This window comes from Myotis daubentonii, chromosome 3 (genome assembly GCF_963259705.1).
Source record: "Myotis daubentonii chromosome 3, mMyoDau2.1, whole genome shotgun sequence".
Lineage (NCBI taxonomy): Eukaryota > Metazoa > Chordata > Mammalia > Chiroptera > Vespertilionidae > Myotis > Myotis daubentonii.
Window position 1 is genome coordinate 157182378 of NC_081842.1, and position 288358 is coordinate 157470735.

The window sequence follows — 288358 nt, forward strand, 5'->3', positions numbered from 1 at the left end:
ACCCGCAGCCCCTGCCGGAGAGAATCGCACCGATGGGTAGGAGATGCTTGCGAGGGGACCTCCCTCTGGGTCCTTAGAACTGATGGCTTCAGCCGCGGAAACGATCGTGGTTTGGCGCCTCTAGCCGCGCAGATGCAGGTATTCGCGGAGCCCACGTGGTCCTCCGAGTTCTTGGGCACCAGCACAAGCCCTTTGGTGTTTCCAGTGAAGTTTTCACTCCCCAGTTTCGCGGATCGCTGTCACAGGTTTTCTCAGACATCCCAGGCGGAGACCAAGGAAAACATTACTGTTTCTGCAGAATGCCTCTTGATGTGCGGCTTTGTCTGCAGCAGCTTTCTGTGTAGATGTCAAAATAAACGCATTTCCAAGTGTAGCTGTGTTTTTATTAATATACACTCGTGGACCAATGCTCCTATTCATGCACATTGAAAGGAAAATAATTAGAAGAAATACTTCAATTTTTCTGCAATGGAAGTATCAGAGCTGCCACTGGTCGCCCTCTGCGGGTGATTGGTGGGGGCGATTGCCCCCTTTGCTCTGGCCTTGGTCTGGCCTTGGCCTTGGCCTGGAGCCACATCTCACCTGCTCACCTGTTGCACCATGGGGCGGGGAGTGGTCCCAGTCTTATCAGGGCCCATCGGAGTCTGCAGCACCTCCATTGCCTCTGGCTGCCAGCACCAGGTCCCCAACACCTGCCATGTGGTCAGCACATGTCATAGCAAGAAGGAACTCCCGTTGAGGGGGCAATTTGCATATTAGGCTTTTATTATATAGGATCTTAGAGCACTTAAATTTTCGAATAGCTTTACTTAACGGGTGATTTCTGTGGCACTATAGTACTTTTTTGTTGCATGTTTCTTTGAACTTGGCTCTGTGAGCATTTATTCCATACTTAGTATAGAAATACTGCCTTCCGGAGGAGCAGAGACCACATACATTATTTCATGTTCCCAAGGCAGTAGGTGTTTAGTGGATACCTGTTGATTTGAAAGTAAGCCAGGAATTTTCTCAGAATTTTTTGAAAATATTTTTCATTACTGACAAAAACGCAGTGGTAACTGTAGAAGTTTGTCAGTAAGCTCTTCCTGCTATTTGTTCTTACCGAGTCTGTTAAATCAATTTAACAGACATATCACAGATACTGTATTTTAAGTACTATACAAATGGCAACTCAAGAGCCCTATAAGATGTGTTGCTTTACTATCACGATTTTCCTTGTGAGCAAACTGAGGCACAGAGAAGTTGAGCAACTTAGCCTAAGTTACATAGCTATTTGGTGGGAGCAGGATTTGAACCTAAGTAGTTGGGCCAAAATCTGACCTCTTATTTATTATGTTGATCAGGTATCTATGGATGCCGTGCTAAATTGCTTTCTCTCCATTTGAAATCCCACTGACTTGAAAAGATACATGCACAATGACTTTACTACTTGGGGAAATTCATTACATCTTTTCTAGGTTTCCATTAAACACAAGTAACATAAAATAGAACAAAGGATTTAGACAGGATGTTTTAATATTTTTGTCAGCATGCAACAATGTTGCAACAGTATCATATCTTTTCCATCACATTTAGTTTTGTGTTGTGGATGTAACATTTTTTCCTACATGCATATACCCAAAAGACAACTTTTTGATATACTTTATTCTGGATAGTATCTTTCTGGACTCCTGTAATTCTCATACTGGCCTCATTGGGGTGAGTTTTAAAATGTATGCCTTTATAGAAACCAGATTTATACTAATAAAAGGGTAATATGCTAATTAGACAGGGTCGACCGGCCGCCTTCCGAACATTCGACTTCCTTCCAGACAAAGCCATGGTGGTAGGGGCTGAAGCAGAGAGGGCAGTTGGGGGTGAGATCAGGCTGGCAGGGGAGGGCAGTTGGGGACAACCAGGCAGCAGGGGAGGGCAATTGGGGGCAAGATCAGGCTGGCAGGGGAGGGCAGTTGAGGTCAGGATCAGGCCAGCAGGCAGAGAGGTTAAGGACAATCAGGCAGGCAGAGGGGTTAGGGGCAATCAGGCAGGCATGCAGAGGTAGTTAGGGTTGATCAGGCAGGCAGGCAGGTGAGTGGTTAGGAGCCAGCAGTCCCAGTTGCGAGAGGGATGTCCTACTGCCGGTTTAGAGCCTAAACCGGCAGTCGGACATCCCCCACAGGGGTCCCCAATTGGAGAGGGTGCAGGCTGGGCTGAGGGAACGCCCCCCTGCACAAATTTCGTGCATTGAGCCACTAGTTTAATAATAAAAGAGTGAGCAATGCATAATTTGTCCCTTAACATAATATTGAATTCTAGACCTCTAATAAGAAGGCCATCTGTTTAGTAAATCATTAATTTGCAAAGGAGACAGTTGACAGTGACTACAGAGTTAGGTACATCATAACTTCATCCTGGAAAATTAATAAGCAAAAAATTCAGATTTACAGAATGTCTCCCTTTCTCTCTCAATTTAACATCATTTATTTAAAAAGCAAATTAATTGTTAATAAAGAAAAAAATGATGAACAATTGGAAATATTTTTTCCTTATACTATTGTTTCCTATATTAGCTTGCACTAATTAAGTAAAATTATACTTTAACAGTATAGTTTCACATACAGTTTTTAATTAGTTAACTTTCACAATAATTTAATTGTAGTTAGGTACAAGTTGCATTTTCTTTATTAGAAAAGAGTGCTCTGAGAATTGTTTATGTAGCATCTAAAATACTATGTTTCAATAATTTACTTACTTACTTATTTATTTTTACATTCTAGAAGGGGCAGAAATTTCATTAACTGTCTAGTTCTTGAATGATTGGAGACCTGAGCTAGTTTGAGGAAACACTATTCTTTGCCATGAATGACTTGGCTATAACCTAGACAAGTATAGCTCATTTCCCTAGGAAAGCAGATACAGTAAGAAGAGAGTCATATAAAGGAAAGACTTTGAGTCCCCTTTCATATAATATTTTATCTAAGAACATTCAGCACTATGTGGCAGGGAAAACTGTACTAGTGGTAGTTACTTTGGACATAATATTCTTATATTTCCTAATACTTTACAAAAGCATTTTCACATGCCATTTTTAAATTTTGATCTCCACAGTAACCCTACATAAGCAAAACATATTAGTCCCATTTTACAAATGAGTAAAACAAAAGTTTAAAGAAGTAATGAGGCCAAGGTCATTCAAATAGTAAGTGGCAGAGGATTATATTATACTAGAGGCCCGGTGCACAAAAATTTGTGCACTCAGGGGGGAGAGGGGGGTCCCTCAGCCCAGCCTGTGCCCTCTCGCAGTCTGGGACCCCCCGGGAGATAACGACCTCCTGGCTTAGGCCTGCTCCCCGGTGGCAGAGGGCAGGCCCAATCCCTAGGTGCAGCCCCTGGTCAGGCTCAGAGCAGGGCCGACTGGGGAGTTGGGGCGACGCCCCCTGTCATGCACAGAGCAGGGCGGATTGGGAGGTTGCAATGCCACCCTCAGTCACGCTCAGGGTAGGGCCGATTGGGGGGTTGGGGCACTGCCCCTGTCACACTCAAGGCAGGGTCGATGGGGAGGTTGTGGCGCCACCCCGTGTCACGCACAGAGCAGGGCCAATCAGGGGGTTGGGGCGCTGCCCCCTGTCACACACAGAGCAGGGCCCATCAGGGGGGTTGGGGCTCTGTACCCTGTCACGCACAGAGCAGGGCCCATCAGGGGGTTGGGGCTCTGTACCCTGTCACGCACAGAGCAGGGCCCATCAGGGGGTTGGGGCGCTTCCCCCTGTCACGCAAAGAGCAGGGCCGATCAGGGGGTTGGGGTGCTGCCACTGTCACAACCAGGGCAGGGCTGATGGGAAGGTTATGGCTCTACCCCATCACACACAGAGCAGGGTCCCTGGAGGAGGGGTTGGGGCGCCGCCCTCCATCACCCACAGAGCAGGGCCAATCAGGGGGTTGGGGCGCCGCCACTCTCACACTCAGGGCAGGGCCAATGGGGAGGTTATGGCTCTACCCCGTCACACACAGAGCAGGGCCCGTGGGGGGTGGGGTGGGGGGATGGGCACAGAGCAGGGCTGATCAGGGGGTTGGGGCGCCTTCCCCTGTCATAAACAGAGCAGGGCGGATAGGGAGGTTGTGGCCCTGCCCCCTGTCACACACAGAGCCGCAGGGCGATCAGGGGGTTTGGGCGCTGCCCCCTGTCACGCTGATCCTGGTGCCGGGAGGCCTCTCAGCTCCGCTGATCCTGGTGCTGGGAGGCATATTACCCTTTTACTATATAGGATAGAGGCCTGGTGCACAGGTGGGGCCTGGCTGGTTTGCCCTGAAGGGTGGTAGAATTTAATCTGAGTCTGAAGGCCTGAGAACCAATGGAGCCAATGTGTTACAAGTCCCAGAACTCCAAAGCCTGAGAACCAGGAGCTTTGTCTGAGGGCAGGAGAAAATGGATATCCCAACTGAAGAAAAGAGAATTCACCCTTCTTCCACTCTTTTGCTTTATGCAGACCTTAACAGATTGGGTGATGCCCACTCGCATAGGTGAGAGTGAGTGGATATTCTTTACTCAGTCAATTGCCTCAAATGCTAATCTCTTCTAGAAACACCCTAATAGACATACCCAGAAATAACATTTTACCAGCTATCTGGGCATCCCTTAGCCCAGTAAAGTTGCAACATAAAATTAACAATCACATACAGTAATCCACATAATGTGCTCTTGGTATAAATATAGACAAGTAGATCAATGAAACAGAAGAGAGAATCCAGAAAGAGAACTATAGAAATATTTTCAATTGATTCTTGACAAAGGCACAAAAAGGTTAAGTTATATACTCAGTGGAGAAAGGTAGTCATTAAACAATTGGTTCCACAATTAGGTATCCATATTTAAAAGTAACTTTGATCCATGTGTCACACTACATAGAAAAATTATCTCAAAATGTATCATATACATAAATGTAAAACTTGCAACTATAAGATTTTTCTAGTTAGATTCTGTTATTAATTTCTAGTGTTATGACATTGTTGTCAAAGTACAGTCTCTATATTATTTCACTCTTTCAGTTTATTTAGAGGGAGTTTATGGCCAGTTATGGTCAAATTTTGTTTATGCCACAATTCTGCATGAAAAGGACTCTTCCACTAATAAGTAGGAAAACAGTTCCATGACAATGTCTCCTACTGGCAGCCCTGAGCTATTGAGCTCCCTCATTCATGGGGATTCCCCACTGCCTCAGTGAGTAAAGTATCCTCTGTGCTCTCCCAGGAAGTAAAGTCAAGTGGGGTTCTCCAGTATCACATGAAGTATCTATCAAAATTCACATACTTGGAGCCAGCCGAGCTTTCCATGAATACTATTCCAGTGCATTTCTAGTATTCCAGTCTCATTAATTAGTCATCATTATGTCCAGGCTTCAAAATGCCATCTCAAACCATATTAGAACTGGCCCCAGAAGTCATTGCCAGAATGTTGAATCACAAACCATGGGAGAACATTGCCTCTATCCAGTCATATTTTCCCACCTCTGTTACTACCAATCTACTCCCACAGGTGTTCCCCTAGTTCAGGGGTGGGCAAACTTTTTGACGCGAGGGCCACAATGGGCTCTTAAACTGGACCGGAGGGCCGGAACAAAAGCATGGATGGAGTGTTTATGTGAACTAATATAAATTCAAAGTAAACATCATTACATAAAAGGGTACGGTCTTTTTTTTTTTTTTTAGTTTTATTCATTTCAAACGGGCCGGATCCGGCCCGCGGGCCGTAGTTTGCCCACGGCTGCCCTAGTTCCTGCAAGTACTTTTTAGCCAGGACCCAAACTTCCTTTTGTGTATATGGTACAGCTTCTTGTTATTTGAGACTAGAGGCCTGGTGCACAGATTCTCTCGGCCTGGCCTGCGCCTTCTTGCAATCTGGGACCCCTTGGGGGATGTCGAATAGCCGGTTTCGGCCTGATCCTTGCAGGCCCAATCCAGGTAGGAGGGAGCCTGATCCTGTGCATTGAGTGTCTGTCCCCTGGTGGTCAGCGCACGTCATAGTGACTGGTTGCTTGGTTGTTCGGTCACTTAGGCTTTTACATATATATAAACAGTTATGTTCTATAAAGTCACTGACCCATTATTCTTAGTTTAAATACAAGGTTAGATTTCTGGTTGCCTTGGTTCACAACATTTTCCTTAACTGACCAATACATAACCTTGTTTTATATGTGTTGCTATTAATAACACCATATATATATGTTTGATTCATTAATGTTGTATAACTCATGACTGAATGAAGCTAATCTAACACACATATTTTCTCCATAAGGCACATCACATTTTTCTTCCACTTTAGAAACATCAGATAGCATTCAGAACTACCTTTGGAGGCTATTTTAAGTAGCAAAATCACCAACAAAAAAAATCAGAAAATGTGAAAAAAATGGCTTTATATAGACTGGAAAAGGGGCATTTGTTTAAAGTGTAAGAGCTGAAACAAGATAGAGTGTGGCCTTGTTCATCGTTTGAGTATCTGCCGCAAGCAGCTCAAATTTTTGGCAATGCATATGACCACAAAGGTGCTGTATTAATTTGGGGGTTACAAATAAATTTTAGTAAGTAGGTAGATTTGCAAATCTGTAGTCCATGAATAACATGATCAACTGTACTTCCTCAAGCTGGGACTACATCTCCCTGTTCAATTCAATGAGGAGTGGAGAAGGCGGATCTTGGAGATGATAAGCATTATCTTTGAGGCATATGTCTCAAGTGAGGTTCTTGAAAGATTTTTAGCTAAGGAGATACTACTCTCTTCTCAGAAGGGGCAGGGCTGTTCAGCTGTTCTGAGTATTCTGGTGATTAGTCTCAGGCTTGCCTATGGGTCTGAGGATTCTGCCTGTTAAGGCCATCTTTGACATTGAAGTTCTGGAAAGGCTGGGCATTCCATCTTTATCATATCACTGACACTCTTACAAAAAAATCTTGAGTCTAATATTCATATAGCCTACAGGAGCTAAGGATCACCTTAAATAATACTATTGGGTTGCAAAAATATAGATTAATAGTTGGATAACCTGACCTTGTCTTTTTCTTCTTCAAGGCTTCTAAAAGTTAACAATAGCCAGTATCGACACAATCCTTATAATTACCATTGTTTCCATATCTTTTGAATACCATAGCTATCCTATAACCCAATGTTTTATCTTTCATCTTCACCTATCCCAATTCCAATTCATCACAGATAAGAGAGAGCAGCCAGCAAAATTCTAAAATAAAAAGCAATAACTTTCTTTATCAGATGTCAAAATATATTTTAAACCAAGGTGGAGTGATTTCCCTCATGCCCCTCCACCCTTTCAAACACAACAACAAATATTTTGGCATCCATCCACAAATAGAAATGCCACCTGGCCGGTGTGGCTCAGTCATTGCAGGTCAACCCATGATCTAGGGGTCCGGTTTGATTCTCAGTCAGAGCATATACCTGGTGGAGAGAATGCAGGAGGCAGCCAATCTATGTCTCTCTCATTGATGTTTCTATCTTTCTCTCTCTCCCTTCCTCTCTCTCTCAAATCAATAAAAATATGTTTTTTTTTAAATGCCTTTGTGGAAACTCTGTGATCCAGCAGCACTCACTAAGTGACCCAGGAAAAGTCTTGCCTGCTTGTGCATCAGGTAATAGGCAGACAGACCTTAGTTAGTCCTGGCTCTGGACACTGCAGGGACCCATGAACCAGCTCTAGCTGTACTTGACCTCACTCAGTTTTGGAGTCCCTGTATAACATTTACTTAGACTTAGACAATCACTCATGGATAAGAGACCCTTTGCTGAAGTCCTAGTTTCCAGAGAAGAGGACCTAGCATTCCACTGAAGCAAGCAAGCACGCAAGCAAGCAAACAAACAAACAAACAAACAAAACTATGAGTTTGAACACATTGGAATGGGCAAGAGGAACAGCTTGACTTTATCTGGGTCACTTCTCCTTTAATGCAGCACAGGTTAGGACCAAGAGATATTGTCCTTGGCCCATTATTTCCTCTGTGGAGGAAAAAGAGAGCAGGTAAATGAACACCCAGCTTCCACAGCTATATGGATGGTGACAATGAGGCTCATTTTTTTCTTGCTCCATCCAGAGTACTAAGAGGAAATCTCCACGAGTGGGCATGGGAAGTAACTGGGAATGTGGCATGTAAGACTTTTAGGGGGCATTCAACAGACAGAAATCCTACTAACCGCTTGGTGGACTCCATCAAGCAGCCTGCCAGTGAACAGTTGGGAAAGTCCACCCGTGGATCGCCCCAGTTGGCCCATGGGCAAGTCTAGCACCTCCTGTGCTTCACCTACACACACCCACTCTGTGGCCAGCACCTTGCAATGTGCTGCCGAAAGTGACACAACCTGAGTGAAGATTCACTCACACAACAGGAGCTTTAGAAGATGGTTACTGAACATACATAGAAAGCATGCCCAACTCTGCAGAACAGAGAGAGACCACACACTTGGGCTGTAGCACCACATTTGGGAAAACAAAAGAGGGGCTGTCAGCACTCAGCCTGGTGCATTGTGGGATAGAGAGAGGGCATAGAAGCTTAAGAATTCTGCCACAAGAGGGAGCAAGAGTGTGTCCATAAAAAGTCAGAGAAAGCCTCAGAATCTAGCAGAGCTCTTGGAAGGTAATTTTGCCCTAAAGGCAGTTAGTAAAGACTAGAGGAGGTGACTGCTACTTCAAATGCAGAGACAGCCACACAAAACTCCAATGAATGTGAAACATTAAGAAAACATGATACCGTCAAAGGATCACAATAATGTTCTAGTAACCAAAGAAATGGAGATCTACGATTTACCCAATAAAACATTCAAAATAGCTCTTTAAAGGATCTTAATTAGCTACAAGAAAATACAGTAATACAATTTCACAAAATTGGGGAAACAATACATGAACAAAAGAAGAAGTTTAGTAGTATATATCATACAAAAGAACCAAACAGAAATTCTGGAGCTGAAGAGGTCAATGAATGAAATGAAAAAATGCAATAGAGAGCAACAACAGCAGACTTGATCAAGCAGAGGAAAGAATTGGTCACAGGAGCTTAGAATTATCTAGTCAGGAGAGCAAAGAAAAACATTAAAAAAGACTACAAGATCAGATCTCTAAGATACCATTAAAAGAACCAATCTGTGAATCATTTGAATTCCAAAAGGAGCAGAGAAAAAGGGGACAGAAAGCTTATTTGAAGAAAGGATGGCTGAGCACTTCTGAAATCTGATAAAAGATTTGTATATCCCAGTTCATAAAGTTTATAGGTCAACAAGTAAACCAACATAAAGAAGTCCTCTCCAAGTAACATTACAATAAAAGTGTCAAAATAAAAAACAAAGAATCTTAAAAGCACAATGAAATAAAAGAGAGAGAAGGAGAGAGAGAGAGAGAGAGAGAGAGAGAGAGCCCAACCAGTGTGACTCAGTGGCTGAGCATTGACCCATGAATCAGGAGGTCACTGTTTGATTCCCCATCAGGTCATATGCCCAGATTTAGGACTTGATTCTTAGTCGGGGATGTGCAGGAGGTGGCTGATTGATTATTCTCTATCATCATTGTTGTTTCTGTCTCCCCCTCTCCCTTTCTCTCTTAAACCAATAAAAAAATATATTTTTAAAAAGAGCTTGTAATTTACAAGGCGATCCCATAACATCATCAGTGGATTTCTCATTAGAAACCTTACATACCAGAAGAGAGTGGGATGATATATTAAAAGTGATGAAAGAAAAAAATTTGCCAACCAAGTATACTTTACCTCACAAAGCTGTCCTTCAGAAATAAAGGAGAAATAAATACTTTCCCAGACAAACAAAAGCTGTGCGAATTCACTACTACTAGACCTACCTTACATGAAATACTAAAAGGAGCTTTTCAAGCTGAAATAAGTACATATGAAAATAAAAGACACACTGGTAAAAATAAGTATATAGTCAAATTCAAAATACTTCAATACCATAATAAGGTGGTGTGTTAACTCTAATATCTAGTGGATTCCTGAAACCACAGATAATACTAAACCCTATATATACATATTTTTTCTATACATACATACATACCTATGATTTATGAAACTATGATATAGTTTAACTTATAAATCAGGCACAGTAACAGATTAACAAGAATAACTAATAATAAAATAGAACAATTATAACAATGTACTGAAATAAAGGTATGTGAATGTGGTCTCTATCTTTCTCTTTCAAAATATCTTATTGTACTGTGCTCACCTTTTCACTTAGAGGAAGCACTTTATGGCTTCTCTTTGGCATATCTAAATTGCCAGCATCACTACTCTTGCATTTTAGCAGCCATTAGTAAGTAAAATAAGGATTACTTGAACAGAAGCACTGTGATACTGTGACAGTAAAGGAATGACTCATTTCCCAGGTGGGATGGTTATTTCATCACATTACTCAGAACGGCATGCAATTTAAAACTTATAAATTGTTTATTTCTGGAATTTTCCATTTAATACTTTTTGAACCATGATTGACAGTGAGTTACTGAAAATGCAGAAGGTGAAACCCTGGATGAGGGAGGACTACAGCTAGAATTTTAGTGGATATCATATCAAGAAATAACTTGTCATAATAAGAAAATTGGTAATACAATTAAGTACAAAGTTTACCTTACATTCCAAAAAGATTGATTACGTGACCTTTTCTTATGGTCTAAATCAATGGCTAGATCAAGTTCTTATTTATTTACATTAGCTCAGAATTTAAATCACTTTTCTCAAAAATGTCTCCTTGTACTTGAGCCAGGTCACTACAATAAAGACAAGAAATTTCTAAGCATATTACTTCACTCCTTACTTAATTACCTCTAGTCTTTTCTCACTAGTTATGAAATAAACTCCAAACTCCACGGTTTTCCTGTTTAGCTGCACAGAAATTTTAGTCTTGCCCAGCCAGTGTGGGTCAGTGGTTGAGCAACAACCTAAGAACCAAAAGGCACGTGCCTGGATTGCAGGCTCAATCACCAATGTGGGGTGTGAAGGAGGCAGCCGATCAATGATTCTTTCTCATCAATGATGTTTCTATCCCTCTCTCCCTGTCCCTTCCTTTCTGAAATCAATAAAAATAATATAAAAGAAATGTTAGTCTTTGGTGCTACACGGACAAGAAGATTCAAGGATGGCGTTTTGAAATGGCTGGTGGGCATAATTAGGAAAGAGAGGTTGGAAGAGCCCTGCAGTGGGGAGAGCAACCTAATTAAAGGTTCATAAGCAGAATTATCTTTCAATGGAGTGCAAAACATGGGCTAGAACACAGAAGAAGGTGAGTTGGATGGGGTTAAATTCTAGAGGGCCTTTAGGACTTTTATTAGGAATTCAAATTGGATTGAATTGATAATTTGGAGACCATTGTATAGCATCTGAAAAGGAAAATGTGATAAAAAGTCCTTTTTAGGAATATGATTCATACTATAACGTGCAGGTTAGGTTGGCACTGAAACTGTACTATCTTTTCAAGGCTTCCAATTTAGTAAAGTAAATCGGAAACACAGACACATTTGTAGTTGATTTAATTGCATATCTTTATTTCTTTTGAATGATTCTGCAGTTCTGATAAAAATGAGAAACCTCATTTATATGGTCTCAGTGAGAGAACGCACAGAATATGAAAGTGAAAAATCAAAATAATGTGTTTCTGGACCCAGGCCTTTGTGTCTTTTTTAAAAAACTTTTTTGAAGCTTAAAAATAAAAATAAAGTTTGATTTTTCACTCTTGGTGTGTGTGTGTGTGTGTGTGTGTGTTTGTGTGCGTGTGTGTGTTACTAGGTTTTGAGGATAATTACAGGGGCAAGAAAAATTTTAATTTTTTGGCTTTAGTTAACCTAGATATGGGTTAAAAGTAAGATAAAGTGCATTTGAAGCTCTCATTGTGGTATTATACTAGATGACAACTTGCCTTTTTATAATGTTCTCAAAGGCTTGATATAATGATGAAAATAATTTCTGAATGGAAAGAAAATCGCTATATTCCTTGGGCTTAACAACATCAAGAGTCCTCTTCGATTAAAGACATCTAGTATTTACCAGGAGGAAGACCCAGAAGCAGAGTTTTGTGATTCCTTTTGAAACACTAAGTTAATTTCTGAATTCTAAGGTTTTCTTTTTTCGGCTTTAGACAGAGTAAATAAGTAACTTACATAGATTGTCTTGCTCTTCTAAAACTATCAAAAGATTCCCTTTTTACCTTTAGAGAATAACATAGAAAAATAATCTCTGGGCTTCAAATAAGGGAATCTGAATACATTCAAAATTCATTATTAACTCTCCTTTGCCTCATCAGTAAACTAGGTGAAGTTAGTGCCCACTTTATAATATTGCTGTGAAGAGCAAAATGGGAAAAACTATGCAGAGTACCTATCACAGCATATGACACAAAGTAAGCGCTAAATAACAACGTTAGTTACCTCTTGCCAGCATCGCTGCCACAACTTCTGTGTCAGTCAGGGTTCATTCAGAGAAGAAAAGCCACTCTGAGTTTCATAGAATAAGGGATTTATTATAAGGGTTAGACCTTACACAAATGTAGAAACTACTCAAGAAGTCTAGTCCGGATTGTGTGGCCTTTGCGCCTGGTTCTGTGCCTAAAGCCACTCTAGGCGAGCTGACCAGGCAGTTTTAGAGAGCTGGATGAGAAACGGAGGAGGACAAAGTAGAACTTACAATGATGAATGGGGCCCATGAGAACAAACTGGGTTTCACGAGGACACCTGGAACCTCAATGGTGTGAGGGACCTGCTGGAGAAGTTGGTATTCTTTCCCAGGATTTTCACATACACTTGGCCCAGGACACTAAGAAGAGATGTCGTGAGAGCTGGGGAAGCTGTGGACCCTGGTGGTTTCCCACACCAACAAGGTAAACTAGAATATTAGTGATTAATGTGAGCTGTCACATTGCCTGGTACCCTACACTAAACTTTAGAACACAAAAGAGGCAGCTGCTAAAATTTTTCCACCATGTAAATTTTGAACAAATTTCTCTTGTGGCTAACATTAACTTGGAACTACAAGTTCCAAGGGGATTATAAGATTTTCCTTTTCTGGACATTTCATGTAAAAGAAATCATACAATATGTGATCTTTTGCCTCTGGCTTTTTAAAAGCAGCATAATGTTTTCCAGGATCATCCATGCTGTAATATACTATCTATCTATATCTATCTATCTATCTATCTATCTATCTATCTATCTATCTATCTACCTACACACACACACACACACACACACACACACACACACACACACACACACTGAGTGGCCAGATTATTATGACCACCCCATCAGTACTTCATTGACACTTTTAAAAATACTGAACATTGAAAACTTACTAAGCAAATGCTCTCAAGGTTTTATTATTATTATTATTTGCATAACTAATTCACTTCATTGTACTGATGGGGTGGTCATAATAATCTGGCTGGTCATAATAATCTGGCCACTCAGTATATATATATTGTATAGTTCTTTCCTTTAGCTTTGCTTTTCTATCACAGTACACATTGGTATTATGAGTTACTATGAGTTGCTCTGGGTGATCTCCTGAAGTCCAGGTATATTCTTGCTTACCCAATTGTATAGTAATAATACAATAATGTCCCCTTGATAGACTCAGTCACCCCAGTAATACATTAATTCTCTTTGTTGATTCACTTGTATAACAAGCCATGAGCAGGCAGATAGTAATCTCAACTTCTAGTTATATGGGACTATTGCTGTGTCTACTGATGGAAATATGCCACCCTTGGGAACTAAACTCTAGGGCAGCAGAACCCAAAGTCATGGACAAAGGAAGCAATAATTTTTATAGAGGATCACAAAGGGAAGTGCCTGCGTAAAAAGGGAACATATGCAACCCTATATACACTTGTCAAAATATCCTCCATATTTGAAACCACTAGAAAAAGTTAACTAAAGCTCTGCAATTAAAAAAACATGACTATATATGTAGCCAGGTTGCTTAGTCTGTTTGCATGTCATTGTCAACCCTCATCAATCCACCTGGTGGGGGTGTGATGGCCACTTGGGTCCAGGAACACTGAACTGATTGGAAATGACTGTTCCCTTTGCACGATAACATAGAGTCATAAAGTAAGCAAAAATACTGCCCTAACTGGTTTGGCACAGCGGATAAAGCATTGGACTGTGGACTCAAGGGTCCCAGGTTCGATTCCGGTCAAGGGCATGTACCTTGGTTGCGGGCACATCCCCAGTGGGGAGTGTGCAGGAGGCAGCTGATCGATGTTTCTCTCTCATCGATGTTTCTAACTCTCTATCCCTCTCCCTTCCTCTCTGTAAAAAAAAATCAATAAAATATATATTTAAAAAAATTTAAATGGTTGTGTTATTTATCATGATTTTTGCATTTTTGTGTTTTAAAATATTACATTAAAATATGATTTCTTGAGTACTAAGACACTGCATTAAATTTTGCACCCTAGATGAGTGCTTCAGTCATCTCATCCTAATCCTGGCCCTGATTGGAAGTAATATTGGGAGCAAACATCCCTGTTGCAACCAGTTAATTCCAAACCTATAAATTCTTTAAAATGAGAGAGAGAGCGCCATGTATTGGTCACTGACTTAGAACATGCATTGTATCCTGTAGAACATTTCCCCAGCCTTGCAAGATGTTGTCATCTAGCAGATTCTTTCAAGTGAGCCTTCAAAAGGCTATTCCACCCTTCTATTCAGCCAGCTACTTCAGGATGATGCAGTACATGGGAAGACCAGTGAATTCCATATAGCTGATTCCACACTTTCATTGGCTATAAAATGAACTCCTTAGTGAGAAGCAATGTAGTGTGGAATATGAAGATGGTGAATAATGCATTCTTTGAGTTCATAGATGGTGACCTTGGCAGAAGCATGTAGGCAGAGGAGGCAAATCTATATCCAGAGGATGTGTCCATTACAGTGAAAATAAAATACCCCGTCTTCTACGACGTAAATAGGCAATATAATCAACTAGGAGGTTCTCTGATCCCCCTGGGGAATGGTCTCATATGGGGGCTCAGTGTTCGTCTCTGCTGTTTGTAAGTTCCTTAGCCAGGTCAGCCTTGATGATTTAGAAGTCTGTGATGCTATGCAAGTATATAACCTCATTCCTGCTGCCTTGGACAGTGTGCCATAATTAAATTGGGCAAGGATGAGGTGGCCAGGGAAAGAGGTTGTCTGATGGCCAATGAATTGGTCATCATGTCCACTTGATTAGTAAAAGCTTTTCTGCTAAGCTTGTTCTTTGATGAGTACTTCCCTGGGATGTAAATATCTTCACTTTCAGAGATACAGCTCTTCTCCAGATCTCCTTGTCACCAGTTTTCCAATTATGTTCCTATCAATTCTATGACCATCCAGTCAATTCATTAGCCACTGTCCATGATTTATACTGCTAGTATTCCAGGGAAAATGAACAGGCCATTAGAAGTAGTTAACTAAAGGTACACTGGTTAAAGTTCTGTGTACTGGAGGCGTCTTCTTCAAGGCCACCTCAGAGTGGGACTACAGTGTGACAGTAGTCCACTATTACCTACTTTTGTGTAGTATCAGTATATCATGCAGAACCATAAGTAAATAAAACTCTTTTTCTCCTAAGTCAATAGACTATGGAACACCCCGTAAGAGGAAGGAGGAACTGCAGCAGCAATAAGAGCCACGGATATATGGGTTACTTGCTCATGCGACTTACTTATACATTAAAGTCCTTCTCAAGGTCAGTCTCATATATCACTTCTATTTTATAACAGTGCTATTGTGTGTGCCCAACATTATGACTTGGTGGGTTAGACAACACTCAGTTCATGATGGCCAGCTGAGGTTACATGTTACTATAAGGTTTCTGGTAAGTCAGTATTCCATCTTTACTAGGGCTTAGTAACAAACCAGATGTGGTTTCTTGGAGGAAGTATACTTATAAGCTGAGAATGGCAAGAGATTTGTTCCACATCTTAAATGTCATTTATAGATACCTGTCAAAACTCTATTCAGCATCCCTGCCTGCTGCATCCACTTTAAGCACCATCACATCTACTGGGCCATATAACCCAAATGTCAGAGCAGCTTGCATGGCAGCCTGACCCATTCCAGAGCCTTCAATTCCTCTGCACCCCACTCAAAATTGGCAACTTTCCAATTATACACGAAATAGGTCAGAATAGCATACGAAAATGAGTATATGTATTACCTTCAAAATTCAAAGAGGCCCATTCATTGTAATGCTTTTTTTTCTTAGTAGTGAGGGGGCCTGATACAACTCATTCTTTATCTTAGAAGGAATAGCTTAATATGCCCCAGAACATTGGAACCTTAGAAATTCACTGAACTGTCAGGTCTTTGATTTTTTTATGAATTTATATGCTATCATCAGACATTCCTTCATCTTACCAAAATGTCTACAGGAATGCTGCCATGACGCCATCAGTGAACTGGACCATAGTAATGTCCTATGCAAGGCAGAGGCAATTCAGTTCCTGGGGGCCCAATGTGGGTCTGAGCTGAAGACTAGGAGAATGAAGAGGTATCGTTGGCCCAAGTAGCTGAAAAGAAACTGTTTCTGATAGTTTTGCTGATAGGTTTAGAGAATAAAAGCCTATGCTGGATCAACCACCTGCATACAAAGTATGAGATATGTTGATTTGTATGAGCAACAAGATTAAAATAAAGTTAACATCTGATTCAATTTAGAATACTGCACTGCCATTCTCTAAGGTACATCTGTTTTCAGCAGTTTCAATTTTCAGTTCAGTGGAATCCTTGCCATGTCTCCTGGTGGAAGCATTTCTCCCTTTGGAATTAAGACCTCTAGGCCAGTAGAACTTAAGGTCATGGGAACAGGAAGAAAAATTGTACTAAGGTAATAGTGAGTGGTGCCACTCCCATTCCCAGCCCTTGATTTATGGATGTGTAAATTTTAGCTGTAGGAGAAACAGTACCATATATTGGGTGCTAATTCAGAGCATATGCAGCCTTGCAGAGAACCTTGCCCTGGCCCTATAAGCTATTGCCACCGAGCTGGTGCCATAAATGAATTTTCCAAAGGCCAATCCACTGTTCTTTCAAATCAGTGGCTTTAGCAGTGGGATCACGGTAACACCAGTGAATTCCATGAGCATGGGCTCATTACTGCACTTCTTTGGCTGTGACGTGAGTTTCTAGATCAGAAACAACACTATGTGGAGTACCATGCTGATGGATAAGGTGCTGCATAAGTCCACAGATGGTAATTTTGGCAACTCAGCAGCATTGAGGGCAAGGAAGGAGTTTAGCCAGAGTGTAAGTGAATATTCCAGTAAGAACAAAATGCTGTCCTTCCCATGATGGAAGTGGTCCAATGGAATCAACCCGCCACCAGGCCGCTAGCTGACTGATCACCCTGAGGAATGGTGCCATATTGGGAGCTCAGTGTTAGTCTTTGCTGCTGATAGGTCCAGCAGTAGTTGTATCTAAGTGAGCCTTAGTGAGTGGAAGACTGGGTTGCTAAGTCCATGCATAACCATCATCCCTGCTACCATGGCCACTTTGTCCGTGAGCCCATTAGGTGATGACAAGGGTGGCTGGGGAAAGAGGCTGAGTGATAGCTACAGAATGAGTCATCCTATTCACTTGATTATTAAAATCCTTCTCTGCTGATGGCATTCTGTGGTAGCATTCACGTGGGACACAAATAAACAACTATCTTCATGGTTTATGCCCATTCAGAGAGGTCTATAGATGTAGATAGATACCTCTTCCCCAAGTTTCCTTGTCACCAATTTTCCATGTCCCTGCCAGTGGTTCTCAAACTTCCTAATGCCGCGACCCTTTAATACAGTTCCTCATGTTGTGGTGACCCCCAACTATAAAATTATTTTCGTTGCTACTTCATAACTAATTTTGCCACTGTTACGAATTGTAATGTAAATATCTGATATGCAGGATGTATTTTCAGGGGTCGCGACCCACAGGTTGAGAACCTCTGATTCAGCCAAACCACTGGCCAGAGCCCATGAGTTGGTATGTAATCCCATGTCAGGTCATTTCTCCTAAGCAAAGTGTGCAACCAAGTTCACTGCCCAAAGTTCTGCTCACTGGGAGGATTTTCCTTCACCACTGTCCTTCCTCTCTGAAATCAATAAAAATGTATTTTTTAAAAAATATCCCAGTGATTGCATCCTAGGGCTGGAGAGTTGATAAACCCCTGAAGTAGGACAGTGAAAGTGTACTGCTAGTCTTGACAGCTGAAAGCAAACAGCTCCTGGTGGGCCTTATTGACAGGGATGGAGAAAAAGGCATTTTCCTGATCAATAGCTGCATGTCAGGTACCAGGGGATGTGTTAATTTGCTTACACATCTATTACAGTGGCTGTAATTGGAATTATCACCTGGTTAAGTTTATAATAATCCACTGTCATTCTCCAAGATCCAGGTGTTTCTTCACAGGCCAAATAGGCAAGTTGAATAGGAGTGTGGTGGGAATTACCACCCCTGCATCGTTTAACTCCTTCATATTTGCAATAATCTCTGTAATCCCTCCAAGAATCAGATACTATTGCATTTGGTTTACTATTCTAGACAGAAGAAATTTTAGTAGCTTCTAATTGACCTTCCCCATCATAATAGCCCTCATTTCACAGCTCAGGAAACCAAAGTGTTATAATTCTTGAAGTGGCAAGATTTAGTGTTTTTCTCTGCTGTGCATAAATGGAGCAGTGTGGTTATAAGCAAGTTAAGTTCAGTTACAAAGAAAGAAAGGTGCTTATACTGCTGCTTGTCTGTATTATGACTATAAATTTCACACTGCTATACATGGAAACCTCTGGCATGTATTAAGCATTCTATAAATGTTTAAAATTATTAACTCCCTCTGTAAATTTCCATGGTTCTCTACCCAGAAGTCCTCTTCCAAAATTCTAGGTTTTTTCCCCTCTCTTTTCTCCCAGTGGTCTCTCCTAATTCAGGAGTTCTTCAGTGGTGCTATAGTTTCTGATACTGGTTACTTGCCTTATAAAACACACTTTTGGCCTTTGCTGCTACCATTTACCTATTACCTAGATATATTAGTCTGCTCAGGTTGCCATAACAAAATACCAGAAACTGGGTGGATTAAACAACAGAAGTGCGTTTTCTCACAGTCTGCAGGCTAGAAGCCCAAGATCAAGATTCCTTCCAATTTGGTTTCTGGTGGAGACTCTTTGTGGCATATAGTAAGCACATATGCACTTGGCTATAATGTATAGTTGTAAAATGCAGGGAATAAAAATTTAAATTTAACATTATTCTTATGAGGATATTTATAGACATAATAACTGAACAACTACGATGAATTGTGGTTAGTGATTTATTAGAGGTATCTAAAAAGGGAGAAGTAAATGTGTAGGGACACAGGGGAATGCTATAAAACTAGATGACTTTTCTTAGCTAGAATTGAGGAAGGCGGGCACTTCTCTAAGTGGGACACATTGATGAGGATTATTTTGACAGAGAAGTGCTGAGAGTTAGCTAACACCACTGAAGTGGTTATTTGATGTAATGCAAAAATTCTTATTTATACCCAGTATCACACTCTTATTTCTATACTAGAGGCCTGGTGCACAAATTCGTGCATGGGTGGGGTCTGGCCGGCCTGCCCCTATCGGGGCCAGGCTGGATGGGAGGAGGGGCCGCAGGAGGTTGGTTGGCCGGTCCAGCCCCCGATCTGGCCAATTGCCTGGCTGCAGTGTGCGTCATAGTGACCAGTTGTTCCAGTCATTCTGGTCATTCCCATCGCTTGGCTTTTATGTATACTAGTATAGATACAACTCAGGTTTTTTGTTTTGTTTATTTCTATTTTCTTTTTTTACACATAAATTTTACTTAACACAAACAAGCTGGTTTCCCATAATGCTATGTAGCTGGCAAAAAATGTTTGGTTTGAATTAATAAAAATGCAGAAACAGGGAGATGGTAGCCTCTCTCTCCTCTGCACCAATATCAAAGGTGCTTTGATTACTGTAGTCTGTACAAGGGATAACAAAAACTATAGTGCTTTCAGATGAGAGCAAACACTGTAGTGATGAGAAGATGCAATTAATTAAACAACAAATTAATTTTCTCAGTTTCAGAGGCTAGAAGTCTGAGATCAGGTGTCACAGGGTTGGCTACTTCTGAGGCCTCGCTCCTTGCTTTGTTGATGGCTGCCTCCCCCTGTTTCTTCACGTGGCCTTCTCTATGTGTCAGTGACGAGGCATTTAAATCACAAGCTATAATCCCAAAACAAGTAGCCTAGAGAAGAGCAGACAAGGGAGAGGAGAGAGAAGCATATGGCCACAGAGTAGAACTAAAACCACTGGCTATCCAAAGCTAATGAAAAACACATTCCACTAAATGTAAGGAAGAATTTTCTAGAATTTTCTGTCACCAGTGCTATAGGCTGCCTAGAAAAGGAGTGAACTTCTAACTGCCAGAGTTGTTCAAGCAGAAGGTAGTCATGGAAGTCATATAGAATATTCAAGTGCTATATAGGGAATCAGGCCAGTGACATTAGGATCCCTTGAGAACCTGGGACTTTGGGGAGTCAGTGTCCCACTTTGAATTTTGAAGATATGGACTAGGAGGCCATTATGGTGCATAGAAGCCAACCAAAGATGCTTCAGGGACCATGGATGAGAATGTGTCAATTATCCACATGGTGGAGTATAGAGCAGGGAAATAGCAGAGTCCCTTTATGTCAGTCCACTTCTGCTAGATATGCTGCAGTTAATGAACAATCCAAAAATCGTGGTGCCTTGCTACAACAACTGTTTCTTTCTTACTCTCATTATGTTAACTGAATGACTAAACTTCTGGATAACGTCCTCTTATCTTGGAGTTCAGGCTGAAAAAGATTATCTGTATCTAGACACGGCTGGAATTGTGGAACCACGTGAAGGTTTTTAAAACTTCGGCTTACAGTGGGCATCACCATTTCCATTCCACTTCACTGGCCACAGCAAGACATTGAAAGGGCTGGAAGGAAGGCCCTGAAAGGTAGGAAATATTTTGACTATATTTAAACATACTACATCAAGTCTTGTAGTCATGGTTTGAAATGTATCAGTTCCACACAGTGAAACAAATGACATCTAGGGAGTAACAAGAACCTTTTCATTTAGCATTTATTTTAGAAGTGCATTTTCCTACCAAAAGATAGAATAATCTAAAAACCTGCTACCTACTTCACTGGAGAAAGAGAAAATAGAACTCCCAGGCACTAATAGCAGGTATATTTGCAGAGGTACAAGAAAAAGGCATATTCATATATTTCATCATTGCCTGTGAAGAAACATGTAGGGATATAAATATAGTTGATAAAGACTTTGTGTTTCAAACGTAATATTTTGGATAATTAACAAAAGAGCTAAAGAATTCTCTGTAAGTCCATGACCAGAACTGGTTGTATGATGGGAGATATGACCCTGATTCATGTGGGGACTGTGCAGCTGGGTATAGAGGAACTGGTTTTGGAGCTGGACCAGAGCAAAAGAGGTCATATGAGGAAATATTTCCAAGGTTTTTTCATTTGAAACTAAGAGTATATCAAACTAATAGTCTGATCTTACTTTGAAGGCTATGGAGAGCTAATGAAGACTTTTAAGCAGGGAAGAGACAGGGCTATACTAGTACTTATATAATTAAAACAAAATTGCTCAGGATGGATTGGAAATGGGACAAAATTTGAGGCAAGACTATCAGAATTAGAGAATGTTGGCTAGAAGTGAAAGGCCCTGAAACTAGGCCAGGAGCAGTAGTAACAGAGAGCTAAGAACAAATGGAAAACTGTTATAGAGATAAGAAGAATAGGACTTGGTGACTGATTGGATGAGAAGTCTGAATGAGGACTCCAAAGATTGCCAAATTTTGAGCTTGGTGCAATTGGGCTAGTATTATGAAATAGTTTAGAAATGCAGATTTAAGCACTAGTTGCTACATTCTAGATTTGTGACCTTGAACAAGTTATTTTATCTTGAGCTTCCATTTCTTTGTGCATAAAATTGAGCTGATAATAATACTCCCATAAAAACTACTGTGAGAAGTTACAAACTGTTACCTGTGCCAACTTCAAAGACCCTCTAAGGCACTTTAGAGACTTGGGGACACATTAAGACAGGTCAGTCTGCCATCGAGACTGCTGTTTTATTAATATTGTGTTGCAGGAATGCATAAGCCACATGGAAAGCAGAGCATGAATATCTCCAGTCTTGCTCCTAAATGGATTACTTAAAAATGCTTGTTAGACGAGAAAGTTAAAAACCTTTTCTTTCATCTCACCACTGCGTCAATTCAGGTTTACTTCACATATGTTAGTCTTGGATGATTTTTCTTCTCCCCTCCTTATTAGATGTCTTTGAACATGAGCTTTCACCCAACGCAGGCTCAGTAGATGAATTACTCAGAATTAGTATAAATCTTACACATCAATTAGGGAGGAATGGTAACACATTTTGGAATTAAGTGATTTGCTTAATTAGAAAAAAAATTGCACGGAAAGTAGGCAGTCAAATGTTTAAATTTTGCATCAACTATAACGGTAAACCCCAATACATTAGTGGGGAATCAAGCATTGATATCAGTCTACCGACTATCCCCAGGGATCCCGCAATTAGTGATGTAGTTCTGAGTTGCACCAGAAATTTCTTCCTTTGCAGGCTAGCAAGCAATCTGTAGTTTTTCTGAGATACCCAAGATGGGGCTTCATAAACCTTACCTGGGCTCTTGCCCCCATCCTTCCCCACCAGGTAGGAGGTGGGAAGGAACAGGGAGCAAGACCTTTTTTGGGGAGCTCCAACATATATCCCAGAGCCCAGGATGATGATTTTGGACCAGCCATCCCCCACTTGTCTCGGGATGATGTGGACTTGATTGACATACTTTGAGTGCAATTATAAACCTACTAGAGGCCCGATGCATGAAGATTCGTGCAAGAATAGGCCTTCCTTCCCCTGGCTGACAGCACCACCTTCGCTCTGGCCTGGAGCCACCTTTCCGCCTTTGCTTGGGCCTGGAGCTGCCTTCTCCCTTCGCACGCTGCCCAGGGGCCTGGAGCGGCCAGGGCAGGGCAGAATGCCTGCATCATCATAATGGCGACGACACTAGCATCCCAGCTGCCGCCATCTTTGTTGCATCAATTTGTATATTCCCTCCTTATTGGCTGTGGGTGCTGCCATCTTTGTCACAAAGTGATGGTCAATTTGCATATTCCATATTTATTAGATAGGATGGTAAGTCATAACATGCTTGATTTCAGACAGTGATCAAAAGAATATGAGTTAGTAAAACAGAACACACTTAAGAAGGATGGACAAAAACAATTCCATAAGGGCAAGAGAAAGCTCCTTTGGTCAGCTACAACTAGGTAAGAGAAGGTTGTCTTTCACCCAAGTCAACCAACAGCGTACTCTCCCAGCTGCTCCCACACTTCTGCAGGCAGACATTCTGGTTTGTAAGACAATGAGGTGTCTGCAGCTGAATTTCCATCCTTTTTCATAAGACTTCCAGTCTCCTTGCTGCTTATTCTCTATTACTGTGAATCAGGCTCAGTTGCCTAAACTTCTGTGTTTCTATAAACCTTGGCTTATTGTGGATGACAATGGTTAATAAAATTATATAGGTTTCATGTATATGATTCTATAATCTGTATATTGTATTGTAGGTTGACCACCTCAAGTCAAGTCTCCATTCATCACCATTTATTCCCACCTTTACTCTCTTCTGCCTCCTCCATCCCTCTTTTCCTCTGGTAATCACCATACTGTTGTCTGTCTGTTAGGATTTTTTCTTAGTCCCATCACCTTTTTCACCCAGCACCCCCAACCCTCTCCCTTCTGACAGCTGTCAGTCTGTTTTCTGTATCTATGAGTCTGTTTTTATTTTGTTTGTTAGTTGTGTTCATTCTGGCTTATTTCACTTAGCACAATACTCGCCAGGTCCATCCATGCTATCCCGAAAGGTAAGACTTCCTTCTCTTTTACCTCCAAGTAATAATCCATTGTGTAAATATACCACATCTTTTTTATCCTCTCAATTATTGATGGGCATTTGGGCTGCCTCCAAATCTTGGCTATTGTAAATAATGCTGCAATAAACATAGGGGTGCATATATTCTTTTGAATAAGTGTTTTGGAGTTCCCCAGATATATTACCAGAAGTGGAATCACTAGGTCATAAGGCATTTCTATTTTTAATTTTTTCAGGTAACTCCATACTGTTTTCCACAGTGGTTGCACCAATCTGCATTCTCCACATCACTGCCAGCACTTGTTTGTTGATTTATTGATGATAGCCATTCTTTCAGTATATCTTCTTTGCAGAGATGTTTATTCAGGTCCTTTGCCCATTTTTTTTTATTGGATTGTTCGTTTGTTTTTGGTGTTGAGGTGTATAAGTTCTTTATACATTTTAGATATTAACCCCTTATTAGATGTGTCATTGGTGAATATATTCTCTCATAGAGTGAATTGTCTTTTAATTTTGCTGATGGTTTCCTCTGCTGTGCAAAATCTTTTTAGTTTGATGTAGTCCCTTTTGTTTATTTTTTCTTTTGCCTGAGGAGATATCCCAGAAATAATATTGCTATGAGAAATGTCTATTTTATTGCCCATGTTTTCTTCTAGGACTTTATGGTTTCAAGTGTAACATTTTTAAGACGTTAATCCATTTTGAATTTATTCTTGTGTACCGTGCAAGAAGGTGGTCTAGTTTCAGTATTTTGCACATACCTGTCTAATTTCCCTTATACCACTTATCAAATAGACTATCTTTACCGCATTGTATGTTCTTGCCTCCTTTGTCAAATATTAATTGAACATAAAGGCATGGGTTTATTTATATGCTCTCTATTCTGTTCCATTGGTCTATAGCTCTGTTTTTATGCCAGCACCATGGTGTTTTGATGATAGTTACCATTTCTACACATCACTCTCTTCATTATCATAAAATAAGTAGGTAATTGTAATATAAATTTTCTTAGTGTTTTGAGGATTACATTGGTAGCATTCTCCCTATGGAAAAATCTCAATAACTTGTAGGAGAACTCTTTAAAATAAAATAATAACAAATAGAAATTTTTTTATAAAGAGTGTTAATAAAAGAAAAAGTAATGTGGTGATGAATTTATTCTTTATTCTGCTCTGTTTGACCAATAGCATCCCCTCCTTATGTACTTTCAGCCAATCTCTTTCCAAAATGCTAAATGATATTGACATTGGTATTAGTTTTAATATTGCTATTTTTGATCTGTCAAGTTATAAAGTTTGCAACCAAAATCACCTCTAAAGCAGTGCAATTTGATGATTCTGATGCTTGGCATGTCATTTCACACGTCAGAGCATGCATGGCATGGCAAGAACACTCAGCGAAATCCTCCATCTGTTGGAGACGCACCACATGGCTTCGGTGAACCTGAAATGAAAGAGACAGACAAAGGCCCTGAAAGGACCATGAGTGTGACCCTCAGACACAGCAGTCAGCTCTTCTGGGGACTTAGAGCATCTTCTCTCATGATCTTGGGGCAAAGCACTCCAGTGAATGATGCCAGAACAAGCACATGGAAAAAAGAATTGCCTGTAAATCCTGTCAGAAGAAACCCACTCACAAAAAATAAATATTCAAACTTCCTGTCATCTCATCTCATCTCATCTCATCTCATCTCATCTCATCTCATCTCATCTCATCTCACAAGAGATGAACAAAGGGTAAATCTCACTATATCCCTTTTCCGGAAGAATAAATCATTAATTTCCCCATTAATGACTTCAATAAAAGGATGTTAAAAGAGCAATGGAATAAGACTCAACTTGCATTAATTTGAGATAGACACAGGAGGGGTAAAGATTAACTGTTCAGAATTAGAAAAGGAACTTGGAACATACAGAACTGGAGCAAGATCTGAATCATTTCAAGACCTAAATTATGCCCTCAAGCAGGTTAAACTCACAGCCAGCTGGCTGCATGCTTCATTTGGCTCAGTGGATAGAGTTTGGCCCATGGGCTGAAGGGTCCTAGGTTTAATTCTGGTCAAGGGTACATATCTCGATTGAATTAGTCAGAATGAGTAGGAACTTCTTTATTTTTATTATTAAAAATTATGTTTTTATTGATTTCAGCGAAAGGAAGGGAGAGGGAGAGCAAGAGATAGAAACATCAATGATGAGAGAGAATCATCAATCGGCTGCTTCCTGTATGACCCCTACTGGGGATCAAGCTTGCAACCCAGGCATGTGCCCTGACCAGGAATCGAATTGTGACCTCCTGGTGCATAGGTCAATGTTCAACCACTGAGCAACACTGGCTGGGCTGAGTAGGGACTTCTCTCTTTCTTTCATATCCACAATCAATCCATAAGCAAATCCTTCTGGACAGCCCTGTGCAGCTTTTGCCACTCATTTTTTTTTTCTAGTGCAAGTTTGGGAGCTTGAAGGTTGTTTAAATGTTAAATAGTTAAATGTTTCAGTCAGAGTTCATAGTCTTTTTGACAATATAATTCCTCACTAATACAGATGGGGCTCTTAATCTATTTCTCTGCTGAACAGGTTTTACATGTTCTCCATTTTTTACATTTGATCTTTCAATATGTTATTATAATTATTTTAAAGATTATGTCTGATAGTTGCATCATTTGGGTAATCTCTGACTCTATTTCTATTGATTGTTTTATCTTCTCTCAGTAGGTTGTTTTTTTCTTGCTTTTTAGTCTTATAATTTTTTATTGACTGCTGGACATCATATATAGAACAGCAGAGACTAAGATAAATTGTATTTATCCCTGGATATGGGAACACCTCTTCTTCTGTCTGACTGTTAGTGTGGAGCTGAGTTGATATAATCAGGAGGTGAGCTGGTTTGGGTTTATTTTGGCTTTTGTTGCCTTCGGTGCACCACAGACTTCAAATGTTTTAGAAGCTGGACTACTACTCCTTGTGTTTGGGATGAAGGCTTCTCTCATTGTTTCTGCTCCCGCCTCAGCTTTCAGTTTCTGCCCATAATCTTGCCCCTCCCCCAACAGTAGAATGCTGGTGTAGGGGAATTCCCTGCTGTCCTATTCCAGCCTCATTCTTTGGCAGCCCTATACAGCTGATCCTTGGAGGAGAAGCTTGTCTACATACCCTGCCAGTGGCAACCAAACTCTCTCTTGTATCTGGAATTGGCAGCAGAATGATAATTGGTAAGATTCAAGATCTAATATGTTTTTTTGCCTCTCCTCCAGAAAGTCCTCCTCCTTCCTTAGTAAATGCGATGTCTTTGCCTGTACCCTGTATGCAAGAGGGTTTGCTGCCCTTTTTCGCAGTGATTTAAGGCTTTTGCTTCATAGGAGAGAAGAAAACAGGGAACGAGGACTACTTAACTATCTTGTTAAGGTGCCTTGACTGGCAGGAATGAATTCCAGCTGTCCTAGATTCTCAAGATTCAAAGTCTTGGGGGAATTTCTTTTCCTTTTTTTTTTTTAATTCTCACCTGAGGATATTTTCCCCCATTGATTTCTAGAGAGAGTGGAAGGGAGGAGGAGGGGGGAGAGAGAGAGAGAGAGAGAGAGAGAGAGAGAGAGAGAGAGAGAGAGAGAGAGAGAGAGAGAGAGAGAGAGAGAAAAGAGAGAGAGAGTGAGAGAAGAGAGATAGAGATAGAGAGAGAGAGAGAGAGAGAGAGAGAGAGAGAGAGAGAGAGAAACATCCATGTGAGTGAGAGAGATATATCGATTGGTTACTTCTTGCAGCGCCCCTACCAGGTCTGGGGAACCTGCAACTGAGGTACATGACTTTGACTGGGAATTGAACCCTAGAGCCCTTCTGTCTGCGGGCTGATGCTCTAATCACTGCAAACTGGCCAGGACATTGGGAGAATTTCTGATTGTTCAGTGCACTCTTCATGCTTATCTCCTGGTTTTTGAAAACCAAGGTGATACAAATGGAAATTTGTATAAACAGGTTATATAAGTGGAAGATAGGCATGCACCAAAATAGGTGTAATATCACTGGAATAGGATAAACGTATTCTGAGCAGGCAATCTCTAACCCCCCCCCCCCCCCCCAATTTACCATAGATGTTGCTGATTTACTGATTTTAATTTGTCATAATCAAGATTTCATTCAGTGTTTGTTCGACAAATATTTATTGGTTATTTGTCATATGCAAGGGATTGCTTCTATTGCAATTATGGGCAAATAACCACAAAAAGAATGCTTTATGAATGAAATTATTAATTTTTGTGAGATATTTGACTCTTTTTGCTTTTTTCCTTGTTCTCAGTTGTATTTTTCAATATCTAGATAATAATGAGCTTGTAAAAATGCTAATCAATTTTGTTTTGGCAGTAAGTTATATAGAAGAGTAGACAGTAATACCGGGGAACCTATTTTTATACACTGAAAATGCAAAATCATCATGTGGATTATTATATCACACTTCAAGGAAAATCAGTAGAATAGCTTTTGGAAAATAAATGTCTGTCTAGTATCAAAAACACTTAAAATCTTTGCGTAATTAGATTAATTTTAATAACTATTTTCTGTATTCTGAGAGTATTATAAGATTTATTCATCTTGGCAGTGACTTAAGGCAAAAGGGCAAGATCAGAGGCAGTACAGAAATACATTTGCTAGAATTATTTATCGTGAGTCAGACTTTTATTCCTGTACTTCTAAGGAAATTACTCTTCTTGAAATCTGAATGTGGGCCAAAAGGTTTTCAAGTTAAATTTTGCATTTTTTGCTTGGCAAATGTAATGGGTTTTCCTGAGGAATTGGCCTGGAAGTAAAATTTTTATGTCTGTGACACTTGGGTCCACAATGGGATGAAATATACTAGCTTCTCTTCCTTAATGAGGAGGTGGAGTGGAGCAGCACGAATGGGAACTTAGAAATCAGAAAGACCTAGATTTAGACAAACTTGGATATTAGCCCCACTTTGGCAAGTTCTAGCCTTGTAACACTGGGGAAGTTATTTAATTCCTTTAAAATGTCAGTTTCTTCATATAAGATGAGAATAATGTGGTTTCAAATAACAATTAGATAAAGTAAATGAAGTACTCACTATAGTGCATTTCACCTACTGGAAGGTCAATATAAAAATAACTATCATTATGTGATCTCTTACCGTAACAATCTACTGGCTCTTTTCCTCTCTGGATGATTTCGGTTCAATTGTTTACAATTTTTTTGGAGGTAGACTTGATATACTGAAATCCTATTATTAAAACATAGATTTATCATAATTACCAACCAGTATTGTTATAATATCTCTTAAAATAAACAGATGTGCCTAGCCAGTTTGTCTCAGTGGTTGAGCATTGGCCTGAGGACTGAAGGGTCACAGGTTGCAGCCGTGGTCAAACTACAGCCCGCGGGCTGTATCCGGCCCGTTTGAAATGAATAAAAGTAAAAAAAAAAAAGACCGTACCCTTTTATGTAATGATGTTTACTTTGTATTTATATTAGCTCACACAAACACTCCATCCATGCTTTTGTTCCGGCCCTCCGGTCCAGTTTAAGAACCCATTGTGGCCCTCGAGTCAAAAAGTTTGCCCACCCCTGGGTTAGAGTCCGGTCAAGGGTCAAGAGCACGTACCTTGGTTGCAGGTTCCCATCCCTAGCCTCAGTCAGGGCGTGTACAGGAGGCAATCAATTGATGTGTCTCTCTCACATGCATGTTTCCCTGTCTCTTCCCCTCCTTTCCATTCTTTCTAAAAATCACGGAAAAAAATATCCTGGGGTGAGGATTAACAACAACAACAAAAAATTACAGGTATGCAAATTGTAATTATAAAAAGAAAGGTGTCTGTCATTGAGAAGCACAAACAGAAAACCTTAAACCACATTTTAAAAAATATATATATTTTTATTGATTTCAGAGAGCAGGGAGAGGGAAAGATAGAAACATCAATGATGAGAGAGAATCACTGATTGTCAGCCCCCTGCACATCCCCTACTGGGGATCCAGCCCACGACTCAGATACATTGGCGCCTTGACTTAGGAGTTTAATTCATTCACAGACCGAGCTCGTTAAGGAGCTCATTAAGGAGCTCGTTAACTCAAATTACTCTGTCAACTCAATGCAGAAAATCAGCCGAGAGACAGCTGGTATCTCAAAAAACTCGTTAGTCGGGACACTCGTAAGTCAAGGCCCCACTGTACATGCCCTTGACAAGAATCAAAACCGGGACCCTTCATTCCGCAGGCTGAGGCCCTATCCATTGAGTCAAATCAGCTAGGACAACCTTAAACCACATTTTTAACAGAGTAAAAAAAAAAAAAAAGGATTGAATTGGATAAGAAGGACCATGTTTCTTCTTCAAAACATATCACTTCTGTATGGGAACCTTGCACGATAATTAAGATCACTCTCTTTGCTTGAGGTCTTGACAGTTTCTAGTCCCTCAAATCCAATTATAAAATCATAGAGCCATAATCGATAGGACAAATATTTGAGGATTTTTATTTTTTAATCTGCTTTGTGGATGATTTACTTTGAATTATTCCTTCCCTACATGAAAGTGGGATGAAATTATTGGTCATAAGTTAGATGAACTGGACTTTAGTTTTTGTACCAGTCTTTGACTTCTTATGTGACTCTGACAAATGGTTCTGTGACTCAGTTTCCTTTTCTGTCAAACTTTAATTATAAAATTGTGTTTCCTTAAACTCAGAAGCTATGGGGTAAAAATGGAGACACAGTAACTAACAATTAGTGTTCCTTCTTTCTTTTTCCATCTCTACTGGAATCTTTCCCCACCTTTGAGTGAGGTACTTTGGGTTCCATTTAACATGTTCCTCCGTTATTTCAAGGAGAGAAATGGGACTGGTGAAGAGTTGTCTGAGAACTTGGGCTGCCCAGTAATCATAGCACATTTTCCATTTTCCTTCCCCTTTTGCTTGAGCTTCCAAGAAATCAGAGACTGTTGCTGCCTCTGGTGCCACTTCTCCCTAATTTGCTGTTATTGCTGATGCCTGTGAGAAGTTACTGACCTCAAAAATGGGTCTGGATGAAATTAGGAAAATAAACAAGCAGCAAAACCCCAAAATAATACCCTTCTTTGTCAAGAAGGTCCCAAATATTGTGGTTCTGTGCTTTCAATGTCTTCCTGACTTTCCAGTAAAACAGGTGTTAGTTTTTCTTGCGTCTCCACCTTCCCAGGACTTGAACCTGAGAGCTGGACTGGAGGACAATGTGAGCAAAAGATATCCAGCTGCATTCAAATTCTGGCACAGAGGCATAGTTACGGAAACAAGCTTGTGTGCCCAACAGTTATTTTTGCCTTGGGATTTCTTTTTTTACCAGGAAACTCCTCAGTCCATCATTCAGATAGATTTCTGGCAGACATTAGTCTTCCAGAGAAGCCCTAATTGAGCTTCAAAGCACTCGGACTACTTAGGCCCAGACAAGAACCCTACCTTAATTGTCCTTTATGGATACTTTTTATAACATGAAGATAGGTGTTAATACATGTAGCAGTAGCTAACACAGACAGTCTGGCTCTACACAGGTGGAGCCTGTAAAATGGAGGGACGACTCAGACCAGATGCCCACTTCTCCTTTCCCACCATCTCAGTGCCATGTAAGAACTCCAGAAGGATGATCCAGTTCCAGGGAAAATGAGGGATGATCTTGAATTGATTGAGATTAAATTTTTATCACCTGATGAAGTACAGGCGTAAATAGAAGTTAATTTGAATTATAGAAAAACACAGTTAGGCCTAAAGGAGATTCTGGTCATATGGTAACTGAATACAACTCCTTTATCTTCAGCTCCGGGCTGTCTGGCTCTCTAAAGCCTAATGGTTGTTGGTGCCCATGAGCAGCTGGGTAGAAGTGAGGTTTCAGGCTTTGTTGGGGTTCTAGCAGAGGGAAATCAGTTTGATGTTTTTTCCCTCATGGGATGGGCAAAGAACATCATCAGTGAACTAGTGATGACTGAAAGCAGTGGATATTGGGAAATGCTGGGAGGTCAGAGATTTGTGTTCTAGAATCTCTAGAATCTAGACAGAAGACAATGTTGGTTTAGATCTTCTCACCCTCACATCTTCATGAAAGAGCTGTGAAGAAAGACTGTTCCTCCGGCTGTGGGCGTACCAGGAGATCTGAGAGCAAAGGGGTTTCCTTCAAGACAGCAACAGAGTCTGCTATAAATTACATGCTCTAAAGGGAGAGATAGGTTCATCTTTTATGGTCTGTGAGAGTCCTGTCATTTAGCATCTGAACTGCAAGGAATTGATATAGGAAAATAATCCATCTAATGGAGAAGAGAAAAGCAGTCATCAGAACAAACATACCATTGATCAAGTGCTACTGCACTTGAAGTAGTGACATCTGGAATTAGCATTCAAGGCCAGCATTAAAAATTCTTTTTGAAATTGAAATCATGGCTTCTTGAAAAAAAAATTCAGAAGTAGAATTGAAGGAGAAGATAGTCTGCATTGAAATCTGAATCAGTGGTCTAAAAAATCAGTGCTAAGAAATGTCTCAAAGCGTAAAGAGAAAAAGGTGAACCTCAAAAGAAAATGAAAGTCAGGTACAAGGTACTTAATTCAAATGAAATTTCAAAGGGAGAGAAAAGAACAAATGGAAGTCAGGCAATCCTATCTAATAAAAGAGAAACATGGTAATTAGCCATACGTCCGCTACCCTTCCCATTGGCTAATCAGGGCGATATGCAAATTAACTGCCAGCCAAGATGGCGGCCGGCAGCCAGGCAGCTTGAAACTAACTTGAGGCTTTCTAGCTTCAGTGACAGAGGAAACCATGTTCCCCGCCTGCCTTGCTGGACTCTGAGCCTGCAGTTTGAAACATTGTAACAAATATAGATGCTAAACAAAACCCCAGAAACCTGCTTTCAGCAAGCGGGATCTCAGAGCTGGAGTTATACATTGTTTTGATTATAGAACTGAAAAAAAACAGATACCTGCTTTCAGAAGCAGAGGCCTCAGAGCTGGAGCCAGAGCTAAAGCTGGCCCAGAATAAAAAAGAAAAAAGAAAAAAAGGAGCAGTTGGGAGCTTCAGCCCTGAGCCCCTCACACAGACTGGCCAGGCACTCCAGTGGGGACCCCCACCCTGAAAGGTGTGTGACCAGCTGCAAACAGCCATCATCCCCTCATCCAGGCTGGCCAGGCACCACAGTGGGGACCCCCACCCTGATCCAGGACACCCTTCAGGGCAAACCAGCCAGCCCGACCCATGCACCAGGCCTCTATCCTATATAGTAAAAGGGTAATATGCCTCCCAGCACCGGGATCAGCATGACAGGGGGCAGCGCCCAAACCCCCTGATCGCCCTGCAGCTCTGTGTGTGACAGGAGGCGGGTCCACAACCTCCCTATCTGCCCTGCTCTGTTCGTGAAAGGGAAAGGTGCCCCAACCTCCTGATCAGCCCTGTTCTGTGCCTGATACGGGGGAGATCCCCAACCCCCTGATCACCCTGCGGCTCTGTGTGTGACGCCTCAACCCCCTGATCGGCCCTGCTCTGTGTGTGACAGGGTAGAGCCATAACCTCCCCATCGGCCTTGCCCTGAGTGTGAGAGTGGTGGCGCCCCAACCCCCTGATCGGCCCTGCTCTGTGGATGATAGAGGGCAGCGCCCCAACCCCCTCCCCCCCCACGGGCCCTGCTCTGTGTGTGATGGGATAGAGCCATAACCTCCCCATTGGCCCTGCCCTGAGTGTGACAGTGGCAGCGCCCCAACCCCCTGATCATCCTGCTCTGTGGGTGATAGAGGGCAGCACCCCAACCCCCTGATCCGCCCTGCTGTGTGTGTGACAGGGGGCGGTGCCCCAACTCCCCTATTGGCCCTACTCTGTGAGTGATGGGGGGAGCTCCTCAACCCCCCTGATGGGTCCTGCTCTGTGCGTGACAGGGGGGAGCTCCCTAACCCCCTGATCAACCCTGCTCTGTGCGTGACAGGGTATGGAGCCCCAACCCCCCTGATGGGCCCTGGTCTGTGAGTGACAGGGGGAAGCGCCCCAACCCCCTGATTGGCCCTGCTCTGTGCGTGACAGGGGGTGGCACCGCAAACTCCCCATTGACCCTGCCTTGAGTGTGACAGGAAGTGGTGCCCCAACCCCCCAATCGGCCCTACCCTGAGCGTGACTGAGGGTGGCATCGCAACCTCCTGATCCGCCCTGCTCTGTGCATGACAGAGGGTGGCGCCCCAACTCCCCAATCGGCCCTGCTCTGAGCCTGACCAGGGGCTGCACCTAAGGATTGGGCCTGCCCTCTGCCACCTAGGAGCAGGCCTAAGCCAGCAGGGCATTATCTCCCAAGGGGTCCCAGACTGCGAGAGGGCACAGGCCGGGCTGAGGGACACCCCTCCCCCCCCCCCCACCCTGAGTACACAAATTTTTGTACACCGGGCCTCTAGTTTATATATATAAAAGCCTAAGCAACCATTATAACCAGTTGACCAAACGACTGGTCCAGTGGTCACTATGACATGCACTGACCACCAGGGGGCAGACACTCAATGCAGGAGCTGCCCCTGGTGGTCAGTGCGCTCCCACAGCCAACCTCCTGCAGCGGGCCAACCACCCATAGTCCCTCCCCCCAGCTGGTGGCCCTGATTAGCCCTGCTAGGAACTGGGTGAGACTGCCCTGATCCGCCCCATTGCCAGCCAGGCTAAGGGACCCCACTCATACACGAATTCTTGCACCAGATCTCTAGTAATTTATAAAATGAGAAAATGAAAAATTTATACTTTAAGACCTAAGTCTGATAAAACTACTGGATGCTAAGGATATAAGGGGGAAATCTCACAAGTTTCCAAGCAGTAATGAACAAATTACAAAGGAAAAAAGAATCAGACTTGTTTTAGACTTATTTTCAACAATGGAAGCTAGAAACAAGAATGAACTAGTAGCCATAGATTACTTCAGAATAGGACCACAACCAAATTATTCAGTACCTGGGCAATGTATCATTCACCTCAGTATGAAAGATATTTGAAAATATACAAGAAAGAGTTTACTACTTATGTATTTTATCAGAGAAAAGTCCATAAGAGAAGGTTTTAACCAAGTAAGACATAGACCAGACTAGAAATCTCAAGATGGAAAAAGATGAAGAGAGAATTAAAATAGAAGGGTAGGAGAGAAAGAATGTTGAAATAGGAAAGTATTTTAAAGACTTATTCAAGTAAAAGGACAGAGGGAAATATAGGATTTTGGCAAGGAAAATAATATCTTGTTTTCTTATAGTAGTTCGGTAATAATATTTGATTATGAGAACAAAGGAAGGGAAGATAATCATTTATAAAAAAAAAATACCCAATAGAACTTGCAAATAAATATGGGAAAAGGGTAATGAATGAAATTTGATCAGATGGACAAGCATAAGAAAAAGGGGGAAACAACAGGATAACTAAAAAAATAAGATAGAAAGAATAAACTAAGTATATCATGTATTACATAAAACATGATGCAAATAAAAATCTTCTATTAAAAAGGATTGTTAAATTTACTTTTTAAAAAAAGAGCAGTTTTAGACTCTTTGTGAAAATGCATATTTAAAATATACTAGTAGTAATAAAAGAGATTTGAAACTAAAAGAACTAAAACACCCTGAATGAAACAAAACAAAGGAAATGCATGGAAAGATATCAAGAGAGACAAGATTAATAGCAAAGAGCCTTGGCTCAGTTGGTTGGAGAATTGTTCCATACACCAATGGTTGGAGAGTTAGATTCCTTGTAGATTCGAGCATACAGGAGATGATTGACTGATGTTCCTCTCTCTCTCTCTAAAATCAATTAAAAAAAGATTAATAACAATATAGAACACAAGATTAAAAGAACTAAATAGGATAAGAACAAACATTGTGAATTGGTTAAATTCACTGTTTTCAGCAAACAAAATAAGAATCTAAATACACAAACAAAATTTTTAAGACAAGAAGGGGACAGATTATTTCAATTAAAAAAAAAAGAAAATGAAACACCATAATAAAAGTACATTTTTTCAGTATATCTTCCAGAATTAAATAATTTAAAAGAACCCTGCAAAAAAAGCTATAGAGAGGACATAGAAGAAATAAATAATAAAATTAATAAACTTGATTTAATATATCAATACTAGAGGCCTGATGCAGGAAATTCATGCAAGAGTAGGCCTTCTTTCCCCTGGCTGCTGGCACCGGCTTCCCTCTGACACCAGGACCGGTCTTCCTTCTGGCCACCGGCAGGCATCTGGGACCCGGGCTTCCCTCGCAGCCCCAGCTTCATCCAGAAGGTCATCCAGAAAGGATATCTGGTCTAATTAGCATATTATGCTTTTATTATTATAGATAATATTCCCTGAATAGGAACATTTTATTTCTAAAATAAGAGGTATATGTATTTATTTACATTAATATCTCTCTATATAAAAGCATAAAGGACTGTCCAACCATCTGACTGTCTGATAACTATGACATGCAATGACCACCAGGGGTAGATGCCCAATGCACAGGTATGAAAACATGGAACAGACTGATGAATCTCAGAGGGAAGGGGGTAGTGGGGAGGGTAGGAAGAGATTAACCAAAGATCTTATTTGCATACCAGAAGCCTGGCCTGTGGGGATTTGTGTACAGGTTGGGTCCCTTGGCCTGGTCAGCGGGGATTGAGCCAAAACTAGCTCTCTGACATCCCCTGAGGGGTCCCAGATTGTGACAAGAAATCTGTGCACTGGGCCTCTAGTATTATATATAATAATATATATTTATATAATACTAGAGGCCCGGTGCACAAAAATTTGTGCACTCGGGGGAAGGGGGGGGGGTCCCTCAGCCCAGCCTGTGCCCTCTCGCAGTCTGGGACCCCCTCAGGAGATAACGACCTGCTGGCTTAGGCCTGCTCCTGGGTGTCAGAGGGCAGGCCCAATCCCTAGGTGCAGCCCCTGGTAGGGCTCAGAGCAGGGCCGATTGGCGAGTTGGGGTGCCACCCCCGTCACACTCAAGGCAGGGTCGATGGGGAGGTTGCGGTGCCACCCCCTGTCACGCACAGAGCAGGGCCAATCAGGGGGTTGGGGCTCCATACCCTGTCACGCACAGAGCAGGGTCGATCAGGGGGTTGGGGAGCTCCCCCCTGTCACACACAGAGCAGGGCGGATCAGGGGGTTGGGGCACCACACCCTGTCGCACTCAGGGCAGGGCCGATGGGGAGGTTATGGCTCTACCCCGTCACACACAGAGCAGGGCCCATGGGGGGTGGGGGGGGATTGGGGCACCGTATCCTGTCACCCACAGAGCAGGGCCAATCAGGGGGTTGGGGCGCCGCACCCTGTCACACACAGAGCCACAGGGCGATCAGGGGATTGGGGAGCTCCCCCCTATCAGGCACAGAGCAGGGCTGATCAGGAGGTTGGGGCACCTTCCCCTGTCATGAACAGAGCAGGGCGGATTGGGAGGTTGTGGCCCCGCCCCCTGTCACACACAGAGCTGTAGGGCAATCAGAAGGTTTGGGCGCTGCCCCCGTCACGCTGATCCCGGTGCCGAGAGGCATATTACCCTTTTACTCTATAGGATAGAGGCCTGGTCCACGGGTGGGGGCCGGCTGGTTTGCCCGGTGTCCTGGATCAGGGTGGGGGTCCCCACTGGGGTGCCTGGCCAGCCTGGATGAGGGGATGATGGCTGTTTGCAGCTGGTCACATGCCCTTCAGGGTGGGGGTCCCCACTGGGGTGCCTGGCCAGTCTTGGTGAGGGGCTGAGGGCTGTTTTCAGGCTGGCGGGTGACTGAAGCTCCCAACTGCTCCTTTTTTTCTTTTAATTCTGGGCCAGCTTTAGCTCTGAGGCTTGGCTCCAGCTCTTAGGCCTCCGCTGCTGAAAGCAGGTATCTGGTTTGTTTGGGTTTTGTAATTGAAACATTGTTTCAACTCCAGCTCTGAGATCCCGGCTGGCTGAAAGGAGGTTTCTGGGGTTTTGTTTAGCTTCTATATTTGTAACAATGTCTCAAACTGCAAGCTCAGAGGCAGGCAGTGGCAGGCGGGGAACGTTGGAGTCTTCAGTCACTGAAGCAAGCAAGCCTCATAGTCGCTTCAAGCTGCCTGGCTGCCGGCCGCCATCTTGGCTGGCTGTTAATTTGCATATCACCCTGATTAGCCAATGGGAAGGGTAGCGGACGTATGGCTAATTACCATGTTTCTCTTTTATTAGATAGGATGTCCATAGGACTTTTACAAAAATGAATTATGTTCTTGGCCAAAAAGGAAACCTTAACAAATTCAAAGAAGTGGAGAGCTTACAGATTACATTCTCTCATCATAATCCAATAAAGTTAATTGGAAGTTAAGAAACACATGAGATAAGTCTTGTGTGAAAGGGAAAATTACAGAAGTGTCTTAGCTCTTTGGGGCTGTTATAACAAAATATCACAGATTGAGTAATTTATAAACAACAGAAACGTATTTCTCATAGATCTGGAGGCTAGAAGTCCTAGGTCAAGACACCAATATGGTCGCCTCTGGTAAAGGTCCTCTTCCTGATTCACAACAGGCCCTTCTCATTGTGTCCTTGCCTGGTAGAAGGAGCTAGGGGCCTTTCTGGAGCCACTTTTATAAAGCCACTAATCCCAGTAATGCTGGTTCTACCTCACAACCCAAGCACCTCCCAAAGGCTCCACATCCTAATACCATCATCTCTAGGAGGTTAGGATTTCAACATATGAATTTGGGGAGGTGGGGTGAGAAACAATCTGACCATAGCAAGGAGAAATATGGAAATACCCAGAAGCATTGGAAAACCAAACATTTTATACTAAAACAATGGGGAACAGCAAAATAACTCACAGGAAAATGTGGAAGGAGAAAGGTAAAAATAAAGGAATTAAGTGTTTATCTGAATTTAAAAAAATTCAGTAAGAACAAAAACAAAACAAAAGAAACTTTGAAGGGGTAATTAATATTGTAAAAAGTTGAAATTATTAAAATAGATGAAATAGCAGAAAAGAATAATAAATTCAAAGACTGATTCTTTCAAAAGACCAATAAAAATAAATAAATACCATGTGAGCCTGATTATGAAAAGAGAATGAAATAAAAATTAGATAAGATTAACATTGTAAAAGCAGGAAGAGGATTAAAAGAATTCCAAGTAAATACTAAAGATGACTCTGGAGAGTACATAAACTAATAAAACCTAGAAGAAATAAATACTTCCCTAGCAAAACATACATTATCACAAATGGCCCAGAATTAGTGAAAACTTGAGTAGACCAATTATTACAGAAGAGACTGGAGAAGTGATAAATGATCTCCTATTGAAAAAGCAGCAGGCAGATGGATTCACAGTTGAATTTTTAATCTAACCATTAAAGAACAGATAATTCCAATATTATTTAAACTACTGTGGGTCTTAGAAAAAGATAGAAAGCTCTTGAGTTAATTTTATGAAACCAGAATACCTCAAATACCAAAGCCAAAGAAGGAATGCAACAATAACAACAATTAAAGGTGCAGGCCAATTTCACCTATATCTATGAATGCCAAATGTTTACACAATGCATTAGAGGATACAATAGAGAAATGCTTCGGAAGAGTAATACACTATGACAAAACAGGCTGTATTAGAGGAATGAAAGGGGAGTTCCTTTCCAGAAAGTCTATCTATATATTGATTACATTAAAAATTAAAGGGAACCTAACCATTATCAGTGGGGGAGGGGGAAAAGACATCAGATAAAGGTCAAGCAATTCATTCCAAGGAAAACTGGAAGCAAAATAGGAACAGCAGGAAATTACTTACAAAATAAAGAAGAGAGGGTAAGGGGAGGTAGAAAGGGGTGTAGGCAGGATAAACGGTGATGGAAGGAGACTTGATTTGGGGTGGTGAACACACAATACAATATACAGATGATGTATCAGAGAATTGTACACCTGAAACCTATATAATTTCCTTTAAACCAGTGACACTCCAATAAATTCGATAAAAAGAAAGATTTTCTGAAATTAAAAAAATATGGAAATGCCCACTCTTAACATTATCTTAAGTGGCAAAAATTAGATCGTTCACTTAAAACCAGGAATCAGACAGGCATCACTATAATCACTTCTATTTGAAAAAGAGATATTGTTCCTGCTGCTGGTGATATGTGTGGTTTTTTGTTTGTTTGTTTGGTTTTTTAAAAACCTAAGAGACTCTTGTGAAAAAACAAATAAGAGAAATTGGTGTGTTGGGTGAATACAAGATAATCTATAGAAATAACCAATCCCTCTCTATTCAGGCAAAAGCACCTAGAAAAGGAAATGGAAAGAATGTACTGCATTGGGAAGATAAATACAAGAAAATAATTTGGTATAAATTTATAAGAAAGGTGAAGAACATATATGAACAAAACTATGAAAACATCCTTGGGAAATGCAAGACAAAAGTACAAACAAATAGAAAAGTCTATTACCATTTGGATGTAATGACTTGGTGTTGTAAATATGTGAATTTTCTAAAAATTAAGACATAAGTTTGATGCTGTCCTAATTAGACTCTTAATATCACTGCTTAAATGATGTTTAACACTCATCTTCAATTAAATAATCATCTCCCCCTACCCAGGCCCTCTCATTATGACAGGAAATCCTCAGCTGTGCTCTCAGGTTCTCAGGAACGATCCCACTCATGCTCTATTGCTCCGAGTCAAGTTATTTTGACCCTGGGTTCGTCAGCAGTGTCCTTTATGAGACTACCAGAGGCCTGGTGCATGAAATTCATGCACGGGGGGGAGGTGTCCCTCAGCCCAGCCTGCACCCTCTCCAATCTGGGACCCCTCAGGGGATGTCCAACTGCCGGTGTAGGTCCGATTTCACAATCCAGGACTGCTGGCTCCTAACCACTCGCCTGCCTGCATTCCTGATTGCCTCTATCCACTCCCCTGCCAGCCTGATTGACACCTAACTGCTCCCCTGCCAGCATGATCGCCCCCAACTGCCTTCCCCCGCAGGGCTGAGGGGACTGGGCACCACCATCTTGTGGTTGTGGGCGCCACCATCCTGTGAAGTTGTGATGGTCAATTAGCATATTCCCTCTTTATTAGATAGGATGCCTTCCTTGGGCAGAGCCTTTCTGTATCAGTGGCAAGGCTGCACAGAAGACGATGGCAGACCCAGTGAGAGAATGCCCCGCTGTGCTATACTTTGTCACCAGGGCCCAAAGCAGTATTTCTTAGACCCTAAATACCACAAAGTCATTTGTGAAAATGATTCCTCAGTTTCTGCCCTAATTTCCATCCTCAGGGGGCTCAAAACCATTGGAAATCTCTGGGAGAGCAGGGGATGCAGGCACCACACTAGCCCTTTATTGCTTTTGACAGTTTTTCACAGCTACTGGCACAAAATTTCCCTGACCTTCACTCAGAAACATGCCATATAGTAAAGTCAACTTATACACAGAGATGGCTGGAGATGGTTCTAAATCTCAGCTTGGTCTCAGGTGGACCACCAAGACTTTATCCTTTTTTCTTATATCCCTGTCAACAGACAGAGAATACTAATTCCAGCGCCATCTTGTCTACCTATTCCAATTCTGTTCCCTTGTTGTCGCCTTTGAAAATGAGACTACTGTGCATGGAGGGATGAATCACACATTTCTGAGGCTGATGCCATTCTGGCGGAGAGTTACAGCTGCTTGGCTTCCCTGGGAATTTAGTGCTCTGCTCTTCAACAACATGGAGCCCTGGGGATTTCTGTTGCACTGGTACTAAAGTGCAAACATTTATAATAAAAGTTAACATAGTAACAATGGCACAACATAGGGTAACAATTTAATTTAATTTTATATTTTTCAAAAAGCTTCCCTTAAGTTATTAAGGCCCCATTACTTCTCTAAATTCTGGTAAGGCATATGATATTAGGTCCATTTAAAAACTCCGGAACTGGAAGAACAACAGTGTAAAGTATAATATCTAATATGGTAATATTAGTTTAAGTGTAAAGTGCAATCTACTGTAAATGATAGTGAAAATGATTAACAAAAAGGTAATGAGGAATTCCTCCTCACCCTCATGTGACCCTACCAGTGTATTTTTCACATTGACCTTTCTAGGCTAGCTCTGAGTGAACCCCAGTCTCTTCCTTCTGATCCCTATTTCTGACCTAAGGGTGATGTTCACCTTAGATACTTAAGGGTCCCTGTCTGCACGGTGAAACCTAGTTTCCACAAAGAGAGAATAAATATTCAAGTGCCAATCATGGGCATGATCAGGCTTTTTGTATGTTTCCCAAAGGTTTTCTGGTGGAAAGGAACTAGCCAAACATTCCAGATGGCAATGACTGCTCTGCCACTCAATCTGAGATGTAAACCCACAACAGCAAACGCCCTTAGCCTAGTTTCTCTCTATAAAAAATAGCGACAATATTATCAGTTCCACAGGAGTTTATAGAAGAATAAATAAAGGAATAAAACTGGAAATGCTCTCAGTGCAGTGTTTGGCATATAGTAAGTGCTCAGTTTCTGTTAACATTATGTTAATTTACTCAAAAGAGGACAAAACCTTTATCCAGAGGAAAACGGCTTTTAATGGGAAATTTTGTATGGTTTGGGAGACACTTAAAGGGTCTTTTTCTTTGCTCCCTTAAATTATATTTTATAGGTAGTTGCCAACACTGTTTTGTCTCCCCCGCCCCCCCCCCATCTATAACAAAACTATACATTTGTTTTCATCTGTATCCCGATCTGAAATGAACACGGATAGCCTGGGGCAGGGACCACAAAAGTGCTTTCACAAAAATCCAAGGGATGACAGCGCGGGGACTTGCCTCCAGTTCTGTCCAGTTCATTTCCGATAAGGACATCGTTCCATCCCAATTCCCAAGACATAATTCTGAAATGGAGAACAAGGAACCCCAAATATTTTAAAATGTATTTACCCATTCTTTATAGATCTGTATGCTACAATGATTTCCTACATCTACATTTCTCCAAACGACTGTGGCTCAGCGTTTTCTGAGCAGTAACTCTGGGATTAACCCCTGTCCCTACTTCCCAGGCTCTATCTACAAAGGATGGAGCCGCGCTGGCTTTATTTCCTAACTTTACAGCTGCCTGGGATAGCCTTGTATTCTTTGCTCCCCGAAGTGCTGGTATAAAAGACGCGAGGAGCCCCTTCAAGGACTCCAGATGCTCTGTTTTGCGGCCAGATGAGCGCCCTGATCTGGCGCCACGGGGCCCCGCGGATGCATCCCTGGCATCTCTCGGGAGGGCACCGCCCAGGGGCACCGCCCGGGCGCCCGGTTGCTAGGTCCTCTGTTTGCGGGGTTCTAGAGGAGCCCGAGCGGGACCACCGCAAGCCGGGAGAGGGGTGCCTTCAGTAAACAGGCCGGAAAAGCAGCTGCTCCTCTGTGGGTCCCCAGGCCCCCAAGTCCTACCGGGGCCGGGGGTGCTGCGGCTTCTCCTCGTCCTGGGTTGCTCCCCACTGTCGCCGCCCCGACACGCCCTGGGTGCCAGCTCCGCTCCGCTTGTCGCGCACCCCCCGCCGCAGCCCGCGAATGGTCTGGCCCGTGGGCAGCCACCTCCCCTTCGGTGGCGACAGCAGCTCCAGCTGCTGCGGGTCCAGCTCCGGGTCCCGAGCCGAGCCGTGGCTGCCGCGGGCGGTGGGCGGGCAGAGGCGAGCACCGGACGACCAGCTCAGGTGGCGGCTGCGGCGGCCGCCCGCCGAAACCGGGACCGCAGAGGGACCGCCTGCCGGAGGGAGGCGAGCACCTGGGCTGGGCTTTCCGCACCCTGGTGAGTACCTGGTGTCCCGATCCTCCCCGACCCCTTCCACGTACCCTGGACCCGGAGGTCTCGGTCCCCACCCGGGGAGGGCACTGCTCTGGGGACCCTGTTCCTCGAGGGAGCCGCAGGACAGGGCGCTGCTGCTGCGGGTGCTAATGATTCAGCACCATTGGTGCCCAGAGGTTCGGGCATAATGGGGGACGATGGGGTGGAGGTCAATTGCTGTTTCTAGGCTCCAGTTGAAAGACCGGGCGGGCAGGGTCGGGTGGGGTGAACCAGGAGGCTCCCGGCTGGCTTGTTCTGAAATTCCATCCTTTCCCCACACGCTGGCACAAACCTCCGTGCGTTTGCCGTGCAGACTTCAAAGTGTGTCAGATTAGTGTCTTTTTCACACAAGCGAGTGAAGTCTAGGGCCATTGTGAAGACCTGTTTCTCTGCTCCTTGCCCCATTGGATGTCTAATTCATGCCATCATCCACTTCATTTACAACACATGCCTCCCCCCCCCCCCCCCGGCCCCTAATGTGTGAGAAAGATGCTGTACCTAATATCTAAATTGTCGCTGTATCTAAGTTGTCTTGTATTCAGGGTGGTTTGATTGGTCCGGGCATCATAGGAGGAAAAAATTTAAAGCAGGAAATAATACTTTCAGAGTCTATGTGTATATATATATATATATATATATATATATATATATATATACACACACATATGTATATGATATATATATTATGTATAACATATTATACATAATATATATAGTCTCATTAAATCATCACAACAACCCAGAACCAAATGTGGAAGTGAGGAGCAGGAAAGTTAGATTATGTGCTCAAGGTCACAGAACAGGAATTTGAATACAGATCTTTATGACTCTAAAGCCCATGTACCTTTCACTGTATTAAGAAGTTGTTTATCCAAGTGTACCTATACTGTATGGTCTATTAAACAGAATTAATTTTCATAGGAGTGATCTCAAACAATACCAACAACAACCTGTAAACTTCCTGTATGCGGAATTATTGTTCCTTTATATGGGGTGGGGAACCTTTTTATCTGCCAAGGGCCATTTGGATATTTATAACGTCATTCTCCGGCCATACAAAATTATCAATTTAAAAGTTAGCCTGCTATATCTGGTCAAACACTTAATTAACTCACTCCTAATGTCTTGGCAGGGCCAGAAAAATGATTTCTCGGGCCTTATACGGCCTATGGGCTGGATGTTCCCCACCCCTGTTTCATATGAAAGTAAGATATGCTTTGAACTATGTGGGGAAAACCCCTATTGTCTTAGGGAGCATATGTCAAAAGGTAATATGTGATATATATGGTGGACACTCAAGTGTTGGAGAAATCAATCAAGAAAGTAAAAAACAACAACTGAGTATCGTTTTCCTTTTTAAACTTTAGGAAAACATTTGCAGTAAGAACAATTATCTAGTTCTTAGGGTGTGTGACTGAATTGTTTTTGTGTGGTGTGTTACCTCATTATAAGGTGACAGATAAACCCAGACTAATAATGTTCTTTGATTCATTACAGTTCTGTGATTTGGTATAACATGATAGTTCCATTTTATAGACTAAGAAACTGAAATATAGAGAAGATTCAAGATCATAAATGGTGGAATCTGAACAAGCATTGACTTTTACAAAAAAACATGTGTTGTAGCAAAATGTAGTTCTATATCGTGGAATTCATTTGTTTTTGCCCTGCCCTTCAGAGTCAACAATTATATGGACCTTGTGCGCTCCTTCTACAAAAATAATGGTGGCTAGGTTTTTCTGTGTCCCTTGCTTGGTCATTTGACTTGCTTTCATTTATGATTTATGTATTTTCTCTTAATATATGCAACTCTTGTTAATGTCTCAGGAGGCAGGTTGCTATAGCACAAATGCTCATTATCTCTAAGTGCTGGAATAGCATTTAATGGCAGTGAGGAACATAGTCATCTTAGCTCATCGTTTCTTAAGTATCGAACCATTTGTATTGGAGAATTCTTTTTTAACTTAATGGGGGATATTGATAGACTAAAGCCCACTGCCTAAATAAGGCCATAAAATGTAGTCATGAATTTACATTTGTTGTCCACACAAGACTATAAGAGAAGTAGGGTCTTGTGATGAGTCTTAAGTTTGATTTCTAGGAGGTCATTTCTTTTAGTTCTTTACATGGATGTAGACTGTGTCCTGAACCTTGGTGTGAAACATCTTGTAGTCCAATCTGGTTAATCCGAAGAGGGACAGCAGAATTGGTATGAATGAGTAAGCAAAAATAAGTGCCACTGCTATTTTTTTTTTTTTAAAGGAAGGTGTATGTCCTAGTGGTGGAAGGTCAGCAGGATCCTTTAAAATGGAAGCAACACATTTTATTTATATACCATTACTGAGAGTGTGAATTTAATACCAACTTGGCTTTAGAACTGCTTTCATGTATTTATTTGTCAAATGACTACCTTCTGCAGACCATCTACATTCTTTGCTTCAAGGAACTTAAGATCTAACTGGGAAGATATTTATTTACATACAAGTAATCAACAAAATAATTAGAATTGCCATAATACTAGAAAAAAGGTGGTCAACAAACTTAAGTGCTATATCAACACCTTAAGAAGAAGGAGAAATAGTAGAGGCTGGGATCATCAGAGGTTCACAGAAGTCTCCATGGGTGGAAGTGAATTAAATAACTGAGAAATGGGAAGGATTTTGAGAGTCAAAGAAAAAGCCAGAGAAGAGGTTCAGCTGAGAAGTGCACATATACTGTTTAGACCAGTGGATCTCAACCTTCCTAATGCCGCGACCCTTTAATACAGTTCCTCATGTGGTGGTGACCCCCAACCATAAAATTATTTTCGTTGCTACTTCATAACTGTAATTTTGCTACTGTTATGAGTCGTAATGTAAATATCTGATATGCAGGATGTATTTTCATTGTTACAAATTGAACATAATTAAAGCATAATGATTAATCACAAAACAATATGTAATTATATATGTGTTTTCCGATGGTCTTAGGCAACCCCTGTGAAAGGGTCGTTCGATCCCTAAAGGGGTCGCGACCCACAGGTTGAGAACCCCTGGTTTAGACACACTGTGATGAGTTATGAAGAACCTTGAATATCAGACAGTGAAATCTGCTCCTTATGTGGTCGTCATAGGGAACTAGTGTATGTTTCTAAGCAGGCCACATTTGTCTTGGACTGGTCTTGCTCACGTTCTCCATATTCCTTGCTCCATGTGTCCTTCCAGAAAATGGTATATTTCCTGGAAACTGATAGTAAAAGGATTAGTTTTCAATTAAACCAAGAAAAAGTTTTTTATGCAAGTAAAACTTTTCCAAGGAAGTTTGCCTTTTGAAAAGCTTCCCCTCTCTATTATAGAATTATGGATAATTTGGACATTTTAAGAATATATGTAGGAAAAAGAGCACTATAATCTTACTAACTAAAGACAACCACTGTTTAATATTTCATGTGTGTTCCATGCATAATTTTAATTGGACAGTGAACATTTAAAATGCCTACATTATTTTCCATGAGGTCGATGTACCATAATTTTCTAATCTTTCCTCATGGTCACTACTATTATATAATTGATAGTAATAAATGACATTGTGATGAGCACCTTTGTTGAGAAGTTCTGTATTTTCGAAATAGTTCTTAAGATAAAGTCTCAGAAATAAAAAAAAGTCTGACTTCTTAATTTGCCTCTTTAAAAATTGAGATATAATGGACATATAACATTATGGTAGTTTAAGGTGTGAAACTGAGTGAGTCAAAAGGATGTCTGTAGCCACCTGTTGCACAGTAGGTCAATGAGAACTGACACTGGGCTTTGTCCTGGAGAAAGAGTGGCTATTCTATATAATAAAAGCCTAATATGCTGAGTGTCCAACCGTTCGTTCTACCAGTTGCTATGATGTGCACTGACCACTAGGGGGCAGATGTTCTGACCGATAGGTTAGCTTGCTGTTGGGGTCCGGCCGATTGGGACTGAATGAGTTGGGCTGGACATGCCCTGGACGAAGCCATGCACCAGGCCTCTAGTTTTATTATGAATGCTGCCACCCAGGAGAACAAGAAGCTAGTCCTCAAATTCATGAGTGATCAAGTGATCGTTAAGAATGGGTCCAGGGTTGAGAGCTATGTTGATTGGTCAGTTCTTACTAAAGCTTCCACAATCTGATTTATTCAGCACTTGGTGGCATCCTATCCAGGTCTACCTGGTTATGGCTAGATGGTTTCTAACAGAAAGAAAGTCTGTGACACATCTTGGGATTGCAAGTTAGTGACATCGTTTTAAGAGCAGAAAGAAAAAAAAATCCAGAGCTATTTCATGCTTAACAGGCTACATTCTTCTCTTATCTTAAGAGAGTATGCCTTCTAAAAACTTGCTATAAGGACAGGCCTACAGGCCCTAGGACATGACTACATTCCAGTGCAGCTCTGGCTCTTAAAAGGGCACATTTAGTAATTTTCATTAAAAGCTAAATTCTAATATATCTAGTCTGTTATGATTTGCTGTCTGAGTCAGGTGTACAAAATAATTATTTGATATTTGTATACATTGTGAAATGATCACCACAATAAGTCTAGTTAACATTTATCACCACACATAGTTGCAAAATAATTTTTTTTTCTTATGATGTTTATTCAGGTTTTGAAACTCTACTGGATTCTGTATGTTCTCTTTGGAATATTTGCATATTAAGTATAGGGTTTTTGCATATCCATAATAACTCGCAATCTTCTCAATGGCTCCTCATATTACACTCTTTCAGGCCACAAATCCTGGGGACTTGGAAAAAGGCAGGCAGCTGGGGACACTGGGGGAAAAAGATGTAAATAAAGTTGGAGGACAGGTTGGGTGAGAGTGACCAAGAGGTTATAGCTAGAGAAGGGTCATATGTGATATACTATTTTCTGGTCCTATTGTTGTATTTGTGGACTTTAATGCCCCCTTCCTGAAGTATCTATCTCTTTAAAACTTCAGCTTGTTGCATTCTTCTTCTGTCTCAGATTTCCAGGTCTCTAGCTTTAGTATCCTGCCAATGCAAACCCTATGCATTCACTCTTGCACTCTGTTTGGAGAATGCACACAGGTGAGGGCAGGAGTTCCAGATTTCCCAGTTATCAGCTGAAGCCCTGGTTACAAGGTACAAGAGTGTGGTGGACAATGAAGACACCCCCAACCCCCACCCTCGGCCCTGCCCCTTCCCCATGCACATTGCCAGAGATGGCCTCTAAGAACAGCAGGCCAGTGGCTCAGTGGTTGAGTGTTGACCTATGAACCAGGAAGTCGAGGTTTGATTCCTGGTCAGGACAGATGTGCAGGTTGCTGGCTCGATCCCCAGTAGGGGACCTGCAAGTGGCAGCCAATCAATGGTTCTCTCATCATTGATGTTTCTATCTCTCTCCCCCTCTTCCTTCCTCTCTGAAATCAATAAAGATATATAAAAAAAAAAAGAACCGCAGTCCACCTGAGCTTCCTCCTGGTCCCACCCCCACCCTCCCTGAGGCCATTAACTGTGAGGCTAGGTAGAAGGGGAGCCAGGGGATATGAATGTGTCTTGAGGGCATAAGGAGAGAGCAGAGAGGCAGGTTCTTATAATATTCTATCAGTCCTGGGAAAGCTTAAAGGGAGCAGTGAAAACAAGCATCACAGTATAAACCCAAAAAGAGATCCCCTTTCAGTTGATTTCTGGTAGAAGAAGGATATTGAGGTAAGTAGAGTATTTTAAGTCCAGGCAGAATTTGTCCTGGACTTAGTTGGGACTATTATTTAAAAGAGTTTGCTTAAGCTTGTAGAAGTTGGTAAATCTATTTCTATTCCTTTCAGGCATCATCTGTCAGAGTTGAACTGGGCTTCGACAACAGTTTCCCCAGGGTTGAGTGAAAGTTAAAAACTTAAATTTAAATAGGCTTGCCTATTTTTTCTCCACCACCCCTTATTTCCTACTTCCCATCTGACATTTCTTTGCTAACGTACTCATATAGCACATAAAACAGTTGGCAAAGCCAAGGTGTTGGGATTGTTTAGCATCTGAGAATGTGAATGATAATATATTTTTCTCTTTTTTCTTTCCTTTTTTATTTGCAAGCAGGTGGTTAGCCTGTGTTTCTTTGACTCATTTGAAAGCTTAGAGGTAGGTGGTCATGTGGTCACTGGGTCTCTTTCAGGGCTTCCCTGAAGGTCTCTGCGAACTCCTTCCTTTTCAGATGGGTGCTATCCTTGGTCCACTGGGTATGCTGAATTACCCACTTTTTTTTTTTTCTAAATTGGTTGTGGCACTCAAGCTTTCAAACTTCTTATTTTTGTTCCTCTGCTTATCTGTGTTAAATGGGACATTTTTTTGACCAAGGATTATTTTGAACATTTCTCTCTCCATTTTCAAAAGTCTGAACTGATGCCACAACTAATCAACAAGATGATGATTGCTTGTTTTTATAAAAATTCTCCTCTCTCCTCCATTAGTGTATTTGCAGTCAAATAGATTTTTTTTTTATAGTAAATTGAGCATTTGTAGATTTGGAAGACGGATCAGCAGTAATTCAGGCAGCAGCTTCAAAACTATCTCAACGTTCTCTGTTGGCTTAGATTTTTAGAGCTGCTTAGGTGTACCACTCATTTAAGGTAGTACTGTCTTTCTTTAGAATTGGGAAAATTTTCATATGTAATTTTATCCTCACTATTTAAAATCTATTTCTTCAAGGTCCTTAATAAATAAAATGTGTAAGGATGTGTGACTTTCATAATGATTGCTAAAAAAAACCAGGACAATAATTTTAGTACATGTCTCAATTTATATTTAGAATCAGTCAGTCTGCAGTTACCCAACACATATGTGCTAGCTACTCTGTGGAGGGGAAAGATAGGAATTGAAAACTTTCCATAATCAGCTTACTGTACATAAAACCAGATGGGGCATTTTCATTTAGCTTTAGGTTTGGTGACATCCAAGATTATAATATTTAATTACTTAGCATCTCTTACTCTAGAATCCTAAAGATTGGCAGATATGATTTCTATCCTCCATTTTAGCAGTGTGAAAAAATTAAGCTGGAGGTGAGAGGGGAAAAAAGAAAACAGGCAAGATTCACCTGAAGAATTGCAGTAGGGTTAGAAATCGGTCTACAGCTGCCCCTTTTAGAAACTAATTTTGATACTAGAAGCTAGTATTTACTATTATAGGTAAACAAGAGGATAATCTTTATTAGTTTGTTGGATAGTTTTGAAGGTTTTATTTCTTTAAGGGAATTTGAGAGAAAAATAACTTGTTGAATTTATTGAATAATTTTTCCTAACCTCTGACACCTACTTTTAGTTCACATCTGCTTCCCCTTGGTCCACAAAAACATTTCAACTCATTATTTTTGGAAAATTGAAACAAGGTATTTCTAGTATTTTTCTGCAAAAAATGAAAGGATATATGATTTTCTTCCATTCCATACATTGCCTTTTATTTCTATTGTGTCCTCTGACATACAAAAAATGTTGTTGTCCCATATTTTTGCGTTTGTTGCATATGTAGCAATATTTTTTTAGCAGCTAATAAATGTATCCACAGAATTGTTTCAAGTTGTGTTCATTCTTTTTCTTTTTATTCTTTTAAGTCCACAAGATTATTTTTGAGACTATCTATAAAAGGCTAAGTTTCCATCTGTCCGACTGGTTGCTATGATGCCCACTGATCACCAGGGGCAGACGCTCAACTCAGGAGCTGCCATGATGCGCACTGGCCATTTAAAAATAAACGGCACCGCGGACCTGGCACCGACAAACCAACACTCGGCTTCCCCCATGTGGGACACAGGACTTGCCACCACCTTGGAGTGACACCCACCAAATCGCAGCCAATGCTGCCAAGACCCCATGGTGCAAAATGCAGCCCACAGCCCGGCCCAGCCCAGAAACAGTCACTGTGGGCACCGGGTAATGATGTCACATAGCAACACCCGGCTTCCTCTCTAGAGACTAGCTAGCCTCTTTGGAGTTTCTTCAGCCCAGGAACTGACTTGCTTTGCAGCCAGGTGCCGGCCACCATGGCTGCCTGCCCTCAGCCCTTGCAGGTGCCGTGCCACAGCTTTGTTTGGAAGGATGTTCGGAAGGATGTTCAGCTGTCCGGTCTGATTAGCATATTATCCTTTTATTATTATAGACTAGAGGCCCGGTGCACAAAAATTTGTGCACTCGGCAGGGGGAGGTCCCTCAGCCCGGCCTGTGCCCTCTCGCAGCCTGGGACCCCTCAGGGGATGACCACCTGCTGGCTGAGGCCTGCTCCCCAGGGGAATGGGTCTAAGCTGGCAATCAGACATCCCTCTGGCAGCCCGGCAGCCCTTGGGGGATGTCCACTTGCCAGCGAGGAGCAGACCTAAGCTGCAGTCGGACATCCTTAGCGCTGCTGAGGAGGTAGGAGAGGCTCTCACCACCACCGCTGTACTGGTAGTCATCAGCCTGGCTTGTGGCTGAGCAGAGCTCCTCCATGTGGGAGCTCACTAACTACCAGAGGGCAGCTCATGCATTGAGCATCTGCCCCCTGGTGGTCAGTGTGTGTCATAGTGACCAGTCATTCCCAGTGGTTCTGCTGTTAGGGTCAGTTTGCATATTATCCTTTTACTATATAGGATAGAGGCCTGGTGCATGGGTGGGGGCCAGCTGGTTTGCCCTGAATGGTGTCCCAGATCAGGGTAGGGGTCCCCACTGGAGTGCCTGGCCAGCCTGGATGAGGGGCTGATGGCTGTTTTCAGGCTGCCTGCACCCCCTTCAGGGTGGGGGTCCCCACTGGGGTGCCTGGCCAGCCTGGATGAGGGGCTGATGGCTGTTTTCAGGCTGCCCGCACCCCCTTCAGGGTGGGAGTTCCCACTGGGGTGCCTGGCCAGCCTGGATGAGGGGCTGATGGCTGTTTTCAGGTTGTCCGCACCCCCTTCAGGGTGGGGGTCCCCACTGGGGTGCCTGACCAGCCTGGATGAGGGGGTGATGGCTGTTTTCAGGTGGGCCAAGCCTGCAATTGAAGCTCCCAGTCTCTCCTTTTTTTTTTTTTTATTCTGGGATTTATCTACCTTCTGTAATTGAAACTTTGTTGCAGCTCCAGCTCCGAGTCTGGCTGGCTGAAAGCAGGTATCAGGGGTTTGTTTAGCTTCTATAATTTCAACATTGTTGCTTAGAGTGCAGCTCACAGCTGGGCTGTGGCAGTCGGGGAATGTTTCGATCTGTCATTGTTGATCGTGAAGTTGGTTGACACTTCTATTATAGAGAAAGGGTGAGTAGCGATATTAAAATATTTCTTCTAATTAATTTCCTTTCAATGTGTACAAATCCGTGCACCAGGACACTAGTGTAATTATAATGAACTAGAGGCCCGATGCACAAAATTCATGCAAGGGCTCAGCCCTTATAACTGCAGCTACCATGGCCCGGCCCTTGCAGCCCTGGCTGCCTCAACCCTCACAGCCCCGGCTTCATCCGGAAGGTTGTCCAGATGGCCATCCTTCTGTTCAGTCTAATTAGCATATAACCTCTTTATTATATAGGACTAGAGGCCCGGTGCACAAAAATTTGTGCACTCGGGGGGGAGGGGAGGTCCCTCAGCCCGGCCTGTGCCCTCTCGCAGTCTGGGACCCCTTGGGAGATAACGACCTGCTGGCTTAGGCCTGCTTCCGGGTGACAGAGGGCAGGCCCAATCCCTAGGTGCAGCCCCTGGTCGGGCTCAGAGCAGGGCCGATTGGGGAGTTGGGGTGCCGCCCCGTCATGCACAGAGCAGGGCAGATTGGGAGGTTGTGATGCCACCCTCAGTCACGCTCAGGGTAGGGCCAATTAGGGGGTTGGGGTACCGTTCCCTGTCACACTCAAGGCAGGGTCGATGGGGAGGTTGTGGCGCCACCACCTGTCACGCACAGAGCAGGGCCCATCAGGGGGTTGGGGCACCGCCCTCTATCATCCACAGAGCAGGGCCGATCAGGGGGTTGGGGTGCCGCCACTCTCACACTCAAGGCAGGGCCGATGGGGAGGTTATGGCTCTACCCCATAACACACAGAGCAGGGCCCGTGGGGGGGGGGAGGTTGGGGAGCTCCCCGCTATCAGGCACAGAGCAGGGCTGCTCAGGGGGTTGGGGCCCCGCCCCCTGTCACACACAGAGCCGCAGGGTGATCAGGGGGTTTGGGCGCTGCCCCCTGTCACGCTGATCCCGGTGCCGGGAGGCATATTACTCTTTTACCATATAGGGTAGAGGCCTGGTGCATGGGTGGGGCCGGCTGGTTTGCCCTGAAGGGTGTCCTGGATCAGGGTGGGGGTCCCCACTGGGGTGCCTGGCCAGTCTGGGTGAGGAGCTGAGGGCTGTTTTCAGGCTGGGAGTGACTGAAGTTCCCAACCGCTCCTTTTTTTCTTTTCTTTTTTTTTTTATTCTGGCCCAGCTTTACCTTGAGGCTTGGCTCCAGCTCTTAGGCCTCCACGCTGCTGAAAGTAGGTTTCTGGCCTTTGCTTACAATGTTGCGAATCTGCTGGCTGAAGTCGGCGGTATTTGTTACAATGTTTCTTAAACTGCCCACTCAGAGGCCTGCAGCCGCAGGCGGGGAACGTTGGAGTCCTCCGTCACTGAGGCAAGCAAACCTCATGTTAGTTTCAAGCTGCCTGGCTGCCGGCCACCATCTTGGCTGGCAGTTAATTTGCATATCTCGCTGATTAGCCAATGAAAAGGATAGCGGTCGTACGGCAATTACCATGTTTCTCTTTTATTAGTGTAGATGGTGTAATTACTTTAACAAATTCAACTTAATTTTGATTGACTTATTTTTTTTGGGGGGAAGGCCTATTTTTTAAACTTTTCAATGTAGAATTTTGTTACTATAATTTAACTTTGTATTAATAGGGATTGTTTTAAACCTACATATCAATTTAGAGAGACTTAACTTCTTTACTATGTTGATTCTTCCAATCTGTGAAGATGGTATATTTCTCCAGGTATTTAGGTCTTCCTTGATTTCTTTTATCATCATTTTTATAATTTTCATTATAGGTATCTTATATTTCATTTTCTTTTGAGCAACTGTAAATGACATTGCATTTTAAATTTATGTTTCCATTTCTTTGTTATCATTATATAGAAGTACAATTAGTTTTTGTGTGTTGATGTTGTATCCTGAAACCTTACTGAACTTACATTTTGAATCAAAGATTATAGATACTTTTAGCTTTTCTAAAAAACACAGACAATAATGTCATCTGAAAATTTTCTTTAATTTTTCTTGCCTTATAGCAATAGCTAGAACTTATAGTATTGTGCCAAACCAGAATTGTGAGAGTGGACATCCTTGCCTTGTTTACAGTCTGAGAAGAAGAAAATTATTCTGTGTTTTACTAAGTATGATGCTAGCTGTAGGTTTTTTGTAGATATTTTTTGTTAGGTTGATGAGGTTTTCCCTCTTTTCCTACTGTACTGATACTTTTTATCTTGAATGGATGTCAAATTACATTAAATGCTTTTTATGCATTAGTTGATATGGTTAGGTGATTTTTTATTAGCACATTGTGCATTGATACATTTTTTAATAGGGAATCAGCCTTGCACACATGGAATAAATCCCATCTGATCATCCTATATAATAAAAGGCTAATATGCAAATTGACCAAACAGGGGAATGACCAGTTGCTATGACGCACACTGACCACCAGGAGGCAGATGTTTAACACAAAAGCTGCCCCCCTGGTGGTCAGTATGCTCCCACAGGGGCAGCACCGCTCAGCCAGAAGCTGGACTCGTGGCTGGCGAGCGCAGCAGTGGTGGCAGGAGCCTCTCCCGCCTCCGTGGCAGCACTAAGGATGTCCTACTGACATCCACCAAGGGCTCCCGGACTGTGAGACCTGGCTGAGGGACCCCCCGAGTGCACGAATTTTGTGCACTGGGCCTCTAGTGTATGTCTGTGTGTGTATGTGTGTGTGTGTGTGTATATATATATATATATATATATATATATATATATATATATATTCACATATATTGTTGCATTTAATTTGCTAAAGATTTTTGCATTTACATTCATGAGAGATACTGGTTTTTAGTATCCTTTTTGTTATGTTTTTACATTTGGTTTTGGTTTTTAAGAGTACTGCTGGCGTCATGTGGTTCTGAGAAACTGTCATTGTTGAGTTTTGGTGTTGTATCCGATTCAAATATCTATAATTACCTGAGAAGGCTATCAAAATATTCATTTTTTACAACTACAGATCTCTGTGAGGCTAAATTTTAAAAATATACTTCAGTCAAAATAATTTATCAGAATGAATGCAGAAGCAGATCTGAGAACCTTTCTAAGGCAAGATATTAAAGAAATTTGATAAAGTACAAAACAATACCACTCATTCCTTTTTAAAAAAATGTAGTTATTTTTAATAAAGTATGTTTTTGTTAACAATGTTTTTATTATTTTTAGTTTTTAAAGTATATTTTTATTGATTTCAGAGAGGAAGGGAGAGGGAGAGAGAGAGATAGAAACATCAATGACCAGAAAGAATCGTGGATCAGCTGCCTCCTGCATCCTCCTCACTGAGGATGGAGCCCACAACCCGGGTATGTGCCCTTGACTGGAATCTACCTGGGACCCTTTAGTCCTCAGGCTGATGCTCTATCCACTGAGCCAAACCAGCTAGAGCTATTATTTTTATTTTAAAATGAACCAATAAGGATCTTAAACATTTATCAGTTTTAGATTCTAATAGGGTAAATATTGATAGGTATAACCCAAAAAGCCAAAACTCAACAAAATTTAAAGATCACAAAGGGTTCCAACACTAAAAAGTTTGAGAATCACTACTAAGACAACCACGGCAAGGAGAAAAGTGACGTCAAAGGCAAGGGCATGTGCACTCACACTTGACATTGGTTTAACTAAGTTGTTCCATGTGCTCCTTTCCTTTCTCCACCAATACTTTCATTTCACAAAGGAAGCTTTTCCTCCGTGTTGGCTCACTGATATGTTCTTTCTGTCCTAGAATACGTATGGTAAATATACCAATAGAACTTCACAATGTAATCTTCACCAAATGAAATCCCTCAAATTATTCCCATTCTAACAAATGCCATGATGGACATATAACTATATTTTAAGTTATAAATTATAATAAAGAGAATAACAATATTAACTCAGTGATAACTTATGCAAGGATGAAGTAATTTAGAATGTTTTATTGAGGTTTGACTCTAAGAGAGTTCAAGAAATACTTGAATTAGTCCTTTTATTTTGATTATTGTAACTGGCTTTTCTTTTATACTTTTCCTCAGCACTTAGTAGTTTTTAATGGTATGAACATGCAAATTGAGATGGAAAAGAATCTGATTATATCAGTGAGAAAAAAAGATGAAGTGAGATAGGGAAAACATTGACATTAACTTACAACACCTACCTCCTGAAATTGTCTATGTTTATTAGAACTAGTCCCACATTTAATACTGAGTTTTCTATCTTCCAGGCAAAGAGGGAAACATAATATATTATTATAATTATTAGTCAATAATTACTAATGTATAGTATTAAATGCTATAATAATAATAATATAACTTTAATTCATGTTTACATCTCCTTCTCTAAATACCAAAACACATTTTGCTTTATTGGGACGCCTTCTGGTATAATGTTGACTTAAACTGATTCTTTAAAAATGAGTTACAAAAATCAGTTATAAAGATATTTAAATATTAGATTTTTGTTGCCAATTTATTAGTCTTACTTTCATGGTTGAGATGAGTAGTTTACAGTAGGAAAACTAGATGAATGTTTGATTTTTGGCCAAGAGTATTTCTTCTCTATAATATGTAAGGTCTTCAGTATGCCATTCTAGAGGGTGATTAAGAGTCCTCCCTCCCTCCATCCTTCTCCCTCCCTCCCTCCCTCCCTCCCTCCCTCCCTTCCTTCCTGCCTTCCTTCTTTTCTCCTTTCCTCCTTCCTTTATATGATTACTAGGGGCCCAGTGCACAAATTCGTGCACCTTGAAAGGAATTGTGGCTACAAGGCTGTGGTGGGCACAGGAGCGGGTCTCGGCCCATCCTCCGTGCCCCACCCGGCCCCTCCCGCCGTGGCCCCCAGACCCCTGTCTGCTGGCAGCCCTGCTCCTGCCATCACTCCCATGCACTGACAGCGCTGGCCCCGTTCGCACCCGCTGACGGCGCGGAGTGATTGGGGCTGTCGCCAGCAGCGGGTGTGAGTGTGGCCGGCATCATCAGCAGCTGTGAGTGGTGGCTGCTGCCCTGATCGCCCCTCAGGAGCAGTGGGAGGTGGAGAAACCCTGAGGGGTGATCAGGGCCAGTAGCCGCTGCTCACACCCATTGATGGCACTGAGCGATTGGAGTTGGCGCCGGGTGCCGGCAGCAGGTGCGAGCACCGGGCGGGACTGTGGCGCATGGGAGCAAAGAATTTTCAGTAACCACCAGGGGCTTGCCCCAATGACAGTGACCGGCACCCCGCCTTGGTCTGGCACCCCCACTTACCTGCTCCACCATCCCGCTGCAGCTGATGCCCACCATGTTCTGCGCTCTGCTGCCTGCTGCCGATGCCCGCCATGTTTCTCACACACCCCCTGGTGGTCAGCGCACATCATAGCGACCGGTTGTTTGGTTGTTCGGTTGTTTGGTTGTTCCACTGTTCAGTCTATTTGCATATTAGCCTTTTATTATATAGGATAATTTATCTGTCTCATTTGAGTTTTGGGTAGGGTTTAAGTTTAGGGTCCCTTTGTTAGGCTGTGTCCTCTAATTTGTGGGTTCTTGTTTGTGAGGAGCCCGCTCAATGGACTGGGAAGAGGAGGAAGAAAAGCTTTTCTGGTTCATGTAGTCCCCAGGGCACAGTTGTAATTTGATCTCCCTTTCTGACTGGTGTCTGTAGCATTTTTATCCTGATGGTCTACTTAAGCAGCTGCCTCAGATGAATAGATGATGAATAGTAATAGGTGATGGTTTATTATTTTAACTCTGTGAAGTTTAATTATGCATTTGGTAGGTAAGAGAGATGTTATATAAAATTAAATGGACTAAAATGAGGAAAATAGGAAATTCATTGTTTGGTTATAGGCTACCTGAGGGAGTTATATTCAGAGTACAAACTAAATATTTAGCATAGAATCGGTAAAAATAGTCATATAAATATTGTTAATGGAATTAAGTGAATAAGGAAAACATTGCTGTAAACTTACCTAAATTGTCTGGTCTTGGGACCACAGAAAGTAAGGCTTTGCAAATTGTTACTTGTACCATCCCCCACTGGCCCTTTTTCTGGCCTGAAAGAATCACATTTAAATTGAAATCCAAATGCAGCAAACTCTGAGCTTTGCCTGCGTCCAGTCCTGCTGTCTGTGCTTGGAGGGGAAATACTCGGCTTGCGACCAGTTCTTTACCCTCTTTGGACATCAGCAGAACTGTGGATGCCGCAGCCTGTTTTTTCCTGAGGGGAATCAGCGCTGCCGTCTGCCAGTCTGCTCCAGCACGCTTGGCTCTTGACTAACAGTTGGGCCCGTAGTGTTATGTGAAGCTGCACAAATTACAAGATCATAAAGTCATTTGATTTGAGCCAAAACTTCAAGCAAAAATATGGTACGTGATTTCCTTTTCCACATTTAAGATTGTGTAAGTTTGTAACTAGGAATATTAAAACTTAACTTTGCAGAAAGACTGGCAAAGGCATGGATTCCTGAAATAGATTTTTTATGGAGCATGATCTCTGGAATACTTCCAGTTATAGTTCTCATTTCTATCTGATTAAAATTTTAAAATGCTTTCTTCGAATTTTAAATTTATATCGTTTCCATACCAGCTGGTACTTAATATATACAGTGAATGAAATGTGTTAAGTCTTTTAATTAGTCAGGTCACTGTGATAATATTGCACTTTTGTCTGATCAGGGATATAAAATTAAAACCATATATTTGTTTACATACATATATATATCTCTCTATAATATATATATTTTTAAAAGGCTTTTTTTGAATAATCAAATAGTCCCAATATTTCAATAAAGTTAAGAAATTGGAAACTTATGATAAAATGCCTTATTTAGATGAACTTAGATGATAAAAAGAGTTGGATGGTGTTAAGAAGTTAAGATTAAGCGAGAGTAAATGGTTGTTTCTTTTTTTTTTTGATGGATGTTTTAGTAGAAATGCTTTCCCCCCCATTACCATTCATAAACTGGAAACAAACAACTTATTTAGTGTATTTTATTTGGTAAGTGTTCAATAAATATGTTTAGTTAAAAGCAAATATGGAAACAGGAATTGAAAAAGTCAATTTAATATTAAAATAGATAAGAGAGTAGGCTGTTATAAACATTGTAAGCTGATCCAGTAGAGCTACTTTTAAAGTTTGTCTTCCTCCTTCTTTGATGTAATCTTTGGCAGAGCAAGAGTATCGTCTAGACTAGCTGTGGCTAAGCCAGATAGTAAGGTGACTCTAGTGGTAATTTGTGATTACTCAGAAAAATGGAAGATGTGTTTCATTCTTAACTTATAATTTGTATCACCAAAGTCTCATGAGTAAAATAATGGAGAGCTGCTATACCTATTCAAAAATTATGCTCCACTGTGTGTTAGGCTCTGCCTTGTTCCATTGCTCGGAGAGACACTGTCCTTTCCCATGAAGAACTTTAAAAGAAGTGCTTTAAAAGTGCAGCAAGTGTGGTCGATGTAACAGTGGTGATGCATTGAAGGACAGTTAATTCTGCCTGGGGACAGAAGGAAAGAGAGGACAGCTAAGCTGTGCTTGAATGGTGGGTAGAGAAGAAAAACACCCCAGTAGCAGCAGCAAACACAAATAAATATACGCAAATTAGAAAATGAATAACATTTTCAGGACTGTCTTTGTAATCTCATGCTTTTATCTCTAGCTAGAATATCTTTCAAACATATTTGGCTGCTATTCATGTTAATTAATATGATTTACTTCACACACACACACACACACAAATAAGTTTCAAAACTCAGTACTTATAATTAACACTTTTATACGATATGCAATGCAGTCTGGCACTGTTATGTTTTCCTCTAGTCTATTGTAATTTAAAAGAAAACATTTATTGAGTTGCACTAAATTGTTTTCATAACCATCTATGGGTTATGGTCTGTATTTAAAAATAAAACAAACAAACAAACAAACAAACAAACCCTATACTAGAGCTCAGGACTCATAGGGAGGCCCCTTTCAAACCCAATGGGCATATTTGCAAAGGAACTAACTGCTCTTTCTCAGCAGTGTGTCAAGACTGTAATAAATATACTGGTGGCTTTAGCCTATTTGTAGTTCAGAAGGTAACATGATAGAGCACACGGGTTTTGAGAGTTGAGCAGACTTGTCTAAGTTGCTAAATCTCTCTGAGTCACAGTTCTCACATCTGTAAAATGGAATTAATAAAACAATCTATTAGGACTAAATGAAATAACACATCTGTTTTAAGATGGCTATACATTTAAAGCACAGCGGAGCTTAACAAATTTTTATACTCAGGCTGCTTCCCAGACCAATTAAATTGGATGTTTGGGGCTGGGACCCAGGCATCAGTATTTCTTTTTTTTTGCAACTTTATATTCCTTGAATAACTACTCTCTGTATCTACCTGACTCCAGCCCCTGGCAACCACTATTCCTCTCTGTTTCTACTTGTTTGACTATTTTAGCTTCATTATAAAAAGGGTATCATGAGATATTTTACTTCTATGACTAGCTTATTTCACTTATCATAATGTCCTTCAGGTTCACCCATATTGTTACATATGGCAGGATTTCCTTTTTTAAAGCTGAATAGTATTCCATTGCATGTACACATCACAGTTTCCTCATCCATCAGTGGACATTTTGGTTGTTTATACATCTTGATTATTGTGAATAATGCTGCAGAGTATGTGGGAGTGCAAATATCTCTTTGTAGACCTGATTTCAATTATCCTATATAAAGAGTAATATGCTAATTGTTCATCATGCCCTCACAAGATGGCGGTGCTCACAGCCAAAAGATGGTGGCACCCAGTCCCCTCAGCCCCACTGGAAGGGTGGCAGGCATGTGGCACAGCTGGGCCCGCCCCCAGGCAGGTCCGGCCGCACCGCACGCCTGCCACCAGAGTCCCCCAGTCCCCTCACCCCCACTGGGGCCGGAGGGTAGCAGGAGTCCCCCAGTCTCCTCAGCCCCGCCGGCAGTGAATTTTCATGCTACCATTACCTTTAAAAAAAATCCTTACCCAAGGATATGATATTTCTTTTAGATCATCTGTTCTCAGGCAGCAGGCCTAAGCCAGCAGGTGGGCATCCCCCAAGGGTCCCAGACTGTGAGAAGGTGCAGGCTGGGCTGAGGGACACCCCCTTGTGCATGAATTTTCATGCACTGGGCCTCTAGTATTGGATAAATGTCCAGAAGTGGTATTGTCAGATCATGTGGTAGTTTTGTTTTAAATTTTTTCAGGAACCTCCATACTGTTTTTCACAGTGGCTATATCATTTTATATTCCCACCAATAATGTGCAAGGGTTTCAGTTTCTTCTCATTCTTATAACACTTGTCAACTTTTGGTTCCAGCCATTCTCACAAGTGTGATGTGATACTGTGTTTTTTGTTTGTTTTGTTTTTTTATCTTTATTGTTGAAAGTATCACAGATTTACCCCTATTTCCCCTCCTTACCCTCCCCCTCCCCAATTCCTGCCCTTGCCTCAGGCCTTCACCATCCTACTGTCTGTGTTCATGGGCAATGCCTATAAGCATATAAGTTATTTGGTTAATCTCTCCCCCCAACCCTGGCCCCCTTCCCTCTGAAATTCATCTGTCTGTTCCATGTTTCCATGCCTCTGGTTCTATTTTATTCATCATTGTATTGTGTTCATTAGATCCACATACAAGTGAGATCATGTGATATTTGTCTTTCTCTGATTGGCTTATATCACTTAGCATAATCATCTCTAGGTCCCTCCATGCTGTCTCAAAGGGTAATAAAATAGATTCTTGTTTTTTACAATTGCATGCTCCATTGTGTAAATGTGGCACACTTTTTTTTGTCCATTCACTTGGGCCATTTCCAGATCTTAGCTATTGTAAATAACAATGCTATGAACATAGGGGTGCGTCTGTTCTTTCTGATTGATGTTTCAGGTTTCTTGGGCTATATTGTGTCTTTGATTTGCGTTTCTCTGACAGTGATTTTTGAGCACCTTTTCATATACCTTTTGGACATTTGCCTGTCTCCTTGGGAGAAATGTCTATTCAAGTCCCCCCACCCCCCGTTTTTAAATTGGTTTGTATGTTTTTTTTGCTATGGAGTTGAAGGAGTTCTTATATATATTTGGATATTAACTCCTTGCTAGATATATGGCTTGCAAATATTTTCTCCCACTCTGTAGGTTGTCCTTTTACTCTTGTTTCATTAGCTATGCAGAAGCTTTTTAGTTTGTCACAGTCTCACTTGTCTGTCTTTGCTTTTGTTACCTTTGCTTTTTGTGCTCTTGGTGTCCTAAGACATCGGTGCTGAGACCACTGTTATGGAACATTCCTCCTACGTTTTCTTCTAGGAGTTTTACAGTTTCAGGTTTTATGTTTAAGTCTTTAATCCATTTTGAGTTGATTTTTTGCATGTGGTGTAAGATAAGGGTTCAATTTCATTCGTTTACATGCAAATATCCAGTTTTCCCAACACCATTTGTTGAAGAGATTATCTTTTCCCCATTGCTTATTGACCATTTTTACACAGGTTTATTTCTGGGCTCTCTTATTGTTCCATTGGTTCATATGTCTATCCTTACACCAGAATTATACTGTTTTAATTACAATAACTTAGTAATATATTTTGAAACCACGAAGTGTGATTACTTCAGCTTTATTCTTTCTCAAAATTGTTTTGGCTTTTTGTAGTCCTTTGTAGTTCCATATGAATTTTAGGATTGCTTTTTCTATTTTTGTAAAAAATGCCTTTGGAATTTCTTTCAAATATGTTTTTATTGATTTTTTAGAGAGAGAGGAAGGGAGAGGGAGAGAGATATAGAAATATCCATCAGCTATCTCCTGCATGCCCCCTACTGTGGATTGAGCCTGCAACCTGGGCATGTACCCAGACTGGGAATCAAACCGTTGACTTCTTGGTGCATAGGACGACACTCAGTCCACTGAGCCACACCAGCTGGGCAGTGCCTTTGGGGTTTTGATAGGTGCATTGAATATATCATTCACTTTGGGTAGTATGGATAGTTTAACAATTTTAAGTATTCCAATCCATGAACATGGATGTTTTTCCATTTACTTGTGTCCTCTTTCATTTCTTTCATCAATGTTTAATATTTTTTAATGTGTAAGTCTCTCATATCTTAGTTACACTTATTCCTAGGTATTTTATAAGGATGTGCAAATTATTTTAATGGTCCTCTAGTGCAGACTATGTTGAAATGCCTGACTGTGTAGCCTGTAGCACAATGTGTGGAACTTGACAGGTATTTGATACATGTATGGTTCCCTTGATAAATACTATCAACAATAATATATAGTTAACTCTTCTGTGGTGGTTACTACGTTTTGGGCACTGTGCTAAGTACTTTTCACATCGTGTAGGCAATGCTATGCTTTTTAAAGTTATTATTCTGTCAAACAATACAATTAAATGGCTGAGATAAAAAGGGAGAACACTGTTTACTAGAGAGGAAAATGGCTTCTTTTATCATTAGGAACTCAGTTACCCATGTAATTATTTTAGTGAATCACGGGAACAGGCTTTCATTGAACAGCCTCAAGAATATAGAGTAAAAACTTTAAAAATATTTTAGATTCTAGTTTAAACCTTACACCATGACTTACCTAGCAGGTGTAACTGATCAATTTGATAAATACCGCAAACACATAACAATTCTAATTTTAGCAGAATTGTATTGATATTATGGGGTAGATTGTGACTAGTATGTATATTCCAGGTAGTACAAAGAGTGAGTATTAACCTATGAATACTTCTTCCATATTATCATTACTTGATATCAAAATGTGTTAGGTTTAATGTCATGATGACAAGACTTTTTATTAACAAGGTCAATATTTTTCTGTTAAATTGATTAGAAATGTTTAGTAGTCTGCTGGTATGCTTTTTGATATTGTTTGATTTTGGTCTTAGCTTATATATTAATATTTGGTTTTAAGCAGCTTACTTATTAACTATTTTTCAATATGAGTTTTCTATAGTAATTGCTTAAAAAACATCTAAATGAAGATTTCTTTCAATTTATAATTTATTAGTTTTTTGCATTTAGATAAGAATTTACTCATTTTTGTTACAATCTTTAGTTTGCTTCTTAGTTTCAATAAAATATTCTATAACGGTTACTGAGAAAGCATTATTATTTTTTTAATGGATATATGTGTTCCTTACACTTAGTACATATTTAAAACAAATATTTTTCCCATATCAAGGAAGTGGATTTATGAATTACTGCATCAACTTTGCTTAGATGAAATGCATGCTTATCTTAAAATTTTCTTTGTGAATTTTTTCAACCTATTCAATTATTAAAACATTTGTAAGATACCTATATTTCTAAATTCAAATGAGTTAATAGAGGTAAGGCTCTTAGAATAGGTCCTGGTGGTGAGTAAGCATTTAATACATGTTATCTTTATCCACTCTCTAGTGACTTACAAAAACGCACGATGCAAAAGCTCCTTATGGTAGAGTCAGATATTTGCAAAAGAAGTGAAAGAATTTTGAGTTTTTTGACTGGGTAAAAGTTTGTATTCCTGCCTGTGAGTGCACCTGAAAATGAAATGCATGCTATGCCAAGTGGCATCACATATCACATATTTAAAATTGTAATTAGGTATTTAACTTTGAAGTGTCTGGTTCTAGGAGGGGAAATTAGCTTTTTGGCGGTTTTACAGATAATTTAGTTTAAACATCTTTGCTCTTAAGGACATTAAGAAAAATTGAAGAATTGTAAGCCTCAAGAATGCTTCACCCTTTACTTGTCAGTCTTTGTAGACTAACAAGATTACATTCACTCGTTGACAACAGAACAGTTTTGAGGAGAAGTATTAGTAGAGAATGGAGAAACATTTTCTGAATGTAGGTTTTGAATGAAAGATCGTTTCCAGAGCACTCCAGTCTGATAAAACCCAAACTAGTTATAACCCACTGGGATTGGATTCTAGAATTTGTGAGAAGTATCTAAGCCACTGATTTGAATCTTATGAAGACTGATATGTGTGTCAGTATGATTGTTTGCCAGGTGGTCTCATTCCCTTGTCATCATTCTCAATTTATCTTCTGTTACATTGTGGGACTATCAGAGTCTCTTGTGACTGAAAATTAAATCTAGAATGTATTACACAGATAGTTTTAGGAGAGCATTGTCAGAGACTATGTGATTCACTTAGATTAATGAGTAAGCATATTTTGTAGAAGCTAATGAAATTGTACATTCCTGTGTGACTGAAAAAACTGGCTTGATTTAATAGGCGCAAAAAATTAACTTTCAACTGCTCCCTCCTATCTTCTTTCTTGTTTTTCTCCTTTATTTCTTTCTTCTTTCATTCATTTTCTTATAAAAAATTAACTGCATCCTTCTGAAAACTTTTTCATATAAATATGGTGCGCTAATTTTTTTTATTTTAGATTTCCTTTTATTAAAGGGCTTGAGATGTTAAAATGGTGCTAATGAAAAACAAGCCACGGCACTGTTGATCATTGGCATACAACTGTGTGGTTCAAGGTGCTGTGCTATGTCTTCCCATCAAATAGCTGTTTTACTTCTGCCTTCAAAATTGCATGCAGATTTCTCTTGTAGCCAGCTCTAACTTCAAACCATTCAAGGGAGGGATTTCTAGGAAATTTTGTTAGCTTAGCTAAATTGACTTGTGTCATAGGTCTTTTTTTTTTTTTTTTTTTTTTTTTAGCAAGGTTGTTTTTGACCACAAGTGGCCTTTTGGATTTCATCAGATGAGCATTTAAAAGCCATCAAAGGGTTTAAGCCAGCTAGAGTGAAGTGGGGAAGGCGATTGGGAGAATAACATGAAAACATTTGTGATCAGATTTGCATTTTGGATCTGCATTGTAGAAATTGGATTGGGGGTGACTAAGGGTAGATATCAGTAGCTTTATTAGGAACTGAATGCAGTGGTCCAAATGAGAGATTTGCAGTGGCTAGGCTGTATATGGAGGTGAAGGTGATGGAAACAAGTAGATGGGTTTCAGAGATATCAGGGGATAAAGGATATAGGCCTTGGAGCTGGAATTGCTAGTGGTTGAAGGAGATGAAGATGCCAAGATTTTGAGTTTGGTTTGGATATTTTGAGTTGTGGTTGCATTGAGAATATCCAGATGGAAATGTTCAGTAGCAGTGTGATGTTAGTATGAGTCATTGCTATAGTAGTACAAGCACCTGTAGTAGTTGTTAATAATATTATCATTGTCTTACTTTCTGGAGGCCTGAAACCATTTCTGATTTATTTATGGGTATTTAATATATTGCTCATTCCCTGGCATAGACTAGGATTAATTTTTTAAAATATATTTTTATTGGTTTCAGAGAGGAAAGGAGAAGGAGAGATAGAAACATCAATGTTGAGAGAGAATCATTGATCGGCTACCTTCTGCATGGCCCACACTAGGGATCGAGCCCACAACCCTGCATATGCCCTGACTGGGAATTGAACCTGACTACTGAGCCATGCTGGCTAGGCTAGGATTAATTTTTCATCTCTCTCTCTCTCTCTCTCTTCTCTCTCTCTCTCTCTCTCTCTCTCTCTCTCTCTCTCTCTCTCTCTCTCTCGTCATAATCACACACTTTCCACTCTTTTCCCAGGGCTAACCTTTCTACTTCTGTTATTCTTATTTCCTTCTAGTTCCTAGAGGACCCTTGGTTTTTATTGCAACTCTTCAGTCTTGCCTTTTTAAGACAAAAGCAGCCTGAGGTGAAACATAAACAAACAGGCAGTGAGCTGGATTTAGCCTGTGGGCTATAGGACCCTTGCGCCTAGTCCACTAGGTGTTCTACTTATTTTATTTTTAATCTACTGGCTCTCAAACATATTTGTTTTTTCTATCATATTCCCTCCCTGCCCACCTCCCCAAAAAACTCTCTTTAGACCTTTTCTCCCCTAAACTACATACCATATTACTTTCCCATTACTACTTTTTAAAAACTTTAATTAAATGTATGGGGTGATATTGGTTACTAAAACTATACAGGCTTCTAGTGTACAACTGTATAATACATCATCTGCATGTGTATTGATTGCATTGTATATTTACCATCTGAAGTCAAACCTCCTAGTACATCTTACTTTATTTTTTCCCGATTGAAGGTCATCTTTGACTACTTCTGTCTAGTAAACCCTTAGTAATCTGACTTTCCTGTTGCTGTCTCAAAAATAATTATGGCTTCCACTCTTCTAAGTAAGATGACTACTTCTTGATCTCCTTTCTTTATGATCTTTCCTTCTGTAGTATTTATATGGTTGTTTTATATGATACCCTTTGAAATACTATACCATGTTCTCCCTTTGACTTTTATGACCCTGGGGTCTCATTCTCCTCCTATCTCTGATGGCTATATTTCACTACGTTTTAAAAAATTGCAGTAACACACAGAGACACACATACACTAACGTATATAACATAAGCCGTGTACCTTAAGGGTACAACTTAATGGACTTTTAATCATGCATACATTTGTGTAGCTATCACCCAGATCAAGATATAGAATATTTCCAGCATCCCAGAAGGTTCCTTCGTGACTCTTCTCAATCAAGGCTACCTTGTGACTCTTCTCTGCCAAGAGGTAGCCTTTATTATGACTTCTATAAATTTAGATTTAGTTTTTCCTGTTCTTGAACCTCATAAATGAAATAATGCAGACTATATGGGCATACTCTTTTGTGTCCAACTTCCTCCACTTGTCATTATGCTGTGATAGTGATCCATGTTGTTGTGGTAGCTGTAGTTCATTCTTTTTAAAACACTGTTGTGTAGTTTTCCATTGTATGACTATATCACAATTTATTTACTCTTAGTTGGTAATAGGGTTGTTTCTGGTTTGGGCTATTGTTGCTAATGCTGTTATGAACATTCTTATACAGGTCTTTCAGTAGACCTGTGCCCTTATTGGAAATGTTGAAGTTCTCAGATAGAAAATACCACTAAGTTTGAAATGTATAAAGGAAAAGCTTTGATTATATGGAACTGGCGTTTTCTGGAGAGTTAAGAACTAGAGGTAAATGGTCTAGACCCCGTTTCCCATCATTCTTCTTCTTTTGTCTGCCTCCTTCCTGTATTTTTAGGATGCCTAGGACTGTTGATGGATTTTTATAGGGCAGGGGGGACTGGAATGGAGAGCTTATTAATAGAGATAACAGAAGCATCAAAACCTTAACAACAAGGACTTCACCAAGGCCTCTGTCTCAAGACCTTGAAGGGAAGTCTGAATGGCCTGTAAAACTGCAGGGTCCGGACAGAGCTTTCGAGGATGGGGTATAGAACCAAGAACCTAGCGAGCTCCAGCAAGGGAGGTGGAGTTGACACAGAATGAAAGGTTTCAGCAGCGCGGCACTGAGGGCATCCTGGGGATGTGAACCACATGTGACCATTCGCTATCAACTCTATTAAAGTCACTTAAACACACACACAATACTACCAAACAACAGCCTAAACATAGAATACCTGCTATACAAATACAACAGATAAACAGTAAATAAGCAATATGAGCAACTGCCGTGTACTTGCTGTGTCAAATCAAATCTCCTGGTACCATCCATCCAAAACAGAATGCCATTTCTAAATCCTTCATATAGAAACTGGGTTCCAGGCCTTGTGAATAGTCAGTGCAGATATTTTAACTGTTTTTTATATGATAGCTGGGCCATAGTAGGTGATCTTGTTGGGTGAATTTAAAGGCCATGTCTGGAGTGGAGCCATCTTCAGTTTAGTGATAACTGAAATCTTGGAGACAGATAACATAATTTAGGGATATGAGAGCTGTTGAGTAGATGCCCTCCGGGCCCTCCCCATATTCTTGGCATCTTATCTACTTCTTTGTGCTCCCCCTACTTCCAAATGCCTGCCAATATCTGCTTTACTTTCCCCAAGGGCGTTGAGGACTTTCTGGAAGCCACCGGACTAGAAGTCCCTTGCCTTTCTAGACTTCTCCCCCCTCCTCCACTCTCACCCCTACCCTCAGGAGGTCTGGAAGTGCCATGGAATTAATACCCAACTCATACCACAGCAGCCCTCAACCAATGATTGACCCTGGGTTGGTTAACTCTGAGCTGTTGTATTTTGTACTGGGTCCCAGAGTTTTCTAGTGGATTATGCTCCAGCTACCCAAAATGTAGCTGGCTTTATAACATAGCCTTTAATTGGCTGCCTTCCCTTCCCTGTTTCACTTCCCTGCTCCCCTATCTGTGTTCTCTGCATTTCCCCAAATAAATTACTTGCATTAGGGCTTGTTTCTGGGAATCCAAACTAAGGCAGATCTTTTGGATAATACCTGCAGGTAAAAAGCATACAGGGGAAGAGAGGAAGACCTGTTTGTTTGTTTATTTTTTGATTAGCAATTATTTTAATTTTCAACTACTTGAAATTTCTACTTGGATGTGCAGTTGATAATCTGAAACCCGACATGACCATTCTGAAATCAAAACATAAAAAAGACTGTTCCTATATTGATTAGGAAAAGAAGATATTTAGGATTTTGTCTGTGTGCTTTCTTTCCATTCATATCTAAAGTGGAAACATTTTAAACGAATTCAGTATGTACTGTGTGTTCCTCATTTTCTGTGATTTGGGTGTGAATAGCACTTTAACTTTTACTGTAACTTTACCACTAGCCATTTTTATTTGATGATCTGAGTCTTGGCTTGAATTTCTGGAATCTGGGATTGGTTAGTTTACATGTTGATTTACTCTAGAAGTGTTGCCCTCAGAGCTAGTTTAGTAAATATTCCAAGCGCCACAATAAACACAAAATGTTATAATTCACAATAAAACTCCTGTGTGTAATACCTAGAAATCAATCTCTTTCAGAAGTAGCCAATTTTATAGATTATTTTAAGAGGTTTTATTAATATTGTATAGTGGAGTTTCTCGAATATGTATGATTCATAATTGATGACTTTCATAGTTTTGCTTTAAAACATTCTGAACTTTCAAAAACAAATGCAGTGTGACATGCAAAGCAAATAGGCGGTGAATATAATGACCCCAGGGAAGTGTATTTGTTTAGGTTTAATAAATTAAAGCAAGTCTTCTACAATTTTATCATTAATTTGTTCATGGTAAAAAAAATGATATGATTTAATTTACTACAAGTCATTCATGTCCTTGCTGAAATGATTATGTGTCTCCCACCGCAGTAAGTTCTTCAGAGTCAGTTTTAATGATCACCATCATTTGGCTGTACCATAATTTACTTCATATTTAGGTTGTTTTCAGTTACAGCAGAAATGGTGGTTTGATGTTCATTCCTGTCCACAAATATGCCTCAACATTTTGAATGACTTTATTAGGATTGATTCCTAGAATTGGAGTTACCAAGTCAAGAGCATAAACATATTACATATTTTAGGCATTTGCTATACTTTCTGTGATATTGGCCCTCCCTGGTTATTTGCCACCAAGTTTGCTATTCTTTTTGACAGTGAACACAATTTGTTCCAAACAAGTCATTCCCCCCCCCCCCCCCGGGGCAGTAAAGCTGTTGCTTTTCATGCCTTGCCCAGCCCTGGCAGAACTGCTGCACTGAAGGAGCTGGAAGGTGGTGGTGTACGGGGATGGCTTCAGGCTACTCCCACTGCTCTTATGCCAAGTGTAGCAGCTTTTTTTTAAATGAAAGCTTCTCCATTTCTTGTACACCTTTGGTCATTTTCCAGAGTTCTGAAATAGTTGTTCTTGACAATTTTATGCAGTTTTATCATTTTTTTTTAAAAGGAGAATTGCTGAACTCTTCACTATTTTGGAAATTCTGCTTTCTGGGTCCAGTTTTAATTGGAGTGTTGAAAGCTATATTTTGAGTGAGCCTTAAGTAGAAAACCTGTCCACATCATTAATGACTTACATTATACTTTTTTTTTCTTTCCTGGGGCCAAAGATCTTATAATTTTAGAGCTAGAGGGGATCTTAGTTCCACTTTTTTTTCCAGGTTAATAATTGGAAACATTAGCGCCTTGTGCAGTTATTGCACAGATCTTTGGTGTTCAAATTGGATTTTGAAATGGATCACTCATGTATCAGTCATTGCTTTGCCTCTCCCTGTGCAGGTGTAGGTACTGATTCTGTTTCTCTGCAGTTTCAGGCCTTTGCCACTGAGCTAATCCGGCCCAGGTCAAAGACGGCATGAGGATTCTCAGCCTTGCCCAAGAGTGAGGCCTGACATGTGTTGTGCTACCTTGAACTAGAATTCTGCTCAGGGATGGGGCCTAGCCATCTTATTTAAGTCCTCCAGGAGGTTCTGATGCACGTCAAGTTTGATAATGGCTGGCAAAAGGCTCAAAATGTCAAATGGTTGACATTGTCATTAGTTCTGTACACTAGAAATTTGGATAGTCAGTCTGCTGCTGTTTTTCATCACAGTTAAGATCACATTTATTGTGAGACACACCATTGTTTTATTTATTTGGGGGAAAACCCTCTGCAATTTAACTATAAAATAATGCTTTGTTTTTCAAATACTGCAACTTTATTTTATGTATGCTAGAAAAGCCTTTAAAAGGTAATATTTAAAATATCACTTTATGCATACAAAAAAGGGAAATTTAAGTAAAATAGACTGATCAGGGCATTGCTTAAACTTCTTCACATTCAAAGACAGATACATCCGTCCTTCACTCAGAGTTCTCATTGTCCATGTTTTCCCATACAACATGATCATCTGTGTCATCAAGAGTTAGTGAAACAACATTTCTTTTTTTTCTAAATCTTTATTGTTGAAAGTACTACATATGTCCCCTTTTTCCTCCCCTTGATCCCTTATAACCTGCCCTTGTCCCAGGGCCCCAACTTACCACCTTACCACCTTATCCTCTGTGTCCATTTGTGCATACAAGTTCTTTGATTGATCACTTCCCACCCACCTCCGCCTTCCCTCTAAAGATAAAACTTTTCTTAACGAGTGTTTTATGATCATTTCTGCCTTTTTCTCTCAGCCTCTGATACTGATTCTGTAAACTCTGATGTGTATGCACAGACAACATAACTAAGACAGGGCTGTCACCTGGCTGACAGTGATTATAAGATGCATCTCAGTTTTAGATGTTTTAAGTGTTAAAAAAATAAACCAGTGTGGGTTAGAATCAAAGAAATATGGTGGCAATTATGGAATAGTCTATATTTGCTTATTCATTTTCTTCTATTCTAGAAATATATCCTATAGATTATTCTGTATACAGCTGGCCTCATTCATTCTTTTTTGTTGTTGTTTTTTGTTTTCCTCTAAATGATTTTTTTAATTTTTTAATTAAATCTTTATTGTTCAGATTATGACAATTGTTCCTCTCTTTTCCCCCCATAGCTCCCCTCCACCCGGTTACCACCCCACCCTCTGCCCTTACCCCTCCCCCACCACTGTCCTCATCCATAGGTATATGATTTTTGTCCAGTCGCTTCCCGCATCCCCCACACCCCTTTCCCCCCCAAGAATAGTCAGTCCACTCTCTTTCTATGCCCATGATTCTATTATAATCACCAGTTTATTCTGTTCATCAGATTATTTATTCACTTGATTTTTAGATTCACTTGTTGATAGATGTGTATTTGTTGTTCATAATTTATATCTTTACCTTTTTCTTCTTCTCCCTCTTCTTAAAGGATACCTTTCAACATTTCATATAATACTGGTTTGGTGGTGATGAACTCCTTTAGCTTTTCCTTATCTGTGAAGCTCTTTATCTGACCTTCTGAATGATAGCTTTGCTGGGTAAAGTAATTTTGGTTGTAGGTTCTTGACATTCATCACTTTGAATATTTCTGGCCACTCCCTTCTGGCCTGCAAAGTTTCTGTTGAGAAATCAGCTGACAGTTGTATGGGTGCTCCCTTGTAGGTAACTGACTGTCTTTCTCTTGCTGCTTTTAAGATTCTCTCTTTGTCTTTTGCTCTTGGCATTTTAATTATGATGTATCTTGGTGTGGTCCTCTTTGGATTCCTTTTGTTTGGGGTTCTCTGCGCTTCCTGGACCTGTAAGTCTATTTCTTTCACCAGGTGGGGGAAGTTTTCTGTCATTATTTCTTCAAATAGGTTTTCAATATCTTGCTCTCTCTCTTCTTCTGGCACCCCTATAATTCGAATGTTGGTATGCTTGAAGTTGTCCCAGAGGGTCTTTAAACTAGCTTTGTATTTTTGGATTCTTTTTGCTTTTTGCTCTTCTGGTTCGGTGTTTTTTGCTTCTTTGTATTTCAAATCTTTGACTTGATTCTTGCGATCCTCTAGTCTGCTGTTGGGAGTCTGTATAATATTCTTTATTTCAGTCAGTGTATGCTTAACTTCTAGTTGGTCCTTTTTCACAACCTCGAGGGTCTCACTAGATTTCTTGAGGGTCTCATTAAGTTTATCGGCAGTCTCACTAGACTTATTGAGGGTCTCACTAAATTTATCGACAGTTTCTAGAAAATTCTTGAAAAACCTTAAAAGTGTGGTTTTGAACTCTATATCCAGTAGTTTTCTTTCCTCCATTTCTGTCATTTGTGTCCTGTTTCTTTGTCTCCACATTTTTTATGCATTCCTGTGTCAATAGAGTGGCTTTCTGTGCTAGGTGTCCTATAGGGCCTAGTGGCTCAGCCTTCCCAATTATCTGAGGTGGACACTCTTGATGCACCCCCTTGTGGTCTTTGTGCACAGTCTTGTTGTAGTTAAGCCTTGATTGTTGTAGGTATCACTGGGAGGAATTGACCTCCAGGCCAATTGGCTGTGAGAATCAGCTGTGTCTGCAGTGGGAGAACTTCTGTGCTGGAGACACCCCTCCAGGGCAAGACTTGCTTCAGTGGGGCTTTGGTGCTCATTGAGGCTGCCCCCTGAGTGTGTCCCTTATGGATCTGAGGAGCTGCAATCTGGATGGTCCCACTCTGACCACCGGGTACACTGGCTCCTGGATCTCTAAGGAGGTGCTAATCTAGCCTCTGCCTGAGGCTACCCAGCAGGAGCTCAGCTGTGAATCAATGCAAGTTGTGTGGGGCCTTGGGCCAGCTGCAGTTTGTTAGGTAATTTTCAGATTGCAAAGGGCCAGGCCTTTCATATGCAAAAGCCTCTGTGCACAGCTTGGGTGGGGCGAGGTCCCAGGGGATCAACAGGGCAGAGCAAGCAGCTATGGCTGCTCCTCAGTCCTGCCCTCAGAGGCCCCGCTTCTCAGTGTCCCAGCAATCGCTGCAAGCACCTCTGAGAGAAAGCTGCCTTCGAGTTCCGACTGATGCCAGACAGTCCAGTTTCCCCCGTATGAGTCTGGGTCCCCAGAGACTTGCCCGGAACTGGAGCCCAGAGCTTGAGACTCCCTCCCAATTGAAAACGACAACCGTGCCTTCAGCTGCCAGCCTGCTCCGCATGCACCTCTGAACCTTAGTATTTTACTTCCGCACTGCACCTCCTCTGAGTCTCGGTATGCTTTTCTCTTTCCTTCTGGTTATAGAATTTCCACTCAGCCAGCCTTCCTGTGGTTCTGGATGATGTCCGTTCCGTCTTATAGTTATATTCTTGAAGTGGTTGTGCGAGGCAGCAATCTCCGGTGTTTACCTATGCAGCCATCTTGGTTTCTCCCTCATTCATTCTTTTTATACTAGTTTATCATCCTTAGTTTAGGCCTTGGTTATATTTAGATTGTTAAATCTTTTCTTCGAGAACCTCCTTGTCTTTAAGAGTATTTTAAATCACATTGTTAGTCTCATGAAATGTAGCTTACCCTATGGAATAATGAATATATTAGTTAAGGTTCTCTAAAGAAATAAAACCAATAATATGTATATGAAGAGAGGGAGAGAGAAAATATGAATGAATAAATGAATGAATGAATGAATTGGCTATGTAATTGTGGAGACTGCAAGTCTAAAATCTTCAGGGTAGATTGGCAAGCTGGAGACCCAGAAAAGACTTGATGTTACAGCTGAATTCCTTCTTGGGGGACCTCATTCTGTTTCCTCTTAAGGACTTCAACTGATGATTGGGTGAGGCCTACCCACATTTTGAAGATGCCAAGTGGAGAATACAGAATATATACATATATATATATATATATATATATATATATATATATATATATATACTGTATTGAAACTTATATTTTAGTTGTTTAAGGAAGACACTCAAGTTACTATTTAATTGAATAATCAAATAACAGCAGAAAACAATAATGTAGGTAGAGACTATTTAAAATTACACACAGTGTATATTGTTGTAAGATTCACCTTTTCCCTATTATTGTTCTTTTTAAATATGTTTTTATTGATTATATATAGAGAGGAATGCAAAGGGATATAGAGAGAGAAACATTGATTAGAGAGACATTGATTGGCTGCCTCCTGCATGCCCTCCACTGGGTATCAAGTCCACAAGCCAGGCATGTGCCCTGATGGGGAATCAAACTGGGGACCTCTTGGTTCATGGGTCAACACTCAGCCACTGAGCCACTCGGGCTGGGTTCCGTGTTCTTAATGAAAGCAAACCTTTTTCTTTAATAGGTTGACTGGCAAGATATAAATGAAACTTTTTAAAAATAATCTGTTGGTGCAACTTCCATCAAATACCAGCAGTGTGGTATTATCACCAAAGCTAGCGTAGGACAGAAATAGATGACAATTTTGCAGTACATGGATTAAAATTATTCTAAACACTGCACACTGTTTTCTAGTCAGGCTTGTGTATATGGATAATTTTGAATACTAGGTAGGATTAAAATATAATAAATCCAAATCCCATGAGGCAAAACCAACAATCAGCTTTGTTGATTTAGTATAATCCTTAATGTGCAAAACTCAGATGCATTTGAATATATGGTTACATATCATTTTTTCTACATATTTAAGGTCAACTTTCATTCGTGAATATAATTTGTTGTTGATGCAATCAGTATGCCAGTATGTTTTGGATGAATTGTTGTCTTTTAGGTGGTTTTGGATCTGCCAAGTCTCTTCTCTGAAATAAAAATGTATAGGTTGAAGGCAGAACACATTTTTTTTTCTCAATGGAGCACCTTACAAAATGATGAGCATTAAAAATACTTTTGCTTTTATTAGATATGTAATGAAATATTGAAGGGATTACAAAACTTTTAAACAGATTTGTGATACATCTTTATAATATTCATTAACTCTGTGTGAAAAGAGAGGTTAAGAGAAGAAATTAAAAGCCCCTATTTGTATTACTTGAGAATGCAGCATCTGTGAATCTCATATGACTGCGCACTGGGCAACTTCAGGCACCAATTTTGTTCTACATTCCAATATTGCTTGTCAGAATCAAAGATAAAAATAGTTCTTTTCTTCTGCATTGCTATAAAAGGACTGTCTCACAGCAAAGCATGTGGTGCCAGGTAGGCAGTGTTTTTAAAGGTCTGGAATGACTTTTTGGGGGGTGGTTCTTATTTTAAAATGAGCTAAACTTATTAACATATAGTTAATTAGTTTTTTAAATAGAGGGCCAGTTAGATAAAGGCTATTTTCCCCCCCAAGTTGATCTTATAAATTCACTTTGCTTCTAATTTAATGATTTAGAAACAAAATAGCCTTATGATTCTTTTTTTTCCCCTGTTGAAGGTCTTATGGCCATACACTTAGCTTAGCTGATGGAGGCATGCAGAGCATGATCCAAACTGAGCCTCTATATTTTCCTTTTTCCACATGGATTTTCTCATCTTTGACTGCATGACTCTCAGACTGTGGCTTAATTTTTACTGGGATTTAATTTAATTTAGAGAGATTTGAAAACTGTGACAAATTTACCTAGATTCTAAAATTAATATAACTGACAATTTCTTATTTCAAGTTCAAAACCTCCTAAAGAAATGTAACCTTCTGGTATGGTAGTTCAGAATTTTAGTTTCCATATTCCAGGCTCTCTTCCAGGCTCTGTGTTTGAGATTGAAGGATCTGTAAACTAAACGACATTTCAAAGTTGCTGCCTAGGAGTTAATAGACTGAGGGAGGCGACATGCAAGGACTTCACGTGACTTGTGGCCTTTATGCAAGGACATTTTGAAATAATTTTCTTTGCTTAAAAACAAAATTGAAAATGGAACCCAAGTTCATTTTTATTTGTATTGGTTAGGAGCCTGGTTTAGGAAAAACAAAATAAAAAACACAAACAAACAAAACCCTGAAACCCAATTATTTGGTTTATGTTACTAATAGTTAGAGAATCTGTTATCTATCTTCCTGCCTCCTTCATGTTGACTCACCCTCAGACTGTGCAGAGGCAAGATGAGGACCAGCAATGCAGGTATGTATCTGAAAATTCAGCTCAAAAGAGAACCTCTATTCTCTAAAAGTCTGAACAGAGTTCTGGACTTGACTCTAACTGGTCCTAGTTGGGTCCCAGGTTCATCTCTGAACCAATTCCATGGTCAAGGGGATTGGATTTTACAATCATCTGAGATGGAAGTTGTTTGCCCACCTTGGCACTGGGATCAGCATCAACCCCACCCGAAGTGTGTGGAGGGAGAGCAGGGAGTAAGTAGTGCCTCTCCAGAGGACATTCAGGTTATTGTTCACAGAATCGAGTGAATGTGGCTCTGATAAAAACGGTAAATGTCCGAAGTCATCATGCCTGTGACTTTGAATTTAAGCTGGCGTATCTTTCTCAGAAACTAAAACAGTCATTTCTATTGAGTAGCTTGTCCATTGAAGGCACATTTAACTGATGGCAACAGAGACTCCAAATAACACGGGCTTAACACTACAGAGGCTTATTTTCTCTGGAGTTTGGCAGTCCAGATGTAGCATTGCCATGACAAGACCAATGTCACTTCGAATTGCTGCGGCTCCCGCAATCACATTTGTGGTGTCTGTCAGTTGTCTACCTCGCTTTTAAGGTGTTTTACTAGGAAGTTCTGTTCAACAACTTTCACTTGTATACCATTGGCCATAACTTGGTAACATGGCCCTATATACCTGTAAGGAGGTCTGGAAATGTAGACATGTAGATAGGCATAATGCTAGTCCTAATAATGAACCCATGTGTGTTTTATTAGTAAGGAAGAACTAGTGAATGCCTATTAGGTAGGTAACTAGTAGTCTTCAACATGTATTAACTGATATGAATGACATAGGAGGTTTACTTAACAACCCAATGAATTTATATATTTAAGATTTAAAACTCATTCTAGAAGTAGATGGTAACATAAGTAAGGAAACTAATATCTACCCTATAATTGATAACAAAGTGTGCATTAAATGAATATCAGACAAGGTCATCAATGGAAGAGTTAGAGATGATGCTGGTTTTTCCGTCTCTAGGAGATTTGGCTAAGTACAATGCCCTTTACCAAGGTAGGGACATGGAGGAGTGCCAGGTTTTCAGCAGAAGTCAAAGAGTTAAGTTTTGGACATTTAAAACTAGATATGCTGGCATCAGATGACACTCAGGTGATGTCATTTGTTCACCAGCTGCACATTTTGATATCTATTGTGCATTTTCTGGCAGAGGACAGAGAACTGGATATTTTAGAAATTCTCTCCTCTCTTCAGTTTCTCTCTTTCATCTGTGATCTAGGTTACTAGAAGTTATGGAGAGTTGGGTCCAAAGGACCTTAAAGTCCAACTTTATTCCCTAGAACAAGAGAAGTCTTGTGTAGTCAAGCATAGCTTGGGTGTGTTGAGGATGTGAGATTCAGCTGTCTTAGGTTTGGCAGTTCTTCGTGGGGTGAAGGATTGAGGGGAGGTACATGGACCTACCAAAGAGAGTGATATATACTGTAGTTAATTGATAATTTGATATGCTATTCCTAGGCTACCGGAGATTTATATAGAACTGCAATATTATATTCTAGGAGACATTTACTCAAAGGGGCTTTTATCTCTACTTACTGATAAATACCAGGCATTTGGTGGCTACACTGAACTCACTTGTCTTTCATCACTTTAATAACTGAATTATAGCTGTTGTTTGCTTTGAACTTTATTTAGTTCAACATTTATTAAGGGAACTTTTTGTCTTTTTCCATTATTCTAAATACTGAAAACATAATTATTAATATGGGAAAATGTTTTCAAGGTATGATGTGTTATCATTACTATTTACTAATCTCTGCCTTTTCATGTCATACGAGGCTAAATTCCAAAGAAAAGGCATTCCCCAGAGCTTAGTGGACATTTTGTAGGGATGCTATAATTTAACCATAAACATTGAACAAATACTAATCAGGCTAAGATAGTTTGAAAAACAAATAAGCACTACATTAGTGGGGACGACTGTTGTTTAAGGTCAATATTAATTGTTACTGCAATTAATAGAGTTCTGTTTATTTTTATATAATGTCATAATTGGCTCCCTGTCACTTTTTTAGAAGTGGTTGATCAAGTGTGCGTGTGTGTGTGTGTCTCAAGGTCTAGAACACACTACAGATCTAACTTTTGAGAATATACCCCGTTTGAGAAAGGGAGCCAAAAGTTTCTATGTTCAGAGAGTAAGTAGCTTCTCTAAAAGCCCTTTTAATTTGTACACAATGAGTGGTGCTGCCCTTTTCTTGTTGCAACAGTTGTTTGGATGATGTCACTTGTTCACAAGTCAGGCAGCTGGGCATTTTGAAACTCTATTGTCATTTTTTTGGCAGAGAGCATAGAAATAGGAGCAGTTATGCTTTCTGAAGGACCTTTTTGTATTTAAAAGCATTTTTTTTTATACAAGTAGAGGTTTTCTTTCTTTGCAGTCAATCACTAATTCTATTGTCTTATTTTCTGTATCTCCCCACCCCCCATCTATCCTTTTCTGCAGATGTAAAACTCTAATCATCTTACCCCCCCCCCCCCAAATATCTCTTCTTTCTTCAGCCTTCTTTTGACGAATGCTGCCACCTTCTACCCCAGGGGTGGGGAACCTTTTTTCTGCCACCAGCCATTTGGATATTTATCATTTGCAGGCCATACAAAATTAACAACTTAAAAATTAGCCTGTTGTATTTGGTCAGACATTTAATTAACTCACCCCTAGTGTCTTATCAGGGCCAGACCAAATGATTTCATGCGCCTTATGCAGCCTGGAGGCCCGACGTTCCCCACCCCTGTTCTATCCAGTTCTCCTAAGCCGAAATCTGCAAGTCATCCGAGATTGCTTTTTCTATCTTGATCAATAAGTTCTGGTGCTGTTCTGTAGTAGCAGTATTCCTTCTCCATCTATTCCTTCTACCCACAATTAAACACTTACCACTTCTCCGGGACTTTTGCCAACACCCTCCTAGACTCCCTGTCTCCACTTCTGCCCCTCTCCCATGAGGCTGCGCAATAACTGCTGGTATCATCTATCAAAAAGAAATTTGGATTATGTCACTCCTCTTTATGTCCTTCAGTGACCTCACATTGCCTATTAGTTGGATTGGGCCTAAGTGTCTAACAGTGTGACTTAGAACATGATACTTCCAAGGAGACACACAATGGTTCAAGCAAAAGTATTCTGGCTATTTCGTTTCTAACTATTACAGTATTTCAGAAGGCTAAAACATGATAAAGGTATATTTATACTTTATATTAAGAATTACATCTTCAGTATATATAGAACATGGGTGGTTATTGGACTTGGTATTTGTCATTCCCATGAATGTAGTTCTTTATATGTTTTTTTCCATATGTATTAATTCTTGAGCTCTATATCTCAATATATATAATAAAATTTATATTATTTAAAATTTTATGTAAATGATATACTATCATATATATGCCTCAGTACATTTTGATCTGATTGTGTGTAATTTATCATATAGCTCTAGTTCATTTATTTTCACCACTGTGTGAGTGTACCATAATGTATTCACTCTTCTATTGATGTTCATTTGCATTCTCTTTCCCCCATTTCTCAGCCACCCACAACCTTTTCAGATTAAGCTCCCATGCTCCTGGCCCAGTACTTTGGAGAAGAGGGTATATTATTATTTGTGGCTGCTGTTAATCCTTATAGTTTTGGCATGTTGCATATCTTAAAAAATGAATGTCTTGGTTGCTCGGCATTGGTAGCTGGTTTGGGCTCAAGCAGGGAGTACCACTGTCTTTCTAGATCAGCAGACCTCCCCTCACCTAGCAGGGCTGTCCACAGCAGTAACTGAAGCGAATTTCCTCTTTTCCAGCTGCTCAGGGCCCTCCCTGGCAAATGCTTTCTCCTCCACTTGTTGCTTGGCCAGGTGACTTCTGTCATCCACATGGCTTCGCTGCAGAAGGCCCCGTGAGGAGGCTATGACGCCAGGAGTGTTGTCCCCCTCAGCCCTCCAGTCCAGTGGTCCTCAAAGTTTAGCCTGCTTCAGAACCACACACAGGCCTGGCCTCACTCCCAGATTTCTAATTCAGAAGATCTGGGATCGGACCGGAGAATATTCATTTCTAATAAGTTTGCAGGTGATGCTGATGCTGCTATTCCGGGGACCATACTTGGAGCATCAAAGCTTTAGGCCAACATTTTCTAACCTATTTTACTTTTTTTGACTCATGGGCCCTTTTAATATTAAGGTGTAATTTTGCATCACCCACATAAATTTTAAAATTGTTTTATAATTTGACATGTTATAAAGAAGGGCTTTAAATTAAAAAAATTGTATCAGCATAATGTTAAACATTGTGGTGGTCTAGAACTTCACTACCAAAGTTTGATCTGTGGACCAGAATCCCTGGGAATTGGTAGGAATGTAGGCCTGAGAGTCTATGTAGACCTAATGAACCAGAATCTGAGATTTAATAATATTCCCAGGTGATTAGTATGCATATTAAAGTTTAAGAAGCTGCTCGTATAGGGCTCACATTAAATCAAATCCTAGTAATATTCAAAACAAGAACATTTCAGATTTTAATGTTTAAAAAGTGGCACATGTTTTATTTACTTTCATGGAAGGAAAAACATAATTTCTTTGAAAATAAAAAGAATATATCAAATTTGGTTTTGGTACCAAGTAGTGAAATTAATGATGCATTATAGAACAAAAATGGAAAAAAATGTATTCATGTTTGGAATTATTATTAATTGTACATAAAATATCAACTGCCTTATTTTAATTTTCATGAAGTAATAGATTTTTGATTGCTACTTGTAATAACTCTCTGTAAATAACACATTATGTGTATGGAGAGTAGTTTACCTATAAAGTAAAAGCCTAATTGGATATAATTTTTGCTATATTTATTATTATGATTTTTTTGAAGTCATAGTAGGAACATCTTTCACCAGATAATTACAGTTTAGGATTGAAGATTGTCTTGAGGCAGATTTGCAGAATACTTATCATTTTAAAATGCTCTTATAACTTGTATTTTAATATCATTGTTCATTATTCCTCTTTTCTTTAAATACTGTCAATGGGGATAATAATAACACAACCTCTTAGGGTAGAGAAGATCAGAGTTTTATATGTAAAACTTAGAAGAATGCCTGGCACATAGTATGTCTTCATAAGTGACTGGATCAACCCCACCCTCCTCTTCCTCTTCCTCGCTTATTCCTCTTCCTCACTATAGTTATTTTAATACATAGCAGCTCAGGTCAGAGAAGTTAATTATCTGTATACTAGAGACCCGGTGCATGACATTCATCCCTCAGCCAGGCTTGTGCCCTCTCACAGTCCAGGAGCCCTCGGGAGATGTCCGCTTGCTGGCTTAGGCCCGCATGGGGAGCAGGCCTAAGCCAGCAAGTGGACATTCCCCTGAGGGGCCCTTAGTGCTGCCGCAGAGGCAGGGAGAGGCTCCTACCATCACTGCTGCATTTGCCAGCCGTGAACCTGACTTCTGGCTGAACGGCGTTCCTCTTGTGGGAGCGCACTGACTACCAGAGGGCAGCTCCTGCAATGAGTGTCTGCCCCCTGGTGGTCAGTGTGCATCATAGCAACTGGTCGTTCCCCGTTCAGTTGATTTGCATATTAGCATTTTATTATCTATACTAGAGGCCCGGTGCACAAAAATTTGTGCCGCCAGGGGGGAAGAGGGGTCCCTCAGCCTGGCCTGTGCCCTCTCGTAGTCTGGGACCGCTTGGGAGATAACAACCTGCTGGCTTAGGCCTGTTCCAAGGTGGCAGAGGGCAGGACCAATCCCTAGGTGCAGCCCCTGGTTGGGCTCAGAGCAGGGCAGATTGGGGAGTTGGGGCAACACCCCTTGTGTTGCACAGAGCAGGGCGAATCGGGAGGTTGCAATGCCACCCTCAGTCACGCTCAGGGTAGGGCCGATTGGGGGGTTGGGACACCACCCCCTGTGACACTCAAGGCAGGGTCGATGGGGAGGTTGCGGCACCACTCCCTGTCATGCACAGAGAAAGGCCAATCAGGGGGTTGGGGCGCTGCCCCCTGTCACTCATAGAGCAGGGCCCATCAGGGGGGTTGGGGGTTGTACCCTGTCACGCACAGAGCAGGGTCGATCAGGGTTTGGGGACCTCCCCCCCGTCACAGACAGAGCAGGACCGATCAGGGGGTTGAGGAGCTCCCCCCTGTCACTCACAGAGTAGAGCCAATAGGGGAGTTGGGGCACCGCTCCCTGTCACACACAGCAGGGCGAATCAGGGAGTTGGGGCGCCGCACCCTGTCACACTCAGGGCAGGGCCGATGAGGAAGTTATGGCTCTACCCCATCACACACAGAGCAGGGCCCGTGGGGGGGGGGTGTTGGGGTGCCGCAACCTGTCACACACAGAGCAGGGCCGATCAGGGGGTTGGGGCACCGCACCCTGTCACACACAGAGCCCCAGGGTGATCAGGGGGTTGGGGAGCTCCCCCCTATCAGGCACAGAGCAGGGCTGATCGGGGGGTTGGGTGCCTTCCCCTGTCACGAACAGAGCAGGACGGATAGGGAGGTTGTGGCCCCACACCCTGTCACACACAGAGCTGCAGGGCGATCAGGGGGTTTGGGCGCTGCCCCCTGTCACACTGATCCCGGTGCCGGGAGGCCTCGCTGCTGCTGATCCCGGTGCTGGGAGGCATATTACCCTTTTACTATATAGGATAGAGGCCTGGTGCATGGGTGGGGGCCGGCTGGTTTGCCCTGAAGGGTGTCCTGGATCAGGGTGGGGGTCCCCACCGGGGTGCCTGGCCAGTCTGGGTGAGGGGCTGAGGGCTGTTTTCAGGCTGGCGGGTGACTGAAGCTCCCAACCACTCCTTTTTTTCTTTTTTTTGTCTTTTTTTTTTCATTCTGGGCCAGCTTTAGCTCTGAGGCTTGGCTCCAGCTCTTAGGTCTCTGCTGCTGAAAGCAGGTATCTGGTTTGTTTGGGTTCTATAATCGAAACACTGTTTCAACTCCAGCTCTGAGATCCCTGCTGGCTGAAAGCAGGTTTCTGGGGTTTTGTTTAGCTTCTATATTTGTAACAATGTTTCAAACTGCAAGCTCAGAGGCCGGCAGCAGCAGGCGGGGAACATTGGAGTTCTCCCTCACTGAAGCAAGCAAGCCTCATTTTCGCTTCAAGTTGCCTGGCTGCCGGCCGCCATCTTGGCTGGCTGTTAATTTGCATATCACCCTGATTAGCCAATGGGAAGGGTAGCGGAGGTATGGCTAATTACCATGTTTCTCTTTTAATAGATAGGATAATAAAAGCCTTCCTGACCGTTATGGTGGAATGATCAGAACAACCAGTTGCTATGATGCTCACTGATCAACAGGGGGCAGATGCTTAATGCACGAGCTGCCCCTGGTAGTCAGTTTGCTCCCACAGAGGGAGCACCGCTCAGCCAGAAGCCGGGCTCACAGCTGGCAAGCACAGTGGAGGTGGCGGCAGCCTCTTCCGTGCTAAGGAGCAAGGGCTTCTGGACTGCAAGAGCCCTGGACTGCTGGCTTAGACCTGATCCCCAGGGCCTCTAATTTTGTTATAAAAAGGAGAAAGGAAAGAGCTGTGGATGCTTCTAGATGAGATAAATTGAACTGTGAAAGTTATTACATTTAATCTCCATTGCTTCAGGGAGGAATGGGTGGGTATGTGTATAGGATATAAAGCTTAAGCTACTGTTACAACAGAACAACTAGAACAACTGGTTGCTATGATGCACACTGACCACCAGGGGGCAGACACTCAACTCAGGAGCTGCCCCCTGCCTGCTGGCCAACCCTCTGGTCCCTCCCTGCAACTGGGCCCTAGGCTGGAACGAGGAACCAAGGGTGGATGGTGGCAGATGCGGGCAGTGAGGAAAGGAGTGGGGGGAGGTGGAGAGGAGATAAGGAGGCGGGGAACCACATGGTGGCTACATGTGAGCGGCGAGGGGAGGTGGGTAACCTGATCAGCCCTGATCGCTAGCCATGCCTAGGGACCCCACCCATGCACGAATTTCATGCACCAGGCCTCTAGTCCACTGTATAAAGCCAAGGGGTGGACAGGACACAGTACAGAGTCTCAGCTATTTTTTCCAGGCAGCGGAGAGTACAGCACATGAGTACTAGAAAATAGTGTCTAGGGGTGGACAGCTAGGTTCAAATAGGGAGTAATCAAGGTTGGAGTCTGTGGTGGTTGTTAGTGTTACTGGCTTTTCTTTTTTTAAAAAATATGATTGGTCCTTTTATATAATTGCACTTTCTAACTCCTCTTGGCTGGGGTCATTTGTAACTACTTCATGCCATTGAATTAGGAGCAGAAATTTTGAGTGTCATGAGTTGCCTGTGTGAGGTCCTCCAAAACTTTTCTTACCTCTGGAACAGTGATTGGTCATGGTTAGGATGACGACTGCTCTGACAGCTTGGGTTCCTGTGTGACTGTTTTATGTGGAGCACCCTTCTACTGTCTGGTTGTTAAATAGGATGGTCAAGAAATAGACCTTAGTTGTTTTAAGCTTCTGAGATTTGAGGGTTTTTATTATTGCAGCAATATGTGATCTGTATTGACTAATACAGATTTTTTTTTTTGTTGGGTTTTGAGAACGACAAAGCCATACATAGGATAGCAAGTGTGGAAGTGTGTGTTTGGGGGGGGGGGGTGAGCTAGATTCCCCAAACCAAGGAGCCAGAAGCTTACCAAGGAGAGTCATTAGGAGTGTGAGCAAATCTAATGTCAGTCTTGGGACACAAGATGGAGAGAGGGGTTGAGATCTTCCTGCCTCCTCTTCCCATGCAGAGAACTGACACACTAACACAAGCACATACATACAATGTGGAGTATGTTTGGTCTACCCTTTGTCAGTGTGAAAACAGTAACTTAAAAATCAATGTAGAAAATAAATACAGTGCATAGAAAACCAGGATTTAGGAATAATAACTATGTTGGGGGGGTTAAAGACTTTTTTTAGTACCACAGAAAGTAATATGTTTCCCTATCCCCTCCTCATCATACATGTTTACATTCACATATTTTTACATGCTCATGTGTATATAATCACATAATATTTTAATCAACCCTACTTGTGATAACAAGGCATTACCTCATGAGGCCTATCTGTATACAATATTCAAAACCTTCCTCTTCCTCTCCTCTCACACTCCTGATCTAACTAGTTCTTCCACTCCTCCATCCCTGCAGTACTTAGCATTTTCTTTATTTATTTAATATGTTTTTCTATTATTATTTTCCTCTATTCTCACCGGAATGCAAATGCTAACAGAGAAAGGACATGTTTTATCCATTTTGTTGACTGACAACAGAGCCTGATACACAATAGTGTTTGTGGAGCTGCATGCAGCACCTTCGTGAAGGCGAAACAGGAACAAACGGGATACAGATCTGCCAGGTGTTCCAAGCGGAGATTCAATCCGAGGCAACGTTGTGATCTGACCACATTTAAACCACAGTTTTAGTCCCTCGCTCTCATTCTGTATCTTATAAAATAGCTCCAGTCAAGCAGATAAACTTCTTTGTGAAATCTTCCATATGTTGTGTGTAAAGACTGAATTTTGAAGGTAGTACAAAAAGTGGGAAGGAACGTGGGCTTTAGAAACAACCCACTTCATTGTTACCTATTCGGTGTGACTTGGGCAAGTTACTTAAACACGGAGTCTAAATTTTCCTTTCTGTAAAACTGGAATAAAATGTAGTGGGGCACCTATTGGGTGGACTTAATACACAGTTATGTGAAAATGCTTAGCACATGGTAGGTACTGGTTTATACTGGTTCTCTCCCCCCCCCCCCCCCACCTCTCCATAAAAACAGCTTTCATTACATTTTTTATTTAATATTATTTAAAATATTTTCAACCTAGTCAATTTCCAGTTGACTTTTTTTGTGAGATTATTTTAGTAATCTATGTCCACAGAATTTCCCAAATATTTACAGAGAGCCCATACACAGCATTCACCAGGGTGTGGATTTCTTCAGACATGATGGAAAAAGCAGATTATCTGGATTTTAAGTGATGGGTAGAAATTTAGTGGGAAGAACTGGGAAGAAGGGTAAAATTCCAGGATAAAAGGATTGGAATTCTTTAGGTGTTACTGTTGTTGTTTCAGTCTTGCGCATCTATTTTTTGCATGGTAGCACTTGAAGGTCTACATTCAAGGTTACCATTTGCCTGAAATTTTGAAAAATTGATTCCTTTTGGAAGTGGTTTCTTTATTTGCAAACTAAAATGGTTTCTTAGTCTTGAAGTTGATCTCTGTTGGTCACCCAATTTCCCCCCCCCCCCCAATTTGTTTAGTTGAACTAGACATGCAGATTTTTATAGGCGATTTCAACTTATTTGACCTTTTTCTATTATTGATTTTTTTCTTTTGAGAGTGAAGAAGGAAGAGGGATAGCGAGATAGAAACAATAATCAGAGAGAGACATTGATCGGGTGCCTCCTGCATGCCCCCTACTGGGGATCGAGCCTGTAGCTCAGGCATGTGCCCTGACTGGTAATGGAACCAGGGACCTCTTAGTTCATGGTTTGATGCTCAACCACTGAGCTACTCTGGCTGGGCTTGATTTTTTTTTTTTTGTAAATATAGTTACAAAAGCTTTCTTTAGCTTTTAAAAATAATTTAATTTGTGTGTATTATAATGAACTATTATTTGCTTCAGTGCCATTATGTGCTTAATGCAGAGGTTGTCAACCTCGCTGCACACTGGAATCGTTTGGAGAGCTTTGAAAATACTGATGCCTGGGCTCGACCTGCATCTGAGGTTTGGCCTTGGAACCGGATTTTTAAAAGCTCCTCATGTGATTCAACTCTGCAGCCAAGCGTAAGAAACCATTGGCTTAAAGGATTTCGGACGTAACTGAAACATGCTTTCCACTGGGGAAAGTAGGTAGCTGTGGCTTATCTGAGTGGTGTGATCAATCTGCCTTCTCAATCTCTTACTTAGAATACAGTGAACTGATTAGAATTGGGGTGGTAGAATGAAGTCCTTGACTTTGTCAAAGCACTTTTATTGTTAGTCACCAAACCATAAATGGAATTAAAGCATATGAATGGGTAGAATACTTTTAAGGCCTTTAAATTCCCGTGTGGACGGGAAGGAATAATAGTGCTTGTTTTGAGCTCTATGCAAATTCAAGTCCTTTGGCTCATGATTTAAGTCAGACATGAACAAATACGTTTTTAGGACCTGTAACAAATACTAATTTATTGTTAGTATAGTTAGGCAAACATTGTTCTTAAACTCTTGTTGACTTTGTCACCTACTTTCAATGTAATAAGTACTCTGTTACCATAAGAAGGTCTTTGTTTACTCCAGTAACAAGATGTTGGACAAGGACTTGTAAACTCAAGTAGCTACCTCCCTGAGGTATCAGAGAGCTTCCAGAAGTAAATCAATCTGAACTTTAGAGTATTCGTAGCTTTTATTCTGAAAAGTAATCTAGCCTACTTCCAGCTTGGAATTTGGAGCTGAGGTCAGGTAAGGGATATTTACTGTAATTTCATTGTTTGGTTTGAAGTATTGTGAAGTTCCAGAACACACCATATTTGTAGTATGTACAGCAATAGGGCTGCAAATTTCTTTTACTTCTATGTGACCGACCGTATTAGTACGGTGTCTGAATACAGTGGGACTTAGTGAATTGGTGAATAGGATAATCAGAATTGTGTCCAAATCCTAGGTTTTTCTATTTATTAGCTCTTACTTGATTTATTTAACTTATTTAGCTTTAGTTTCCATATCTGGAAAATTGGGGGAAATAATACCTAAGTTATTGAGTGTATATTATAATGAAAGGTTTTAGATTTTTAATACAGTACCTGCCCAATGTTGGTCTGTAATAAATAATCTTTCTGTAGTTTCGAATTTGAATTATTCTAGAGAATTATTCTAGTAAAAGTGATACCTGAGAACAAATTAAGTTCTAAATTTTCTTTAATAATGAATCTTATGAATAATGACTATTTGGGGTGATGTATATAAATCATATTTTATGAAGAAAATTTCTGAATATTTCTGAATTTTTAATAAACCATGGAATCTCCTGATAAAGATATTAATACCTTTGTTTATCATGATAGGTTTTATACATTTTCATTATGTTTAGAGACATTTTACAAGAACTCATGATTCTTACAATATGAAAGGAGAAATTGGAAGGTGGATAGTATAGATTAGGCAGTATAATATAGTAAGGCCATAAATACCTAGATGCATATCTACCCAATGAAAATATAAGTGAAACCTAATATAGGTCATGTTAAAATGTAGCCAAATAAAATGAATTTTTTCATTAAAAAATGGTTATTTCATTCCTTTGTGTGCCCAGATAAGATGATAATAGTAATGACTCCTCTTGTTTTCTGCCTTTCAAAATTGCTCTCATTTTTAAAGGCACAATTCATATGTTGTCTATTTTATAGTCTACTTGCTCTCTTCCCCATCACACACCGCTTACAAAGGAATCACTTTTCTCTGCATTCTGTCAGCATGCGACCGCTGCCTGGCACTGTTTCATTGTAAACGCAGTTAAGTGTATGGCATTAGGTTGAAGGTTTCATGGGGTCCCACCAGCTTTGACATCAGAGAGATGTTAATTTTAATCTTTACTTGCTCACTTTCTTTGTAAGGATTTCGCCTTTCTGTGCTCAATTTTCTTACTGTAAGACAGATGGGGATAAAAGCTTCTACCTCAAAGTGCTGTTGAAAGATTCAGTAGTGTCAGTGGCCTGAGATAGTAAGTGTTCAGTAAATGGTAGTGAATATTGTTATTGTTGCCGTTGTCTGTGTATGGCATGCTATTTATTGTATGTAAATATGATATGTGACTTAAATAAAACCTCCTTCTCCAGACTGCACTTTTTAGGACAGGGAACCATCACGTGGCATTTTACATAAGGTTTAGTAAATTAACAAATACGTGTTGATTGAGCACATTAACTTTCACTTTTACTTGGATTTTAAAAATAGTATTGGTAGATAACACAAAATGTCGTAAAAGTTGTTTTCTAAATGGCTTTGTTTTAAAATCCCTGCAGGTAACTTCTTTTCCCATAACTTCAGTGCCCTGAAACCCGAGTATTCCACCAAGATAATATGATAGGCACTTTCCGTGGTTTGGAGCCATATCCTACTTAGACGAATGCGGGCCTTCCAGAGGTCCTGAGAGCTTGGTACAGAGCACACACTGCTTGCTAGTTGGCGCGGCAATAATGCCATCTCTGCCTCAAGAAAGAGGTAAGCTCACTGATTTCATCACATCACAGAATACAGATTATAGATCATCACTGCTGGCTATTCATAACAATTAAAAATTGGGGATTCTTAAAGAACCAGAACTTAAAATTTTACATTTTTCGGGAGGGCATTTGAGTTCTCTGGTATGGAATTTTTATTATTTCAATGATATTTGGTTGGTTTACGTTTCTCTTAAAGTTATTCAGGGGCCTTCTGCCTTGGATCTGAATACAGAGCTGCCTTTTCAAAGCACACTGAAAAGGAGAGTCAGAAAGAAGAAAAAGAAGGGAACAATTACAGCCAATGTTGCTGGGACAAAGTTTGAAATTGGTAGGTCTTCTCAAAATCATGAGATTGTCATACCTGTTGGAAAGTCTAATTTGATGTTGAAAAAAATGTAGAAATTCAGAGAGATACTCTTTTTTATGTAATGGATTTTTAAATGCCTTTTATAAAATTTTATTTTTTAATGAGATATTTATCATGTTGATAATCTAATAGAGCATCAGTGTAAATGAAAAACTTTAGTTATTATTTAGAATGATTTTGATTAAACTCAATCTTAAAATCAAGCATAAAATAAGAACATTAAACAGATTAAAATGTTAAATAGAAATTGAACAGTTTAAAATTTGAGATTTTTATTAAACAATGAGAACCTGAGAAAGAATAGAGTAAAAACATTTCTCTCATTTTTAAATAAATCTTTTGAAGATACTGTTGCTTTTTATTAATGAAATTCCAGTATTTCTGTCTAAAAAGTATCTGCAGTGTAGAGAGCAGGTAAGAATTAATTGCTTGAAATTAAGATACTTTTGCCCCGCACTGCAAAACTCATTATGAATAACAAGCACTCAAATAATATTCCTCTTTTCTTAGTTATTTCGCATTAAAAGAGTTGAGGAAAATCATATGAACCTCAAGGATATTAAATTTTTTTTAGCCTTTATTAATATTTGAGAATCTCGTTTTCATTTACATTAATTCATCAAAGCTCAGCAACATTCAGTGAAATATTTCAGTGGGATTGAAGTCCCCCAACACTCTATTCCAACAGGTGGTCCTCAAAGAGAACCACGCTGAGCATGTTGGTGTGAGAGGATGAGATGTGACAGGTTCAGGGCTTATCTGCAGCGATTTTTCAGAAAGAAAAAATGAGAGTAAGGTGGCCATTGTAAAAGTGATTGATGGTCCCTCTGGCGTGGCTCAGTGGTTGAGCGTTGACCTATGGAGCAGGACTTGGCGGTTGGATTTCGGGGTCAGGGCACATGCCTGGGTTGTGGGCTCGATCCCCGGTGTGGGGCGTGTAGGAGGCAGCTGATTGATGATTCTCTCTCATCGATGTTTCTCTCTCTCTCTCCCTCTCCCTTCCTCTCTGAAATCAATAAAAGTATATTTTTAAAAAGTGATAGCTGGGTGGTGTTAACTCATCCTCTCACTTTGAAGGTCCTCATGGGGTTCATAAGGAACCTTGATTTAAAGGAGAGTGTTTAAATGAAGTTCCCTCTCACTTTCCTAGGAAGTGTTCAGAGGGCTGATGTTGTGTTAGTGTTCTCCATACTGATTCTGGTTCCGTTCTCTCATCAAGGTCTTCCCAGTCATTTCTGAGAGGCGCACACGATGCGTCTCATGTACTCAGGAACAGGTCTGCTCCTGAGCTGCTGGTCTGACCTCATTGTCTTCTGCCTGTGAGCCAGTTAAAGGGGTCTCCTACGCTATGTTGCTATTGCCCTGGCCCTCCTTATGACCTCTAGGGGCCACAGCAGCTCCTGAGCCCCCAGGACGCCAGCTGCCTGGTGGTCTGTGGCAGATGAGAGAGGAACAGCCCTTTCCCTGACTTACATTGTCACCTGGCCTTCAGACAGCCTGAGTTTCCCCAGCATCTCATGTCAAACAGCATCTTCAGCTCACAATCCCCTCCCCGACCTCATCCACCGCCAGTCACTGTCCTCTTTTATGCCTGTGTACTGGGCACTGTTGCATAAACAGTTCTTTCTTTTTCCTCAGCTGCGAAACAAACAAGTGTCCCCAGGATTTGAGACCAACAAGTGTTTGCTCACCAGTATCATACTTGAGCCAAATAAATTCAGACAGTTGATTGCTTTGTACCATTTCTCCTCATATTGGATACCAGTAAAAGTAAAACTTTTACAAATAGGTATTTTGCTTACCTGTATTGTAGGCAAGAAGAAACTTGAAATTTATTGGAAGAAAAATGTCAATATGTTAATTATAATATCTAAATTAGAGAAGAGTCCATAACTAGTTTGTACTAACAAACAAGGTTTCCTCTGAGCACGAATCTCTTTTTCGGTAAGATTAGAGGGTTTGCAGATAGGAGAGAGCCAGTTTCGGAATCTGTGCAGTGAATTCTGCTTTTTTATTTTGCATCCTGAGTCAACATGCTGACTTGGTTTTAATTGCTAAAAATAATGGGAACTAGGGGAGGTGGAAAGTAGGTCTAATGATCTAATGACCAGGGGCTATTTTTCCCTTTTCCCTTTTGTACCCAGCCCAAGGTCATGAAAAAGCCAGGAAAGTACATTTTGCTGATAGAGGTGTTGTCTCAGCTGTGCATATGTTCTCCTTGTGCTGTGAATAATCACTGAGCTCTTTAGCAGTGCTGTGTCCCTGTTAAATCTCTGAGGATTTTGGGTGCAACCTAAAAACAGTTCTCAGTTACTGCTGAGAATAATTTGGCCCTAGAGAAATTGTTATAACTCAAAACAAGGTTTATGCTATAACTAATGGAGATTTTGCCAACAAAGCACTTTGAGCTAAAATTTATACATATCAAAATATGTTTCCCCATTGGATATGTTTAAGAAGTATTTTAATTTTGGTTTAACTTAACCTTTTACTTGCAGTTCGTTTAGTCATAGATGAAATGGGATTTATGAAAACTTCAGACGAGGATGAAACGAGTAACCTGATATGGTGTGACGCCGCCGTTCAGCAGGAGAAGATTGCAGAGCTGCAAAACTACCAGGTGGGGAGTTAGTCATGGCCTACAGTGGCCATTAGGAAAGTTACATACATTCCCTCATAGCTTTCTTTAGATAGGGTTCTTGCTATGTTGACAATCTCACCTGAATAGCCTGTTGTGTGGCTGTGCAGTACTGACTTTGCATGAAGTCTGCATCCTTTCAGACGTAACTTTTAACCTCTTTGCATCTTTAAGTAAGAATTGATAGAAGAAAACCTTTACTAAACTGGTGCTTTGTATTATGCTTAAAGATGAGTCATGTGGAATGGGTGGCCTAGCGAGATCATGACATGGCAGTTCCATGTCCGTTAGACATCTGGCTTCATTCTTTTATTTTCAGGATGTGATACAAACATATTAAAAAAGTCAAATGCATGGAATTTTATCCAGTTCACATTTATACAGTTCTTCTTCCATTAGTATAGAGGGTAACACAGAATTTACTGCAGGAAAAAGAATAAGTCCATTTTCACTAGTTTTTCTACAATGCTTATCTGTATGACTATAGTAAATTTAGAATGTAAAAGATAATTTAGATAATTAATTACCAGTTATTCAACACCAAAAATTGTAACTTTAATGTCATTATAAACACCCTTTTTTGATTTCTTTAAAATTGTGCAATTTTTATTCTCTATATAATCAATTACTATAGATTCTTTAATTCATTATAGGTCATTTAACTTAAATATTTTACTTTAATAATTGTCAGTTTATTAAAACATGAAAACTTAAAAGATGGTGGTAACTGTATTATAGTATAAATGACTATATTCATTAAGTCAATGAGGATATTAATATTTACCTTTTTATTTTCCAGAGGATCAACCATTTTCCAGGAATGGGGGAGATCTGTAGGAAAGATTTCTTAGCAAGAAATATGACCAAGTAATCTTCATTTTCTTATCATAGAATAAACCTGTTACAAATTTACATTTTGAATATTAGAGTGCTATCTTTTACAAAGGTACATTGATTTAAAACGATACTTTGATGGAAGAGAGAGAATTTTAGATCTAGGAGGGTCTGAAAAGTTCTCTGGTTCCATTCCTGCACTTTGCCAAGGAGGTAACTGAGGGCCAGAGAAATATCTTGCACAAAGTCAACACATAGTTGGTAGCAGAGCTAGAGCAGAATCTTGGGTTCTAGAATCTCAGGGTTCTTTTAACTGTTTATTCAATATGTTCTTATTTATTTTCAGTTAAACCTTGCAGGGTCTAATATGTTGTATTATGGTGTGTGTGCATCTGTGTATTCACATACTGGTTACTGAGCATCTGATATGTGCCAGGCACTGTAGTAGGTGCATGTGTGCACGCACATACATGTAGACCACATATACACAGGGTGGGGCAAACATAAGTTTACAGTTGTGAGTTTTTGAAACACCGCTCATTCTTTCATTGTTATTTATTGTATTTTTCCATATGAACAATTATAAACCTCAATTGTAAACCTACTTTTGCCCCACACCGTACATGCCCACCCAGGGATATACTTGCACATACATTTATTTCTGAGGCCACTGTTTAGAGGAACAATCTGCTTTCATGGGGAAAACAGTTCACAGGTACTCAACTTCTGAATGAATTGTAGAATTTTTATGCAGTTTATATCTCTACTGATTAGATTATTTTAGTTTAAGAAACTTGAGTGATAAATTGAGAAAATTTTTAAGAGATCTCTTTCACAGAGAAAGGTTAGTAAAATTGTGTGTACAATTAATGAAATATCTGTATGTATCCAAGTGATAGTTTATACATCCATCCACTCAACAGATATTTTTGAATGTTTATTTCTTCCCCTAGAGACTGTTAACTGTGAGGTAAACAAGATAAATAAGGCCTAGTCCTTCCCTAGAGCTCACATTTTAGTAAGGGAGGAAGACCGACACGTACAGTACAGTTTTACGGTGCCGCGTTAGAGGTTAGACTTAGAGTCAAAGGCTGGTGGCGACCAAGATAGTGGGAGAGATTATTTTTGAGCGGGTAGGGAAGACTTTCTGGAGGAGTGAAATTGAGATGGATATTGAAAAGTGTATAGGAATTAAATGTTTATCTTGAATATTTGTGTGCTTTAATTTTTTCCAAGTTTATATGTGAAAGAATGTTATTCATGAATACTACATGGTTAATTTAAAACTATATTGTTCTAATTAAAGCTTTAACTTGATCTGATTTTTATATCATTATTAAAAATATAACGAATAGCCTGGCTGCTGTTGCTCAGTGGTTGAGCATCGACTCATGAACCATAAGGTCATGGTTCGATTCCCAGTAAGGGCACATGCCCAGATTGTGAGCTCGACCTTCAGTGGGAGGGGTGTGTGTGTGCAGGAGGCAGCCGATCAATGATTCTCTCTCATCATTGATGTTTCTATCTCTCTCTCCCTCTCCTTTCCTCTATCTGAAATCAATAGATATTGTACTGAGATTATTTAGCTTGTTGGCTTATTCTGGGCTTGACACATGGAGTTGGTAATTATATCCTCTTTCATAATAAAAACATAACTTTCTTACAGGGTTCTCTTGAAAGAACACTTGAAATATGGTAACTGTATGAACCTCCAGTTGTATTTAGGTCCTACCTCTTTGCATACTATATACTGTTCGTATGGTTTCATTTTAGTTTCTACTAATTTTATTTGGGGACAATATCTGCTACATTATTTGCTCACCTATTAAAAGACTTGCATACATTTATTAAAAAGACATTTTTGAAACAATCAGATTTTCTTTAATATATAATATTTTAAAATATTTCTCTTAATTTATTTTTATTGGGAATCAATATATAAAAAACGGTTAACATCTGGGATTCATCAAAAGTAAACCTTTAGCCCTGTACGGTGTTTCACAGTGGTTAGAGCATCAGCTTATGCACGGAAGAGTTGTGGGTTTGATTCCCAGTCAAGGGCATGTACCTGGGTTGCAAGTTCGATCCATGGCCCTGTTGGGGTGCATGCAGGAGGCAACCAGTCAATGTGTTGCTTTCACATCAATGTTTCTCTATCTCTACCTCCCTTCATCCCTCCTACTCTTCCCCTCTTCCACTCTCTCTAAAAAATCAATGGAAAGAATATCCTTAGGTGAGGATTAAAAATGACAAAGAAGTAAACATTTGATACTGAGTATTATCTTTAAGTTATGTATCAAATAGGCAGCCAATGATTTGTAGCAAATAAAAAATACTAGGACATACATTGTAGCCATAAAACCACATGTATAAGCACATACAGTTCATATAAAAAAAACCTCTACTGACTAACGGCTTCACATAGTTTTCTCAGAAAAGGAATTAATCCCCCAAAAACACCAGACTAAAAGGCAATCAAAACTGCTCCCTATAGGCGACCCAGAGGACTCAAAATCATCTTTAAAAAAGCAATATAAGTGGCACCTGGCCATGAGCCATTTCCTACTGCCAATACCCATTCCTGAGGAATAGTGACTTTTTCCATGTTATATTGCTTTATATGCCTTTATTACCTCTATTACATTGTATTTAATTAATATCCTATATGTAAATTTCTTAGGAAAGAAACCATATTAACTTATATCCCCAGTGCCTGGCACATAGTATGTATTCAAATATATGATTGATTTACTAATAAGTAAATTAATACATAGGACAGAGAAGTGTGTCTATTTGTTTTTACTGATGTATCACCAGTGTCTAGAATAGTGCCTAGCACATAGTAGATGCTTAATAGACATCTGCTGAATGAATCAATAAATGAATAGAGGGATTTAAATCCTTGTAGTAAATGTCAGGATCACAGGAAGAAAATTTAGAAAAGTTTGAATAGAAATTACTTCTTATACTATCTCTAACTAACAGAATGATCAAGTCCCGGCCTCTGGATTATACCTTTATTCCTCGAACATGGATCTTCCCTGCTGAATATACTCAATTCCAGAACTACATGAAAGAATTGAAGAAAAAAAGGAAGCAGAAAACTTTTATAGTAAAACCAGCTAATGGTGCAATGGGTCATGGGTAGGTATTTTTCACCTGTAAATTATATTTATCTATCTATCTATCTATCTATCTATCTATCTATCTATCTATCTATCTATCTATCTATCATCTATCTATCATCATCTATCTAAAAGCCAAGTGACTGGAATGACCAGAAAGACCAGTTGTTATGATGCGCACTGTGGCCGGCCAACCTCCTGCGGCCCCTGCCCCCGATTTCCCCCCCCCCCTCACCTAAGCAGGGACAGGGCCAGCCAGCCAACCTCCCAGGCCTCTCCCCCGAGCTGGCCAGACCCCATCTGTGCACGAATTTGTGCACTGGACCTCTAGTGTATGTGTGTGTGTGTGTGTGTGTGTGTGTGTGTGTGTGTGTGTATAGTTGGAGGGTGGGGGAATAAATGTGAGTATTCACTCATGGTTGAGTACTAATACGAAAAATATGATAAAATAGGATTCTAACCATTGCTGTTTTGGGAACTAAATATTTAATGAGTCCTTTCATTCTGTCCCACAGGCTTCAGTAATTTAATTTAAAAATCAAATAAACAGATTGGAAGACTTTAATAGGAGACAACCAAACAGAGAAAAAAGATGTTTTCTATTTTTTAAACAAAATTTGCATTTGTAATAATTTTAGAGTAATCTTGGATACCACAGAGCTAAATTGACTTGGAGAAAGAAATGGAAAGGGAGTTACTTTTACATGTGTCTTCTTTGCTTTACAAATACATTTTTTCCTTTTATTAAATTTATTGGGGTGACACTGATTAACAAAATTATACAGGTCTCAGGTGCAAAATTCGACAACTCATTATCTGTACACTGTATTGTGTGTTCACCACTTCAGGCCAAGTCTCTGTCTATCACCATTTATCCCCCCTATACCTTTCTCCATCTTTCCCAACTTGCCTCTCCCCTGCAATCACCACACTGTTATCCATGTCCATGAGTTTTTTCTCTTTTATGTTCAGTCCCTCCACCCTTTCAGCCTTCCAAAACCCCCTTCCCAGCTGTCAGCCTGCTCTCCAGCTATGAGTCTGTCTCTGTTTTGCTCATTTTTATCTCTGTACCCATGGTGATTGGATTGAAAATAAGTAGAACACATTAAGCTAAAATACCAAGAAGTAGACATGCTAGCTGAGAATAGATTATGTAACTTATATTTCTTTCCTTTTGATTTCTTATGTCAGTTTTCTGCAATGTACTTTTAAAAAATGTAACTGAGTCTGCTTTTAATAAAAACTCATGAGTCATTTTAATCTTTTGTTTTAAATGCTTTAATGCTTTGGGTAATAAAGGTTTTTTGGAATTGTAGCTATTCAACACATTTCCCTTTAATTTTCAATCACAATCTAATCAGACATTATTTTTAACTGTGGTTTACTAGTTCAAAAAATAAACATGTAATATTAGTGGGAATTTTATGTTAATTGTTTAATGTAAAGTTGGTGCTCTATATTAGTCTCAAAGAAAAAAATTTGGGGGCATAATTGAAGTTCACATTTTTTCTCAATTTTAATGTTAAAAATAATGTTAAAATATATATATATACACATACACACATACATACACACACACACTTAATGGTAAAACATTATACAGAGATATTAATCAGATTTGACAACAGTATAAAAAAATAGCTGAAAAAGCACGCTGTAATGCAGTGAGTAGGTAAAGGACACCTCTGCCATCTGTGGAGGATACCCATTTCCTTGCTGATCTATTGTTTGATTGTCTTCTCCATTGCTGATAGTGGGGTATTGAAGACTCCAGTTGTTGTTGAACTATCTATATCTTCTTTGAGTTCTATCAGTTTTTGCTTCATATATTTTGGAGCTCTGCTGGTAGGTGCATATGTTTATAATTATTATGTCTTCTTGATGCATTGCCTTTTAAAAAAATCACTATGTACTCTTTTATTTGTCTTTTGTAATAACTTTATCTGAAAGTCTATTTTGGTTATTGTTTGCATGAAATGAAATACCTTTTCCATTTATTTACTTTCAACCTATTTGAGACTTTGAATCTAAAATGAATCTCTTGTAGACAAAATATAGTTGGACCATGTTTTTTTTTTTAATTCATTCTGCCAAATCTTTTTTTTAAATAAGAGAGTTAATCTATTTGTACTTAAATCATTATTGATAAGGGAAGATTTACTTCTACCATTTTTCTATTTGTTTTCTATGTCATATATAGTTTTCATTCCTTAATTCCTCCATTTCTTCCCTCTTACATATTAAATAATTTTCTAGTGTACCAATTTAATTTCCTTGTCATTTATTTAACTATACTTTTAATTTTTTAATGGTTACTTTGGGATTACAATTAACATCTCAATTTATAACAGTCTTGTTTGGATTAATATCATTTTCTTTCAATAGTAAAAAACAACAACAACAAAACACAAAAACCCCTGATCTTATATAGCTCTGCTCCCTTTTATTGTCACAAAATACATCCTGTTCACTGTGTATCCAATAACATAGATTTATAATTATTGTTTTATGCAATTGTTTTAAATAATATAGGAAAAATGAGGAGTCACAAACTTAAACTATACTAATAGTGACTTTTATATTTACCATGAATCACCTTAAGTAGCGATCTTTATTTCTTTGTGTGTATTTGAGTTACTGTCTAGTGTCCTTTTGTTTTGCCTGAAGGATTTGCTTTAGCATTTCTTGTAGGCCAGGTGTACTAGCAAAAAACTCCTGCAGCTTCTGTTTATCTGGGAGTGCCTTAATTTCTTCTTTAATTTTCAATAGTTTTGCCAGCTATAGAATTCTTGGTTAAAAGTTCTTTTTTTCCTTTTCTGTCAGGTCTTTGAATATGTCATTTCACTGTATTTTGGCCTCCAATGTTTCTGATAAGAAATAAGCTTTTTATGTTATTGAGGAGTCCTTGGACATGACGAGTAGCTTTAACCTTGCTACTTTCAAGGCTCTTTGCCTTGGCTTTTGACAGTTTGATTATGTGTCTCAGTGTGGATCTCTTTGAGTTTGTCCTACTTGGAGTTCATTGATCTTCTTGGAATTAAGATATCTTCAGCTATTAATTCTCCAAATATTATTCTTACCCCTCTTTCTCTCTCCTCTTTATTTGAGACTCCCAGAACATGTATGCTAATATTCTTGATGGTGAACTTTTAAGCTCTGATTTTTCTTCATTTTTTTTTCTTTTTGTTCCTTAGACGAGTTAATCTTAACCAATCATCTTCAAGTTTTGCTTTTTTTTTTTGCATTCTTAAGTATTCTGTTTAGCACCTCTAATGATTTTTTTAATTGTTTTATTGTACTTTTCAACTTCAGAATTTCTGAGTTCTCTCTCTTACCCTTTAAAAATAATTTCTATCTCTATTGATATTCTCAAGTTGGTGTGATAGCATTTTCATGATATCCTTTAACTCTTTGAATAAATTTAAAATAGTTGATTTCAATAGTTGATTGTTCAGTAAGCTCAATGTCTGGGTTTCCTCAGAGACTTTATGTTAATTGATAATATTCCTGTGTATGTGTAATACTTACTTTTTTCCTTTTCATGACTTATAATCTTTTTGTTAAAAATTTGACATTTTTTTTCGCCTTAATAGGTTTGGCTCAGTGGATAGAAGGTTGGCTTGCGGACTCAATGGTCCCAGGTTCGATTCCAGTCAAGGGCATGTACCTTGATTGCGGGCACATACCCAGTAGGGGGTGTGCAGGAGGCAGCTGATTGATGATTCTCTCTCATCATTGATGTTTCTATCTCTCTCTCCATCCACTCCTCTCTGAAATCAATAAAAATATATCTTTAAAAAAATTGACATTTTTAATACTATAATGTAGAAATGCAGAAATTCAGCTTCTCTATCTCTTTGAGATAACTCAAAATTACCAACTGGCAGTAGGTTTGTTGTTGTTATTGTTCATGCTTGTTGTAGTTGCTGCTTATTTGCACAGTGGGTTTCTGAAATAATTTTGTAAAGTTTGTATTCTTTGTTGTGTGTGGCTACTCTAATTCTTCTTGTGTTAGGTCAGTGGTCAGCTACTAATTGGATAGAGATTTTCTTAAACATTTGGAAACCTCCCCTCCAAAAAATTTTGCCCAGTCTTTGCAGACGGATTGTGTGTGTGTTTAAGTTTGAGCAAGCCTTCTGTGTCCAACTAGGCAATTATATCTCTGCTCAGCCTTACTTCTTACTTGTATAGAGCCCCCGGGTTAGCCAGAGCTAAGAGCTTAGGATCTTAGGATCCTGAGCAGGCACCTGCCTTTGGGCATGGACATGGCCTTCTGGAGTCCTAGAAATATGTCAGAGCTTTTCAAAACCTATTCCTCAAAGATTCTCATTCCTCAGTCTTTCCCCCCAATCTCTTTAGTAGGTCTGTTGTTTCCTCCAATGGTTAGGCAGCAGGGACTAGTACATATGTCTTTAAATCTTCTCCATAATTGCCTACTAAGTAGCTGCCTCAGCCTGGGGAGAGTTTCCACTTAGGCAAGATAAAAGCACCCCCTTTGAGGTCCTCCAGGGAGCCACTACACAGGTTAGAAAAACAAGGCCACCAACAGAATGTGCTCTATTCTGCTCCCTCTAGAATCACTATCAGTACTGGAAACATGGGCTGCTGTTCAAGCCCACTGGTGAGCTGAGGGTAGAGAGTTGGTACCAGAGTAAGTTAAACTGCCCCAAAGCTGTTTTACATAGATTCAGCTGTGGTGATTTTTTTTTAAATTTTATTTATACTTATTTTTTGATTAAATGATCCCTGGTTGTTACAAGCTTTTGGTTAGTTTCCAGAATTCCAGAAAAGTTGATTCTGACAACTTTCTTATTTTTATTGTTTTGCAATTCACTGCTTTTGTGAAGGCACAGACTTTGGAGTTATCCATTCCTCTGTATTCTTCTTGAGTATTAGCTATAACTTTGCAAACATCTTGACTCCATATAAAATCGTTCTTTTGATTCTTTTTCTAAACTTAGGATTTCTTTGATAAGAAATGGTGACAAACTTCCATCCCAGGATCATTTGATTGTTCAAGAATACATCGACAAGCCTTTCCTAATGGAAGGCTACAAGTTTGATTTACGAATTTACATTCTGGTAACATCATGTGATCCACTAAAAATATTTCTCTACCACGATGGACTTGTGCGAATGGGAACAGAGAAGTACATTCCACCTAATGAGTCCAATTTGGTAAGTGATACCAAACAGAATCTATGATTTGATTCATAGATTCAACATGTACTTTTTAAAGAACCCATTGTGTCTAAAGGTTATATGAATGAAAGCTCCTCCTCTCAGGTTCTTAGAGTCTAGAACAGGGGTGGGGAACCTTTTTACTGCCAAGGGCCATTTGGATATTTATAACATCATTCATGGGACATACAAAATCATCAACTTGAAAAGTAGCTTGCTATATTTAGTCAAGCATTTAATTAACTCACCCCTAATGCCTTGGCAGGGCCAGACCAAATGATTTCACGAGCCCTATACGGCCCGCGGGCTGGACGTTCCCCACCACTGATCTAGAACAACCATTTTCAACTGATGTGCCGCAAAAATTTTTAAAACATTCAATACCTGACTGACTGGTCAGGGGCACTGTCCTTTTTGCCCTTAGATTATCAGATGAAAAAATGACAGCAGGCAGCACAACAATAGCTTGTCCAGTTGTGAATGAATCAAAATTATACTTATTTTTTTGTCAGATTGGCAAGAAACGATATTTTTGTTGTGCTGCAGAATCTTAGTAATTAGTTTATACGTGCCATGAGATGAGAATGGTTGAAATTGCTGGTCTAGAATGATTGCATGTACAAACAGGACTACTTCCAACCTGTAAACAGCTTTGGGAAAAATGGAATATAAAAAGGTGTCCGCTCCAGGAAGGCTAATCAGGAAAAGTCATCCCCTCTGGGTGCTGCGGACACAAGGATGGATTTCTAAGCACATGTGTGTATGCAGTAGCCCTGGATAGAAATGATTTTCCTATAACTATAAATGGAAAAAATAAGATGCCACTAGGAAGTATAGATAGAATGTTTATGTAGTTGAGTACAAAATGGCTAGTTTGTATTCAGCTCCTCAAGGAGGAGGCTGTACTTGAACAGTGTTTATACTTTTGTATAAGAGGTTCGGTTTAAACATATAGAATGTGGGAGAAAGTATATGAAATAGGGAAAGCAAAAGATATCAGAAAATAGAGTTATGTATTTTCGTTGGACTAAAAGAGAACATTGTAAATTTACATTGACCAAATGTGAAGAAGAGACATAAATGGTCTGTTTCATTGTGATTTTTAAGTCTATTAAACCATAATTTATTATCATATTTTTTCATAAAGTAATAAACTATAACTTATAGTTTATATAAAACAAACTTTAATTTATTTTTTGTATGTATTGATTTATTATTAACTAAGAGTAAAAGTTTAGTTAACTTCTAACCATTTTTTAGAATTGTTTCCCCTTTTGACAAAGGCCTGGTTATTGTTTTCTTCCAATATTATGCACATAATTAACTCTATTAAGAATGGTCATGTTTCTGCCCTAGCTAGAGTTCGATCCCTGGTCAGGGCACATATAAGAATCAACCAATGAATGCATAAATAAGTGGAACAACAAATCGATCTCTCTCTCTCTCTCCCCACTCCCTTTATCTCTCCCTCTCCTTCTCTCTCTCAAAAAAAAAATAATAAAAAGGAATGGTTATATTTTCAAAATTCAATAATAAGGGCTGATCATAAATGTTACTATATTCAATGAATTAAAAAATTTTCTAAACCTGGCAGAGGAAGAATAAGAGACTGGTAGTAGGGGCTCCTTCAATATTGTTTAATAAATGAAAAAATAAATTCTTAATTAGTGGTGAGCACATATAATTCAAATGAGGAGTTCTGCATATTTGCTTTAAAGATTTTAAGACTGTAGACCTAAGTAATGGCAGTGAAAAGAATGTGACATGAATATACTTAGTTATTAACAAGCCAAAATACTAATCATGTTCATGAAGCATATATTCATTGTGATGCAACAATGCTACCTGAAGTCACCTCTAGCAGATGGATCATGAGAGTAGGATTTATAGACTTGATGAATGTTCATGGGAGATTGGTAAGGAGCCAATCTTTTTCAAGTTTATTTGAGAAAAACACTCAGCAAACATAAGGATATAAAGAGGCAAAGACAAAACAGCTCTAATATGGAGCATCATAAATGTGCTGTTGATCATTCAGACACTACAGCACTGCATGGGGAACAGCGTTGTCTGCTGAGTGACTCTATTCAGTGATGTGAACCTATGACATGTGAACTCATTTTTTTGGTTGATTTTTCTTTGTTAAATGGCATTTAAATATATAAAATAAATATCAAAAATATGTCTTTGTTTTACTATAGTTGCAAATATCAAAAAATATCTATATGTGACACGGCACCAGAATTAAGTTAGGGTTTTTCAAAATGTTGACACACCGAGCTCAAAAGGTTCGCCATCACTGCATCAATCTTGTTAACGAGTTACAGTGGCCTCTGCATAAGAATGGGGCAGAGGCTGTGTTTGCTAGTCCTGTCTTTTGGTTTATGCTACTTACTTGAGCTTTCATTTTTTAATGTTTCTTTGCAAAGACTTAGAATGTTCTCTCAGAAAATTCCTTTCCTAAACACAAATTTGAGTAAAAACTGTAAGTGACTGCCCTAACCGGTTTGGCTCAGTGCATAGAGCGTCATCCTGTGGACTGAAGGGTCCCGGGTTTGATTCTGGTCAGGGACATGTACCTTGATTGTGGGCACATCCCCAGTGGGAGGTGTGCAGAAGGCGGCTGGTCAATGTTTGTCATTCATCGATGTTTCTGGCTCTCTATCCCTCTCCCTTCCTCTCTGTAAAAAATCAATAAAATTAAAAAAAACCCACACACACACAAACAAAAAGCAAAACTGTAAGTGACCAAAAAAGCGAACAAAAAAATGAACAAAAGAGCATTTTTCTTACTTAGCAATATACAATTTTACATTTTCATTTAATTACTCTATAGATTCTTATTATTTTAATGCTCTCTGTGGCAGATATAGATTACTACAGTCATGTTAAGGGAAACGTGCCATTCCATTTAATTTGGAAATTTTCAAAGTAATTGTGAAATTTTCAATCTGTATATTTTAAACTTTAAAATCATCTTTCATCTTTGGATGCTTTTCTTTTCTGTGAAATCTCACGGTTCTAGAGTCTCACAGGTGATACCTTTGGTTCTTACTTGTTACAGACCCAGTTATACATGCACCTGACAAACTACTCTGTGAACAAGCACAATGAGCGTTTTGAAAGGGACGAGACGGAAAACAAGGGCAGCAAACGCTCCATCAAATGGTTTACGGAATTCCTGCAAGCAAATCAACATGATGTTGCCAAGTTTTGGAGTGACATTTCAGTAAGAGTATACTATTCCACAATTATGACTGTCTTTCCTCAGATTAAATTAAAGGATCACCAAGCATTTTAAATAAAGAGCAGATTACATTAGATTGGGCAGATAAGGCATGTTTTCATGAAGGAAGTAGAATTTGGGATGGACCTTGATACATGAGTAGTATTTTCACTGCTAGGGATGGGAGAGGGAATTCTAGGTGGAGGTGAAAACAAAAGTAAAAGCGTGGAGAGGTATGAGAGTACTGTTAAGTGGTCCAGGTTGGTACATTTGGTATTTGTGGGAGATGCGTGGGGACTTATGGCTGAAAAGATATGTAGAGGCTAAATTTTAGGTCTGAAAACCAAGGCTTAACGTCCAGGCTTAATCAAGGCTTAAGGGAGGAGAATAATAAGGTCATGGACTATGAACTAAAAAGGTACATCTGAAAAAGGGTGTGGAATGGGTTAGAGTGAAGACCAAGAGTAGGTAGAAGAGCGCCCTTGGGAGTACTTTTAGTGAAAAGAAAGGCCTAAATTGAACACAATAAAGGGGTGGCAATGAGGTAAATGTTGGGATTAATTGAATGTTCAGAATAGGAGAGAAGTACTCAGTGATTCTTCTAGTTTTAAGGAGTAATTATATAAGGGAGAATGGAGGTGGCATTATCTGAAATAGAGTAGGAAGGAATTTATTTTTGAGAAGATTTAGAACTTAGTTTTTTGCAGATGAGGGAAAATAGTTTTACTTATTTATTTGTTTATTCATTCATTTATCCAGTAAACATTGATTGCACCCATAGTATAAGCCTATCTTTGTCTGATAATTTGAAGGTTTATAAGTTACACCTCCAGTTCTTGAAAAACTTAGAGTTTGGCAGGAAAAACCAGCACAAATATTGTTATTGAAATGCAGTGTAGCGAGCACAACAGAGGAGGCAGCAGTGGATTCTGTGGGAGGGAGAGGAAACCACATACAGTAGCTTTGGGTCGGTGGTGAGAGGGGACTTCTTGGAGGCGGTGACTTCCAAACTAAGCTTTTAAAAGTCCGTGAGGCTATGATGATGAATTTTACTTTAGATGTGTTGAACCTGAAATGCTGTCTCAGGTAGAAAGATCAAGCAGTCAGGAATGTGTTTGTGGTGCAATTGATATGTAACGCCATGGCAATGGATGAAATTCCAAAAGGTAAAGGTAAAGAGAAACAAGGAAACAGATAAGAGAAGATAACTTTGGCGAAACAGACCCTTTATTAATTCTAGCAGAAGTATTAAATAAAATGGTATTCTAAGTTAGAAGACTGTGTCTACTGAAAATAATGTGATTAAGGGCTATATAATTTTATTTGGCTTTTCTTTGGGGACAAATAATATATAATTTAAATAAATCTGTAATGGCAATGGACATGAAAGTTCATAGGTAGTTGAACTTGGTTCAGTTGAGAAAATCAGAGAGAAAAATAAGCATCATTATATTTATCTTTGGTTGATTGTTGATTGATGTTTGTTACTCCTTATATTTTATGTCACAGGACATAAATCCAAAGATTCTTAGATGTCAGACAAGTGAAAAAGAGTGACGTTTGCATAGAATCAATTAGGGTGCGCTGGGAACCGTGCTAATTTGAAGAGCATAAAAAAGAGGTCTGAAGCACATAGATACCACTCAGCACTATTCTATTAGTGCACATGATATTTTGGGCCCAGGGTGGTTCATCTCCTAATTTTTCAATAGAAGCTGTAAATCCCCAGATTTGTAAATATTGACAACCCATTCAAAAGTTTTAAAAATGTAGGGCTCATGAAAAATGTTTGTCATCTGGATTTGGTTAGATGCCCACCAACTTGTTTACTTTCCATTATATCTTCCTGAGAAACTACATACCTCCAAACAAAAATTTGATTACAATAATTCTATGTTTATTTACTTATTTATTTTAGCAAGGTCAATTCTGTGGAAATTTCAAAAAATGTTCTAATGATAGATTTACTATCATAGTGGATTAGAAGACTCAGAGTTGAGAAATTTATGTTGGGGCAGTTGCTTTTTGATGGAAGATCATATGGTACATGATATTGCCTGGACGATTTAATGAGTAGGTTATTTGATGATTAGACCAAGGACATTTTATATACTCTCCAATATTAATTTTTCTTTATCAAATATTTCATGTCCATATGGGAATGTCTTTGTAAAAAGGTGGTGCCTGTTGGCTGCCTTGGTGAAGTATGTATAGAGAGAATCAATCAGAGAAAAGTGAGTATCATGAGCTTATAAGTGGTACTTTTTCCACATGATTAAATTGGGAGAAGGTTTAGAAGTAATACTAATATTATTCATAGGTTAGGCAATTAACTTTTCTGTTATAGCCTAAAGTATAACTTTCAGATATGACCTAAACATGACCAATGTGAGTCTATTAAGGTCTGACACATTCATGATCTCCTCCATAAGTGGCTAAATTTTGCATCACTTTTGTCTACCTTAGTTAGAATGTATATTAATAATCTATAAGTAATTGATTACTTAATAAATTATATAATAATTTAAATAAATTAATAACATTAAATTATTAACTTTTCCAAGTACATTTCTTACATTTATCTTGTAAGATTGTCTGCATTTACTTAGTTATTTAAAATTTTGTCTTTATTCAGAATTACACATAATTTGTAAAGATCTCTCTGTTTAAGGTGAATCAACAAAATACTATATTATAAAAAGAGAACAATAGGAGGAGGTAGAAAAGGCAAATGTAGTAGATTTTTATCGTAATGTTAATAGCTTACAAATTTTATGAATTTAACTTAGGAGGCTTTTTTTAATGACCTCTTTTTTGGGGGTAAATTTTTTATAAAGAAACTGCCTATATCTAAAAACTAGCAATACCTTCCATGAAGCACAGAGATGTATGTTTTTGTGCTTAACAAGAATGAATAGAAAATCAACAGAAAATCAGGCCATAGAGATTAAAAATGATTGTAATGCCTTTTTGTATATTTTGTGTACAAATCTACAAATCATATTTCAAAGCAATGATACTTGGAAAAGAATTGGTGAAATTTGATTTTTGCTTGATTATATCACTCCTGATTTCACATATACCTGCAAGCTTGCCTTTATATTTCTAAAAATGTGTTGTTTTTTATGTAGAAAAAAACAGAGATCGGTAGGGTCTATTAATTCCCCTCACTGTCTTGTTCTACACAGACACTTATTAGCCAAGGTTTTAACATTTTAGTACTCTCCAGTTGTTTTAGTAATATCTCCAAAGATTTATATGGAGTGCCTTTTGTCTTTCATCTTTAAATTCTTTGGTGTTACCTTTAATTTGTTATTTTGAATAAAATTTTCTGAGAACAACCTCATGGCATCTCTGACCCTTACTTCCAGATAGCATTGGGGTTGAGATTCTGGGTATCAGTGAGGTTAATTTCTGCCTTCCATTTTTCTCCCATATGGTTAAATATTGCACCCAGCTGGTAGTGGGATTTTGTGTCTGACCTGACATATGAGATGGACTTCTAGTGGAATAATAGAATAACTGTAACAGTAGTTTAGTTAAGTTGCTAACACTTAGTTCAGGTTCAATGTGCTCTGGTCGCTACACTGAGAGTTTCACGTGGAGTCTCATTTTGTCCCTTCGTCAGTCTTTTTGCAGCAGGTGTTATTACTATTGCCAGTTCACATTTGGCAGCAGTACCTGTAGAGAGGCAGTTCCAAAGGCAATATATTCTAAGCAAAAACCAGTGGGGCAGCTTTCAACAATCCGTAGCTTGTTCTCCAACTTCAGTTAAAACAACTTTTTGCTTTATTGGCATCAGTAACTCAGCCCCGTCATATTCTGTGTCCTCACGGAAAATGATGCCAGCCAGCTCACTTAGTGGCAGTATTGCCCCACTGCACGAAGAAACCCAGCTCTCTGGGATTCTCCCCTCGCTCTTTCCAGCCGATGTCCAAGTGGACACTCTATAATGTCGTTTGTGAATTAGTTTACTCATTTGTTCACAGATGTTTTTGAGCATCTCCTGTGTGTGAGATACTATGGTAGGCACTGGAGTGGGGTTGTAAATCAGACACACAAGGACCCTGCTCTAACAAAACAAGGAAAAGATCGGCTGGTTCTGTGCTGCGAAGTTATGCAGTAAGGGCTGATGGGTGGCGGTTTTGACCCCAGGGTCGGGGACAGCCTCTCTGGATATCGAGGATGAAGACACAGGCATAGGGGGAGAAGAATGTCCCAAGAAGTGGGAACAGTTACTGAGATGATCCCAGAGGAGACAGGCATGGCGGGAGCTTGGCGGGTCCGGGAAGAGTTGGATGGAGGGAAGTCAGGGCAGTGGCGGGCTGGATGCCCCAGGGCTAGTTTGTAAGTCCAGGCCTTATTGCCACGTGTGTAAATGAGAAAGAAATAAGGCATTTTCACCTTTTGAAAATCTGTGCTTGTAGGAGCTGGTGGTTAAGACTCTGATTGTGGCAGAGCCTCATGTCCTGCATGCTTATCGGATGTGCAGACCTGGGCAGCCTCCGGGGAGTGAGAGTGTCTGCTTCGAAGTCCTGGGATTTGATATTTTGTTGGACAGAAAGCTAAAGCCGTGGCTTCTGGAGGTAAGGCGTTTTTAAGAAGAGATGTTATCACTGTGCATTAAAATAAATGTTTTTAAATGTGTTCTTGTCACCGTTGTCTCATTGACTGAGCAGAAAGAGGCCTGAATGGAGTGTGTGGGAGAAAGAGAATGAAAATTCATGGAACAGAACAGTTCTAAGAAAGATCAATATGTGTTTGATATTACTTTCCCCAAATTAGTATTGAATTTCTAGGCCAGGAATTTTGAATATCTATGTGGAGCTACTTTTACTGATTTTTTTATCTACTTCCTCCAATATTTTCTCAGCCTCAGGGCTCCTACCACTTCATGACGTGTGGGTGCCGTCTTTCCTCTCTCTATGTGGGCTCCTGGGCCCCGGGACCACAGCCTCTCTGTCCTCAGTGTGTCTCCCTTCACGCTCTCGAAGAGAGACGCTCCAGTGGGCTCATTAATCCTGACACCCAGGTGGCTTGAATGTGCCTTTATGGCCATCTCACATACCTGGGCCTCCCCTCAAGTCCAGCCCATCAGCTGTGTGCCTTTGGACTTGCTGCCCGTCCCTGCTATGGGCAGAGTTGTCATTCCTTTTATTTATAAAAGGTCACTTAACATCTGGAAAATATAGAGTAAAATACAGGAAAAAATAAAAAAGATCTCTTTTAAAGGTTTTTTTGTACCTTTCCTTCCAGTCTTAATTAATTTATAATATATCCAGAAGAAACCTCAGGTCGCAGAGTGTATGGTCACAAAGTACTGTATGTAGGAAACTTTTATCAGGAAAACAGCACGTTTCCAAACACTAGTGCTTACAAGATTAGTTATATTTTTGAGCAGTATATTCCTATAGAAGATATCAGCAGCAATTACCTTTCATTTTAAGTTGGATTATCTCTCTTTTTTTGTTAATGATTTAGAAGTTTGCAATTACATCTTTAATATCAAGGCTTGCAAAAGTAAATTGAATGAGTGATAGATGAGATCAAAACATTCAAAACATATTCTTCGGGAAGAATGCTTTTCCAAACCACAGGGCCGATGGTTTCCTGTGTGAATTGAATGTACTATGAGTAAATAATACGTATATTTCCAATTACAGTTTTGTCAGGTGTTCAAATTTTGCTCCTGCTTGGGCCCTAGAAATAAGATGAATATGAGGAATGTTGCTTACCCTTTAGCTCCCTCCATTGGATATCAAAGCACTTGGCTGCACCATGTCTAGTGTACTGAGACCTGACATTGTCTAGGGTTATTGTTTTGTCTGCAGTCACCCTTTCCTGCTCTCAGCTGTATTTTTTTCTACCCCTGATACTTGTCTTTTATCCTTGATGGGTGGGGAAGAAGTGAAGGCACATGCAGGAGGTAGAACTGCAAGAAGAGCAGGGACGAATGACTTTACAGACATTTACAGTTTTTAAAAGCAGTGGCCTAATTGGAACTTAGCTGGGTAAACCAGAATTGACCGAATGGTTGAATTCTGTCTTGTTTTGTTTTTAAGGCTCAAAATACCATTGTTTGCATTAATGTTTCTTCTACTTTATTTTGTCCTTTTTTTCAGGAAAATAAGAACCATTACAAAATTCCACAATAACCAATGGTTAAATACTATTGTTTGCATTAACATAGTTTCATTTTCTATTCATTTTTTTTTCATCATTTCTGGATCAATCAGAACCATTAAAAAACTCAAAGAAAAAAAACACACAACTAAAAGCTGTGGAGAATGAACATTTAATTATATTAAAACAGTGAAAAGAACCTTATGTAATGATTTTCTTTGTATTTTCAGCTGCAATGGTAATGGTTCTAATATGTAGTTAAAAAAACCTTTTGGCGCCATCCAGTGGAGCAATGGAGAAAGTGCTTCTGAGAATGCGATAACTTAGTTCACTGGAATGATTTCCAGTAATGATTTGTAGAGGCAAATTGCAGAAATTTTCAAGCATAGAAAACATTTTTAGGGAAAATAATTGAATTTGGAAGGATATGAATACTCATACTTTAACTGAATTAATTTCTTTTTAAAAATATTTTTAATTGATTTTAAAGAAGAAGGGAGAGGGAGAGAGAGAGAGAAAGAAATATCAATGTTTCAGCTGCCTCCTGCACGCCCCACACTGGGGATGGAGCCTGTAAGCCAGGCATGTGCCCTGATGGGAATTAAACCATGACTTCCTGGTTAACAGGTCGATGTTCAACCACTGAGTCATGCCAGCAGGGCCTCGAATTAATTTCAATAAGTCATTGTGCCAGGTGGTAGACATACAAGAAGAATAAGACAAAACACTTGTGGGGACTCAGATGTGTGTTTTATGGTAATGGTTGTAGGTATAAGGAGGAAGCAGGGTGCCAGCACAAACAATAAACTGACTAACCTCTCTGTGTTCATGTGTGTATTTGAGAGTGAAAACAATCTTTGCAGAAGAGGGAACACCTGAGCAAAGTATTTAGAAGGTGGGATAGGGGTTGGGGTTTGGAGAAATGGGGGTGGGTTGGGGAGACATTACTGGACAGAGGGAAGAGCACTAATTTAGGAGCACAGAATCTATTCTGGATACTTTTATATGTGCATGAAATGGTTGTGTTTTGATAATACAGCTGTAATTTGGACAGTTAATAAATAATACTAATTTAATTTGCTTTCTAATAATTTTCATTTTTGCATCCTTTTACAAGCTGCTGAATTTTAAGACTATGACATTGGCTAGATTTTGTCTGTTTTAGAATTTAGGCAGTGAAAACTAGAGAAGCAATCAACATTACAGAGTAGAATTTTGGCTGTATGAAACCCAATTTTCAGAGTTTCTTCTGTGAGCCATTTGTGGTTCTCATATTTTTTTTGTACCACTCTCATAAAAATTTTAAAAATCCAAGACATTAATTGAACAAAAGGTGTTTTTTTCAACCTTTTCATGTATTAGTTTAATTGGTTACATTTCTTCATCAACCAGTTTCTTTTATGTGATAGCAGGAGAAAAACTTTGAAATAGATATGAGAGAGGGGTTTGAGATTGTATTGTCCCAAATTACCATTCTGCAGAAGGGATATGCCTGGCAGATTTCCAGACTGCAGTTTTAGAATGGAGCACCTAAGGGATTCTATACAGATAACATTTCAGTGAACCAATTAATAATCGTCAGTTCCTAAATATTTGGTTAATTTTATAATTTGTTACTTACATGTAAGAGCAGAACTATCATTGTATTACAAATTCTAGAGATCTGAGTCACTATGGAATGGTTGAAACATTTTTCATATAAAAGACATTATCCTTTCTCTGCACTTTTAAGAGGTAACACTTGACAACACTTGAGTAAATGGATGTTCTTGCAATTACCAAGCTACTCCCTTCCCTAAGAGCACAGCACACAGGCGGGCATATGTTAATCACCTTCTGAATCAGAAATTATCAAAGGAAAAATACAGCTTGGCATCTATAATTATAAAAGCATAATATGCTAATTAGGCCGGACATCCTTCCGGACATCCTTCTGGACGACCTTCTGGACGAAGCTGGGGCTGAGAGGGAAGCCCAGGTCCCGAGTGCCTACTGGCACCCAGAGGGAAGCCTGGGTCCCAGGTGCCAGAGGAAGCTGGTGCTGGCAGCCAGGGGAAGGAAGGCCTACTCTTGCATGAATTTTGTGCATTGGGCCTCTGGTATTTCTATAAAAAGACTATCATGCATCTGTCAAAATGTTGACATGGAAGATTTTCATGATACATTGTTAAAAGGAAAACTTGGATTATAAAATAGTATAATTAAATATAGACATTTATTGGGAAGGTAAAATGAATATTATAAATATGCATAGCAAATATCTGGAATACCATTTATTAAATGATTAACAATACACTAGGTAGTCAGGCTACAGGTGATCTTTCTGTCTTTTATTTAGCTTCTATTAACTAATTTTTCTGCAGTGATCTCATGCCACATTCCTAATTAGAGGCATTTGTATTTCTGAATGATTTCTTAAGTTTAATGTGTTTTTTTCGTTCAACTGCCAATTGTAAAATGCATGTCATCAACTACCTTATCTCTTGTGGTGATAGATTTGTATCAGACAGCCCTTGTCTATGACCCGTAGCATATGTTTTAGATAGCCTGTGGGGTTATCTGGTGGTCATGAAGCTAAGCTACAGTTGTGAACTCAGAAGTGTTTAATTTTCTTAAACATCTGCTGTTCCAGTTACATTTCCATAACAACAACAAAGACAAAAACAAAACTCCAGCTGCCGAAGTGGTAGTATATTGTCTAATGGATTTCTGGGTACATAGAGTTATTTTTTGCTTTTTAAAGTCTAATGAAATCCTGGCAATGATGTTGGAAATGACATCACAACCACACATGGCTCATTTATTCCCGTGAGTCCTTATATAGTTAGAAAGTTCATGGAGGTTAGTCTGCAGCTGCCCTTAATGGTATCTTCTGAGTAATATGTAGCTAGTGTCTTTGGAAATGAAAATTGATGAATCTTGTCTGATTCAGGTGGGAAGAAGCAAAATTAATTTTTTAGTTAGTAATGGAAGGATGAGTCACTTTTACTTCTCTGAAGTTAAAACTCAGAGTGCTTGGGGCAATTTGGTTGAAGAGAGTAGAAAAGAGAGGGAGGGCAGATACGCTGACCGAAGATCCTGAGCCAAGACAGCAGGAGGAAAGGGGTGGTGATAATCCATTCCTTACGCCTGGCTTAGGGTGATGGGGAAGGGAGGCTTGGCAATAGTAACCGGTCCATTGCCATGCAGAGCTTTGAGGTTTATTATAGAGTCCTTCTACTGGTTGGGGATCCCACATTAGATTAACAAATATGTATTGAATACAGGGCATCCCAATATATACACACACTTTGAATAATGATAAAGGCAGTGTTTATTAAAATTCACTTCATTTTCAAAATTGAGCTATCAGCTTTTAAAGTGTGTCTACAATTTTTGGGGGAACACCTTGTATTTTTTGGCCTACCCACATTTGCTTACTCTCTTTATTTTCTTTGTAAATTTTAGATCAACAGAGCTCCGAGCTTTGGGACTGATCAGAAAATAGACTATGATGTAAAAAGGGGAGTGCTGCTAAACGCACTGAAGCTCCTCAACATCAGGTAAAGTATTTCCTCCATTTTCTGGGAAATTTTCGCCACATCTGACAGAACATTCACTTGTACATGGAATTGGCTTGAATTTTTTTGTGTTTTATATTTTGAATTACTCAATTCCATTTATTTTTTTCAAATATCCTTTCCTCTCCTCTAACACACAATATTTCCTTCTCCTCATTTAAGGCTCTGAACCTACAGTAAAAAATATGGTTAAGTTAGAGTATTGCTATACTTATCCTATATAATAAAAGCCCAATGTGCAAATTGACCAAACAGTGGAATGACCAGTTGCTGTGATGCGCACTGATCACCAGGGGGCAGACGCTCAACTCAGGAGCTGCCCCCTGGTGGTCAGTGCACTCACTAAGGAGCAGCTAAGGAGCAGCAAGCCGAGCAGTAAGAAGCAGCGAGCAGGCAGGCAGTAAGAAGTGAGGGGTCCTGGACTGTGAGAGGGATGTCTGCCGAGGCGTTCAGGACTGCGAGAGGCACAGGCCGTGCTGAGGGAACGCCCCCCCAACCCCCACACACAAAATTTCGTGCACCGGGCCTCTACTTTAGTAATATAGAATATGAGGTTGAATTAGAGACTGCCTTAGGAAACGCTCTAGATTATCTCCTCACCTTAGAAGAAACTAAAACAGAGAGGTCATTCAGAAAGTAAAAAATCTCAAACATGGATTTTCTGCCTTTCTCTCCAGAGGTCTTCCCAATATATCTTGTTACCTGGGTAAACAGAAAAGAGAGGCAGTTTTTAAGTGAGGCTTAACCTTCCCATTGAAAAGCATCAATGCGATCCCCCCCCCCTTTTTTAAGGATGAATAATACTCTGTTGTATTATGCACCATATTTTCATTATGCATTCATCCACTGGTGGGCATTTAAGTTGCTTTTGTCTTGGCTATTGTGACTAATGCTGCAATATATACGGGAGTGCAGATATTTATATGAATCCTAATTTCAACTCTTTTGGATATATACCCAGAAGAAGGGTTGCTGGTTGCAGTGTATATGATCATGGATGTCAAATATTTGTAACACTTATATGGGAAAGCTTTTGGCTCATAATGAATAAATATTTTAGAAGTTTAACTGAACTTCTCAAAGAAGTAATGAAATGTTTGCAATTATAAGTGTTGAAACAGCATTTAGGGTATTGGGTTAAAGGACCTCTAAGGTTTTTTGATCTTAGAGATTTTATGATTTCAATTGATTCCACTTGTCATTTTAAGAGCTCTAAAGAAGCTGTGGGATGTTTCTATGAAATTTGTTTATGTTAAATGTTTCCAAGCATTTAGCAGATGCCTGATTGAAAAGTACTTTTCATGGAAAGCATCATTAGAAAAAGAGATAGACATATAAATTTGTTCAAAAATGTTCATATGACTCCTCCTTTTGCCAGATTAAAGAATGATTTGCCTAAATTCTACTGATATCTCAATTATGTTAAAAGAAACGAAAAGAAAAAATAAATTTCTATTTATTTAGCTTACACAGTGTATCATTATTTTGGATTACTTAAGCAATATGCCTATACTTATTTATTTATTTATTTACTATTACTGTATAAGTAGGCCTTGAATTTTCTTTTTTTTTCCTGGCATGTCTTTTGACTTGCCACCCATGGGTGTTTTTGGTCTTCTTAAAAGTGAGATATATACATTGAAACAGTGAGACATTTCTAGGCTTAAAACGAAGGGAGAATTGGACTTCATCTTTCTTAATTTTCCTAGTGTAGTTCCACTAAGAGAATTTAGCAAAATTCATACCATTTAGAGCTTATGCTAATGAAGCTTAGGTTGCAGCTGTGCCTTTTCTCTCCAGCCAGATGGAGGGCTCCATGGGCATATGTGTTAGACTTGTATTTCACTATGGCAAGGTATGCGATGGGCACATCATGGAAACATAAGCAGGAGCTGAGGACACTAGGAAAATTCTTGCCTATTTATTAAATATTATTGGATTAATTTTTATATGGACTATTTTACTTTTGGATAGAATAAATTGTTCTGTGATTCCCTATTTATATTTATTTTAATCAGACTATCACGATGATCTTTTTTATTGTGTTATGTTTCTGGCCAAGAACCTAATTGGATTTCTATTGCCAGCACTTAATCTAAGTTCCTTTCATAATATAACTTAATCTTAGCTTTTTCATCTTATTTCCTATTTCTCTCCGACCAAAACTGTTTTAGTTAGGCTGATTATCACATTACTAGAGGCCTGGTGCATGACACTTGTGCACTTGGCGGGAAGGGGTCCCTCAGCCAGGCCTGCTCCCTCTCGCAGTCCAGGACCCCTTGGGGGATGTCCACTGAGGGGTCCTTAGTGCTGCCTTGTAGGTGGGAGAGGCTCCCACCACTGCTGCTGTGCTCACCAGCCACATGGCTTCTAGCTGTGTGGTGCTCCCCTTATGGGAGTGCACTGACCACCAGGGGGCAGTTCTGGCATCGAGCGTCTGCCCCTAGTGGTCAGTGCGTGTCATAGCAACCAGTCGTTCTGTCGTTCGGTCAATTTGCATATTAGGGTTTTATTATATAGGGTTTTCTCACATGTGTAGCCTATTCTCGTTGATGATTTATTCTGTTCCTTATCCTGAATGCCTTTCCTTACTGCCTATGACTCAAATTTTATCTTTTATTATGATGTATTAGCACAAGTTAATCTTTTCTTTCTTTGAACTTCAGGAGGAATTAGAGTCTGCATAGGACATGTCTTATTGCTTTGTTTACTCTTTTATGCTCTGTGCTCTTTTACTTGGGCATGGCAGATTTTTCCTTTCAATTTGATCTAAGCTCCTTGAAGTCAAGGATCATATACTTTGCTATTCTACACAATTCTTTTAATATATAAATATTTTATTTGTTTCAGCTAGGAACGGAGAGGGGGAGAGAGATAGAAACATCAATGATGAGAGAGAATCATTGATTGGCTGCCTCCTGCACACCCCACACTGGGGATCAAGCCATAACCTGGGCATGTGCCCTGATTGGGCATTGAACCGTGACCTCCGGGTTCATAGGTTGATGCTCAGCCACTGAGCCCATGCCTGCCAGAACACAATTCTTAGTATGATGCTTTGCTTATAGTATGGCTCCATATGTACCCCAAAATTAATAGTGTAAATGTATACTTTCCGTCTCAAGAGAATCGAAAAGCGTGTACTGGTATATAGCTCAGAGTATATATCACAGCCCCTGAGAATACTGAACCTCATATTGAGGGGTCAGAATTGATCCCCTTTGTACTTGGATGGCACAATATAATTTAAGTTCAGATTCAGATAATTTTCTGAAACATTTGGCGTGGGGTCTTCAGAGACAAGAGAGTACAAAAGGGGCTATATGCAGAACAAGAGAAAGAAGAATAAATAAAGGTAAATAGTAAAATCGTAATAAGTAAAAAAGGTGCTTTTTCAGTAATAAAAGGAAAAGGCAATCTTGTATATTGGGGGTGTTGGTGTGTTGATAAGAAGAATCGTTTTTCCTCCATAACTATTGTATTAGAATCATTAAAATTGAGTCTACAAAAGATAGTTATAGTCTCATGAGTTCTGTGAGTCTGAAATACTGTACTGTTTATTAGTTTAGTTCAGATTAGATTAGGTTACATTAGATTATCTGACCCTTAGTTATGACATGACCAGTTCACAGCCTACATGTATATGGTGTATGCAGTAATTCATGCTACCCTGCCCTTGAAAATTGATTCTCACTGGCCTCTTTGACACTCTACTTTCTGAATTCACTTAACTTTGAGCATTTCTCTGTCTTCTATGATTTCACTTCCCCCTACTTGTCATTTTTTTCACTGCATTCTTGCCTCAGCCCTCTTTTCCTCTGTGTCAGTCTCATTCATTTTTGTAGCATCTTTTGTGATTCAGACACTGGAGTCCCAGGTCTACACCTGTATTGAGGTACAGATTAGGGTTCCTCTCGACAGCTCTGTCCACTCTTGGGCTCTGGTCTTGCATTTGCAGATCTCTGCTGAGCATTTACACTCGATGTTTCTGGTCTAACAGGGGCTCAGTAAATTTGTAATGAGTGAGTGAACTAGTAAGGAAGTAAGTAAATGAATGAATGGGTGAGTGATCTGATGACACTTTAAATTCAATATGACCAGAAGTTGAATTATCTTCTCCTTTCTTGCTGGGTTTCTCTCTTTTCTTCTGCTAATGATGTCAATTACTTCCAACCCACAAAAGAAAAACCTTTTCATATATTTAATGTACATTCTTAGCTTATATTGTACTAGAAGATGGAGATAGAAAAATTAGTAAAATTTTCTCTCCTTACGTGGCTCAGTTATTAAAAGGGAAACCATATGCTCATAGAAAAATACTTATAATGATAATCACTCAAACCTAGTTTTGTGTCTTGCTTTGCTTTACTAGTTAATTGTAAAACCATCCATATAAATGTTCAGGCTACAAATCTGGGAGTCATCATTAGTTCCTTCTTTTATTATGAATCAACTGAACCCTGTACAGTGTATGACTACCATTTAATTTTGTAGTCTCATTAAGTTTAATGGCTTCTCATTTCTCTCCTGGATTATTTTACTGGCTTTCTTCCTTCTTCCAGTGCTAACCCCCGCCCCATTTTCCAGCCTCCACTCTGTTGCTCTGCAGATCATTTGACAAGTGTTAACTACTTACTGCAGTAGGGACTAGGAATTCAGTGTGTACCATGATTCCTGGGTTTCTGGCTTGGACAACTTGTTTGACAATACAGTAATGATTTAGATAAAAATTTTAGGTGAGAAACAGATTTAGAGGAGTGATGGGGGAAGGTAGAGAGAGTTCAGTTTTAAACATGCTAATTTTGAGGTTCTCTGTGAGCCCAGGCAGAATTGTGAACTGGGAAATCTGATATACAGTGCCCCGGGAGTTAGAGATATCTATTTGACAGCCATGTACAGATTGCTGTTGGGTCTAATGGATGAAAGCACATAGTGTGCATATTGAGAAGTAAAGGGGGGCCTGGCAGAATCCGGAGGAATGCCAACCTTAAAAAAATGTCTTGAGGGAGGGAGCGGGAGAGAGAGATAGAAATATCAATGAGAGAGAAACATCGACATCAATCAACACTGATTGGCTGCCTCCTGACGCCTCCTGCTGGGGTTCCAGCCCACAATCACGGGCATGTGTCCTGACCGGAAATAGAACCGGTGACCTCTTGGTGCATGGGTTGACACTCAACCACTGAGCCACAGCAGGCCGGCGAGGAATGCCAACATTTGAAAAGATATTTATGAACTCTGATATTCTGATCACGTTTCTACTCTATCAGATGAGGTTTAAACATTGCATCAAAGCAGTTTTGATCTTTAGATTGTATACAAAACAGTGTTTGATCTGGTCTTTGCATCTCTCATCAATATGATCACTTTTTGTTCTTTTCCTCTGCCTTGGAATTAATTTTTCTAAGAACGCATGTGTGGTGCTATTCCACATGTTCATGGTTTTTGCACATATTCTCATTTAAATGTACGTTTATCTTTGTTCCTCTGGTGAATATCAACTCATTAAATTATCTTAACCATTTTTAAGTGTGCAATTCAGTGGCATTAAGTCCGTGCACAGTTTTGTGCAACCATCACCACCATCCATCTCCAGGACTTTTTCATTGTGCAAAACTGAAAGTCTGTACTCAAACAGGTACTCTCCATGGATTGCACCTGCTACATGGGAGGGAAGAGAGAGGAACGAGTTTCAGAGGAAAGCAGTCTCCCAACAGGACTTTTCCTATAGAAATCAGACAGCTGTAACTAAATTTGCATGATTGGGCAAAAATGAGACCGACTATGCAGAAGTCTTCAAAGAAATAGTGATTGTTAGGCTAGGATTTCAGTCAGAATTGAAAATAAACTAAGGAGTGGTTAGTGTAAATGAGGGAATACTTAAATATAAATGGAATTGTTGAAGGAAGAGAAAAGATCCAATATTTATTAAGGACCTATTATTGATACCACATGTTGATCTTTATAAGAACTGTAGGAGGGAAACATTTTTGTTAGTATTTAATAGATGGGGAAATAGACTCAGCAGGTAATTAACCTGAGATTGTACAGCTAGTACATCGTTACACTGTTTTCATTTTATTTTGTTACCTTCAGAGCTTCTATTTACAATTGGGAGACCCTTATTTGATGCTGATTAGATGAATATAACGTATGTGGCTATATAATTTAATAAACATTGATTCCTATTGTCACTGTGTCTCCTTTTCTGCTCCTTCTCCTCACAAGGATAAAATCACAATTGGAATTCTAGAATAGGATCTTGTGTTTTATATTTTAGGACCAGTGATAAAAGGAGAAACTTGGCCAAACAAAAAGCTGAGGCTCAAAGGAGGCTTTATGGTCAGAATTCAATCAAAAGGCTCTTGCCAGGTTCCTCAGACTGGGAGCAGCAGAGGCATCAGCTGGAGAGGCGGAAAGAGGAGTTGGTATGACTATTTTAACACACCCACGTTTTGAATTGCATAATTCATTTGCCAGGTTTTATTTGTCAAATTTCTGTATTTCTAGAAAGAGAGACTTGTTCAAGTGCGAAAGCAGGTCTCTAAAGAACAACATGAAAATCGACATATGGGGAATTATAGGTAAGCGTGCTTCCTTTTTATACAGATTGTACAAGTGAAGTGTCAAAACGATGAGTGTACATTTTTTAATGCTTTAGGCTTGTTTTAAGCACTGTTCATTTTACTTTGAGATAGTGCTTTCGTTTGATATTTTTCTAGAATGAAAAAGTAGACAGCAAGTAGATGGTTCAGACTTGGGAGACTCCTGCTAGCCAGCCTCGAGGGTGGTTAAATCTGATATTATCTTTTAAGTCAGATATTATCCTGTGACCTTATCTATAATATAAAAGCCTCGCAACTGAATGGCGGATGACCAGAATGACTGGTCGACCAGTTGCTCAACACAGGAGCTGCCGCCTGGTGGTCAGTGTGCTCCCACAGCGGGAGCAGCTGCTCAGAGGGCGGGTCCACAGCCACTTGGCTGACTGGGATGAACTGCGCTCCCCCAGTGAGCCCCAGTGCACAAATCCGTGCACCAAGCCTCTAGTTTGGTTATAATGTGGTGTTTTGAGACACATTTCAGGTCTACTAGTATTCTTTCTGCCAATTCCAAGGGGTGACTATATTTTGTTCTAAACTCTAATGTATCAGGGACTAGGCAAATAATGAAGATGTTTGAAGGAGACAGATATGAGACAATAGAAAGGGTGTGGGCTCTGCTACATGAAACCCCTTCCATGGTATCAGCTTTGACAGGGTAAAAGGAGACTCCCTAAGCTCCTCGTGTTCTTAAAGAGACTGTCCTTCCTCCCAAGCTTTGACACGGCCTCAGCAGAATTAGGAGAATTGGGGGCCATACATCATCTTGCACTCATAGTAGGCCATTCTTCCCTAGCCTCAACACCATCAGCAGGAGTGGTGACATCACATTTCCTGTCACCCTACCTCTACCAAATTCTCTCCACTATCCCAAGAGATCATCAGGTTAATCTCTGCATTCGTCAGTAACCACACTAAATCCAACACTCCCAAGTTATCCCTCATCACCTAAACATTCCCCCATGACGTTTTGGATTTCTTCAGTATACCCAACTGCAATGATTTCAACCACTACCTCCAACTAAACCCTTATACTGTATCATCTGGAGTTGTATTGTTTAAGATAACTCTCTAGATAAACTTTAATTTGTGTGCATGACAATGCACATTTATGGATTTTTCCTAACTGTATTCATCTTTATTTGTGGCACCCAGTAAAGGCAGAATAGGAGGTTAAGGATTAGCTATGTAGTTGACATTAACTCTTACACTATAATAGCTTCTTTTTTTTTTTAATTGAATTTACTGGGAGTGACACTGGTTCACAAAATTATACAGGTTTCAAGTGTGCAACTCAACAAAACATCATCTGCACACTTCATCATGCACCCATCACCCCAAGCATGAGATGATGGGCAAATGCTCATCATCCCTATTTCTCCCTCTTTGCCCACCTCCACCTAGCCCTGCCTCCTTTCCCTCTGGCTATCACCACACTGTTTTCTGTGTGTATGTGTTATGTATATGTTTTTGTTTTTTGCCAATCCCTTTACCTTCTTTCACCCAGCTACCCAACCCCTCACCCCTGACAGTTGTCAGTCTGTTAGTTTTTTTAAACACGTTGGTTTATCTGATTTTATTATAGACGAATTTATCCTCCTGATGATAAAACTCTACTTGAAAAGTATGAAAATTTGTTGGCTGCTGCCTTTCAGACCTTTCTTTCAGGAAGAGCAGCTTCATTCCAGCGTGAGCTGAACAATCCTTTGAAAAGGATGAAGGTAAAGGAATACGTGTTTATAAAGAGAAAAAAGAATTATGCCAAATAATATGCTTTTAAAAAACAACCTACCTCAGTCCCACATATAGAAACATTTTACGTTGAAGATGCACTTGCTTCCATTTTCACAGTTGGTAACATTTCATAACCAACCAGGTGGTTTCAAAAATAAGAAGTTGTCTAACAGGACAAATTATGCAGTAGAGAATGTTGATGTTATATGTTGCAATACTGATCTATTGTAATAAACATGTGTTATAACAACTGTGTATATGTAACTGAATTAAAAATCCATTGTATTTACCAAGTGGTTTGTAATGTTCTCATTATTTGTAGCGTATCTGACATTATTCAATATTTTTCCCTGATGCTGCCTAGACCTGATAAAGGAGAAGTAATAAATACACATGCATATCCCCAAACATTCCCCCACTCCCCACCTAGTAATCTATTTACCTTACTGACAGTCTATCAGTTATCTATTGCAGCATAATAAACCATTTCATTTATTTGCTCATTATTCTGCACACTTGGCTGGGCTCACTCGAGTAGTTCTTTCTGCTTGTCTTGCTTGGAGTGAATAAAGTATGATTCACTGCATTTATCTGAAAGGATATGCAAGATGGCTTCACTGACATGTCTAGAGCCTCAGGTGAGAGAGCTGGAACATCTGGGGAGCTGACTGAGTGTCTCTTTTTCTCTGCATGGTCTCCCAGCAGGGTAGCCAGATCCCTCACTGTGGTAGTCTGAGGTTCCAAAAGGGAGAATTTAAAGACAGGCCCAGTGTATAAGTGCTAATCAAGCCTCTGCTTGCATGACACTTACTAATGTTCCATTGGGCAACTAACTTTATGTGGACCTATTAATACTCTTTGGACTTTATATTACTTGACATATCCCTACAGTAATATATTCCCCATATCATGGTTACACTGTTATATTGAGTAATTACAAAATCATGATAAATATGATCTTTTCACTCAGAAAACTTTCCACAACAGAAAGTTTCAAAGCCATTTTCAAGCTGGCTAGACCTAAGAGATAGAAGCAGAAGGAACATTGTATAGCCCAAGTGTTATTTTCCTCCAAATTTCCCTCTTTTGAGGTATGCAAATGTTTTAACATTAGAATTATGTTCTGTGGCCTTTTTGTTTTTATTTTTAAATATATTTGTGTTGATTTCAGAGAGGAAGGAGCGGAAGAGAGAGATGGAAACATCAATGATGAGAGAGAATCATTGGTTGGCTGCCTCATGCGTACCCTACACTGGGATTGAGCCTGCAACCCGGAGATGAGTCCTGACCAAGAATCAAACTGTGACCTCTTGGTTCATAGGTCAGTGTTCAACCACTGAGCCAAGCCAGCCTGGCCTTTTTTTTTTTTTTTTTTTTTTTACCCGTGGGAGACCTTTCTTCATTTTTCTTCACGTGTTCTGTAATGTTATTTCCCTCTCCTGTGGCTAAATAATCTATTCCTTTTTCCCATTACATTGATCCTCCATCCCTGTTTTTTCTAGTAGAAAACCTAGGGGTACAGATACATCTAGATTCAAATTCTAGTTCCCCACATGTTAATTTTATCACCTTAGGCTAAACTATTTGATCAATGGTTTCCTTGTCACCAAAATAGTAGTATTAAAACTACTTGTCAGGTTGGTTATGAAAATAGAATTGAGGTTAACTAAAATAGTCTATTAAAGTACTTGACACGTAAGAAATAGGCTTCAAAACTTAATTCCCTATTTCTATTCCTCAAAATGTAGTTTAAATGTCACCACTTTGCCCTGTTCCCTGGGCCTGTGAGCCTATTCTTATGCAAATTTTACATTTTTTTTTGTTTGTTTCTTTTTAGTAAGTGTTGAGATTAGGTAGTGCATGCCCTCAATTTGTTCTTTTTCAAACTCTTTTGGGCTTTCTAGGTCCTTTTACATTTTCGTATAAATTTTAGAATCATCTTGAGAATATTTTTTAACAGGCTGCTGGGGTTTTAATTGGAACTATAAGGAAACTGTAAAACAATTTCTCGGGAATTAACAATACTGAGTCTCTGATCCATTAATATGGCATATCTCCATTTATTTGAGTCTTTTATTACTCAGCTCTGTTTGTAGTTTTTGCTATATAGTTCTTGCACATATTTCATTAAATTTATTAAGTATTTGGGTTTTTTTGCTACTATTGCCAATAAATAGTTTTTCATTTTTTTTTTTTTTTCACTTTTTGGTTTGTTGCCTGGAAGTAGCTATCTGATTATTTTTATATATTGCCCTTATACATAGCAATTTTTATATTTATATTTTTATTAAATTCTGATTTTTATTTTGGTTATTTAGAAGTTTGTTAATTAATTTCCATACATTAAAATTTTGTAGTTTTATTTTTTTAGGGATTTCTGGTCTAGTTGATCGGTGTTAGAAAAGCATTTCAGTCTTGTAAAATGAATTGAGACTTGCTTTATGTCTCAATATAGTACATATTTTAGCAAATGTACCAAGTCTACTTGGTAATGTGTATATTGCAGGTGTTGGTTGTAGAGATTTATAGATGTCGTTTAAGTAAATTTGACTATTAGTGTTGTTTAAATATTCTATATCCTTTTATATATTTTTTTGGCCTACATAGTGTAGCAATTGCTGAGAGAGGTTTGTGGATTTAGTTCTGTCAATTTTTGTTTCAGATTCTTTGAAGTTATGAAGATGTCTCCCTAATTCACCTTTCCTATTTTATCATTATATGCAGTGTTTATCTTTCTTTTGGGTAACATTCTTTGTCTTAAATTTTACTTTGCGTGATTAATAGTTTATTTCTTGTGGTTACTGTTTAAATGGCATATCTTTTCTATCCAGCCACTTAGTAACTCATGTTAAAAGTAACAATATTTACAATACCTCTGGTAAATAGCATAAAGTTAAGTCATACTTGTTTTTAAATCTAGTCTGACTATGTGTCTAAATCATTTTACAAAATTACTGGTATAGTTGGGTTTATGTCTGCCTTTTGTCTTTTTTTTTCTTCTATTTATACTATTTGTTTAGTATTTCTTTTTTGCTTTTCTTTATTCTTGGAAAAGTCAATTTTTAAATTATTTTATCTTCACTATTGGCTTTTAGTTATAGTTGCAGCATAATATGGGGTTTTGAAAAGAAATCACAATATGCATCCTTAAATCATAAAGTCTACCTTGAATTAGTATTTTATCACTTCATAAGAATGCTAGTGGTTTAATTTTATTTGGTGCCTCTCTCTAGACCAGGGGTGGGCAAACTTTTTGACTCGAGGGCCACAATGGGTTCTTAAACTGGACCGGAGGGCCGGAACAAAAGCATGGATGGAGTGTTTGTGTGAACTAATATAAATTCAAAGTAAACATCATTACATAAAGGGGTACGGTCTTTTTTTTTTTTAGTTTTATTCATTTCAAATGGGCCGGATCTGGCCCGCGGGCCGTAGTTTGCCCACGGCTACTCTAGACTTTGTGCTGTTATCACATATATTACTTACAGTCTTTAAAACACCTTGTTATTATTTTCTAAGCTCTAAGTGGTCTTTAATAGTTTCTAAATACCACTTCATATTTACCTACATATTTATCCTTTCTTGTGTTCTTCATTTCATGCTTCTGACATGATCATTTCTCCTAGTTTGAAGAAACTTTCTCTAGTATTTCATATTCATTTTAGTATGAATTCTCTCAGTTGTTTTGTTTTTTTTTTTTAAGCTGAAATTGTCTTTTACTTTCATCTTTATTTTAAACTAGTGGCTCAGTGCACAAATTTGTACACATTGAAAGTGAATTAATTAGAAGAAATATTTTAATATTTCTATTTGCCCGCCCCCTGATCGCCATCCCCTCCCTCTGCCTGCTGGCACCTGCTTTGGCTGGCCTGGCACTGCCTGCTCGCTAGCCCTTCCCTCCGCTGACTGGTCGTTCCACCCTTCAATCAATTTGCATATTATTTTTTTATTATATAGGATAGTTTTACTGAGCATAGAATTTTATCTTACCAGGCTTTTTTCTTTTCCTTTCAGCACTTTTAAAGATGTCATTTCTTTGTCTTCTCATTCCTATTCAGAATCCAGCCATTATTTTTTGTTTGATTTTCCTATGAATATAATATGTCCTTTGTCTTGACTGCTTTTTCTTGTATTTTCAGCATTTTGTCTTTGATGTGTCTATGTGTGAGTTCCTTTGTATTTACCCTGCTTGTGGTTTTGTCAACTTCTTGAAGACAGGCACTAATGTCTTTCAATGGTTTTATTTACTGCCATTTAAAATTGTTTTCTGAATTTCATTTTGGTTATTGAGAAGTTTGTTGCTTAATTTCCATACATTTAAATTTGCTTTCACTATTTCATCAGATATTTGTGCTGTATTTTGTGTATTGTCTCTTTATGGGACTCCAGTTTCACATATATTAGATCATTGGACAGCCTCCCATTTATCTTTGATGCCCCATTCTGTTTTGTTTTTCTCTCTCCCTCTCTCTCTCTCTCTCTCTCTCTCTCTCTCTCTCTCTCTCTCTGTGTGTGTGTTTCAGTTTGGATAATTTTCATTGACATATTCTTGCTGTGTGTAGACTGCCCTTGAGCCTACCCAATCACTTCTTAATTTTAGATTATATTAGTCAATTCAAGAATATCTATTTGGTATTTTAAAATTTTATTTCTCTGGTAAAATTTTGGATCCTTCATTCATTTTGTTCTCCTTTTCATTATTTCCTGTAACATGTATATAATAAGTTTTGAAAAATCTTTATTAATTTTAATATTTGGATTATTTATTGACCTGCTTTTATTGACATCCTCTACTTTTGATTATAGGTCACATTTTTTTAGTTGTTATTTTGGATGTCCTATAATTTTTATTTGTTTGATAGATGCTTATAAAAGAATCATGAAGCTGAACTGATATTTTCTCCAAAAGAAGGCAAATATTTCTTAGTACAGAGTGTTAGAGTGAGGGGCTAATTACTTCGAGCCAAAGAAAAGTTAAAGAAAAGCAAAAGTCAGCAAGTGGTACTACATCAAAATTAAAAGCTTCAATATAGCAAAAGAAACAAACAAAGAAACAAAAAAAAATGCAACCTACAGAATGAGAGAATGTTTTTGCAAACTATATCGAGGATAAGGAGTTATTAGCCAAATATATAAAGAATTCATGTAACTCAATAACACACACAAAAAACCCCCATCAGATTAAAAAATGGGCAGAAGAACCCAATAGACATTTTTCCAAAGAAGACATCCAAATGGCCAACAGAGATACGAAAGATGCTCCACATCACTAATCATCAAGGAAATACAAATCAAAACTACAATGATATATCACTTTATACCTGTTCGAATGGTTATTATAAAAAAAGAGACAGAGTTAACAAGCATTGGAAGGATGTGGGAAAAGGAATGCTTGCACATTCATGGTAAGAGTGTAAACTGGTTCAGCAGCTGTGGAAAACAACCTAAGTGCCTGTTAGTGGATTAGTGGATATAGATGATGTGGTATAGACTACAATGAACTATTCTGTGATGAGAAGGAAGAAAACCCTGCCATTTGAGGCAACCTGGATTGCCTCATTATGCTAAGGGAGATAAGTCAGACAGAGAGAGACGAACCCTGTATGATATCCCTTACATGTGAAATTTTTAAAAAGCCCATTAAAAACAGTAAAATTGTGGTTACCACAAGCTGGGTGGTGGGATGGGAGAAAGGTGAATATAGACAATTATATTGAACTATAATAGTTAAATTTGCTAAGAGATTAGTTCTTAATTATACCACATACAATGGCAATATTACAATATATAAATGTATCATAACCAATATGTTGTAAATCCTAATTTTATACAATGTTATATGTCAAATATGTTTTAATTAAAATAAAAAGGTTGCCCTAGCCAGTTTGGCTCAGTGGATAGAGCATTGGCCTGTGCACTGAAGGGTCCCTGGTTCGATTCTGGTCAAGGGCACATGCCTGGGTTGCGGGCTTGATCTCTAGTAGGGGGCGTGCAGGAGGTAGCCGATCAATGATCCTCTCTCATCATTGATGTTTCTATCTCTTTCTCTCCCTTCCTCTCTGAAATATGAATGAATAAATAAATAAATAAATAAATAAATAAATAAATGAATGAATAAATAAATAAATAAATAAATAAATAAATAAATAAATGAATGAATAAATAAATAAATAAATAAATAAAATAAAATAAAATAAATAAAATAAGAAAGGTTGAACTGGGTCCAGGCTGGGTTGTAATAGTTATAGTTTCAAGTGCCTTGAAGGTGACATCTATTCAGTGTTTATTACAGGCCTCATTCTCTATTGGTATTTAAGGACTGTAAGACTACAGATAGGTATTTCTGGCTTTCCATCCTTGCCTCCATTCTCCTATATCACTTCATACTAAAAAAGTGCTAACAGAGCGACCCAGCAGGTGGAGAGAGCCAGCTCTGTGGGGCTCTTCCAGATGTTACACTAGCCCACATGACCATAGGAATTTCCTTTGGGTTTTTTATCATAGCAGAATCTCTCTGTTCTGGGCCTGATCTTTGTTGATCTGTGTCCAGATATGCAAATGACCCCAATGTACAAAGAGGTCACTCATCTCTTCAAACCTAGGAAGAACTTTTCCCTGTCTGGTATTTAGTTCCTTTATACTACTTTTTAATCCACAGCTTTCCAAAGTCTTAAAAATATGATTATTTAGTTTATCTGTCTTTCTCTAGCTGTTACGATAAAAGTATTGCCTTTTACATTTTTTCTCCTAAACAGAGGTAGAACTCCATACATTTCATTTTAACTGTCTTGTGCTTTGGAATTCATTGTAGGATCATTATTTAATCAAACTGTATAGCAAGAATGTTTTTGTATTTTAATAGCTAAACTTTCTGTGATTGGTATGAAGAGAAACATAAATTTCATTGCACAGTGAGATTTCTAGTTTCTTCAGAAACCTTTTTTTTAAAAAAGAGGTACTGAAATATAAATCATATAAGTAAAGATGTGATATTTTTGTAGGTTGAATAAATATTTCAAAGAAGCATCAATTATTCTTTCAATATAGCTATTATGCTCCCATTGCTCTGGTTTGCTCAGTATTCACTTGGGTGTTATGTTTTTATAACTTTTCCCTTTGACTTCAAAATGATTTTCGAAGAGGATTAGAGAAGGTATTAAGCCTATAGGATGAAAACATTTTATAAAGTTCTAAAGATACTATTGTTCAATAGTTGAAGTTTTGAAAATTCCATTAAATTGTGCCCATTGAACAAATATTAACATTAGATTACTAACTGCTAGGCCAGTCATCAGTTTTCTGTCTGAAATTGTATTATTATTTTACAATAATCAATATAGAAATGATTGATAAGATTGTGGTCTGGAAAATTAGAGTGATTTTTAGAAAATTTAAAGTGTCTAATAGGCTAATTTATTATTGTAGTCAGATTTTAATAATGTTCTAAAATATAAAAATACATTTGTTTATAATCTATAATAAAAAAAGTGTAATATGCAAATCTACCGAATGACCAAACAGCAGAACAACCGTCCGGATGACACGCACTGGATGACACGCACTGGCACCAGGACAGCCAAGGCGGGTGCTATGTGATTGGTCAGGGGGCCCCACCATCACTCCATGATTGCCCTGCCGAGGGAGGTCCGGGCCACCCACTGCGTGGCGATTGATGGGGGGCTCCGTGGAACCAGGGAACCAGGGAACCAGGGAACCAGGGAACCAGGGGTGTGTGAGGGCAGATGTGGGCAGTGCCAGGCGAGGGCCCCAGCAGCCGGGGCCGGGGCTGGGGCTGGGAGGCAGCCAGGGCTGTGAAGGCCTATCGTTGCACGAATTTCGTGCATTGGGCCTCTAGTAATATATAATAGATTTTCAGCAATGTATTATTTATATTGTCAGATTTTAGTGAACGCCATTTTTTAAAGAGTTTTTCATGGCCTTTATTACTCATTTGATCTGAGTAGACTTCATTAAATAGTTTTGTACATTATTTTATGGAGATTAATGAATTTAGAAAAATTCTAGAATCCATTGGTGATCATAGTTTTAATTAATATCTTTTTAAGGAGGAAGAAATTTTGGATCTTCTGGAACAATGTGAAATCGATGACGAAAAGTTGATGGGCAAAACTTCCATGCCTCGAGGACCAAAGGTACAGTACCCGTATCTTTCTTAGTATCAAAGTAGATACGACTAAGTGCAGTTGTTTCCCCTTTGTATTTGTCACTATAGTAATGACTGATGCCACTTTCAAGGAACTGCATGGACTATGTGTGCAGTACAGAGAGAGTTGGTTATCTCACACATAGAAGTTCTAATTTTGTTTTGTTTTGTTAGTTTTCCTCACTCTTTTTGGGTTCTTTTTGTAATACTAGTGAAATCCTGATGAGTCGGACCAAGAGGGACCTAGAACTAATAGCCTTGTTTTATACTCAGTATTAATTTTCCCTCGTTTCTCTAGACATATAATTACCAGAGAAGTATAGTGATATAGAGAAGGCAAATCGTGACTCTAGAAAACCTTATCACAAGCCCCACATATTTTGCTGACTTAGCAGCATTGAAATTGTGTTAGTCGACATAGGCAGCTTCTAGGAATGAAGAGAAAGCAGTCATGCGTGCAAAAATGAGCAGGTGTTTGCTTTACCTTTATCGGCACTGTGGTGATGACATCAATATGGTCCTTGGTTATATGTCAACAAGTTCTCGCTAATAGCGCAGGGAAGAGATGAATTTGTTAAGTACTGGGAACTTTTTCATTGTGCTCTTATTACTTTACGTTTCAGCAATACTAAGCTATGTCCTTACACTCATCTTTCTCTGTTGTCCTTTCATGCTTTTTCTATGCCTCTGTGCTTGACTGATTAGAGCCCCCCTTCCTAATCTAGCTGAATCGGTGCTACCTTTGTAGAGTCCTCTTCACTCCCCTAATTAGACTTAGATCTTCCTTCCTCTCCTCCTGCTGTATCACAAATAATGCTTCTGTACAGCAGTTGTGACAAATAATTACTTGCATCTTTGCCTTAATAAAAGGTTGTAAGTTCCTTGAGGGTAGGATGTTTTTATCTTTGCATCTCTCACACCAAGCACAGCATCTGGAACTTGGTAGCTTCTCAAACACTATTAGTTAGGCCCTGGCTGGTGTAGCTCAGTTGGTTGGGCATCGTCCAGTGCAGCAAAAGGTTGCCGGTATGATTCCCTGTCAGAGCACATGCTGGAGTTTGATTCCCAGTCAGCGCACATGCCCGAGTTGCAGCTCGATCTCCAGTAGGGGGCATGCAGGAGGCAGCTGATCATGTTCTGAGCTCACATCATTGTTTCTCTCTCCCTCTTCCTCTCTCTAAAAATCAATAAAAATATTTTTAAACCCCTACTATTAGTTACATTTGTTGAATGTGTCTGCAAGGACCTCATTGGCAAAATGAGCAGATAGGTGAACCAAGAACCAGATTGTGGCAACTACTGTAATCAAATGAGTGGAAAGTGTTACAGTGAGAGAAGAAAGGAATTGGCAGACTGTGGATGGTTTCATAAATGCCATTTGAACTGGGTCTTTGCAAATGAGTAATGCTGTAAACATTCAAGATGGGTGAAGGACGTTTGAGTTAAAGGGAACATTCAAGGCAATGACATGGAGTTGTGACATTGCCTAGCTTGTTAGAGAAATATGAAGAATTTGGTATGACTCCAGTGGAAGATTCTTGGAGAGTACAATGGTACGTGATGAACCTGGTGAAAGATACGGATCTGGTGAAGACTGGAGGTCTTGGATGTCAGGCGCTGCTCTTCTGAATTATATCCTCTCTATTGAGGAATTGTGGAAGATGTCATTGCCAATGCCTTTGGAACAATTATATTTTTAGCGTGTCTGTAAAAGTGAATGAGTCATTCCTTCACTTTGGAAAACACTGGGAAGTTTCTGAGCTTTGTATATTAATTATTGCAATTCACTTATGACCCACTTAAAAATAAAATTGGACATAAAAGTAAGTAGTATGGTTTGTGCGATAACTCAATACCAGTTTGCAAATTATTCCATTTTTCAGTTAAGACATTGTTTAGCATTTATGCCACTATGACGTCTTATTAGTTATTGCTTGAACAGTGTGTTGGTCAAAATGCACATATGACACAGCTTTTAGTTTCCTCTTGTGATTCTTTAAAATGTCAAACAGCTCACTCTGTAGTCAAGCTCCCTTAAAAAACCTGAAACCTGTTTGCCTCCACGAAGGAAGGCACTGTCGGTGAGCCTGATTGTGCCACTGTTTCTTCTGGGTCTGCCAGACTTCCGAAGAAACGCCCTTCCTCCAGAATTCTTACTCCCCAAGGCTGTCAAGATATTTGGTGATTGTATTACTGGTAAATGACTGGTTTTTATGCATATCACAATGAACATTGCTAGTGCTCAGTAAATATTGGACTATCAAAAGGAGAACATACTTTTAAATACAAGTTGGCACCATTGTATATTAAATTACTTTCCTCTGGTGATTTTTCATCCTTTGCAAAGCCAATAACCGTAAGATCATGCTCTGGCTCACTGTGTGTTCCGGGCACTTCATGCAATGCTCTTCCTTTCTGTACCTTTCATCTCACACTGTTACATGAGAGGAGATGCCTTCTTCCAGTGAAATCCCATGGTAGCCAAGGATTTCATTATTTATGTATGCTAACCTCAAACATTTGTGTTTGAACAGAGAACAAGAAACTTATATACAACTATGGGAACTTTCCCCAGCAGGAATAAGAGGCATATGGTACATGTGATAGTCTCTTAACATGACTAAGTTCCCAAACTGTCTTGACCTTGTTGGTTCATACTCTTTGTGAAGTAAAACTGCCCCACTTCCCTGATCTCATTCTTTCAGCGGCACTGGAAACACATTGATGGGGAGGTTTGAAGACAAGAGATTCTAATGGAGATATTGGAACACAGTAGTCTGGCATTTTGAATCTTTACAGTTTTACCCTCTGCATCGCACCAATCCTCCAAAAATTTATGATGTATTGATTTACATTATATCACTTTTGTTTTTCTTAAATGTAGCACGGGCATTGAAAAGCAATGTGGTCCCATTATGGCCAGACCCTTTGTGTCATAGTTAGGAATCGTCTGAGAAAGAACCTAAGTTGTTCATAACCAATTTGGAAAGTGGACAATTAACTACAATTTTTTATTTGTAAAAATGTTCATAACAAGTTAGATATATGAGAAATACCTTAGTCCTTTTGCACATTATCTGTGTGAATTGGTTCATTGGCTTCTGTTTTAAGATGTGACCTTTGTGGACGTATAGTGGTTTATCTTACTTTACTTTCTGTGGTTTATTTGGCCTCTGCTTTCCTTTTCTTTTTGTCTCTCTGCCCCTCTTGTCCTTCTTCTCTCCTCCTCCTCTCTTTCTCACAAGCATGTGCACACATATCCACAAACACATACACACACTTTGATTGAATGACTGAACATTAATGATACAACAGAGGTACATACCTGAGTCTTGATGAGTAATGGGTAACCTCTCTGTATGGAATGAAGAAAATTTGATTATGTTTCTAATTTTTATAATTTTATCTCAAATAATTTATTTTATTTTCTTTGTGATAACCTTGTCTTTTTTTTTAAATCACGGAGAAAAAGCATTTTCCTCATTATGACTGAACTATGTTATTTAAGGAAGAATATTTGGCAGAAATAGAAAAATTAGTGAATTGCATTGGAGGCTAATAACAGCACTGTAGCAGTAGCACTTTGGAGGATTTTCAGGTGTCAGTGAGAAGCAACATGCATAGTGGGAAACTGAAAGTAGTAATTAATCATGTTAGTGTGCCTTCTTAAGAAACGTTCTGACAGTAACACCTTTTTCTGTGTTTTAGCCTCTCTGTTCCATGCCTGAGAGTACAGAGGTGATGAGAAGACAGAAGTACTACAGCAGTGATAGCAGTTATGATAGTAGTGACAGCTCTTCAGAATCAGATGAAAATGAAGAGTACCAAAGTAAAAGAAGAGAAAAGCAAGTTACTTACAATCTTAAACAGTCCAACCACTGCAAAATATTCCAAACATCCAGTAAGTTAATTTCTTCTAATTTAGTTATTATCTGAAGAATTATGGAACTGAATTATAAAACTCAATAAAAGGATCTTGGGCCAAATGAATGCTTGTCCTGTGTGAGGAAACCTGAATTCTATCCCACGTCCTTCCCTAACCAGATGTGGGTGCATCCCATAATCCCCTTCAGGGTCTGGAGGTAGAAGATGAAAGTTTAGTCGACCTCAGAATCTCTATAGTCCATTCTTCTATATGTCATAGTTTTTGTTAAGTCCTAGACATCTGCATGGATTTACAAAATGTGATGCGTGACTCATCTGCTGATTGCCTTCTCTCTTAAGCCAATGTATTCTTTCACACCCTTTCTTGCTTTCTCTACCTCTCTGCCACCCCTTTTGTTGTGTATCCTTGCCTACTTTTTAAAATATATATCTCTCTCGGTATTTGACTTGAATGTATCTGTGAGCCACACAATTGTGAAATAGTTTTGTTTCCTCTTGTTTTCATCATGGGTAAGTGCTAAAGTTGGGGCTTTTGGTAGATTGGGGGAGTGAACAACCAGCTTCTCTGTCTCCTTCCTTTTCAGGTTTAGTTTTCTTTCTTCCTTTATTTCTTTTTACATTTTCTCTTCCATTCTCCTGCCCTTTATTGTTTTTTGATCCCCAATGTCCACTATTGTGTCCATAATTCTTTCATCCCCAAATGTCCAGTGTAGCATCCCTGTTTGCCCCGGCTCCCTTAGAGATCCTCCCTGACACTGCAGGACTTATTCTTATCTCTTGTTTCTCACATCTCTCTTTGCCTTGACCTTCATTATCCCAGGACTTCATTACAGGGACTGCTTCGATCATGCAGTAAACACAATGTGAGCCTTTGTTCATCTCCAACAATGGTTTAATGTGTTCGCTTCCCTGATAATAGAATTTTGCCTTCAACACTTATGGCAAAATGCACGGGGAATGCATAACTAATAGATGAAGATCTTAATGGTCTTTCATTTGTTTCTAAATTATTTCATAAAGATACCTGCTAATGTTCCTGTCTTTGAAGGTTTATATGTTTGGATGGGAAATAATGTTGTATTATGTTCCATTGCATTTGTTTATTTATTTACTCATTTAAGGTATCTTTATTGAGCACCTGCTCCAGAGTTTATAGTTATTTTATCAGTTTCTTCCTTTTTTCTTAAAGCTCTCTTAAGTACTTTCAGCATGTCTCTGTGTATGACCCTGTTCCTCTCAGAAGCTGGCCTTGTTTTGCCCAGATTTCACCCATTTTTAACCCCTCTTGGCTAATGTGTGCATCCCTCACAGCAATGAATTAGCAGAGAAAAGGGTAGGATTAAGAAAAACTATTCAGGTTCTCATAGCTTTGAGATTGTTCTTTGTTCTTAGACCAATAGGTTAATAAATCGATATTGGAGAAATAATGCACTAAAATCTTTTTAAGTGTGAATTCTCCTTTTAAAATTAATTTAATTCAATTACATATCTTTTAACTAAGTATTAGATTTTATTTTTATAGTCATTAGGAATTGCAGTAAGGGTGTCTCTTTGTTTTACATTCTCTCTTACCCTAAGTAATATAGCCACAGACCCTCCTTGAGTTTTCTGTCCAAAGTGATGCTGGTGAACAAAGACAAAGTCCAGATTATTTGTAACACTTTCTGTTGTAGATGGTTAACTTAGGAAACTCAAACCTGTTAACGTTTTGAAATATATATTTTGGGTTGCTATAAGTTAGTCATATACAAAACTATATTAAATATTCTTTCACATAATTTATTTAAATTATAACCATTTTTTTGTTAACCAACCTAAATGTCGTTGGCATATCTAGCTACTTAGTTACTGTGTATGAATTTTCAGTGTATGCATGGGAAAAATGGGAATCTTTGGCCATTCAAGAGAAAGGATAGTTTCCTTGTACATCTATGGTCAGACTACACATGTCCAAACCTCTGCCGCAACCCGCGTGGCTAGAGAGAACAAGAGACCTGAGTAGGGGTGACGGGAGATTAAGAAAAAGGAAGACACAGAGACATTATACAAGTAAAGCTGGGACCAGGTGGGACACTGTTTTCAGATGGAGAGACAGCTACTCAGAGGTAGTGTAGCACATTTATTATATACAGCATGATACCATGAAGTTTTACTAGAATTTAAGAAAAAGGAAATTATTTTAAATCATGCTTAAAGATTAAGCTGCATTCTTCATTCTTGTGGCTTCTCATAATTGTCAGACCTGGATGAATCTGGATAATAGCATCCGCCCCTGGCGCCTGAGCTAAAGGTCAGGACTGACAACATTCCTCACCTTTAGCAAGGTATGTTTCCAGGGAATGGCTGTGTGGACACCGCAGGATTCAGCTGACAAATTTGCTCAGGTGCTCTCCCAGGCACGCTCCACACAGACCACCATGTGAAGCCTTACAGAAGAGCAGGGCCCAAGTGCAGGTTGAAGCACATGCTTTGGGTACTTGCTTAGTAGAAGACTGATCTGGAGTATGTTCCCCACACAGCCCTTCTCTAGCAGCACTGTCCTTTCAACATGGTGTGACTTTTAAACTTAGATGGAAGTTACTAGTTTAAAGAAATGGAGGTGGTGAAAGTGTTTTTTGTTTTTTTTTAACATCTTTTATAGCTTGAATGAATATACTTCTCTTTTCTCTTTTGAACCAAATGAGGAGTATTAGGCTTCATATCTATTCAAAAAATCATTTATAAATACACCCTTAAATATAAGGTTTATATATCCACGGCCTTTTAAAAGGTTTACATTTTTTTCAACAGCTAATGAAGAGAAATATTTGACTATCCAACCTGCCTTTATGTGAGTTTTATTAAATTATTTAACCAATGAAGAGTCCTAAACAAAAAAGAATATAATATAGCATAGAAGGTATATAAAATGTATGAACTAAAAAAAGATATAAATGTTGATAATATTGAGTGATATTCTATTTTCCTGTGTCAGGAATCAAATTTACCTGGAATAGTGGATTCTCTCTCTTAAATTTCCTCAATGTATAATGGGGAAGATATTCTATGGTTTTCCTACTTGTTTGTTCTGATTACAACCCTTTAGTTCCATATACTTTTTCTCATAACCTATTGCTATGGTAATTTAATCTATTTTTTAAAAAATTCTTCTTACATGTGAATAAGAAGACTGTCAAGCATCACTCCTGTAATAATTATATATTTAAATTCCATTAGGATAATCTTTATATTTTTCTTCTGTTTTTTTTTTTTTTCCTCATGGGCCCGACATTCTGTAACTCTCTAGACTCCTGTCCATTCCTTCCTATAAATCTTACCATAAGATATTTTTCTTATAACCTACATATAGATTCTAATGACTGACCAATCTAATCCAAGGGTAAAGGATAGTATTTTCATGGTCTCATAGGAAGAGTGAGACAGTGGCATTAGGTCAAGATTTAAATCTGAGCTTGGCACACTCTCTTCTTGTGTGACCTTGAGAAAGTTCTTTTCCTGACCCTCCTGGTGACAGGGATTCCTGCTTCAGAGGGTTTTTGTGAGGATTAGAAAAAAAGTGTATGTAACGCGATGCCTGGCTTATAGAAGGTTAGTTTTCCTTTCCATAAATGTTAGTTTACCTTTCTTCTGGTTCTTCTATGTCATGTTTTAAGAACATAAAATTAAGGGTACCATTTAAATATTCTCCTGATAGCCATTCTACATACATGACACGTGGTCTGTACCAAGTTCACCATTTAAACTGAAGAATTATGCTTTGACATTTATCACCATGCCACTACCCTGTGGTCTAATTATTAGTTTATTTGGTGGGAAATTCTATTAATTACTCCTCTTCTCCATCATTGATAGGTTCCATAAGGCGTTCATTCAGTTGCCCTCGGTCCATCTCTTCTCAATCACCTTGTAGTGCAGACATCCGCCCTCTCTCTGCTCAACAAATGATGTCAGCATCACGGACAACTTCATCATGTCGGTCACATTCCTTAAACCGTGCTTCCTCCTATGTGAGGCATCTGCCTCATAGTAATGATGCCAACTCTAATTTTCAGATGGTAAGTCGTCTACTTTGCTCCTTTTGAGATTACAGGAAGCATTGTTCTAAGATTTAGGTGGCAAAGGGATAAGCTGGGAGGAGGATAGATTGAACCTCATCATTCAGTTTATGGTATCATGGAGTTTGGATTGCTTAATCTCTCTTAACCTATCACGTAGTATGAACTCTTACAAGGCAGACCAGAATATCACAGAACTTTAGAATGAACACTGTGAATAGCATTTTATTTTCCACTTGCTTATCTACTTATATAAAAACCCTGGGTGGTGTTCATCACGACCACCAGAACTGCAACCAAGCGGAAGGAAGTCAGTCCTGCAAGGGTTGTCTTAGCAACGGCTGTGCCCTCCCCTGAGCTGTTTCCCGGAGCTATTTCCTGTAAGGGCAGGGTTTGAGGCAGGAACCTACCCTGGGAGCCTGGAGGCATATCTTTAGAAAGTGTGCTGAGCCAGCACAGCCAAGGGTGAACCTGAGTGGGGGCAGCTGAAAGGCTTAGAAAAGACAGACAAGAGAATAAAAGCCAGATCTCTGTGGGATGCTGCTTCTCTGAGAGACAGCGACCATGCCCACAGCCATGCCTTTATTTTATAGCAGATGCTACGAGGCAAAGTAAGGGCATGACCGAGATGTTTACAAACATTCTCCTGGGTTTCTATCCTACTCAACTACATGCAATTGAACTCTATCAAGCCCACATCACTCAGGCATGTGGGGCCACCTGTTCAGACCATAGGTTCAAGCTTACAACTACAGCTGTTGGCTATAATTATGCTGGGAGGGCCCTGCCCTCCAAGCTGGGACTTGCACGTGGCAATGAGAGGACTGTGCCCTCTTGTCAGTCCAAGGCTTGAACCTGTCCAAAACACTGTAGTGGCTCCCCACAATAAAGTTTTAATTCTGTTTCTTTGTTACTAATGTTGTGGTCCCATCCCATAACAAAGAAACAATTTCCAGAGGATGAGGCCCAGGAATTAGGATTTTAAAAAGATTCCCAGGTGATTCTAATGTGCAGCCAAGGTTGAGAACCACTGCTATAGATAATATTAAATATATATCTAAATGTGCAATTCTTTCTCCAAAAATTCAAAAATTAAATGAAAAAATTTGGATATACTCGATGGAGATTTTCACACATATTTGAGTGATGATTCCATTGATTCCACAGATGATGCTAAAAAGGAAAATTTTGCCATCGAATTTCTTAATAGTATTACTCCTTTGGGAATGCCATGTCATAAATTAAAATTGAAAGTGGGTGCAATTATCATGCTATTGAGAAATCTCAATAGTCAATGGGGTCTTTGTAATGGTACCAGATTTATTATCAAAAGATTACGACCTAACATTATGGAACCTGAAGTATTAACAGGATCTGCAGAGGGAGAGGCTGTTCTGATTCCAAGAATTAATTTGTCCCCATCTGACACTAGCCTCTCATTTAAATTGATTCGACGACGGTTTCCCATGATGCCAGCATTTGTGATGACTATTAATAAATCACAAGGACAAACTCTAGACAAAGTAGGCATATTCCTACCTGAACCCATTTTTGCACATGGTCAGTTATATGTTGCTTTCTCTCGAGTTTGAAGAGCATGTGATGTTACAGTTAAAGTCTAAGTACTTCATCACAAGGGAAATTAGTCAAGCACTCTGAAAGTGTTTTCACTTTTAATGTGGTGTACAGGGAGATATTAGAATAAGTTTAATCACTTTATCAGTCATTGTTTGCATCACTGTTGTTTTCATATCATGTTTTTGTTGTTTTCATATCATGTTTTTGTCGTTTTTATATCATGCCTCTGTTGTTGTTATATCCTTTTGTTACTGTTTATTTATTAATAAATTTATATATTATTTTCATATACATTTTACTAATTTCCTTTCATCTCTCACACTTCTATTATAGAGAAAGGGCAAATAGCAATATTAAAATATCTCTGCTAATTAATTCCCTTTTAAAAAAAATATATTTTATTGATTTTTTACAGAGAGGAAGGGAGAAGGATAGAGAGTTAGAAACATCGATGAGAGAGAAAACATCCATCAGCTGCCTCCTGCACACTCCCCACTGGGGATGTGCCCGCAAGCAAGGTACATGCCCTTGACCGGAATCGAACCTGGGACCCTTGAGTCGCAGGGTGATGCTCTATCCACTGAGCCAAACTGGTTAGGGCAATTAATTCCCTTTTAATGTGCACAAATTTTGTGCACTGGGCTACTAGTGTAGTTGATAATTTTGTTGAAAATCATCTGAGGAAATATATGATTTTATAGTGTATTATGCAGTATATTTGAAAATTTGGAGAAATTTGTTGTGTGGAAAAATTTTTAATGGGACTGTTGACTAATAGGCTAAAAAATAAACCATTGTTAAATTATCCTTAGAGTACTGTAATACAACATTGTTTATGTTTTCTGTATATTAAATTAACATATATTATTCCCTCCTTAGCATGAGTCCCAGAGATTCAGTATTGAATAAGTTAGTGAATTTATTTGGCTATCAGACTTGTAGATGCTGAAATAGATAATGCCAAGTACATTCACAAAAACCAGACATTTATTTAATTTGTTTATTTACTGTGGATGATGTTTCTAAATGGAAGAGTCTGGAAGATATAAGTGAATGAGTTTCACTTGTTAACAATGAATGATTTTTTTCTTTTTTCCTAATTAAGAATCGCCAAAGGTATATGTAGTAAGTGAAACTTTTGACCAGGAAGTCTTTTTTAACTATTCATATTTATGTTTTAGCATTTTGAGATAAATAAAATGCAACTGTGTGGAAGTAATAAAGATATTATTGGGAAATCATACCCACTTAATCCTAAGAATTTAATTCTAAGAATAAATGTAAAATAATTTTCTTTTGCCTTTTTTATTGTTTTGATTTTTTTAATTAAAAGTGCATTGTTTTTACCTAGAAATATCTTTCAGACTATAGTGGCACAATGAAATAAGACCCCCTCCAAATATCTGTATTCTTTCAAATTTAAGAGTGAGACTTTGCGGCAACCAAGAACAAAAGAACAAGAAGAGGATCTAACAAGTCAGACCTTACTTGTTCTCAAGGACATGAAGATCCGTTTTCCAGGGAAATCAGATGCAGAAACACAACTTCTGGTAGAAGATGTGAGTATTTGACATGTATAAAATTCCAAGGAGCTCATTCCTTTTATTCATCTTAGGATATTAACATTTATTTACCCATGGAGGCATTCTCAGTGACATAGTAAACTCAACTGATGCTCTCTTCAACCTCCTCAAGCTGCAGAAAATACAGTGGCTATTTGAATTATTATGATTCATGAGCAGCGAGATTACCTTTATAATTAGCAATGCAAAATACCTTTTAGTGCATTGTCCCATTTTAATGATGCAATCAAGTGAAAATGATTCATGTTATTCAATTATTGCTCTTAATAATTAAAGAACTATCAAGTTAAAGCTGCTTCTATAAAGATTTAGAAAGATCTAATATCGAATTGATATGTAATTAAAAAAAAGTGGGCTTTGGGCATAAAATATCGAGAATGTGACACCCTGGATGATTTTGGTCAAATTTTGAAATGGCTTATGCTCTGTTTTTCTTGTTACACACACATTTGCACCACCCAGTGGAATATTCTAAAATGGCAGAGTCCTAAAATTCACATTAAACTCAATGACTTTTCCTAATTAGAAAGGTCCAAGTTATTTAAATATTTTTGGTGAAAGAACATTTCTTAATTTAAAGTTCTGTCTCTTCATTCAAACATTCTTTTTAATTGCTGTTCGTAGATTCCTTAGTAATAGAACTTTATTTTCTGGTTTCCCTAATATTATTATCTTTCCAGTGGAGAGGACACCATCTAGTGGCCAGTTGTAGGATAAAAACCAGAGCTATGCACTTGGCCTTTTTTCACTTTTTGGCATTACTTTGGTCTAAAGCAACTATCTAGAAACAAATAATCAAAAATGACTTTATTTGTTTAAAAAATCAGTCATGAATATTTCTATTTTGAAATCATGACATAGTTGTAACCAAAACGCCCAAATATTTTGCATTATGTTGTTATATATTTTTTAAAAAGTAAAAATAGCACCTTGCCTGCAAATGAGCTGCTATTTGTCACATCAAGGGAAAAGGAACACAAATTGATATTATTTGTAAGTCACTATGCTAAATATGGTTTTATTTATATGTTATCTTATTTAATCAAGTTCATTCTAAATATAGCCAATGACTTTGTACCAGACATTTTGCTTCTATTTCTTAGCTATATTAGTAATATACTACTGTTTTGAATCATGTAGAATAACAATTAAATAATCAGAGAATAGAACTAATATTTGTGGCTAATGTGATTGTTTTACCAAAAAACATGGGCTTACATAATTAATAACTAATAATTAGATCATTAGATTATTAGTCATTAGATTATTTACTATATGTTCACTATATGCAGCAAATATTTTAACCTGTTTGTTACAGTATATATTACTAGAATATATATTCAGAAATTTTGCAGATTTGACAAAAACAAAACAAAGGAATAATGTAATCCTAGTTATGGATTACATTATGGGCTATCTTCTAATGTATTATTCAATATTCTGTTATTATGGGTGATATGGTAAATACAGGTTTTGAAATTAAAATGGAAAATCTACATCTTGGGCTTCTTTCCAAACCTTATATGCCTAAAGACATTTTACTTCCACTTATTAGAGACTGTGTGCTTTTTACAGCAAGAAGCAAAAAAATTTGGATTCAGATGGCTTCTTAACCTTATGTTAGAAATCCTTGCACATGTCTTTTTTATTAAAGTAGACATTCTTCATTGCAAGTAATATCATAGTGCTTTCATTTCACAAATTCAGTACTAAAACCAGTTTCAACCCATTTATTTACTTTTTACTTGTTACTTTTGAGGAAAATTCTAGATTAAATTTCTTAATGTTTCTCTTCCATGACAGATCCTTGATAACTGGAAGTTTCATAAAGCCAAAGTGGCTTCATATTGGCTCATAAAATTGGACTCTGTAAAACAACGAAAAGTGAGTAATGATTCAAAACAAGTTTGCCCTTTTAGATCGTCTTAAACTAGAATGATTAGGCCACATTCATAGTCAAACTATATATTTATTTGTTTACTCATTTCTTCAACAGATATGAATTGCATACCTGCTATGTTATAGGCAATGTCCTAGATTCTGAGGATAAAAAAGTGAATTAAAAAAAACCTATGGTCTCAAAGCTTACAAACTTGAGTGGAACAGGTTCAAGAGTAAAAAAGATAGAGAGGAAGGAAACAGCTAGTACTGGCATTCTTTGCAAGCAATTTTGCCGTTGAAGGGAAAAGAGATGGGGGTTAATGACAAGTTTCCTTTAAAGTTGAAGAGATTTAGCCCTGGCCGGTGTAGCTCAGTTGGTTGAGTGTTATTCTTTGCATCACAAGGTCACAGGTTTGTTTCTCATCAGGGCACATACCTAGGTTGTGGGTTTCATTCTTGGGGCTCAGGCAGGAGGTAAGTGATTGATGTTTCTCTCTCTCTCTCATCTCTCTCTCTCTCTTTCATCCTCTCTCTCTCTTCCCCTATATCTAAAAAAGAAATCAATAAGCATGTACTTGGGTGAGGACTAATAATAATAAGATGAAGAGATTTACAGTTTGTGTGCTGATGAGAATGATCTAGAAGAGAGGAAAGAGAGGTGACAGAAAGTCCTTAAGCAAGTAATCAGGGGAGGTTTGTCCTAACAGGAGCATTAATTCTAATTATCTAATAGGAGGGAAGGCAGAGGCCATGGCAGTGTTGTGAGAAGATGTGAGGGCTTTAGAGATTTGAGCAGGCAGTGGAAGGTATGTAACAGTTATCTTGGAGAGTAGGAGACGGGTGTGGCCACCAGTCTGAGGGGCCCATCAAATGCATTGCAACATTATTTTGGGGGAGAGATACAATTTTATTAGCTTTAGTGATGATGTTGTATTCCTTTAGTAATGCAAGCTGTTATTTCCCCTTTCTAAGATTTATTGCAATAAGCTGAAAGTTGACACTAATTAAGTGATTACCTAACTTACGTACTCATCCGAGTAAACTGAACTCATTATATTAACACATTCAACAAATACTTTCTTGGTGCTCTGGCATGTGCCAAATATTGTGCTACTGTTGAGGAGGGTATAACAAAGCTGGTAACAGAGGTAGATTGCAAAACACATTACAAACCCTGAATAGATTTTTGCCATTTCACTGACTATTTTAATCTTGCTTGATTAAAATGAAGACCTTTTATTAGAATAAGTGTTCTGAGTTTTCTCAAGTCCATGTACTTTTTGTAATCTAGAAGTTAGAATAGTGTAGGTAAGTTGCTGATTAAAACAAAACAATCTAGAAACAGATTAAAGAATTTATAAGATGTTAACACATGATAAATGTGACATTTCAAATCAGTGGAGAAAAGATAATTGTTCCCCTAAATGATACTGAAACAATTGAGTACCTATTTATAAGAAAATTAAGTTGTAGCCTTATCTCTTACCATATACAAAAATAAATTTCAGGTTACAATTTTAGGAATTGTATGTGTAAAAAAGAAAGTATTAAAAGTTCAAAAGAAAACATAGAAGGATCTATATATATAAAAGCCTAAGTGACCATTACGACCGAACGACTGGAACAACCAGAACGACTGGTCGCTATGACATGCACTGACCACCAGAGACAGATGCTCAGTGCAGGAGCTGTTCCCTGGTGGTCAGTGTGCTCCCACAGTGGGAGCGCTGCTCAGTTGACAGACCCGTCCTGGTGGCCTACCAGCCCAGCTACAGCCACTCACTCCCTTAGTGGTGCTGCAGGTCCAATCTCTGGAGAATGGACCAGCGCTGCTGGCAGGATCCCAACAGCGCTGCCAGCCTCCTGGAAGTCAGCCTCAGGCACCGTGGCTACTTCCTCTCCCTAGACGCTCTGCAAGGAAGAAAGGATATAAAAGTGGCTGCCCGGTGGCTCCCGACAACTGGTGCAAATGTCAGTGGGATGGATCCAGATCCTGGGCAGGCGAGGGCGTCCCACCGCCTGCCTGGAGGGCCGATCTTGTCCTGGCCCCCTGCCCCCTGGGAACCCCACCTGTGCATGAATTCATGCACCGGGTCTTTAGTATATTTATAATCCTAGAATGGGAAACAGTGTCTTAAGAAAGACCTAAAACTCAAAAATATTAAAAAAGTTTGACCTATTTGATTACATAAAAACTTACCAATGGCAAAAAACTCCTTAAACCAAGCTGAAAGGCAGAAGCAGTGAGGGAGATGGAGGTATTTGCAGCACATAAAACCCAAGCACCAGTAAACCAACACCTCCTATGAATCAATCAGCAAAATAAACTATTCTATAAATACTAATAAATAAAATGGCAAATGTATAAAAAGGCTATGAAAAGACAATTTATGGATCTTCAAATAGCCAATTCATGTATAAATAGATCCTTGGCCTCACTAATGATGGAGGAAAAGCAAGTAAGAACCATCAGATTGGCAAAAATTAATAAGACAGATGATATCCAGTCAAGGAAATAATGTGGATAAAAGGGCCTTTATCAAACAATTAGAGGGAGAATACATTGGTACAACCCTTTAGAAAGATAATTTGCACTACCTATTAAAATGATAGGTGTCTGTAACCTAATGACTCAGCAAAACCACTTGCAGAACTCTATCCTACAAAATAATTGCTGAGTGAGAGACTTTGAGAAGGCAGAATGAGCCGTTAGCCTGCAATGTAGGTCTGACATCTGGGAGTGAAAGGCAAAAGGGTGGAGTATGAAGACCCTTAGACTTTAGTGAAGTTCTGAGAAAGACCTGGCCAGCTGATGGGGAGCCCAGAACAAAGATTGCTTTTCTGGGAATCAAACTGGGCAGAAGTGGTCCCTCTCTGGTAACCCACCCTGTTGGATCCTCAGCCAGGAGCAGTCTGGGTAGAGCATAAGCGTGGCTTGAGTGTTGCAGTGATCCTGAATAGAGACGCTGTCAGCTAACTTCACTCTTGGAAACAGGTTAATTCAAATGGCATGTCTCCATGGCTGCCACAAAGGCTGGGTGGGGTGTGATTTAAGTTGACAAACATTTGTTGGTTGCCAATTTTGTGCATGAACAGTGGCACTGGGGATTTGCAGAGTTGTTTCTTCATTTATTTCTTTGCGTATTCAACCATGCATTGAACAAGAGTAATTGAAGGACTACCACGTCCTGAGCACCATGCTAGATGTGGAATGCACAAGATTCGTAAAAATCTCTTCATTCCATTCAGAGACCGTTGTTGAAATATGTGTCTCACTGTTTCTGTTCCAGGATCTGAGCATTTGCTGGTTGCTCATTAGAATGTTGTAAAACTCTTAGATAAGAATGCCATACACATGAGCTCTTCCACATGCCTTATTTCAAAGTTTCCTTAATGGGTGTAAAATGTAAAGGTCAAAGATGTAGGGATTAAATACTGAAAAGAATCCTCACCAGGTGAAAATGGGAACAGCTAATCTTACTAAATGCCATGTTGTGGTAATTTCACACTTGCATAATTTAGCTTTCTGCCAATAATGCAGTTGCTTTATATAGTTTGTAAGGAATATATGAAGTATGAAAATATTGCAGTGTTGTGTTTTGTGAAAAATGCCAAATTTACTGAAAAGTTTTGTCTTTAGGCATAAACTAAGATTGGAGGATGAAAAGAGATAAGTAGTAATATTAACATGGTACTATATTTGCATTTATTTTAGGGTTCTAAGAGATCTTTGTTTATCAAGTACTTTTTTCCTCTAAATAATCATTTTACTTTAATACCTACTATAGTTGCTTCTGCATGCATTTTGATGTTATTATTTTCCATCTCTTTTTTATTTGGGCAAACATAGATGCTATACAGAGCTGTTGGTTTTGCATCAGCAAAAATGCCTTTACCCTATGGCCATGGCTGTTGCATACATCCTTAGTACAGCATGTAGTAATGTTAATGTTACATCTAATCCTCCTCACCTCATGCCATTATTTTAATTTAGGACTAACTGTTCAGCCGAATGGAGCAGTTTGTCATTCAATATCTGTATGTTCTTGTAAAAATATGAAGTTGTCTCTCTGCTTTATGCCTTCAAATGTGTTGTTTCATATGGAAAAGACACATCTTTTCATTTTATTAATTCTTTCATTGACCGAATCTTCCATTTACTTTTTCCCTTGGAGAACTTAGTATCGGATTGGGATGTTTTTAAAAGTCACAATGTCGGAAACGGATGCCCATGTTCTGTATGTTTGCCTACTTGAATCCACAGGTAAACATAAAGGGCACCTTGCGGATCATTTGTTTTTGTGTTTCAAAAGTTTTTATTTTCCATCCACTTTCTTCTAACCCCAAAGCACCCAGAGGTCTAAAAGAGCGTTACAAAAAGAACCTACACTGATTTACCTCACCCAGCCGGCCTTTCCAAACTTAGTTAGTGGGTGTTTTACTAAAGGGGCAGTCATTGTCTTCCCATCTGTATGGTCTTTTTTTTTTTTTTTAAATATATTTTATTGATTTTTTACAGAGAGGAAGAGAGAGAGATAGAGAGTCAGAAACATCGATGAGAGAGAAACATCGATCAGCTGCCTCCTGCACATCCCCCACTGGGAAAGTGCCCGCAACCCAGGTACATGCCCCTGACCGGGATCGAACCCGGGACCTTTCAGTCCGCAGGCCGACGCTCTATCCACCGAGCCAAACCGGTTTCGGCCATCTGTATGGTCTTTTAAACAAACTAGTCCTTACACCAAGGCCCCGATGGAGGGAGTGCCTCGGCAGCCTTGTTTATACACAGCGATCCCACCCATATTCCCAAGTATTACTTAACTGGAGGTGAATTTGAATCTTAGAAGAGACCATTTGATTCTCTTCTAGGGTAGTATTCCATTGTGTAAATGGACCACAGCTATTTTATCCACTCATCCATTGATGGGCACTAGAGCTGCTTCCAAATCTTGGCTATTGTAAATAGCATTGCAATGAACATAGGGGTGGATATACTTTTAAATCAGTGTTTTGGATTTCTTTGGATAAATTCCCAGAAGTGGAACTGCTGGGTCATAAGGCAGGTCCATTTTTAGTTTTTTGAGGTAACTCCATATTGCTTTCCACAGTGGCTGCACCAGTCTGCATTCCCACCAGCAGTGCACAAGGGTTCTCTTTGCTCCACATCCTTGCCAGCACTCATTTATTGATTTATTGATGATAGCCATTCTGACATGTGTGAGGTGATATCTCCTTGTGGTTTTAATTTGCATTTTTCTGATGATTAGTGATGTTGAGCATCTTTTCATGTGCCTACTGGCCATTTGTATGTCCTCTTTGGAGAAGTGTCTCTTCAGGTCATTTGCCCATTTTTTAAATTGGATTTTTTTTTTTGGTGTTGAGTTGTATAAGTTCTTTATAAATTTTGAATATTAACTCCTTATCAGCTGTATCTCTGGTGAATATGTTCTCCCTTTCAGTGGGTTGTCTTTTCAAAGGATTTGCCTGTGCAAAACCTTTTTTATTTTAATGTAGTCCCATTTGTTTATTTTTTATTTTGCTTCCCTTGCCCGAGGTGATAGATCAGAAAAAATATTGCTACGAGAGATGTACTACCTCTGTTTTCTTCTGGGATATTTATGGTTTTGAGTCTTCACATTTAAGTCTTTAATCCATTTTGAGTTTATTCTTAAGTATGGTGTAAGAAGATGGTCTGTTTCCATTTTTTTTTTGCACTTATCTGTCAATTTTTCGAACCTATTTATTGAATAGACTTTGTTTACCCCATTACATGTTTTTGTCTCCTTTGTCAAATATTAATTGACCATAAAGACATGAGTTGATTTATGGGCTCTCTGTTCTGTTCCATTACTCTGTATGTCTGTTTTTCCAGTAGCATGCTGTTTTGATTACTATGGTCTTGTAGTAGTTTGGTATTAGGTAGCATGATTCTTGCAACTTTGTTCTATCTCAAGATTTCTGTGGCTATTCAGAGTATGTTGTGGTTTTATATAAATTTTTAGAATATTTGTTCTAGATTGCTTTGGGTAGTATGGACTTTTTAATGGTGTTAACTCTTCTTACCCATGAACATGATATATGATTCCACTTATTTGTATCTTCTTCATTTTTTTTCTTCAGGGTCTTGTAATTTTCTGAGTATGGATCCTTTATACCCTTGGTTAAATTTATTCTTAGTATTTTTTTGAAGCAATTGTGAATGGGATTCTTTTCTTAGTTTTCCTTTCTGATAGTTCATTGATGGTGTATTAAAATGCAACAGATTTCTGGATATTTAATTTGTATCCTGCTGCTTTACTGTGTTCATTGATCAGTTCTAGTAATTTTTTGGTGAAATCTTTAGGGTTCTCTATATTCTGTATTATGTCATCTGCAAATAATGACAGTTTTACTTCTTTTCCAACTTGGATGCCTTTTATTTCTTCGTCTTGTCTGATTGCTATGGCTAGGTCTACTAGTACTAAGTTGAATAAAAGTGATAAAAGTGGGCATTCCTGTCTTGTTCCTGATCTTAAGGAAAACACTTTTAGTTTTTGCCCAGTGAGTGTGATGTTGGCTGTGAGGTGTCATGTATCGCCTTGATTACATTGAGGTATGTTCCCTCTATTCCCACTTTGCTGAGAGTTTTTATCATAAAAGTGTGCTGAATTTTATCAGACGCTTTTTCTTCATCTATTGATATGATCATGTGGTTTTTATCTTTCAATTTGTTTATGTGGTGTATCATGTTTATTGACTTGTGAATATTGTACCAACCTTGCATGCCCGGAATAAATCCCACTTGATTATGATGTATGTTCTTTTTGATACATTGCTGGATCCAGTTTGCTAATATTTTGTTGAGGATTTTAGCATCTATCTTTATCAGGGATATTAGCCTATAATTTTCTTTCTTTGTAGTGTCTTTGTCTGGTTTTGGAATTAGGCCAATTCTGGCCTCATAAAAGGAGCTTGGGAGTCTTCCCTCCTCTTGGATTTCTTGAAGTAGTTTGAAAAGAATAGGTGTTAGTTCTTCTTCGAATGTTTGGTAAAATTAACTAGTGAAGCCATCCAGTCAAGGACTTTTGTTTGTTGGGAGTTTTTTAATTACTGCTTTAATTTCACTATTGTAATCTGTCTGTCCTCTGTCCAGATTCTCTGATTCCTCCTGAGTCAGTTTTGGAAGATTGTAGGTTTCTAGGAGTTTATCTATTTGGTCCAGACTGTCCAATTTGTTGTCATATAATTGTGATAATATTTTCTTACAAACCTTTGAATTTCTCTGGTGTCCGTTGTTACTTCTCCCCTTTCATTTCTGATTTTATTTATTTGGGTCCTCTCTCTTTTTTTCTTGATGAGTCTGGTTAAAGGTTTTCGAATCTTGTTTATCTTTTCAAAGAACCAGATCTTGATTTCACTAATCTTTTGTATTGTTTTTTTAGACTTTATTTTGTTTATTTTTGCTCTGGTCTTTATTATTTCCTTCCTTCTTCTCACTTTGAGCTTTGTTGTTGTTTTTTCAAGTTCCTCTAAGTGAAAAGTTAGATTATTTATTGAAGATTTTTCTTGTTTATTGAGATAGGCCTGCAATGCTATGAATTTCCCTCTTAGGACCACTTTCACTGTATCACATAGATTTTGGGTTGTTGTGTTCTCATTTGTATTTGCTTCATGGTATCTTTTGATTTTTCCCTTGATATTATTGTTAACCTACTCATTGTTTAGTAACATGTTGTTTAGCCTCCATGTATTGTGTTTCTTCATTTCTTCTTCTTGTGATTGATTTCTAGTTTCATACCATTATGGTTAGAGACGATGCTTGATATGATTTCACTTCTTAAATTTATTGAGACCTGTTTTTGTGTCCTAATATGTGGTCTATCCTAGAAAATGTTCCATGTGCATTTGAAAAGAATGTATATCTGCTGCTTTCGGGTGAAAGGCTCTGAAGATATCAATTAAATCTATCTGATCAAGTGTGTCATTTAAGGCCACCAATTCCTTGTTGGTTTTCTGTCTGGAAGATCTCTTCATTGATGTCAATAGCATGTTGTAATTGCTTACTGTGACTGTATTACTGTCAATCTCTCCCTTTATGTCCATCAAGATTTGCTTTACATAGTTAGGTGTTCCTATGTTGGGTGTATAAATGTTTACAAGGGTTATGTCCTCTTGTTGGATAAAATTTAATCTTCTTAACTACAGTAGTCTGGCTTGCCATCTGTGTCATATACTGAAATTTCATGAATGCATTGATGTGTTTGTGGACGTTTTATTTTTATTTATTTATTTATTTATTTATTTATTTATTTATTTATTTATTTTGGTCTTTTTAAAAACATTGTGGACTTTTTAACCTGTGCTTTCGTTCAGTTATGAGTGATTGTGTGTAATCATTAAATATTTCACAAGCTTCCATATGTTGAAAGCATTTTTCTGTATTACATTTATTTTCCAAATAAAATTAAAATAAATAAATAAATAGATATTTTTTTTTATCTTTGACTTTGACACACACACAAATACACCAGATTTTTCAATATTTTGTGTGTTCCCCCCCCACTAGGTTTTGGACATAGTAAAAACAAATATTCGCACAATTCTTCCACGCATCTGGAAGGTGACTGATGTCGATGAACTACATTTATATCGGATTTTTAACCGGGTTTTTAATCGCTTACTCTGGAGTCATGGCCAAGGACTATGGAACTGTTTCTGTGATTCAGGGTAAGTTTGAAGTTATTTTTTATTGTTGTCATTTGAAATATTTTATGGTTAGTTATAAAAGTAGCTCAATAAAAAGATTGAATATCTTTTTTTAAAATATATTTTTACTGAAGGAGAGAGAGATCGAAACATCAATGATGAGAGAGAATCATTGATTGGCTGCCCATTGCATACTCCCTACTGGGGATTGTGTCCACAACCTAGACATATGCCTTGACTGGGAATCAAACTATGAACTCTTGGTCCTTAGGTTGACACTCAACCACTGAGCCATACTAGCTGGGAAAAGATTGAATTTCTTTTTTTGTTTGTTTGTTTTATTGCTTAAAATATTACAAAGAGTAGTACATATGTCTCTTTTTTTCCCCACTTGACCTTTCCCCGGTCACCCCTAAACCCCAGTGTCTTGTGTCTATTGGTTATGCTTATATGCATGTATACAAGTCCTTTGGTTGATCTCTTACCCCCACCCCGCCCCAACTCTCCCCGGTCTTCCCATTGTAGTTTGACAGTCTGTTCAATGCTGTTCTGCTTCTGTATCTATTTTTGTTCACCAGTTTATAATGGTCTTTATTATCCATAAATGAGTGAGGTCATGTGGTATTTTTCTTTCATTGACTAGCTTATTTCACTTAGCATTATGCTCTCCAGTTCCATCCATGCTGTTGCAAATGGTAAGAATTCCTTCTTTTTTACAGCAGCATAGTATTGCATTGTGTAAATGTACCACAGTTTTCTAATCCATTCATCTGCTGATGGGCACTTATTCTGTTTCCAAACTTAGCTATGGTGAATTGTGCTGCTATGAACATAGGGGTGCATATATCCTTTCTGATTGGTGTTTCTGGTTTCTTGGGATATATTCCTAGCAGTGGGATCACTGGGTCAAATGGGAGTTCCATTTTTAACTTTTTGAGGAAACTTCATACTGTTCTCCAAAGTGGCTGCACCAGTCTGCATTCCCACCAGCAGTGCACGACTATTCCCTTTTCTCCGCATCCTCTCCAGTTCTTGTTCTTTGTTGATTTGTTGATGATGGCCATTCTGACAGGTAGGAGATGGTAACGCATTGTTGTTTTGATTTGCATTTCTCAGATGGTTACTGACTTTAAGCATGTTTTCATATGTCTCTTGGCTTCTGAATGTCCTCTTTTGAAAAGTGTCTATTTAGGTCCTTTGCCCATTTTTTGATTGGATTGTTTATCTTCCCTTTGTTAAGTTGTATGAGTTCCCTATAAATGTTGGAGATTAAACCCTTATCGGTGATAACATTGGCAAATATGTTCTCCCATGCAGTGGGCTTTCTTGTTGTTTTGTTGATGGTTTCTTTTGTTGTGCAGAAGCTTTTTATTTTGATGTAGTCTCATTTGCTTATTTTCCCTTTAGTTTCCATTGCCCTGGGAGCTGTATCGGTGAAGAAATTGCTTTGGCATATGTCTGAGATTTTGTTGCCTTTGGATTTCTCTAGTATTTTTTATGGTTTCCCATCTTACATTTAAGTCCTTTATCCATTTTGAGTTTATTTTTGTGTATGGTTTAAGTTGGTGGTCTAGTGTCATTTTTTTTTGCATATATCTGTCCAATTTTCCCAACACCATTTATTGAAGAGACTGTCTTGACTCCATTGTATGTTCTTGCCTCCTTTGTCAAATATTAATTGAGCATATTGTTTCGGGTTGATTTCTGGGTTCTCTATTCTATTCCATTGATCTATATGTCTGTTCTTGTGCCAGTACCAGGAAGTTTTGAGAACAGTGGCTTTGTAATACAGCTTGATATCTGGTATTGAGATCCCACCTACTTTGTTCTTCTTTCTCAGAAGCTATTAAATTTAATCTTCTTAACTATAGTGCTCTGGCTTGCCATCTGTGTCATATACTGAAATTTCATGAATGCATTGATGAAAGGAATGCTACCTTTCTCTTGCAGCTATTCGGGGTCTTTTTTTATTCCAGATGAATTTTTGGAGAGTTTGTTCTAGGTCTGTAAAATATGCTGTTGGTATTTTAATGGGGAGTGCGTTGAATTTATAGATTTCTTTGGGTAGCATGGACATTTTAATGATGTTGATTCTACCAATCCATGAACATGGTATGTTTTTCCATCTGTTTATGTCTTCCTCTATCTCTTTTTTCAAAGTCCTGTAATTTTCTGAGTAGAGGTCTTTTACCTCTTCAGTTAAGTTTATTCCTAGGTATCTTAATTTTTTTGGTGTGATGGCAAATGGGATTGCTTTTTTAGTCTCTCTTTCTTAAAGTTCACTATTGGTGTATAGAAATGCCATAGATTTATTGGCGTTAATTTTGTATTCTGCTACATTGCCGAATTCATTTATCAAGTCTAATAGTTTTTTGATGGAGTGTTTAGGGTTTTTTATGTACATATCAAGTCATCTGCAAATAAGGACAGTTTTACTTCTTCTTTTACAATTTGGATGCCTTTATTTCTTCTTCTTCTTGTCTGATCACTTTGGCTAATACTTCTAAAACTATGTCGAACAGGAGTGATGAGAGTGGGCATCCCTGTCTTGTTCCTGTTCTTAGAGGAAATGGTTTTAGTTTTTGCCCATTGAGTATGATGTTGGCTGTGAGTTTGTCATATATGGCTTTTATTATGCTGAGGTATGATCCTTCTATTCCCACCTTGCTGAGAGTTTTTATCAAAAATGGGTGTTGGATTTTGTCAAATGCTTTTTCTGCATCAATGATATGACTATGTGGTTTTTATCTCTCAATTTGTTTATGTGATATATCACGTTTATTGATTTGCAGATATTGTACCATCCTTGCATCCCTCAGATAAATCCTACTTGGTCATGGTGTATGATCTTTCTGATGTACTGCTGGATCCAATTTGTTAGGATTTTGTTGAGGATTTTGGCATCTATGTTCATGGGGGACATTGGCCTAATTCTCTTTCATTGTGTTGTCTTTATCTGGTTTTGGTATTAGGGTGATGCTGGCTTCATAGAATGAGCTTGGAAGTGTTTCTTCCTCTTGAATTTTTTTTTGGAATAGTCTGAGGAGGATAGATTTTAGTTCTTCCTTGAATGTTTGGTAAAACTCCCCTGTGAAGCCATCTGGCCCCGGGATTTTGTTTCCTGGAAGCTTTTTGATTACTGCTTCATTTTCTTCCATAGTTATTGGCCTGTTGAGATTTTTAGGTTCTTCCTGATTGAGTTTTGGAATGTTGTATTTTTCTAGGAATATGTCCATTTTCTTCAGGTTTGTTGGAATAGAGTTGTTCATAGTATGTTTTAACAATCCTTTGTATTTCTGTGGGGTCTGTTGTTATTTCTCCTCTTTCATTTCTGATTTTGTTCATTTGGGTCCACTCTCTTTGCTGAGCCTGGCTAGAGGTTCATTAATCTTATTTATCCTTTCAAAGAACCAGCTCTTGGTTTTGTTGATATTTTGTATTGGTTTTTTTTGGTCTCTATGTCGTTTATCTCAGCTCTGATCTTTATTATTTCCTTGCTTCTGCTTACACTGGGCTTTTCTTGTTGCTCTCTCTCTAACTCTTTGAGTTGTAGGGTTAGGTAATTTTATTACCATTTTTTTCTTGTTTTTTAGGCTTGTAGTGCTATGTCCCATAGGTTTTGGATTGTTCTGTTTTCATTGTCGTTTGTTGCCATGATGGTTTTTACTTCTTCTTTGATCTCTCTGGTAACCCAGTCATTGTTTAATAGCGTGCTATTTAGTCTCCATGTGTTTGATTTTTTTGTATTGTTTTTATTGTAGTTGATTTCCAGTTGTATGCCATTGTGACCTGAGAAGATGCTTGATATGATTTCTATCTTCTTAAATTTCAAGAGACTTTGCCTGTGACCCAATATATGGTCTGTCTTTGAGAATGACCCATGTGCACTTGAGAAGAATGTATATTCTGTGCCTTTGGGGTGAAATGTTCTGAAAATGTCAATTAATTCCATCTGATCTAGTGAGTCATTTAGGATTGATGTTTCTTTGCTGATTTTTTGTTTAGAGGATTTGTTCAATGGTGATAGTGGGGCATTAAAGTCCCCTACTATGATTTTATTGCTGTCAATCTCTCCCTTGATATCCTCCAGAAGTTTTTTTACGTATTTGGGTGCTTCTGTATTGGGTGCATGTGTGTTTACCAGAGTTATTTCTTCTTGTTGGATTGCTCCCTTTAGTATTAAGAAGTGGCCTTCCTTATCTCTTTTTATGTCCTTCACTTTGAGATCTAATTTGTCAGATATAAGTATTGCTACCCCAGCTTTTTTTTTCATTTCCATTTGTCTGAAAAACCTTTTTCCATCCCTTAACCATCAGTCTGTATGCATCTTTTTTTCTGAGGTGGGTTTCCTGTAGACAGCAGATATATGGGTCATGTTTCCTTATCTACTCAGTTACCCTATGTCTTTTGATTGGGGAATTTAATCCATTTACATTTAAAGTTATTATTGAAAGGTATTTGTTTGTCACCATTCTTATTCTTTACCCCTGTGTTCCTTCTTCGTTTCCTCTTTTTTCTTTTTACAGCAGACCCTTTAGCATTTCTTGCATTGCTGGTTTGGTAGTAATAAACTCCCTTAGTACTTTTTTGTCTAAGTAATTTCACCCTCATTTTTTATTGATAGCCTTGTTGGGTACAGTATTCTTGGATTCAGACCCTTCCTTTGCATGACTTTGTATATTTCATTCCATTCCCTTCTAGCCTGATGTGTTTCTGTTGAGAAATCAGTCATTAGTCTGATGGGGGATCCTTTGTAGGTAACTTTCTGTCTCTCTCTAGCTGCTTTTAAGATTCTTATTTTGTCGTTGGTGTTTGCCAATTTAATTATAATGTGCCTTGGCGTCAGTCTTTCGGGGTTCATTTTGTTTGGGACTCTGTGAGCTTCTTGGATTTGTGTGAGTTTTTTCTTCCCTATATCAGGGAAGTTTCCTGTCATTATTTCTTCAAACAGGTTTTCTATTCCTTGCTCAGTTTCCTCTCCTTCAGGTACCCCTATTATGCGGATGTTGTTTCCTTTCGTGTTGTCCCAAAGTTCTCTTAGGCTCTCCTCCTGCTTTTTAATTTTTTTTTCTAGAAGCTGCTCTGCTTGGATATTTTTTCCTACCTTGTCTTCTAGCTCACTGTTGCGGTTCTCTGCTTCTTCTAGTCTACTGTTTATGCTTTCTATTGAGTTCTTTATTGCAGTGATGTCATTTTTCATTTCTTCTTGTTTCTTTGTCATTTCCTCTTGGTTCTTACACATATTGTTGAATTTCTCTTCCATTCTTTTCATCCACTTATGACCATTTCTCTGAATTCTTTCTCTGACAGGTTGCTTGCCTCCATTTCATTTACTTCCTTTTCTGGTGATGCCTGTTTTTCTTTCATATGCGGGCTGTTTCTTTGTCTCCCCATGATCTCTCTTCCCCGGGTGTCTGGTTATGTTGTTCTCTCTCGACTGAACTGATTTAAAGGCACAAAATACAACATAACAAGGCACAATGCACAAGGCACTGAACACAAATATATTCACGATACTAATAACTCCAAATAAAGGTTACCACCAGAGAAAAGAGAATTAGGGGATAAGAAAGAAAGAAGAAGAGAAAAAGAAAATAGAGAAAAATAGGAGTGCAAAAATGAAATTGGGAAAAGGAAAAAAAAGTAAGAGCGAAAAGAAAGAAAATAATAAGAAGAGGGGAAAAACTACTTATATGGGAGAAAACTGCAATAGAACAGCCACTAATCCCAACAAATGCCAGCAACAGATACCTAGAGATGAATGTAAACTATAAACAACAACTAATATCAAGTGAGGCAAGGGAAAACAGAAGCAAAAAATAGCCAAAAACAAAACAAAGAAACAAAAAGAAAAAGTGAAACAATCTCACAAACAAGCATAAAAAAAACAATATAATCAACAAGCAAACAACAACAAAATGACAGAGAGAAAAAAAATTGGATAGTGAAGAAAGATAAGAGAGGTGTGTATGGACTTAGAGCAGGGGATTGGAAATTAGATATATAAGTAAGGTGAAATTTTAACAGGGGGTAAAAAGAAGGAATAGGGAAAATCTAAAGCAGGAATAGGGTAAGAGAAACAGGGCAACAAAAGAGGAAAAGTGAGGAAGAGAGTGTTGGCATAAAGGTAAAGTTGAGATAGAGTAAGATGATGCTAAAGGAAAGATGAAAATAGAATGTAGAACACTAATCCCAAAATAAAATAAAGATAAAATAAAGTGACATTTTTTAAAAAAGGTAAAGTAGTAGTAGTAATAATATTGATTAAAAATAAAAATGTAATAATTAAAAAGGTAAAATCAAGTGAGGAAAAAACGAAAAAAAATTAGTTTCTTAAGTAAAAGGTGAAAAAAAAATAAAAATGTGCAGAGTAGTGAAGGTCCTCTACTCTTCTGTTTGGCACACCTTTGTCCTGTCAGGTATTCAGGAAAGTATTGAAGTTCCCTGCAATACACTGCTCCTCTGTGTTGTAAACCACAGTCCTGATTTTAAAGCAGGCAGCATTTCTTTGTTTCCCAGACTGCCTTTATTTGTGTTTACAGAAGACTCAATTTGTGATTCAGCCCCTGGGTGGCAGTGTTTCTGGATTGACCTCCGGGGCTATAAGTCCTCTCTAGCCAGTAGTTAGGTTTTGTTTTCCCTATCACACTTAATACTGGTTTGGGAGAACGGACTGCCCCAGAGCTGGTTCCTTGATCGTTACTCCCCACTCTGATTCCCAGGTTCCACAAAAACAACTTTCCCCTGCAGTCTCTGTGAGAGTCCCCAATTGGGCGATCCTATGTATTGGGTTTAGTAAACAAAAGCAAGGATTTAAAGAGAAAAAAAGAAAAAAGCCAGAGTAAGTGCGCAAGTTCGCAACCTCCACCGTCCAGCTCTTCGCACAATTCTCCCAACGTCTCTTCTGCATGTCCTCTCTCCTCTGGCACTAAGCAGCCTGCACACTGGCAAAATCTGAGGCTGCCTTTTTGCATCCAGTCCAGCTATGGGCTGATTTTTATAGTTCCCTTTTGCCAGCAGCCCTACGGATCCCCTTCCACACTCGCGGATCACGCTGGCCACAATGGCCTCGGACTTTGTGGGGTGCAGACTTCCCCTGCGCATTCCTCTCTCCAACCTGGATTACAAACCACACATTTATCTAGGCAAAATCTGACCTTTCTGTGAGGAGGAGCAGGGCTCATCTGAGTTCACATATCCACGCTGCTTGAGATCCAGTGTTCCTGGATTCGTAGCTGGTCCCTGGGTGCCATGGTTGCAGGGTCCCTTGATGTATACGCTTCCGATAACAGTCACTCAAGATGGCGCGGTCTCGGGGCAGAGCCAGCCACTCCGGGAGAGATTTCAGCAGCAGTGGAGGCTGCCCGGTTAGGGGAGTCCGATCCGCAGTCGCCAACAGCCCCCTCGGAGTATAGCTATCCGTCACTCACAAATTTACACTCTTGGTACGTCCACACACTCTCCTTTCATTCTCTCACTCACACACTATCTTGCAGTCTGCCTTCCTGTCGGCAGCCATCTTTTCTCTCTGAATTTCTTTAATAAGCTCTTAAAATAGGAATTTTTATTACTTGTAATTTTTAGTATTCAACTATAATTTATAACAGTTAAACTGACTTATTTGAGATGATTAATATGACAACACCATCTAACTAATTGGATCCAGGATTCAGGGAAGAGAAGTAGTCTTAATGAAAATCTCAATATCCGTAACGTTCTTCTACTGTTGCCTCTATGTAGCAAACTTCGAAAATCATGGCTCTATTTCTGCTCCTCTTCAGAATTTTAGTCCTGCCATATTTGTTATGACTCATTATCATTTTAGCCTTGTGATGATATCTAAAGCCAAACATTTCATATCACTCTTTTATTAATAAATGACTTCCCTTTTGGACCTCTCTTAGTTCTATCGTATGCTCCCAATAGTAAAGGTTAAATATCTGAGGAACTCCTGCATCTTCCTTTTCCTTCACTGTCTTTATTCAATCATCTGCTAAATCCTATTAGTTTTTCTGTCACATTCCCACTATGGCTACTCCAGATTATTTTTCATTGTTCTTAACAATTATCAAGTACTTCTGTGTTAAATACTTTTGGAGATACAAAGTTGAATCTAACATGTATTTGGTCCTCAAGAAACTTTTAAAAAATGGTAATATACAACTCACTATTTGCCAGGCACTGTTCTAAACACTTTACATGTATTGAGTGATTAAATCCTCATAACTTGACTTGAAGCAGGTTCTCTGATTGTCTCTTTTATAAACAAGGAAACTGAGTCACAGTTAGTTGATAAGGACCTAGTACACTGGGATTCAAACTCAGGGAGCCTGGCCCCAGAGTTCATGCTCTTAACCAGTAATCTCTGCTGTCTGTAATAGACAAAATAAGAGATATACAAAAGTAATTATTAGAAAAGAGAAAGAGATAAAGGATTTCAGAGAAGAGGAGCCTTTTTGGTAGAAGGTGGAATTAATAAATTTCTAGGCATTTTTTTCTCTCCAATGTTTTGTCTCTTTTATCCATCTTGCTCTCAGGGTCATTTATTAAAATCTATAGTGATTTCCCACATTTATCATTAAAGTCTAGACTTCTTCTCTAGAGGTTCAAGACTTTCTAATATTCTGCTTCTTTCTTATTTCTCCAGTATTCTCTCTCGTTACTCTCCTACTTGAACTCTGTTCTAGAAAAACAAACTCACTATTTTTCAAATATCTTAAAAATGTGTCCTTTTCTTCTTTTGAGCTGTTGGTATCATTGAGTATCTGACTGGGATGCTTTCTATAAGTCTGTTTCTCCAGTTCCTACGTAATTTAAACCCTATGTAAACACTCAGACTATATACTTCCTTTGTAAAACCTTAACTATTGTAGTTTGAAATGATCTCTGAATGTCCTCCATTTAAATATTCTAGTCATCTACTACTGATTTATTTATAGCATTTACAGACTTATTCTCACCACCATAATTCTCCTCAACTGCCATTCACCAACATGGAGAATGCATAAGGTGCTCTGCAATCTGAGAATAATCATAGCTATACATTATTTCCACAGAGACTTAAGTGAGACATTGGAACTGTACATTATGGCCCCTTTGAAGTTCTCTCAATGTGAATTCATAATTGGAATTTTTGTTTGTTTGTTGATCCATGGTTTGGAATGCCACACATGAATCCAAGCTACTCTCCACCATGGAAGGCAGTGAGATAGTCTGCTACTGATATTGGACTTGATAGCTTTAATGGAGTTGATAGCTTTAAGTCCTTGACATAATATCCAATGCCAGACACTAAAGATGCTCATAAAGTGGTGGTTCTTTGCTGTTAGAGCTTCTTTTCCCTGAGCTATTTTGGTAATACACTCTAACTTAACTCAGAATTCTTTTCTCTTGTTTCTTTTCTCTTGTTCCCAGTTTTCTCTGGTGGCATATATTACTGCTAGTAATGATAATGAGATGAACATTTATTGAAGGCTTACTAAATGCCTAATATTGTTTTACATATTAAATATTCTTATAATCACCACAGCAATATTTTGAATAATATATTATTATTATACTGATAAGGAAATTGAAGCATAAAGAGAATAACTTGTCCAAGTTCTTATAGTAACTAGATGAGCCTGGACTTAAATCCAAGTTGTCTGAGTCAAGCACTCAAGTTCTAAATTCTGTGCTTCATTAACTTCCCTCAAAGTAGCACTGCCAGTGGTTGCCAAGCACCTGGGCAGGTGGAGTGAGAGTAGATTTGAATCCATTTCTTTATAAACTTCGTGGTTTATAGAGGTGAGTTTAATACTAGATTTAATTTTGTAGCTTTACAAATGAGTTTCTTAGGCTTCCTCAATTTTCTGAAACCACGTGGTGGTGTGTGTGTCTGATTTTCATTTTCGACCCAGAATAGTTCTACTTATATTTTAGATCATATCTAGTCAATGTATACTCCTTTAACTTTGGCCTAACAGCCTACTAGTCAGGTTAACACTGTACTCTTATTTCAGTTCTGAAGGAAAGATTTTAATAAAGCGTGTAGCTATCTTTCACAGTTAGGTGTAAAATCTTGGAAAAATATAATCCGAATAACTGCATCAACTTGATTACTGCCTCCATCTGTCAACACCTTACTAATGAAACAGTAAATAAAGCATTCCTTTTCCACATCCAGAAATATTAGAGAATATGGTGGATCTTTGTGGGAGGTCTCTCTAGAATTGGCCTAGAGGTTTTCTCTCAAATAGAGAACATACTCATCCCTCTCTCTTGCTCTTGCAGGCTGCCGCAGCCCATGCTTAGTGACTTTTTTTCACATGCAGCTGCCTGGGAATGTTATACTGCTCCACATTCTGCATGTGTCCTCTCCAAGGAGAAAGCTCTTGGAATAGCTCACCATGTTTTCCTGGGATAGTGGAAGTTTAGGTTTTGTTGAGACTCCAACAAGGCCTGAGCACTTAGGAAGGCTGGCCAATTGAAGTAACATTTCAGGTGAGATTTGCAGGAAGAGGAAGAAAGGAGCTTGCCGGGTAGAGCAAAGAGGAGAATGCAGGGGCTAGTGTGGTTAACGCTTTGTTTGGAAAAACTCTCTCTCCTCTCAAAACCCTGATATGTAAACGCCAATGAAGAGAATCTGGTTTGGATCCTTTAGCCAAAGGCATTTTCTTGTGGATGTTTTTCATGGAGAGGCTTCCCTTTTAGCATCTTAAGGCAAGATAAAATTGTAAGGAATATTCTAAGGTAGTCTACTTCTAGGCTGAGTTATATGACTACTTGAAAATGTACCCATAACATGTAGACTTCCAAAGTTATATGACTCTTACTAGTCTCTTATCACTTTCATCTTGATGTGTTGTTGGTAGTACTTTTTACCCCTTTACTCTTCCTGTTGCTGATTATCTAATTGGTATAGCTCAGATTTTTTTTTTTTTTTTTTTTACCTTCCCTTTTCCCTTCTTGTACTTAACTTTGGGCCACTCACCCATCCATCAGAACTTCTAAGAGAGAAGGTAGAAGTCAGTTTCACTTTTTATATAACTGCTTTATTAAATATTTTGATGAGAAAGGACATGAAAATTATTGCATTACTGGATTATAGGAAGTTTTTTCAAGTCTCTGACTCTCATTAATAACCCCCCTTTGTTGCCAGAGATATTCAGTATTCTGTATATTATTGATATATTACTAACAAAAGTCATTTTATTTCATATTTATCTGAGAGTGAGGGTGTGCCAGAAAGAACTTTTTAACCATTTAATTTTTCTTTTTAAACTCATGAATTTTGGGTCTCCCATTTCCTTGGAATTTAGATTCAGAAAGCAGGTAGATAAAATCCTGGATTACTGGTATTTTTGTTTATTTCTACATCTTTCACCTTTTTAAAAATTTTGTGTTGGCATTGAAAGCTGGGATCCTGCAGTGTTATAGGAGCATTTCACATTTCCTCAGCGCTGCCAGGTGGTGGGTAGGAGGTGAGGTCTCAGTTTGAAGGATTGGTTTCCTTTGTGCAGAAGGGGCACCATTAGCCATTACAAAATGAAGCATGTCTGTTCATTTTCTCCTTTCCTTTATGAGCGGTTCAGGCGTGCTGACATTAAATATAAACAATAGAGTAGAATGTGGTCTTTGGCCAGTGGGGGTGAACATACACACTAAAAAATAGGTAAAGGACCTTGATTCATATGTTTATTTTAAATATTTAAGGAAGCATGAGAGAATGAGAAGCCAAAGCTGCTCATATTATAACTAACATATTATTCAGAATGTTACATCAAATTAGAATGTTACAGAAGAAGCTCTTTTTAACTTTCTTCCATTTTATTTGTTCTTACCTTGCCTGTATATACTCCAAGTCAGGAAGAGAAAAATTACCCTGATGTGAGTGACCTAATAGTGAATCTAATCAACTAGCTCCAAAGGATCAAAATATAAGTATATCCAAATGGACAGGGACATTGGTAGGGGAGGTTGACTTTTGTAGAAATAACCAGAATCCCAATGGAGAGGAAAGTGCTAGGCAGACTGTGAGAACACAGGATACTTTCTGTGTGTATTCATATTTACATGAAATTCTTATTTCTCTGTAGGGCCTGCTAGATTGACTTATTAATTATAAATATACTAGAGGCCCAGGGAGTGAAATCGTGTGGCCCCGCCCAACTGCGTGCACCTCACCGTCCCCGCCTTGCCATGCCCCACCTGCCTGCCACCCTGCCCGCCCACCAACTGCCAGCCTTGCTGTGATTAGAGCCTGTGGGCCACAGGGGAGGGACCGGGAGGTGCTCCATGCACTTCATGGTGCCCGGTTGTTTTGGTCATGATGCCTCTTGGCCTTATATTATTATGATTCCCTAATTATATGATGTTGTCCAATATTTTTAAATCAAATTGGTAAATTGGATATATATGTATATACATATAAACATACATAAACATATCTAGTTTTTCTTATATTTAGTAATAAGTTAAATTTTATTTTTAGAGTTAATTTAACTAGCTTATTAGCACCGTATTGTTGAGTCTGGAACATCTCAGAACATGGCAGAAAACTTATTTCCTCTAATTCTACTCGTTTGTAAGAAATCCTGCCATTCACTGATGACATGTTGTTTTTTTTTGTGACCACATTTCTCCTGAAAAACAACAACAACAAATACACAGTAGCCTTTCTAATAAAAAATACCTTTCTGAGTTTCTAAAGCATTTTTAAAAGTTCCAAAGATAATCAAATATCCATAGAAGATTGAAAATGGAGTCTTTGAATTTCCCATTGGGAAATACATTTTTTTCAGAAAAATATTTTCCTAAATATATTTTTCCCTTTTGAAAATCTACTCTGTTCTCTCTCAGATGGTTAAGTGAAGTAGTTTATGTAAAATGAGACTTGAACCATTAACCAGTCTCAAACTGAACTTTGCCTTTGAGGCTTGAAAAGAGTTTCATTTACACTAAGGAAAAAAGTTCTCTCTCTTTTTCTCCCTCCATGGTGGTGGTGATGGTGGTGGTGATGGTGGTGGTGATGGTGGTGGTGATGGTGGTGGTGATGGTGGTGGTGATGGTGGTGGTAGGGTGATGAATGATGAGGTGTATTCTTATTTGGGCCATGGCAGTAAACTTAGAAATTGTAAGTACACACACACACACACACACACACACACACACACACACACTTGAAGTTTACCAAGAACGTGAGCACTCACTACTGCCTGGTTTGGTATAAGCTGAGTGAGCTAAAGGAGCAAGTTCCCTACCTTTGGAATTGCAGTATGGCAGTACTTGTTGGGATAACATTACTTCTAACGTACAGAAAGCGTACTCTAGGAATATCATGGACATAATTACATCTGAAAGTGTTTTGATTAACTTAAGCAATTAACCTAAATTCTCTGACTGCAAAGAAGTCACAAATATCATTTTAACTCTTTCTGTGGGATTATTATTAACTAGAGGCCCAGTGTATGGATTTGTGCATGGATGGGGTCCCTCAGCCTGTCCTGCACCCTCTCGCAATCTGGGACCCCTCGGGGGATGTAGCTGTGCCAAAGTGGCAGGTGGCCAGGGAAGAGCCCCAGCTGGGGCCAGGGCAGCTCTGCTGCGGCTCATCCTGGCCCAGCTGTGCCTGTCACCGCCACCTGGTAGCTGTGCTCGCCAGCGGTGAGCCCGGCTTCCGGCTGAGCAGCGCTCCTGCTGTGGGAGCGCACCGATCACCAGGGGGCAGCTCCTGCGTTGAGCATCTGCCCCCTGGTGGTCAGTGTGCATCATAACGACCAGTCAACTAGTTATTATGGTCATTTGGTCATAATGGTCGCTTAGGCTTTTACATATATATATATATTATATATATATATACACACACATATACATACACACACACAGTGAGGCCTTGACTTACAAGTTTAATTCGTTCCGAGACCGAGCTCATTAAGGAGCTCGTTAAGGAGCTCGTTAACTCAAATTACTCTGTCAACTCAATGCAAAAAATCGGCCGAGAGACAGCCGGTATCTCAAAAAACTCGTTAGTTGGGACACTCATAAGTCAAGGCCCCACTGTATATGTAAATACAGCTTCCTAGAAAACCTAAATTCCTGGAATATCTAATTTTTGAGAAATTAGCTCAGTATTTTACAAACACTTGACTTGTAGAGTAACTCAAGTTTTTAGGTAGTGTTGGAAAACCATCCTTTTATTTACCCACTGTTGGCAATAATAAAGTCTTAAAAGACACAAAGTCTATGGATTTTATATTGTTTTTTAATATGATTAATTTACAAATACATATGTATTTTATACCTTTCAACTGTCTGCAGTCACTTCACACGTGTGAGTTTCTATTGTTTCTTATTGCTTTGTTGCTAGGTAAGTGACATAGCCGGTTGCCATTTTTAGCAGCGTCATGAGGTCATGTCTGTTTCCATGCCAACAGATCCTCTTGGGAGAGTATTTTCAGTAAAAGCCCGGAGGTGGTGACTGCTTTGCAGCTCCAGTGTTGCCAGCGCCTGGTTGAACTATGTAAACAGTGCCTGCTTCTGGTTTACAAATATTCAACGGAGACAAGAGGATCATTCTCAGGCATTGGCACTGACTGGGGTAATTCCAGGTACTTGTATATGTTTCATAGACTCTATACGTTTTATACAAAGTAAAGTCACAAGGCAGTTTGAAATTGAAAGTCTTTTTGTTATTATATGGCTAGGGAAAAAGCTAAAGACTGAAAATTCATGCACACTCTAGTCTACAATATACTTTTAATTTGCACAATCTTTACCTTTAAAGGACCAAACAAACCTAAAGGGGTTAGAAATAAACTACCTGAAAATGATATTATTTGGTTTACATGGTTTTGCTTTCAAAAGCTAAGTAAGAACAATGAAAAATGCTAATAAAATGAACTCCCCCTCCAATAGGGATACTTTTCCATTTAAACTTAAGCCTAATAGTTGAGAAATGCCTTCAGTTTTTAGTTTACTTTTTACTGTTCAGTATGCCTGTACTACTCCCTTCATCACAAAAAAAAATAAGTGGGACTTCTAGGAATATATCCTAAGAAACCCAAAACACCAATCAGAAAGAATATATGCACCACTATGTTCATAGCAGCACAATTTACAATAGCTAAGATCTGGAAACAGACCAAGTGCCCATCAGTAGATGGGTGGATAAAAAAGCTGTGGTACAGCCCTAACCGGTTTGGCTCAGTGGATAGAACGTCGGCCTGCGGACTCAAGGGTCCAGGGTTCGATTCCGGTCAAGGGCATGTACCTTGGTTACGGGCACATCCCCAGTAGGGAGTGTGCATTAGGCAGCTGGTCAATGTTTCTCTCTCATCGTTCTCTCTATCCCTCTCCCTCCCTCTCTGTAAAAAATTCAATAAAATATATTTTTTAAAAAAAGCTGTGGTACATTTTATACCATGAATACAAGCAGCAATAAAAAGGAAGGATCTCTAACCATTTGAGACAGTATGGAGGGACCTGGAGAGTATCATGCTAAGTGAAATAAGTCAATCAGAGAAATATAAGTATCACATGATTTCACTCATATGTGGAATCTAATTAACAAAATAAACTGATGAATGGAGTGGATTTAGAGACATGGAAGCATGGCACAGCATGCAGAATCTCAAAGGGAAGGCAGGGCAGGGTGAGTGGTGGGGAGGTAATCAACCAAAGACCTTATATGCATGTATACATAACCCATGAACGCAGACAGTGGGGTGGTGAGGACTTGGGGTAGGAGACAGGGTTGGGCTGCAGGGGGTCAAAGGGGGTAAAAGGGGACATATGTAATACTTTCAACACTAAAGATTTGTAAAATAAATAAAAGCTGCAGAAAAACACACAAAAAACAAAAGCATACAAATCAGTGGGATAAAAATTTGATAAATTCTATTTAAAACTTGAATTTTTATAAATATTATCCTGTTAAAATAGGTAGTTTCCAAAAGCATAAAAATAATATTGTTATTAAGCTGCAAAACACACAGAGTAAATAAGAAATACATTTTTGCACCACAAGACAATCATAGTTCCCATTAGAATTAAAGAAGAATATGACTTTATTTTTAGTACTAGATACCCAGTACATGGATTCGTGCACCAGAGGGGTCCCTCAGCCTGGCCTTTGGGATTGAGCTGAAACCGGCTCTCTGACATCCCCTGAGGGGTCCCAGGTTGTGAGAGGGCGCAGGCCAGGCTGAGGAGGCTGGGGAGGAATGCAGGAGGTTGGCCAGTCGGGGAGGGACTGTGGGAGGGCTCCAGGGCATGTCTGGCCCATCTTGTTCAGTCCCGATTGGTGGGACCCCAGTAGCAAGCTAACCTACCAATTGGAGTGTCTTCCCCCTGATGGTCAGTGCACATCATAGTGAGCGGTTGAGTGGCCTTAGGATATCATTAACATATTACACTTTGATTGGTTGAACGGCTGACCAGACAACTGGGCACTTAGCATATTAGGCTTTTATTATATAGGATATGTAAGTTGTAATCCTATTCAGGATAGAAAAGAGTAAACCATGACTTTGAAAAACTAAGTGATTTTTTAATTGATTTTTAGAGAGAGAGGAAGGGAGAGAGAGAGAGAAGGAGAAAAAGGGAGAAAGAGGGAGAGAGAGGGAGGGAGAGAGAGAGAGAGAGAGAGAGAGAGAGAGAGAGAGAGAGAGGTAAGAGCAATATCAATTGGCTATCTCTTGCACACCCCTTACCAGGGATGGAGTTTACAACCCAGGTATGTGCCCTGAGTGGGAATTGAACTGGCAACCCTTCAGTGCACAGAACGATGCCCAACCAACTGAGCCACACTGGTCAGGGCTATATTTGCCTAATGTAATCTGTAAAATTAAAAGAGAATAAAATAGAGCTAACATAATTAAGGTTTATGACTATGTTTTTCTTGACCACAGATCTGTAGGATATTTCTGAATAATCTTTAAAGAGTGTATGACACCCACTCTATGGAAGAGAGTGGCCTTCAGCCTTCGTCTCAGTAAAGCAATAATTGAATAGACACATCAAGTGAAAGCCATTTCTCAGAGTTGGACTCATAACTAACCAGACAGAACTGATATATAAATCCACAATGCTCGTATATGGCAGAGGTGGGACTTGAAACTAGGACTTCCCTCCGAAAATCAAAGTTAAAACTGCAGGATAATGCATGCCCACTAGGATCGCTATTATAAAAAATGCAAAATAGTAAGTGTTGGTGAGGATATTGAGAAGTTAGAACCCTCATGCATTGCTGGTTCACAATGATGTGGCAGCTATGGAAAATAATTATGCATTCCTAAAAAAGTTAAATATAGAATTACCATGTGCCCTAGCAATTCTACTCCTAAGTATATACCTCAAGGAATTGAAAACAAGGACTTAAACAGATATTCATAGCAACATTATTCATAATAGCCAAAAGGTGAAACAAGCCAAGTGCCCATCAATAGATGAATGGATAAATAAAATTTAGTAGGTACATACAATGGAACATTATTCAGCCTATATAAGAAGGAATGGAATTCTGATACATGCTACAATCGGGATGAACCTCGAAAGCATGCTAAGTGAGGTAAGCCGTAAAGGAACAAATATAATGTGATTCTACCTATATGATGTATGTAGACAAATTCATAGAGACAGAAAGCAGAGTAGATGTTACCAGAAGCTGGAAGGAAGAGGAAATGGGGATTTAGTGTTTAATGGGTACAGTTTCTGTTTGGGATGATGAAAAAGTCCTGAACTGAATAGTAGTGATGATTACACAACCATTGTGAATGCACTTAATGCACTGAATTGTATACTTGGTAAAAATAGTGTTTCGTCTTATATATATTTTACCACATTAAAAAAATTAAACAAAAAAATGCAGGGTAAATATTGTGATGAACTTTACCTTTTGTTCCCAAACCAGGAAGCTGAGTTTATTCTGGGGGTATCATGAATCCTGGTCTTATTCCAGGAAAATATCAGAAGGGTGGTGTAGTTTAAATACTCAAGGCTACCAGTCTTGAAATGCTTCATGTTCTTGCCCTGACCGGGTGCTCGGTTGGTTAGAGCACCATCCCATACACCAAGGTTGCAGGTTTGATCTTCGGTCAGGGCACACACAAGAAGCAACCAATGAATGCATGAATTGGTGGAACAACAAATTATTGTTTATATCTCCCTCCCTTTCTTTCTCTCTCTAAAATAAATTTTAAAAAAAGAAGAAATGCTTTGTGTTCTAGAGATTGTCCTTGGTCAGCAATAAGTTGATACATGACAGACTGACCAATTCTACATCAAGGAAGAATTAGATAAATGTATATTTTATGTCTACATGCTGGATTGGTGAATGTGTGCAGACGTAGCCTCAGAGATGAGTTAGGTTATGTATGTGAAGCAAGTAGGGTAGCATAAGGTATTTCTCCTTGGTACAAATTAGCTACAAGTTAGTTATTTTTGTACATCAAGAATAAATTAGAATAAAAACAAAGCTATAAACCTTTCATATTTTTGCTGCTTTAACACTGACTTTTTAGATATAGTCTATAAATCTACTTCATAGTGATTATTCTTTCTTTTAAAAAATAAATTTTATTATTTAACTTCATTACAAAGAATATTTACATATAATCTTTGATGTTCAGTTAGCATGGGATCTCCCAAGAGCTATTAATGGTGATATTAAGGCAAATAATCCAGTGTTTCCCTGTAATGCTTTAAAATATTCCACAGCATTTGCTTTAGGGAAGCAAAGAGTTTCTTCCAGTGTGATTTCATATGCCTTTTTGAGTTCGTACTGAACCTCTTTTTTTCTTAAAAAGTTTCATTTTAGCTTCTTTTTGTTTCAGTTAAAAAGCTTAGTACAGCTGGTGTGGCTCAGTGGTTGAGCGTTGACCTATGAGCGAGGAGATCACGATTCAATTCCCTATGAGGGCACATGCCTGGATTGCAGCTCAATCACCAATAGGGGGTGTGCAGGAGGCAACTCATCAATGATTCTCTCTCATCGTTGATGTTTATATTTCTCCCTTTCCCTTCCTCTCTGAAATCAATAAAAAAATATTTTTTAAAAAAGTTTAGGTTTGTGGATGTGTAATAGTTTTCTATTTTCTAGATTATATTTCATATTTCTGGGGGGAAAAGAGCATAATCATTGTAGTCATTAGATTTAAAATTGGGATTCCTAGAGAGAAATTACAATATAATATAGTTGCTAGGAGCACTGATTCTAGAACTAGCCCATATGGATTTTAATCCTGGCTACACCACTTATTAGCTGTGTGACTGTGGGCAAGCCATTTGACCCATGAGTGCTTTAGTGTATTATCTATAAAATAGAACCTACAATAATATCTACTATATAGAATTGTGATGAGAACTGGTTAACATTGTAAAACAATTTTAATAGTACTGGGCACATAGAGAACACTATTTCAGTATTAAATAGTGTTAAATAAAATAGTATAAGTTAGCTGTAACCAGGATTTTGTATTTTTGTTTTTCATCTGTGAAATGGAGAGATCTTTAACTCAAAAGGATATGTGAATGTTATTGTAATGTCAATATTACCTATTACTTGGAAATTCTTCAAAAGAAGGTTGGTAGAAATTACTGTTTACTCTGGTAATTAGCAATGTAATCAGAATGCATTTTGAATAGAAGATAAAATAACTCTCAACTAATACATATAGTAGATTTTCATAAAACACTTTTTTTCACCTTTGTCTTAGAAAGTTTACCTTTTTCATGAAAGAAAATATCAGATTAATCATGTGACTCCACTAGCTCTTGACATAATAATTAATCCATATAAATTACCCATGTGATATTAAGAAAATAATTTGTATACTCTGTGATGTGAGAAATCAATTGTTTTATTATTTATCACCCATTGTGCAATTTTGATTTAATTTGGTTTGTTGTATATTATTTTACTGCTCTATTAATGATTTGAGCAATTATTTATAGTTTGTGATATTAGGTAGTAGATTAGGGGATATTATTAGATAATTCATACAAAAATAATGTTTGTGAATATTATGGAAAATTCTTCCATTTTAAACTAGAATAATAAAAGCGTAATATGCTAATTAGACCGGACAGCCAAACAACCTTCCGGACAAAGCTGGGGCTGCAAGGGCTGAGCCCCTTGCATGAATTTTGTGCTTTGGGCCTCTAGTGCTGTGTTTTCAACCTTCTGGCCCTTTAAATACAGTTCCTCATGTTGTGACCCAACCATAAAATTATTTTCGTTGCTACTTCATAACTGTAATGTTGCTACTGTTATGAATAGTAATGTAAATATCTGATATGCAGGAGGGTCTTAGGCAACCCCTGCGAAAGGGTCATTCGACCGCCAAAGGGGTCGCAACCCACAGGTTGAGAACCACTGCTCTAGTGAGTTTATATTCTTCTATAAAATTCATATCACACAGCTATGAATGTAATTTTCTATTGATATACAGGTATAGTGGTTACCAACATTATTTAATATAGAATAGGTAATTGATAGTACTCTTAGCCCTCAATTTCTTCATATATCTATGGAAGTTTTAGACTGTTGCTAAAAGGTTCTAATGTCAAGTGAAGAAAATAAAATAAATGATTGGATGCTCTACCATTGTTTATTTTCTCAAGACCACAGCTAATTAAAAATCTATGGCTACTTTTGCTCTTAAAAATTCCTCATAGATGTCTTTGTCCAGACTTTATAGCAGGGGTGGGGAAACTTTTTTCTGCCAATGGTCATTTGGATATTTATAACATCATTCATGGGCCAGACAAAATTATCAACTTAAAAATTAGCTGGCAATATTTGGTCAAACATTTCACTAACTCTCCTCTAATGCCCTGGCAGGGCCAGACCAAATGATTTTGTGGGCCTTACATGGCCCACAGGCCGGACGTCCCCCACCCCCGCTTTATAACATGCCCTTCTCATCACCGGGACTTACACTTTCAGTAGTGATGTTGATTTGCATTTGCTCATGTGGATTTCCTAGTTCATTTCTCTCTAGACATATAGATTGAGCTGGCCTAATGCTAATCAGAGTTTCTCCAGAGAAAAACATATTATACAGGTGCACACTCTTATTTGTAATTCCTAATCCGAAGTCTCTGAAAACAAACAAAAAAGTAACCTATTTATTGGCAAATCTGAGCTGAAATGGCATGAAATTATTTGTAGTATTCCTCTGATTTATTGTGAATATTTACACATTTCACAATGGCTTGTTTACAGGATGCTGCCTCAAAGCCCTGATGGAGATGGTATACAGGGTGGGGCAAAAGTAGCTTTAGAATTGTATGTGAAACACAACTTATTCCTGTATTATTATTAATTATTGTATTATTTTCCATATGAACAACTGTAAAACTACTTTTGCCACACCCTGTATATAGTATCTACACTAATAGTAGACAAACATGGTAATTGACCATACCTTCGATATGCTTCCCAATGGCTAATCAGGGTGATATGCAAATTAACTGCCAACAAAGATGGCTGTTAATTTGCATACATAGGCACAATGCTATGAGGCGAAAGGGGAAGGATGGAAGAAGCCACCTGCCACTGACAATGATCAGAAACCCAGGTGGCAGCCAAGAGCCGGGGGGCAGGTGATGGGAGAACTGGGCCGCCTTTGCCCGCCCCCCAGCCAGTGATCAGAGAAGCCGGGCATCGGTGATCGGTGATTGGAGAAGACCCAGAAGCCAGGCTGTGTTGCTGCCCAGGGACCCGATCCGGCCCTGCATCGGGAAGCGGGAGGCAGCTCTTCACCTGGAGGCTTAAGCCCAAGGTGGGAGGCACCATTTTCTATATGGAAAGGCAGGGGGCGTGGCTAAGCACAAGGTGGTGCCATGTTTGCATACGGAGAGGGGGTGTGGCTCAGAGCGGGTCGGTCCCATGTATGGAGAGGCAGGGGTGTGGCTCAGAGCAGGGCGGCTCTATGTCCGGAGAAACTGGTGCTGAGGCCGGGTGTTCACCTCAGGATGCGAGCTGCGGGAAAGGAGCATGAGGTGGAGGAGGTGCGGCTTCAGGCAAGTGAAGGAAAAGGGCAGGTCGCCCAGCCACAATGCCGTTCCTCAGCAGTGCTAAGTATGTCCTACTGCAGTTTAGGCCTGCTTCCCGCTGGCAAGTGGACATCCCCCAAGGGCCGGGCTGCCAGAGGGATGTCTGATTGCCATCTTAGGCCCAATCCCCCGGGGAGCGGGCCTAAGCCAGCAGGTGGTCATCCCCTGAGGGGTCCCAGACTGCGAGAGGGCATAGGCTGGGCTGAGGAACCCCCCTCCCCACCGAGTGCACAAATTTTTGTGCACCGAACCCCTAGTCTAATAATAATAAAAGGCTAATATGCACATTGGCTGAACAGCAGAATGGCCGGTTTCTATGATGCACACTGGCCACCAGGGGTCAGGCACTCAATGCAGGAGCTGTCCCTTGGTGGTCAGTGCACTTCCATATGGGGAATGCCACTCAGCCAGAACCTGGATAATGGCTGGCCAGCACAGTGGTGGTGGCAGGAACCTCTCCCACCTCTGTAGCAGCACTAAGAATGTCCAACTATCAGCTTAGATCTGATCCCTTGGGGGCCTAAGCCTTTAGTTGGACATCCCCCGAGGGCTCCCTGGCTTCCAGAAGGATGTCTGACTGCAAGCTTAGGCCTGATCCCCGGGAGAGTGGGCCTAAGTCGACAGGTGGACATCCCTCAAGGGGTTCTGTATTATGATGGTCGCAGGCCAGGCTGAGGGACCCTCTCCCTTAGTGCAAAAATTTTTGTGCACCGGGCCTCTAGTATACACTATATTGTCCTAAAATTCTGCAAAATTCATGTATTCTGAAATACATTTGGCTGCAAAAGTTGCATGTGATTTGTAATGATGATTATTTTTGATATTCTGTAATTGTAAACACTTTGCAATTAGAAATATAAGATTTATAATCTAGTTATGACTGTTAATCTTCAATTTTTAGTTATAGATTACCTATAGTCATAATACATCAATGAAATATTATTAAATTATAATCAACCAGAGGCCCAGTGCACAAAAATTTGTGCACTTGGTGGGGGGGGGGTGGTTCACTAGCCCGGCCTATGCCCTCTCGCAGTCTGGGACCCCTTGGGGGATGACCACATGATGGCTTAGGCCCGCTCCCCAGGGGATTGGGCCTAAGCCTAAGATGGCAGTCAGACATCTCTCTGGAAGACTGGGAGCCCTAGAGGGATGTCCACTTGCCAGTGGGGAGCAGGCCTAAGCTGCAGTAGGACATCCTTAGTGCTGCGGAGGAGGCGGGAGAGGCTCCCACTACCACCACTGTACTGGCAGCCATCAACCTGGCTTGTGGCTTAGCAGAGCTCCCCCTGTGGGAGCGCACTGACCACCAGGGGGCAGCTCCTGCATTAAGTGTCTGCCCCCTGGTGGTAAGTGTGTGTCATAGTGACCAGTCATTCCCAGTTGTTCTGCTGTTAGGGTCAACTTGCATATTACCCTTTTATTATATAGGATAGAGGCCTGGTGCATGGTTGGGGTCCGGCTGGTTTGCCCTGAAAGGTGTCCTGGATCAGGGTGTGGGTCCTGCTGGGATGCTTAGCCAGCCTGGGTGAGGGGCTAATGGCTGTTTTCAGGCTGGCCACAGCCCCTTCAGTGTGGGGATCCCCACTGGGGTGCCTGGCTAGCCTGGGTGAGGGGCTGAGGGCCATTTTCAGGCTGGCCACACACCCTTCAGGGAGGGGGGTCCTGCTGTGGTGCCTGGCCAGTCTGGTTGAGGGGTTGATGGCTGTTTGCAGGCTGGCCAAGCCCCCCTGCAGGGACCCTCACACCATGGGAGTGTGGCCAGCCTGGGTGAGGGGCTGAGGACTGTTTTCAGGCTTGCCACACCCCCTTCAGGGTGGGAGGTCCCTGATGGGGTGCCTGGCCAGCCTGGGTAAGGGGCTGATGGCTGTTTTCTGGCTGGCCAAGCCCCCCAGCGGGGACCTTCACCCCATGAGGATTTGGCCAGCCTGGGTGAGGAGCTGATGGCTGTTTTCTGGCTGGCCAGGCCCCCCGGCCACCCAAGCTCCCAGTGGAGGCTGGCTGGAAGCAGGTATCTGGGATTTACTTAGCTTCTATAATTGAAGGCCATAGCCAGCCAGGGCAGGCGGGAAGCTTGGCTTCCTCCATTGCTGGGGCAACCAAGCCTCCTGCTTGCTCCAGCTCCATGGCTTCCGGCCACCATCTTGGTTGGGCTAATTTGCATATACTCTGATTGGCTGTTCGGCGTGGCTTGGGGCATAGCAGAGGTGCAGTCAATTTTCATGTTTCTCTTTTATTAGATTAGATGGTTCCAATATCCTTGAAACAAATAATTTTTGGTATTATGGCTAGCAAGATTCTCATATCACATTTTCTTTTTTTTTTAATCCTCACCTGAGGATATTTTTCCATTGATTTTTAGAGAGTAGAAGAGAAAGGGAAAGACCAGGAGAAATTTCAATGTGAGAGAAACACATTGATTGGTTGCCTCTTGCATGAACCCTGACCAGGGCTATGGCCACGGAGGAGCCTGTAACCGAGGTGTGTGCCCTTGATCAGAATCGAACCCATGACCTTTCAGTCCACAGGCCAATGCTCTATCCATTGAGCCAAACCGGATATGGTTCATATCACATGTTTTTAAGAAATAGTTGACTGGCTCCACACATTATTTACAAAGATTAAGAATGTATTTCAAATTAACATGAGCCACATACATAATTTTCTCGCATGTGAGTGCGTGGCTCTTTATGGGATGTCTTGGGATGCTAAGATCATATGTTGCTGCTCTATTCAGCCTTTTGGGTGAAGCTTTATGACCCTCTCCCCATGTCCCCTCTTCAATATAGGAGAATAAATCTTTTTATGTGGAATGCATAGTTTTTATAGTATAATTTCTCATGTAGGATATATAAATTACGAGCCACCTAACACGCCAGTGAGTGATGTTAATACTAATTTTCTTGTAAAAGTCTAATTTTTAACTATTATTTTTAGGTATTTACTACCAGGATGTACACAATTCTTCATGAGATCACCAGTCTACAACTTGAAATACAGTTCACCTGGAATGACTCGCTCCAATGTTTTGTTTACATCCAGATATGGCCATTTGTGAAACAGAAGGGAAAATTGCCATGGGTTATGCATTATAGCAATTCATTGCCCCCCTAATGTAAACATGCAAAGAAAGCAACCGTTAAGTGCTGTTTTATGTATATATGACATATATATGTGTGAAATATATGCACACATCACTCAAATAATATATTTATTATATAAAAGAATTAGAAAACTTGGATAGAAGACTTAACCTTTCTGTAAATGTAATAAACCATGTTAATATTGTTTACACAATATGTGAATGTCTAGAATTTGCTAGGTTTATAATTAATACCTTCCTACTAGAAATGGTATTTTTGCTGCAGAGAATATGAAACAGAACTGATCTTGGAGATCTCACTACAGTGTTAAATTATTTTCTAGATAACATGCCTTTAACTTGAATAAGCTCTAGTAGTGTAATACCTTATTCTCTTACATATATAGTAGCCATATAAAATGAAGAAAAATTAGAAGCCTGGTATTGCTTTGATGATAGGATTAAGTATAAAACGGGTTTATCATGACTATAGCACACTGTAAAATACTATAAAAATTTCAACTTGATTCTTCAACATTTTGTTCCTCTATGTGGAAATTTAGCTACTTATGATAATGTAAATTTTCAGTAAGGATCTAGTGAGACCATTTAAATGAAAGACAATCCAGTGAGTTAAGAATAAACAAAACATAAACTAGCTTTTATTTTGACTTTTTATCAGGAGTTACTAGTACATAAAGGAATAGAAAATGATGATAATGACAAAAATCTTTTCAGATGATTTTTGTTATACCACTCATTTTTATTTGGAACGTATATCTCCAATGTGTATACACAGTCAAAAACATTTTCTTCTGTTCTTCAGCAGTAGAAGAGTTGACCTTTGAAACTCATTTCAATGTTAATGTGTCACTTATTTTATATGTCTTTCAATGTTGAGACCAAATTACATTGCAAAGTCTAATACAGTTTCACACTGCACCATAGAAAATAATCTAAAATGTTGCAAATGGAGGATTTTGATTACTGGATATTAGTTGTGGTGTACCCTTAAGGATTTTTAAAAATCAAAATAAAGTATGAAATTTCTTCTAATTCAAAGTTATCCTACCTAATAAAGAGGTGATATGCAAATTGACCATCACTCCAACACACAAGATGGCCACCCCCATGTGGTCAAAGATGGCTGGCAGGGGAGGGCAGTGTGAGCAACCAGGCCAGCAAAGGAGGGCAGTTGGGAGGGACCATGCCTGCAGGGGAGGGCAGTTCGGGGGAACCAGGCCTGCAGGGGAGGGCAGTTGGGGGCAATCGGGCTGGCAGGAGAGCAGTTATGCATCGATCAGGCTGGCAAGGGAGTGGTTAGAGGGTGATCAGGCTGACAGGCAGAAGCAGTTAGGGGCAATCAGGCAGGCAGTCGAGTGGTTGAGAGCCAGCAGTCCTGGATTGTGAGAGGGATGTCTGACTGCCAGTTTAGGCCCAATCCCACCAGAATCGGGCCTAAACAGGCAGTCAGAGATCCCTCGAGGGGTCCCAGATTGGAAAGGGTGCAGGCTGGGCTGAGGGACAAACCCCTCTCTGTGCACGAATTTTGTGCATCAGACCTCTGGTTATGCATAAGTTTCATAGCAGCTTCCATTTCTTGCTTAGAGTTTCAAAAACAATGAGTGAGCTTTCAGTTTTCCATGAAAATATAAACAGTCATTGACATGTCAATCCTTAGAAATTGCAATATTCCCTTTTTAGAAGTTTGTTTAAACTTCTCCCCAAAGTTTTATTTTCTCACAGACACTATTTACAAAATTCATGAGTGTTTTACCTTTTTTTATTATCCTAAAAGCTAATTCCAGTAAATCAAGAAATGGCCCAAAGCAGAAGGCGAACTGAGAGAGGCAAACTAGCCTGTTTTAATTCACAAGCTGGATAATTGGCAACCCCAAGGTGTAAGTTAGATATACTTTGCTTTTAAAGCCATATTTTATGACTGGGTTAGTAGTCTGTTCTTGGAATTATTGCTAGCTACTTCATTGCTTATGACTACCTAACATCTATATTCCAATAGATACTTTTTCTTGCTAGATGTATCCCAAAGAATAATTTTTTAATTATCTTTGTGTAAAAAGAGAATAAGGATGTCAGGAGAAGGAAATTACTGTGTAACCCCAAGTGTTTATGACTCAATTTTGTAAGTTCTTAAACATGTGTTACAGATTTCTTAGAATAAATAATGCAAAAAAATAGGGATATTACAAAATCATTATAAGAATAATCACCAAGTAGCTGTTTTCAAGGAGTATTTTTAGTCATTTCTCTTTTAAATTCATGATGTGTCCATGAATGAGACACAATTTCAGGTGTCTGGTATATAATATCAACACAGTTTGTTGGCCACTCACTTGTATTGGTTTAAATAAAAGTGGTTAATTTGCTAGAGCGAGTGCTTTGGAACTTTTGTCCTCAGTTGCACAGGAGTGCAATTTTTATTTAAGACAAAAAAAGAATGTCCAACATGGAGATGTACCCTCTCCCCCTAGGAAACACACACACACTTATAATTTTTAAAACTAAGAGTAAATTTAATATATGAAATGACCCAACTAACTGATGAACACATTTCATTTCGGTAACTACTTAAGTCCTTTTTTGAGCACAAGAATTTCATTGCCCACATTTGCCTATTTATATTGATCTAGTTTGAGATGATGAAGTTGTGAAAAAAGCCACGTACTCATTATGTATATATACCACCTGGTATGCAGTGGTCTATGATAGCTGTCCTGTTTATTCCCTTTTGCGAAACTAAGAAGAGAAGATACGCTAATAAGCCATGGAAGTCTCTAGAGGCCATATAAATGTTTTAGAGGTAAAACATATTTTATAGTGTTTATTATAATTTTTTATTAATGGGGTTAAATATATCAGTATAAATGATAGTATGGGTCTGACGCTCTCTCCTAGGAGAGAAAAATCCAGAAGCTATTCAATTTTACCAGGAGTTTCTATTAGTGAATTTTATTTAGTTATGATGAAAGCATATGGTTATTTTGTTATTAAGAAAATATCCATGATTGTTCTGTAAATCTAGGGATGGAATGCTTTCCAGAAATGTATATGATTGGAATAATTTCCAGAATTGTATAAAAAGCAATCATTTTATTTTAAATCATTTATATTTTAAATCAGTTTTATATTCAGATTACTTTTCATTTGTATACTCCAGCATTGTAGATTAGTTGCTATTTGCAATCTGTAGGAGGAAATCATTATGATTATTTTTACTAGTAAAACAAATTTTATTTTACTATCATTTATTTACCTTGTATGTATAAAAATGAAGTTATAACAGAATCAGATACGGTAATGGCAGCAGTAGCCTCTGACTATAACATGGTTGAATAACACTAGTTAAAAGATGCAAAGATATTTATACATTTTTGTAGATTTAAATACACAAGCATTTCTATTAATTCCTCTCCCCTAAAACTAAAATGAACCAAACTCAAATGACCCCAACCTTCTATATAGCTAGATGACAGTGGGTTCCAGACATTAAGAAAAATATTTCATCCTCATTCTTTTTAATTTGAAAAGTGCGTGATTATAGAATTTTGTTATCCAAATGGAAATATCAGATGCTTTCATGTAAATTAATCCAAATGTTTTCTTCTTTAGCCTGCCAAAGCCATTTTGTTTAAAAATTCTCTTGAAATCTAAACATACACATTACATGACCTTTTAAAAAGTACCAAAAATTAATAGTTGCATAAATGGTATTATTTCTAGTTTTCTATAAAGCAGTGATTCATTCAAAATGTATATTCTTTAAAATATAATAGCAGATACTTTGAGAAGAATGACAAAATGCTTTTCTGTTCTATTCCCTACTGCTGCTTTACATTTTGAATCTTAGTTAATTTGATTATAAGGGTTAAACAATAAAAATGTGACCACAATTAATGTATTTCTGTGACTTGAAAATTTGCTTTCCTCTTTAAATTGAGACATTACATTTTTCAATAACTGAATTAGTTATTTACATATTTTGGGCTAATATTACTTTTGAATAGATTTAAAATGTAGAAATATATGATCAATATTTTATTCCTTACACTGTCCTCCCTTCCTCTCTCCCTCCCTCCCTCTCTCCCTCCCTTCCTTTCTCCCTCCCTTCCTTTATTTCCCTTTCTTTTTTTCTTAAACTTTAAGTTCTCTTTAAGGTTTTGAGGTATGGATAAAGTCAAGAAAAGAAAAATCCTCAGTGACAATAAAAGATTATGTGTCACTGGATCTAGTTCAGTTTGCTGAGATTTTTAGGAATCAGGTTGAAGTCTCTAGGCCTAAAAAGCATTACTTGTCTGGACCCATGTGAACCAAGGTTATTAGCTATAGTCTTGAAACCAAAAATTGGTATATTAAAACTTATTTCACACTTTGAGATTGCTATCGTGTGTGTGTGTGTGTGTGTGTGTGTGTGTGTGTGTGTGTGTGTGTTTGCTTTGTCATAAATGGGTATATGGCATATTGAAGGAAACTATTCAGGTAACACATTCTGCATTAACTGGGCTCTATTATCCAAGAATTGCAAAATAAAGCTTTAATTTCCCCCACAAACTAACTTTAAATCTGCTGGTAAAGTCATCATTCAATAGACCAATATTTTCCAAATTAGTAAGAAAACTTACCTTACAAAAGTAGTCAGATAATGCCGATATTTCTCTTTCAAAGGCTAACAATGACAGGACAGTTCTTGGTCTAGAGCTGGTCAGTTCATACAGGAACTAATGCACTTTCTACAGCATTGAATATTCATAGCTTTGCTGAAGATTCTGGGCTTGGAGATTAACTTGAAAGCTATCCATTTGCTACCATGAATCATGGCTCAAATTATCCTCATGTGCTTTACTACCTGTATATAAATGCAAATGCTGTTACAGAAAATATGCTTGAAATGTCTACACAATGTGCAATTAGTGTGGCCTTGCCATGCTTCAGCATGTGCTATCTGTATGGTGAACTTATTTCAATTACTCAGATATGTTACTATAATAAAAAATGTTTAACCTAAGAAAGCTATGATATGTCATCAAATGGTTATTGCTGTTTTACACACACACACACACTTTTTAGAAGTAAAAGATAGGCTCTCAATGAAGCATTCAAGATGATGGAATATATTTTCACAGTAATTTTCTTCTGCTGTACAGACTGCAATAGCACTATGGGGATAGCTTTACCTGCTATTAAAGTCAGGTCGAGTAAACAAAATTGGTATCAATTCCTTACTTTGCTGGAAGATACACATTTCTAAAATTTAGAAATGACACTTTTATATCTTTCTAGTATCATTGATTACAAAAGTATTACTAATCTGAATAGATTTATGTCAGCATCTCAGCTATCAAGTTCATTTTGGGATGAATTTGTAATTTTAATTTTGTTAAAATATCATATAAGAATCATATACTAGTCTTATTGCCATTTATAACATTGCTCTTTAAGATGCTTATATATGAAGAAATTAGAATATTTTTACTTTAAAGAAAGAAAGCACTTTGCATAAAAATTCTATCATGGTACGAACTTTAAAGCATGTATTTTTAAAACTGTTGCTATTTTTATAAAGTAAAAATATTCGGGAAGTCCTTTGGGACTTGCCCGCCTGGTCCCCCAATATTGCAAAATAAAAAAAATAAATAAATAAAAAAATAAAGTAAAAATATTCTATGAAAGCTCAAAGTTGAATTTGTTATTTTTCAGTGACATATAAATGTGAGGCCAATGTGAGTATGTATCTCCCTATTTTACTAATTAATTTGTAATTTAAAACATATATAAAATTTTGTTCATTAAATGACTGAAAATCTTTAAACTATAAAATAAATCATCCCAAAATAATTCAAGTGTTAGAAAATTTTATGTAGTGCCTTAAAACAAAATTAATATTTAGCTTTTTTGTAGAAATAGCATACATCTTTAATTTGGAGAGTTGTTTTTTCTGTGTGCATATGTTAATCCTCACAGGAGGATATTTTTTCCATTGATTCTTGAGAGTGTGGAAGGAAGAGAGAGAGAGAGAGAGAGAGAGAGAGAGAGAGAGAGAGAGAGCAGAGAAAGAGAGAAACATCAGTGTGAGAGGGCCATATCAATTGGTTGCCTCCCACAGACACCCTGACCAGGGAGAGGAACCTGCAACCCAGGTATGTGCCCTTGACCAGGAATTAACTTTTGGTCCTTTGGTGGGCAGGCTGACGCTCTAACCATTGAGCAACACCAGCCAGGGCTGGAGAGAGCTATCTCTTAATGATTATTCATGTATATGTAGAATACTAGTGGCCCGGTGCACAAAATTTGTGCATGGAGGGGGGGTGTCCCTCAGCCCAGCCTGCACACTCTCCAATCTGGGATCTCTCAGAGGATGTCCAACTGCCGGATTAAGCCTTATCCCTGGATCGGGCCTAAACTGGCAGTTGGACATCCCTCTCACAATCTGTGACCACTGGCTCATAACCACTCACCTGCCTGCCTGCCTGATCTCCCCTAATCACTCTGCCTGCCGGCCTGCTCCCCCCTCAACTGCACCCCCCGCCCCCCCTGGCCTGCTTATCCCTAACTACCCCCCCTGCCTGTCTTCTCACCCCCAACTGCCACCCTCCTGCTGGCCTACTCACCCCTAACAACCCTCCCCCACCCCCACTGGCCTGCTCACCACCAATTGCCCTCCCCTGCCAGCCTCATTGCCCCTAACCTCCTCTGCCTCAGCCCCACCACCATGGCTTTGTCCGAAGGTCTCCCAGAAGGTCTCCCGCTCTAATTAGCATATTACCCTTTTATTAGTATAGATGGTGACAACAGTGCCCATCCCCATGGTCAGGTAAATTTTGAAAACATTGGGTGTAAAGTTAAAATGTGTTTCTCTATTTTCTGTATCTCAGAGTCTTTAGTATTTTAAGATGTAAGGGACTAGAATGTGCATCGGTTCCTAAACTGATTTTGCTTTTTATTGAAATGCATCTTCCAGGGCTAGTCTTTCATTGACCAAACTTTGGAAAATGCCAAACTAACACCAATTCACTCACTAATAAAGTGATCAAGGCATTTCTTCAGTCATTTATTTACACACTGGTGGTATAATTATAAACAATGACAAATCCAGTGCAAGAATTTACTTGCCTTGTAATTGAGAATTTGGTCATTTCCAGAGGAATATTTGAACCAGGGTTTCAACAGGGAATGGCTTGACCCGGGAAGGAGGACTATAGATAAATATCCTTAATGGTACCAATGAGTTACATTAGACATTTGCAACATAACTGTGGTGTGCAAAATAATGTAAAGCATGTAAGAGTGTGGTCAGAATGTGGTCCTAGCCTTTATGAAAGTATATTAATGATTGATTGGGTCTAACATGATAAAAGGCTGTCTTAAATTAAAGTCTAACATCACCTATCAGCAGATGATAAAAACTTTGTATACACACAATATATCTAGAAGCACTTGTTGGCCATTTGAAAGTGTCTTCTCATACAAACAAAAATGCCTGTTAGTTTCTGAAAAATCCTTCAAAGCTGGAATTTATTAAAAATTTGTTGCATTTTTTGTGAGAGACAAAATTTATTAAGTCAAACTTTTCTTGTATCTAAATTTTTCTTAAGCAATGTTAGACACAGAAGACTTAAGAAGTTTCATCATACTAAGTTCTGTTTTGTTCCAAGTGAAATATTGCCAAATAAATCTCCCTTTTTAAAAAATAACTAATCAGTATATTTAGGGAGTTATTTACTAAACTAGAGGCCCGTGTACGAAATTCACGCATAGAGAGTATGTGTCCCTCAGCCCAGCCTGCAGGGATCGGGCATAAACCAGCAGTTGGACATCCCTCTCACAATCCAGGACTGCTGGTTCCTAACCACTCGCCTGCCTGATTGCCCCTAACCACTCTGCCTGCCAGCCTGATAGCCCCCAACCACTCCCCTGCCAGACTGATTGACTCCTAAATGCTCCCCTGCAGGCATTTTCATTCCCTGCCTGCCCAATTGCCCCCAGCTGCCTTCCCCTGTGGAGTTGAGGGGACTGGGGGACTCCGGCTGGATGAGGCGGGCCTGAGGGGACTAAAGGACTGAGACTGGATGAGGCAGGGCTGAGTGAACAAGGGGACTCCAGCTGGATGAGGCGCATGGTGCCTGCTGCCCCCTGGCAGGGCTGAGGGGACTGAGGGACTCCGGCTGGGTGAAATGGGGCTGAGGGGACCGGGTGCTGCCATCTTGTGGCTGTGGGCACTGCCATCTGGTGTAATGGTCAATTAGCATATTCCCTCTTTATTAGATAGGATGGCAATATAGTGGCCTAAACGAAACTATTGCATCTGGTTATCAAAAATACTGAAATTTTGGCTTAGAAAGCAGTATCTTTACTGTTGTACTGAAATGATACCCTTTTGATAACTTTATAGCAAGGCAGCCTTTAGTATTTTACATAGTAATATAAACATGGTTAGAATAAGCAAATTCCGTATCTTGTACTGAGAACCAGATGAGCAAGTGGAGATAAACCCTTTAAACTAAATTGACAACATCATGATGTAAACTTTCAAGGTTAATAACAAAACCATATAAGCGTAGACAAGGTCTGTTCTATGATGCTGTTGCTGGTGTTAAAATAAAATAACTTTTAAAAGGTCAAGAAACATAATAGAATTTACTTTTTAAACCTACAGTATGTTGTTAGCAGTAAATGAATGAATACATCTGCATGTTTATAATATATATGATTCACAGGAAAATATATGACATAGTGCATATGAAAAATCTAGACTATGTAAACCTTCATACAATCTAAGAAAATACCATTTCAGCATATTGCCTCAATTTCATTAAAATGATGAAAATGTGAATGCAGAAAATTACTTAGTCCTTAGGCTGAAAATAGGTAGATCATCAATACCTAATACCATTTTAGCTCAAATTGGTGTTTGTTCAGTAAATGTTCTACATCATAATGGGAAAAGTACAAAGGAAAACTCAAATTTGAGGAAGAAATTGTAGGTATTCTTTTAAATAAAAAATTTAGCTAATTCCATTATGTTTTTAACTCTTCCTAAACTGAAGCACTAGACTTGTTGCTATTAACATTCACTATAAATACAGAATAAGTAGTTTCCTCAGAAATGGGCTTGATTATATATTTTAGCCTTAGGTCTCTGAGCCAATGAGTTCTTCTATTGGTGTTCTAATTTTTTTCCTGACCATTTTTAAGTTTCTACATTGATCTCATTCATTGCACTTTTCCCACATTGCCTATTTTGATTGTTTTAATGAAAACATTGAGTTCTTATCATAGATGTATAGAAATAGCAAAGGCAGATTCTACTTTTGCATTATTATTTACACTTTTGGACTAACATTGTATTTTATGTTTTTAGGCTGATAGTCATGGTGTCCTATTTCTCTGAGAAGCAGGTGATTAGCAGGTTACAACTTCTCTAAGTTCTGTGGCTACTCAGAATCTCGTATACATGTATACCTTAGTTAACCACGAGAAACCGACTTCCAGACTAAAAATGTCTTAATATTGATCTTGCTTCTTTATATATATGGTTAAAATTCCCATAGCAGTTTGTAGACCTGACCGAGGTACTTAATTATTATATGGGGATTAAACATTTGTTTTTTAAAGACTCCATAGTACACAACACTTTGCCAAGTAATCCCAAGGCTTTGGGTAAATAAAATAAAGCTTCGTACAAAGATTGAGTCTATTATTTTCCTTAACTTGTTACCTTTCATCTACTTTACTGTTTACTTTTCTTATGTAATAGAAAATACTGTGTAATAGGAAGCAGAGGATATGAATTCTGCTATGCTCTACCTGGGAGGGACAGAGTGTTCGTTTCCTAAAAATAAATAGCAACGTTGTCTACATGAGAGTTTTGTTGTGAGGAAAATAAGAATCACTAGTCTCTGTAGTAAAGCATTGTCATTTCCTCACACATAAAGATATTTCATGGATGACCAGAAGACTCTACTTTGAGATTCTAAGTCTGGTGGGTATCATTGGGTTTCAGGTTCTGTAAAATTGGGACTAAGAAAACTTGTTACAGGTGTTCATCTCTTTCAATAAAAGCCTTCTGTGTACCCACTAAAATCAGTCTCAAGGTCATGAAGTTAAAATTTATTCACACAGCCAGGAATTTTAGATAAAAATCAAACAACATGCCTACACCTTGTTATTCCCAGTAAAGATGATGGTTAAAAGAATGGCCTCTGACGCCAGATTACCTGGGTTTCAATCCCCAGGGGAAAATGACTCTGAGCCTCAGATTCCTGCATGTTGTAATGGAATTCACTGGGGTAGTCTATATGAAGTTCTGAGCCTGGGAAGTGCCTCCCAATAAATGTTTATTATTCTTATTTTTATTTCCACACAATTCCTTTCTCTACCAACCCCACAGAAACACAACTCTGTTGATACATTTTAGGATTAAGCACTCCCAAGCCTATATGGTGTTCTGAGCATGCTCCAGGTTCTTCTATCTCACATTTACTGGCCTTGCTATCTCTCTCATTCCACTTGTAATGTCATTTCTGGACAAGGGGTCAGTGTAGTGGTTGGATTCCAAAAAAGTTCTTGAATAGACATTGAATAGAAAGGGCAATGGAACAATCTGTAAGGTACAATCCTTAAAGTACTTGTTCTTAGGAAATGCCAAATATAAACATCAGGGAATTGCCATGCACGTGCCTCTTCTGAAACAAGAAGGTGTAGGGAAAAATCTAATAAACACAATCTTTAATTGGCTATTCCTGGTTTTGCTCAACAGATCTTGATGAATATTGGTAGCCACCACAAACCACACAAGGCCTGCCAAGGACTGCTAAATTGTGTTCTGGGGTATAAAAAGCTCATGTTGTAGGTAGAGAGATACATAAACGCTACTAGGTAATACTAATGCAGAAAAGTGGTGCAATGGAATGGCAAGGGGATTATGGGAGTATAGTAGAAATCATGAGTACCCTGTGTAGAAATACTGGGGAGAGTTGTCACAAGAGAGCAGTTGAGTTGGGCCTTGATATGTGAGCAAGATTTCCACAGCAAAAAAGAGCATTCCAGACACAGGGCATATCAGAGGTGAGAGGGCTGGACCTAGGAAACAGAGAAACTCAGCGTGGCTCACCATGGGTTTGGAGGTTGAGTGGATGAAGAGGTAGGTTAGTGTCAAATTGCCAAATCCTTAGATGCCATGCTTTAGAGTTTGGATTTTACCCTTTATACTGTGGAATCAATTAACATTTTTAATATCAGGTAATGAGGAGATGGGATCTGCATTTTGTGGAGTTGGTTGTGTTGGCTCTATGGAAAGGGAAGGAAGTCTGGGCTTGGGAGTGGTGGGTGCCCATAAAGTACTCAGTGAAATCAGGAAACCAGTACAAGTGGGTCTGGGCTGCCTGTTATTACTTGAGCCAATTAAGCAGAGAAAGAGTTGAATCATATATAAGCATTTATTCCAATAATATAAGCAGTATGGAAGAGAAGCAGGTCATCCATGACAATCTGCTTTGCAAACCTCCCTCCAACCCCCCATAAGCCAGATGTTTATATAGGGTAGAAGGACAAAAATTACATGTGAAGGAAGGAATTATAGGCATAGGGAAGTAGGCAAGGTATAATAGTTGCAGCTTACAGGAAATGTGGGCTGGGGTTGCAAAAGGTGGGCAAAGGGCAGGCACCTCTGGGACCAAATTGTTTCAGTAACAAGATTGTTAATCTTTCCATAGTTGTGGGAGTTCTCGGAAAAGGAGGATAGGCTTCATTTTGATGTTAGCTCCTATGTCTTGGTGTGTACAACTCTCAGGTTAGAATGTGTTTTTGCTGTTCAGAATGGAACAATCATAGTTAACAGAGCATGGTTAATATTTTATACTAGAGGTCTGGTGCATGAAATTCATGCACTCAGAGGGATCCCTCAGCCTGGCCTACACCCTCTCCTAGTCCAGGAAGCCAGCAGTCAGACATCCTTAGCACTGAGAGGCTCCCGCCACAGCCACTGTGCTCACCAGCTGTGAGCCTGACTTCTGGCTGAGCAGCGCTCCCCCTGTGAAAGTGCACTGACCACCACAGGGCAGCTCCTGCATTGAGTGTCTTCCCCCTGGTGATCACTGTGCATCATAGAGACTGGTCATTCCACCGTCGGGCCAAAACTTGCTCCAACATCCCCCAAGGGGTCCTGGATTGCGAGAGGGTGCAGGCCAGGCTGAGGGACAGTGCACAATTGGGGCTGAGGAGGGATGCCGGAGGTTGGCCAGCTGGGGAAGGACTGCGGGAGGGCTCCAGGGCATGTCTGGCCAGTCTTGCTCAGTCCCGATCAGCTGGACCCCAGCAGCAAGCTAACCTACAGGTTGAAGTGTCTTCCCCCTGGTGGTCAGTGCATATCATAGCGAGCTGTTGAGCGGCCTTAGCATATCATTAGCATATTATGCTTTGATTGGTTGCTTTGATTGGTCCAACCAGATGGCCGGACACTTAGCATATTAGGTTTTTATTGTATGGGATAACTATAACTAGTCCCTGCTATTCTATTTCTGCCCCTAACATTAGGACACTGTGACTGGAGTGCAGGCAGGTTAGGATGGGGCCTATATTTAGGTGGGGTGCAGACAATTCAGATTCAAGAGACATATCTGAGGGAGAACCCTTCAGACATTTGACCTATTTTTTATGAGGAATGAAGGAGATAATTTGAAATTCTCTGAAATTTTTTTCATTGTCATGAAAAATGTTATTTAGTATAGAAATGTGTTTTCTGTCCAGCTTGCTTGGCTATAGCATGACTTTCATGTTGACAAACACGTACTGGGTACTGGCTCTGTAAAACTATGCTAGATACCAGAGAGACCCATTATTAATAGAATAACATCCTCATTTTTCATGAGCTCAGTTCTAGCACAGGATAATATCATCTAAACAAATAATTATAATGAAATGTACTAAGGATATATAACAGAGGTATACCTAAGTAATTCTACAAAATGTTCTATTACTGTTAGCATGGAACACCTCTATAGAATGTGAGGGCCTACCTCTGGAATGGTCCTTATGGGCTTCAGGTATAAGGGATAATTTGCTCTACAAAAAGCAGAATTGCATGTTTAATATTGTAGAATATAAATAGGAGCATAGAGAAGATAGAGACAAAAAAAAAAAAACAGCTCAAGATAAATGTTCTCTTCAGGAAGAACTCCTGGATTGTCATTAAATCCAAATCTTGACAGGTGTGCAATGTAGTTGCTAAGATCCTGGACTCAGGAGCTAAGCTATTGGTCTTTGAATCCCAGGTTCATCTCTTCTCACTGGTCTGACCTTGGATAAATTCCTTGCTATCTTTTTCCCACTTCTCTTATCTGTAAAATGGAGATAATAATGATAGTACTGATAGGATGGATATGAAGATTGATTTGTGCATTTCTGTAGCTGTCAATGAGATGAAGTCTCATTTTCATTCTCTAAAATAGAGAAACTTCAAAATCATTGTATTGGAGGTCAGGTTTTTATTCTATTAAATAAATACTCTTTTGACTTAGTACTGTTTTTAAAATAATATTTTATGTGGTTTTGCAATAAGTTCTGATTGTATGCTGTATTTAAAAGTGATTCTCATATACAACTTAAAGACTTGTAACATTGAAAATTGCATTCTCATTGTTTGTTTTTTGCAGTGTGATAATTCTTTCTGTTACTGATATAATGATCTTTCTGTCCTGTCAATAATATTAGAAACAATCTTACATCACCAGATATCTTTCTATTCTGAGGTTTTAATGATGAAGAGACTCAGCTCTTGCTGCTTTAATAATTATACCTCCTCAAACATCTATTCATTTAAAATGTACTTTTGTTATTAGTTTTCATTATGAGGAAATGCATGGAAAGGTGAATTTAAGAGGTTCATTTTTTGCACTCAATGTCTGGTACTGTTTATCAATTGATCAGCTGTGTTGTCACTGTCAGTGACATTGTTGGAGCTATTTAACTGAACTATCACTCAATTAGTCTCTTTCCACTATTTATATGTGATCATTAATTAATTCATTAATGTTATATCTTTTTCAATAAAATAGTACCTTGAGATATAACATCTTCAAGTGGGTCCTGGGGGCATAGGCAGAACTGGAATAATAAATCAATCAAACTTTCCCTTGATAATCTTCCCCATACATTGTACCTAATGCAAACGCAAGCTACCAGACCTGTATTATGAGTTCATTTCAGTGCCTTTGACATATGTGAGCTTGACAAACTGTGACACTTCAGAAGTTAAATTTTCATGTCTTCTGGATGGGCGGTCCTGCTCTAAGGTTTCAGACTCCATAAAGATTGTTTCCTGAGGTTATTTCTCTAAAATTATGAGTAAGTGTTCCAAGGAAAAGCTCAGAAAAGTCCCTGAGTCTTGGCATCCAAAGGTGAGTGTAACCCAATGAACACAAGCAGGGCTTGACCAATGAAACATCCTTTTCAAGTCTTTGTCAGATGTTTGCTTATATCTTTTATGTCTTCATTCATGCCACTAAGCATCTCACTTTACTCAGTCTCCTATTTAAAATACAAAGCCATGCAAAATATTCTTTCATTTTGATTGAGTGTGGTATTCTAATGAGTTAAAAATTTCCCAAAGATTTACTGAGCTCTATTTGGCGACTGTAGAGAACTGGTTAAAACTATGACTGGAGTGCCTCTCTGAAAAGACTCTTGATTTGGCAAGAGGAAATGAGGAAATGGTAATTGTGAATAGTTTTCATTCTATTATAAAATACTATATGCTTGATTTGTAAGTGGATTAAATAGATACACTAAGTTTAGTAATATTTTTACTTATAAAAGTTTAGTATGTAATGACTTCCCTTGAGAAGTTCTTTATTCAGTATATTTAACACAATTTTGAAGTTTTGTTAATTATATATCAATTGTCATTGATCAAAGAGAAAGGTCTTATTTTTGACATGATCTTTGGCATTTTTAGTGGTGCGTTGGTAAATGTTTAGCACCCAGTCCCCCAAACACACACACACACACACACACACACACACACACACACACACACACCCTGATTTATATTGCTTGCCAATTTATGAAAGTGTAAATACTCCCACCATAACAGATTTCAACTATCAAGATTATGTCACTGAGTCAGGAGCTGGGAAAGTTAGGTGCCCAGTCAACTCTTGCAAGTTGGTACTAAGTTGGCTCCAGCAAACTTCTGGTCCTGATTTTAAAATTTGTAATCACACGTGTTTTTATTTTCATGTTTGGACTTTTGCTACCACTTATGTCTACTCAGTAAATTTTCTTTTCAGATGGATCATAATTTGTTTCTGCAAATATGTAAATGGAGAGAGTGCTTAGGAGGCTGCAAATGTTTTTACCTTCTTTCAGTGAATCAGGTTTCAAAACTGAATTTCTTAGTACCCTCCTAATCATTCTCTTTGGTACTTTGTTTATTACAAGATGAAATTTCCTGGGAGTCTATAAATGAAAACATTTGAATGTGTGCTCTAACTGGCTTTTAATTCGCATCAATTTAGAAACTCAGAATTATTTAAAGCAGTTCTAGCTGTTCTAAGGTTAGCAATTAGCATTTGAATTTGTGCAAATGGCACTGGAAATGCTGTATCAAAATACTTTCTTTTAACAAATAAAACCTTTAAAAAAGTTTTAAAAATCAGTAGCAATCAGTTTGAACAGTACTACGTTTTCACCAAGAGAGAGCAACCTAAGCACACTTTACAGAAGTACATTGACGTGGCCATTTTATATCGAAAGTGGTAGCAACGTGTTCATGCTTTATTTAGGAACCTATTACTTTACCTGCCTCTGAGCCTGATGAAGAAAGTGCAGTGATTAGTGAGGGTTATGGCAGTTGATGCAATCTATAGAGATAATATTTTTGTCTTCAGATATTTCCTATACACTGTATGTTTCTCCATTATGATTTCACTTATCATCCATGTTCATGAGTCTCTGCATAAACATTATTTTTCCTGTCAGAAATGGCTTTCAACAGGATACATTTTTCTCCATCTGGTATTATGGGGTTAAGTAAAACTGCAAGGATCTTAAATGCGTGAGTAGTAGAATTTTAATTTTTATATTGTTTAAAAATAATTAAGGTGCATAATATTCACCTTTAAGATAACTGATGTGTCTGGAAATTTTCTTTTGGAAGATTTTAGCACTATTAAATGTGATAGCAACTTTGAATATAAACAACTGATGACCATAAAATGGAAGTGTGAAGATTTCACCAATAAATTTTGAACTTTTAAAGAATTAATTATGATTAACTTTAATTAGAAACTTTGCTAGATTTTATAGCTTAATGTCTTGCCTTAATGATTTTAGGGACATTACTTCTTTCAAGGTTCTCATACTTCAGTAAAACATAGTGTCTTTAGTTTGCAGTAACTAAATATTAAACTTATATTGCTTCCATATAACAGCAGGAGTACCTGCAAAATATATCAGTTAAAACTCAATAAGGCCAAATCTTTAAAATGCCAGTGACAAATGATTTATTATACTTCTTAAACTCATGTTTTATGGATCTTTAGATACTTGTCAGTCTCTGGGGGAGCATTTACCAGGGCGAGAAGAGAAAAAAAAAAAAAGATCATGGATACAAATAAATGCATTAATTCTGTGTTTTTCGGAAAGTTATTTTTATATGATTTTAAATTTAGTAAAATTCAGAAAAAAATCATCTAAAGCATTATTTTAAAAATTATTTTTAGAAGTCTTTACAGGAAGAAGTTTGCGGATTAAAAAATTTCTGTGTAAGTATTTGTATGGTTTCTGCAGCTTGCTGTTAGGAATGTTGACAGGCATGTGTTAGGATTGTTAACGCCACAAGGAGGCGTTGCCCTGTGTCACTGTACCCTTGAGGTCTGATTCTACTCTTGTCCTAGTTTTTAGAAAACAGTAATTATATTTAAAACCCTGGGTCTAATTCTATACTAGACAGAGTCACCTCAGAATATAGCAACTAGCTACCTAATTTATTAAGAAAACCACACATCCCTAGATCAGATATGTGTACTTATAACTGCAAAATAAAATAAAAAAATTGCATCTTAGAAATTATTCTACACATTTTAAAATATTTCACTTTAAGGTTTTGTTTTGTTTACACAGAAAGCTCCCCTAAAGAATTTAAACTGTAAATGAAATGAATTAAATCTTGACTTATAGTCTTCAAAGTCCCACCAATCAATCAATTGATCGAACAATCAAACAGGTATCTGCTGAGCACATACTGTGTTCTAGGCACTCCTGTGAGCACTAGAGATCCAGGGGTAAAGCATCTCTGCCAGTGTAAGAACATCCCACTGAAGCTCTAAGGTTCTGGAATTGTACAAGGCGGTGTGTGTAAGGAACACAGAAAGGCCAGTATGGCTGGACTGTGATGAGTCAGGGAGTGTGGCACACACGTCTGGATTTTAGGTTTTGTGGAAAGTCACTGGGAGGTTTTAAGAAGAGGAGAGATGTGCAGTCATGCCTTTTAAGAAAGATGATTCCTACTCCTATGTGGGAAATAGATTGTAGGATGGCAAGAATGAGTATAATAAGGTCATCTGGGAGGCTACTAATATTGTCCAAGTAAGAGATGATGACTGTAGCTTTGCTTCAGGTGGGAAAGAGAAAATGAAGGTAGACATTTAGAATATATGTGGAAGGTAGGACAGATGAGGCTTGTTGGTGTTGGGAATCAGTAAAGGGGAAGAACCAAGGATGTTTTTAGATTTTTTTTTTTACTTGACAGTCTGAGTGTAAGATGGTGCCATTGTATTGCCATGGGGAGGAATAGGTTATGAAGGGGAATACAGAATTCAGGTTTGGACATGTTAAACTTGATATCGGATCGTTATATATTAAAAATCATCTTCATATTCAAATGAGAGAAGTGAGGCGCAGAGAGGTGAAGCACTAGCCAAGATCACTTAGCCTACTGTAGCCGGTGGAGCTGGTTTTAGAATCCAGGAAGCCTGGCTCCAGATTCTACACGTTTAGCCTCTCCTCTGTCAATTTGACAGGCAGGGTCGAAGCTATTTAAAATGGTCGTGAAGGGATGAGTTCAGTTTGGAAGAGAAGAAGAGAGTAGAAAGGCACACAGCCATACCTGGGAATTCTGGCATTAGAGCTGGTGAAGGAGGTGAGAAGGTAGCAAGGCAGTTGCTTAGTAAAAGGCTGAAAAAGAGCAGCCACTGAGATCAGAGGAAAACCAGGAGTATAAAGGGTCATAGGAGGCAAGAGGAGAAATGATTTCAAGGAGTTGAAAGCTGCAGAGATGCTGAGCAAGATGAGAAGAGACTGACCTTCACAGGACAGTTTCAGTGGGGTGGTGGGGAAGGAAGCCAGTTTAAATCAGGTTGAACATGTCGTGGCAGCACAAATACTGACAGGGGATTCAGAAGGCATCCCATGTTTTTATGTGTGTGCAATATGGACAGTGAATTGCGTTCTGTTCTGAGGCAGTTGTGTGGACTCTAGAGTCAGACCTGAGTATAAATTCTAACTCTAATATTAGTGTTGTCATTGGAAGCCTTTTTATAACCTCTCGGAACCTGTTTGCTTCTCTATAAGCATTTGCTTCACCCGATTCTCAGAGGAAGCTCTGCTACTTATCTCCTTGCTCTTCCTTTCGTAAAATGTTATTTTCCTTATCTGATATCTTTCAGAATCTCCACCTGTCCCCAACATCCTTATGAGTAATTGTCTCAGTCCTTTATGCTAAGGTTTACATATATTTCTAAAGTTGCATTAAAACTTTTTTTTGTGATTACTCACATTTTTCTCTTATTAAATTGTGTGCTAATGAATGAAAACTAGTTTCCTGTCTTTCATTTTTGTGTGTCTAAGTGACTATCAGATTAGGAAGCACAGAATATGTATTCCAAAAATGTCGACGGAATGTTATTACTTTAGTCCTCCTGTGTGAGGTGAGCACGAAGTGAGTCAGGACTATTGTGGGGGTGAGGGTTAAGGAGAGGGCAGGGAACATTTGAGCTACACAAATGTTCTAGGTAGCAGTGCAATCAACGTTCAGTTTAAAGTCCAAATGCAGATATGTGACAAAGAGCTTTAAAACTTCTCCCATCACAGGACGTAGACAGAAGGCAGCTGTCAGAACAAAGGACGGAAGGTCCCCACAGAGAGAGCTCAGACATGTGTGCAGCAGCAGAGAGACAGGGCGGGGTAGGAATCTGCAGCCCTGGCCGGGACTTCATAGAGCTGATTGGAGGGAGGCAAAGTTTCAGAAGAAGCCAGTTGATAATGTGTTCAGTCAGTACTTTGAGTTAAGACTAAGACTAAGACAATAATAAAGAGTTCCAGAATCAGAATGAATAAAGTGAATAATCTGGCTGATTTTAGTTTATTGAAGTTTCACAAAATAGGGTACCCCTAACGGACTTGTAAAACTTGGTTTCATTGTACTGGGGAGTTAGCTATTAGAGGCATGAAATAAAGTCAAATGGAGATTGAGCCAGGCTTATTCCAGATGTTATTTTCTAGGTACATAGATTTTTTTTCTTCATACGAATAATGTGTCCATTTCTCGATTTCCTTGAAGGGTATTTTTTTTATTGCTCTCAAATTAAATTGCTTTATCCCTGCCTATGTACTATGATATAAAAGAAATCAGGTCAAGCTTAATGAAAATCATAGTGAGACTTTTGCTATCAGACAATGCAAATGAATATAATCATCCCTCTATTATTTATGGGTTTTTATTATTATCACTAGAGGCCCGGTGCACAAAAATTTGTGCACTCGGGGGGGAGGGGGGGTCCCTCAGCCTGGCCTGTTCCCTCTTGCAGTCTGGGACCCCTCAGGAGATAACAACCTGCTGGCTTAGGCCTGCTCCCGGGAGGCAGAGGGCAGGCCCAATCCCTAGGTGCAGCCCCTGGTCAGGCTCAGAGCAGGGCCGATTGGGGAGTTGGGGCACCGCCCCCTGTCATGCACAGAGCAGGGCAGATTGGGAGGTTGTGATGCCACCTACAGTCAAGCTCAGGGTAGGGCCGATTGGGGGGTTGGGGCACCATCCCCTGTCACACTCAAGGCAGGGTCGATGGGGAGGTTGCGGCGCCACCCCCTGTCACGCACAGAGCAGGGCCAATCAGGGGTTTGGGGCGCTGCCCCCGTCACCCACAGAGCAGGGCCGATCAGGGGGTTGGGGTGCTGCCACTCTCACACTCAGGGCAGGGCCGATGGGGAGGTTATGGCTCTACCCCATCACACACAGAGCAGGGCCCGTGGGGGGGGGGTTGGGGAGCTCCCCCCTATCAGGCACAGAGCAGGACTGCTCAGGGGGTTGGGGCCCCACCCCCTGTCACACACAGAGCCGCAGGGCGATCAGGGGGTTTGGGCGCTGCCCCCTGTCACGCTGATCCCGGTGCCGGGAGGCATATTACCCTTTTACTATATAGGGTAGAGGCCTGGTGCATGGGTGGGGCTGGCTGGTTTGCCCTGAAGGGTGTCCTGGATCAGGGTGGGGGTCCCCACTGGGGTGCCTGGCCAGTCTGAGTGAGGGGCTGAGGACTGTTTTCAGGCTGGGAGTGACTGAAGTTCCCAACCGCTCCTTTTTTTCTTTTTTATTCTGGGCCAGCTTTACCTTGAGGCTTGGCTCCAGCTCTTAGGCCTCCGCTGCTGAAAGTAGGTTTCTGGCCTTTGCTTACAATGTTGCGAATCTGCTGGCTGAAGTCCGGTGGTATTTGTTACAATGTTTCTTAAACTGCCCGCTCAGAGGCCTGTAGCCGCAGGCGGGGAACGTTGGTTTCCTCCAATGATCCTCCGTCACTGAGGCAACCAAGCCTCATGTTAGTTTCAAGCCGCCATCTTGGCTGACAGTTAATTTGCATATCTCACTGATTAGCCAATGAAAAGGGTAGTGATCGTACGCCAATTACCATGTTTCTCTTTTATTAGTGTAGATTGTACTAGAGACCTGGTGCACAAAATTTGTGAACTCAGGGGGTCCCTCAACCTGGCCTGTGCCCTCTCACAGTCCAGGAGCCCTTGGGGTGTCCGACTGCCGGGTTAGGCCCAGTGGGCAGTCGGGCATCCTTAGTACTGCCAAGAAGGCAGGAGAAGTTCCTGCCACTGCCGCTGTGCTCGCTAGCCATAAGCCCAGCTCAGGGCTTCTGGCTTAGCCGCGCTCCCCCTGTCGGAGTGCACCAACCACCAGGGGGCAGCTCCTGTGTTGAGTGTCTGCCCCCTGGTGGTCAGTGCACATCATAGCAACCAGTTGTTCCACCATTCAGTCGATTCGCATATTAGCCTTTTATTATATAGGATTTCTTAGGGACCTATTTTGGAACAAAAAATCTAAGCATATATCTCATATTCATATCTATATATAGATATAGATGAAAACCTCAAAATTATACATAATATGTAATATATATATATATATATATATATATATATATATAGTCTAAGCTATATATGTGAAATCTAAGGACCTATATCTATATCTATCTATCTAAATCTCAGAAGCTAGAGGATTTGTTTTTCTGTCAAGTTCTACTGACATAAAGGAATAAAATCACATAAGGGCTACATAAGTAATAAGGAAAAAAAACAAGTGTGTATAAAAATAAGATTTAAGATCAGGGAACACAAAAATCTAGGAAATATAATGAATAAAATGTACTTTCACTTAACTCAATCAGGAAGAGAAAGGAGTATGAAGAAATTTGAAGTGGAGGGAGGGACAGAATCAGAAAAAGAAATAGACCTCTGGTACACATATGGAGAGCTACAAAGAGAAGGAGGGAGAATAAGATTTCCCCTCAAACACAGCAACACAACTATGAATGCAAAGTGTAACATGCACACCCCATTTGTCAGTTAAACTGAATAGCAAAAAAGAGAACACCATATAAATACACTAAATAAAGGAGATTATGAACTCCCTAAAGGCAAGGCTTGTTTCTCATTTATCTTTGTGTCTTCAGCTCCTAGAATGCCAATGTTGGTTCTTAGTAAATGTTTGTTAAAATGTTGAAAAAACAGAGAAAACAAGTTTTTATTGAGTACTATCTCTTCTTGTATTCTACAAAAGTCTTGCCAACTATAGGCATGAATAGAATATATCAACTAGCGTCACTCCTCAAGGACTGTAAGTGATTAACTGAATATTGAAGGTTTTCCACCTATGCTTTAGCCTATTGATATGGACAGCAATGCAAGAAAGGAGTTGTGACTTGGAATTGTCAAGGTCAGCATTAATAGCTTCTGCAATAATCAATACAAATACATTTCAGAAAACCTGGAAAACCTCTCTAAAGTTGAATGAAATACTTGCCTATGAATATCTAGAGAAGTGAAGAATGCACAATGATATTTTCTATGATCTGGTAAATGTTAGGTATTTAAATTTGAAGACTGAATATTACCAAATTCAATGTATAGGGTCCCTAAATTCTTTTGTGGATTTAACTTTGGAATTCTTCATAGGCTACCATTTCTACATATTTTCTTGTTTTTGTTTTGTTTTGCTTTTTTGATAAGACCAGGAACCTATTTGATATAACATAGTTTCTAGTAAAGAATAAAGTAAGCCCACCCACTTTTCCAGATGTTCAAGTTGAGAAACGGGGTTTGATAGGTGGTGTGGCTAACTTGTGATAAATGGGATGTAAAATTATTTTGGCTTATTCTGCCTTTCCAAAATTGTCATGTTTTATTTTTGCTATTAGTATGACTTTTATCCTAGGTAAGCTGTAGTAAAGAGAAATAACATATGCGTGGTGTTTTGGCATGGGGACTGGTAAGGGTATTGGGTGAGGTGAATCACTCAGTACAAGCCAAGTATCTGGAGTCTGGTGGCTTTTCCTTCCACAATGATACCACCGTAACACTCCAGGGCACTGTGTGGGGGATTTGCAAGTGTCTTGAACTGCCAGAGGGTCAGTTAGAAGGAGTGGATTGTCCTTCCAGTGGAAAGAATGATTTAGAGGAGGTTGAATATGTAAGCACGGTCACCAGGAGATGAGTAGTCTTCAGTGGCTAGTACGTTCCCCCTGGATGGTAATAGAACACCTGATGGAATTTCTCAGCACAAGAGATGTGCGGTGATCCACTGGATGCTCTTAGAATGGCCATGGAGCAATGTGATGGCTCTTTATGCCTCCATGGTACTGGTGACATGTGGCCTATGCTCTGGCAAAGGCTGGGCAATTTCTGGGTGCACTATGTTCTTCCTCCAGACTCACATCCCCACCCGGGGCCTCACTGACCTCTCCCCTAGCCAGATTCTCCTTCATTATCATCTTCACTCTTCCAGCCCTCGGTATCTTTATCTCCCCTGGAGTGCAGGAACCCGGCTCTCTTGTGCTCATTCTAATTAATGTTTATGGCATAAAATTTATGTCCTGAGCTCCTCCAGTGCTTTGCCTTTTTTATTCCTTGTCCAATTCCTAAAATCATGCATTTAAAATTTTAAAATGTCTTTCTTTTTTGCAAAATAACCTGGTCCTTGCAAGGAAAAGTGTTAGCTTTCACACTCTGTCTCTGCTATCCATTTCACAAATCTACTTTGAAAATAAGAAACTGAGCATGGACTGCTTGTTACTTTTCCTCTCTTTTTATTTCTCTTATAACCAGGATGATCTCTCAGAGACAAAGAAGGCTATTTATTATTGAGTGATGGGTTCATCAATATTTTGGGGGGCTATGGAGCCACCTGTGTGGGAAGAAGGAGCAGCATTAAGGCAAGCTTCTGCTCCCATCACTTGGTGTCATGCAAATATGAATTTTCTATGTTGCAAGTGCTGGTAGTAGTCAGGTTCTAGGCACTTTGGTGAAACCCCAGTGTGTGTGTGTGTGTGTGTGTGTATGTGTTTGTATGTGTATCATATGAAGTTAAGTGGAGAGTGCCAACATTGGTGAGACAGGGGGCTCTGAGGTACACACAAAGAGACCCTGCAGGAAAGCTAACCTGTGAACATACAGATGACATGCAAATAACCAGGAACAGCCAGTACAGCACTATAAGCAGCACCACCTAAGTGAGAATATTTGTCCCTTTCGCTCCACGCTCCTTCTATTGCGTTGACTCTAGAAAAGCCAGGGGCAGGTGGTGAAGAAGAGAGAGGGAGAGAGAACAGACCATGCTCAGTTTCTCCTCTACAGGAGCCCAGAGACAGATTGGGTCTGAGCCCGTGTAGGGAGAGGGAAAAAGAGCTTTGGATGGGATGTGAGAATAAAGTTTCAAATTTAACAGAACCTTTTGCTCTCTGGAAGTGAGTCATAATTACTGACATAAGGCTGAATCTTTTGGTTGTTGTTGAAAATGACTGGAAAGTTATAAATGCTGCCTGAAATGCCATGAAGGTATGAGGAAAGGGGAATCTGACATGCCGAAAGGCAGTCGTAGGAGGAAAATACAGCTGCTTCCTGTTTGTAGTCATTACACTCAGCCCTTTCAGTACACTGGGTACATATCTATTGATCCTCATGTAGTCAAACAGTGACTAATAGCAACCCACACTGCATCTCAACAGCTTAAGAGCTATAAGACGAGAATCGCAGGCAGAGGATGGAAAGGTTCAGGTTTCCCAACCTACAGAGAGCGATGACTGAGCTGATCCGTATGTTTAATGCATCTATGCCAGGAACCCAGAACGCTCCCTCTCCTTCTCCTCAAGCCCCAGGCCAAATTTGTCAACATCCCCCTTCTAATCTCTCTCTCATTCTCTGTTTCCAAATTTTTTGTGGCAAGGTCATCCTCACCATCATGTAGGCTTGAACCTGTCTATGACACCTCTCTTAGCTTTCCCATTCCCATTCAAAAGCCAACAAACCAATGAATCTATCTCTGCAACAGCTCTCAAAACACACTTGGTTTAAGCTTTTGTTACTTCTCATTAAGCCATTTATTAATTTATTCTCACATGTGGAGGGCTCAATGCTAAGGATAAAGCACACAGTTAGGTAAGAAATGCTTCTTGTTCTCTGGGCCCTTCTGGTTTGGAGAATGACAAACTTTCAAGCTGTTGTAATGCAACGTGCTGAGTGCGACAGCAAGAGATAATGGTTAAGGTGCTCAGAAAGTCTGGTGAAGGGAATAGCTAATTATTTAGCAAAATGGAGACCTGCCAGGGGAAGGACATTTGAGCGGATGCTTTAAGAATGAAACACAGAGAAGTGAAAATCGAGGTGGGGGAGTCAGCCAGCAGGAAACCACTGGCAGGGGGGACCATTTTCAAAGGCAGAGAGAGACAAGAGAACTACAAGTAGTTCCTTACAGCTGGAGCTACGGAGTGAGGCGGGAATTCGTAGGAGATGGGGCTCAAGAGAGATCTTTTAGCATTTCAGGTTATTTCTGTAAAATAAATTCATAGGAGCAAAATGCTGAATGTTATTAATATTTCTGCTGGGAGAGGCAAGGGACACAGAACATTCTAACAGAGGCCTTAGGAATTGCTGGCAGGGCTTGGTGCGCATTTGTGCTGGAAGCAGATAGAGCAGGAGAGGTAGGTTAGGCCAGCTTCTCCTAACCTAGTATACCATGTCCTTTTTCTGAAGTTGGGCAATGAGGAGCATACATACCTTTTAGAAACATGATTCTAACAGCAATGAGGAGGTGAAGGAGGCCGCTATTGCAATCCTCTAGGTGAGAGGTCACTTGGACCTAGAGTTGGACAGTGGGAGTGAGTATGAAATGAAGACACAGGATAAAAGAGAGACGAGTGAAAATAGCCAATGGCTCCACTAGCCTCTGGCTAAATTTCTGAAGCAACTGTGGGGAATTCTAGCTGTTTAGATTCAAAGGCTGTATCCCAGACTGCCTGTCCAAATCTCCTAAGCCAGATGATTAAACACATCGATGAGCCATGGCACTGATGGGCTTGCCTATGCCTCTCTCCTACTTCCTTGTAGCTATTTAGGCTGCCTATGCCTCTCTCCTACTTCCTTGTAGCTATTTAGGAACAAAGAACTCCTACCACCTACCATCGGTGCTTCTTTGCCTTTGTACATGTGCCTGGACCTTCTCCTATAATGTTTCATTTCCTACTTCCCTGTTTGCCAGTTCCTGATGTCCTTGGAGGACCACTTCATTGAAATGATGTAAAACTTCCCCACATTCCTCCTCATTCCTCACAGGACCCTGTCCTGCCTCCTCCAGAGAATGAGATGATAATTTCATCCAGTGCTGGATCTTCTCTCAAATTCCAGAATGATTTACCTGTAACTCACGTGTGGAACCATCACCTCTACCCTGGAATATAGTTCTATGGAAATATCTCTTCTTGCTTCTATCAGGCTGTGGACTCCTTAGAAAAGAGATGATTATCTGGCATTTAGAAGGTGCCCAGTAGATAAAAAATAAGTGAATATTGGTAATATTTGCCAACTTATGATTAAAGAATAGTATATTTTTTCTCTTTTAATGGAGGGAAGATACAAGAACTTGAAAAAGTACAAAAATAGTCTTTTGATTAAGTCTTCCTGTTTGATCAGTATATTTGCACAATTTTGCACAACTGAGGAAGATATTTTCTGATAATAAGGTCTAAATATGTCAGTATTACTCATTTATTTTAAACTAGTAGTCCTGCGCACGAATCCATGTGCCAATAGCGTGCCAATAGCTTGCCAGTAGCTCACCAGTAGCTCGCTGCCGCACTCCAGTAGCTCTCTGCCAGCTGCCCCGCCCTCCTGTAGCTCCCCCTGCCCCCCCTCGGCCCCCCATAGCTTGCTGCCCTGCTCCTCCTGTAGCTCTCCGCCGCCCACTTATAGCTCGATGCCCCACCCTCCTGCTGATCCATGATCTGGTTCACGGCATAACGACCATTTCCATATTACATCGTTATTATATAGGATAGGAATTCATTCTTTCAAAAGATAGCTTTAATCTTTCAATAGTAAAATTTACAGAAATCAGTTTCCTAATTCTGTTCTAAAAAGGAGGGGACATTTCAGAAAAAGAAATGTTATCAGGTAACAGCACCCCTTATTTCTGTGACCTGTGAAGCTCTCTAGGGAGCCCATGTTAGATAGAATGGCTATTTTCAAGTGGGCGCCTCCCCTGGCCCCCCATACTAAGTTGTTTGCTTAGGTTTTAATGGAATGCTAAATTATTTCTAACAAATCACAAGCAATGTGGATGGAAGCACATGTAGTATTTCATTTTGCCTCATTATGCTTTAGATTTGGGATCTCTAGTTTTGTAAATGATAGCTACGATAGATCAGTCCATCTTTACACATGCTCATGCTTGAATGCATCCCGCATCTCCTCCCAGATGGAACAGTGTCAATCATGATGTACAGCTGTTGTTAAGCTACATCCTGTGTCTACAGAAAATAATCCACAAGTATTTGTTATGGAATAATGTATAAGATTGCAGGAAAACACAGGAGAATTGGCCTTGGCTTTTAAAATAAGCAAACAAACGGACATGTTCTCAGGTAAAGGGAGGTAGGAGGTACCCCCTTTTCTCAAGGCTCCAAGTTTCTCTTATAGCTGCTGGGTGGCCGGGGTGTTTGCCTTCATCTTCCTGTACTTCATTTCTTTATTTGTAAATAATTATTTGAGTTGACATCATTTTGTGAGGAGGAACAAGTAAAAATGCTTTGAAAGGGCTTTGCAAGGCTCGAGCACTCTGTAAATGCTTAATGATAATAATATACAGTAGGGCATTTTCTCTTGAAAACAGCAGGAGCGTTTCCTTACATAATGACCTGACAGATGGGTTATGGTGTCTAATCCCCTTAAACCCCCAAAGCTCTTTGATAGTAGATGTTGTAAAAGGCCAGATTAGAGCACATGCTGCTCTTTTATTGAGCCCTTTCTTTGGGTATCTATGCCATATTCAATTGCTTCCATCTCTAAGTGCATTACATGTTAACCTACTACCTGCAGGAACAATTAGGAGCAAAAATGAGGACTAAAGGATAGTGCACTCCAGTAGGACAAACTAGTTAACGCTCGTTGTCCCCAATATTAAAATCCACTTTGGCCTTTACATGTGGTTTTTATCGAAGGTTCCTGCCCTCCTAATTCCTTGCTATTAATCTCAAGCTGTGGGTATTTGTCGATGTTGCTCACAGGCTGTGTGTGTGTGTGTGTGTGTGTGTGTGTGTGTGTGTGTGTGTGACAGTCCTGTACGTGGAGAGAAGGGAGCTTTAGTGATATTAATTCTAAACCAGTGAGGCTTAGAGAAATCACAGGCAGTTTAGGGTATTTGTAACATTTGGGGAAGAGTTGGAGCTTTCAATTAGTTCAAAATGAGGAAAGGATGATTAGCAGTTATTGTACTGTAACCTTAATTCAGCTCTTGAACCTGGATTGGACCAAGTCATTTTGACATTCCCTCTTTATGCTGTGCTTGTCTTTTGAGAATAGTTATTAAAGTTATCAGTTTCTAAAACCTTTTGTCACAATCCCTTAACCCAAATGCATCATCCTTTCTTAGTTGCTAAGTTTGCTTTCTTTGCCTGCTGGAAGAAGTATAAATTGTTGTGAAATCAGCCATTTATGTGTAATCTGTGTAATAAAGAAAAAGGAACTGCAGCCAATAGTAGGGTTTTTCCCCTCTCTGGTCCTTTTGTTTTGACAACTGAATATATGCCAGCACTGCAATAAACATTTTAAGTGTACTATCTCTTTTAATTTGGGGTGTTTAAAGAAACCAGGATTGTTTCAAAGGTTTGTTCAAAGACCTTTCTGAAGACCCCTTCCACTTATATGCTGAATCCTTCTTATTCTACCTTCTTGAGCACCCCATTTAATACATTTGTGTCCTTTTCCCTGTATTTTCATATACTCCTTTTTATTTTTATGAATAATGGTACAAACATGTTGAAATATCACCTGACTTTTAAAAAAAACAACCTTACCTTGACCTCACCTTCCCCTTATGCACCATTTTTCTGAATTACTTTATAGCAGAACTTTCCCAAAGAGTTATCCTTACTTTCTATCTCCACTTAGCTATTTAAGAAAATAAATCTCAATTAGGTCAACATTATTATTCAAATCTTCAATATTCTGACAGATTTTTTATCTAGCTGCTTCATCACTTACTGAGATAGTGATGTTAAAAGAATGAATTATGAACATGGATTTGTCTATCTTTTTATTATTATTTTTGTTTGTTTGTTTGTTTTGTTATTTCATTTGCTTTATTTCTCTGAAACCACATAACACACTGAATAAGATTTCCCCTCTGTATGTGAATAAAAATGAAATATGCACTGCATAGGCAAGCATAGACTTAAATTTACAGGGAGAAATGTTTCCATTTCTTTTTTTTTCTGTTCATCAGATTATTTATTCACTTGATTCTTAGATTCACTTGTCGATAGATGCATATTTGTTGTTCATAATTTGTATCTTTACTTTTTTCTTCTTCTTCCTCTTCTTAAAGGATACCTTTCAGCATTTCATATAATACTGGTTTGGTGGTGATGAACTCCTTTAGCTTTTCCTTATCTGTGAAGCTCTTTATCTGACCTTCTGAATGATAGCTTTGCTGGATAAAGTAATCTTGGTTGTAGGTTCTTGCTATTCATCACTTTGAATATTTCTTGCCACTCTCTTCTGGCCTGCAAAGTTTCTGTTGAGAAATCAGCTGACAGTTGTATGGGTACTCCCTTGTAGGTAACTGACTTTCTTTCTCTTGCTGCTTTTAAGATTCTCTCTTTGTCTTTTGCTCTTGGCATTTTAATTATGATGTATCTTTGTGTTGTCCCCTTTGGATTCCTTTTGTTTGGGGTTCTCTGTGCTTCCTGGAGTTGTAAGTCTATTTCTTTCACCAGGTGGGGGAAGTTTTCTGTCATTATTTCTTCAAATAGGTTTTCAATATCTTGCTCTCTCTCATCTTCTGGCACCCCTATAATTCTGATGTTGGTACGCTTGAAGCTGTCCCAGAGGCTCCTTACACTATCTTCGCATTTTCGGATTCTTTTTTCATTTTGCTTTTCTTGTTGGGTATTTTTTGCTTCTTTGTATTTCAAATCTTTGACTTGATTCTTGTGCTCCTCTGGTCTGCTGTTGGGAGTATGTATAGTATTCTTTATTTCAGTCAGTGTATGCTTAATTTCTAGTTGGTTCTTCATCATAACATCAAGGGTCTCATTAGATTTCTTGTAGATCTCATTAAGTTTATCGGCGGCTTCTAGACAGTTCTTGAGAGACCTTAAAAGTGTGGTTCTGAACTCTATATCTTCCATTGACAATTTTGTCCTGTTTCTTTGTCTCCGCATTTTTTTATGCTTTCTTGGTGCACCCCCTAGTGGTCTTTGTGCGCAGTCTTGTTGTAGTTAAGCCTTGATTGTTGTAGTTAATACTGGGGGGATTTGATCTCCAGGCCAACTGGCTATGAGAGTCATCTGTATCTGCAGTGGGAAAACTTCTGTCCTCTGGGGAGGTGCTAATCTAGCCTTTGCCTGAGGCTATCCAGCAAATGGCTCTGCGAAGGGCTTGGGCGGGGCGGGTCGCATGGGATCAAACAGGGTGGGTGGAGGGAGCAGTTATGGCTGCTCTCAGTCCTGTCCCCAGAGGCTCTGCCTCTCAGAGTCTCAGCAACCGCTGCAAACCTCGGAGAGAAAGCTGCCCTTGCGTTCTGACCGATGCCAGGCAGTCCCACTTCTCCCATTTGAGTCTGGATCCCTAGAGACTTGCCTGGAACTGGAGCTCAGGGCCTGAGCCTCCCTCTCAATTGAAAACGACAACCGCACCCTCAGCCACCAGCCCTCTCCACGAGCACCTCCGCACCTTTGTATTTTCCGCACTGCGCCTCCTCTGAGTCTCGGTATGCTGTTCTCTTTCCTTCTAGTTGAAGAATTTCCCCTCAGCCAGCTTTCCTGTGGTTCTGGGTGATGTCCATTCCGTCTTTTAGTTGTATTTTTGAAGTGGTTGTGCAAGGCAGCATTCTCAGGTGTTTACCTATGCCGCCATCTTGGTTCTCTCTGTCTATCTTTTTAGTATGGTTAGTGTTTGCTTTATGTATTTTGAAGATTCTTATATATGTATCAAAGACAATATCAATAGAATAAAAAGGCAACCAATGTAATGGGATAAACTATCTGAAACTAAGATATCTAATAATGAATTAATATTCAGAATATATAAAGAATTTATATATCTCATCAACAAAAAACAAACAACCCAATTTTAAAATGGGCAAAATAATTGAATAAACATTTCTCCAAAAAAGATACACAGATGGACAATGAGCACATGAAAAGATGTGCTCATCTTTAAATATCACTAATCTTTAGAGAATTGTAAATCAAATCTCTATAATGTACTATTTCACACCCATGGAGTTAGTTATTATTAACAAAATAAAACAGAAAATAACAAGTGTAGATGAGAAGGTGGAGAAATCACAACACTTGCATATTGCTAGTGGGAATGTATCATGGTGCAGCTACTATGAAAGCAGTATGGCTGTTGCTCAAAAAATTAAACATAGATGTACCATATAATCCAGTAATTTTACTTCTGGGTATGTACCCAAAAGAATTGAAAGCAAGGAATTGAACAGGTATTTGTATATTCATGTTAATAGCAGCATTACTCACAATAGCTAAAAATTTGAAACAATTTAAATACTCATTAACAGATGAATGAATAAAAAATATGGTATATACATAAAATGAAATACACCTTACTTACCTTTAAAAAGGAATACAATTCTGACATATGCTACAATATGAATAAACCTTGAAGACATTTTGCTAAGTGAAATAAACCAGACACAAAAGGACAAATATTGCATCATCCCACTTAATGTGGTACCTAGCATAGTCAATTCCATAGAGAGAGAAATTCAATGGTTGTTGGTAGGGAGTTAAGCCAGGGGGGAAATGGGAAGTTATTTTTTAACTAGAGGCCTGGTGCATGAATTCATACCCCAGTGGTGTTCCTTGGCCTGGCCTGTGGGATTGGGCCAAAACCAGCTCTATGACTTCCCCTGAAGGGTCACAGATTACGAGAGGGTGCAGGCCAGGCCGAAGGACCCCACTGGTGCACGATTGGGGCCCAGAAAGAGACATGGGAGGTTGGCCAGCCTGGGAGGGACTGTGGGAGGGCTCCAAGGCATGTCTGGCCCATCTCTCAGTCCCGATTGGCCGGACCCCAGCAGCAAATTAACCTACTGGTCAGAGTGTCTGCTCCCTGATGGTCAGTGCACATCATAGCTAGTGGTTGAGTGGCCTTAGCATATCATTAGCATATTACACTTTGATTGGTTGACTAGATGCTTAGCATATTAGGCTTTTATTATATAGGATGTGTTTAGACTTTTAGTTTGGGAAGATAAAAAAGTTCTGGAGATGGGTGGTTGTCATGGTTGCAAAATAATGTTAATGTACTTCATGCCACTGAACTGTACACCTGAAAGTGGTTAAATGGTGCATTTTATGTTATACATATTTTACCACAATAAAAAATTTCTATTGGCTTTCTGATGAGTTAACCCTTTTAATATTATAAAATGTCCCTTTTTGCACCTTGTAATACTCCTTGTCTTAAAGTCTCTATGTCTAACATTAATATAGCCATACTAGGTTTCTGATGGTTAGTGATTATAAGATATATATCTTGACAATCTATTGCTTCCAATCTTTCTGAATCCTATATTTAAAGATTTGTATAGACAGCTATTTCTTATATATAGTGTATAATTGAGTCTTACTTTTTAAACCAAACTGACAAGTTCTGCTTTTTAATTGGTTTAGACCATATGTATTTAATGACTTATTGATATGGTTGGTTTACATTTTCTACTTTGCTATTTGTTTTCTACTTTCCCCATCTGTGAATTTTTTCTCTTTTTTTCCTGTATTCCTTTTCTGTTTTATAGTGTTCCATTATTTCACCCACCACCCATTTCACTCATTCTACTTCACCCACTGTAGTGAACAAGCCAAACACAGTCCTTCCTCAAGGTTTTGTCTTTATTATTCCCTCTGTCTATTAAATTTTCCCCCAAGATATTCTTATAACTCACTCCCTCACTTCCTCTCTGCTCCACCGTGACCTTGAGAGGTCTTCATTCATCACCCTTATTCATTATCCCTCTGACCTTGCCTTATTTTTTATTAGCACATTTCACCACTTGACATTATATTTATACATGTTTACTGGTTTTCTTTCTCCTAGACTAGAATGTATGTTCCAAAAATAAGCCTTTTGTCCTTTGTTTTGTTCATGAATGAATCATTAGCACTTAGAATATGACCTAGCAAACAGAAGGCTCCCAGAAACAGTTTTGGAATGAATTAAAAAGACATGCACAAAAAATTAAAACAAGGACATATAGTCACAGTGATTAAAAGAGAGTGTATGGACCTATAATAATAGTTGTCAGGCAGGTTAAGACAAAATATTGAGGTTTAATTTAATTGTTAAGGACTGATGGTATAATATTGAAAGAAAAGAGAAAACCCTAAAAACTCCTCAATTGTTTTTGTTTGCTTCTGTGTTATCTGTCAAGGGAACTGATCTGCAAACTAAATATGATAGAACAGAAATTACACAGGGAAGATAAAGTCAAGGAGACAAAGAGATTTTAAGAAAACCCAGATATCCTAAATGATGATGAGTCCCTTGGAACAGATAGCTTGTACTCTAAATGCCATTGTTTACATAGTGTTGGAACATGCTAGGAAACCAGAGACTGGCTGAATGGGAGCTCAGGAAACTAAGCAGAATATATAAGAACTTACAGAGCAGCTACTACTATCCATGGTGAAGCCAAACAGACATCCAAGTTCTCTAAATATAAGAGAAGGCAGCACATTTTAATTGTAGCCAACACTCTGTTGATGCAAGGAGGTACTCTGAGGTGGCAGACCAGGGCATGGCAACAGTACATAACTGGTAGGTCATATTGCTGTTTAAAGTCAGTAGCAGAAATAACAGAAGCCGAATCCAGTCTTTCGCTGACAATAAGGAAGAGTTCAGTACCCCAAGTCTAATGATTAGTGCTGGGCCTCCATTTTAGTTAGAAATTGAATACAAGGAAAGTCAGGCGTAGTTTTACCTTCATAGCCCATCACAGGCAGTTGGTGTTAGATTAAGGGACTAGAGGTCAGAGCTCTTCAATACTAGGTATTCAGGGCACGAAGTTTATTGATTGTAGGATCACAAAGGGTGAGAGCTACAGAGACAATTCACTGGTTGGGAGAGATAGGACTTTGATGTTATCAACTCAGTGCCAATTCAAGACTAATACTATCTGTAACTGGATGTTATTTCTGGCACATCTGGGCAGAGAACTTCCTAAGAAATTGTGGAAGAATAAGAAGACTAGAAACAGATGGATGCCATTTTGATTTTTCAAAAATGGGAAAGGGTTTACTAAACACAAAGCATGTTCCCTCTCCAGACTGCCCAGCTCCAAGACCATCTTAATAGTCTGACGTCTGACCTCTGGAACTATTTTGGCTCCTTTCTGTACCTAAGACTGGACTCTCTAGTCTTCCAATTATTTGTCCTTCTAATAAATTATTTTATTTATTACATTAGCCAAAGTTTATTTTTATTGCTTTTATACAAAGAGCCCTAAATGACACAAGACTGATATATAAAACCTAAAAATTTAATCTATCAACTTATATAAATGCTGGACATATGAAGTCTTTTCCTATAGGAAGGTTCCATAAGAAATTAAGATATCAGAATATTTCTTCATGAGCATAGAATCATAAAAGTTATGCATGATTCAGATCTTTAACTATATGATCTTATGGTTATACTATTTTCCTTAATATAGCTAGATGCGTCAAAATTACTACATGTGTGTTGGCCTGGCAGGGCATCCCCTCATTGGCTGCACATTCCTTCTGTGACTCTTCTTTTTCTTTGCTTTGAAAGGACAGATCCACTTTGAATATGCTAATTCTGTCAATTAGATTAATGTCAATTGTATGTTATTCATGCCTCAGATCCCAACCATTTAAGTAAACTTTGTATTCACTCCTCTGCTTTGACAAGGGTAACTTTATTTCCATCTTTGAGAACTATCAGAGAGTCCTTGACTCCTCTTTTTATTTCACCTCTATACCTAAACTTCCAAGGTCACCTAAGATCAGGGATTTTTTACTCTATTTTGGCATGAAATGGCAAACTATAACCTCACTATTTCAGCACCTTTCACTACCACATGCTCCATAAAGTTAGCCAATAGCAGAAGATTTTGTTAATGGAGGCAGGACTTTTTTGGGGTACATCCTGTTGGCATTTGACTTTTAATTGAAGAATATTCAGAAGAAAATTAAGCGTTGGCAAAGACAATGATAAGAAAAGCCACAGACTAGGAAAATATTTGCAAGAGACACATCTGATAAAGGACTGTAATTCAGAATATACAAATAACTCTTAAAAGTTGACAATTAGAAAACAAGCAACTAGATTAAAACATGGGCCAAAGACTTTAACAGACACTTCACCAAAGAAGATATACATATTGCCAATAAGCATATGAAAAGACGGTCCATACCACATGTCATCAGGGAAATGCAAATTAAAACAAGATACTACTACACACCTATTAGAATGCCCCAAATCTGGAACACTGGCACCACCAAATAGAAGGACTTGGAGCAACACGAACTTTCATTAATTGCCGAGAGGAATGCAAAATGGTACAGCACTTTAGAACAGTTTGGCAGAATTATTAAACTAAATATCCTCTTACCATATGACCCAGCAATCACTCTCTTTGGTATTTACCCAATGAGGAAAACTTATGTCCACACACAAAAACCTGTACATGGGTATTTACAGGAGCTTTATTCATAATTGCCCAAACTTGGAAGCAACCAAGATGTCCTCCAGTAGGTGAATGGATAAATAAACTGTTCCATCTAGATAATGGAATATTACTCAGTGCAAAAAGAAGAAAGCTTCAAGCATGAAAAGACATGGGTGGAACTTAAATGCCAATCTAAAATTTCAAAAGTAAAAGAAGCCAGTCTGAAAGGCTACATACTGTGTGATCCCAAATGTATGCCATTCTGAAAATGCAATGCTATGGAGACAGTGAAAGATCAGTGGTTGACTGAGGTTGGGTTGGGGAGAGGGATGATTAGGTGGAGCACAGAGGATTCTTAGGGCAGTATCTGTGTAATACTATAATAGTGGATACACAGGGTGCAGAAAAAGTAGACTTACAGTTGTGAGTACACAAAACAGTTCATTCTTGTATTATTAATTATTGTATTATGAACCTACTTTTTAAAAATATATTTTATTTATTTTTTACAGAGAGAAAGTGAGAGGAATAGAGAGTTAGAAACATCAATGAGAGAGAAACATCAATTCAGCTGCCTCCTGCACACTCCCTACTGGGGATGTGCCCGCAACCAAAGTACATGCCCTTGACCGGAATTGAACCTGGGACCCTTTAGTCCCCAGGCTGACGCTCTATCCACTGAGCCAAACCAGTTAGGGCATGAACCTACTTTTTGCCCCACCCTGTATTTGCTCAAACCCATAAGATGTACAACACCCTACACCAGCGGTTCTCAACCTGTGGGTCGAGACCCCTTTAGGGGTCGAACGACCCTTTCACAGTGGTCGCCTAAGACCATTGGAAAACACATATATAATTACATATTGTTTTTGTGATTAATCACTATGCTTTAATTATGTTCAATTTGTAACCATGAAAATACATCCTGCATATCAGATATTTACATTAAGATTCATAGTAGTAGCAAAATTACAGTTATGAAGTAGCAATGAAAATAATTTTATGGTTGGGGGTCACCACAACATGAGGAACTGTATTAAAGGGTCATGGCATTAGGAAGGTTGAGGACCACTGCCCTACATCAAATTAAGTGAGGGGAGATCTCAGAGAGGTTTTTAATCTGTAAGGCTGACTGAAAAACAGGGAGACTGACCTTTTCTCTACTAGTGGACGTGTGTGTGATGTGGACTTGCTGATTGAGTAAAAGAAAAAGGAATGGGTGAGAGATGGCAATGAAGTATTCCCATGAAGAGAGGGAATGGGTACATTGCCTACAGTCACACCACTGTAATTTTCTTTGAGTTTCTTTTAACACTTGGGACACTGTTAGAGCCAGTTGGGTTTGGGTCACCTGACCAGGACACTGGCCAAGTGCAGGATGTTGTAACACCAGCAGCAGAGGCCTGGGGGTGGGGGAGGGAATCGGGCCAGGGGCAGATAAAGAAAGAATGTTGGAAGAAATCCAGAGAGCAGAGAGCATCTCTCTTATAAGAAAGTGTGGAGCTAGGACCAAACCTTGAGTGTTCTGATTTTTCAGTATACCACCTGTACTTGCTTTCTTTGGGATTTTTATCTGCAAACATAACAAGATCACAATAACGGTGAAAACCAACAATCTCTGCACCTAACAGTGAAATCACTGGAACCCTAGTTCTCCCCAATTCTTCCTATCAATTAAAGAAGTATCCTTGTTTTGTCAAGTCCTTTGACACAGTTGCTCTCCATATGTCTCACCTTGCTATTTTTGCTCTGACACTCTCAGCAAAGGCCCTGATGCTGAGAGATATCTGTGGTATTAACTTTCGCTATTTTCGTGTGGCTTAGTTCCAGTTGTTCTTCAGTCTTGCTTCAGTGGTCTCCACATGGAAATGGGGAAATATTCTCTTCTTCTCTTTCTTGTTTTGTTCCTTTCTCACCTCTGGTGGCTTGACTCTTCCAAGTGATTAAATATTTATTGCAATCATTTTCTTTTGAAGGTAATATGAGTGTCACCAAACTGAACTCAAAGTCATTCATCCTCTGAGACTGCCCACTCACCCCCAAGCATGTCCCGGCTAAGTGCTGGCTTCCATCTTCTCTTCTTAGGATGGTGTGTTTCCCCCATTAGACCATCAGCATCATCTTCTTTCCTTTATAGTGTCTACCCAGGTGCTCTGCTTGGAGTCTCTTGAAAGCCAGTCCTGGACATTTCAGAATCTTAGCCTTGGTAGTCATGTGTTAGTCTCAGTATTTCTAAGGCTTTCCCTACTCCTTCAGTCTTATTGCAAATATAACCCAAAGGACAAGAAAAGCTCATTGGATTTTGCAGCACACATTCAGTTTAAAACTTGGGTTTGATGCCTAAATAATTCTTTGGTGACATTAATGAGGACAAAGAACTGAAGAAGGCAGGGGGAAGGGTGTTCATAACATTAAAAAAATTCCCTCTGTTTATTTTATCTGATGAATCATGCCTTCATAATCCAGCTTTACCATGTTGGTCAATCCCAATGCCTTGTTTTCTAACTGCTTTGAAGAATGCCGCTAGCTGCAGGTGATGGCTACTGACCATTCATGTTATTTTGCATTATGATAAATATGTACAGAATTTAATAAGAGGGAAAGGGCCACGTAAATTTTTTTGACAAGAATAGGAAAATGGGGCACTTAACAGGATTTGTTTCCAAGCTGTTATTTGGGAGATTGCAATAAACTTTCTAAGTAACTCTAATTTTTGAGCCTTAAGTGTGCCTTAGCTAGTTTTAATAATAATAGTTATTATTTTTTAGCCTGGATAAATAGGAATGTACGGAAAGACTCTCCCAGTTGCTGGGTGTGATGAAGTCTTTCTCTAAGGTTCATGGAAGGTTATGCCATGAAATCTGTGAAAGATGTTTTCACACTAATTATACTAGTTAAATTATAAGTTCTTGCAGCTTTTAAAGACAATGACAGTATTTTTAGGATTTAACCATTTTGAGATCAAAGTCCACATACTGGGTCATTTTAATTTGGGCAGATATTTTAATGCTTAGCAAACAAAGATGCACTCCTCAACTGTACATTTCAGTGTCCTGTCATAGAAACCCCAAGAGTATATCTGCCAAAAATGGAATATTAGAGTAATTGGGGCTTTGTGATGGTATCTGACCCTGAAGGACCTAGCCACCCCTGGTAGGTATGGCTTGTCCTTTGGAAGACTTCCAGGCATAGAGGTTCCATGACCTTCTTCAGTTATGCTCATCATCTAAATGTCCCCTGCATTTGAGGGCTTACTTTCCCAATTTAATTTTTTCCTTCTTAGTGAAGGACACAGCTTTTATTCAGTTGGTCCATATCTGGAAAAAACTTACTTACTCATGATAGCCTTATCCCTCTTTTACTCTGATTATAAAAAGAAATCTTCATTCCTTTACTTAAAACACTCCTTAATTAATAAAAAGATGACATTATTCAAAAAATAAAATTACATATATTTTTAGTAAAAATTGATACTTACTGAAACCATAGGGAACACATTGTTTTAAATGTCATTTTAAAAAACGTCATTTGCCAGTCAACAAAGTTTCAAGTCTCTTTATCATTAAAATTTATTGAGCAGAGCAGTTTTCTTACCAGGGGGCTCTCTTCTCAGACTTAGGTAGGTGGATGTAAGCATGTGGTGGTTTTTGAGGAGCCTTGTCTTCCTAAGGTGGCCTCAGACATCTTATTTACCTTTATTTATTTTTAAAATATATTTTAATTGATTTTAGAGAGGAAGGGAGATGGAGAGAGAGAGAGAGAGAGGGAGAAACATCAATGATGAGAGAGAATCATTGATCAGTTGCCTCCTGCTCACCCTGTACTAGGGATTGAGCCCGCAACCCAGGCATGTTCCCTGTCCAGGAATCGAACTGTGACTTCCTGGTTCATAGGTCAACACTCAACTACTGAGCCATGCCAGCTGGGCTAACCTCAGACATCTTAGATGACACTGATCCATACAACCACCCCCAGGTTCCCAAGTTTACCTAACAATACAGAAAGTATGACCATGATCATTTCATTAATGCTTTGAACTGCTCAATCCCAAATGTGTGGGGCTAAATTTAAATCACAGTGAAGTACTGAAGGACTAATTAGGAGAAAAGTAAAATCATGCCTAAATTTCCAAACATCACCAATTTTTGATAATTTTGTCATTACTTCATATTTGGATGAAGTTTTTAAAAGTTGAATTTTGTTTTTCAATAACTAGATGTTCACAGCTGTGCAAGCTGGCTTTTCTCATGTTTTTCAATTTATAACCATTCCATGAGAAGAATGTTATTTCATATCTAGAGACATTTTAATAAAATCCTCAGCATTCATGTCCTGTCTTCAAATGTTTAACAGATGACAGTGTTTCATTCTTGATTCTTAAAGAGACAACCTGCTTTAAGCAGTATGGAAAACACAAACTTAACGTAAAAACTGTAATGTATGCTTCTTGGCCAGAGGCTAAAGAGAGAAAGATTGCAATCATGTAAATGGTGGTCTCCTGTCCTTTTATCGAACTTTCTTATATCTAACAAAGCAGTGAAAGCAACAGTATAACTTATTGAGTGGTTCTTTTGTGTTGATCATGGTGCTAAGCTCTTTATGATACTTTACAACCCTGAGAGATAGTTATTACCTTCCCTGCTTACAGCTCTAGTGAATAACTGAACTTCTAGAGGATATGTGATTTGTCCAAGGTCATTCATTTAATAAGTAGCTGAGCTAAGACTTGAACCCAAGCTATCAGACTCCAAAGTTATACTTTTAAGCCATCTGATGGCACTTCATTTTCCACTAGAAAACCATATCAGTTATTCACTCCTTGAGGTCTTTCAAATCTCAAAGCTTTTTCATTTTAAAACCACAAAGTCATGTGCAAGCAGTTTTAAAGGATGTTGAGCTCAGCCATCCTGAATGTCAAGACCTTGTCTTCCCTGGGAGATTTACTCTGGTCACCAGTACTGCAGAGACATACATTAGTTGCAGCAATTATACTTCTCCATTAAAAGAACTCATAGAACAATACCTTATTCTAAAGCTCTATTTTCTTTTTTAATTGCTTGGAAGGAGACTGACTTTTCCAGTTATTAAAAAAAATGTCAGGCCTTTACCTAATTTACGTGGAATTGCCCACGCCCAGGCTATCTCAGGGTGACCTTTGCTCACTAATTTCATTTCTCTTATCCCATAAGGACTGCTCCTTGATTGAACAACTTGAATGGGCGTGATGAATATGGGCACTTCATAGCACTCAAATCTGTTAGATGACTTGTGGACAGGGGTGCTTTGAATATGTTGCCTGCCTAAAATTTTTCAGCATTTCTCTCTTTCTTTTCACATTTGAATTTTTTGGTGACTAAAAAGCACTGAAGTCCTATGACTCACACCAAATGTAACTTGGGACTAGAACCATCTTTAGCTTATCATATGTATGGTTTGGTACCCAGAAAGTTCTGGCTCTTTATAATTAGTGTAATCAAAACAAAAATAGATCATGAGCTGTTATTTTATAATATGCATTTGTCCTATTACTAGAGACTGTAGATTAGAAACATCTCTCATGACTTACAAAATTTTAGAACTTCAAAATCCAGTATATTATACAATCAGGATTACCTATAATTTAATTTAGTATTGAAATTTATATCCCCTAATTTTTCCTAAATATTGAAGTTCAATTTATAAATATTACTGTTATTGTTATTAAAAATGTAAATTTAGAAATAATTAACAGTCATTACTTTGAGAAGGAATTAAGTATTTGATCAACTTAGCAAACTAATTTCTCTTTAAGCAATCAGTCTCATTTACAAACTTGGGCATTTTAAACTGCACTTATAAATGTAACATATTCTGTTTCTGTTTTCTTTTTAAGCACTTTAGGTACTTGACCAGGTAAGTTTTTGTCTCTAATGAGCAAAATTATCTTGAGAATTTAAAGAAGTCATTTCAAAGATTGAAAAAGATGGCGACTGCAGGACGGAGGTGAGAGATAGGAAGTGAGTGAGTGAGGGGATGAAAAGAGAGTGTGTGGATGTGTGTGGTGTGTGGTGTGTGTATGAGTGAGGAGCAGTTAAACCCGGCAGGAGCAGCAGAAGCTGGCAGACCAGGGACAGGGAGAGACTACCACCACTGCGGACACTCCCTGGACTGTGGGACTCAGGCACGGAGCCCACGCCATCTTGAAGGGGAGAGCGGCCTCTTCTAGGGACGCATCAGCACCACCACCCAGACAAGCCTGGGATACTGCCCTCGACCCAGCAGCCACTCCAGCCAAAATCCTGCTGCCCACCCGCAGACTCACAGACCCTGGGATCTCCACCTCCAAAGGATCACCGCGCCTGCAGCAGTAAGTGCAGCTCCCCCTCCCCAGCGGCAGACCTCTGACATTGCATTTGCACATCTCCAGGTCTCCAGCGCACAGGTCTCCGAGGCACACCACTCCATAGACTTCTCTTAGGAGTCACTGTGAGCCCCAGCTGGGTGTGATTTTGTGCAGACACAGGCGCACTGCCCCCCCAGTAGAAATTCTGAATTCCCTCTGCATGAATAACTGCCCACACACACCCAGCTGCGCAACTTAAGCGCCAGGGCCCTTCAGCGCCAGGGCCCCTCTGAGTGTGTCAGAGCTCAGCACCTGGCAAAGGTACTGCCACAGTTGCTCATTCTCCCTGAGCCCATCTATCCACAGGGCACTTTGGGAAGTTGCAGTGAGCCTCTGCTGGGTTCGATCTTGGACAAATAGGGATGTATTCCCCTGGGCAGTAGAAATTTTGAATTCAGCCATCCTGGATACCTGCCCAAAGACACCTCTATTAAGGGTGCCAGGACCCTTCAGAGTGCTTCAGTGCGCCTGCGCTAGCAAACTCACTGCGAGTGCTCCTGTGTGCCACCACCGGGAACGCGCCTATCCCCTACAGGTGCAAAAACTGAGTTTCCCCACCCACAGCTGCAGAACTCTGGACACTACAGTTGCATGCTTTTCCAGCATGCAGGTCTCCAAGACCACCACTCCACAGGCAGCCCTGGGGTCCTGCTGTGAGCTCCTCTGGACACACACTTAAACAAACAGGGGTGCACTGCTGGGCTGTAGAAACGCTGAATTCCCTCTTCTGGGATACCTGCCCACAGACACTGAAATCCAGTGGCTTCAGTGCCAGGGCCCTTCAGAGTGCATCAGTACAACCTGCTGGCAAACACACCCCAGGTGCCCTGTGAACTGCCGCTGGGATTGCGTGTATCCAACCACGGAGGCAGCAGCAAAAACTGAGTCTGCCCACCCCACAACTACAGAACTCTGGATAACACAGTCATGCCTTTCCAGAACGCAGGCCTCCTGAGCCCCACCACTCCAACAGATGGTTCCTGGGTGCCACTGTGAGTCCCCGCTGGTCACATGTGATTTCAACCAAGGGCACAAGATAGCAAAAATTGGGACACCCCCTCCACAGCTGCTGACTTCTAGACACCTCAGTTGTGCCTTTCCAGCTTGCAGTCCTACATCAAGAGAACACAAATAGCTCAAGTAGGGAGCTACACTAGACTACCAAGCCAAGGAAACCTGAGAGGTCACACCAGTAGCACCATACCCAAAAGAAACTGGGTAGCAAAGCAATCGGAACTACAATTAAAACATTACAGCAAAACATGGGAAGACAAAAAAGGATCCACAAAGGAAAGAAAAAGAGGAATCACCAGAAAGGGAGTTAAATGAAATTGAGGCTACTAACTTATCGGAGAAAGAATTCAGAGTAATGGTTATAAGGATGCTCAAATGGCTGGATGATAAATACATACAATTCAATGAGAATTATAAGAGCTGAATGAGAATGTCACCAACATGAAAAGGAACCAAGAGGAAATGAAGAACGACATAGCTGCAATAAAGAACACAATGGAAGGCTTAAACAGCAGACTAGAAGAAGCTGAGGACCACATCAGCGAATTACAAGATAGGGCAGGAAAAAACACACAAACACAGGAGCAACTGGACAAAAAAACTTAAAAAGCAAGAAGAGAGCCTAAGGGAACTTTGGGACAACGCAAAATGAAACCACATTCGCTTAATAGGGGTACCAGAAGGAGAGGAGGAGAAGCAAGGAATAGAAAACCTGTTTGAAGAAATAATGACAGAAAACTTCCCTGATACTGGCAAGAAAGAAACTACACAAGTCCAAGAAGCACATAGAGTGCCAAACAAGATGAACCCCAAAAGACCAACACCAAGACACATCATAATTAAATTGGCAAACACCAACGACAAAGTAAGAATCTTAAAGGCTGCCAGAGATAGAGACAGAAAGTTACCTACAAGGGCTCTCCTATTAGAATATCAGCTGACTTCTCAACAGAAACAAACCAGGCAAGAAGGGAATGGAATGAAATATACAAAGTGATGCAAAGCAAGGGAATGAATCCAAGAATACTATACCCAGCAAGACTATCATTCAAAATTGAAGGTGGAATCAGGAGCTTCACAGACAAAAAGGGCTAAGAGAGTTTATTGCCACCAAGCTAGCAATGCAAGAAATGCTAAAGGGACTTCTGTAAAAAGAAGAAACAGAAAGACAAGAATAAACACAAACATTAAGAATAAAAATGACCACAAACAAGTACTTTTCAATAACAACATTAAATGTAAATGGACTAAATGCTCTAATCAAAAGACACAGGGTAGCTGAATGGATAAGAAAACATGACCCATATATTTGTTGTCTGCAAGAGACCCACCTCAGAACAAAGGATTCTCACAGACTGAGAATGAAGGGATGGAAAAAAAATTTCAGGCAAATGGAAATGAGGAAAAAGCTGGGGTTGTGATACTTATATTTGACAAAATAGACCTCAAATAGGCCATAACAAGAGATAAGGAAGGCCACTACATAATACTAAAGGGAGCAATTCAACAAGAAGATATAACTCTGGTAAACATATATGCACCCAATACAGGAACACCCAAATATATAAAACAACTTCTGGAAGATATCAAGGGAGAGATAGATAACAATACAGTCATAGTAGGAGACTTTAATACCCCACTGACACCGCTGGATAAATCCTCTAAACAAAAAAATCAGCAAAGAAACAGCAATCCTAAATGACTCACTAGATCAAATGGACTTAATTGACATCTTCAGAATATTTCATCCCAAAGCTACAGAATATACATTCTTCTCAAGTGCACATGGGACATTTTCAAAGATAGACCATATATTAGGGCACAGGCAAAGCCTCTTCAAATTCAAGAGGATAGAAATCATAACAAGCATCTTCTCAGATCACAATGGCATAAAACTAGAAATCAACTACAATAAAAACATTGAAAAAAATCAAACACTTGGAGACTACATAGCATGCTATTAAACAATGACAGGGTTACCAGAGAAATCAAAGAAGAAATAAAAAGCATCCTGAAAACAAATGACAATGAAAACACAACAATCCAAAATCTAATGGGAAACAATGAAAGCAGTCCTGAGAGGGAAGTCAATAACTCTATAGGCCTACCTCAAAAAAACAAGAAAAACTGGTAATAAATGATGTAACTCTACAACTCAAAGAGTTAGAAAAAGAGCAACAAGAAAAGCCCACAGTATCCAGAAAGAAGGAAATAATAAAGGTCAGAGCAGAAATAAACAACATAGAGACCAAAAACAAAACAAAAAAAAAACAAAAAAACAAAAAAAACCAAACAAACACAAAAGATCAATGAAACCAAGAGCTGGTTCTTTGAAAGGATTAACAAGATTGATGAACCTCTAGCCAGGCTCACCAAGAAACAAAGAGAAAGGACCCAAATAAACAAAATCAGAAATGAAAGAGGTGAAGTAGCAACAGATCCTACTGATATACAAAGGATTGTCAAAAAATACTACAAACAACTCTACTCCAACAAACTGGACAACCTTGATGAAATGGACACATTCCTAGAAAAATTCAAGCTTCCAAAACTCAATCAGGAAGAATAAAAAAACCTGAATAGGCCAATAACTACTGATGAAATTGAAACAGTAATCAAAAAGCTTCCAGCAGACAAAAGCCCTGGACCAGATGGCTTCACAGGGGGGTTTTACTGAACATTCACAGAACTAAAGCCAATCCTTCTCAGACTATTCCAAAAACTTCAAGAGTAAGGCACACTTCCAAGCTCTTTCTATGAAGCCAGCATTACCCTAATCCCAAAACCAGATAAAGACACCACAAAGAAAGAGAATTACAGGCCAATATCCATGATGAACATAGATGCTAAAATCCTCAACAAAATTCTAGCAAACCAGATCCAGCATTACATTAGAAAGTTCATACACCATGACCAAGTGGGATTTACTCCAGGAATGCAAGGCTTGTACAATATCAGATAAATAAACGTGATACATCACATAAACAAGTTGAGAGACAAAAATCACATAATCATATCGATTGATGTAGAAGAGGTATTTGACAAAGTCCAACACCCTTTCTTGATAAAAACTCTCAGCAAAGTGGGAATAGAGGGATCATACCTCAACATAATAAAAGCCTTATATGACAAACCTACAGCCAACATCATACTCAATGGGCAAAAACTAAAACCATTTCCCTTAAGAACAGGAACAAGACAGGGATGCCCACTCTGACATAGTACTGGGAGTGCTAGCCAAAGTGATCAGACAAGAAGAAGAAATAAAAGGCATCCAAATTAGAAAAGAAGTAAAATTGTCATTATTTGCAGATGACATGATACTGTACTTAGAAAACCCTAAAGAGTCCATCAAAAAATTATTAGACCTAATAAATGAATTTGACAATGTAGCAGGATACAAAATTAACACCATGAAATCTAGGGCATTTTTATATGCTAATAGTGAACTTACAGAAAGAGAAATAAAAAAAAAACAATCCCATTTACCATTGCATCAAAAAAAATTAAGATATCTAGGAATAAACTTAACTAAGGAAGTAAAAGACCTCTACCCAGAAAACTACAGGACATTGATAAAAGAGATAGAGGAAGACATAAACAGATGGAAGAACATACCGTGTTCATGGATTGGTAGAATCAACATCATCAAAATGTTTATACTACCTAAAGCAATATATAGATTCAATGCACTCCCCATTAAAATATCAACAGCATATTTCACAGATCTAGAAAGAACTCTCCAAAAATTCTTCTGGAATAATAATAATAAAAAAACCCCAAATAGCTGCTGCAATCCTGAGAAAGAAGAACAAAGTAGGAAGGATCTCAATACCAGATATCAAGTTGTATTACAAAGCAACTGTTCTCAACACTGCCTGGTACTGGCACAAGAACAGATATATAGACCAATGGAATAAAACAGAGAACCCAGAAATTGACCCAAACTACTATGCTCAATTAATATTTGACAAAGGAGGCAAGAACATAAAATGGAGTCAAGACAGACTCTTCAATAAATGGTGCTGGGAAATTTGGTCAGAAACATGCAAAAAAATGAAACTAGACCACCAAGTTACACCATACACAAAAATAAACTCAAAATGGATAAAGGACTTAAACGTAAGATGGGAAAACCATAAAAATATTAGAGGAATCCACAGGTAGCAAAATCTCAGATATATGCCGAAGCAATTTCTTCACTGACACAGCTCCTAGGGCAATAGAAACTAAAGGGAAAATAAGCAAATGGAACTATATCAAACTAAAACGTTTCTGCACAGCAAAAGAAACCATCAACAAAACAACAAGAAAACCCACTGCATAGGAGAACATATTTGCCAATGATATCTCTGATAAAGATTTAATCTCCAACATTTACAGGGAACTCATACAACTTAACAAAAGGAAGATAAACAACCCAATCAAAAAATGGGCAATGGGCCTAAATAGACACTTTTTGAAAGAGGACATACATGAGGCTGAGAGACATATGAAAACATGCTCAAAGTCACTAATCATCTGAGGGATGCAAATCAAAATGACAATGAGGTACCATCTCACACCTGTCAGAATGGCTATCATCAACAAATCTACAAATGACAAATGCTGGTGAGGATGCAGAGAAAAAGGAACCCTCATTCACTGCCGGTGGGAATGCAGACTGGTGCAGCCACAGTGGAGAACAGTATAGAGTTTCCTCAAAAAACTAAAAATGGAACTTCCATTTGACCCAGTGATCCCACCTCTAGGAATATATCCCAAGAAACTAGAAACACCAATCAGAAAGGATATATGCACCCCTATGTTCATAGCAGCACAATTTACAATAGCCAAGATTTGGAATCAGCCTATGTGCCCATCAGCAGATGACTGGATTAAAAAACTTTGGCACAATGGAATACTACGCTGCTGTAAAAAGGAAGCAACTCCTACCATTTGCAACAGCATGGATGGAGCTGGAGAGCATTATGCTAAGTGAAATAAGTCAGTCAGAGAAAGATAAATATCACATGCTCTCACTCATTTGTGGATTATAATGAACAACATAAACCGATGAACAAAAACAGATGTAGAGACAGAGAAGCATTGATCAGATGCTCAAAACTCAGAGGGAAGATAGGGGAGGGTGGTGGTGAGGGGGAGAAATCAACCAAAAGACTTGTATGCATTCATGTAAGCATAAGTGAAGGATGTGGACAACAGGGGGTGAGGATGAGGGCAGGATTCGGGGGATGAGAGGATATTGGGGGGATAAGGACACATTTGTAATATCTTAATCAGCAAAGGGAAAATAAATTAAAAAAGAAGTCATTTCAGCCTAATAAATTATTAAACCTATAGACATAATAAATCTATTTCTCATAAACATTCTAATTCTGTTTACAAACTTGATAAGAAATCTTGCACCTTCAACTTGAAATCACAAGTTAATTACAAGTTTTAAATTGAAATCACAAGGCCAATCTGTCAGTTCAGGTAATTTGCCAATTCCAAGTCATTACAAAATCTTTAAATACAGAATAGACAGATTGTCCCAAATATTAAACATCTATTTTTTGAATTTGACACAAAAGTATTGATACTTTATCATCTTTGTCATTAATATTAACCCATCTGGATTTAGAAAGACAATGACTAAGGGAATAGTGGTGTTTTATTTATTTATTTTTAATCTGAGGCTTTTCATGTTTAGAGTTATTCTTTCTATCTCAAATATGGACACCTGGAGTCCTTTTTAGTTTCCTATCAACTACTATGATGAGGTTTGTTTTGCCACCCCTATTCCCTAGGTTCAAGATATATTTTTGTCTAATTGCTTTGGCTGATTTGGTTCAGTGCCAATCTATATCCAGCTCAAGCAGAATATCACTAACTGCCAAGACTTTGCTCTTTATTTTCTAAATTTCCTGATTAAATTCTGGATCCTTTTCATGTTTTTCCTACCTCTCTGGGTCACAACACATGGATATTTTAATGACATCTTATTGAAATTTGCATATTTCTCATACTTATCTGATTCTACACATAACCATGAAGATAATAACAAATGCATTTTTGGGAAAATATAAATTGGAAATTAACTTTAGTAAATTCTTGATCAAAGATGAGTGGAGATTACAAAAGACCCTTTAATCTTTCTGTGTCTTGATTAATAAATTTGTTTTTTCTTGTCAATTAGTTTGTGAGTCAAATTTTTTTAAAAAATAGATCTTTTTCAGGACACTTTTTCAGATATGCCAAAAGTGCAAGCATAAAGAAAAAGTAGATAAAGTAGACTCCATAAAAATAAAGAAAAACTTTTGTGAATCAGAGGATACCACCAAGAAACTGAAAATACAACCTACAGAACAGAAGAAAATACTTGCAAATCATCTATAATAATAAAAGCATAATATGCAAATCTACCAAATGACCAAACAGCAGAATGACTGTCCCGATGACCTTCTGGATGACCACGCTATGACACCCACTGGCGCCAGGCCAGCCAAGGCATGTGTGATGCGATTAGTCGGGGGTTCCACCATTGCCCCATGATTGCCCTGCAGAGAGAGGCCCAGGCCACTGGCCAGCAGGGCAATCAATGTCATCGACTGCTAGGCTGTGGCGGGTGGGCAGGGCCTCCCTCTGCAGGGACGATCCATCGCAGAGCCCCGGCTGGGTGGGAAGGGCCTACCTCTTTAGGGTGATTGATTGCAGGGCTCCCAGACTGTGAGAGGGCATAGGCAGGGCTGAGGGACACTCCCGCCTAGTGCACAAATTTCATGCACTGGGCCTCTAGTATATCTGATAAGGGTTTAGTATCTGGAATATTAGAACTTCTTATAACTTCACATCAAAAAGACAAAACCCAATTAAAAGTGGGCAAAGGAGTTGAATAGACATTTCTACAAAGATGATATACAAATGTCCAAAAAGCACATGAAAAGACATTCCACATCATTAACATTAGGGAAATGCAAATCAAAACCATAATGAGTTACAACTTCACACCCACTAGAATGGCTACAATTTAAAAAAACAACATGGAAAATACAAATATTGACAAGGATGTAGAAAAATTTGAATACTTGTATTTTGACAGTGGGAATGTAAAATGGTGCTGTCACTGTGGAAAACAGTTTGGAAGTTCCTTAGAAAGATAAATATAGAATTTAAAAAATAGATATTCTCCAAGAGGCTTTGTCAGATATGCCAATAGTGTAAGCATGAAGAAAAAGTAGATAGAGTAGATGAAGAATTCCACCTCTGGATCTATACCTAAAATAAAAAAAGAAAACAGATATTCAAACAAAACCTTGTACATGAATGTTTATGGCAGCACTATTCACAATCACCAAAAGATGGAAAGAACATCAAAGGCCATCTACTGATGAATGGATAAACAAAATGTGGTAAATCCATATAATGGAGTATCATCTATCTATATAAAAGCCTAATATGCTTGGTGACACTCTGACCATTTGACCATTTGACCAGTGGCTATGATGCACACTGACCACCAGGGGGAAGATGTTCCAATTGGTAGGTTAGCTTACTGCTGGGGTCTGGCTGATTGGGACTGGGCGAGTTGGGCCAGACATGCCCTGGAGCCCTCCCACAGTCCCTCCCCAGCCCTGATCGTGCACCAGTAGGGTCCCTCAGCCTGGCCTGCACCCTCTCGCAATCCAGGACCCTCGGGGGATGTCGGAGAGCTGGTTTTGACCCGATCTCTGCAGGCTAGGCTGAGGGACCCCACCGGTGCATGGATCCATGCACCAGGCCTCTAGTTTATTCATAAAAGGAGTAGATTACTGATCCATGCTACAACATGGGTGAACTTTGAAAACATTATTCCAAGTCAAAGAAGCAGACACAGAGGTCACATGTGGTGTAATTTCTTTCTATAAAACCCTAATATGCAAATAGACCAAATGGCGGAACAACTGAGCAACTGAACAACCGGTTGCTATGATGTGCGCTGACCATGAGGGGCCTTGTGCGGAACATGGCGGGCTTTGGCAATAGGCGGCAGAGCATGGAACATGGTGGGTGTTGGCTGCAGTGGGATGGTGGAGCAGGTGACTGGGGACACCAGACCAAGGCGGGGCACCGGTCACTGTCATCGGGGCGAGCCTCTGGTAGTTACTGAAAATTCTTTACTCCAGAGCACCACAGTCCCACCTGGTGCTCACACCTACTGCCAGCGCCGGCCCCGCTCTCACCCGCTGCTGGTGCCTGGTGCCGAACCCAATGGCTTGGCTCCATCAGTGGATGCGAGTGGAGGCTGCCAGCTCTGATTGCCCCTCAGGGCTTCTCCACCTCCCCCTGCTCCTGGGGGGCATTTGGGGCCGGCAGCTGCCTCTCGCACCTGCTGCCGGCACTGGCCCTGCTCACACCCATTGCTGGTGCCTGATCACCCCTGAGGGTTTTTCCACCTCCCCCTGCTCCTGAGGGGCAATCAGGGCAGCAGCCACCACTTGCACCCACTGACGGCACCAGCCCCTCTCATACCCGTTGCTGGCACTGGCCCCAATCTCTCCATGCCATCAGCGGGTGCAAGCGGGGCCAGTGTCATCAGTCCTGAGTAATGTGCTTTGATGCTTAGTAAATTTTATATTAAAGATTAGAGGAAGTTGGCTGCTTGGTAGCCCAAATGACAAAAAAAAAAATTCATATTCAATGTTATCATTATAAATCATCTCATTTATTAAAGGAAGTCAGGCCCCTGCATGTAAGTGGAATGGCAGTTGTAATGCAATCAGACCCTGCCGGCTGACCAGCATGCAGCATTGCCCAGTGATCCTCCACTAAGTTGGGTATGAACTCCCACCAGCCTGTTAAGAATCCTTAGGAAACTGGGTAAAACTTCTCAAGTGAAGTAATAATTCCTTTGTTTTAAAAGAAAACCCCCTTGTAAACAAACATGAAAATGATCACAGGGTGAAAAAAATGTTCAAACAGTGATAGAAAGTGTATTACAAATACATAGTATGGACAGAACTTGAGGCCACGCATGACAATTGAAGGTCTGAAATTGAAATTTCTCACTAATAAATTCTTTACCCTGTGAGAAAGGGCAGCCTCAAATGGAAGAGCCGACTAACCCCTGGAGCTTGTTCCGACACTGATAGCAAACTCAATCTTCCTAGGCCAGGCAGAGGTCGAGCCCAAAATGAATCCTCTTTCTTCCTGCCTGTGAATTCGAGCTACTCCCCTGCCTCTCTGAGCTACTCTCTCTGAATCATAAGTGGGGTACCTGAGGCTGGGTAGGAAAGAAACATGCCTCCCTTGTGTTGGCGACCTGAGCTCACAAAAGAAAGAGACTATCTCAATTTCCAACCCCAGAAAGGAAATACTCTAGTACAAATAGCATCCTTATAACGGGTCCATACAATACAAGCCAAACCCTGACATATAGCTGTGGGCCACAAAACTGCTCGAAGAACAGTTCTTTTTTTTTTTTTTTTTTTTCAAACAAGCACTATCAAGGTGGTTAACAAATCACCCTAAGTAACTCTAACTGATGTGCCTTGAATTTGAACTGAGCAATCCAGGTCTCTGTGCAATTTACAATCTTTATTATTTTCCTCTCACATAACTTGAGTAGAAGCAGATTAACCACTAAGAATCATGGTTAGTCCTGCTATTTATTTATTCAGATGGTTTGTGTTCCCTAAACATTTGCTTTACCTGTCTACCCCTTAGGTTCCTTGGTTATGCCTTTCTTCACATGCCCTCCAGCAAGGTTTGCTTAGGAAAAGTTGTAAATAAGTGAGATATTGATTGCCAGGGGGATATTGCAAACCAACAGACAGTTCCTGCAGGGACTGGCAGGGAGTATAATGAGCCACAGTTGTTGGCAGGGATCTAAGGGAAAGAGACTCAGTTGAACAGGACATCAGTTCCCACTTGCAGGAATACTAGGCTGCCATGCCTGTTTCCCCACTGTGTGCTTCTTTGGCTAAAAGGGGAAAATCTGAGAAATGGAACCAATTTCCTCTAGGTCTCCCAACTCAGGAAATGTCTGTGAAAACAGAAATCCTTACCCTGCGATCAATCAACAACCACTTAATTACTGCATCTGTTCAATTCAATTCAGGTGTTTGTTGAGCACCCATTATGTGCAAAGCAGTGATAGAAGCTATAGAAATCTCTCTCTATATAAAAGCCTAAGCGACCATCTGACTGGTCAACTGTCTGACCGGTAGCTCTGACACGCAATGACCACCAGGGAGCAGACACTCTGACCGGTAGCTATGATGTGCACTGACCACCAGGGGGCAGATGCTCAACGCAGGAGCTGCTGAGCTGCAGACACTTGGCAGCTGTGGTTCTCAGGTGACGCACCTGGAACCAGAGAGGAGGGAGCCCGATTCCGGGGTGCATCACCCAAGAACTGCCCTCTTGCAATCCAGAACCCCTCAGGGGATGTCGGAGTGCTGGTTTCAGCCTGATCCCTGAAGGCTAGGCCAAGGGACCCCACCAGTGCACGAATCTGTGCACCAGGCCTTTAGTGTAAAAATAAAAGAGTCTTGACCTCCCAAAGATCATAAGGTCACATTGATATTCAGTTTATTCATGCAAGGCATATTGTGATGAGTATCCTAACACAATACAATTTTTTTTCAAAAGAATTTTTGGAACTTGACAAATTATTCTACTATTTCTCTGGAAGAATAACCAAGAGAAAATGGCTATCAAAATGTAGGAAAAGAGGAGTACAGGGGGTACAAGCCCATAAGACATGATCACATTCTATAAAGCAACAGTAATCAACTCAGTTAACACTGGTGCAAGATTAAACAAAGTTAGACCAATAGCTGATCCTAGAAATGTCATGTAGTACAGTAGTTAACAAGTATGGGGTTGAATTCTCATTCTTCTACCTCTTGGTCATATGAACTAAATTCAATTTTATTAAATAAATATGAAAGGAGCAAGGAGAGACAGTCAGAGTAAGACATTTCTGGTTAACTTATTTGGGTGGGCCACATGGAAGAGGGGGTTTGTTAGCAGGACCTCACGGATTGGTTTTTGGCTGATCCACATGGGCATTCCAAGGTGGAAAGGGTGAATAAAAAGGTTGGTAAGATGGACACAGGATGTGGAAGGAGTGATGAGGAGGTGAGGAGGATGGAATCCAGGGTGCGTGTGATAAGGAGGGTTATGAGGAGTATAACTAGCCATGGGGCATATCCTGGAGGAGATTTCAAAGAGTGATACAGCAGGTCCTGGAATAGCATTGTTTCTTTCAGCTTCATTTTGTTATAAAAACATTGGTGAGATACCTAGGAACTTAACTCTTATTTATATCAATTAGCCTACAGTAAAATTGGTTTTGTTATACATCGTTTCTCTTAAAGGCGCAGAATCTATTGACGACGTTAAGTGAAGAATTGCTGTATACATATATCTCTGCTCTGGAACAGTACCCTGCCATTTACATAATTTGAGAGTCCTTCTTTAAGAAAAAGAGTAAAAAATTATGAATGTAAAATTACATATGTAAATAATACAATTATTTAGAATGAGAAACAAAATCTTATCAAATTATTAGAGCTTTGAAGAGGTCTCTGTTCTCTGAGATCTCTAAGCAATTTGCCAGAAATGCATAGAAATGCTCATGATTGTAACCTGGCTTCATTCCTTCTCCAAGACACTACGACTCCCAGCATGCCCTTCACTCCCAGGAGCCTGTCCCCATAAAGGGCCCTGAAGTTTAAACCTCTGAAACCTTACAGTAAGCCCACCTGTTCAGAAGTCTCCACATTTTGTTGATTCTTTTTCAGTAAAATGTTTGAACACGTATTCTGGGTGGTCAGGGGAATGGGGTGCCATGATTAGTCTTCTCTAGGTCAGCATCTTCACCTCACCCTGCAGCACAGTTAGAGAAACAACAGTTCCCTAAAAGAGTGTAGTGCATGGAAGTTTGTGCCACCCAAATAGTATGTAAGGCGACACCTAGTGTAAGGTTGTAAGAGGAGACTGGAAACAGGGTGGCAGGGGGAGCCTTTAGGTAGGAGGCCCAGTGAGGAGACTGTCGCCCAAGTCTGAAATGATAATGTTTAGGACAAGGCTGGTAGGACCAGGGGAATTGAAATGAAGGATTGGCCATGAGTACTGTTATGAAGAAGGGATTAAGAAAACTTGGACCTCACAGCTTTCACCACCATTAGTATCCAAAACAGTTCAACAAATAGCCAAATGCCAGCAACTCTTCAAGTATAGATCCAGCGGTTTGAGTGAGTTTTATTTCATATCCACTCAGTGCCCTCAAAGGGAACCATGGATGCTAGCCGTGACTTGTTTCCAACCCTATATGCATATGCCCACTCACCAATTCCCAGGGTAGAGATTCTTTCCTTCTCTTTCTTTCAATGGGATCACCACACATAATGTCCCCGAATATTGAGGTCACAGAAAACTAGTGCCTTGATTACTCAAAATGATCTCCTAGGACAATCCCAGCCTCTCTTCACAATGGCAACATTATTATTTCTTGAATAGCAGCCTCTGGCCTCCTTCTAAGTAACAGTCCGGTCAGCTTCCATATGTGATGGCTCCCATGCAGGCCATAAAGCTTTGATATACTTAAACTAGCCTTTCCCCAAAAGTTTGCAGTAAACAACTGGCCTATAAAGCTTTCCAAGAGGCGAGAAAACACCCGCCCTGCTGCTATAATTATTATTTCTCTCCTCATGATGCCCCATGAGGAGTATAGTTAAAAAGCAGAGATACCACCTTCCTCTTTTTCTCCATCTGTTTATTCTGCACCGTAAATTGCCAGCTCTGCCTTTGACGCAGGAGTAAAACACCGCTGTGCCTTCTTATCTGTAGCTCTTGAGAGTGCAGCAAAGCATATACCCTTTACCTCCAAGATAATCAAGAATTTACTTCCCACAGACTACATTTCATCTTTTCCCCCTCTCACATGGCTGTTGGTGTTTGGAGTAGTTTCTAGTTGTTTGAGAATGTGCTTGCATCAACAAAATCTGCAATTTATTTTTGCACACAGTGTAAAGGCAGAGAAATGGAAATTCTGGTGGGGTTAATGGGAAACCTACCTGTGGCAGACTTGTTCTCCTGGCCTGTGACACTATCATTCGGGGTATGTTTAATTAGTCAACACATTCATAACAATAGGTGGCATGACCCTAAACATGGAAGGCCAAGTGGCTAGGATTCTAGCACCATTTGTAAACCTCAGCCTTCTCAGCTCAGAAAAATAGAATTTTTTCTCATTACTTGAGACCCAGTTTGGCAATCTCAATGAAGCAATTGTGCCTCTAAATAACATTAAGTGGGCAAGCTTCTTCCCCCTCAGGGGAATTTAGGAAATGGAATAATGGATTATGGTGTGAGTAGTTATGCACTCATTGATTGTTGAGAGGCTAATGAATTCACACAGGTGCAACCATCAGTTCAGTTTTACTTAACAAATACTTATTTAGATTTTCAGCCTCTGGACCAGATACCACTTTATGGGCTGAGTACCCAAAGCTGGATAAAATCTGGTCTTATTCTTCTTTTAGTGTAGATTCTGTTGGAGGAGGAAAAAATGTTCATAGCTTATTTTAATGCAGTGTTGTAAACTGAGCGATAGCAGAGTGTGTTGCTCAGGGTAGCATGGCTCAGGGGGACCTGACCTAGTCTATAGCAGGTAGGGAGGAAGTCAGGAAGAGTTTCCTGGGGGAGGGGCTACTAAAACTGAGTCTTTGAAAGGCAGTAGGAGGTATGGGAACAAGGAAGACAAAGGTGGCAAGGAACAGCATGGAGTGTGGGGGTGACAAGGAGCAGCTTGAATTTGTAGTAAATAAAAAACAAGATAGGGAGTGGAGAGATGAGGGTAGAAGAGTAGGCAGAGACCAATCCTGGAGATGCTTGTATTCCATCCTGAAGAGGTGGAGCTTGATCCTATAGGTGGTGGTGGGGGATGGAGGATTAAAAGTCCTAAAGTGAGTAACTAGTATGATTTATCAGGCTGGGAGGCATGGGTTTGAGAAAGGCAAGACTGGAAGCAGAGGACACGAGATGCTTCACTATTCCTGATGAGGACCTAAGGAAGGACAGCAGGAGAGAGGAGAGAGGGAATGGCGGACGTAGGGAATGTTCTGGAGTTGAAGCTCAGGGGACAGTCCTGGCTGGCGATGGAGACATGGGAATCATTACCACGGAGGCTATGGTTAAGGCCAGATTAAATATCATTAGCATGTTCATGTGGAATGCGAGCAGTAAGAAGAACAGAAGCTAAGTTCAGTCCTCTGGGGGATACAGCCTCTTTGAGTGAACAGAGGGAGAGAATGTCAGTGAAGGAGACTCGGTAGAGAGGAAAAATGAGAATCAGCAAAGTGTGGTGTGACAGAAGCCAGGTGAGCAGAGTTGGAGACCTTTAGCAATGATGCTGAATCTTCACATCTGGCAGGTGCTGCTGAAGCTAGGATTCATTAATTAATTCAACAAATATTTACCGAGTACCAATTATGTATCATGTACCTGATAACATACAGCCTTTTTAGCACATAACTTTCCTAAGATCAACTTGCAAAAGACTAGAAAAATGCGAGAGACAAAAAAAAAAAAAAAAAAAAAAAAAAAGGTTTGTCAGAGTGCATTCTGTCAAGTATTTCTCTGCTTTTTTTGTTTTGGTTCTGTTGTTGTTTGCAGCTTTTTTCCACTTCTAACTTTAAGATTTTTTTTATACAGTACAGAAAAGACAAAGACTTCCATCTGAGCATGGCATTCGAAGGGCAGTGGCAGAGCTGTTGACTGCTGGTGAAGTAAACACAATAGGATGAGAAAAGCAGTCGTTCTTTTCATTCCTTAAAGTAGGCAAGCCAGACCGAGTGGGAAGAGACTGAGAGCTCCTCACTATTCAGCAGCAAAGATTGCTCTTCCTTCGAGAGTTCTCCTCTCTCTGTGCTTCTAGTTTCCATAATGGGCAGCGCAGATGTGTCATGTTCTTTCCACACTGTCATGTGCAAACACCCACTAAGTCCACAGTGTGAGAGACTGTACCTAAACCCCAACTTAGGCCACTCTTCATTGTTAGACTAGCTTTTAAAATCATCTCCTAATATGGCAGGAAAGACCTGGGCTACAGCTAGATAGTAAGGGATGTTTTATTATTTATATAATTGTGTTTTCTCCTGTGGCATGTACAAGCCACATCTTAAACTAAAAAAAAAAAAAAAAAAGAAAAAAAAATGCAAATCTGTTGATCCATGAGACCAATCATTTAGTCTCATTTAGTCAACAGATGTTTGCCGAGCAACCTGTTAGGCTCCACATTGGGAGCTGGGGTAACAAAGATGGATTAGCTTTAGGTACAGTCTTTGAATGATTCATAGCCTGGGAAGATAATTCATGTATGTCAGAGTTCTTTGTGAACTCTTAAGTTCTTTCCCTTGACCTCCTGGCACTTGAGATGTCGCACATCCCAGTATGCAGATAAGAGCAAGAAGGAGAGATGTCTCCCACAAAACGCTCAACATCTGCTGTAGGTGGTTGTTGGTCTCTGCCACCGCATCCTTGTTTGGCAGCTGATTTCAGCTCCCTTCAGATTCCCGTCTCTCCCACAGTCTCTGGCTCTGCCCTCGGGGTTGGAGGGCCCCCAATGGCCACAGATGACATCCTCTGCTTCTGTCTTGGCCTCGCAGGACCCTGCACTGGGAGACATGAGTGGGAAGACTCATATTTCTTTATAAACATTCACATCCATGATTGTGCATCAAATCCTAATATAATTACTGTGTTTGAGCACTTGTAATTTTATGATGACCAGTATCTTATTAATTAGTAAAAGAGATGTTTAATGTACTCTCCCCAGCAATATGCCCTATTCTTCTTCTAGCTAAGTGTTTATGTGCATGGATTTGTTTTTATGATTAAAAATCTTATAATTACATTCTCTTCATGCTCTCAAAATACCATTTGGCTTAAAGAACTGATGTTTTCTCTGGTACCTTCCACATGGCATCTGCTCAAACTACCCTTCAAACTACTGCATTAATTTGCTAAATGTTTATCTCTTTGTACTTGCCTCGTGGAAAGCCATCGTTGCTAGTTCCCTTTTCCCTAAATTAGCAAAAACTCAGCCTGTTCCATCTGGCAATATCATAGCTTTCCACTTGGCAATATGGTGCCGTGGTTATGAGCACGGGCTTTCAAGGCTGTCAAGTATGAGTCTGAATCCCAGTTGTAGAACTTTCTAGACATGTGATCTTGAACAATTTACTTCAACTCTCTGGGCTAGGTTTCTCATCTGTAAAATGGGTAAACTAATGTTAACCATCTTATAGACTTATTGCAAGCAGAGTAGCACAGTGTCTGGTCCAGAATAAATGCTTAAGAAAATCTTCTTTTTCCTGTTACTGTTTGAATTTTCTTGGCATAGTGGGAAGCACACAGGCATCAACATCAGATAGACTTGTTCATACTATGTCACAGGGCAAGTCAGTTGCATTTCTGAATCTCAGTTTACTCATCTGTTAAATGGAAATAGTGATACCTTAGAGTGCTAATGTGCTATTACAAAGACTAATTACAATAAAATATGTTTTAAAAATCTGTCATGGTGCCTGGTCTGACCAAGTTATAAATATTGTTTAGCAAACCTTGTCATGGGCTCTGTCATGATATGATTCCACAACTATAGCACCCTTCCTATAATCAATCTCTTGCCCACTCTACAAGTATATTTAATACCATACAAGGTTTTTTGTGTTTTTTAAAATATATATTTTATTGATTTCAGAGAGGAAGGAAGAGGGAGAGAGAGAAACATCAATGATGAGAGAGAATCATCCATTGGCTGCCCCTTGAGCACCCCCTCCCCTACTGGGGATTGAGCCTGCAACCAGGGTATGTGCCCTAACTGGAAATTGAATCGTGAATTTCTGGTTCATAGGTTGATGCTCAACCACTGCACCACATCGGCTGGACAATAGAAGGATTTAGCACATGTAAAAAAATATGTACTAAATATGTAAATATGTACCAGCCACCTGGACTGGTGTTATAGGCTGTTTACCAATCATGAAACCCTTTTATTCTTTTTCTCTTTTTTCTTTAAAAAATTGAATTTATTGGGGTTACATTGGTTAGTAAAATTACATTTGTTTAAGATGTGCAATTCTATGATACATCATCTGTATATTGTATTGTGTGTTCACCACCCCAAGATGACTTTCCATCACCATTTATCCCCCCTTTACCCTCCCCTGCCTCCCCGCACTCCCATTTCCCTCTGGTAATCACCATACTGTTGTCTGTATGTGATGTTTTTGTTTGTTTGCTTGCTTTATCCCTTCACCTTTAAGTTACATGTATAGGTATCTTAACAGAGAATATTTTCTCTCTAAGTACCCTCTAAGTGTGCGCTATGTCATTTGTCTACCTTGAAGCACTGCTGGGCATGTGCCGATGCATGCGTGTGCTTCAGGCGGTTCTCAACCTTCCTAATGCCGCGACCCTAAATACAGCTCCTCATGTTGTGGTGACCCCCAACCATAAAATTATTTTCGTTGCTACTTCATAACTGTAATGTTGCGACTGTTATGAATCATAATGTAAATATCTGATATGCAGGATGTATTTTCAGGGGTTGTGACCCACAGGTTGAGAACCGCTGAATTTGTTGAACATCTACTATGTCTTAGGCAATGAGGTGCTTGGGATAATCAATGAACAAACTAAACAAAGTTGTCTCTCCTTATGAAGCTCATATTCCAGTGGGGAACGACAGACAATCAACAATACATAACCATAAATGTAAATTATATAGAATGTTAGTGGTTATACTAATAGTTTTTATGGAGGAAAGAAAGAGTAAAGAGAATGTAGGGGAACAGGAGTCTGGGGTGGAGTTGCAATTTTAAATAGGATATTTACAAGTTATCTAACTTTTTAGATAAAAGTAACTCAGAAACAATTTGAAGACTGTATTACATACTTTCTAACTTAGTGCAACATCAATATTTCTGACTTGATTACCTCATCTTTCCATAGACCGTGCTCTGCCTTTGTCTCACTCGGGTGTAATTATATTACTCTTGCCTCCTTTTTGTCCCTTTATCCCTAGCCCTTGTTCTCTGTAATTGAAAGTCCCACGTTGCCACGGAATGATATTACAAAACTCTACTCCTCCTTGGCAGAGCCATCATGGCCCTGCGATGCTCCTCCAGCCTCCTCTGTGCCCTACCCCTCTTTGGGGTATTCCATCCACTCTGAGCTTCCTGCGCTTTATATCTCCTTGCCTTTGTCATCATTCCCACCAGATATACCCTTTCACATATGATATGCTTATTAGAAATCACACTCATCTTTCGAGTCCCAGTTACAATGCTGTCTTCTTCCAAGTGCAGTTAATTTTTCCACTCACTCCTCCATACCCTATGCCCCAAATGCTACATGGTTAGAGGACTGGATGAGTGGCCTCTCTTGAAATCATCAATTCTTTCCCTACTGAAAATGGTTCTTATTTACCATGAAATCTCAGCACTACTTGGCCAACAAGAGACAAGTCTGCTTAGTTGAATTAACCTAATTGGGCAGCTTACTCTCAAATGGTTTGAGTTCTGTGGACTGTATACACAACTTTCATACAAGTTTGAGTTTATTAAAAAAAAAAAAAAGTTAGGGGGGAAAAGCACCTATGGAGAGGCCTAAACATGCTATCAGCTAATACATTCGTGGTCCATTGAGAACACAGCTCTGGAAAATACACCACCAGGAAGTCTGCCTACCATGGCTCTACATGGCACCTGGGGCTGGGGTTCCAGGAGTGTGAAGTCCAGGACTGACTTTACCTTTTGACCTTGGAATGTCTTTAGAGAAAGCACCTACTTTTTCTGGCTGGCTATCTCCTCATCTGTAAAAGGCAAGGTTGGTGTAGCTCCCTTCTAGCTCTAAAATTCCATACGGTGATTTCATCGTTTAATATGTTAGCGCTCCCCGCCAGCTCTGTGGTGGTTCTTGCTGCAAAGTTCTCAGCTCCGCATATCTGGTGCCGCAGGGAGGTCTCTGACTAATGTGGGGCTGCCTAGTTTGGCAGTCTGGTCAGCCTGGCCTGATTGAATTCTCCTCCGGCACGAGGATTAGTGTCTCTGACACGCAGAGCCCGGGGGAGGAAGCACACCCTGGTCTAACAATACAGTGATGGCCTTCGAGAAAAATCCATGCTCTCCCTGGCCTATATAATTCCAGCAGCGTGACTGGAGGCTCAATTGAGTACTGGCCACAGCGATTGTTTCCTTGGAGAGCCTCCAAATGTTAATTCTGGAGATGATGTTGGAGCCAGATGGGCAACACCAGTCCATGATGAGGTCCTCGTCTCTCCACACCCAACCCCATCTTAGTTTCAGAACACACGAAGAGATTTAGCAACCTCCATACGCATACATGCCAACCACACATAGAAAACAGTTATTCTAGTTGACACTTTGCCAGTGGAAATTAATATGCTGTAGTGTGTTGAGAATGCTCTCTACTTAATAATAACCAGACTTCAGAGAATGAGAACAAGATGCAAGACTACTGAGAAATGAAGGGCAATAATCTGTATGTCCTATTTTTTTCCCTATAGTATAAATTTTTAGATTCCAAAGGCAGTAGATTTTCTATATAATTTAACTGGGGACTTTTCTGTCAGGTATTTGTTATTAAGAATCAGTGATGTGTCAGGATAACTTGGTTGCTTCAGAAAGAATACCAGCAGGATTTAGGAATTTCTTTGCCAAATTACCCTAGCGCCTGGCACATAACTGATGCTCAATAAACATTCATTGAACGAAAGTATGAAAGAATATATTCACCTGTGAGGATGGTATTTATGGAGGCAAACTGAGGCAGTAAATCATATTTTTAAAACATTTTGCAATTTGGGTTCTCTGTAGAATTCCAAACCAGTTAGAGACTTAATAAAAACTAGTTAAAACTAATGAGAAATGTTTTCTGAATGCAACAGAGAGCTCAACCTGAGCTTTTTTTTTTTTCTTTTTTTTTTTTTTCTAGCTAGAATTCTGTTTCCCTTTTTGTTTTTCAGCTCTAAGTAAAACTTAACTAAAACTTTGGGGATTCTTCCTCCCCCACACCCCACTGTTCCAACCCTACAGGTAACGCCACCATAAACTAGAATGATGCTCCCTTATATGAGCAGGATATTTCTCTGGTGCTGCTCAATCCTGCCACTGGGATGATGGCTTGCTTATAAAGCTTGTGTAATGAATAGCCCAAGATTTATTTTCACATTTATTTAGGACAGTCTTCTCGCTGTCACTGTGCCAACACCATCAGCACAACTAGACGTTGCATTAAAAATCACAACTTTGGAGGGGAAAAAAAAGCCCAGCTTAAATGCCTGCTCAGTCACTCGTCAGTTACATGACCTTGGGATGGTTATTAAACATATTTGAATCTCCTTTTCCTCACAGCGTTGTTGTTCCAGTTGAACAGGATCACATCTGTACAGAGGCAGGCCTGCAGTGGTAATTTCTAGGGGCCCACTTTGCCTCCCATCACCTGGGCTTGCTTGTTTTTTGCCTGCCCTCCCTCTCCCGCTTCTCTCCTGATTAACCTGAGGCAAACAAATACTCACTGGCTCACCCTACTGTTGGTCTGTTCCTGTGATGCTGTTACTTGGTCAGCATCTCCTTGTCCATCTCATTGGGAAGGTGAGGGTTTGGGATGCTTGGAGATGCCCTAGGGTGTCTTCTGACAGAACAGAAGTCTGACTTTGTACCATGGTGGCTTCAATAAAAACATATGATTTTAAGTTCACATTCATAATTTAAGTTCACATTTCTGGTCAATTCATATAGCTCATCTTAAGATTTTCCATGGGGGCAGGTTTGCATTACATTGCCTCAGTTTTTGGGGCGAAGATACTAGAAACTGCTATAATTGACCTTCAGTACAATGGTCACTTCTAAACCAGTGAGTGGCTGTCACCTAACATTAGTAGCATGAGGTATTATGGTCTGTTTTTGACACAGCATCCAGATGATTCTTTACAACATGACAGATAATACATAGCACTCTCCTGTTCAGTGCCTTCCAGTGGCTTCCCATGTTACCTAGAGTAACAGTCAGGGTCTCACATCCCACGGCGAGGACGTCGGGAAATCCACGGGACCTAGTTTGCCTACTCTGCCATCTCATCTCTTTGTCTCTCCCTTGCTTACTGTGTCCCAAGCCCTTGGGCCTCTTCACTGTGTCCCATCATGCAGAAGTCAGGGTCCCTCAAAACTTTCCCGCCTGTCCCCACGCTGGATGCTCAGTTTATATAGCTATGTTATTCCAGTCTCTGTTCAAGCGCCGCATATTCAGGGAGGTCTTTTCTGAGTACCTCATCTAAATTAGAGCCTGTGACCACCACATTCTGTCCCTTGACAAGATTTATTATCTGTACACACAAGCACATTTATATTTTTAAAGCCTGTCTCTCCTTCTAGAACATAGACTCTCTAGAATGTAGGAACTTCTTTTCAGTCCCTGCAGTATTGGCAAAGAAAGTCCAGAATAGCAGGCCCAGAGAAGTTGCTCAGTAAATGTTTGGTGAGGGAATGAAGAAATAGATTGACTGAGGGCTAGCCCTGAGGCTGTTCTGTGGTTTGGAAAGAAAGGGGCTGTGAAACCACTTTTTCGCTAAAGACATCGAGATGCTTTGTCTCCGTAATAAGAACAAGAACAACAGCGGTATAATAGCCTCAAATTATTGAACATCAGAGTACCTGGCTGAGTGGGAATCTGTGAGTTGTTTGTGATCATTCATGAGTTTATCATTTTATCACTTTGGTCTGTGGAAATAGTTCATTATGAGGTTATTGCAAAGAAAGCGTGCAGTTTTTAACTAGGTTGAGGTAGTGCATCATGAAACTTACACTCTCATCTACAGGTGTTGTGTCACAAGAGGTCCTCTTACAAGGTTAGCGCTTTCCCTAAAAGATCCCTCAGCACTCTGGCCTGACACCCCCACTCCATTTCCTGCCAAACAAATCTAGACAAACATCTGAGAACATAAGTTTGAGATTCCAAAACTTGGATGCTAATATGGGACAATTCTGGTTCAAATGAATACGGCCTTGGATAAGTTACTTAAAGTCTCAGTTTCCTCATCCCTTCAATGAGGAATAATTAAGTAATTACATCATAGGTATGTACTATTTGAGAATTAAATGAATAATACATAACGGGATTAGCATAAAGTCACCACTCAATAATCATTAACATTAAAAAAGGGGGACCCTAAGAATTTGGAACTTAAGAAATGCAGTTCTTGTCCCCCCTCTCCCCCCCAAAAAATGCTATTTTCTAATATGGGACAGAGAAATACTTTTCTGGAGGATATATATTTCACATTATACCAGTCTTCAAAGGTTCATACAAATGTGCCCATATGTAAATTTAAAATGCTGGCAGATCGCTGCTACTTTACAAAAGGCATTTTGAATATCAGTTCTAATTGTCCTCATAGCTTTCACTGTGATCAGCTACACAACTTCACACTTTCAGGCCTCAACCTAGGGTAGAGTGAGCGAACCTTTAGAATTGCTTTGTTTTGTCCACACTCCTCCTTTTTTTAGTACAGCTTGCACCAATTGCCTTCCAGAACTCCCTTGTGAATGGGGTAAGAGGAGTAGTTCCAGGAACAGGCCTACAGAATGACTGGCTTGTCTGTACATGGGGTCAGATGTGAGAGAGTTCCACTGGGGGTAGAGTCAGACCGGGCCCTTTTTGTGTCACTCAAAGGAAGATGTTAAGAGCTCACATCTGTCTTTTAAACTACAGCCAATTCTCTTAAAGCACATGCAAAAGCACACATTACAGACCTCAGCTGGGTAGTAGGGCAATTTTATTAGAGTTCCTTTTGTTGAGTATCAGCTTTTATTTAGAGGAAGAAAAATATATTATTTCAAATGATGACCTCCCCTTCTCCCTCCAACACACACTTGCACATCTGAGGCTGGGGGAAATGCAGAGAGACCCCCCGCCCCCCCTGCAAAAAAGTAAGATAATCCAAGGACATATCCCTGAAATGATCTTGGGTTAACTTTTGGAGGCAAAAATTGCTCAATAACAGCCCTTTGTCTCTCCAGGGTAAAATGTATAGTCATGTAGAAAATGTCAGTGCAGAGAACTGCAGAAGCCCAGGTGTGTATGTGTGTGTGGTAGGAGGTGGGGCTGGGGCACCAGACTAAGGGGGAGAAGTAGGAACAGTTATTACTCCAACAAAAATCATTTTCTCTGTCTTGCATATCCTCCCACTTACCATAAAGTAGACTTTTCCAAATTGCACATCAGCTGTTTGCAGTGTCTGGGACAGAACAGAATGCCTGGGCTGTGATTTTTCCCCCCACAAGCAGGAAACTAAGAAATGAGTCATAAAACATTAATACTGCCTTAAAATAACTTAGGGTAGTGTAATCTCAAGATGAACTCGAGTTGAGAGGCAGAGGAAAACTGGACCTCCAGAGGAAAAATTTCATTAAAGAGGACTTGCCCTTTCCCATGGGGAGTTCTGGGGCTGACTTCTTGAAGCTGGTAGGGCTGTGTCATGCTGAGTGGGAATCCTGGCTGCTTCTCACATCTGTGGCGCACTCCCCTTCTCAGAAACAGAAATAACTGCAGAAGTGAACCAAATTCTCTATTTTAAACAAAGGGATTCTAACACATCAGCTAGCACACTACAAGTGTTTTGAAGTTTCCACAAGTTCGAGTTAATTCAGGATGGCACTAATTCTGATATGTGGTAACAGATGATATGCTGAGATGTAGAGTAGTGGCTAAGAGCACAGGTTCAGGAGTCAGACAGATCTAGGTCAGAATCCTAGCTCTGCCTCTTATTAGCTGTGACCTTGAATAATTTATTTACTTTCTCTCAGTCTGTTTTCTCACCTGTAGAACTGGGACAATAATATCTAATTATAAAGTAGTTTTGAGGATTAAACAAGATGATGAATGCACAGGAGGCCATGATTGAAAAGTAAAATCACGTTGCCTTTCACATTTACATGACCCTGAGCCCTCATGTTACTGGTTCTAGGAAGTCCGATTTTCCACTGGACCCCCCTTCTTTGAATTATTTCTGGGAATAGCAGAGAAAAGACTTATACATTCTACCAATTACCCCTGGTAGTTATCATTCCTCTGAAAGATTTCTGTTCCAGGTACCTCTTGTAACCTCATGCCATTGTATAACTCACTCCTCTGGACTGGAACTAGTTAGAATGAAGCCACAGCTCGCCCATGTAGTTAGTGCCTTTGTGTGAACCAGCAAAGGATGCCTCCTCCAGACAGGGACACAGCTTCATGAGCAGATGATACCTTTGGATGGGGTGGAATACAATGTCCTCTTTATCCAAGTGGACTCACCCCATATCAGGATCCAGGGTTTGCAGAGGGGACCTCAGGTTGGATTTCAGCCGTCACCCCCCCTTCCCCGACCCCACTCCCCTTCCTTAGCCAGATGCTTTTGGGGAGTAAAAAAACAATACAACCATGAGCAACTGCCTTGGGCAGTGTCTGACTGCATCTAACAGAAAGTCCCAAAGCAACACTGGCTTAAGTAATATAAAAGTTTATTTCCTGCTCATGTAAAAGGAAGTAGGCCTTCCAGGTTTGGTCTTACTACTTCATAGTGACATTGGAGAGCTAGTTCTTTTTTTCCTGCTCTACTATCCTAAGTAGATGGTTTCCATGGACAAGTCCTTGTAATGGTCCTTGATAGCTGCAGAGCTTATGCTGACCTATCCAAGTTCTAAACAGCAGGAAAGGAGGAGGGATGGAGATGGGCATGCCCTGTGCATAAAAGGATTTTTGCTTAAATCTTATTCACCAGAAAGTGATCAAATGACCACATCTGCCTGCAAAAGAAACTGAGACATGTTATGTTTTTAGCTGGGCACTGGGTTATATGGTGATTTTATTATTGAGGAAGAGGGGGAAATGGAGGTTGGGTAGAAGCGATTGACACTTTCTCATAAGGCTTTTTCCACTCCCAGTTTTAGTTTGTTCTAAATCTGAGTCCAGTCACTTTCTTACCATTACCAACCCCTTCGCCCAGCTCAAAACTGCTAAGACTCAACTTTAATAAAATTTAATTGAATGCAGGGAAGAATAAAAAATATTGCAGGAACTGAAGGCAATTAAGCTCATGGGTTCTAGAGTTAGATTGTCTGGGTCCAAACCCTGGTTAATTTCTTAGCTGTAAAACCTTGGGCAGCTTTTACCCTAACCTTCCTGGGCTTCTGATTTTCTCATTTGCAAAATAATAGGGTTGTTATGAGTATTAAATGAGATAGTGTGCATGTAGCCCATTTAGTGCAGAGTGGAGTTATTCTTACAAATTAGCACTCTATAGAGGGTGAGAGCAGATGGGCTATGACATATCTCTTACCATAGTTTCTTGACAATTGCAAGATTTTCCGCCCATCCTTCCATTCTGTGGTGATGTTTATGAAGTCTTTCCTAATGTCCAAGGACCCACTGATCCCTAACTGCTTGCTGATCTTTACCCTTGGTTTGCTCCACTGTATCCTTGAATAGCCCCAAAACTTGCATTTGAACAGCTAGTATAATTTTCATTCTTTGTGGCAAATGAACACTTCACTTGGCTTACCTTTTCAGCCATTATCATCACAACTATTTGCCAGAAATAAGTGGCAGGAAGAGAAGCCACAGAGCAGCAAAGATTGCAGAATGCATTCAACTCTGAGAATGTGTGCAGCATCCCACGCCTATGTTCCTTGGCCACAAGTGATCAGTATGGTGCACTCCGCCAGCTCTCAGATAGTATCCACGTGGCAGTATGGGGACTATATTAGATGGCCATATATAGATGCCCACCTTCTTAATTGTTTCATTTTGAGGGAAATGTTTTTAGAGACCAACAGAAGTATAATGACTCAGTATGGTGGCCAGTCATGTTAAATGGGTTGGAAGTATATATGAATATCACACCACTTAACTGAAAGTCCTCAATAAATGTTCAGTGAAGAAATAAAAATGATGATACACACTACTGAGAACAGAGATCACTTCTGGGGCTTATAGACTCTGACCCCCACTGGAAGGTCTTTATTTTGCTCCTCACAGACTCCCAGGCAGCAGAAGACTCACTGCTCCTCAAAATCTCTAGATCTCACAGTGACCCTCACTTTTGACCCTCCTATAGGTCTCAGTACTCAGCTTGTGAGATTGGTGGGAGCCCACCCCACCCCAGTCCAAGGCCATGCTATTTCCTATCTGAGTATAACTGAAAGAGGAAACTTTCATTTCCTTCAGGGGAAACTCCCATCCTCCCGCCTCCCACAGCATTATGGTCTGACCTCCATTGTCTGGACAAGACAATCATGAAAGTTGAGAGTATGTTGCTCAAAAAAGTAGGTTTTGTTCTAATGTAAGTAATTCCAAATCAAGTAATGTGTGGGCTCTAAAAACCTGTCTAAATTCATATTTCGGAAACACATTTCTCTACATCTGCAAAGGTATAATATAATTAAAGCTTGTTCTAGTTTATATTGTAGTAACAAACAAAACACTTAATATCTTAGTCTATATCTTCATCATAAAAATTTATAGTGACATCACATTCCCCCCTCAAAAAAGCTATATATAGAAACTTGTTTAGCATTAATAATAGTAATTTTTCCTGACAATAATCTCAACCTCTTGCCCTGAAAAAAATGTCCCAGAGGTCTCTATCTGGAGAAATGAAAAACTGTCAACCACTCCCAAATTGCATTTCTGTTGTTTAAAAAGAAAATAAAAGTTCCTTTCACTGGAGACCTTACTGTATATCTGTAGATCTTGCCAATGATTAGCATATGATGTGGTACAACACTATTTATTGTTTCTATCTGCTTCTTTCTAAAAAAATACTTTTCATGACTGAATAAGAGGCTGGTGTAAAATAAAGTTACAATATTATAAAATGAAGATCATGTAAAGGAAAAGACCTATGTTAACTGCAGAAGACAGTGCATTACTGTGAGTTTCCTTGTAGCCAGGACAAAGAAAGAAAACATGTCAAGCTTTATAACTCAGAGGTTGACTAAGCACATTCATTCTTCAAGGGAGTAATTTTTTTTTTCATGGCAGTGCATTCTAAAAGATATTTCCCAAATGGAATCTTCTATCAAATGCACTAAGAGATATGATATGCAGTGTCCTTGAAAACAGAGTTATAAAATCTATACTAATAGGTTTCATGTGACTATTTCTTGTAAGAACAGAGGAAAGCTAAAGGCACAGGGATTTTGTGCAACTTAAGACAATGATTAAGGGTAGCTAGGCTGATGTGGAGGTCTGCCTCTGGAAGTAGATGAGACACTTGTGCTTTAAGGCTTACTCCCTGAATATTCCTTTCTCTCAGTTGTATGGCAGACATTTGAGGATGAACTGTCTGTCTAGTGACTATTATTTTAAGAGAATGTCATAAAGACCAAAGAAGTAGTTGATAGAGTTGAATTTGACCTTTGGAAGTGTCTTTAGAAAAAGCTTGCTATAGGCTATATTTTTTCTGATATATCTCCTCAGGCAAGGGGAAGCAAAAGAAAGAATAAACAAATGGGACAACATCACGCTAAAAAGTTTTTGCACAGCAAAGTAAACCATCAATAAAATGAAAATACAGCCTACTCAATGTGAGAAGATGTTTGCCAATGATACATCTGATAATAGTTTAATATCCAAAATTTATAAATAACTCATACAACTCAACATAAAACCCCCCAAACAATCCAATTAAAAAAATGGGCAAGGTATCTTAATTTTTTTTGGTGTGATGGTAAATGGGATTGCTTTTTTAGTCTCTCTTTCTGTAAGTTCACTATTGGTGTATAGACATGCCATAGATTTCTTGGCATTAATTTTGTATCCTGCTACATTGCCAAATTCATTTATTAAGTCCAATAGTTTTTTGATGGAGTCTTTAGGGTTTTTTATGTACACTATCATGTCATCTGTGAATAAAGACAGTTTTATTTTTTCTTTTCCAATTTGGATGCCTTTTATTTCTTCTTCTTGTCTAATTGCAATGACTAATACTTCCATACTATATCAAACAGGAATGGTGAGAGTGGGCATCCCTGTCTTGTTCCTGTTCTTAGGGGAAATGGTTTTAGTTTTTGCCCATTGAGTATGATGTTGGCTGTGGGTTTGTCATATGTGGCTTTTATTATGTTGAGGTATGATCCCTCTATTCCCACCTTGCTGAGAGTTTTTATCAAAAATGGGTGTTGGATTTTGTCAAATGCTTTTTATGCATCAATTGGTATGACTATAAGATACCTAGGAATAAACTTAACTGAAGGGGTAAAAAACCTCTACTCAGAAAACTACAGGACGTTGATAAAAGAGATAGAAGAAGACATAAACAGATGGAAGAACAGACCATGTTCATTGGATTGGTAGAATCAACATCATTAAAATGTCCATACTACCCAAAGCAATCTATAACACTCATGCTCTGCTGGTGAGAACGCAGACTGTTGCAGCCACTATGGAAAACAGTATGGAGTTTCCTCAAAAAGTTAAAAATGGAACTCCCAATTGACCCAGTGATCCCACTGCTAGGAATAAATCCCAAGAAACCAGAAACACCAATCAGAAAGGATATATGCAACCATATGTTCATAGCAGCACAACTTACCATAGCTAAGATCTGGAAACAGCCTAAGTGCCCATCTGTAGATGATTAGAAAACTGTGGTACATCTACACAATGGAATACTATGCTGCTGTAAAAAAGAAGGAATTCTTACCATTTGCAGCAGCATGGATGGAGCTGGAAAGCATTATGCTAAGTGAAATAAGCCAGTAAATGAAAGAAAAATACCACACGATCTCACTCATTTATGGATGATAAAGGCCATTATATACTGATGAACAAAAATAGATACAGAGGCAGAGCAGCATTGAACAGACTGTCAAACTACAGCAGGAAGGCCAGGGAGGGTTGGGGGGTGGGGGTGGGTAAAAGATCAACCGAAGGACTTGTATGCATGCATATAAGCATAATCAATGGACACAAGACACTGGGGGGTAGGGGAGGCCTGGGAAGGTCAAGGGGAGAAAAAAAAAGGAGACAAATGTAATACTCTTTGTAATACTTTAAGCAATAAAACAAAATTAAAAAAAAATAAAATAAAAAATGGGCAAGGGATCTGAATAGACACTTTTCCAAACAGGACATACAGATAGCCATAAAACACGAAGAGATGCTCAACACCACTAATTGTCAGAGAAATACGAATTAAAATCACAATGAGATACCACCTTACATCTGTCAATATGGTTATCAACAATCCTATCTAATAAAAGAGAAACATGGTAATTGGTGTACGACTGCTACCCTTCCCATTGGCTAATCAGGGCGATATGCAAATTTACTGTCAGCCAAGATGGCTCCCGGCAGCCAGGCAGCTTGAAACTAACATGAGGCTTGCTTGCTTCAGTGATGGAGGACTCCAACGTTCCCCGCCTGCTGCTGCAGGCCTCTGAGCTGCAACTCTAAGCAACTATGTAACAAATATAGAAGCTAAGCAAAACCCCAGAAACCTGCTTTAGTCCGCTGGGCTTCAGTCAGCAGGATCGCAACATTGTAAGCAAAGGCCAGAAACCTACTTTCAGCAGCGGAGGCCTAAGAGCTGGAGCCAAGCCTCAAAGCTAAAGCTGGCCCAGAATAAAAAAGAAAAAAAAGAAAAAAAGGAGTGGTTGGGATCTTCAGTCACCCACAGCCTGAAAACAGCCATCATCCCCTCACCCAGGCTGGCCAGGCACCCCAGTGGGGACCCCACCCTGAAGGATGTGTAACCAGCTGCAAACAGCCATCATCCCCTCACCCAGGCTGGCCAGGCACCACAGTGGGGACCCCCACCCTGATCCAGGACACCCATCAGGGCAAACCAGCCAGCACCCACCCATGCACCAGGCCTCTACCCTATATAGTAAAAGGGTAATATGCCTCCCAGAACTGGGATCAGCGGAGCCATGAGGCCTCCCGGCACCAGGATCAGTGTGACAGGGGGCAGCGCCCAAACCCCTTGATCGCCCTGCGGCTCTGTGTGTGACAGGAGGCGGGGCCACAACCTCCCTATCCGCCCTGCTCTGTTCATGAAAGGGGAAGGCGCCCCAAACCCCTGATCAGCCCTGCTCTGTGCCTGATGGGGGGAGCTCCCCAACCCCCTGATTGCCCTGCGGCTCTGTGTGTGACAGGGTGCGGCGCCCCAACCCCCTGGTAGGCCCTGCTCTGTGTGTGACAGGGTAGAGCCATAACCTCCCCATCAGCCCTGCCCTGAGTGTGACAGTGGCGGTGCCCCAACCCCCTGATTGGCCCTGCTCTGTGGGTGATAGAGGGCGGTGCCCCAACCCGCTGATGGGCCCTGCTCTGTGCGTGACAGGGGGCGGCGCCCCAACTCCCCAATCGGCTCTGCTCTGCGCCTGACCAGGGGCTGCACCTAGGGATTGGGCCTGCCCTCTGCTTCCTGGGAGCAGGCCTAAGCCAGCAGGTCGTTATCTCCCGAGGGGTCCCAGACTGCGAGAGGGCACAGGCCAGGCTGAGGGACCCCCCTCCCCTCCGAGTGCACAAATTTTTGTGCACCGGGCCTCTAGTCTATAATAATAAAAGCGTAATATGGTAATTAGACCGGACAGTCTAACAACCTTCTGGATGAAGCCGGAGCTTCAAGGGTCAATCCCCTTGCCTGAATTTTGTGCATTGGGCCTTTAGCAAATCAATAAACAACAAGTGTTAGCAAGGATGTAGAGAAAAGGGAACCACTGTGCACTGTTGGTGGGAATGTAGATTGGAGCAGCCACTATGGAAAGCAGTATGGAGGTTCCTCAAAAAATTAAAAATGTGTTGGGGTCCAGCCCCAGCAGGTCCAGGGGTTCCCAAAGGTGTGGACGGAGTCGGTGAAGAAGGAATGACATGGAGACAGTGTACAGTTGATCAGCATAGGGAGGTTCTCTCTTTATTCTCCTGTTACATCTGTATTTATACCATTTGATTTTAATCCTATCCATTCTATTCCAAAGTTTAGGGCGTTTGTTATCTCCATTCCAAGGTCACTACTCTATTGTTCTGTTAAGCTACAAGGAAGTAACTGAAGGAGATTATCCTAAGTAAAGATTATGTAGCTTAAGCATGATTGTTTGTAGTTAAAGTGATTAACTACCCGCCTGGCACTTAGTTAAGGGGTTTTACTGATTCCCTTCCTTAGTCCTGTTAATCTCTAACTCCAGGGAAAAATCCCTACCTGGGGAAACAACTTTTCTCAGAGAGGTGACCTTGGTTAAAACACATAGCACTAAGAAGGGGAGCAAACATATTAAGAACAGTATGCCATATACGCCAGGTCCTTTGAAACATATGCTGTGCAGATGTTTCTTCCCTGTAGTGACTGTGTCAAGCAGCAAGGATGGACCGGCTTCCGGCAAAAATGAAAGTGCCTTATGACCTAGCTATTTCTCTTCTGGATATACTGGTATATTAAAAGAAACTATAAACTTTAATTCATAAGAATATATGCACCCCTTTGTTCATTGCAGCATTATTTATAATAGTCAAGATATGGAAGCAACCAAAATGCTCATCAGTACCTGAGTGGATAAAGGTGTGGTACATAAATGAAATGGAATATTACTTAGCCACAAAGAAAAAAAAGAATGAAATCTTTCCATTTGCTGCAGTTTGGATGGACATAGAGGGTATTACGCTAAGTGAAATAAGTCAGTCAAAGAAAGACAAATACCATATGATTTCACTTATGTGAAACAAACAAGCAAAATTGAAACAGTCTCATAGATACAAAGAACAGACTAGTGGTTTCCAGATGGGGATGGGTGGGAGAGTGGGGGACTTAGTGAAAAAGGTGAAGGGATTAAGAAGCACAAATTGGTAGTTACAAAATAGTCACAGGGATGTAAAGTACAGCACAGGGAATGCAGTCAATAGTATTGTAATAGCTGTGTAGGGTGCCAGGTGGGTGCTAGCAAATAGTGGAGAACACTTTGTAAAGTATGTGATTGTCTTACCACTATGCTGTGCACCTGAAACTGTATAATTATACAAACATAATATTGAATGCAAACTGTAATTAAAAAATAATAAAAATTTTAAAGTTTGCTGAGTGCATTGAAATATAGAGATAGTGTTTATAACTCTTTAACACAAATTTATCTTTTAAAGTTATTTTATTATAAAAATATAATACAAAAATTGTTTAATAAAAACAAATTATTCACATTCCTGTCATCATAATATGATTACTGTGATGATTTTAAATTATATCCCATAAATTTTTTGATAATCCTCCTTTCAATAAGTGGGAGCTAATTTCCATGCCCCTACGTGAGGGCTGGACATAGCACCTGGATTGAAACAAATGGAGTGTGGGGGCAGTGAAAATGTGGGACTTCCAAGTCTATGTCACAGCACCTGGCTTCCTCCTTGCTCTGTATCACTTGCTCTGGAGGAAGACCACTGTCGTTTTATAGAAACACTCAGAAAGCCCGTTGAAGAGGCCCACATGGTAAGGATTGGCTGTTTCCTGCCAATTGATGACAAGGAGCTGAGGCCTCCTGCCACTAGCCATATGAGTGAGCTGATCCTTTAGCCCCAGTCAAGCTTTCAGATGACTGCAGCGCTAGCTCATAGCTTGACTGGGACCTCATGAGAGACCCTGACCCAGAACTAACTGGCCAAGTGACTCCCAAATTCCTGGCCTGCAGGAAACTGCAGATCATAAGTGCTTATTGCTTTAACCTGCAAAGTTTTGTGTTAATTTAGTGACACAGCAACGGGTAACTAGTACAATCACCATGAATATCCTTTTGGTTTATTTACTTCCATTTTCTCCCTCTGCTGCAGAGAAGCTTCTGCTCTGTAGGTTCAATCAAAGTGTACATGAACTTGTCTCCTATGTTTTTTACTTTGTCTTTGAGAGGCAGTTGAGAATGTAAACCATACAGCCAACTTGCCTGGGTTTGAATACTGCCTCCTCTCTTTTATGTGATTTTGGGTATGTCAATTTTTTTGTGCCTAATTTTTCTCATATGTAAATTGAACATGATGATAGTATACAGGATAATTGTGAGAATTAAGTGAGTTAAGATGCATAAAAGGATTAAAAGAGTGGTGTATATTAAGTACTATAGAAGAGTAAATAATTACCACAATCATATAATCATTAACAATTATTTTAGCACCACTTAAAATTTTTTGGTAAAAATATACATATTATAAAACTTACTGTCTTTACCATTTTTAAGCGTATAGTTCAGTGGTATTAAGTACATTGTTTGTCCATCATGACTATTCATCTGCAGAATTCCTTTCATTTTGTAAAACTAAATAAAACTCTGTGCCCACTAAACAATGATCCCCAATTCCTTACTACTTTTTGTCTCTATGATTTTGATTACTCTAAGTACATTATGTAAGTGGACTCATACAATATTCATGTTTTTGTGACTGGCTTATTTCACTTGGCACAATGTCCTCAAGGTTCATCCATGTTGTAACATATGTCAATATTTGCATAATTTTAAGGCTAAATGATTCCATTGTAATATTTATTTATTTACTTATTTTTTCATGTATAGGGTGTAATGTCACAGGAAGGCCATAGTAGTCTGCCACCCATGAGGAGTAAGCCCAAGTTGCTGTCGGATGTGTTATACACAGAGGAGCCATTATTCAGGTGCTCTGCTCTTTCCACACCCAAGGGTACCACACTCTTTTGATTGTTCTATCTTTGTAGTAAGTTTTGGAATCAAAAAGTGTGAGTCTTCTAGCTTTGTTCTTTTTCAGGATTATTTTGGCTATTTGGGAATAGTCCCTTGAGAGTCCATATGAATTTAGGATAATATTTTCTAGTTCTAAAAAAACATTATTGGAATTTTGTTAGAGATTATATTGAATCTAGAGATTGTTTTTGGTAGTATAGACATCTTAACAATATTTTCTCCCAACCAATGAACATGGGATAACTTTCTATTTATTTATGTATTTAATTTCTTTCAGAAATATTTTATAGTTTTCATTATATGTCTTTCACATCTTAGTTAAGTCAATTTCAAAGTATTTTATTTTTTGATGTTATGCAAATGGAATTGTTTTCTTTTCAGATTGTTTATTGTTAGTATATAGAAATATAATTGATTTTTGTGTGTCAACTGTCAACTATGAATTAGTTTATTAGTTCTAAGAGGATGTTTTGTTCAATATTTAGAGTTTCCTATATAAAACAGCACATCATCTTTGAAAAGATCATTTTACTTATTTTTTCCTATTTGTATGCCTTTTAGTTTTATTTTTTTCTTGCCTGATTGCTCTGGCTAGGACTTCCCATACTATGTTGAATAGAAGTGGTCCATCTAGCTGAAGTTTAGTCAATTGGTTGGTCTTTTTAATGAAGCAACTTTGGGGTTTGTTGATTTTCTCTATTATTTTTTAATCTCTATTTTATTTATCTCTGCTCTAATCTTTACTATTTCCTCCCTTCCACTGGCTTTGGGTTTAGTTTGTTCTTTTTCTAATTCCTTAGGTTGTAAAGTTAAGTTGATTTGAGATCTTTCTTGTCTTTTTGCTGTCTCTTTTTGAATCTTTGTGGTAGCAGGCTGGCATGTAGTGTGAGTATGGGCAACTCTTAGTGGAGTCTTAGGCATTAATTTCAGTTGAGTTTTGTTGTATTAAAACTCACAACTGTATCAAGTCCCAGACAGAAGGGATTGCAGTCCCAGACACTTAAGAATCAAGATACCTGAGTGTAAGTTTTGAGGCTACTACTTAACAGCTGTTTGACCTTGATCAAGGTTAAGGTTCATTATCTTCAATTATAAATTTATGAGATAGCAATTTTCACTTCATGAGGGGTGTAGTGCAGATACAATGAGACAGCTTTTGTCAAAGTACAAAGTAAAAATATTAACAGAGTTATTATTTACTGTGAGCTTTCTAGAGGCAGGGAACTGTGCCTTTTTCTCCTTCTAGTGAATAAAGTCTATGGTAGCCATGGCTGTGCTTAAGTTCCATGTAGGGGCCATGTATCTCTACCATCTAGCACATAATGGGCACTCAACAAATGTCAATTGAATGAATGAGCTAATTCCTCTTACCTTAAATGGTGACTTGCATGACCCTTGGCAAGTCATTCACCATCTGGATCCCTCCACTCTACCTCTCATAGTGCTGCTCCTTCAACAGGAATTCCTTCAGGGGTCAGTTCTTCACAGGCAGAGCCACGGCAGCACTGATGTTTGCCATTATCACTGGAGAGGCCCCAGGACTTCACTAGACGCTATCCCACTGGGATGATGGAGAAGAAATAGAAGAAAAACAAGCAAAAGAAGTAGCCTTAGCTTGTCTCAGCGTTTCTTCATCTGTTTCTTGTCATCATCATCATTCCTGCTTCACACACACACACACACACACACACACACACACACACACACACACAAAACCCTCACTCCCCAATAGCCATCTGCTCTCTTCCAGAAAGACACACATGCATTTCCCAAGTATCATTTTAGGGCTGTAATCCAAAGTCTTCTCTTATCTGAAATTCACTCTGCACTTACCACTTGGCAGAGCTTGCAAATAACTCAGTGGGTGTTTTTATAGTCAGCACTAAAAAAAAAAAAAAAAAAAAAAAAAAGATAGCCACACCACTAATAAAATTTTTCTTATTGTTGTAACTATTGGCAAAGGCAAGTGTCTAGGGAGATTGGTTGCCTAAAAAGCTTCATTATGCTGCAAGAATATTTTTGATAGAATTTCAGCAGCTCCTCACTGACTGTCAACTTCGCTATGTGGCTTTCTAAAGTCATTCCTACCCCTCCCTAATTGGCCCTCAAACCTGAGAAAACACTGAGGTCAGTCGTTGGGAATCTGAACCTTTCCAAGTAATTAGCAGGTAGAATTACCAGGTAGCAGGCAGTGTTTGCTTGTAATCCGTCAATAATGGCTGCAGTGGGGGTTATTGTCATCTTGAGTGGCCTTGCAACCATGTCTAATTTAAAGTGTCAATAGAGTTTATTTCTGTCTTTTATTCCTACTGCCAGGTTGTGAGTTTCCCCTTGAGAATCCAAGCTCAAAGTCAGACAGATATTTGGAACATGTGAATTTCAAAAAAAAAAAAAAAAAGTTACCCAGAAAATGAAAATATGTAAAAGCATTTAGGCATCATTCCTCTATCACATGATTTGGTCAGATTAGATCAGCCTATATATTCAAGGCATATACACAGAATTGGACATTCAGATTTTACAAAGCTGCGAAGTTCCACTTTGCCAGCTGGATTGGGGGTAATCGGTGGAATAAATGAGGGTCTTTTAGGACTCACTAATGCTTGCTACCACTTCTAGGCTTCTTGCTTTTCACTTACATCTTTTCTTTCTTAATTCCTCACTGAACTGTTTTCTAGTTCAAAATAGATAGATTTGCCAAAACAATAAAGCCCATGGTGCATGTTGAATATGCCTCGATTTGCACATTTTTTCATTAGCAGCATCTGGTCTTGGCTGACAAAGTTTTGTGACTGCTCTTGGTATCAGTCTTGGATAGAGCTGCTGTGAAGTCTAACTGACTGCTTCGTTCTCATAAATACCTTCCCTCTTTGAAGTTCCCTTGATTGAAGAAAATCATTCCTTGTTTTATATTTAAAGACAGGGACCCATTTTCTTCCTTTCATTCCTTCTTTTCTTTTTCCCCTTTTCTTCTGATTCACATATAGAACCAAGATGTTGGGTTCCAGAAGCACATATGCTAGTTCGCAGATGGCTTTTAGGAATACGTTTGTTCTTGCCATTTGAGTCATTTAGGTAATATGCTTTATTTTCCAATACAGGATAAGAAACATTCTGAAGAGACATCTTCAGGTACAGCAGTCAATGTGGTTTGGTAATGGTAGTAAATGAGACACAAATTTTACTATGAAGTTTTTTCTTGACTTGCTTTCTTGAAAAATTTATTGAAAGTTGAATTTTAAAATGCTGCTGATACAACAGCTGGTATCCAGCATTTGTTTTGAATTTGTATCTAATCAAGATAAAAAGATTTTCTTTAAAAGTAAAAGAAAAACTGGTATGGGGAAAAAAGAGTAATGTGTTTGTAGCCAATATGTTCTCTTAATGTATTTTAGCTTTAAATATATTAATCACATCTTTATCAGGGAGGAAACATAAGAGCCTACAGAGAAAAGTGTTTTCAAATGGCATTGTCCTAGGCATTCGGTATCTATTTGGCTTAAGTAGGTCATACAAGAAGACACCAAACCTGAGACAGCAAACCCACTGGAAACTTACCTCTATAACATTCAGGTGATTAAAAATCTTGTCCCCTCATCCATTTTTTTAGACAGTCATCAAGAAATACATGGTGATCCCTGTAACTTTTGGTATCAAGAACAGAACATGTGCCCTGGCTCAGTAGTTCAGTTGGTTAGAGCATCGTCCCCATGTACCAAAGTTGTGGGTTTGATCCCTGGTCAGGGAACATATAAGAATCAACCAATAAATGCATAAATATGTGGAACAACAAATTGCTGTCTCTCTCTCTCTCTCTCTCTCTCTCTCTCTCTCTCTCTCTCTCTCTTCCTCTATCGCTCTAAGAAGCAATAAATTAAAATAAAGTAATTTTTCCGTGCCAGCACAGGCAAGGATTAGGTGAGTAGGATTGGGGGGTGGGGGATGGCAGGGGGGCAAAGGATTAAAGAAAAGACAGAAAAGACACAAAGAGAATATAGCTGGGGTGCGGTGGATCTCCTGTCCCTGGATGAGGTCACAGAGAAGGATCCAGCCAGCAAGCTGAGGCTTTATTTTATAGTCAGAGGAAAACAAGGTAGTGGTCAACATAGTTACCATGTTCTTGTGAGTTTCACTTGTTTTGGCAGCACTTGCTGCACCTCCCACAGCCCATTAGCTACCCAGGAAGGATCTAAGGAGCCTATAAGGTCAAGCTTAATTATGCTAAGAGAGCTCTGCCCTCTAAGCTGGGACTTGTTTGTGGCTCTGCCACAGGTCAGTCCGAGGCTTAACTCTAGAGCCGCTCCCTATAGTAATCGATAAATTAAAAAAAAAAAAAAAAAAGAACAGAACATGTGTTACAAGCCTATCCATGATATAACCAAGCTTCATTGCCCCACTCTCACAGGGGTTTCTGATACATTCTGATGTAACCTGGCAGATGTGTCACAACATCTAAGCCCTTTAAACACCCAAAGCCCTTGGACAGTGAATGTTGTCAAAGAGCAGATTGGAAACCTGCTGTTCTTGTACTGTGTCTATTTTGCCTCCAAACCCCTGCCTTCTGCAAAGGACAGGGGAGAGGCAAGATGTAAATCTAGGCTTTTAAATAGTAATGGGGAAGCAGGAGCTAGATGGTGTTTCCCTGCTGCTGAGACAATAAAACTATAAAGAGGTGAACCGAAATGAGCTTGCCTTTCCCCAATTTAAACCCCAAAGCTCTGCCATTTTTAGAAGAAGGCCTGCTTCGGAGGAATGTTTCAGCAGTGGCATGCTTGCACACCTGTGTTAAGGAAGGGCCTTCTGGGTTAGAGTCTGGGAGGGCCAGAGAATTAAAGTGCGGGTATTCTCAGAGTGAAAGACATAAGAGCAGCCCCAGAAAGATCCTCCCACACCCATTCGTGTTTCGGAGCTTCGGTCCACATTTCTGGATTGGATAAACCCATGCTGGGAGTGGGGCCCGCTGCCAGATTCCACGGAGGCCAGGAGGTGCGCAGTGACACCCTCGGAATTGCACGCAGTTGTGAGGTCTGCTTCTCAGACATTTGGATGGCTGCCACAAGGCAGGGAGGGAGGAAATTGGGCCGGTTTGCATTCTGTTACAGACCAGGCTTTTGGATGACAGGATTCTTTCCAATCAAAATGCCATGGATTACTCCCTGCTGTGAGCTAATAGGGTGCTAATTAGCATATTTCATTTATTTACTTAACTGGGATGGAAACCATTGGGCACGTGGCCCACTTAGAATGGTTTCCCAGGGAAGCCATGAACTGCTCTAAGCGCTACCTCCTCCAATGATGGAAACCAGTCCACAGAAGCACAATGCAGGTCCCTCCCAGGCCCCTCCACCCCCTTCTCTCCTTCACACCCCGCTCTCCTCCAATAGCACACACTAGGGTTGGAGTCAAATCTGGTCTCACTTCAATAAGAATCTGAAACGAGAAATGAAATTGCACAGATATTTCCAATAGTTCATCTCCATGGACCCTTTTTGGCAACAGCATGGACCCTCTTGACTTTCTGCTTCACCTGTAATAATGACTCTTGGGTATCAGCGGAAGCAGAGGCGCCTCCTGATCTCTTTATCACTCTCTCTCTCTTTCAGATGCAGCGCCAGACTCACACAACGAGTGTCGATGGTTGCTGGGTTCCAGGGCCCTCTCTGGACTATTACTTGGGGAATCTTAAAACACCTGTTTGCCATGGTTTCCTCCTTACTTAGGGAATAACTCATTTTATAATCCTCACGCTACACTAAAGTCCTTTTCAGTTCTTTGGAGTTTCATGTCTGCTAATCTCCCCAATGGCATATTTTTAGTTTGTTCAGGGGTAAACTATTAACAACATGCAAAGAAAACAAAGCAGCCCAAACCCACCGAGCAAAGAGAAGAGGGTTCCAATATCAAACTGTTTGCGGGGTAGAAGGCTCACTGTGCTACGCAGTAACACCAAAGGGCTGAGAAGCAGGTGGTGCTACAAAGAACTCTGCCTGAGTGGGCAAAGTTGCTCAATAGCAACCTCACACAGTAGGAGTATTTCTCAATCACTTGGTAAAATGTGGTGTTTCTGCATAAACCTTTGTTCACCAAGGACTCCGTTAATGGCGCCATGATCTGCCCATTTGTCTGAGCCTAGAAAACCTTAAAGTCATCACAAATGTTTCCTCTTACCCTAACTGACCACGGAGTCTCTCCACTTTTACTTCCTGACTGCTGTTCAGCCATGTCTTTTCTGCATTTCCATTGTCACTGCCTAATTCAGGTTTAGGTTACCTGTCACTCAGATACCTGCTTGGAGGACTGGAGCATCCGATTCACCAGTTTGTTAGACATTCATAATTCAGTGGCTCCCTCAGCCCCAGGACAAATTGGCATTTTAACGAACTCCCCCTTGTGATCTGTCTGTACATTAAAGATTGATTGCCTGGCTGGCATGGGTCAGTAACCAGCGTCGACCTATGAACCAGGAGGTCATGGTGCAATTCCCTCAGAGCACATGCCCGAGTTGGGGACCGGATCCCCAGTGTGAGAATGCAGGAGGCAGCAGATCTGTGGTTCTCTGTCATCATTGATGTTTCTATCTCTATCTCTTTCTCCCCCTTTCCCTTCGTCTCTGAAATAAATAAAAATATTTTTAAAAAATATTGAGGATCACTGAGCTAGACTACCACAGACTGCCATCAGTGTACTTCTGCCATCCGTTTCCTCTGTCAACAGGCTCCACACACCTTTCTTTATGGCTCATAGATCTGATTATATCACTCTTCTACTTAAAATTTTTCCAGGCCTCTCTGTTATCTACTGGATAAAATCGTGCAGCAGATATGATATTTTCAGCTTATCACATCAGTTAGCCCAGAGCTATAACTTTATTTTTGTATATAGAACACTAGAGGCCTGGTGCATGAAATTTGTGCACCGGGGGGTGGGAATGGGGGTGGGGTGGGATGTGTGTCCCTCAGCCCAACCTGCAGCCTCTTCAATCTGGGACCCCTCTCACAATCCAGGACTGCTGGCTCCCAACTGCTCGCCTGCCTGCCTGCCTGATTGCCCCTAACTGCTTCTGCCAGCTAGTCTGATCACCCCTTAACCACTCCCCTGCCAGCCTGATCGATGCCTAACTACTCCCCTCCCAGCCTGATTGCCCCTAACTGCCCTCCCCTGCTTGCCTGGTCACCACTAACTGCCCCCCCTGCCAGCCTGGTCACCACTAACTGCTCTTCCCTGCAGGCCTAGTTGCCCCCAACTGCCCTCCCCTGCAGGCCCGGTCACCCCTAACTGCCCTCCCCTGCCGACCATTTTTGACCACATGGGGGCGGCCATCTTGTGTGTTTGGAGTGATGGTCAATTTGTATATTACCTCTTTATTATATAGGATAGTTTCAATGTCAGATTTCTTATAGTATTTAATGGGAAAAACTTTTCCTAGTCAATTCTAGAAGACCCCAGTCACCTCATGTTTTTCTTAGTCATTTTACATTGAAATTCAGTCAACCCTAATTTGCCATTCTATACTTTCCACCTCATTTTCCTGCCATCAGAATTCCTAGGGACTTGCATAATTTTAATGGCATTACCTGGAAGTCAATTGGCCATTACTGATGTATGTCCCTGTTGGAGCAGGTTGTCCGGCACAATCATTTCTCCATGCTCATGTGCACCAAGCAGCTAGATCCCCTTCTTTCCAGACTGTCCCTGATGTTATGCTCTTTGCTACTTTCTCCTGTGGCATTTCTTTGTGACAACCAGGGAGTCACATTTGGGCCAGCTGCATTTCTCTCTTTTTCAGCTTATTTATGAACCCATCTTGGGGGATAGAAAGACTTTACTGCTTTGGGTTGCTGAGAGAGATGCAGTGGGGCTACACAAATCCCCTGCAACCCAGACACTCCCACAGCTATTTCTGTTATCTTCCAGCCATCTGTGTCTGGGCTCCTGAGGTTTTTCATCTGCTTTTTAGCTCCTCTTTTCAGTCATTCAGCCACCCAAAATTTTGCACGGCGCCTACTGGAGCTGTTATCAATGGAAGTCAATGGAAATAACAGACTTCTCTGTATCTTCAGGCTTTTTACATAACATACCCTTCATCTGTCACCTAAATTGTGTATAGGCTCACAGTAAATAAATAAATGAATAATGACATTCTATCGTATACTTATAGATACTTTGTGCATTGCAAAGCTCTTTAAAATTCTCCCCCTCCCTCAACTCACTCAATTCACATAGAACCCTGTGAGGTAGGAAAGGTAGATGTCCCAGGATAGCATCCCCAGATGAAAACACCTTATTTCAGAGATGTTAAATACCTTTCCTGGAATCATCTGAGGCCTACAGATGGAAAAATAACCTTGAGAACTTCTGACTCTGGACTTGCCAATATTTCTTGCAATATCCCATATAGAAAACTAATTTCTAGTTCTCCCACTCAACTCACCTGGTTTTTATGCTGATCACTTAGATTCTCTGCATCCCTGCCAATCACATTGTAAAATGCTTATGAGAATGATACACTCTGCCAGGTAATTGTGCTGGGCTTTGAGCCCCCTGGGAGAGAAGAAAACTGTAGGTAGCATTTCCATTTCTCAATTTCTCATATTTTGCCCAGAAAATTTCTCCTACTTTATTTTTACACATCTTATTTCACCTTTTGGATATTAGGCTACCTGTTGGGCAAGGACTCTTTCCACACCTTTTTTACGTCTTTGTAGCAATTAGTGCTATATGGGGTAGACAGTTGGTATCTAATGAATGCATATTAAATGAGTAAGTAAATAGAATCCTACCTCTGTATTTGCTGAACCACATGAAAGGCTCTATCTCTCTGTGAAGTTTGTGATATGTCTTGTTGCTTTATTCAAAAGTGTCTTAAATTTAATATCACACGCTCTTTCTTAGTTTAAACCACCCGTACTCAACTTCAGAGTTCCAGCTGTATCTTGCCAGAGGTAACGTCAAGTGTTCTTGTTGAGGGCACCAACCGTCCAAATGAAAGAGCTGAAAAATGTCATGTATTAAGCAACCATTTATTTTTCTCTCATTCCAGAATTTCTTAGTTCAGTTGTTAACATGTAACTTAATCAATGAATTTTTACGCATTCACTGATTAATTTAAACTCTTCTCAGATGCTTCTTTGGGAAATCTTAGCTAATTTCTCAAGTCCTGATTGGAAGTTTGCATCTCCATAAAGCCTAAGACCTTTTTGGCTTGTCTCAAATGTATGTGATTCTCTTTTTAAAGACAATGAGACATATTCTAGCATTTAGATGCCTTTTCTATTTTCCTGATAAAAGTTGAAGTTCTTTTAAGAGGAGAAAGAATATGTTGCTTCCTTTTATGGCCTTAACTATTTAATTTTTGTTAACTGAAATAATAAAACATTCTAGTTTAATTTTTGAGCATGAGAAATATTATTTCTTCCTGGAAATATAGTGGAAACTATCAATTAATACTTTAATATTATAGTCTATTTTTCCTCCTAAGATTGCATACTAATAACTTAGTTTTCCAAAAACATCGGTGGGTATGCCATTTGCAAGACAATCATAGGAAGAATGGAAAGAAGGGTCTTTGATATTTTTCCTTGGTGCCAGACTGCTCTGGGCTTATGTGATAGAGAGAATTTATGATTCTCTAAAGTTGTTGTTCACATACTAATACAATTATTTACATGCCGTTCATTGCCAAGGCCTTGGCTCATAAATGCATCCATGTCTACTATCTATTCTGCTCCTCTGAGTGTCCACCTGCTTTCCACAGGAAAAATATCTATGGATCTTATGAACTAAGAGGTAGTCTGACTGAAGCCCCAAATCAAGAAAATGTTTCTGTTGTTTTTACAGAGAAAAAGAAACCATTTAAACTAGAAAACATCAGTTAGAAATTACATAACCCAGTTAGCACACACAGAAAAATTGATTGGGACCACATTTTCAATATTAGGGAACACACTGAATAACAGGTGAAACTATCTTATATATATTATAGAAATAAGATAGGACATATTAGGGAAAATAGAAGCCAAAATTGTGTAGCTGTTGAGATAAATGGACTGGCATTTCCTGATTTACCAAGAGTTAAGACCTAATAAGAAATGATATGAAAGTAGTAGTCCAATTCCTGGATCTGGCTTTCTGGGCTATATTCTTACCAAAGACCCAAATATTACAGCTGGTCAAAACATCTCTGTGTATCTTGTTATGGACTGAATGCATGTGTTCCCCCCAAATCATATATTAAAACCCTATGCCTACTCCCTGAAAATATGACAATTTTAGGAGGTGAGGTGTTTTGGAGGTAAATTTGGTTTAGATGAAGTTATGAGGGTGGAGATTGGGATTAGTATTGGCTTCCCCTCTCTGTCCTCTGCTTTCTGTGCAATGAAAAGGTGGCCATCTGCAACCCAGAAGATGGCCCTTACCAGAACTTGACCATGTTGGCACCCTGATCTCAGACTTCTAGCCTATGCAAAATGCATTTCTTTTTTTTATATGCTGCCCAGCCCATTGTCCTTTGTTCTAGCAGCCTGAATGAACCAAGACACTAGTACTTCATTCCTCAGAACTCTCATGTTTAAGTAGAATATGGTAAGCAGCCTATGAGGAGGATGTTCAAAGAAAAAAGCAACTATACGTGGAAAACCAAAAACATTGACAAATGCCACATATATCTCTCCCCCAGCTTCTTTCTGAGGCTTATTTGTGTGTACTGTTTAAAGAAAGTCAAACTATCTCTTAGGAAACATCTTACCCAGGAACTTCTTTCTGTTAAAGGATGATCCCATTTCTTAGCTTACCCAAAGATTTCATAAAGGCCATGCTGAGGATGTTTCTTTTCTACTGCATGGAATGTACAAGGAAAGGAACGGGGCATAAGGTTGTAAGTTATAGTTGCTGTTAAAGGGAGCGTTGTGGTTTGAGATGTGCAGTGAGTTATATAAGCCAAAGATGTGGCCAGGTTTGCTGACTGCAGGAATTGGGCTGTGCAGTTATTCTTCAAGGATCCGATGTATAGTAATGGTTTGTTAGTCTGAGGATGGTGAGTGGTACCTGGGTAGATCAATACTTGGAAAAATGTAAAGTCCCCTTAAGGGCCTGAAGACCTTCCAGAAGCAGCAGTTGAATTTCCTAAAGCATGACAGTTCACAGAAGCTGAAAATGTCTTCATTATATAGGGGAGGCAGTGAGAGGTTGGTGGAGATAAAGTCTCTCTCATATTCTTGTCTCCAAAATAGGGCTCTTACCCACTATTATGGGGCACCTGGTATTTGTGAAACAGAGAAGTAAAAGTGCTCAAGAATGATAACTACTCCCCACCACCACCCCGCCCAGGATTCCAGGACCATCTTACCTGCCACAGTCTTACAGCCTGCAATGGGATAAGCTAAGAGACAATATGAGATGGTTAGGAGTCAGATATCCAAAAGAATACCAACTCAGTTGGAAATGGAGGTCTTTGGTTCTGAGCTTCCCCAGACCCACCTCACCAAATTGGAGAGTGCATGACATTGGGATAAAAAAAAAATAAGGTCTTCCTTTCCTAAGATGCATCAGGGGCCTTTGGGCCAAACCAGAAAACATAAAATTAGAGAAAATTGTACAAAACAGTGGAGAGTAAGTAGCTAGAAGATAGAGGCTCATAAACCCTGGAGTGAGCTGGTGTTTTGGTTGCCCTGATGTCACTTACTCTACAGCTAATGATATCTGGGGCAGAATTCTCCCCAGACCTTTTGATGGACAGATTATATCCCATAACTGCACCTTAGCATTTTCAAATGCTCACATCTTAGAGTTGACTTAGAGGTGGTGGCATCTGGTAGTTGATAAATGCTCAGGATCATAAAGTATCAACTAAGCACTGCATGTTGGCATAGTATTTGGCCATGTCTCCTTGGTTTGACTGACCATTTGAGATGGTGTTCAGTGAGATGATGTTCTGGATGGTGGTAAACCTAAAAGATTAGCTTTACTCATCACCAGGTACAGATGAGGTTGTAGGGGTCCCAGGTGTCTCATTTTGTATAGACTATATCTTTTTCTGTTTGGAGCATCTGGATCATTGAAAGCTGATAGTGTTCTCATACAGGTAACATTCACATGGATAACTGTTTTTTTTTTTTTCTGGCAGAAGTAAAACAACCCATTCTTTAGAAAGGATCTGGGATCTTGATAGGGTGAATAGAAAACTTAATGACCTCCTACTCTGAGTTGGTGTCCATATACTTGTGGAATACCTTAGATTTAGATTTGGAAAGGGACAAGGACATAAAAAGTAAATTTCATATTATTTGTATAATCATATTTGCAATATGCAGCCAACTCCTCAAGTTTATTGCTTAGGAAACCTACCTAAGAATTTGTGGGAATTGGCATTAGAACCAAAGGAAATAGAGCTCAGTAGGAGAGGTAGCCAGTGCTGGCAACAGAGAGCTGAGATCAAGAAAAAGCTTGGGTTTGCCAGAATATGGGTCATGGAACTCTGAATAATAAAGGCCTGAAACCTAAGGGGTATATGGGCAGCAGGTAATGGAAAGCACCAGTTTCTTGGCATGCCCAGCTTGGTGGCTATGGTTTCTGGGATTACTGATATCTCAGGAGAGAGGCAAGGGGCTTAAGGCAGAGTGGAAAGCTAGTAAAATGGCCAAAAAATTGGTCTTTACACCTCCTCAAGCCCCTCCGACTGTGACTACTCATCTCTGATGCAGGACTAGTCACCTGGACACTGCATCACACTACCCCTTCTGGTGGATTCTGACAGGGCTAGAGCTGGCAGCTTTCTATGTGGGTGGGCGGCACTTCACTGGAGAGGTCATCCCTGGGTGATGGGGGCCTTTCCATTGCAGTAAAGGAATAGCTGAAGGCACATCTCAGCCTTAGGCATTAATAGTTTTGGGTCTGAGTAAGTAGCAGAGGTTTTTTTCTGTCTCTAGGTCATGGTGGTTGTCAGGTTTGGGTAGCCTGATCTGCTAGTTCCTAAAGGTCTTGATATCAAAGACTGGGGTTTCTACCTGTTATTTTACTAGTAAAATAACTAGACTATTGGGCAAGTGAAGGAGAAGGCTCCTCAGAGAGGTTGGCAACATTCCCATTCCCTTTGGGTCCTGCCAGTATTTCATGGGCTATCTCTTGCCAGGTCACAAGATATATTGCTCAGTACTGCAATGTGTCAGTGGTCTGTGACCAGAGAAAAGTTTTATCCCTCTATCTTCTGTCTCCTGCCTCATGAAAGGACCAGTATTCTACTGACTGCTAAACACACACACACACACACACACACACACACACACACACACACACTGCATGAATTGCATTCAAACCTGGAATTTAGTGCAAGCATACCTTGTTTTGCTGTGACTCACTTTACTGCATTTCAAAGATACTGCATTTTTTTTTTACAAATTTAAGGTATGATCGCCTTCCACCCACCGCCCGCCAGCAAAAAGGTAATGACTTCTCTAAAGGCTCAGTTGATGCTTAACATTTTTTAGCACTAGAGTATTATTTATTTAAGATCTATACATTGTTGATTTTAGACATAACATTATTACACACTTAATAATCTACAGTATAGTGTAAACATAACTTTTGGAAGCACTGATAAACCAAAAAATTTGTGTGACTTGCATTATTCGGATATTTGCTTTATTTTCTTGGTCTGGAACCGAATATGCAGTATCTCTGAGGTATGCCTATGTCAAAATGGCTAAAAAGTTAAGGGCAATTACTGGCTCAAGTAGCTTAAAGGTTAATAAATAGGATGTGTTTTAAATAGGGTTGTATACAATGCATCAGACATTTCACCAAACACCTGGTTTTGCTGTTGTTTTCCTAACTTACAGTGTTGGCTTTAGGCCAAGGCTGGCAGACTAAAACTGGCTTTGGACAGATTCTGAGGCAATATACTTTTTCTCCTATATCCATCAGGGAGTGAAAATACTTTTCCTTTCCCAGAAGCCCTAGAAACCTTCTTCTGTTGTCTCATTGGCCAATATGGGTTAGGTGCCCATCATTGACTCAATCACTGTAGCCTGGAAGATGAGTTTCACTGATAGGATTAAGTTACTCAGGACTTGTTATAAGTATTTAAACTACTAATTATTTTTGTTATTTTAAAATAAAATAAATAGGTACTTAAACATCACTTTTAGAATAGTCAGATTATTCTGAGTTGGAATACAAAAGAAATCTTAGTTTTTTATTAATTGCATGAAACACTAGGTAAAGCATAAAAGACTTGGCAGTTGGTCAAATTACATAGTAAAAAACGTATTGTGGATGAAGTTGGTTGAAACCACATTCTTTGAAGATTTTGAAAAATACTTTATCTTCCAATAAATGCCTGGTCTGCCAGATATGACCTATGTGAAGTCCTCCGGTGATACAGGAGGATGGAACAGGTAGTCTCAAAGTCCTCCTGTCTCTGTATGAGGAAAATGCATAAGAAACATTCTACATTCTTCCTACCACAAAGCAAATTGTAATGTCACACACTCAAAACATAATGTCTTAGTCTTACAGTTTCTATATCAAAATACTATAGATTCAGTAGCTTGGAAACAACAGAAATTGATTTCTCACAATTCTGGGAAGTCTAAGATTAAGGCACCAGCTTGGTCATGTTTTGGTGAAGATCTTCTTGTTTCATAGCCAGTGGATTCTTGCTATGTCTTCACCTGGTGGAAGTGGTTAGGGATCCCTCTGGAGCCTCTTTTATAAGACACCAAACCGATTTATGGGTTCTCCAACCTTATGACCTAAGATTAAAGCCTCCACTTGGTTATACCATTACCTTTAGGAGTTAGGATTTCAACATATGAATTTTGAGGGGACACATTCAGACCATAGCACATATCTTTTCTCCTATCAAATGATGTGATATTACAGAAAAAAGCAGGGTATGGGAATCCAGAAGGAACTAGTTTCTAATCTCTGCTTTTCTATACACAAGCTGGTTACTTTGGTTAAATCATTTCACCACTCAAAGCCTGTTTCATTACCTGTAAAATATAGATAATAATACTTACCTTCTCTCTACCACATCAAGTTGGATGGGGGTCAAATAAAATATACCTGAAAGTGCTCTCTAAAGTGTGAAGGGCTTTCTGAATGTAAGGTATTCTTCTTATTATGATTACTATGATTTTACTGATAATTTGCACAAAATAAATTTATGGGCTTGGCCAAGTATTTAGCATATTTCACTCTTTATTTTTTATTCTTATAAAATGAGCTGTTGAATCAGATGATCTCTAATATTTCTTCCAATTAATCTCTGAATTCCTTTAATTTTATTATTCATTTGTGCTATTGAATAATGCTTGCCCACTGGAGTTAGAGGGCATGGATTTCTCATGGTCAACTTTGGCCAGAAATGCTGAGAATCAATTACAGTTGTATCTCTGATACAGTTTTGTGGAATTTTAATGATGATAATTATAATTAACTTAGAGTATTTGTTAAGTGGCCTGAGTTAGTTTGTGCTCTACATGCAGCCTGGGCTGTATATAAGTTTGCAGGTTAGCTTGTGGACACAATTGTTGAGGAAGAATGTATTCAACTCAGAGAACTGAAGAGTTAGCCAAGGACATCCAACTTAGTGGCAATTTCAGGAACAGAAGTAACATATTTTGGTCTTTGTGGGGCAGAATTTGTACTTAATATATTTTTAGTTCTAAAGGAATAACTGAATTAGTGAGAAAATGGCCTCTAAAGCTAATAAGGAAGAGTTGCTTTTGATCGTGGGAGATTTTGAACTATCTAGATGGAGAGGAAATGAAAGAACAGATCAGAGAATTAAGACCTTGAAACAGTGAACTCTAAGAATTGTGAACTAAAGCAATGGTATTTCAGAAGTGTGCTTACATGTTCATTCTATACAGGGCTTTTATCTGTTTATATTTTCAGACAATAAATAAGAATTTATTTGGTAGAGATGATGTTGATGGTGATAACTAGTACACTGATAATATAGAGTACATTCATTACAGTAATCCCCCCTTATCATGTTTTGCTTTCCATGGTTTTAGCTACCCAAAGTCAAGTGTGGACCAAAAATATTAAATGAAAAGTTCCAGAAATAAACAATTCATAAATTTTAAATTGCACACTGTTCTGAGTAGGGTGAGGAAATCTTGTGTCTTCCAGCTCCATCCTGCCCAGGGCATGCAGCATCTCTTTGTCTAGTGTGCACACATGCTAATACGCTGCCCCCTTCCTTAGTCACTTAGTAGCCCTCTTGGTTATGAGATAGAATGTTGAGGTATTACAGTGCTTATGTTCAAGTAATTCTCATTTTACTTAATAATTGCCCAAAGAGAATGATGCTGTCAATTCCAATAGGCCACAGAGAAGTCATGAAATGCTTCCTTTAAAAGGTGAAATTTTGTGACTTATAAAAATTGTATGCTGAGGTTGCTAAGACCTGTGGTAAGAATGAAGCATCTATCTATGAAATTGTGAACAATAAAAAAGAAATTCATGAAAGGCATTACATTTGTGGGTAGAGACATGAACAGAAAATGTGTTCCAACTGATGGCAACATATTACAGCAGAACCTACATGGAGACTTCAGCCAGGGATCCCCAGAAGGAGCAATGACATTCACATACCTTTTATTACAGTACATTGTTATACCTGTTCTATTTTATTATTATTGTTAATCTCTTTCTGTGCCTAATTTATAAATTAATCTTTATCATCCTATATAATGAAGAGGTAACATGCAAATCGACCGTCACACCCTTGCACAAGATGGCCACCCCCATGTGGGCACAAGATGGCCAGCAGGGGAGGGAAGTTGGGGGGTCCAGGCCTGCAGTGGAAGGAGGGCAGTTCGGGGGGACCAGGCCGGCAGGGGAAGGCAGTTGGGGGCGACTGGGCCTGCAGGGGAGCAATTAGGCATCAATCAGGCTGGCAGAGGAATGGTTAGAGGGTGACCAGGCAGGCAGGCAGAAGCTGTCAGAGGCAATCAGGCAGACAGGCAGGCGAGTGGTTGGGAGCCAGCTGTCCTGGATTGTGAGAGGGATGTCCGAGGAGTCCCAGATTGGAGAGGGTACAGGCTGGGCTGAGGGACAACCCTCAAAATTTGTGCACTGGGCCTCTAGTAGGTACCTAAGTATAGAACAAAAAATAATGTATATAGGGTTTGGTGCTATCTGCAGTTTTAGGTATCCACTTGGGGTCTTGGAAGGTAAGAGGAGGAGAGCCCACTGTACTTGCTTATTCCCTGTAGACCTAGTCTAAGAGCTTTACATCTATTCTTTCATTTGATCCTAACTATAATTTTATGTGACAGTAGTAGTATTATTTTATCTTTGCACATGAGGAACTTGAATCACAGAATGGGTAATCGACACACAGTAAACGATAAGAACACAATAAATAATGGGCAGGGCTGGAATTCAAACCCATTTAACCCTGGAAACACACTTACCCAGTTGGATACATCAGCCAAAAATATGAACTACTAACCCTACTGAAGTTTTTACTATTCTTGATATGTCACCTGTTAACCTATTTGATTCTCATAACAACCATTTGCAGTAGTTACTATCATCATCACCATCTTTTAGATGTGAAAACTAAAGACCAGAGGGCTAGCTCCAGAATTTTTGTTCTACTATTATTTTATAACAATAATAATGTAAAAACAGTAATAAAAATCACCTTAAAAATTACAGCAACATATTCTTGTTGAGAGAGTTTTATAGGTCAGCTGCAAAAGGCTTTGTTCACATGATCTTTATTATAATTGTATTAGGTGTAAATAGTTTTCATCCTCATTTTATAAAGGAGAAAATTGAGACTTAGAACAATTACGAAATTTGCCCATAATCTCATAAATGAAAATGTTAGAATCTATGACTCGAGACTTTGGAGACTGACTCCAAAGCCCATGATCTGAAATACAACACTATTTTGAACCATGTTCAGTTCTGGATTTGGGATAGGACATTATGAAATGTTGACCCATTATGAGCATAAAATTTGTCCATTAATTCATTCAAGAAATCTTCATTGAGCACCTATGTATTGTATACCAAGTGATATGCCTCCATGGTTACGCTGGTGGGTTTTAAAATAGTACACAATATTTTCTCAAACAAAGAAAGCCTCTAGAAACAAATGGTGACAATAAATGGTGACATAGATGTTTAAACAAATGCAAAGGTATTTGGAAAATGATCATTTTAGGCTTGATCTCAAAAATATTTAAATTAACGGATTCAATTTTAAAACAAAATACTTAAGTTAATAAGCAACAGCAAAAAGTCCACAAAATACATATAAAACTGATTAGATTGTCATACTTAATTTCAAATTCTTCTATACCCCCAACCTCATTGCAATAATTAAATCAGTGAAGATCAAATGAAATTACCTGGTGCAGAGTTTTGAAAGTATATTGAATAGGGTCTCCCACTATATATTTTACTTATACTTTTGATTCCTGGACCCAATTCGAATGAGTGTGTTGGGGAGGAGTAGGAGAGACTGTTCACATAGAGCTAAGAAATTCTCAGACACCAACAGGGTGTCCCAGGATTCAACTCTATTCTGACCCTGTCTACCCAGAAATAGTGTCAGATTCTACAGACAGAATGCTCAGTCCTACAGGACTGCCCCCACTTCAGATTCCAGCCACAAGCTCAGGCTGATACCTGTGCTTCTGACCAGCTAGCTACAGATCAGAGGATCCAATGCTCCCCTCCAACTCAGGATGCCAGTGGTAAATCCAGGTTGTTACCTGCACTTTTGACCCACTGGCTATGAATCAGAGGACCTCTTCCTGGGGTTTGATTAATTTGCCAGAGCGGCTCACAGAACTCAGAGAAACATTTTATTCATTAGATTACCAGTTTTTATATAAAAGGACATAATGCAGGGGACAGCAGGTAGAAGAGATGTGCAGGGCAGGGTTTGGGAAAGGGTAATGAGCTTCCATGCTTTCTCCAGGTGCCCCACTGTCTCCAATCTCCCTGTGTTTACCAAGAAGCTCTCCAAACCCAGTCTTTCTGAGTTTTTATCAGCCTCTTTTTCTTCTCCCTTCCCCAGAGGGTCAATGGGTGGGACTGAAAGTTTTAATCCTCTAATCACAAGGTTGGTTCCTTGAACGACTTGACTTGACCCATTCTTAGGCATTTTTTCAAAAGTCTCTGCATCAACATAACAAAAGACACCTTTAGCACTCTCAGCACTTAGAAATTTCAAGGGTTTTGGGAGCTGTGAGCCAGGACCTGTGTGTGAAGACCAAATATATATGAGAAATATATACATCACAATATCACAGTCTTTGAATAAGTCCTTATCAGAAAAACAACCATAAAAGTCAGAAGATACTAGAATCTCATTGTCATTAATTATTACTATCCAGTCCATCATCATATTGTATGGAAATGTCTCCCAGGGTAAGGTCACTCAAGGTTTTCAGGCTTGTATTTTATCTTGCCAGGTTCCCAAAGCAGGGGTGCTGTCAGCAATGTATGACTTTGCCCTTTCAGGCACCAGGTATCATGAAGCTAAAAGACAGTATCATCTCTTGCTCTGAACTTCTTTTGAGGGAGGTGTTAACGTAATATTGGATTTCCCTTATTACCTATTGCATTTATCCTCATTTTTACCCATGCCTACTGCTTTTCCTTCTCTCTATTTACACTTATACTTTTCCACCTTTGGAAGGGACATTGGTTTCAACCACTGTGTTGGTTTACATTGCTGGCCACCATACTAGTGTAGCAAGTGCACCCTTCAGTCTCTTTCTATTGAGATAAGCAAGTTACATGGGCGCAGAACTCATGGGCTGTCTTTACCACCTGGCAACAGGACTGCTTTCACTGTTAATTCCAATTCTGCCAGATGGTTTAAAACAAAATACTTAAGTTAATAAGCAGCAGCAAAAAATCCACAAAATACATATAAAACTGATTAGATTGTCATACTTTAGGAATGTTGAGATGAAGGTTAAAAACACAGATACAGCATCCTCGTTTCCAGTCCTTGGAGTGTGGCCCTGATCCTGTGATCATTGCATCACGTAGGGGTAAAAAATGTTGAGGTGATGTGGGGAAGAAAGAATATTAGCACCTTCCCACCCCTCTTCCCCACACATACTAGAAACACAGAGACATCTCTCTAGTAGGACAATTCTCTCTCCCCACTCATGTTCATGTTGAGTGTGAGCCTACTCATGAAGGAAGGGAAGCCAGCCCTTTATGCTTTTTTCCCCTTTGTTTTGGACAACCAAGGTTTTAATTGCCTGTTCCAATTTTTTTATTAAGACTATTACTCTGAGGAGGATACCTCTCTGCCCTTGATGGACATTATATGTGTTTTCCTCTGTCTGAAGAAATGAAAATGCCATTTCAGTAAAGGTTCTTCAGAAAGCTGAAGATACTGATCTACAAAAGAAAACAACTCCTTTACACTATACTCCTTGGTCTCAGTAATTTCTTAGTTGTGTCTGTCCTCCCACATTGACTACCTTTTTGGTGACTAGATGGTTTGGTTTATGCAAGTGGTTCTCAACCTGTGGGTCGCGACCCCTTTGGCAGTCGAATGACCCTTTCACAGGGGTCGCCTAAGACCATCCTGCATATCAGATATTTACATTACGATTCATAACAGTAGAAACATTACAGTTATGAAGTAGCAATGAAAATAATTTTATGGTTGGGTCACAACATGAGGAACTGTATTTAAAGGGCCAGAAGGTTGAGAACCACTGGTTTATACCTTTCTGTGTGCACAATTTTTATCGTTCTATGCAGTTTTGAGTCTAGTGGCTATCGCTTAGACTGACCCAAGTCTGATCTCAGTTTAGCATCTTGGTTTAGCATCAAGCTCCAATTCGGTACTTTCTTTAACTTTCATTTTAGCCATTACAGATAACAATAACCAATGGATTGAATATTTTGCTTTTTTCTTATTAGCCTTTATTTTCATATGCATTAAGTGAACCCATCCCCCAGGAGTTGGATTCATCTCTAAATTGGTAACTTTGACCTTCAGTAACTGACTTCACACAGCAGTTGCTTCATACTATGGGTGACTATGTGGTCATTCCAGAGTTAAAGCGTCTCATCCTCTACGCTTTCATTCTTTCTCTTCCCAAACCACATGTTTTTGTGAGCCAGAGTCATTCTAGCAAATCTCACTTCACTGAAACCAAGTCTTTTGGGTTTGGGGAGCTGTAAGCCAAGTGCCATGGACAAAGACCAAACACATATGACCAATATATAAATCACAATACCACAACTTGCAAAGTGAGTGCAAATTGGATTAGGCCATGTTCTTTGAGATAGAAAACTTGCTAGGTGCAATGAGTGACAACAATTATAAAGTCAGTCAGTTACTTTATAACTAGAAGAGGTCACAGGGCATCCTAGCCACAGGGCCTTGTGTGATCAACTTACCCTCTCAATCCTTACGTTTTGCTTACTTCTGATATTTTCCACCTGATTTTTAATTTCAAGGAAACTATTTTTTTTTTTTTGCAAGGGTTTACACTTATTCCCTAAGAATAATTCTAGTTTTTGTTTTTTCTTTGGAGTTTTAAGAACAAAAGTATTCCCTCATTGTGCATTAGTTTTGACTATACAAAGTTGAAACTTCTATAACTAATCAGTGCTAGCAGGAATATGGCTACTCGGCTATGATTTTTAAAATGTGCCATTTTCATAATATAGTGTAGTATTTTTATATAGTAGGTTTTCAATATATGCTTGTTGAATAGAAATTGAAATTTTTTAATTAACATATAATTAAAATACAATAAAATGAACACATCTTAGTTATTCATTTGATGAGTTTTGACAGTTCTTTCCAACCCTGTAATCATTACTTGCACCAAAAAAATAAAATAAAATAAAACATTTTCACCAGCCTGAAAGTTTTCTCTTGCCTCTTAGTCAATCTCCTCCCCATACCTGAATTCAACCACTTCCTACTTCTCTCTATATATTCTGGTTTTGTGAAAACATGCAGTGTATTTTTGCATCAGGATTCTTTTTCTCATCTTAATGTTTTGAAATTCATTTGTTGCTTGAATTTGTACTTCATTATTTTATTACTGAGTAGTATTCCATTTTATGAATATAATACAATTTAATTATCCATTATTTTATTGATGGCATTTCAGTTATATCCAGGTTTTGGCCTATTGACAGTCTTGTACAAGTGTTTTTGTGCATAATTTTTGTATCCTTTTGGTAAATACCTAGAATGCAATTCCAGGTTTGGAGGAAAAATGTATATTTAACTTTACAAGAAACTGCAATACAGTTCTTTAAAATAGTTGTGTCATTTTATATTCCCCCAGTATGAGAGTTCTAATTGCTCTACATCTCACCAACATTTAGCATTTTCAATCTTTTAAATTTTACCCAGCATAGTGGGTTTGAAGTAGTATCATATTGTGGATTTAATTTCCTGATATTGAGCACTAATGGGTGCTTATTGGTCATTTGCTTATCTTCTTTTATAAAGTGTCCCAATCTTGGCTTTTTGTTATTTCTCTTTTTACTCTTGATTTGTATGAGTTCTTTATAAATTTTTTATATATTTACTTTATATGTGACTTTTTCAAAATATGTATTCCAAATATTTCTTTCCCAATTTGTGATTTGCATATTCATTTTCTTAATGGTGTTTTTTTGATAAGCAGAAAAAAACCTCATTTTAATAAAGTCAAATTTATCAGTTTTTCTTTTATGATTCTTGCTTTCTGTGTCCTGTCCAAGAAATCTTTGCCTAACTCAAGTTGCAATGACATTCTCTTGTGTCTATTATTTCTTTTAGAAGCTTCATGGTTCTGGGATTTTTATTTAAATCTATGACCTACTTAAAATTATTTTTTTTTTCTGTATGGAGTGAAATTGGGATTCAGGTTTATTATTTTTTTTTTATACAGCTATCTAGTTGTAAAAAAAAGATGTGTTTGACCCTTTAACTTGGTACTGTGCTAAAGAATCAATTGACCTTATATGTGAGGTAATATTTTTTTACTCACTTTTCCATTGATTTGATATCCTATGTTGGTACCACACTGTATTGTGTTTTTTTGGTTAATCCTCCCATGAGGATACTTTTTCTATTGACTTTTTTTTTTTTTGAGAGAGAGAGAGTGGAAGAGAAAGGAAGAAACACAGAGAGAGAAATATCAATGTGAGAGAGACACACCAATTGGTTGCCTCCTGCATGCACCCTGACTGGGGCCTGGAATGAACCTTCAACCAAGGTAGATGCCCTTGACCGAAAATGAATATGAGACCCTTAAGCCTGAGGACCAATGCTCTAACTACTGAGCCAAACCAACTAAGGCTATTGTGGTTTTCAATAAGTCTTGGGATCATGTAAGTAAGTCCTTAAACTTATTATTCGTTTCAATATTACTTATACCATTCTAGATCTGTTGCATTCCACATAAGGTTTAGAATTAACTTGTCAATTGCTTCAAAAGAGCCTGATGGAAATTCTGATAGGGATTGCACTGAAGATACAGATCAATGTGGGGAGACTGGGCATTGTAACACTATGAGTCTCTCAATCCATAAATATGATCTATATTTCCATCTACTTATGTCTTCATTAACTTTTCTAACCAGTGTTTTATAGTATTTGGTGTAGCCATCCTGCACATCTTCATTAACATTTTTCCTAGGTATTTGAAATATTTTAGTACTAGTGTAAATTGTTTTTTTTAAATTTCATGCTCCAATTGTTCATTGCTAGTATATAAAAGTAAAATTTCTTTTTAAATATTGCCCGTGTATTCTGTATTTTGCAAAATCCACTTATCAGTTATTATCTTTTTTGTAGATTCTTTTAGGGTTCTTTATGTACACAATCATATTGTCTGAATAATTCCAATATTAATATTTAAAAAATATTTATGTCTGTAATGTATTTATCCTCCTTTATTGTGTTAGTTAGAACTTCCAATATAATGTTGAAAAGGAGTGCGAGCAATCATATTTGCCTTGCCTCAACTCTTAAGTAAGAGTTAACAATTAAAATAATGTTGCCACCTTGGTCACATTGGGTGGTTAGAGTATTGGTCTGCACACCGAGGGTCATGGGTTCAATTCCTGGTCAAAAGAGCGTGCATAGGTTGCAGGCTTGACCCCTATCCCTGGTTGGGACACGTTCAGGAGGCAACCAATCAATGTGTCTCTCTTGCATTGATGTTTCTCTTCCCCCACCCCCCTCCCTTCCACTCTCTCTAAAAAGCAATGGAAAAAAATCCCCACTCTCTCAAGTGAGGATATAAATATATATATAATGTTGCCTATAGGTTTTTTTTAGATGTGTTTATCAGAATGAGAAAATTCCCTGATAGTCTTAGTTTGCTGAGAGTTTTATTAGATAGGTATTGTCAATTTGTTTTCTTCTATTGAGATAATTTTTTCCTCATTCATTTTGTTAATGTGGTGAATTACATTGATTGCTTTTTCAATGTTGACCCAACCTTCCATTCCTAGAATAAACCAACTGGGTCATGATGTTTTTTCTTTTTTACATATTTCTGGATTTGATTTGCTAATCTTTTGTTAAGAATTTTTATATCCATCTTCAGGACGGATATTAGTGTAATTTTCTTCTCTTGTGATCTTTTTGTTAGATCTTGATTTCAAGGTTTTGTTAGCCTCATAAAATCAGTTGGCAAGTACTTCTTCCGCCTCTGTATTCTGAAATACGTTTTTGTAAGATTAGTGTTATTTCATCCTTGGTTCTTTATAGCATTCGCCATTGAGATCTTCTGGCCTGAAGTTTTTTGTTTGTTTTTTTTTTTAAATATATTTTATTGTTTTTTTACAGAGAGAAAGAGAGAGGGACAGAGAGTTAGAAACATCAATGAGAGAGACACATCAATCAGCTGCCTCCTGCACACCTCCCACCAGGGATGTGCCCACAACCAAGGCACATGCCCCTGACCGGAATCAAACCTGGGACCATTCAGTCCAAAGGCTGACGCTCTATCCACTGAGCAAAACCAGTTAGGGCCTGAAGTTTTTTTTGTGAGAACATCATTTATTGCACATTTAATAAAAATAGGCTTTATTAATCTTTTGCTGTGTAACTAAATTATCACAAACTTAGAAGCTTAAAACATCTCATATTTATTATTTCAGACTTTCTGTGAGTCAAGAATCCAGGCAAAACTTAGCTGAGTTCTCTGCTTCAGAGTCTCCCATAAGGGTGTAATTGAGGTGTTGGTCAGGACTGGGGTCTCAACTGTGGCTGACTCTGGAAAGGTCTATTTGCAAGTTAATATTGTTATTGATGGAAGTTAGTCTTTTTCAGAAACTATGGGCCTCATTTCCTTGCTGGCTATTGGCCTGGGGTTTGCCTCAGTTCCTTGTCATGTGAACCTCACTACATAGCAATTTCATCAAAACCAGCAAGAAAGAATGTTTATAGCAAGATGGGAGTTACAATCTTATCCTATCTAATAATAGACAAATATGGTAATTGACCATACCTTCGCTATGCCTCCCATTGGCTAATCAGCGAGTTATGCAAATTAACCACCAACAAAGATGGCGGTTAATTTGCATATGTAGGCGCGAAGCGGAGTGAAGACTGAAGGCAGCTCCGGCCGGAGCAGCAAAGGCTTGAAGGCGGCTCTAGCCGGAGCAGAGGCCTGTGTCCCGGGTGCCGGAGGAAAACTGGTGCTGGCAGCCAGGGGAAGGGAAGGCCTATTGCACGAATCTTTTCGTGCAACAGGCCTCTAGTCCTGTATAATAAAAGGCTAATATGCAAATCGACCGAATGGCAGAACAACTGGTGGCTATGATGTGCACTGCCCACCAGGGGGCAGATGCTCAATGCAGGAGCTGCACCCTGGTGGTCAGTGTGCTCCCACAGGGGAGCACTGCTCAGACAGAAGCCGGGATCCTACACTGGGAGCCGGCCTAAGACATCAGTCAGACATCCCCCAAGGGCTCCTGGACTGCGAGAGGGCACAGGCTAGGGCCTAGCCTGAGGACCACCCCCTAGTGCACAAATTTTGTACACCAGGCCTCTAGTGTAACATAATCATGGAAGTGACATCCCATCCACTATGCCTTATATTATTATTGGAAGCAAGTCTCTCAAAGGGAGGGAATTACATAAAGGCATGAATCCTGGGAGGTAGAGATATTGTAATGGTTAGATAATTGTTACAGTCTGTCCACTACACATAGGGCTATTTTAGATTTTCTATTTATTCCTATGTTAATTTTGGTAAGTTGTGTTTTTCAAATAATTTTTCCATTTCATCTAAGTTGTCAAACTTATTGGCCTATAGCAGCTGTTTCCTATTGGTGTACTGCCAGAAATTTCAAAACTATTTAGTCAGGGGCATTGATCTCTTTTCCTTAGGTTGTCAAATAAAAAATGACAATAGCCAACACAACAATAGCTATCCAGTGTGAATGTATCAAAATTATACCTACTGTTTCCATATTGGCAAAAAATATATTTTTTGGTGTGCTGCAGAATTTTAGTAATTAGTTTAGGTGTGCCATAAGATGAAAAAGCTTGAAAACCACTGGCATAGTGTAATTTGTAGTATACTGTTATTATTTTTTAAAAAATATTTGTTTAATAATATCCTGTTTTTCATTCTTAATATAATAGTAATGACTAGAGGCCCAATGCACGAAATTCGTGCAACTGTAAGCCTTCGTTACAGCGGCTGACTGATCCCTTCCTTGCAGCCATGGCAGCTACCTCGATCCCTTGGCTGCAGCCCCGGCTTCATCCCAGAGGGACATCTGGAAGGATGTCCGGTCTAATTAGCATATTACCCTTTTATTATTATAGCTCAGCATTTTCTCTCCTTTTTTTTTTATATCAGTCTTACTAGGGGTTTATCAGTCTTATAAATATTTTTAAGAAACCAATGTTGGAGTTTAATTTTTCTCTGTGGTTTATCTATTTTCTAGTTCACTGATTTCCTCTCTTATTTATTATATTGTTTCTTTCCTTTTAGTTTAATTTGTTCTTCTTTTTTCTAGCTTCTTTAAGTAGAACCTTAGGTCATTAATTTTAAGCTATTGTTCTTTTTTAATATAAGCTATTTGCAAAACCATGCGACTATGTGAATACATTACTGGGGTCCCTCACAGGACCTATGCAATTGAGAGGCCTTGAAGCTTAGCTCCATTAGGTTCACAAGTAATCTACCTCTCCTATTATTACATTTCATTTATTTTAAGATGCACACTTTCCCCCCCACACATTTTAGCACTTCTGAAAACGGAATATGTCTGATAAGCTCTGCATTTTATAGTTGCTATTAGCCAGGCGGAAGTCAGGACACAGTAATCACTGCCTGTGTACGCACAAGCGTGGCTACAATTGTTCATATTGTCATTTCAGTTGAGCCATATGCATTTTTGGTGCCTCTGTTGAGTTTCAGTGTTAAAATATTATTAAAATGATTACATTATGATTCAGCACTAAACCAAAAGATAGGGTATGTTCAGAAAAGCAAGAAAAGACAGCCAAATGTAACATTAGTGAAGCATATGTCTAGGAGAAATGCTCATAATTTAATGTCTTCTTGAAAAGCAACAACCAATATATTTTATTGATATTTTTATGTAATAAATAGAGAATAGCTATGTCTAAATCATAGCTAAAATGAATTTAAGTGATGAGAAGGCATCGAGTCACAGTTTGTCAGTTTTTTTCCTAATATATCTTAAGAGTTACAATACCTTTACTATAATGAAATATAGGTAACTCATTTAACTCTCACATAAAAGCTCAAATTGTTTCATTATCTATTTTTAGAGATGAGAAAGTTGAGGCCTGGGGGATTAACTTGTCTAAGGTCACACAACTAGTAGGTGGCAAATCTGGGATTAGAAGGAGTCTGGGGCTTAAGTTTATGCTTTTCACTGCCCATTATGTTGCCTTGGTACATGAGGGGAAGGAAGAAGTCGTTTCTCCTTAGAGATCTCCGTCAACAAAAAAGATTAAATTTTCCAGATGACTACTGACCTTTTGGCTCTCCTACTTAAAACTCTTCGTTAGTTTACCACCACCACCCATGGATAAAGACTAAACTTAACATTCAAAGCCTTTCATGATTTAGCCTCAGCCAACTTTTGCCTGACTCTTGCTCTCCAGCAACAACAAACTGTTGTCTGACATGTCCACACTCAGGACATTTCTTGTCCTAGCCTACTACTTAATTGATCCTTTTTCACTCTTGAAAGCCTCTAGGTTTTTTGTTTTTTATTTTATTTATTTTTGCCTACCTGAATTTATTTGTGTTAACCCCCCATGCAAAGAAGAGTAGGCATAGCAGAGCACACAGCTATCTTTTGAAAGCCCTGCTTACAAGGCTGCCCCCTGGTTGGTGCTTGGATTTCAGAAGGGTTCTAATCATTTCTAAAATTGATAAGAGTGACTAAACTGTTTATGCAAATAATATGGCTTCTACTGAACACCTGTGTTCCTTCTGAAAATCTGGAATTTTGGTAAAGGATGCCTACATGACTACCCCTCAAAACCCTGGGTTCTGAGTCTCTGGTTGGTAACAATTTACACATGTCATCACAATTTGTTGCTGGGAGAATTAAGTGCCTCCTGTGGTTTCCCTTGGGCCCTGTGTTCCTTTTCCTTTGCCAATTTCACTTTCTATCCTCTCACTGTAATAAATCATAGCATTGAGTATATACTGCATCTAAATCCTCCTAGAGAATCATAAACTGGGGATAATCTTTGGGACCCCTGACATATCCCCTCTGCTTAGAATCTGTTCCTCTGCTCTTCTCCTTCCTTCTTTACCCGATAACCTATTCCAGGAAGCTGCTTCTGAATCTCTCCCACACCATTCTGCTGCATTTGGTAATCTTTCCTGGAACTATTGTAATATTCTGAGATTGCCTTTATTTTTACACTTATCATTTTATATTTATAGGGACACAGTCTTTCAGTCCATTGGACTGAATTTCTTGAGGACAGAAACTGTTATATTAATCTTTGGGGCTACATGCATGTCACATGACAGAGGTTGATTAATATCCATTGAATAAATAAACACCAGGGCCAATCTGGGATAGTCTTGTGATTGCTAGTAGCATCCATAATTAAAATAATTGAGACAGAAGTTTGGAATGGGCTTTGAGAAGTCACTTTTTTACATATCCTTGTCTATAGCTAGTTATCCACTTGTTTGCTCATTGAATAGACATTCAGAAAACTTTTATTATAACCCTAGCTGGTTTGGCTCAGTGGATAGAGCATTGGCCTGTGAACTGAAAGGTCCCAGGTTTGATTCTCGTCAAGGGCAGATACCCGGGTTATGGGCTCGATCCCCAGTACGGGACTTGCAGGAGGCAGCCGATCCATGATTCTCTTCCATCATGGATGTTTCTATTTCTCTCTCCCTCTTCATTCCTCTCTAAAATCAATAACACAGACGCACACACACACACACACACACACACACACACACACACAAAACTCTTATTGTATATTATATGTTAGATAGGTGTTTCAGGTATAAAAAAAGGATAAAAAGGAGCTGACTTGATGTTAAGAAAAAGAGGAGAATTAAATATAAGCTCAGATTTGTCATTCTGCGAACTGGTGCTAATGATACCTGCTCTTTTAAGTCCACAGTCATGATGAGAAATATAGTAGCCTAGGGTGATGCTTTGAGAGAAGGTGCCAGGTAATTGCAAGTATTTATCAGCAACTTGTGCTTCATTAATTCCCCCCAAAATGCATGTTTCTTCTTTTGTATTACTCATTGGCTAGAAACTTATACTTTTATACTTTTGTTCTAGTGCAATTCATTTCTTTACACATTCATAAAGATGGTATTTAGATTTATTTTTTTTCCTTCACTCATTGTTTGCTCATGCCTTACTTTTCCCTCCCCAGTTATATAATCAGCTTGCTATTTTTAATACAACTTTTCTGACAAAACCAAATCTAAGCTTTAACAGATACATTTTCATATCTTGGAAGTTGCCTCAATGATTCACTCTGCTTTGAACTGAATATATTATACAGCTTTTTGATTGTTCTTTCTCTTAAAAAGGATATTAAGTTTCCTGAGATGTGATTTTTCAAGTTAAAATTAGAACTTGAAAAAAAAAAGAAACTCTCCTTTTGGGTGCTGGGGGTTGTATAGCAGGGAGTGGACGTTGTTGGTAACTGAGGATAAAAAATGTTTCAGCTAAGCTCAGCCAACATTGTAATTATATCTTAAATTTTCTATTCACAGTGTGGATTGATATGTGGGAACGGCTGCTATGGAATTGATCAATGTCTGCATCATTCAGTTTATAAGGACATAAGCTGATCTCAGTCTGTTCATTTAAGCCTTCTTATATACTCTCCTGGAGTCATTAACAAATGTTAGCCTGTCAAGGAGAAATTAGTGCACGGGACCCTGCTTTTGGCCATGTAAGGCTCATGGAATTAAACCCATCTAGATAATTGCTTAGCTCTTCTCTTCATTTTGGCATCAATACCATTTTTTCCCCCTGAATCATATTTAAAAACTTACATAGGATATATGGGAATATTTGGAGTTATTGTTTTAATGTTAGCAAAAACATATATTCCATAATAGAAAGTACAGATTGAAGCTAAATCATTTAAACATAAATCTGTAAAGAAAGTTCTGAGAAAATCTTTTCCAAAACACTATTTGAATTTTTGTACTGCTCAAGCCTTACTTCATTTACCAAGATAAACAATTTATATCTAAATCAAGCCTACCACCTACATAATACAAGAAAAAGCCCGCAGAGGCTAAGTAATAAAACCACTGTGGAAAGAATTGCCAGCCTTACTCTCAAATGTCCGCATTCTCCTCTCCCCTCTCTTGCTGGAATAGACTAATTTAATAGCCTTAAATTATCTCTTTTCTAATGATAAGCTTTTTACCCCTTTAAAAATACAAAGCCAGCATACTCCTGGTAATGCTTTGATTTTACATTTTGAGATAGTCTAGGATTGAGTTATTTTACTAGATCTCTGCACTGGCCCATATTTTAGTTTTATGATACCGTCTAAAGCTATTGAAAGATGCCTCAATGTTATAGCTTAGCATAATCCTTTTTAGATATATTTATCTGATATAGTTTTCATTGCTTACTGTTGTACTCTTCTAAGTCTACCTTCAAGATGTTTCCTTTGTAAAAAAAAACAACTTCCTAAAACTCTGATATTGCAATGTAAAATTAGAGTTTTACATGAGAACAAAGAGCTCAACCAGACTTATAAATTGTGTGGTGAGAATACAGCGTAAGAGCCGAACATGCCACCATTCTACTTTCTTACTTCTACTGTTTCTTTTCACTGTTGCTATTGTTCAACTCGGTAAGGAAGCAGGAACAAAGACCTATTCTATCAGCATAGTTTCTCTTCTACAGGAAAACAGCTAAACACATTCAACATCTTAGTGTGAAAATAACTGCTGGAAGAACAAAAGAAGCAAAAGGAGAATCTCTGACTCACACTTGAAAAAATATTTTGGAAGTTGAAACTGCATTACTAATAGGAAGCTGATTTTCTTTTCTGGTCCTAAACACTAGTCTGTGAACCAATAAAGACTTTTCTAATTATTATTGTCCTTGCCCCAAGATTTCTCATTCCAGTCTTTACATTTCTGATTTCTTATCGGAATTCCAACCTTGTGAGGCAGATTGTGGGCACTGACAGCTCTGGGAAACTGAGCAGCGTCTGAACATTCAATGATGAATTCTTGCTCTATTTGAGTGAAAAAGAAAAAAAAAAGACAGCACCAGCCAAAGACTAATTGAAATGTAAAGATATGCATCTATTATTTGAGTAGTCAATTTATTATTTTTCACCACTTGTTTGATTAACGTACATCTTATGTTACATGTTGCTTTAATCTCTTTTATTAATACTAGCTGAGAGGTCCTGTCACTTAGTGTTTCGATGCCT

General features: G+C 39.4%; 1 protein-coding gene and 1 non-coding gene across 7 annotated transcripts; one reads left to right on the forward strand and one right to left on the reverse strand.

Annotated features, from left to right (window-relative positions):
- Nucleotides 1-43421: 43421 nt before the first annotated feature.
- On the forward strand, nt 43422-184624 carry TTLL7 (tubulin tyrosine ligase like 7). Of its 6 annotated transcripts, XR_009451954.1 has the most exons (22): nt 43423-43646; nt 91056-91254; nt 91453-91584; nt 94122-94243; nt 95061-95128; nt 98081-98239; nt 103182-103398; nt 106466-106630; nt 111055-111213; nt 116198-116292; nt 122591-122738; nt 122821-122894; nt 124498-124633; nt 132713-132799; nt 136519-136711; nt 140548-140750; nt 143753-143887; nt 145715-145795; nt 154338-154498; nt 168892-169065; nt 173960-174038; nt 179453-179586. XR_009451954.1 is itself a non-coding variant. In XM_059689057.1 (21 exons), the coding sequence occupies exons 2-21, from the start codon at nt 91230-91232 to the stop codon at nt 179571-179573; spliced, it is 2583 nt and encodes an 860-aa protein (XP_059545040.1). In that variant the 5' UTR covers nt 43422-43646; nt 91056-91229; the 3' UTR covers nt 179574-184624. The 6 variants fall into 6 exon arrangements, 5 of the variants coding, with proteins under 5 accessions (XP_059545040.1, XP_059545041.1, XP_059545038.1 ...); XM_059689057.1 differs by lacking the exon at nt 173960-174038 and having other exon boundaries at nt 43422-43646; nt 136519-136639; nt 179453-184624; XM_059689055.1 differs by lacking the exon at nt 173960-174038 and having other exon boundaries at nt 43424-43646; nt 179453-184624.
- Nucleotides 184625-256288: 71664 nt separating this feature from the next.
- On the reverse strand, nt 256289-256417 carry LOC132232249 (small nucleolar RNA SNORA11). Its single transcript, XR_009452370.1, has one exon. It is a non-coding gene; the product is annotated as a small nucleolar RNA SNORA11 (small nucleolar RNA).
- Nucleotides 256418-288358: the final 31941 nt, after the last annotated feature.

What these genes read in the sequence shown, in the direction of transcription:
- TTLL7 (XM_059689055.1), top strand. Translation starts at nt 91,230, where the DNA reads ATGCCATCTCTGCCTCAAGAAAGAG. An exon ending in CACAACTTCTGGTAGAAGAT is followed by an intron (nt 143,888 to 145,714) that starts GTGAGTATTTGA and finishes CTTCCATGACAG; the next exon opens with ATCCTTGATAACTGGAAGTT. An exon ending in ACTGACTGGGGTAATTCCAG is followed by an intron (nt 169,066 to 179,452) that starts GTACTTGTATAT and finishes TATTATTTTTAG; the next exon opens with GTATTTACTACCAGGATGTA.